This window comes from Ranitomeya imitator, chromosome 1 (genome assembly GCF_032444005.1).
Source record: "Ranitomeya imitator isolate aRanImi1 chromosome 1, aRanImi1.pri, whole genome shotgun sequence".
Classification (NCBI taxonomy): domain Eukaryota; kingdom Metazoa; phylum Chordata; class Amphibia; order Anura; family Dendrobatidae; genus Ranitomeya; species Ranitomeya imitator.
In genome coordinates this window covers 226,662,077-226,950,434 of record NC_091282.1, presented here as the reverse complement: position 1 = coordinate 226,950,434, position 288,358 = coordinate 226,662,077, and the positions used below count along the sequence as shown (strand labels likewise).

Below are 288,358 nucleotides of genomic sequence, written 5' to 3'. Positions count from 1 at the left end.
CCATTACCCCTGATATCTGAGCTGTTTGATAGGCTACGGGGAGCGAGGGTATTTACAAAGTTAGATCTGCGGGGTGCTTACAACCTGATTCGCATCCGTGAGGGGGATGAATGGAAGACGGCTTTTAACACCAGGGATGGGCACTATGAATATCTGGTGATGCCCCTCAGGCTCTGTAATGCCCCAGCCGTTTTCCAAGACTTTGTGAACGACATCTTCTGAGATATGCTCACCACCTCGGTCGTAGTCTATCTGGATGATATTCTCATCTTCTCTCCAGATATTGACTCCCATCAGAGAGATGTTCGCAAAGTCTTCGACCTCTTACGGGCAAACTCCCTCTACGCCAAGTTGGAGAAGTGTGTGTTTGAGCAGGAGTCCTTGCCATTCCTTGGTTATATCATCTCTGCCCAGGGTTTGGCTATGGATCCTGCCAAGCTACAGGCTGTAATGGACTGGCAGGAACCCCATTCTCTTAAAGCGGTGCAGCACTTTATGGGGTTCATTAATTACTATCGCCAGTTCATTCCACACTTCTCAACTTTGGTAGCTCCCTTGGTTGCCCTCACCAAAAAGGGAGCAAATCCCAAGTTGTGGTCAGAGGAGGTCTCCAAAGCCTTTCTCTCGATCAAGTCTCATTTCGCTAGCGCTCCCATCCTACATCGCCCCGATGTTGATAAACCATTTATCTTGGAGGTGGATGCCTCATCTGTTGGTGCTGGAGCAGTCCTTTTCCAAAAGGATGCTCAAGGTCGGAAGCATCCTTGCTTCTTCTTCTCCAAGACCTTCACACCAACGGAGAGGAATTATTCCATCGGGGACAGGGAGTTGCTAGCCATGAAGTTGGCTTTTTCAGAGTGGAGACATCTCTTGGAGGGAGCTTGCTTTCCCTTCCAAGTCTTCACTGACCACAAGAACTTGGTATATCTACAAACGGCCCAGCGGCTGAATTCTCGCCAGGCTAGATGGTCCCTGTTCTTCTCCCGGTTCCATTTTACTCTCCATTTTCTCTCCGGGGAGAAGAACGTTTGTGCCGATGCTCTCTCCCGCTCCGTAGTGTCATCTGAGGAGGAGGAGGAGCCTCGGCTTATTGTCCCTTCTGAGAGCCTGAGAACTGTAGCTCCAGTTTCGCTAGAGTCTGTGCCCCCGGGCAAGACTTTCGTGCCAGCTAACTTGCGACCGGAGGTTCTCTCTTGGGCTCACTCCTCCAGAGTGGGTGGGCATTTTGGGACCAAGAGGACATCTGAGCTTTTGGCGAGAACATACTGGTGGCCGCATATGGCCCGAGATGTCAGGGACTATATTCAGGTGTGTGTTTCCTGCGCCCAGAATCGGTCTTCTCGGCAACGGCCTGCTGGGTTGCTTTACCCTCTACCGGTGGCAGACAGGCCCTGGGAGATGGTCGGGATGGACTTTGTGGTGGGCTTACCCAAGTCGCGTGGCTGCTCCATTATTTGGGTTGTCACCGACCATATCTCTAAGATGGTGCATTTGGTGCCGCTTCCTCGGTTACCTTCAGCACGGGCCTTGGCGGTGTTGTTCATTAAGCACGTTTTCCGATTGCATGGTATGCCTGATAAGATTGTCAGCGATCGGGGTCCCTAGTTCGCGTCTCGGTTTTAGAGAGAGCTCTGCCGTTTACTCAGCATAGAGTTAAACCTCTCCTCTGCATACCATCCCTAGAAGAATCGGTTGGTGGAGAGAACCAACCAGACTCTGGTGACATATTTGCGTCATTTCGTCTCTGCTAGGCAGGATGACTGGGCATCTTTGCTACCTTGGGCGGAATTTGCCTTGAACAATGCCGTAGCCGATTCCACTGGTCAGACTCCTTTTCTCCTTAATTACGGCCAGCATCCGCGTGTCCCTGTGCCCATGCCCGTGTCATCCACCGATTCTAGGGTGGCAGACTGGGCGGTGGAGGCACGTGACATCTGGGACTGCACACAGGATGCCATCCGGGCCTCCAAGGAGAGAATAAGGGTTTCGGCTGATACACACCGGCGCCCCGCTCCGGTCTTTGCTCCTGGCGACTTAGTGTGGCTCTCCGCCCGTAACATCAGGCAGCGAGTTGAGTCCACTAAGTTTGCTCCTCGCTACATTGGCCCGTTTAAGGTTCTGGAACAGGTCAACCCTGTGGTCTACCGTTTGGCTATTCCTCCACGCCTTGGTATCACCGATACTTTTCACTTTTCCCTCTTAAAGCCCGTTCGTTTGTCCCGGTTTTCTGAGTTATCTGCTGGGACATCGGGTTCATCCATGGATGAGTTTGAGGTAAATGCTATTGTGGGGTGCAAGGTGGTACGTGGCAAGAAATTTTATCTGGTAGACTGGAAGGGTCACGGCCCAGAGGATAGAACCTGGGAGCCTGTAGAGCACATTCGGGCTCCGCTGCTTATTGCAGCTTTTGAGCATAGTGAGGCTCAAGGAGGGGGGGGCCCTAGGAGGGGGGGTAATGTTAGGAGTCGAGTTTCCTCTGCTGCACAGGAGGAATCTCGATCCGTGTCTGCTGCGGTCTCTCATTCTGCATCGGCCGCAGTGGGGTCTGCTCAGCAGAGGCGTCGCTCCCAGCGTCTTGCTGGGACTGATTCTGTGCAGAGGGTTACTACTGCCTTTTCTGGCTCTCCTGTTGTACCCTACACTGATCTGCGGCGAGCAGGCTTCTCTGGGGCTAAGTCCTTATTTTCACACACTGAGCATGCCCAGGGCAAGATCTCCCGTTGGAGATCAAGGGTCACATGCTCAGGTACTGCAGCACATTCCATTGGTCCTCCAGGAAGGTCCTGAAAGGGCAAAACTTTGGTAGCAGCTTCCTGTGCTGCAACTATATAAACTGCGCATGACCGCACGGCCATGCGCTAGTATTGTCTTGATAATATGTGTGTGTGTTGTGAGTGAAAGTCACTCTTTAAAATACCCTCCCTATTGGATGACTGTTCGCGGAAGGTGTATGTTTGCTATCTAGCGCCCGACTTATCCAACAGCACGTTACACACATAACAGCGTCTAGTTGCTGTGACCGCCTGTACGGCGCCGTGCGCTTCCTCTGCGCTTTCCTTACCCAAGCCTGGGTGGTTAGTGGCGTCCGTCAGTGCGGCACTGCATGCACTCTCGTGCCTTTATATACTATTTTAATAGTTTCCTTACACACCCTGATGCGGTGTTGTGCCAGCAAGTGGTCTAATCGGACTTCAATCCTGTGTTGGGGTTGTGTTCGCTGACTTCTTGCTCGCGCTCTATGTGTGGTACCGCGGTCCTGTGACTCAACAGGATCGCTTCCTTCACGCAGGGTGAAGTTAACCCGTGCGTGTATACTTATAGTACCGCCATATAGTTCGTCTTACTAGCAGCAGGGTTTTTACCTGCACGGTGGACCTCGGACTGCGAACGCACCTAGTTTCATATCATCTATACTTGGTGCGTTCCGCCAGTCCTTAACACTCAGGACTGACACACAAGCAGAAAGGCCAATATTTATCTCCCACTGTTTTTTTTTATTTTTTCAGGGAGAAGTTAGAAACCAAATTTAAAAAAAAACACTAGTCTTTCTATGGCCCACTATTTAAGAGAGATGGCACACTCAGGACTGGCACACAAGCAGAAAGGCCAATATTTATCTCCCACGATTTTTTTTATTTTTCCAGGGAGAATTTAGAAACCAAATTTAAAAAAAAAAAACACTAGGCTTTCTATGGCCTACTATTTAAGAGAGATGGCACACTCAGGACTGGCACACAAGCAGAAAGGCCAATATTAATCTCCCACTGTTTTTTTTTCAGGGAGAATTTAGATACCAAATTTAAAAAAAAAAACACTAGGCTTTCTATGGCCCACTATTTAAGAGAGATGGCACACTCAGGACTGGCACACAAGCAGAAAGGCCAATATTTATCTCCCACGGTTTTTTTTATTTTTCCAGGGAGAATTTAGAAACCAAATTTAAAAAAAAAAAAACACTAGGCTTTCTATGACCTACTATTTAAGAGAGATGGCACACTCAGGACTGGCACACAAGCAGAAAGGCCAATATTAATCTCCCACTGTTTTTTTTTTCCAGGGAGAATTTAGATACCAAATTTAAAAAAAAAACACGGGGCTTTCTATGGCCCACTATTTAAGAGAGATGGCACACTCAGGACTGGCACACAAGCAGAAAGGCCAATATTTATCTCCCACGGTTTTTTTTATTTTTCCAGGGAGAATTTAGAAACCAAATTTAAAAAAAAAAAACACTAGGCTTTCTATGGCCTACTATTTAAGAGAGATGGCACACTCAGGACTGGCACACAAGCAGAAATGCCAATATTAATCTCCCACTGTTTTTTTTATTTTTTCAGGGAGAATTTAGATACCAAGTTTAAAAAAAAAACACTAGGCTTTCTATGGCCCACTATTTAAGAGAGATGGCACACTCAGGACTGGCACACAAGCAGAAAGGCCAATATTTATCTCCCACGGTTTTTTTTATTTTTCCAGGGAGAATTTAGAAACCAAATTTAAAAAAAAAACACTAGGCTTTCTATGGCCTACTATTTAAGAGAGATGGCACACTCAGGACTGGCACACAAGCAGAAATGCCAATATTAATCTCCCACTGTTTTTTTTATTTTTTCAGGGAGAATTTAGATACCAAGTTTAAAAAAAAACACTAGGCTTTCTATGGCCCACTATTTAAGAGAGATGGCACACTCAGGACTGGCACACAAGCAGAAAGGCCAATATTAATCTCCCACTGTTTTTTTTATTTTTTCAGGGAGAAGTTAGAAACCAAATTTCAAAAAAAAAACACGGGGCTTTCTATGGCCCACTATTTAAGAGATATGCCACACTCAGGACTGGCATACAAGCAGAAAGGCCAATATTTATCTCCCACTGTTTTTTTTTCAGGGAGAATTTAGATACCAAATTTAAAAAAAAACACTAGGCTTTCTATGGCCCACTATTTAAGAGAGATGGCACACTCAGGACTGGCACACAAGCAGAAAGGCCAATATTTATCTCCCACTGTTTTTTTTTATTTTTTCAGGGAGAAGTTAGAAACCAAATTAAAAAAAACACTAGGCTTTCTATGGCCCACTATTTAAGAGAGATGGCACACTCAGGACTGGCACACAAGCAGAAAGGCCAATATTAATCTCCCACGTTTTTTTTATTTTTTCAGGGAGAATTTAGAAACCAAATTTAAAAAAAAAAACACTAGGCTTTCTATGGCCCACTATTTAAGAGAGATGGCACACTCAGGACTGGCACACAAGCACAAAGGCCAATCTTAATCTCCCACAACTTATTTTTTTAGGGAGAATAAAAAAAATTAAATAAAGGGACTGTCCTACAATTAATATCTCCCTGCAGTAATCTCAGCCAGGTATGGCAGGCAGCAATAAGAAGGAGTGGACTGCTGCATAAATTAAATCAAAAGTGTGGACAAACAAAAAAGATAGCTGTGCAGAAAGGAAGGAACAACAGGATTTGTGCTTTGAAAAAAGCAGTTGGTTTGCACAGCGGCGTACACACAGCAATGCAGCTATCAGGGAGCCTTCTAGGGCAGCCCAATGAGCTACAGCGCTGAGGAAAAAAAATGTAGCTTCCACTGTCCCTGCAAACAAAAGGTGGTGTTGGACAGTGGAAATCGCTACAGCACAAGCGGTTTGGTGGTTAATGGACCCTGCCTAACGCTATCCCTGCTTCTGACGAAGCGGCAGCAACCTCTCCCTATGCTCAGATCAGCAGCAGTAAGATGGCGGTCGGCGGGAACGCCTCTTTATAGCCCCTGTGACGCCGCAGACAGCAAGCCAATCACTGCAATGCCCTTCTCTAAGATGGTGGGGACCAGGACCTATGTCATCACGCTGCCCACACTCTGCGTCCACCTTCATTGGCTGAGAAATGGCGCTTTTAGCGCGCTTTTAGCGCGCTTTTAGCGTCATTGAATTGCGACTTTGGCGCGAAAGTCACGTACCGCATGGCCGACCCCACACAGGGGTCGGGTTTCATGAAACCCGACTGTGCCAAGTCGGCGACTTTTGAAAATGAACGATCCGTTTCGCTCAACCCTAATCAGGACCTTTTTTTGGTCGCTGATCACCCGCTGTCATCGCTGAATCGGCGTGTGTGACGCCGATCCAGCGATGTGTTCACTGGTAACCAGGGTAAATATCGGGTTATTAAGCGCAGGGCCGCGCTTAGTAACCCGATATTTACCCTGGTTACCATTGTAAAAGTAAAAAAAAAACAAACAGTACATACTCACATTCCGATGTCTGTCACGTCCCCCGGCGTCCACAGGGTTAAAACTGCTTTCAGCAGAGCGCTGCTAATGCACGCGCTGCTGCCTAGAGCTTTCCCTGCACTGTGTCAGCGCCGGCCGGCCGTAAAGCAAAGCACAGCGGTGAAGTCACCGCTGCTTTACGGCCGGCGCTGACACAGTGCAGAGAAAGCTCTCGGCAGCAGTGCGTGCATTAGCAGCGCTCCTGCCGAAAGCAGTTTTAACCCTGTGGACCCCGGGGGACGTGACAGACATCGGAATGTGAGTATGTACTGTTTTTTGTTTTTTTTTACTTTTACAATGGTAATCAGGGTAAATATCGGGTTACTAAGCGCGGCCATGCGCTTAGTAACCCGATGTTTACCCTGGTTACCCGGGGACTTCGGCATCATTGAAGACAGTTTCAGTGATGCCGAAGTTGTTCCCCGGATCGTTGGTCGCTGGAGAGAGCTGTCTGTGTGACAACTCCCCAGCGACCACACAACGACTTACCAACGATCACGGCCAGGTCGTATTGCTGGTTGTGATCATTGGTAAGTCGTTTAGTGTAACGGTACCTTAAGGGGGGCCTATAATCTGATTAGAATCAGAGAAGGGGATGAGTGGAAAATAGCCATTAATACTCTTAAAGAGCATTATGAAAATCTCATCATGCCATTTGGTCAGACTAACGCTCCTGTCATTTTCCAACATTTCGTCAATTACATTTTTTGTCATTTGGTGGGGGACAAATTTGTGGTGGTATATCTCGATTACATTTTGATTTACTCACCTGATTTTGAGACACTTTGGGTACATGTCAGGCAGGTACTACAGATATTATGGGCTAAAAAACTGAATGCTAAACTTGAAAAATGTGTATTCGCTGCACAGGAGGTTACATTTTTAGGTTACCTGGTATTGTCGGCTGAAAAAGAAACTATGATATTGATTATAGAGAACTTCTGGCTATTAAGTTGGCTTTTGAGGAGTGGCATCATTTTCTGGAGGGAGCAACTCACCCTATCATGGTGATTACGGACCATAAAAATCTGTTGTACCTGGAATCTGCTAAACGTCTCACTCCAAGACAAGCTAAATTGTCTTTATTTTTCACTAGGTTTAACTGATTTGTCGATTACTGTTCTAGGGTTGAGAATGTCAAAGCTGATATCTATGTTCCTATTCTACAAGGAGTGCTCATTTCTACTGTACCATTTGCTCAGATCTTGAGGGGGAGGTGTTGAAGGCTCAGGGGGATGCAACTTTGTACCTCCTTTTTCATCATTTTTTGGTGACCAAGGTTACATCAGGATATTTCTGATTTTGTGTCTATCTGCCCTCACCCAGGGTGTTTTAATAAACAAGATAGAGTTTATTCTGCCAGTATAGAGAAATACAATATTTCAACCTATTACAGATCTTTATCAAGTATATACAATGGAGTATAGGTGGGGAGGTTACCGTATATAGCTTAGTTTCACATACAAAAACCAATCACCATATCGATCCACACCCTTGCATAAAAAACATAGAATTTCAATTCAAAACATATAATCTTAGTTCTTTAAAAGATAATATCAACATCAAGTATCACTAAATTCACAATCCATATAAATAGCAGTAGAAGAATCAAAGTTTTAAAATCAGAATGAGGTCATAATCAATCAAGAATAAGTGTCAGTCTTGTTCTAGTTACATCTCACCAATAATAAGTATGTACATATGCATGTCTAATATAGAACTTCCCCACAGCCAATCAAATATATTGAAAAAGAGTGAGCCATGGTCCTAAAGCTGAATAGCTTTACCATGTGACTGGAAGTGTATCCACACCAATCCAATCAAATATCCGCATTAAGGTTGGCACAGCAACGAGCAGTCATGTGCTACAAGAGCTCCTCCCAACATGGGCGGCCACAAGCACCAAGCTGAATATCTTGTATCTTGACTGTTGATTTCCAAGTTGGTTTCTTGGAGCTTCTGGACATGCGTCCTGGCACTGAGTGCTGTTAGCTTCTCCAGATTTGCATGTCCACATACTCGTCCATTAAGGTCTCTCCTACTATTAGTTATTCTTCATAGGCCAAGGACACATTTTTGTTATCGACCTTCCTTCATCCGCTGGAAAAACAGTGATCTTAGTGGTGGTGGACAGGTTTAGCAAGATGACAAACTTCATGGTCTTATTGGCTCTTCTGAATGCCAAAACCTTGGCTCTAGTGTTTCTCAGTGAGATTGTGAAGCTTCACGGGGTTCCTTCAGATGTGGTTTCAGATCAAGGGACCCAGCTTGTAGCTAAATTTTCTAGGGCTTTTTGTTCTCGCATGGGAGTGCATCTATCTTTTTCCTCGGCCTTTCTTCCTCAATCGATAGGTCAGACCGAATGTAACATAGTAACATAGTAACATAGTTAGTAAGGCCGAAAAAAGACATTTGTCCATCCAGTTCAGCCTATATTCCATCATAATAAATACCCAGATCTACGTCCTTCTACAGAACCTAATAATTGTATGATACAATATTGTTCTGCTCCAGGAAGACATCCAGGCCTCTCTTGAACCCCTCGACTGAGTTCGCCATCACCACCTCCTCAGGCAAGCAATTCCAGATTCTCACTGCCCTAACAGTAAAGAATCCTCTTCTATGTTGGTGGAAAAACCTTCTCTCCTCCAGACGCAAAGAATGCCCCCTTGTGCCCGTCACCTTCCTTGGTATAAACAGATCCTCAGCGAGATATTTGTATTGTCCCCTTATATACTTATACATGGTTATTAGATCGCCCCTCAGTCGTCTTTTTTCTAGACTAAATAATCCTAATTTCGCTAATCTATCTGGGTATTGTAGTTCTCCCATCCCCTTTATTAATTTTGTTGCCCTCCTTTGTACTCTCTCTAGTTCCATTATATCCTTCCTGAGCACCGGTGCCCAAAACTGGACACAGTACTCCATGTGCGGTCTAACTAGGGATTTGTACAGAGGCAGTATAATGCTCTCATCATGTGTATCCAGACCTCTTTTAATGCACCCCATGATCCTGTTTGCCTTGGCAGCTGCTGCCTGGCACTGGCTGCTCCAGGTAAGTTTATCATTAACTAGGATCCCAAAGTCCTTCTCCCTGTCAGATTTACCCAGTGGTTTCCCGTTCAGTGTGTAATGGTGATATTGATTCCCTCTTCCCATGTGTATAACCTTACATTTATCATTGTTAAACCTCATCTGCCACCTTTCAGCCCAAATTTCCAACTTATCCAGATCCATCTGTAGCAGAATACTATCTTCTCTTGTATTAACTGCTTTACATAGTTTTGTATCATCTGCAAATATCGATATTTTACTGTGTAAACCTTCTACCAGATCATTAATGAATATGTTGAAGAGAACAGGTCCCAATACTGACCCCTGCGGTACCCCACTGGTCACAGCGACCCAGTTAGAGACTATACCATTTATAACCACCCTCTGCTTTCTATCACTAAGCCAGTTACTAACCCATTTACACACATTTTCCCCCAGACCAAGCATTCTCATTTTGTGTACCAACCTCTTGTGCGGCACGGTATCAAACGCTTTGGAAAAATCGAGATATACCACGTCCAATGACTCACCGTGGTCCAGTCTATAGCTTACCTCTTCATAAAAACTGATTAGATTGGTTTGACAGGAGCGATTTCTCATAAACCCATGCTGATATGGAGTTAAAAAGTTATTCTCATTGAGATAATCCAGAATAACATCCCTCAGAAACCCTTCAAATATTTTACCAACAATAGAGGTTAGACTTACTGGCCTATAATTTCCAGGTTCACTTTTAGAGCCCTTTTTGAATATTGGCACCACATTTGCTATGCGCCAATCCTGCGGAACAGACCCTGTCGCTATAGAGTCCCTAAAAATAAGAAATAATGGTTTATCTATTACATTACTTAGTTCTCTTAGTACTCGTGGGTGTATGCCATCCGGACCCGGAGATTTATCTATTTTAATCTTATTTAGCCGGTTTCGCACCTCTTCTTGGGTTAGATTGGTGACCCTTAATATAGGGTTTTCATTGTTTCTTGGGATTTCACCTAGCATTTCATTTTCCACCGTGAATACCGTGGAGAAGAAGGTGTTTAATATGTTAGCTTTTTCCTCGTCATCTACAACCATTCTTTCCTCACTATTTTTTAAGGGGCCTACATTTTCAGTTTTTATTCTTTTACTATTGATATAGTTGAAGAACAGTTTGGGATTAGTTTTACTCTCCTTAGCAATGTGCTTCTCTGTTTCCTTTTTGGCAGCTTTAATTAGTTTTTTAGATAAAGTATTTTTCTCCCTATAGTTTTTTAGAGCTTCAATGGTGCCATCCTGCTTTAGTAGTGCAAATGCTTTCTTTTTACTGTTAATTGCCTGTCTTACTTCTTTGTTTAGCCACATTGGGTTTTTCCTATTTCTAGTCCTTTTATTCCCACAAGGTATAAACCGCTTACACTGCCTATTTAGGATGTTCTTAAACATTTCCCATTTATTATCTGTATTCTCATTTCTGAGGATATTGTCCCAGTCTACCAGATTAAGGGCATCTCTAAGCTGTTCAAACTCTGCCTTCCTAAAGTTCAATGTTTTTGTGACTCCCTGACAAGTCCCCCTAGTGAAAGACAGGTGAAACTGCACAATATTGTGGTCGCTATTTCCTAAATGCCCAACCACCTGCAGATTTGTTATTCTGTCAGGTCTATTAGATAGTATTAGGTCTAAAAGTGCTGCTCCTCTGGTTGGATTCTGCACCAATTGTGAAAGATAATTTTTCTTGGTTATTAGCAGAAACCTGTTGCCTTTATGGGTTTCACAGGTTTCTGTTTCCCAGTTAATATCCGGGTAGTTAAAGTCCCCCATAACCAGGACCTCATTATGGGTTGCAGCTTCATCTATGTATAAATCAATGTTTAGAGAACTACCTTAGGTGTTTCATTTCGGAGTCACCTTACTTACCTTTGGCAGAATTTTCGTGAAGTAATCATCATGAGGCCACTGGTAAGTTACCATTTTCACCCACAGTTTTGTAATTTCAGTAGGGAAGGGTATTTGGGGGACGAACAATTTTCTTTGTCACTCTTTTCTGTACGGCAAGAGGTACAGAACAACCTGATGAGGTGGTCGCCATCATTAATCTGTGGCGTTTTACCTTGAATTACCGCATTTAAAATTTACAATGTGTTTCATAGATCGTTGCTCAAAAAAATGTTGCGTCATCGGAATGGGCACCCTTACCGCCGTCTCCATGGTGGATGGTAATTTGGAATTTCAGATTGCTGATTCTTATTTTGTTCACGATTCCCTTCAGTACCTGGTGTATTGGAAAGGTTATGGACCAGAGGAGGTCCATCTTGGTGGAGGATATTATTTTTTTTCTCTAGCAAGATGGCAACAGCACTGCTTATGCAATAGCAGCTATCGTCAATCGTCGATAGCTGCTATTGGGCAGGTGACGGCGGCGCCATCTTGGAGGAGGAAACATTTTTTTTTCTTCACAAAGATTCTGCCGCCGGCGCATGCACAGTAACAGCTATCGCATTCTTGATAGCTGCTACTGCGCTGGCGCAGCCGGTGTCATTTTCAAACAGCTTTTTTTTTATTTCAGGATAACCTTAAACCAATGAACTACATATACATTTCATATGCGATCATGCTGCAGCGCAGGCGCCTGCCTTCAGAAGGAGATTTTTTCCCCAATATAGATATATACAATATTCATTAAGTAAAATAGGGGGCAGGTCACTGAGGGATCAGTGAACTGTCAGAAGCCATACATATGAATACCTAATCAGAGCACCACATGAAGACCCCCCACTGCCCCGCCCCGGAGCACGAGAATATCATTAACCCAAAACTGAAAATAAAGATTACACAACAACCACAAGATGGATTTCATCAACCAAGGTATCATTTTAATCAATATAATGGCTCCAACATGACACTGTCTGTAGGTTACTGTGCGCAATCCTACTGACAGGTTCCCTTTAAGAGTTCCTTTTTGATACTGCTGGGATTCCATATGGCTATAGTGTCAGCTGCTGCTTTTTGCTGCCATTATTTATACTCACTTCTATCTCTCTCCTGTGCCAGTTATAGGTTTTCTATGCCTGCCAGGGCATAGGCACGTGTTCGCGCACGGAGTTAAGGACCCGTCTAGCGATAGGGAGCACAGGGTGCAATCTCAGGTGACTGTTTAGGGGTCTCCCCTTTCCTTATCTTCAGGACACCATTTACCTTCTTTCTCTCTTTTACCCTGCACGCAAGGCATTTCCTTGCTCCGGCATGACAGTGGGGTGGGATAAAGAACATTATATTTTAATGAATTGAGGGTGGGAGAAAATACATGTTATAATGAATTGGGAAGCAGAGGGGCATGTAAATATAATGAATTGGGGGAGTGCGAGGTGCACAGTGGTGAAGTGTTCAGGACATAGGAATAAGTATTGAACACGTCACCAATTTTCTAAGTTAGCTGGGCCTTTGTAGCAGTTTTATTTTTTTTTCTGTGAAACCAATTGAGAGTTTTCTTGGCTGTGTACTTGGGATCATTGTCTTTCTGAAATGTACACCCTCATTTCATCTTCTTTATGCTGGTAGAGGGCTGCAGATTTTTTATCAAGAATGTCTCGGTATATTTGTTCATGTATCCTTCCTTAAATTTTATGAAGTTTGCCAGTGTCGTGTGCTGAAAAACAGCCCCACACCGTGTTGTTTCCACCTACAAATTTCACTGTTGATATGATGCTTTTAGGGTAATATCCAGTGCTTTTTGTCCTCCAAACATGGTGTGTACTATGGCATCCAAAGAGTTCAATTCTGGTCACATCTGACCAGACTATATACTCCCAGTATTTCTCAAGCTTGTCTAAAAGTTGTTGCGCAAACTGTAAATCGCTTGAACATAATTTTTTATTCAACAATGGAGTCTTCCGTGGTGACTATGCATACAGGCCACGGAGGTTGACTGCATTACTTATAGTTTTCTTTAAAAAAATTGTACCTGCTAAACCCAGGTTTTTCTGTAGCTCTCCACAGGGGGTCCTTGGCTCTTGGACAACTCTTCTGATACTTAAAACTCTTCTGTCTGAAATCTTGTGGGAAGCACCTGGTCATGGCTAGTTTATGGCGAAATTATGTTCTTTCCACCTTCAGATTATGGCCCCAACAGTGCTCATTGGAACCTTCAGTAGTTTAGAAATTCTTAAATATCCAATGCCATCAGTATGTTTGACAACAATAAGGTTGCAAAGGTCTTAAGACAGCTCACTGGTTTTACCCATAATGAAATGTTTCTTGTGTAGCACTTTGGCAATGAGACATCTTTCTATAAGCCATCAGTTGAACCAGATGATATTATTTTCCACTATGTGGCAAGATTACTTTCTAATTATTAGATTTCTGCTGGTGTCATCACTTTCCATGGCTTTTTGAACCTCTTTCTTCATGTGTTCAATGTTTTTTCTCTGTGCACCGAACCATAAGACACACCCAAAATTTTGGGCGGAAAAAAGGGAACTTTTTTTAAAAATAAAATGGTGGTGCATCTTATAGTCTGTTTTAATGGTAGCTTACCTAAAGGGCAGCTGCAGTGGAGGCAGGGTCGCTGCTTAAAGAGGGCAGCGCAGGAGCAGGGCAATGCTGGAGTGACTGGGATCTCAGAAGATTTCAGTGCCGATGAGCCAAGTCCCCTTTCCCACAGATTTCCATGCTGTGGGCTTAAGGAAAATGGCAGTCACAGGTGGCACATGAGCAGATTAAGATCTCTTGAGATTAGATCTCATCTCCTGAGATCTCAATCTGAGCATGCACTGCCTCCGGCAGCCATTTTCCCGAAGCTCTCCACAGGGAAATCTATGGGAAAAGAGACGCAGCTCACCGGCACTGACATTTGAGAGCCCAGGCATGGCAGCATCGCCCACTCCTGTGCCACCAACCTTTTGAAGCAGTGACCCTGCCTTCTATGACCCAGCTCCACCACCGCCGCACCCCGGTAAACTCATTTCTGATTATAAGACGCAACCCCAATTTCGAGGAAAAAAGTGCATTTTATATTATGAAAATATAGTAATTTCTCTTTATTACATATAACTTAATTTATGGACATATATGGTTTGATTTGTTTTTGCCTGAGTGGATTGGATGGGTTCGTACCGACATCTGGTGAGAATTTCATTTCAATATAACCTTTAGAAATATATTTACTTAGAAAATTAGTGATATATTCAATACTTATTTAATCCGCTACATGTGTGATGTTTTTTATTATCAGGGGCGTGGTGACTAGTGTGCAAACTGTGTAGTGAACAAGTCCCAGCATTAAGACGTCAACAAAAAGGTTTGTCAAGATGAGGAAGAAAAATGCTGTAATCAGATTAGATGCCTGCTGTAAATTACAGGATATAAATATTAGTTCTGTATAGGGATAAGGTATAGAGATATTGTATAGGGGAATGTTTACTCAGACCGACTGGAGGCACTAAACGACCACCAGTCGGTAAACCTTACCGAACGGCAGTTATTTATTGCAATGTCTGTCTGTTTAAACAAGGGACTCAAAGTGCAGTCTGAAATTAAATTTTATTTTCATTTTATATCTGTCTATTTAACCCCTTTCTGACATATGACGTACTATCCCGTCGAGGTGGGGTGGACCCGTATGCCCACCGACGGGATAGTACGTCATACACGATCGGCCGCGCTCACGGGGGGAGCGCGGCTGATCGCGGCCGGGTGTCAGCTGCATACCGCAGCGGACATCCGGCACTATGTGCCAGGAGCGGTCACAGACCGCCCCGGCACATTAACCCCCGGCACACCGCGATCAAACATGATCGCGGTGTCGGCGGTATAGGGAAGCATCGCGCAGGGAGGGGGCTCCCAGCAGGCTTCCCTGAGACCCACGCAGCAACGCGATGTGATCGCTTTGCTGCGAGGGTCTCTTACCTTCCTCCCTGCAGCAAGGCCCGGATCCAAAATGGCCACGGCATCCGGGTCCTGCAGGGAGGGAGGTGGCTTACCAAGTGCCTGCTCAGAGCAGGCGCTTGGTAAGCCTGCAGCGCTGTATGTCAGATCGCTGATCTGACAGAGTGCTGTGCAAACTGTCAGATCAGCGATCTGTGATGTCCCCCCCGGGACAAAGTAAAAAAGTTAAAAAAAAAAATTCCACATCTGTAAAAAAAAAAAAAATTCCTAAATAAAGAAAAAAAAATATTATTTCCATAAATACATTTCTTTATCTAAATTAAAAAAAACAAACAATAAAAGTACACATATTTAGTATAGCTGCGTCCGTAACAACCCAACCTATAAAACTGCCCCACTAGTTAAACCCTTCAGTAAACACCTTAAGAAAAAAAAAAAAAAACGAGGCAAAAAACAACGCTTTATTATCATACCACCGAACAAAAATTGAAATAACACACGATCAAAAAGACAGAAATAAATAACCATGGTACCGCTGAAAACGTCATCTTGTCCTGCAAAAAACGAGCCATGATACAGCATCATCAGCAAAAAAATAAAAAAGTTATAGTCCTGAGAATAAAGCGATGCCAAAATAATAATTTTTTCTCTAAAATCGTTTTTATCGTATAAAAGCGCCAAAACATAAAAAAATGATATAAATGAGATATCGCTGTAATCGTACTGACCCGAAGAATAAAACTGCTTTATTAATTTTACCAAGCGCGGAACGGTATAAACGCCTCCCCCAAAAGAAATTCACGAATAGCTGGTTTTTGATCATTCTGCCTCACAAAAATCGGAATAAAACGCAATCAAAAAATGTCACATGCCCGAAAATTTTACCAATAAAAACATCAACTCGTCCCGCATAAAACAAGACCTCACATGACTCTGTGTACTGAAATATGGAAAAATTATAGCTCTCAAAATGTGGTAACGCAAAAAATATTTTTTGCAATAAAAAGCGTCTTTCAGTGTGTGACGGCTGCCCATCATAAAAATCCACTAAATAACCCGCTACAAAAGTAAATCAAACCTCCCTTCATCACCCCCTTAGTTAGGGAAAAATTAAAAATTAAAAAAATGTATTTATTTCCATTTTCCCATTAGGGTTAGGGTTAGGGCTAGGGTTAGGGTTAGGGATAGGGCTAGGGTTAGGGCTAGGGTTATGGTTTGGGTTAGGGTTAGGGTTAGGGCTAGGGTTAGGGTTAGGGCTAGCGTTAGGGTTAGGGCTATGGCTAGGGTTAGGGTTATTGCTAGGGTTAGGGTTAGGGCTAGAGTTAGGGCTAGAGTTAGGGCTAGGGTTAGGGTTGGGGCTAGGGTTAAGGCTACAGTTAGGGTTGGGGCTAAAGTTAGGGTTAGGGTTTGGATTACATTTACGGTTGGGAATAGGGTTGGGATTAGGGTTAGGGGTGTGTCTGGGTTAGAGGTGTGGTTAGGGTTACCGTTGGGATTAGGGTTAGGGGTGTGTTTGGATTAGGGTTTCAGTTATAATTGGGGGGTTTCCACTGTTTAGGCACATCAGGGGCTCTCCAAACGTGACATGGCATCCGATCTCAATTCCAGCCAATTCTGCGTTGAAAAAGTAAAACAGTGCTCCTTCCCTTCCAAGCTCTCCCGTGTGCCCAAACAGGGGTTTACCCCAACATATGGGGTATCAGCATACTTAGGACACATTGGACAACAACTTTTGGGGTCCAATTTCTCCTGTTACCCTTGGGAAAATACAAAACTGGGGGCTAAAAAATAATGTTTATGGGAAAAAAAGATTTTTTATTTTCACAGCTCTGCGTTATAAACTGTAGTGAAACACTTGGGGGTTCAAAGTTCTCACAACACATCTAGATAAGTTCTTTGGGGGGTCTAGTTTCCAATATGGGGTCACTTGTGGGGGGTTTCTACTGATTAGGTACATCAGGGGCTCTGCAAATGCAACGTGACGCCTGCAGACCAATCCATCTAAGTTTGCATTCCAAATGGCGCTCCTTCCCTTCTGAGCCCTCCCATGCACCCAAACGGTGGTCCCCCCCCCACATATGGGGTATCAGCGTATTCAGGACAAATTGGACAACAACTTTTGGGGTCCAATTTCTCCTTTTACCCTCGGGAAAATACAAAACTGGGGGCTAAAAAATTATTTTTGTGGGAAAAAATGTTTGTTTTATTTTTACGGCTCTGCATTATAAACTTCTGTGAAGCCCTTATGGGGTCAAAGTGCTCACCACACCTCTAGATAAGTTCCTTAGGGGGTCTACTTTCCAAAATGGTGTCACTTGTGGGGGGTTTCAATGTTTAGGTACATCAGTGGCTCTCCAAATACAACATAGCATTCCATCTCAATTCCTGTCAATTTTGCATTGAAAAGTCAAACGGCGCTCCTTCCCTTCTGAGCTCTCCCATGCGCCCAAACAGTGGTTTACCCACACATATGGGGTATCAGTGTAATCAGGACAAATTGTACAACAACTTTTGGGGTCCAATTTCTTCTCTTACCCTTGGAAAAATAAAAAATTGGGGGCGCAAAGATAATTTTTGTGAAAAAATATGATTTTTTATTTTTACGGTTCTGCATTATAAACTTCTGTGAAGCACTTGGTGGGTCAAAGTGCTCACCACACCTCTAGATAAGTTCCTTAGGGGGTCTACTTTCCAAAATGGTGTCACTTGTGGGGGGTTTCAATGTTTAGGCACATCAGGGGCTCTCCAACATGGCGTCCCATCTCAATTCCTGTCAATTTTGCATTGAAAAGTCAAATGGCATTCCTTCACTTCAGAGCATTGCCATGCGCCCAGACAGTGGTTTACCCCCACATATCGGGTATCGGCGTACTTAGGACAAATTGTACAACAACTTTTGGGGTCCATTTTCTCCTGTTACCCTTGGTAAAATAAAACAAATTGGAGCTGAAGTAAATTTTTTGTGAAAAAAAGTTAAATGTTCATTTTTATTTAAACATTCCAAAAATTCCTGTGAAACTCCTGAAGGGTTAATAAACTTCTTGAATGTGGTTTTGAGCACCTTGAGGGGTGCAGTTTTTAGAATGGTGTCACACTTGGGTATTTTCAATCATATAGACCCCTCAAAATGACTTCAAATGAGATGTGGTCCCTAAAAAAAATGGTGTTGTAAAAATGAGAAATTGCTTGTCAATTTTAACCCTTATAACTCCCTAACAAAAAAAAATTTTGGTTCCAAAATTGTGCTGATGTAAAGTAGACATGTGGGAAATGTTACTTATTAAGTATTTTGTGTGACATATCTCTGTGATTTAATTGCATAAAAATTCAAATTTGGAAAATTGCGAAATTTTCAAAATTTTCGCCTAATTTCCATTTTTTTCACAAATAAACGCAGGTAATATCAAAGAAATGTTACCACTATCATGAAGTACAATATTTCACGAGAAAACATTGTCAGAATTACCAGGATCCGTTGAAGCGCTCCAGAGTTATAACCTCATAAAGGGACAGTGTTCAGAATTGTAAAAATTGGCCTGGTCATTAACGTGCAAACCACCCTTGGGGGTAAAGGGGTTAATGTTATAATACAATTTTTTTCTAATATACTTTGATTACAAATTCCATATCCTTCTCTAACTACACTATCTAACTGCTTTATATTTTTTTTCTACTACTTCCTTTTTGATGAGGGTATGTTTGAGAACCTCTCTATAATGAAGACTTATCAGTGACTTCAGTTTCAGGGGATGAGCTAGTCCTGCTCTTCTAAGCATGCGTCGGTTGTTAATTCCAACAGATGCTCGGTTGATTTTTGACATTGTGCACTGTTCTTCTTCATGCACAGTGACAATGTGCTCCTTTGAGGGCTCTGATCAGAAATGATGAGCCAGAAACAGTGCAAGTGTAAGTAAAGAACGAGCTAGCAGTGACCAGCACTGTCCCCTCAAGGAGCGTCACTTCAGATCAGAGCTGGTGAGAGAATGTATTGTTAGGGCGATGAGTAGAGCAGCTGGTTGAGGAGCTGAAGAGGAGGTGAAGCTGGTTTGCCAATGACTTTGCAGTGATGTTAAAATGTAGTTCTAATGATGACTCATGCATGGAAAAGACTTCCTTTTTCTACTTGAAGCCTAGAAAGATTTAGCTAGTCTGTTTTTAATAATGTGATGTCATAGACCTGGTGGAAAAGAGAAAAATGAACCGAGCAGAAGGGCAAAATGAGCAATTGTAAGCACATAGTGCCATATAATATGATGACTGCAATATACTAAGAGAATAAAACTTTGATGGAGCCCTCAGGCCAAGAGAGAAAAGTCTATTGAGTATAGAGTTCAATCAGAAGAGGTCACCTTGTGTTAGCAGTTAGTAGTTAGCAGTGTTGTGTTAAACAGTTTAATATACCGTATTTTTCCGGACTATAAGACACACAGGACCATAAGAAGCACCTAGGTTTTAGAGGAGGAAATTAGGAAAAAAATTGAAGCAGAAAAATTGTCAATTCTGTACTGTAATGTCCCCTATCCTGGTATATATGGTACCCTCATCCCCATTCTGATACACATGGCCCCTCATCCCAACTCTGGTATGCATGGCCCCCTCATCCATATCCTGGTATGCATGGCTCCCTCATCCTTATCCTGGTATGATTGGCACCATCCCATTCCTGGTATGATTGGCCCCATACTTTTTCTGATATAAATTGGCCCATCCTGTTCCTGGTATGATTGGTCTCATACTTTTTCTTTTATAGTTGGCCCCATCCCGTTCCTGGTATGCATGGCCCTATCAGGAAAGACGTCCCTGCCATGCGCTGCTTACAAACATTAAGCAGCTGCTGGCACCGGAGCAGGACGCTGCAAGGGAGCGCCGTGTAGGTGAGTGTAATGTGTTTTTTTAATCTTTCCTGATGGGGCCATGCATACCAGGAACAGGATGGGGCAATTTATGCCAGGATGCCAGAAAAATGAATATGCATTGCCCTCCACGCCCATGAGCGTGGAATGCAGTTCATATTCATTTCTCTTTAGCAGCTGGCACAGGAGTTAGCCGGAGCCGCTGGCTCCAGCCTCCTGTGACCCAATGCTCCCCCACCTCCCCACCACAGTCAGAGCCCATACAGTACATCTGGACTATAAGAAGCATCCCCCATTTTCCTCCACATTTTGGGAGGAAAAAAGTGCGTCTTATAATCCGAAAAATACAGTAAATGTGCGCTAAGAACCTGACATTTATATGTATGGTAAAAATGACAGTAATATAATTCACTCTAATTGAAATATTCAGTTTTTATGAACATCTTTGAATCCGCAGAGTACAGCTGCATTTTTCGTGTTTGTGCAGTTAAATAATTGGTAGACCTGACAAATAGTGCCAACAAAAGGCTCAGCCAGTGAACCTTATTGAGTCCCTTTAATGTAATCTGACAATGTGTGGCTTGGACTAGAAAAGGCTGTGCTGGCTTGATGTAGACTAATACTGCCCTCCCCTCAATATCAGAGCTCAGGTAGGGAATTCTCACAGCTTACATATAGACACTTGGGACACTTCATTTTGCCTTTTTTTACCACTATTTGCATTACTTGGCTGCAACAGCAATTTCCATGTATTTTTGCATGATTATTTTCCTGAAATTTTCTTCCATTTTTGTGATATGCCTTATTTTCTGTCTTAAAACACCTTGCGAAAAACGTAGTGAGTAATAAAGTCTGGCAAATCTGAACATATCGTCTTACCACAACTGAGCAGTCCAAAATACTACATAGCCACATATTAAGAGTTAAAAGCATGTTATACTGAGAACTGTGGGACTTCTCTGCCCCGGCCCATGTTTTGTACCTAAACAAGAGAAAAAAGATCACATTTCTCACTTATGAAAAGAGGACTTATACCTCAGAAAAAAAGAAGCACTTAACCTGAGAGGAGCCAGGACCGAGTGTCAGATGACACGCAGGGAAAAGAGACCAATTACAATGGAACATTGGATAGTCTAGACCAGTACAGGGACACAACTAGGGATTGGATTTTACTGAGACTTTGGCCTGGCTTACAGCCATATATACAGTTGCTTATGGAGCTGTTAAGGACAGAAAGATTGAAAAATGATTAACTAAATGAGCTGTTCATTGATTTCCACACTAATAATCCTACTAGTGAAACTGGATTTTAACCTCCACTACTGTGCAAAATTTTTAGCCAGTTATGGAAAAAATGCAGCAAAGTAAAAATGATCTAAAGCAGGGGTCCCCAACTCCAGTCCTCAAGACCCACCAACAGGTCATGTTTTCAGGATTTCCTTTGCATTGCACAGGTGATGCAATTATTACCTGGGCAAGACTAAGGAAATCCTGAAAACATGACATGTTGGTGGGCCTTGAGGACTGGAGTTGGGGACCCCTGATCTAAAGGACAGAAGCGTTAATAGCTTATTTTTCATCAATTAACAAAATGTTAAGTGAATGAATAAAATCGAACACTAAATGAAAATCATTGTTTGATGTGACCATTAGAGAAGAGCAAATTTATTTGAGTGGAATTGAATTCTACTAAAAAATACAAAAAGGTATACATTTTTCAGAATATAGATTTTTGGAAATTCGTTTGGTCGCCATTTTGCTGAACAGTAGATGGCTGAGAAAACTATATAAAAAAAACTTATACTCATCTTATTGCTCACCTCTCTGGCCCCTCTGCTACTCATTGCCTTCGGTGCAATCTTTATTATTATTATTATTATTCATTTATATAGCACCATTAATTCCATGATGTTTTACATTAGACGGGGTTACATCAAAATTCAAATATCACTTACAGTAAACAAAACTAACAATGGCAGACTGGTACAGAGGGAAGAGGACCCTGCCCTTGCGGGATTACATTTTACAGGATTATGGGGAAGGAGACAGTAGGTCAGGGGTTGCAGTAGCTCCAATGGTGTTGAGGTGGCCGTGTGGTCATTACAGGTTGTATGCTTTTTTGAAGAGATGGGTTTTCAGGTTCCGTTTGAAGTATCCAAATGTGGTAGATAACCGGACATGTTGGGGCACAGAATTCCAGATGATGGGAGATATTCAGGAGAAGCCTTGGAGCCGATTGGGTGAGGAGCGAATAAGCGTGGAAGAGAGAAGGAGATCTTGGGAGGACCGGAGATTACACGAGAGAAGATATTGAGAGATTAGTTTGGAAATATTAGTAGGAGAAAGGTTATGGATGGCTTTGTATGTCAGTGTTAGTAGTTTAAACTAGATATGCTGGGAAATTGGGAGCCACTGAAGGGATTTGCAAAGAGGGGAAGCAGGAATGTAGCGAGGAAAGAGATTAATTAGTTGGGCAGCCCAGTTAAGGACAGACTAGAGGGGTGCAAGAGTGTTAGGTAGGCCACAAGGAGGATGTTGCAGTAGTCGAGGCGGGAGATGATTAGGGCATGAATAAGCATTTTGGTAGAGTGAGGGATGAGGAAAGGATGGATTCTGGAAACATTTTTGAGCTGGAGGCGACAGGAGGTGGTGAGAGCTTGGATGTGCGGTTTGAAGGACAGGGCAGAGTCAAGGGTTACAATGAGGCAGCGGATTACCGGGACAGGGGAAAGTGTGAATTCATTTATTGAAATAGATAGATCAGGTAGGGAAGGTGTGCGAGATGGAGGAAAGATAATTCGTTCAGATTTGTCCACATTCAGTTTGAGGAAGCGAGAGGAGAAGAAGGAGGATATGGCCGATAGACACTCTGGGATTCTGGAGAACAGAGAGGTGACATCTGAGCCAGAGAGGTAGATCTGAGTGTCATCAGCATATAGATGGTTCTGGAAGCCATATGACTTATTAGTTGTCCCTCCCCAACCTCCTCCTCATCATCCTTCTAAACTGTACCCTGGCTGTACAGTTGGGTACCTGGTTGATGTCTGGACAGTGACCCACCCTCCAAGCCATGTGTGGATGACAGGTGTAATAATGGTGTGAATTGGCTCTGCTCCTTCTCCTGCTCCTCTTCTTCCTGTGCTACCACCTCATCCATAATGTCCTGATTTGTTTTTTCCAGCAGACATATAAGTTTTATAGTAAGTAATGCGCTGGCCATATTGGTGGAATATTTTAAGCAACACAACACGGCACATATTAACCGCATGGAGGCCCAGTTATTGGTGGTGAAGTGGTGTTTTTTTGAAGAGCAAGTCTTCTGTGCGTGCTGAAGCAGAAACTCCACTATTGCTTGCTGCTGCTTGCACAGTCTCTCTAGCATATGCAAGGTGAAGCTTCACTTTTTTGGTATTTTGCATATTAGCTGGTGAGCGGGAGGGCAGAAGTGATGCTGGAGCACAGACAGGTGATCAGCAGCAGGGTGAGAATGATGAAAGTGCACACATATTGCCCACACTTTCAGTAGCAGCACCCCTGACATATGTGGATAGTTTTTCAGGAAGCTCTGCATCACCAAGAAGCGCAAGCACCAGGCAAAGGATGTGTGTTAAACCAGCAAGGCCCAGAGCTGCTCCAGTTATCGCACACCACCTGGCCAGGCTTGAGGTTCAACGTCTCCAACCACTCATCTCTCTGCTGTTTGATCCCAGTTCACAGCTCCTACGCATTTTGGGATTTGTTCCCCAAACAGAGGAGTTTCAGAACAACCTGCTGTCGTTTCTCCGTGGCTGTGGTTACGTTGGTGGTGCAGGTCTTCCTGTCACCAAATGAGAAGGCCATGGAGAAAGCAGAGTAGGGTAAGGAGACAACCTGGACAAATAAATGTCCAGAAATGCTAGGTGGTGGTAGGACATAAGCTAGAACACCTTCCGCCTCTGTCCCACCTGCCACTACTTTTATCCAGTGGACAGTTAGAGACATGTAACATCCCTGGCCATGCTTACTGGTCCACGTATCAGTGGTTATGTGGACCTTGCCACTATTGGTGTTGTTCAGTGCACACCTGATTTGGTCCGCAACATATTTGTGCAGGGCAGGGATGGCCTGCCTGTAAAAGTAGTGGCGGCTGGGTAAACAAACTGCTGGACAGCCAACGCCATCAGTTTTTTAAAACTGCCCGTCTCCACCACCTGAAATGACAGCATTTCAAAGGCCAGTAATATGAAAATGCTGTTATTCAGGACCATGATTTGTGGGTCGCTGGGGGGGGGGGTATCGCCTCTTTCTATCGAGGATTTGGGGGATGGAAACCTGAACACTTCCATAGCATGGTGTGGAGATTCAGTGATATTGGTGTTAGTGGCGATTTTGTCACATCCTCTCTTTGTTGAGGAGGCAGGTAGCTCCGTTGATCGTGAGCGGGAGGAAGAGTTGAGACCACAGCAGAAGAGGGTGCAGGAGCAGAAACTGATCTGTGATACTTTTTAAGGTGTCTACTCCACTACACCTCTTGCTTGGAATTCAGATGCCTCGTCATACAGGTGGAGCTGAGGTTCACAACATTTATGCCTCGCTTCAGGGTCTGACGGCACAGAGTGGAAACCACCTGTCTCTTGTTGTCAGCACATTCCCTGAAGAAATGCCAAACCAGGGAGCACTTTTGTCTTTGCTGTGCATATTTCAGCGGTGCGGTAGGCAGCAGCAGCCGGTGTACCCTTTGCAATTTGCAAAGGGGTGAGGTGGAAACGGGATGACCATGGTCCTCAGGTGCCAACTGTGCACGTTCTGCAGTGGACCGGGTGGAAGATAATGCAAAGGAACTGAAGTCACTTTCAGCCATCCTGTCTAACACCTTTTCATCATCTTGCGGCCTCACCATTCATGCAGCTGTATTCAGGCCTACGATAGGACGCATGATGTGCTGTCGCCTGTGTGCACCAGAGGAAGGTGATATATTTGGGCACATAGCAGGTACAGAATGACCACATCCTCTCTCTGCATCAGCTACACCACCATCAGCAGCTACACCAGCATTACCACATCCACATCCTTTATTTGATGTTCTCCTCATTTTTTAAAGTAAGTAAAAGATGATAGAACAGTAGATTTATTTATTTGCCCAATTTTGGGGGCCTAAAAGTGGCAACTAGACGGCTGATGCCAATTATTTATTTCAAAGACTACTAAAAAAAACACACACCAGTCCAGAAAAATTATTTTTTGGGCAAAGAAATGGCAACTAAATGGCTGATTCAATTATTTATTTCCCAGACGACTAGAAAACACACAGTGGCTTACAGGACAGTACTTCCACAGGCATGGGGGGTGCAGAGTACACACATTGGCTTTTTGGCACAGTACTCCCACAGGCTGGGGGGGGGCAGGGTACGCACAGCAAACTAAAGGCACAAAACTCCCACAGACGGTGGGGCAGAGTACACAAAGCTGCTTAAAGGAACAGTCTTCCTACAGATAGGAGGATACAGAGTGTTCACAATGGCTTAAAGCAACATTGCTCCCACAGGTGAGGCGTGCACAGTACCCCCACAGACAGGGGGTGCAGAGTACACAAAACAGCTTCAAGGACAGTACCCCCACAGACAGTGGGTGCAGAGTACACAGAGGCTTAAAGGACAGTACTCCCACAAGTGGGGATGTAAGGCTGGAGTCACACACAACGTATAAAAATATGGTCCATTTTTTACAGACCAAATACGCAGAAATGTTCCTTGAACAGTGATCCGTATGTCATCCGTAGGCAAGGTGTGGCTGTGTATTTTGTGCATGTAAACCTCCGTATGGCATCCGTACGGCGAGATTTTCTTGCCGGCTTGCAAAATGGACATAGAATGGATCCATGGGCTCAAATATTCGTGAAAACATATATACAGTCTATATATATATATATATATATATATATATATATGAGAGGAGTGAGGGGGAAAATGAGGAGGAGTGAGGGAAAATAGTGGAGTGATCGGAAAATGACAGATGTGAGGTCGAAATGACAAGTGTTAGGGGGGAATGAGAGGAGTGAGGGGGAAAATGAGAGGTGTAAGGGAGAAAATGAGAGGTGTGAGGGGGAAAATGAGAGGCGTGATGGGAAAATAAGAGAAGTGAGGTCCCTCACTCCTCTCATTTTCACCTCACACCCCTCATTTTCACCTCACACCTCTCATTTTCCCCTCAGTATATACATGTTTGTCATCTCCTTATATATAGTATACACCTGTATGTCATCTCCTGTGTATAATATACCTGTATGTCATCTCCCCTGTAAATAGTATATACCTGCTGTATGTCATCTCCTCCTGTATATTGTATATACCTATGTTTCATCTCCTCCTGTATATAGTATATACCTGTATGTCATCTCTTCTGTATATACTATACACCTGTATGTCATCTCCTCCTATATATAGTATATACCTGTATGTCATCTCCTGTATATAGTATATACCTGTATGTCATCTCCCCTGTATATAGTATATACCTGCTGTATGTCTCCTCCTCTATATACCTATATGTCATCTCCTCTTTTATATAGTATATACCTGTATGTCATCTCCTCCTGTATATAGTATATACATGTGTCATCTCCTCCTGTATATAGTATATACCTGTAAGTCATCTCCTCCTGTATATAATATATACCTGTGTGTCATCTGCTCCTGTATATAGTATATACCTGTGTGTCATCTCCTTCTGTATATAGTATATACCTGTGTGTCATCTCCCCTGTGTATAGTATATACCTGTGTGTCATCTCCCCTTTATATAGTGTATACCTGTGTTTCATCTCCCCTGTATATAGTATGCACCTGTATGTCATCTCCCCTGTATATAGTATATACCTGTGTGTCATCTCCTCCTGTATATAGTATATACCTGTGTCATCTGCTCCTGTATATAGTATATACCTGTGTGTCATCTCCTCCTGTATATAGTATATACCTGTGTCATCTGCTCCTGTATATAGTATATACCTGTGTGTCATCTCATCCTGTATATAGTATATATCTGTGTGTCATCTCCTCCTGTATTAAAGCTTGTTCACACGTTATTTGCTCAGTATTTTTACCTCAGTATTTGTAAGCTAAATTGGCAGCCTGATAAATCCCCAGCCAACAGGAAGCCCTCCCCCCTGGCAGTATATATTAGCTCACACATACACATAATAGACAGGTCATGTGACTGACAGCTGCAGTATTTCCTATATGGTACAGTTGTTGCTCTTGTAGTTTGTCTGCTTATTAATCAGATTTTTATTTTTGAAGGATAATACCAGACTTGTGGGTGTTTTAGGGTGAGTTTCATGTGTCAAGTTGTGTGTGTTGAGTTGCGTGTGACGACATGCATGTAGTGACTTTTGTGAGATGAGTTTTGTGTGGCTACATGCGTGTAGCAACGTTTTGTGTCGAATTGCATGTGACAGGTTAGTGTAGCAAGTTGTGTGCAGCAAGGTTTGCGCATGGCGAGTTTTGCGCGTGGCGAGTTTTATGTGTGGTGCGTTTTGAGTATGTGCAAGTTTTGTGTGAGGCAACTTTTGCATGTGTTGCAACTTTTGTGCATGTGACAATTTTTCCGCGTGTGGCGAGTTTTCCATGAGGTAAGTTTTGCACGTGTGGCCAGTTTTGCGTGAGCCTAGTTTTGCACGTGGCGTGTATTGCGCGTGGTGAGTTTTGAGCGGCGACTTTTGTGTTTCGACTTTTATGTGGTGAGGTTGGTCTATGTGTGGTGAAATGTGTGCTGAGGGTGGTATATGTGTTGAAGCACGTGGTAGTGTGTGGCGCATTTTGTATGTGTGTTCATATCCCCGTGTGTGGTGAGTATCCCATATCGGGGCCCCACCTTAGCAACTGTACGGTATATACTCTTTGGCACCATCGCTCTCATTCTTTAAGTCCCCTTTGTTCACATCTGGCAGCTGTCAATTTGCCTCCAACACTCTTCCTTTCCCTTTTTCCCCATTATGTAGATAGGGGCAAAATTTTTTGGTGAATTGGAATGCCCGGGGTTAAAATTTCACCTCGCAACATAGCCTATGACGCTCTCGGGGTCCAGACGTGTGACTGTGCAAAATTTTGTCTATATAGAAAAAGTCAACCACCAGCACTCAGATAGAGGATGCACGCTCAAAAGTCCAAGGATCCAATCGGACCCATAGTCACAGAGAGAAATGAAGGAGCAGCATCCATACCAGGTGAATAGTGTCCAAAACGGTCTTTATTCTGCCATCAGAGAAATACAACGTTTCGGCCGGGTTGGCCTTTGCCAAATTTTTGTGGCTGTAGCTGCGACGGTGCAGATGCCAATCTCGGACATACACACACACATTCAGCTTTATATATTAGATATACAGTTAGGACCATATATATTTGGACAGAGGCAACATTTTTCTAATTTTGGATATAGACATTACCACAATTAATTTTAAACAAAACAATTCAGATGCAGTTGAAGTTCAGACTTTCAGCTTTCATTTGAGGGTATCCAAATTAAAATTGGATGAAGGGTTTAGGAGTTTCAGCTCCTTAACATGTGCCACCCTGTTTTTAAAGGGACCAAAAGTAATTGGACAATTGACTCCAAGGCTATTTCATGGACAGGTGTGGGCAATCCCTTCGTTATGTCATTCTCAATTAAGTAGATAAAAGGCCTGAAGTTGATTTGAGGTGTGGTGCTTGCATTTGGAAGGTTTTTTTGTGAAGTAAATAGGCGGTCAAAGAAGCTCTCCATGCAGCTGAAACAAGCCATCCTTTAGCTGCGAAAACAGAAAAAACCCATCCGAGAAATTGCTACAATACTAGGAGTGGCAAAATCTACAGTTTGGTACATCCTGAGAAAGAAAGAAAGCACTGGTGAACTCATCAATCCAAAAAGACCTGGGCGCCCATGGAAGACAACAGTGGTGGATGATCGCAGAATAATCTCCATGGTGAAGAGAAACCCCTTCACAACAGCCAACCAAGTGACCAACACTCTCCAGGAGGTCGGCGTATCAATATCCAAATCTACCATAAAGAGAAGACTGCATGAAAGTAAATACAGAGGGTTCACTGCACGGTGCAAACCACTCATAAGCATCAAGAATAAAAAGGCTAGACTGGACTTTGCTAAAAAACATCTAAAAAAGCCAGCACAGTTCTGGAAGAACATTCATTGGACAGATGAAACCAAGATCAACCTCTACCAGAATGATGGAAAGAGAAAAGTATGGCGAAGGCGTGGTACAGCTCATGATCCAAAGCATACCACATCATCTGTAAAACACGGCGGAAGCAGTGTGATGGCTTGGGCATGCATGGCTGCCAGTGGCACTGGGTCACTAGTGTTTATTGATGATGTGACACAGGACAGAAGCAGCCGAATGAATTCTGAGGTATTCAGAGCCATACTGTGTGCTCAGATCCAGCCAAATGCAGCCAAACTGATTGGTCGTCGTTTCATACTACAGATGGACAATGACCCAAAACACAAAGCCAAAGCAACCCAGGAGTTTATTAAAGCAAAGAAGTGGAATATTCTTGAATGGCCAAGTCAGTCACCTGATCTAAACCCAATTGAGCATGCATTTCACTTGTTAAAGAGTAAACTTCAGACAGAAAGGCCCACAAACAAACAGCAACTGAAAACCACCTCAGTGAAGGCCTGACAGAGCATCAAAAAGGAGGAAACACAGCGTCTGGTGATGTCCATGAGTTCAAGATTTCAGGCAGTCATTGCCAACAAAGGGTTTTCAACCAAGTACTAGAAATGAACATTTTATTTAAAATTATTGAATCTGTCCAATTACTTTTGGTCCCTTTAAAAACAGGGTGGCACATGTTAAGGAGCTGAAACTCCTAAACCCTTCATCCAATTTTAATGTGGATACCCTCAAATCAAAGCTGAAAGTCTGATCTTAAACTGCATCTGAAATGTTTTGTTTAAAATTCATTGTCGTAATGTCTATAACCAAAATTAGAAAAATGTTGTCTCTGTCCAAATATATATGGACTTAACTGTACCTGTAAGTCATCTCCCCTGTATATAGTATATACCTGTATGTCATCTCCCCTGTATATAGAATATACCAGTATGTCATCTCCTCCTGTATATAATATATAGCTGTATATCATCTCCCCTGTATATAGTATATACCTGTATGCCATCTCCTCCTTGCTGTCAATTTGCCTCCAACACTTTTCCTTTCACTTTTTCCCCATTATGTAGATAGGGGCAACATTTTTTGGTGAATTGGAACGCGTAGGGTTAAAATTTCGCCTCACAACATAGCCTATGACGCCAGGGGTGGATTAAGGGTAGCCAGGGCCCCGGGCTGTTCAGATACTGTGGGCCCCCCCGGTCATGTGACGAGGGTCATGATATACCCGAACCAGATTATTCCAGAAAAATGGCCGGGCCCTACTCTACTGTAACCTATTAAATATTTGTTAAAATCTGCAATACAATTTAGGTATATTTTGACCAATAATATCACATACAAGGAACAAATACCACCGCACCATGACCAGACTGCAAATTACAACCATAGTGATCGAATAATATCACATACAAGGAACAAATACCACCGCACCATGTCAAGACCACATATTACCACCACTTGGTGACCAAATAGCACATACAAGGGACAAATACCACAACACCATTTCCAGACCACATATTACCACCACATTGTGACTGAATACTACAATACTGATCAGTAATAAAAAAAAAAAACACAATACTATCACCATAAGTGCCAGTATTCACAGGAGATCTGTACTTAGTATGCAGTGTCTGTGTAGAGGTAATACAGAGATCACTGGTGGTATTATACACAGGAGCTCTGTATATAATGTATAGGTAATACAGTGGTCACTGGTGACATTGTACACAGGACCTCTGTATATAGTATACAGTGTATAGTATCAGTGTATAGGTAACACTGACTCACCAGTGACGTCTCTAGGTGAAGTCCTTCATCTTTCATCCAGCACAGACCGCCATCATTTCTTCCAGCCAGGACTCGTTTCTGCAGGAAATAACACAGTTATCTCGAGCTCTGCTTGCAGAACACATTACTTAATTTTTCACAACTTCTACATTACACCACATGAAGAAAAAAAGGAGATATAGTGTCACTCTTCACAGTAAGAGGACCATCCCCCCATTTAAAACAGTATACTCAAAAAATAAAATAAATACATCACTGCAGTAATAATATCCCTTAATTAGCCCCTATGGTAATAATATTCCCCACCCTGGCCCCGTGTGTCTCATTCCTGGCTCCAGCATGTTCTCCCATCCTGCACTCATGAGTATCCATTCTACACCATATGATCTCCCCATCCTGCCCCATTTGTCTCCATCGTATCCATCCTGCCCCATGATCCAATCCTGCCCCATGTCTTTCATTCTGCCCCGTGTCTCCAATCATGTCCCGTGCCTACATTCTGCCCCTGCCTCCAGTCCTGCCCCCAGTGTGTCCAGCAATCTGCCCCAGTGTGTCCAGCATATTACCCCCAGTGTGTCCAGCATATTACCCCCAGTGTGTCCAGCATATTACCCCCAGTGTGTCCAGCAATCTGCCCCAGTATGTCCAGCATATTGCCCCAGTGTGTGCAGCATTGCCCCCAGACAGTGTCTCCAGCAATCTGTCCCAGTGTCTGACTCCAACATATTGCCCCCAGTGTGTCCAGCAATCTGCCCCAGTGTGTCCAGCATTGCCCCCAGACAGTGTGTCCAGCAATCTGCCCCAGTGTGTCCAGCATATTACCACCAGTGTGTCCAGCAATCTGGCCCAGTATCTCCAGCATTGCCCCAGTGTCTCCAGCATTGCCCCAGTGTGTCCTCCAGCACTCTGCCCCAGTGTGTCCTCCAGCAATCTGCCCCAGTGTGTCCAGCAATCTGCCCCAGTGTGTCCAGCAATCATCTGCCCCAGTGTGTCCAACATTGCCACAGTGTGTCCAGCAATCTGCCCCAGTGTCTCCAGCATTGCCCCAGTGTCTCCAGCATTGCCACAGTGTCTCCAGCAATCTGTCCTAGTGTGTCCAGCAATCTGCCCTAGTGTGTCCTCCAGCATTGCCCCAGTGTGTCCAGAAATCTGCCCCAGTGTCTCCAGCATTGCCCCAGTGTCTCCAGCAATCTGCCCCAGTGTTTCCAGAATTGCCCCAGAGTCTCCAGCATTGCCCCAGTGTCTCCATCATTGCCCCAGTGTCTCCAGCAAACTGCCCCAGTGTCTCCAGCATTGCCCCAGTGTCTCCAGCAATCTGCCCCAGTGTGTCCAGCAATCTGCCCCAGTGTCTCCAGCATTGCCCCAGTTTCTCCAGCATTGCCCCAGTGTCTCCAGCAATCTGCCCCAGTGTGTCCTCCAGCATTGCCCCAGTGTCTCCAGCAATCTGCCCCAGTGACTCCAGCATTGCCCCAGTGTCTCCAGCAATCTGCCCCAGTGTGTCCTCCAGCATTGCCCCAGTGTGTCCAGCAATCTGCCCCAGTGTGTCCAGCATTGCCCCAGTGTCTCAAGCATTGCCCCAGTGTCTCCAGCATTGCCCCAGTGTCTCCAGCAATCTGCCCCAGTGTGTCCTCCAGCATTGCCCCAGTGTTTCCAGCAATCTGCCCTAGTGACTCCAGCATTGCCCCAGTGTCTCCAGCATTGCCCCAGTGTCTCCAGCAATCTGCCCCAGTGTGTCCTCCAGCATTGCCCCAGTGTCTCCAGCAATCTGCCCCAGTGTGTCCAGCATTGCCCCAGTGTCTCAAGCATTGCCCCAGTGTCTTCAGCATTGCCCCAGTGTCTCCAGAATTGCCCCAGTGTGTCCTCCAGCAATCTGCCCCAGTGTGTCCTCCAGCAATCTGCCCCAGTGTGTCCTCCAGCAATCTGCCCCAGTGTGTCCTCCAGCAATCTGCCCCAGTGTGTCCAGCAATCATCTGCCCCAGTGTGTCTAGCATTGCCCCAGTGTGTCCAGCAATCTGCCCCAGTGTCTCCAGCAATCTGTCCTAGTGTGTCCAGCAATCTGCCCCAGTGTGTCCTCCAGCATTGCCCCAGTGTGTTCAGAAATCTGCCCCAGTGTCTCCAGCATTGCCCTAGTGTCTCCAGCAATCTTCCCCAGTGTCTCCAGCATTGCCCCAGTGTCTCCAGCAATTTGCCCCAGTGTCTCCAGCAATCTGCCCCAGTGTCTCCAGCAATCTGCCCCAGTGTCTCCAGCAATCTGCCCCAGTGTCTCCAGCAATCTGCCCCAGTGTGTCCAGCAATCTCCCCCAGTGTCTCCAGCATTGCCCCAGTGTCTCCAGCATTGCCCCAGTGTCTCCAGCATTGCCCCAGTGTCTCCAGCAATCTGCCCCAGTGTCTCCAGCAATCTGCCCCAGTGTCTCCAGCAATCTGCCCCAGTGTGTCCTCCAGCATTGCCCAAGTGTGTCCAGCAACCTGCCCCAGTGTCTCCAGCATTGCCCCAGTGTCTCCAGCATTGCCCCAGTGTCTCCAGCATTGCCCCAGTGTATCCAGCAATCTGCCCCAGTGTGTCCTCCAGCATTGCCCCAGTGTCTCCAGCAATCTGCCCCAGTGTCTCCAGCATTGCCCCAGTGTCTCCAGCATTGCCCCAGTGTCTCCAGCAATCTAACCAGTGTGTCCTCCAGCATTGCCCCAGTGTCTCCAGCAATCTGCCCCAATGTCTCCAGCATTGCCCCAGTGTCTCCAGCATTGCCCCAGTGTCTCCAGCAATCTGCCCCAGTGTCTCCAGCATTGCCCCAGTGTCTCCAGCATTGCCCCAGTGTCTCCAGCATTGCCCCGGTGTGTCCTCCAGCAATCTGCCCCAGTGTGTCCTCCAGCAATCTGCCCCAGTGTGTCCTCCAGCAATCTGCCCCAGTGTGTCCTCCAGCAATCATCTGCCCCAGTGTGTCTAGCAATCATCTGCCCCAGTGTGTCCAGCATTGCCCCAGTGTGTCCAGCAATCTGCCCCAGTGTCTCCAGCATTGCCCTAGTGTCTCCAGCAATCTGCCCTAGTGTGTCCAGCACTCTGCCCTAGTGTGTCCTCCAGCATTGCCCCAGTGTCTCCAGCATTGCCCCAGTGTCTCCAGCATTGCCCCAGTGTCTCCAGCAATCTGCCCCAGTGTCTCCAGCATTGCCCCAGTGTCTCCAGCAATCTGCCCCAGTGTCTCCAGCAATCTGTCCTAGTGTATCCAGCAATCTGTCCTAGTGTGTCCTCCAGCATTGCCCCAGTGTGTCCAGCAATCTGCCCCAGTGTCTCCAGCATTGCCCCAGTGTCTCCAGCAATCTGCCCCAGTGTCTCCAGCATTGCCCCAGTGTCTCCAGCAATCTGCCCCAGTGTGTCCTCCAGCAATCTGCCCCAGTGTGTCCTCCAGCAATCTGCCCCAGTGTGTCCTCCAGCAATCTGCCCCAGTGTGTCCTCCAGCATTGCCCCAGTGTGTCCAGCAATCTGCCCCAGTGTCTCCAGCATTGCCCCAGTGTCTCCAGCAATCTGCCCCAGTGTCTCCAGCAATCTGCCCCAGTGTGTCCTCCAGCAATCTGCCCCAGTGTGTCCTCCAGCAATCTGCCCCAGTGTGTCCTCCAGCAATCTGCCCCAGTGTGTCCTCCAGCAATCTGCCCCAGTGTGTCCAGCAATCATCTGCCCCAGTGTGTCTAGCAATCATCTGCCCCAGTGTGTCCAGCATTGCCCCAGTGTGTCCAGCAATCTGCCCGTGTCTCCAGCATTGCCCCAGTGTCTCCAGCATTGCCCCAGTGTCTCCAGCAATCTGTCCTATTGTATCCAGCAATCTGCCCTAGTGTGTCCTCCAGCATTGCCCCAGTGTGTCCAGCAATCTGCCCCAGTGTCTCCAGCATTGCCCCAGTGTCTCCAGCAATCTGCCCCAGTGTCTCCAGCATTGCCCCAGTGTCTCCAGCAATCTGCCCCAGTGTCTCCAGCAATCTGCCCCAGTGTCTCCAGTAATCTGCCCCAGTGTCTCCAGCATTGCCCCAGTGTCTCCAGCAATCTGCCCCAGTGTGTCCTCCAACAATCATCTACCCCAGTGTGTCCAGCATTGCCCCAGTGTGTCCAGCATTGCCCCAGTGTGTCCAGCAATCTGCCCCAGTGTCTCCAGCATTGCCCTAGTGTCTCCAGCAATCTGCCCTAGTGTGTCCAGCACTCTGCCCTAGTGTGTCCTCCAGCATTGCCCCAGTGTCTCCAGCATTGCCCCAGTGTCTCCAGCATTGCCCCAGTGTCTCCAGCAATCTGCCCCAGTGTCTCCAGCATTGCCCCAGTATCTTCAGCATTGCCCCAGTGTCTCCAGCATTGCTCCAGTGTCTCCAGCATTGCCCCACTGTCTCCAGCAATCTGCCCCAGTGTCTCCAGCATTGCCCCAGTGTCTCCAGCAATCTGCCCCAGTGTGTCCTCCAGCATTACCCCAGTGTGTCCAGCAATCTGCCCCAGTGTCTCCAGCATTGCCCCAGTGTCTCCAGCATTGCCCCAGTGTCTCCAGCATTGCCCCAGTGTCTCCAGCAATCTGCCCCAGTGTGTCCTCCAGCATTGCCCCAGTGTCTCCAGCAATCTGCCCCAGTGTCTCCAGCATTGCCCCAGTGTCTCCAGCATTGCCCCAGTGTGTCCTCCAGCAATCCGCCCCGGTGTGTCCTCCAGCAATCTGCCCCAGTGTGTCCTCCAGCAATCTGCCCAGTGTCTCCAGCAATCATCTGCCCCAGTGTGTCCAGCATTGCCCCAGTGTGTCCAGCAATCTGCCCCAGTGTCTCCAGCATTGCCCCAGTGTCTCCAGCATTGCCCCAGTGTGTCCTCCAGCATTGCCCCAGTGTGTCCAGCAATCTGCCCCAGTGTGTCCAGCATTGCCCCAGTGTGTCCAGCAATCTGCCCCAGTGTCTCCAGCATTGCCCCAGTGTGTCCAGCAATCTGCCCCAGTGTCTCCAGCATTGCCCCAGTGTCTCCAGCATTCTGCCCCAGTGTGTCCAGCAATCTGCCCCAGTGTCTCCAGCATTGCCCCAGTGTCTCCAGCAATCTGCCCCAGTGTCTCCAGCATTGCCCCAGTGTCTCCAGCAATCTGCCCCAGTGTCTCCAGCATTGCCCCAGTGTCTCCAGCAATCTGCCCCAGTGTCTCCAGCATTGCCCCAGTGTCTCCAGCATTGCCCCAGTGTCTCCAGCATTGCCCCAGTGTCTCCAGCAATCTGCCCCAGTGTCTCCAGCATTTCCCCATTGTCTCAAGCATTGCCCCCAGTGTGTCCTCCAGCAATCTGCCCCAGTGTCTCCAGCATTGCCCCCAGTGTCTCCAGCATTGCCCCCAGTGTCTCCAGCATTGCCCCAGTGTGTCCACCGTTAGCTTATCAAAAAAACAAAACAAAACAAACAGTCTCCTCACCTGTCCGCGCTCCAGGCGGCGAGCTCCCTCCAGCAGCGCACACTCACCGGCAACTGACAATTACGTCCGAGGCCGGCGACGTGTGCGCTGCGGCCGACTTCAGCTGCCAGCCTCCAATTGGCTGGCGGCTGTTGTTAACGTCAATAGGAAACTGCCGCAGCACCGGAAGGGGCCCGGTGTTGTGAATTCTGTTGTCAAGCTCCCTCCTGTGGTCGTGAATGGTACTTCGGTGAGTTCTGTCCGTGGGCTCCCTCTGGTGGCTGTCAGTGGAGCTGCTGCTTCTGAGGTTCCTTACACAGGTGACGTGGTTTATCCTTTGGTTGGCTTCTCTATTTAACTCCACTTAGATCGTTACTCCGTGCCAGCTGTCAATGTTTCTGCATTGGTTCAGTTCGCTCTTGGATCTTTCTGGTGACCTGTCTACTCCAGCAGAAGCTAAGTTCCTGATAGTATCTAATTCGTTCATTGTTTTCTTGTCCAGCTGGATATCATGATTTTGTCTTGCTAGCTGGAAGCTCTGGGATGCAGAGTGGCATCTCCGCACCGTTAGTCGGTGCGGAGGTCTTTTTGCACACTCTGCGTGGTCTTTTGTAGTTTTTTGTGCTGATCGCAAAGCTACCTTTCCTATCCTCTGTCTATTTAGTAAGTCTGGGCTCCCTTTGCTGAAACCTGTTTCATTTCTGCGTTTGTGACTTTCATCTTTACTCACAGTCAATATATGTGGGGGGCTGCCTTTTCCTTTGGGGAATTTCTCTGAGGCAAGGTAGGCTTTATTTTCTATCTCTAGGGCTAGCTAGCTCTTAGGCTGTGACGAGGCGCCTAGGGAGCGTCAGGAGCGCTCCACGGCTATTTCTAGTGTGTGTGATAGGATTAGGGATTGCGGTCAGCAGAGCTCCCACATCCCAGAGCTTGTCCTGTGTGAGTTTTAACTATCAGGTCATTCCGGGTGCTCCTAACCACCAGGTCATAACAGCCCGGTGAGCAGATGAGAAGGGGCCCGATGTGGGCCCCCTCTCTCTGCCTACCGAGTCCGGGGGCACATAAATGCCGGCGGGCATTCACAGACGATTAGCGGAGGGTCAATCTGTGCGGTAGCCCAGGGCCCCCCCCAGACCACTGGGCCCTGGGCTACCGCCCATATTGACCCTCTCATAATCTGCCCCTGTATGACGCTCTCGGGGTCCAGACGTGCGACTGTGCAAAATTTTGTGGCTGTAGCTGCGACGGTGCAGATGCCAATCCCGGACATACACACACACACATACATACACACACACATTCAGCTTTATATATTAGATATGTATATCAGTGAGACATATATATATATTTATATTTAACTAGACGGTGGCCCGATTCTAACGCATCGGGTATTCTAGAATATGCATGTCCAGCGACGTAGTATATTGCCCAGCGACGTAGTATATTGCCCAGCCACGTAGTATATTGCCCAGCCCACGTAATATATTGCCCAGCCACATACTATATTGCCCAGCGACGTAGTATATTGCCCAGTCATGTAGTATATTGCCCAGCGACATAGTATATTGCCCAGTGACGTAGTATATTGCCCAGCCACGTAGTACAGTTAGGGCCAGAAATATTTGGACAGTGACACAAGTTTTGTTATTTTAGCTGTTTACAAAAACATGTTCAGAAATACAATTATATATATAATATGGGCTGAAAGTGCACACTCCCAGCTGCAATATGATAGTTTCCACATCCAAATCGGAGAAAGGGTTTAGGAATCATAGCTCTGTAATGAATAGCGTCCTCTTTTTCAAGGGACCAAAAGTAATTGGACAATGGACTCTAAGGGCTGCAATTAACTCTGAAGGCGTCTCCCTCGTTAACCTGTAATCAATGAAGTAGTTAAAAGGTCAGGGGTGGATTCCAGGTGTGTGGTTTTGCATTTGGAAGCTGTTGCTGTGAGCAGACAACATGCGGTCAAAGGAACTCTCAATTGAGGTGAAGCAGAACATCCTGAGGCTGAAAAAAAAGAAAAAATCCATCAGAGAGATAGCAGACATGCTTGGAGTAGCAAAATCAACAGTTGGGTACATTCTGAGAAAAAAGGAATTGACTGGTGAGCTTGGGAACTCAAAAAGGCCTGGGCGTTCACGGATGACAACAGTGGTGGATGATCGCCGCATACTTAATTTGGTGAAGAAGAACCCGTTCACAACATCAACTGAAGTCCAGAACACTCTCAGTGAAGTAGGTGTATCTGTCTCTAAGTCAACAGTAAAGAGAAGACTCCATGACAGTAAATACAAAGGGTTCACATCTAGATGCAAACCATTCATCAATACCAAAAATAGACAGGCCAGAGTTAAATTTGCAGAAAAACACCTCAAGAAGCCAGCTCAGTTCTGGAAAAGTATTCTATGGACAGATGAGACAAAGATCAACCTGTACCAGAATGATGGGAAGAAACAAGTTTGGAGAAGAAAGGGAACGGCACATGATCCAAGGCACACCACATCCTCTGTAAAACATGGTGGAGGCAACGTGATGGCATGGGCATGCATGGCTTTCAATGGCACTGGGTCACTTGTGTTTATTGATGACATAAGAGCAGACAAGAGTAGCCGGATGAATTCTGAAGTGTACCTGGATATACTTTCAGCCCAGATTTAGCCAAATGCTGCAAAGTTGATTGGACGGCGCTTCATAGTACAGATGGACAATGACCCCAAGCATACAGCCAAAGCTACCCAGGAGTTCATGAGTGCCAAAAAGTGGAACATTCTGCAATGGCCAAGTCAATCTCCAGATCTAAACCCAATTGAGCATGCATTTCACTTGCTCAAATCCAGACTTAAGACGGAAAGACCCACAAACAAGCAAGACCTGAAGGCTGCGGCTGTAAAGGCCTGGCAAAGCATTAAGAAGGAGGAAACCCAGCGTTTGGTGATGTCCATGGGTTCCAGACTTAAGGCAGTGATTGCCTCCAAAGGATTTGCAACAAAATATTGAAAATAAAAATATTTTGTTTGGGTTATGTTTATTTGTCCAATTACTTTTGACCTCCTAAAATGTGGAGTGTTTGTAAAGAAATGTGTACAATTCCTACATTTTCTATCAGATATTTTTGTTCAACCCTTCAAATTAAACGTTACAATCTGCACTTGAATTCTGTTGTAGAGGTTTCATTTCAAATCCAAGGTGGTTAAATGCAGAGCCCAACTCGCGAAAATTGTGTCACTGTCCAAATATTTCTGGCCCTAACTGTATATAGCTCAGCCACATGGTATATTGCCCAGCGACGTAGTATATTGCCCAGCCACGTAGTATATTGCCCAGCCACGTAGTATATTTCCCAGCCACGTAGTGTATTGTCCAGCCACGTAGTGTATTGCCCAGTCACGTAGTATATTGCCCAGTCACGTAGTATTTTGCCCAGCCACGTAGTATATTGCACAGCGATGTAGTATACAGCACAGAGCCACGTAGTATATTGCACAGCGATGTAGTATACAGCACAGAGCCACGTAGTATATTGCACAGCGACGTAGTATACATCACAGAGCCACGTAGTATATTGCACAGCGATGTAGTATATTGCCCAGCCACATAGTATATTGTCCAGCCACGTAGTATATTGCCAGGTGACGTAGTATACAGCACAGAGCCATGTAGTATATTGCACAGCAACATAGTATACAGCGCAGAGCCACATAGTATATTGCCCAGTGACGTAGTATATTGCCCAGCCACGTAGTATAATGTCCAGCCACATAGTATATTGCCCAGTGACGTAGTATACAGCACAGAGCCACGTAGTATATTGCCCAGTGACATAGTATATTGCCCAGCCACGTAGTATATTGCCCAGCCACATAGTATATTGCCCAGTGACGTAGTAAATTGCCCAGTCATGGAGTATATTGCCCAGCGACGTAGTATATTGCCCAGCCACGTAGTGTATTGCCCAGCTACGTAGTATATTGCCCAGTCACATACGTCACAGGTTAAAAAATAAAAAATAAACATACTCACCTAACGATCCGAGGGCCCTTTGTAGTTTAACATACTCACCATTCTGGTCGCTGCTCCTCAGCGTCCCGTCTCTCCACCTCCTGTGATCCAACGGCACTGTGCCGATGGGCGCGCGGCTGCCGCCATCTTCCGTTCCCAGGAAGCTTTGCGAAATTACCCAGATGACTTAGCGGTTGCGCGTACGGACAACGAAGGGTGAGTATAGCAGGCTTTTTGTTTTTTTACTATTTTTAACATTACTTTTTTACTATTGATGCCGTATAGGCAGCATCAATAGTAAAAGGTTGGGCACACACAGGGTTAATAGCAGCGGTCATGGAGTGCGTTACCCGCGGCATAAAGCGGTCCGTTATAAATCCAATGGTAATAAAGGCTTAAAAACACACACATTATGAATAAAGTATTCTAATAAAATAAATACAAATCGGGTTTTAACATCTTTATTGTACGCTCAATCCAACTGATGACCCCCCAGTTTTTACAGCCAGGGGCAGCTGCATTAGCAGCAGATTTGTTTTCTCACTTTGACTCTCATAGTTGTAGGCTACCTATGATGTTAATTACATGCCTTATCTTTTTAAGTGGGAGAACTTGCACAATTGGTGGCTGACTAAATACGTTTTCCCCATTGTACTACAGCCTCATTCAGAAATCCATTTTTTTCCACATATGCAAAAAATGGTATGAGTGTCACCAGTGTTTTTTGAGTTTATTAGGATTTGGTCAGTGTCAGTTTTTGCTATTGGTGTATCATAAGCGTTTATCACATGTGGATAAATACATTACAAAGATTCTTCTATCTTTGTGGACTGCACTGCTGTCTGTGATTTTTACTAATCCAACCCATAAACTTGTATTGGTAATTTTCATCAGTTATGCAGATAAAAATCAGATGTCTTTGTGATTTTTTTGTACGGAAACACATTCCACACAAAAAAAACGGACTTGTGAAAAGCCCCATAGAATTCAAAGGGTACGTGTTTTTTCTGGCATGTACACACAAAAAGTGCTTTGAGTGTTCCCTAAGCACTTAGCTAAGATGTATAGAATGAATTTTCCACAATGAATGCTTGCAGACCCAAAAGCTTGTCACCAGTTGCAATTGCATTTTTCTGTGTCAAAAATCTTGAAAGGGATGCATCATGGTCTCTTCATGCTCAAGAACATTCGCGGTAATTAAATGATGGCATATTGTCTTTGTACTGAAACATGAATACAACTTTAGGCTTCCTTCACATGTTTTGCACTGGAAAAACACAGTTCTGGTGAAATCCGTGGTCCGTGTCCATGTGCCATGCATGTGCACATAAATGTTATTGCTAATGGATCAGTAAAGCAACGGTCTTTCAATTTAATTTTTGGAGTGCTGCCTGTTTTTTTCTGATTTTCTGGATATATAGATAGATTTAAAAAATTAAAGCGCAACTCCATCAGGAATTCAGGAAAAACTGCAATTTAATAGTCCTTTTGGGCTCAGCAACGTTTCGGTTCTGTTGAGAATCTTTCTCAAGCCATCTGGAGGTTTGGTAAGTGCCTGAAAGAATTTGCACCTGTATTGACTTTATATTGTCTGTTAGTGCTGCTTTCTTTCTTTGCGGTGACAGCAAAGAAAGGGGGGACAGCGCTTACTGTAGCGCTGTCTCCTGCACAGCACACGGACAGCACACGGACAACGTCCGTGTGCGGTACGTGTTTTACACGGACCCTTTGACTTTAATGGGTCCGTGTAATCCGTGCGCTCCCACGAACACTGACATGTCTCCGTGTTTGGCACACGGAGACACGGTCCGCAACAAATCAATAACATCTGCACAGATGCATTGATTTTAATGTGTCTACGTGTGTCAGTTGTTCCGGTACGTGAGGAAACTGTCACCTCACGTACCGGAGCCATTGACGTGTGAAACCGGCCTTAAACATACCATGAACAAAATGCGTGCTGCATGACACATATCGGTGACACATATCGGTGACACATACCATCACCTGGGAAAAGCAGTACAATTAGCACTGTTCCAAGGTACCAGGTGCTGAATGCAGCACTCATCATTTTTGTCTAATGATAAGTTTCATTGTTATAAAACTTATAGTCAGCACCCGCTGTGTAGTGTTTATTAAATAAATAAATATAAAAAAACCTGGGGTCCCTATTAATTTTCATAACCAGCTGAGAGAAAGCCCACAGTTGAGGGCTGATGTTAATATTCCAGGAAGGGCCAACAGCCATAAAGGTTCCCAGGCTATTACTATTGGCTCACAGATGTTTGTTTAGCCATTAATGGTTATTATAGGGGAGACCCCCACAAAAAACAAAATGACATGAGATTCCCCTATAATTAATGACCAGCAAAGTCAAAACAAGACTGCTACGGGCTGATATTAATAGCCTAGGAAGGGGCCAGAGATATTGGCCTTCTCCCAGACTGAGAACAGCAGCCCCAGAAATGGCGCATCCATTAAATTCCCCAATTCTGGCACCTATCCTCACTCTATCCACTTGCAATGGTGCGGTGGTAAGCAGAGTTATAGTTGTGGCTTCGATGTCAGCTGTTTTATGGTTGCTGACATCGGGCTCACAGGTTAGTAATGGAGAGGCATCTATAAGACACCCCCGTAATTAGCTCCATAGTCAAATGTAATAAAGACAAAAACAGAGTAAAGTCTTTTAATGGAAAAAAAAAACAATAAGGCATGTATTTGAAATAAATACTCCCTGACCCTCTTTTACCCATTTATTCACCAAAAATTAAAAAAAAAAAAAAAAAAAAGTTATACTCGCCTTTCTGCCGATAATTCATTAATGGCCATCTGGATGATTTGGTGAGCAATCACATCAGTGATGGAAACTAATGACAAAGGGAGGGTACCACCCAATAATTAGGATCAATCTGTAGCATGTGAAAAAGAAACATGCACAGGGATCACAAAAAATACAAAGATGAAATTTATTGAAGCATGCAGCAAAACAAGTTTAAAAGCATTTATCTATGTCATTCCATGACTTTTTAAGGAACAATCAGCCTAACATAAGGCTGTACCCCATCTGCCAAGGAAATAGATAGGTAAATAACCAATCAATGTTACAGAAATACAAAATATCAAAAGGCCTCAAGAGGACAACAAAGATTCGATATTATGTGTGCATGTATAGCAGGGAAAAAATAAATATGAGCAAACACACAGCTAAGAAAAAAAAACTGACCAAACCTACAAACCATGCAGCGTGTATATATATATATATATATATATATATATATATATATATACATACATACATACATATATATCACAATAGAAGAAACACAATGTTAAAAGTAAGTATAAACCTAGGGACTAAACCACAGAAAACTAGGCCCCTGAAGAAGCCACAATAGGCGACACGCATTGGGCAGCTCACCCTGCTGGTCCGTGCTGATCTCAGTATCTACTGTATTTGTGTGTGGTTTAGTCCCTAGGTATATACTGATTCACCTACTTTTAACATTGTTTTTCTTCTATCGGGATATATACGTACGCTGCAGGGTTTGTTGGTTTGGTAAGTTTTTTTTTCTTAGCTGTGTATTTACTCATATTTATTATTTCCTGACTATACGTGCACACATAATTTTGAATCTTTGTTGTCCTGAGGCCTTTTAATATTTTGTATTTCTGTAACATTGATAGAATATATAAATAACCAATTTGCTTGGCAGACAGGGCAAGCCTTATGTTAGGTTGATTGTTGCTTATCTATGTCTTTCCATGACTTTTAAATGTTTTTATCAGTGATGTGAACTCTCAGCACGCCAGCCAGATCATACTTGGTCTGTGTTTTTTTTTCCTTCAATTAAATGACTTTACTCTGTCTTTGTCTTTATTAAATTTGACTATGGGGTTAGTTATGAAGGTGTCTTATAGACTCCTCCCTATTAATAACCCCTGGGCTTGATGTCACCGGCCATAAAACAGCTGAAATCAACCCCACAACTATTATTCCACTTGCCACCGCACCAGGGCGAGGCTAAGTGTCAGAATTGGTGCTTTTAAAGGATGTGCCATTTCTGGGGCAGCTGTGAGCTGATGTTCTAAATCTGGGAGTGGTCCAAGATCTATGTCCTCTTCCTAGGCTATTAATATCAGCCCACAGCTGTGTTTAGCACTTGTTGGTTAGTAATTATAAGGGGTACCCCACGTCATTTTTGGCAGAGGGTTCTCCTATAATAACCAATAAAGGCTAAGCAAACAGCTGTGAGCTGATATAAATAGCCTGTGAACCTTTATGGCTGAGCTCTCCCTCAGCTGGTTATAAAAATTGCAGGGGACACCACACTGTTTTATTTATTAATTTAACCCCCTAACCCCCAGAGCTTTTTTCAGCTTTGCGTTTTCGTTTTTCGATCCCCTCCTTCCCAGAGCCATAACTTTTTTATTTTTCTGTCATATGGCCATGTGAGTGCTTATTTTTTGTGGGACAAGTTGTACTTTTGAGCAACATGATTGGTTTTACCATGTCATGTACTAGAAAACAGGAAAAAAATTCCAAGTGCGGTGAAATTGCAAAAAAAAGTGCAATCCCACACTTGTTTTTCTTTGAATTTTTTGCTAGGTTCACCAAATGCTAAAACTGACCTGCCATTATGATTCTCTAGGTCAATACGAGTTCACAGACACCAAACATGTCTAGGTTCTTTTTTATCTAAGTGGTGAAAACAAATTCCAAACTTTGCTAAAAAAATAAAAAAAATTGCATAGCGTTTTTACTTTTTTTATCGCTACCCCGTTTAGTGATCAGGTTAATCCTTTTTTTAATTGATAGATCGGATAATTCTGAACGCGGCGATACCAAATATGTGCAAGTTTGATTTTTTTATTGTTTTATTTTGAATGGGGTGAAAGGAGGGTGATTTGAAAGTTTATATATATATATTTTTAAAAACATTTTTTACCTTTTGGCATGCTTCAATAGCCTCCATGGGAGGCTAGAAGCTGCCACAACTTGATCGGCCCTGCTACATAGAGGCAATGCTCAGATTGCCTCTATGTAGCAGAATTACTGCATTGCTATGACCGCCGACCACAGGGTGGCGTTCATAGCAATCCAGCATCAACAACTATAGAGGGATCAAGGAGACTTTGGTTGTTACGCCAATGAACCGATGACTCGCGATCACGTGACAGGGGTCAGCGGTACACGTATTTCCAGCCCGATGGCCGGAAGCGTGTGTTAAATGCCGCTGTCTTTGTTTGACAGCGGCATTTACCTAGTTAATAGGCATGGGTGGATCGCGATTCCACCAGCGCCTGTTGCGGGCACATGTCAGCTGTTCCTCCCACCCCCTGTGCACCCCCCGCTGTTCTTAAAATACTCACCCGGCTCGCTCCCTCGCGGGCACATGTCAGCTGATTCCTCCCACCCCCTGTGCGCCCCCCCCCCCCGCTGTTCTTAAAATACTCACCCGGCTCGCTCCCTCGCTGGCGCTGCTTCCTGTCCTGGTCACACCTTCTACTGTATGAGCAGACACGTGGGGCCGCCGATTACAGTCATGAATATGCGGCTCCACCTCCCATAGGGGTGGAGCCGCATATTCATTACTGTAAATGAGCGGCCCCACGTGACCGCATACAGTAGAAGGTGCGGCCAGGACAGGAAGCAGCGCCAGCGAGGGAGCGAGCCGGGTGAGTATTTTAAGAACAGCGGGGGGGGGGGTGCGCACAGGGGGTGGGAGGGGGTTGGGGACATGGAGCTTTATTTTAAACACGATTATTCATATCTTCTCTACAGCAAACGCTGCTGCAGAGAAGATATCAATGGCGGCTTCAGCACCAGATGCTGGTGCGTGTGGTACCCAGCACGGTGCGTGTGGTACCCAGTGGGCACATGGGTGGCACACTGATATGCGACAGAAACGCACGGGCACACGGACACGGATAATTCCGGTACCGATTTTTCCAGTACCGGAATTATCTGGACTTGTGGGACTGCCCTTAAATAGAGACTTGTCTGTGGGTTTTCCACAGGAACACATGATCCGTGTGAAAAACCTGACATGTGCGCAACACCATTGAATAGAATGGGCATGCATATGTCAGTATTTGCAGTCATTACAAAAACTGACAGTATACGAACATAAAAATGGACATGTGAAGGAGGCCTTATTGCCCAGCATGTCAACCCCATACTCATTGGCTTTTTATGCGAACTGTAGTAATTAAGGTGATGCAGACAAAAAGTGAAGGAAAAAAAATCAGAATACTTGTTGGGAAGACAGATTATGTTAAAGAAAAATGCATGAAATGGTAGCCCACTATTCCATAAAGAGTAGTTAATGCTTTTTTTTGCCATCTAGAACAATGTATGTAGGTTTTTAGAAGGCAGTGTCCACACAGAGCATTTATCAATATATCCCACATGGCATTTTTGAAATATTAGATGCAGGCCAAACACATGTCATGGCATTATGGCACCATCTCAGTGTATATAAAGATTAGCGAGCGAGAATGAGGCAGAAAGTAAATTATCACATATTTTTTTTCAAGAAATTAATTTAAATGGGGCTGTAAGGCAATCCTTACATACAGAGATGTGAACAGTGACATAGGAAGTAGAGGTAGCCAATGTCAAAGAATATTAGGCTATACTCCCTGATGAATGATACAGAACAGCAACCTGCAGGCTTTTAAGTTTTGATGCGTCGGGAAAAATAGTGATGTTACTATAAGGGCTCATATTCATACATATTTGTGAGAAAAACGGACAAGTGCAATGTGATTTAAAAAAAAATCGGATTGCACTCTGACCAATGTTATTCAATGAGTTACATCTCATCTGCGATTTTTTTCTCAGCTGAAATCAGACTGAGAAAAAAATTGCAGCATGCCGCGTATTGCTGCGCAACTCAGACGAGACTCGCCAATGGAAGTCAATGGATGAAAAAATGAAAATAATCACCATGCACCATGCGAGTGCTGTCCATTTTTTACGCACCGGTGTCCTTTGAAAAGCCGGTAACTCATGTGCGGTTTACAGTAAAATCACACAGGTTACAATAGAATAGATAGAATAGAAATATACACATAGAATACATACAGCTCTGGCAAAAATTAAGAGACCACCACATCAAAACCCTGTCATGGGCAGCCCAATCTCCAGACCTGAACCTCATTGAAAACCTCTGGAATGTAATCAAGAGGATTATGGATAGTCACAAGCCATCAAACAAAGAAGAACTGCTTACATTTTTGCTCCAGAAGTAGTGTGAAAGACTGGTGGAAAGCATGCCAAGACGCATGAAAGCTGTGGTTAAAAATCATATTTATTGCACAAAATATGGATTTCTGAACTCTTCCTGAGTTAAAACATTAGTATTGTTGTTTCTAAATGATTATCAGCTAGTTTTCTTTGCCTTATTTGAGGTTTGCAAGCACTGTTTTTTTTCATTTTGACCATTTTCTTTTTCTTTGTCAGAAAGAAAATACAAAATGTAATGCTTGGAAATTCGGAGACATGTTATCAGAAGTTTATATAATACGACAACAATTTACATTTTACTCAAAAATATACCTATAAAGAGAAATATCACAAAAAACTGAATATTTTGCAGTGGTCTCTTAATTTTTGCCAGTGCTGTTATACAGTATGTTATATACACTACTCAAAAAAAATAAAGGGAACACTAAAATCCCACATCCTAGATATCACTGAATTAAATATTCTAGTTGTAAATCTTTATTCATTACATAGTGAAATGTATTGCGAATAATAAAACCTAAAAATTATCAAAATAAATCACAACTAATATCCCACGGAGGTCTGCAGTTGGAATGATGCTCAAACTCAAAGTGGAAAATGAAGTTACAGGCTGATCCAACTTCAGTGGAAATACCTCAAGACAAGGAAATGATGCTCAGTAGTGTGTGTGGCCTCTACGTGCCTGTATAACCTCCCTACAATGCCTGGGCATGCTCCTGATGAGGCGGCGGATGGTCTCCTGAGGGATCTACTCCCAGACCTGGACTAAAGCATCCGCCAACTCCTGGACAGTCAGTGGTGCAACGTGACACTAGTGGATGGTGCGAGACATGATGTCCCAGATGTGTTTAATCGGATTCAGGTCTGGTGAATGGGCGGGACAGTCCATAGCTTCAATGCCTTCATCTTGCAGGAACTACTGACACACTTCAGCCACATGAGGTCTGGCATTGTCGTGCATTAGGAGGAACCCAGGGCCAACCGCATCAGCATATGGTCTCACAAGGGGTCTGAGGATCTCATCTCGGTACCTAATGGCAGTCAGGCTACCTCTGGTGAGCACATGGAGGGCTGTGCGGCCCTCCAAAGAAATACCACCCCACACCATTACTGACACACTGCCAAACTGGTCATGCTGAAGGATGTTGCAAGCAGCAGATCGCTCTCCACGGCGTCTCCAGATTCAGTCACATCTGTCACATGTGCTCAGTGTGAACCTTCTTTCATCTATGAAGAGCACAGGGCCCCAGTGGCAAATTTACCAATCCTGGTTCTATGGCAAATGCCAAGCGTCCTGTACGGTGTTGGCTGTGAGCACAACCCCATCTGTGGCACTCAGACCATCCTCATGGTGTCTGTTTCTAACCTTTTGTGCAGACACATGCACATTTGTGGCCTGCTGGAGGTCATTTTGCAGGGCTCTGGCAGTGCTCCTGCTGTTCCTCCTTGCACAAAGGCTGAGGTAGCGATCCTGCTGCTGGGTTGTTGCCCTCCTATGGCCCCCTCCACGTCTCCTGGTATACTGGCCTGCCTCCTGGTAGCACCTCCAGACTCTGGACACTACGCTGACCGGCACAGCAAACCTTCTTGCCACAGCTTGCATTGATGTGCCATCCTGGATAAGCTGCACTACCTGAGCCACTTGTGTGGGTTGTAGGGTCTGTCTCATGCTACCACGAGTGTGAAAGCACAACCAACATTCAAAAGTGACCAAAACATCAGCCAGAAAGCATTGGTACTGAGATGTGGTCTGTGGTCCCCAATTGCAGAACTGCTCCTTTATTGAGTGTGTCTTGATAATTGCCAATAATTTCCATCTGTTGTCTATTCCATTTGCACAACAGCATGTGAAATTGATTGTCAGTGTTGCTTCCCACGTGGACAGTTTGATTTCAAAGAAGTATGATTTACTTGGAGTTATATTCTGCTCTGTTGTTTAAGAGTTCCCTTTATTTTTTGAGCAGTGTATATATATATATATATATATATATATATATATATACAGTACAAACCAAACGTTTGGACACACCTTCTCATTTAAAGATTTTTCTGTATTTCCATGACTATGAAAATTGTACATTCACACTGAAGGCATGAAAACTATGAATTAACACATGTGGAATTATATACTTAACAAAAAAGTGTGAAACAACTGAAAATATGTCTTATATTTTAGGTTCTTCAAAGTAGCCACCTTTTGGTCTGTACTGTATGTATATATATATGTGTGTGTGTATGTGCTTTGAAGAATATTTTGTTTTAAAACGATGTGTAAATGACAGAACTGCTGTATGTAAAAGCTCATGTTAAAATCTCATTGCACATGGCTTGCATACGCATGTCATACGGATGTTGCGTTTAAAAATCACACAAAAATCGCATGACACTCGCATAGCACGTGTCTGTTTTTTCGGTCCGGAAATCAGACCTTTTTTTCTCGCATATGGGTATGAGCCCTAAGGCAGAAACAAGGGCCAGTGTGTCAGGCCAGTTTTAATAAAACACTGTTAAAATATTTGCTTATGGTCAATTAAAGAATGAAACATTTCCCTCAAACAACTGATTTATTTTTGCAAAAAACGTGATTACAGAATGAGGGGCATTCTGCTTTTAAGATTAGAAGCGCATTTCCCCCTACTGGGAGATTACTGCCATCTAGTGGAGAAACAGCTCATTGTGAATTTTTGATAACGTGATCTGCTACGAAGATTTATTGCTCTCAGATAGAAACAAAAAATAATAATCTTGCATGTATGATGTTTGCTTTTCAATGGTGAACAAAAATAACATGATGTTATAAAGCAACATCTTTGATTTTTTTTTTCATCAGGCATGGTATAAAAATGTATCTGAAGAAACACAGATATACAAAATGAACACTCATTTGTCTTGAAAGCTTGCTTTGAAACATCATTATATTTTTGTCAGCCATAAAAAGGCATCACATCTACATGATGAATATTTGATTTCTCTTACTGATCAGAATAAATCCTCTTACTACTGGCTAGTCCAATAGCAAACCTTTTTACTGCCTGTGGGAAATATTGTGATATTTAGCAGGTTGTATGTTTAATGTTTTATTCCTAACTGTCCTTAGCTCAAATGTAGCTGTTAGGCCACATTCACACTAACGATATTTGGCCAGTTTTTTACCTCAGTATTTGCAAACTAAAACCGGTCGAATAATCAGAGGAAAAGTATAATAGAAATATATGCACCACTTCTGTATTTATCACCCATTCCTGGTTTTGGCTACAAATACTGAGGTAAAATACTGACCAAATACTGAATGTGTCACCTTAATCAAGCCGCACAAGAAAAGTCTGCAGTCACTGTACATAACTGCTGACTGCCGTATTTTGACAGTGTGCAATATACACACTGTCACGATTCCTCTGTATTCCCCATGCGAGTGGGCAGTCTTGGTGTCAGTCAGCTGGGTTCTTCTCTGGTTTTTAATGTTCTAGTGGAGGACACCCTAGTCGACACACAACTGGAAGTATGCAAATTGCATACATGCGGTCACGTGATCAACCAACCGCACAGGGAAATCCTGATTTCAACATTCAGCTCACCTTACATGACATAACAGCAGACCTTTCTTCATAGACTGAAAAATCCCTTTAATTTGTTAATAAAATTCACTAGCTGCAGGTAAAAAAAAAATTGTCATGCTAGCACAATTTTAGATGAATCACATCTATATATTCCCAAAGAGCTAAATGACATGCATATTTCAGGATCTCAGATCTACCTGGTGCACGTGTAAAGTATTGGAAAAATGAAAATTTAATTTTAGCAATTACAATTTAAATTCCCTTGCCCCAGCAGCTGTAGACTACAAAAAAACCGTACTAGATGCAGCACGTGTTTCCTAATAATCGAGATAGCGATACGGTATAAAGACTATAAAGATGGTCTTTACATACACTTTTGGAAAGACTTAACAAAACTGTTGCATGAGAACAGAAACAAAATAGTACCCTGATTGATTGTTATGCGCTATCACACTTATCCAAGCACACTCAAGTGTTATCTGAGCCTCTGCGTGTACTTGTATATTATGTTCAAGTCCCTGCGGCTGAATGATTGGCGGCTGTTAGGAAATCCTCACATGTGTTGAGGCTGTCTAACAAACAGGCAAATCATGCAGCTGCAGGGACTCGAACATAATATATGAGCACGCCCAGATACTCTGATAACACTCGAGCAAGGACAGGCCGGAGCGAGCCGCCCCCTCCCCCCCAAGGCTAAGCGGAGGCCAGCATGACAATGGGTTGGAGAGGAGGGGGTGGGGCTGAAAGGGTTAACAGTACTAGGGGCGGGGGGGGCTAGTGGAAGAGAGGGTTAGGGAAGTGTCAGGGGGCGGGGGCCGGTCAGTTCCCGCTCACCAGCACTGGAAGCAGAAGCATCATGTCAGGTGTGGACGCTGTGCTGCAGAGCCTGAGGGCGGCTGCAGCCTCCCGGCCTCCTGGATGGCTGGAGGCACAGGTTGCCCACCTGCTGGATGGCGGCGCCGGCGGCAGTGGATCCTCGCCGGCGGTCCCCCACCTCGATCGGCGGGCTCGGCGGACACGGCCCCCCGAGCGCCTATCGCCGGATCCTGGGCCTAGCGCCCCCCGCAGGCGTAGGAGCCCCTCCCGGGACCCTCCAGGCCGGGCGCCGGTAAGAGCAGCGGCGAGTAGGCCCCGGCCTGGGAGGAATCTGACTGCCAGGCGGGGCGCAGCGGCGGTTGCAAGGCCCTCACCTCGTGGTGCGGTGGGGGCGGAGCCAAGACGCGCTGGGCAGCGCTTGGGGCCTAGAGCAGCGGGAGGCCGCGGCGGTGCCGGTCCCGCCGCGCGGCCTGCCTCGGCGGTGCGAGCGGGGCCCAGAGGAGCGGTGGATGGAAGCGGGGCGGGCGGCCCGAGGCAGGACGGCGCTGGGTCGGCCCCTACAACAGCGGCAGGGGGTCCCCCTGCTCCAGGGCTTTGGAGCGGACAGCCCCTGCGGCGGCCTGGAGTGCGGCTGGCGCCGGTCAGCAGGATGTGCCCTCGCCGGTCCAGGCGGCGTCTCCCCCTATCGTGTGGAGTCCGAATCCGGGGTCCCAAGGGCCAGCGGCGTCCCGTAGCAGCGGGTCTGACGGACACCTCCAAGGCACATCGGTGGACGGGTCAGTGGCGGATTGGGCCGTCCGTGGACGTCCGGATACCAGCACTCCGGCTGGAGGGACCACAGATCCCTTGCAGCCCGGTGAGTATGCGTCTGTGTCTCGTTTTGATGCTAGTGCGCCTGCGCTTAGTGGGGGTCAGGGAGCGCTTAGCGGCGTAGCTGCGGCGGGGGTGGCAGGCGGCGGTGAAGCGGCAGGGGTACGGGAGCTTTTGGTTAATGTGCAGAACCTACTAGCTAGATTGGATCGTGGTGTGGCTCCGCAGGGTTTTCTGGGTGCTTGGTCTGGTGTATCACGGAGTCCGGTTAGTGCAGCAGCAGTGCAGGCTGAGGTTGCTGAGCCAGTTTCGGTTTCTGTGCAGACCGAAAAGGAGAAGGAGTGTAGGGTCCATTTAGATGATAGGGCGCACGGCGAAGTATACGTGTGTTTTGAGGGCCCGTTGGGGGCGCATCTTAAGAAAGAGGTCAGGGAGAAGATTAGCAAGGACGAGTACGTTGAAATTTTTTCACTGTTCCCCCTAGAGAAATTTAACATTGACAAGGGGAAGAAGGAGGATTTAAAAAAGGAGGAGGAAGAAAAACGGCGTTGGCGTTTGATTCCCCAGACTTTTGCAAATTGGCTTCAGGCTTTTGCCATTTTGGCCAGTGTTATTGGCGAGAAGACTCCGGAGAATTGCTCGGGGCTATTTTGCTACATGGACTCCATCAGCGAGGCTCATAGGGTGTATGGCGGTCAGGCGTGGCTGAGGTACGATGAGCAGTTTAGGCAGAGAAAAGCTGTGCGGCCGGCCATTAGGTGGGACCAGAAAGATATTGGTCTCTGGTTGCGCGTGATGGCGCAGTACAAGTTCGGCCATCCCTTTCAAGGGGGGGCCGGTGGGTCCGGCCATGGATCTCAGTCCGGTGCAGGGAGCTCCTCAGGCAACGCCGGTCAGGCAGGCGGACAGAAGTTGGGCGTCTGCTGGCAATTTAATGAGGGACAGTGCAAATTTGGAAGCAATTGTAGATTTAAACATTTGTGCTCCCACTGCAGTGGCTCCTCCCACGGAGCCGCGAAGTGCTTTAAGAAGGGCAAGGCAAAATCAGGTTCAGGTAATTCCCATGGGGGAGACTCCGGTGATGGTGGAAAGGATGGTCCCTTATCTAAGTAGGTACCCGGATAAGGAAAAGGCGGCACTGTTATTGTCCGGTTTTATGGAAGGTTTTGTTATTCCGGCACCTCCTTTTGTGGTTCCCGATGTTAGAAAAAATTTGCATTCAGCCTTGTTACACTCTGAGGTGGTTTCAGAGAAGTTACGTAAGGAGGTGGCTCTGGGCCGCATGGCTGGCCCTTTTGACCACGCTCCGTTTGAGGACCTAGTTGTTTCCCCTCTGGGGGTGGTCCCTAAGAAGGAAGCGGGTAAATTTCGCCTTATTCAGCACCTGTCGTATCCTAAGGGTAGGTCGGTGAACGACGGCATCGATCCTGAGTTGTGCTCGGTGGTTTACGCATCATTTGATGAAGCGGTAGTTTGGGTGCAGAGATGTGGAAAAGGCGCCCTGCTTGCAAAGACGGACATAGAATCCGCTTTTCGATTGTTGCCGGTTCATCCGTCTAGCGTTAGACTTCTTGGATGTTTTTGGGAGGATAAATTTTTTGTTGACAGATGTTTGCCCATGGGTTGTTCGCTGTATTGTGCTCTGTTCGAGGCGTTTAGTTCCTTTTTGGAATGGGTGGTACGGGACGTGTCTGGCTGTGATGCGGTTCTACACTACCTAGACGATTTTTTGTGCATCGGCCCGGCGGGGTCCGATTGCTGTGCAAGGATTTTGAGTGCGATTAAATGGGTGGCTTTGCGGTTTGGGGTCCCGCTGGCCCCGGGCAAGACGGAAGGCCCGAGTACATGCTTGTGTTTCTTAGGCATAGTCATTGATACCGTGCGGTGGGAGTTTCGTTTGCCTGAGGACAAATTGACGGGCCTACGGGAAGACGTTGTGCGGACTGGTCGCCTGCGTAAGTTGCCGTTGCGAGACCTGCAATCACTGCTCGGTAAACTTAATTTCGCTTGTCGAGTCATGCCAATGGGGCGAGTTTTTTCTAGGAGGTTGGCTAGCGCTACGGCGGGAGTTAAGGCTCCGCACCATTTAGTGCGGTTATCAGCTGAGCACAAGGAGGATTTGGCAGTGTGGAGTGAGTTCCTGAAGTCATATAACGGTAGGTCGTTGTTTATGGCGGGCGTGATTGACAACGAGTCGTTGGAATTATTCACTGACGCAGCCGGAGGTTCGGGTTTTGGAGCGTATTTTCAAGGGCAATGGTGCGCGGCAAAGTGGCCTGCGAGTTGGATTTCTACCGGTTTAGTTCGTAACATTGCTCTCCTGGAGATTTTCCCGATTTTGGTATCTGTGCACTTGTGGCAAGATAATTTTCGGAACAGGCGTGTTCGTTTTCGCTGCGATAACATGGGGGGGGGGTGTGCGCGATTAATAGTTTGTCTGCATCATCGCCGCCGGTGGTTTGCGTGTTACGGCATTTGGTGCTATTGTGTTTGACTTTGAACGCGCATGTTACAGCGTCGCATGTGCCTGGAGTTCATAACTCTATCGCTGACTCTCTTTCTCGTTTACAGTTCGATCGTTTTCGGTCATTGGCCCTGGAGGCGGAGATGGTCGGTTTGGAGTGCCCTCCAGAACTTTGGCTAGCGGTGTCCGGGACGCTCAGGCATTGATTAAGGCGTCGTTGGCTCCCAGAACCTGGGAGGCCTATCAGGCAATTTGGCGGGAGTGGGAGGTTTTGCTAGCGGCGGCATCTGGAGGGTGGAGCCACCAGGATCAGATTGGGATCCTGTTGTCATGGTTAAGCCGGGGGGCATCAGCGGGTTGGTCTCCTGCAAAAGTGTCAAGAGTCATGGCGGCTCTTGCCTTTGGTTGCAAATTGCGGGGTCAGGACGATATCACCAAGTCCTTTCTGGTGCAGAGGGCCGTAAAAGGTTTTAGGCGGCGGCCCAGAGGAACAGATTCTATGCGGCCTGTGTCTTTTAACGTTTTGGAAAAATTGGGCGAAGCGTTGTCTTCATTGTGTTCTTCGTTTTTTGAGCTTTGTTTATTTCGGCTGGCGTTTTCATTGGCCTTTTTTGGGGCCTTTAGAGTAGGAGAGTTGGTGGCACCAAACAAAAGAGGGCCGGGGGGTTTATTGGCCAGGGACGTATTGTTGGCTGAGGGCCAGGTGGAGTTATGGTTGCGACGGTCAAAATCGGATCAGGAGGGGCGGGGCAGCAGAATTGTGGTGGGCTCAGTTGTGGGGTCCGTTATGTGTCCAGTCTCTTGCCTTAGCATCTTTTGGGGCCTGCAGCCTAGGCGGGATGGGGCTTTGTTATGTCACCAGGACGGTTCCTGTTTGTCTCGATACCAGTTTACGGCGGTTTTCAAAAAGGCGATTTCCTCGGTGGGTTTGGATGGGGCTTGCTTCGCCCCTCACTCCTTCCGGATAGGAGCCGCAACTGAAGCGGCAATTGGGGGATTGGGGGATTCCGCCATTCGTAGGATCGGTAGGTGGCGCTCCAACCGCTTTAGGAGTTATGTGCGGCCACAAGGGGTGGTCGATGGGGTCTTATAGGCTTGATGGAGCGTTTTGCTGCAGTAGGGGACAGTTGTTAAGTTTGTGTTTTGTTTTCCAGGTCACCAAGGTTTATTGGTGTGGATTCTTGGACACTCGTACGTGCACTGGGGAGCTCTGCGAGCCGACGTTCGGACGGAGGGCAGGCAACTGGGCTTTGATCGAAGCGTCGCAGTTATCCGGTGGCTCGGTTTTCGGGGTATGGCCTGGAATCGCGTGTTGCGGGAGATCCAGAACAGTGATCTCGGGGTCCGACCTTTTCGGGAGTTGGTTAGAGACATAAAACAGGACTGTTTGCGTTTGTGGGTTTTGTACCCGGGATTGACTATCGTCTGGTCCGAAATTGTGCCGCGGAAACGGTGGAAGCACATGCGGTCTTTGCAAAAAATTGATAAGGCCCGTATAAAGGTGAACAGGGCGGTGTCTGCCTTTGTGGTTAGGAATGGGGGCGCGGCGGTCAGACATTTTGAACTGGATTCAGGACATGGGGAGTATTGGTTGGCGGACGGCGTTCATTTGAATGTTGTCGGATTGGATTTTTGGGCTCTCTGGTTACAGGAGGGCATTGAGAAGGCCATAGCTTTTCGGTCGGGTGGGGTCTCGGGCCTTTAAGGTGTTCAAAGGCCTCTCGTTGTGGCGGTTGGGGGGAGTCCTTGGAGTTGGTGGAAATTGGTTTGGGGGGTCCATAGGTATATGGCTCCTCTGTTTTGAAGTTTATTATGTTTCGGATCTGGTGATTGGTGGTGGGGAGTTCCGGCAGGGGTGGTCGGATCTCACGTTTTTACCGCGAACAGTGAACCCTCTTGTGGGGTTTTTGGTGCTCCCGAGCCAGGCTTACAACGGCTGGGAGTAAAATATGGTTTGAGTTATGTTCGCGGTATGGTTAAAATCACCAGATTCTTTTGGGCTCCAAGGACTTCCCCTAGTTTTGAAATGTATGCTTTTACATTAATTGTTAACTGTTGTTTTGTTTAATAAACAGGCTGCTGTGGCCTACATAATTCCAAAGAAACTCTTGTCTCTGTCTTAATTGGGAGAATGGGTTCGGGTGGTCGCGCTGGGAGAGAAAGGTAAGGGGCTGTAAGAGTGTCAGCGGAGGTATCTCCCTCTTTCCCAGGAGGCTTCGACAATACCAGTGTCAAGGACAGGCCGGAGCGAGCCGCCCCCTCCCCCCCAAGGCTAAGCGGAGGCCAGCATGACAATGGGTTGGAGAGGAGGGGGTGGGGCTGAAAGGGTTAACAGTACTAGGGGTCGGGGGGGCTAGTGGAAGAGAGGGTTAGGGAAGTGTCAGGGGGCGGGGGCCGGTCAGTTCCCGCTCACCAGCACTGGAAGCATTCCTCCCTCCCGCCCTTTTTGGTTTGTGGTTCTGTGGGGTTACATTACTCGCGGTGAGCGGGTAGTTATAGTATTCATATGGTTCTTTTCGGGTCATTGCGGCCGGGGCGGTTGGGGGGAGTCCTTGGAGTTGGTGGAAATTGGTTTGGGGGGTCCATAGGTATATGGCTCCTCTGTTTTGAAGTTTATTATGTTTCGGATCTGGTGATTGGTGGTTGGGAGTTCCGGCAGGGGTGGTCGGATCTCACATTTTTACCGCGAACAGTGAACCCTCTTGTGGGGTTTTTGGTGCTCCCGAGCCAGGCTTACAACGGCTGGGAGTAAAATATGGTTTGAGTTATGTTCGCGGTATGGTTAAAATCACCAGATTCTTTTGGGCTCCAAGGACTTCCCCTAGTTTTGAAATGTATGCTTTTACATTAATTGTTAACTGTTGTTTTGTTTAATAAACAGGCTGCTGTGGCCTACATAATTCCAAAGAAACTCTTGTCTCTGTCTTAATTGGGAGAATGGGTTCGGGTGGTCGCGCTGGGAGAGAAAGGTAAGGGGCTGTAAGAGTGTCAGCGGAGGTATCTCCCTCTTTCCCAGGAGGCTTCGACAATACCAGGGTCATGCTTGGATAAGACTTTATCCGAGCACGTTCGCTCATCACTAGGGCCCACAGCTACTAGATTATATTTAGGTATCAGAAAGACTGTGTGGATTCAGATATCATAGAGTGGGCCGGTCTAAAATATTGTGCATTTGATGTAAATGTGTATGCTCTATATAACAAAGAATAGGTGCTGAGATATTCTGTGGTACATACTTTGTGTTGTGTTCCCCTCTATATGTATTTTAAATGTTTTGTCTATCAGTATTGAAATAAAAGTTTACACGATCTTTCTATACTTTGGCATTTGACTTCCTTGGTAAATATATGGGATGCTAGATTATATTTAGGTCCAGAAATATTTGGACAGTGATAGAATCTTTGCAATTCGGGGTCTGCAACTATTTTTTTTTTTTTAAATTAACCAGCTGAGATACAATTGAAGAGTAAATTTACTGGTTTAATTAAAGGGGTTGAAGTAAAATATCATGTGAAATGCTTATGAATTGTACAAATTTTTCTACGAAGCCTCATCATTTCAGGGGTTCAAAAGCAATTGTCCAAATTAATTTTACCGCAAAAAATATGCTCATGTTTAAAACTTTATTGAGAATCCTTTGCAGGCAATGACTACCTCATGTCTGAAAGCCTGGAGGGGGGTCTTCATGTGGCGCTCTACTCAGCCAATCATTTCCTCTCTGAACCCTGTTCACACAGGTAATATACAGATGATCAGGTTTTTAAATACATCAGATAGGGATTGCATACATCAGTTAGGACTGCTCTATATGGGTATACCTTTATGTTTGGTGGATCAGCTTAGTATACATATATCTTTTTACTAGCACTTGCAGATTACTGTGATTTTTTGAAACTGAGTGTTTTTGGTTTTACTATGCTCTCTTGTGTCTTCAGCTAATAATGATGCAGACTGCTGACAGGTTACTGATACCTCACTGACCTGCCCCCTAGTTTACATAATTAATATCTGTGCATACTGAAGAAAAAAAAAATACTTCTGCAGTCAGGTGCCAGCCGTGGCCCCTGCTCTGCAGCATAATCACGTTTGTTAGGTGTCGAGTTCCCGCCGCTGCACAGGGGGAATCTTGAGCCACCTCTGCTGCGGTCTCCCATTCTTCTTCAGCCGCAGTGGAGCCTGCTCAGTGGAGACGTCGGTCCCAGCGTCTGGCTCGTTCAGATACTGTGCACTTGGTTACTGCTGATCTTCCAGGCTCAGCCATTGTAACTAGCTGTCAGTATTCTGGGTTTTCCAAATCACCTTGTGAATAATCTTGCCCTTTGTTAAGATGGAGTTGGCTGTTTTTGTCTCCCCTACTTCCTGTTCATTTTTTTAAAACCCGGTTCAGGTGTCAGATTCCTTGCTGGAGTATTCTGCTTCTGTTCCCCTTCAGCTCAGCTGCTTGTTCTGAGTGTGCCTCTACCTCTGGCCATTCTCTGCATATGTAAGCTACACTCTCCACGTTATCATTAGTCTGTTGACTTTGGAACTTAACTCTTGGTTCACTCCTGCTGGTAAGAACTGTGTTTTTGAACTATGTTTCTGGACTGTGTGTTGCTACTTAATCCTTCATTTACTCCCCCCCAGTGGGAGCTGTTGGAAACAACACCAGTATAATACTTTAATGTGAACCTGTTTCTGGACTTACTCATGTTTATGCCACATCTGGGATCAACTTGTGAACTAGCTTCTGGACTTACCCGTGTTCATGCCACACCTGGCATTAACTTGTGGACTTGTTCTGGACTTCCCTGTGTTTACTTCATACCTGAATTTGACTCTTTCTGTACCGACAGGGTTTTGGATCTGCACCATGTCACCTGTCACACTCACCTTTTGATCACCTTGCTGAGGACTCTGCCTTAAGAACTCTGCTGATTTGCTGTATATGTTTCTAGGACTTGTTTCATTGCAGGTCACTGCGGGTTATCAGTATATTGTTTTGGGTGTTATTACTGTTGTACAAATACACTACTTGCACTAAAGAAACCCGTCTCTGTCTGTTCATGGCCCCACGCTATTAGAATCCTCCAGTTCCTACAATAGTATTACACCAGCACTGGTCAGCGGCGAGCAGATGCTCTTGGGACTAAGTCCTGCTTTTCCTCTACTGAGCATGCCCAAGGGACGACCTCTCATTGGCGGTCTGGAGTCACATGCTCAGGTCCTGAAGCAGTTCCTATTGGACTACTAGGAAGGTCCTGGAGAGCTTTCTCTATAAAAGGTTCGCATGGCCTCACGGGTATGCGCTAGTATCAACTTATATTCTTGTGTGTATGAGCTTAGCTACCTTGTGGTCTGTGTCAGCATGTGCTCAGGGTTGGCTGTAAAGCCACTAGAATTCCAGCACCTCCGGAGAGGAGTTTGTGTTAATTTAGGGCTGAAATATAGCCACTAGAATTCCGGCACCTGCAAGGAGGAGTTGTTTGTGTGCTGTTGCTGACTGTACAACCACTGTATGCTACCTGCTCTGTTAGTGAGCTATGATCCTCTGTGGCGTTAACAGAGCACAGCATTACCGTTAATCCTGGCGACTCTGTGAAGCAAGAGTTCACTCCTATATAGACCGGGTGACAGAACCCGTGTCTATTCAGGCGTAGTACTGCCATATAGTGTCGCCATTTACTAGCAGCAGGTTCCACTACGGCATGGTGGACCCCGGCCTGCGAACGCACCTATACTATCTCCATATTTACTTGGTGCGTTCCACCAGCCCTAACATGTTTAATGTGTAATTAAAGGGAATCTGTCACCTCATTTTGCCGCTATAAGCTGCGGCCACCGCTATTAGGGGCTTATCTACAGCATTCTGTAAAGCTGTAGATAAGCCGCCGATGTAACTTGAAAGACAAGTTAGATTATACTCATCGAGGGGCAGTCGCGGTTCGGGTCCGTTGGGCATCGCAGGTCCTGCTGACACACACCAGTCACATGAGGTCTGGCATTGTCCTGCATTAGGAGGAACCCAGGGCCAACCGTACCAGCACATGGTCTCACAAGGGGTCTGAGGATCTCATCTCGGTACCTAATGGCAGTGAGGCTACCTCTGGCGATCTCATGGAGGGCTGTACGGCCATCCAAAGAAATGCCACCCCACACCATTACTGACCCACTGCCAAACTGGTCATGCTGAAGGATGTTGCAGGCAGGCTCTCCACGGCATCTCCAGCCACATCTGTCACGTGCTCAGTGTGAACCTGCTTTCATCTGCGAAGAGCACAGGGCGCCAGTGACAAATTTGCCAATCCTGGCTCTGTGGCAAATGCCAAGCGCCCTGAATGGTGTAGGGCTGTGAACACAACCCCCATCTGTGGACGTCGGGCACTCAGACCATTCTCATGAGTCAGTTTCTGTTTGTGCAGACACATGCACATTTGTGGCCTGCTGGAGGTTTTTTTGCAGGGCTCTGGCAGTGCTTCTCCAGTTCCTCCTTGCACAAAGGCTGAGGTAGCGGTCCTGCTACTGGGTCGTTGCTCTCCTACGGCACCCTCCACATCTCTTGGTATACTGGCCTGTCTCCTCATAGCGCCTCTAGACTGTGGACACTACGCTGACAGACACAGCAAACCTTCTTGCCACAGCTTGCATTGATGTGCCATCCTGGATGAGCTGCACTACCTGAGCCACTTGTGTGGGTTGTAGAGTCCAAATCATGCTACCAAGAATGTGAAAGCACAACCAACATTCAAAAGTGACCAAAACATCAGCCAGAAAGCATTGGTACTGAGATATGGTCTGTGGTCCCCACCTGCAGAACCACTCCTTTATTGAATGTGTCTTGATAATTGCCAATAATTTCCATCTGTTGTCCATTCCATTTGCACAACAGCATGTGAAATTGATTGTCAAACAGGGTTGCTTCCTAAGTGGACAGTTTGATTTCACAGAAGTTTGATTTACTTGGAGCTATATTCTGTTGTTTAAGTGTTCCCTTTATATAAAAAGATCAAAATGGTGCCCACCACACCTGTGCAGGAGATATAGATATATAGAGGTGATCGGATAGCAGCTATTATGCAGATGGCGCTCTCTAGCTAGAGAAGAAAGAAAATTGCTCCTCCAAGATGGCACCACTTGCGCCTGCACAGTAGCAGTTCTCGGCAATCGCCCATAGAATGCATTGGATGAGGTGAATCCACACGGTTCAGTGAATACATGCAGAATCACCTGCGTTCTATAGAAGGCAGAGCTTTGGACGCAGTGAATATGCTCTGCGTCCAAAGCGCTGCCATTTCTGGGTCGTCTGCCCAAACCCAGAGTCTGCTTAAGATGTAACACGAACTTTGACTTTGAAGTAGTGTGAAGAGGGATGATGTTTAATAGTGTACCATATTTATAAATGTTCAATGAGAGAATTCACTTCCCCATGGCTATTTGTCTGGAGATTCTTTGAAGGGGCCAAACCTATTAAATAGAATTGACCGTATGTTTTTAATTCTGGAAATCCATATAAAAGGTTGGTCTACAGTAAATTTCTAGACACGTCTGGCAATCTTTTAGGCCAGTCTCACACGTCCAGATAGTTCTGGTACCGGAAAAATCGGTACCGGAATTATCCGTGTCCATGTGTCCGTGTGCTTATGTTGAACATCAGTGTGGCACACGTGCGGCAGCCATGTGCCGCCTGAGGACCACACGAACCGTACAGGAGACAGCACTAGAGTTAAGCGCTGTCCCCTGCGTGCGGTGCTGAAGCCGGTATTCATCCCTTCTTCCCAGCAGCGTTCGCTGGAAAGAAGGAATGAATAATCTTTTTTATTTATTTTTGTTTTTAAAATAAAGTTGCCGGTAATCTGCCCCCTCCCACCCCCTGTGCGCCCCCCCCCCTCCCCTGGCTGGCATTAAAACACTTACCCAGCTCTGTCGGCGCTTACATCCTTTCAGCGTTGCTGCTTGTCCTGTATGAGCGGTCACGTGGTGCCGCTTGTTACAGTAATGAATATGCGACTCCAAACCTATGGGAGGTGGAGCCGCATATTCATCACTGTAATGTGCGGCACCACGTGACCGCTCATACAGGACAAGCAGCGACGCTGAAAGGATGTAAGCGCCGAGGGAGCTGGGTAAGTATTTTAATGCCAGCGGGGGAAGGCACAGGAGGTGGGAGGGGGCAGATTACTGGCAACTTTATTTTAAAAACAAAAATAAAAAAAAAGATTATTCATTCCTTCTTTCCAGCAAACGCTGCTGGAGAGAAGAAATGAATGGGGCTTCAGCACCACACGCGGGGGGGACAGCGCTTACAGTAACGCTGTCTCCTGCACGGCACACGGACTGCACAAGGACAACATCCGTGTGCGGTACGTGTTTTACACGGACCCATTGACGTTAATGGGTCCGTGCGCTCCCACGAACACTGACATGTCTCCGTGTTTTCCAAACGGACACATGGTCCATGAAAACACGCTGACATGTGCAGAGACACATTGATTTTAATGTGTCTACGTGAGTCAGTGTCTCCGGTACGTGAGGAAACTGTCACCTCACGTACCGGAGCCACTGATGTGTGAAACCGGCCTTAGAGTATTATGATGTTGATCTTACTTATTAGGTTGGTCATAGTGTCAGATGTGCTGTCTCTTTCCTAGTTTACTACTGCATATTTTTCTGTTTTTAAAAAATGTAAAATATATATTTTTGTACTTTGTTATTTGCATGCTAAATTCTCTTAAAGGATTGTTTCCCACAATGACCATCTTTCACAGGATTGGTCACCAAGTGTCCCACTGCTAGGACTATGTTCTCTATGATTGAGACTCCCACTTTAGAGATAAATGGGGTCTCCACTGTAGGACCCATGAGTTTAGCTCAAGGTTCAGTCTTTTGGTGATCCTGGGTCACGGGGTAGGGAAGAAGTCTATAAAGAATATTTACCGATTGCGGCTCAGGAAGTCTTCAGGAGCGCTGTCCCGGCTGGTGACAGACGCTCCTCTTGCTTCGCTGATGGGTTCTTGCACGAGCGATGAGCGCTCGTGACAGAAGATGGAAATGCGTGGTAAGCCGGTGATGTGCATGCAGGACCTTGCGTGATGTCACAAGTCACGTGACCCGGCACGTGATGGTGTACAGAACTCTGTGTGGACCAATTTCTTACGAGTTTCGGAATGTGTGGATTCCTTCCTCTGGGATGGTCCACAGATTGGGGGGAACTGTCATTTATCTCCAGGATGTGTCATTCCTGAAGTGCAATCGGTAAATATTCTTTAGAGACTTCTTCCCTACCCCAGGATCCAGGATCACCAAAAGACTGAACCTTGAGCTAAACTCCCACCTCTGCTACACAAGGTAACCCATTTAACATTTGATATTTTGTTATCCATCGCACTTTTATGTTAATTTTGTGAGCTATTGCGGGTTCGCTTTATCCATTCATAGGGGGTATATACTTAGCGCAGATATATAGTATTTTCTAATAAAAAAATCAAACCTACACATATTTGGTATCACCGAGTTCAGAATCGCCTGATCTATCAATAAACAAAAGGATTAACCTGATCGCTAAAAGGCGTAGCGAGAGAAAAATTCAAAATGCCAGAATTATGTTGTTTTGGTCGCCACAACATTGCATTAAAATGCAATAACAGGCAAGAATGTATCTGCACCAAAATGGTATCATTAAAACCGTCAGCTCGGCCCGCAAAAAATATGACCTCATCCGACCGCAGATAATGAAAAATGAAGACGCTACGGGTAGGGTTGAGCGAAACGGATCGTTCATTTTCAAGTCGCCGACTTTTGGCAAAGTCGGGTTTCATGAAACCCGACCCGACCCCTGTGTGGGGTCGGCCATGCGGTACGCGACTTTCGCGCCAAAGTCGCGTTTCAATGACACTAAAAGCACCATTTCTCAGCCAATGAAGGTGGACACAGAGTGTAGGCAGCGTGATGACATAGGTCCTGGTCCCCACCATCTTAGAGAAGGGCATTGCAGTGATTGGCTTGCTGTCTGCGGCGTCACAGGGGCTATAAAGAGGCGTTCCCGCCGACCGCCATCTTACTGCTGCTGATCTGAGCATAGGGATAGGTTGCTGCCGCTTCGTCAGAAGCAGGGATAGCGTTAAACAGGGTCCATTAACCACCAAACCGCTTGTGCTGTAGCGATTTCCACTGTCCAACACCACCTTTTGTTTGCAGGGACAGTGGAAGCTACATTTTTTTTCCTCAGCGCTGTAGCTCATTGGGCTGCCCTAGAAGGCTCCCTGATAGCTGCATTGCTGTGTGTACGCTGCTGTGCAAACCAACTGCTTTTTTCAAAGCACAAATCCTGTTGTTCCTTCCTTTCTGCACAGCTATCTTTTTTGTTTGTCCACACTTTTTATTTAATTTGTGCATCAGTCCACTCCTTGTTATTGCTGCCTGCCATACCTGGCTGAGATTACTGCAGGGAGATAGTAATTGTAGGACAGTCCCTGTTTTTTTTTTTTTTTTTAATTCTCCCTAAAAAAATAAGTTGTGGGAGATTAAGATTGGCATTTCTGCTAGAGTGCCATCCCTGTGTGTGCCATCTCTCTCACATAGTGGGCCATAGAAAGCCTTTTTATTTTTCTGTTTGTTTTTTTGGGGGTTTATAAATTCTCCCTGAAAAAAAAAACAGTGGGAGATTAATATTGGCCTTTGGGCTTGTGTGCCAGTCCTGAGTGTGCCATCTCTCTCTCAAATAGTGGGCCATAGAAAGCCTATTTATTTATTTTTTTTTAAATTTGATTTCTAAATTCTCCCTGAAAAAATAACAAAAAACCGTGGGAGATTAATATTGGCCTTTCTGCTTGTGTGCCAGTCCTGACTCCTGGGTGTGCCATCTCTCTCTCTCAAATAGTGGGTCATAGAAAGCCTATTTTTTTTTTATTTGGTTTCTAAATTCTCCCTGAAAAAATAAAAAAAAACAGTGGGAGATTAATATTGGCCTTTCTGCTTGTGTGCCAGTCCTGACTCCTGGGTGTGCCATCTCTCTCTCAAATAGTGGGCCATAGAAAGCCTATTTTTTTTTTATTTGGTTTCTAAATTCTCCCTGAAAAAATAAAAAAAAACAGTGGGAGATTAATATTGGCCTTTCTGCTTGTGTGCCAGTCCTGACTCCTGGGTGTGCCATCTCTCTCTCTCTCAAATAGTGGGCCATAGAAAGCCTATTTTTTTTTTTATTTGGTTTCTAAATTCTCCCAGAAAAAATCATTTATTTTTATTTGGTTTCTAAATTCTCCCTGAAAATATAAAAAAAAACAGTGGGAGATTAATATTGGCCTTTCTGCTTGTGTGCCAGTCCTGACTCCTGGGTGTGCCATCTCTGTCTCTCAAATAGTGGGCCATAGAAATCCTATTTTTTTTTATTTGGTTTCTAAATTCTGCCTGAAAAAATCATTTTTTTAATTTGGTTTCTAAATTCTCCCTGAAAAAAAAAAAACGGTGGGAGATTAATATTGGCTTTTCTGCTTGTGTGCCAGTCCTGACTCCTGGGTGTGCCATCTCTCTCTCTCAAATAGTGGGCCATAGAAAGCCTATTTTTTTTTTATTTGGTTTCTAAATTATCCCTGAAAAAATAAAAAAAAAACAGTGGGAGATTAATATTGGCCTTTCTGCTTGTGTGCCAGTCCTGACTCCTGGGTGTGCCATCTCGGTCTCTCAAATAGTGGGCCATAGAAAGCCTTTTTTTTTTTTTATTTGGTTTCTAAATTCTCCCTGAAAAAAATCAATTTTTTTTATTTGGTTTCTAAATTCTCCCTGAAAAAATAAAAAAAAACAGTGGGAGATTAATATTGGCCTTTCTGCTTGTGTGCCAGTCCTGACTCCTGGGTGTGCCATCTCTGTCTCTCAAATAGTGGGCCATAGAAAGCCTATTTTTTTTTATTATTTGGTTTCTAAATTCTCCCTGAAAAAAATAAATTTTTTTTATTTGGTTTGTAAATTCTCCCTGAAAAAAATAAAAAAAAAACAGTGGGAGATTAATATTGACATTTGTGCTTGAGTGACAATCCTGCGTGTGTGGCATCTCTCTCATTTGGTGCCACCGAAAACAGAGTGTGTAACATTGTGCCTGATTTTCCTTGCGGTCTCACCCACCTGTAAAGGGATATCTAAATCATACTGAAGTTATAGCTCACCGTGTAAGTTCAGAGCAGATAAGGAGTGGCTCAGACTGTTATATACAGGTGCTCAGGAAAAATATCTAAATAGTCTCGAAAAAAATCCGGCACACTGTTTTTCCACATGTGTATATGTGTGTATGTGTACACATGCTTTTTGGAGATATTCTTTTGATATTCTCGCGTTATTTTTGTAATATTTTGGTTATATTTTTGCAGTGTTTTTGCAATATTTTTGCAATCATTTTTTATTTTTATATATTTTTTTTACATATTTTTCATATATTCTTTCACAACATTATATGGGATATATATTAACAGGGACACATACTGCGGTGTGAGCTGTTACATTAGTTTTTTCAAGCTTTGTGGTATCTGATTATGGATTTTTGAACATATTTGATACATATTTTTTCCTAACACAATGGTCTGTTGCTTGGAGATATATATATATATGATGGAGTCGTCATTTTACCAATGAGTATGAAATGTCTTCGGGTGTAAGCTTTATAATTGCATATGTATATACCTTATTTATTATGCTTTATTTTTATTTTTAAATATTTTTGCTTTTTTATTTATTATTTTTGTTAGTAATTTGAATTTATATCGCCCTATTTAGGTATCTCTTGATAAAGGCTAATGCTATAGCCGAAACGTTGAAATATGATACCTACCTCATGTGGATCTTAAATTTACATTTCTAATAAATTTCACCGTGTAAGTTGTTTGACAGCAACAAATACCGTTACTTTGGTTATGTTTTTAAAACAATGAGGAAGTCTGGTGGAAGAGGTCGTGGCCGTGGGCGTTCATTGTCAGCTGGTAATGATGGTAGTGCTAGTGGAGCATCAGGTGGTCATGGGAAAAAAAATATTGCACCTAAGTCTGGAGCTGTGGAGCCAGGTTCGTCGTCTGGCTACACAAGGCCTCGAACGCTCCCTTTTCTGGGAGTAGGAAAACCGCTTTTAAAGCCGGAGCAGCAAGAGCCTCCTCTTTTGAAACTGGTAAATGTAAAAGCAGCGCGTCGTTAGTGGATGTTCACGGTCAGGGACAAGTCGCTTCCTTGTCCTCTTCAGCAAAAACAACAACAGAGAAGGATGCAGCAGGCGACACAACGGGTTACTCCATGGAGCTCTTTACACGTCGCGTCTGGAGGAGAGAAGGTTTTTCCACCAACATAGAAGAGGATTCTTTACTGTTAGGGCAGTGAGAATCTGGAATTGCTTGCCTGAGGAGGTGGTGATGGCGAACTCAGTCGAGGGGTTCAAGAGAGGCCTGGATGTCTTCCTGGAGCAGAACAATATTGTATCATACAATTATTAGGTTCTGTAGAAGGACGTAGATCTGGGGATTTATTATGATGGAATATAGGCTGAACTGGATGGACAAATGTCTTTTTTCGGCCTTACTAACTATGTTACTATGTTACTATGTTACACATACCGTCCCTGGCTTAGAAAGTGAAACAGTTAACAGGCCATGCCCATTACAAGTTGAATCTGACATGGAGTGCACTGATGCACAGCCACAGCCAGACTACTATGCTGGTCCTTTGACTCATACCACAACATTGCCCTCGCAGGGTTCTGATCCAGAATCAGACCCTGATAAGACTATGTTGCCCCGTCACGAACGCTATACCACCGACTTACAGTCATGGCCAAAAGTATTAACACCCCTGAAATTCTGTCAGATAATACTCAGTTTCTTCCTGAAAATGATTGCAATCACAAATTCTTTGGTATTATTATCTTCATTTAATTTGTCTTAAATGAAAAAAACGCAAAAAGAATGATCCTAAAGCCAAATTGGATATAATTCCACACCAAACATAAAAAAGGGGGTGGACAAAAGTATTGGCACCGTTCGAAAAATCATGTGATGCTTCCCTAATTTGTGTAACTTACCTGTGGCACCTAACAGGTGTTGGCAATAACTAAATCACACTTGCAGCCAGTTGACATGGATTAAAGTTGACTGAACCTCTGTCCTTGTGTGTACCACATTGAGCATGGAGAAAAGAAAGAAGACCAAAGAACTGTCTGAGGACTTGAGAAACCAAATTGTGAGAAAGCATGAGCAATCTCAAGGCTACAAGTCCATCTCCAAAGACCTGAATGTTCCTGTGTCTACCGTGCGCAGAGTCATCAAGAAGTTTAGAGCCCATGGCACTGTGGCTAACCTCCCTAGATGTGGATGGAAAAGAAAAATTGACAAGAGATTTCAACGCAAGATTGTGAGGATGTTGGATAAAGAGCCTAGACTAACATCCAAACAAGTTCAAGCTGCCCTGCAGTCCAAGGGTACAACAGTGTCAACCCGTACTATACGTCGGCGTCTGAATGAAAAGGGACTGTATGGTAGGAGACCCAGGAAGACCCCACTTCTTACCCCGAGACATAAAAAAGCCTGGCTGGAGTTTGCCAAAACTAACCTGAAAAAGCCAAAAACGTTTTGGAAGAATGTTCTCTGGTCAGATGAGACAAAAGTAGAGCTTTTTGGGCAAAAGCATCAACATAGAGTTTACAGGAGAAAAAAGAGGCATTCAAAGAAAAGAACACGGTCCCTACAGTCAAACATGGCAGAGGTTCCCTGATGTTTTGGGGTTGCTTTGCTGCCTCTGGCACTGGACTGCTTGACCGTGTGCATGGCATTATGAAGTCTGAAGACTACCAAGAAATTTTGCAGCATAATGTAGGGCCCAGTGTGAGAAAGCTGGGTCTCCCTCAGAGGTCATGGGTCTTCCAGCAGGACAATGACCCAAAACACACGTCAAAAAGCACTAGAAAATGGTTTGAGAGAAAGCACTGGAGACTTCTAAGGTGGCCAGCAATGAGTTCAGACCTGAATCCCATAAAACACATGTGGAGAGATCTAGAAATGGCAGTTTGGAGAAGGCACCCTTCAAATATCAGGGACCTGGAGCAGTTTGCCAAAGAAGAATGGTCTAAAATTCCAGCAGAGCATTGTAAGAAACTCATTGATGGTTACCGGAAGCGGTTGGTCGCAGTTATTTTGGCTAAAGGTTGTGCAACCAAGTATTACGCTGAGGGTGCCAATACTTTTGTCTGGCCCATTTTTGGAGTATTGTGTGAAATGATCAATGTTTTGCTTTCTGCTTCATTCTCTTTTGTGTTTTTTCATTTAAGACAAATTAAATGAAGATAATAATACCAAAGAATTTGTGATTGCAATAATTTTCAGGAAGAAACTGAGTATTATCTGACAGAATTGCAGGGGTGTTAATACTTTTGGCCATGACAGTACACGGTGACACAGACGAAGTTGCACACGAGCTCGAAGAGGAGGTTATAGATGACCCAGTTGTTGACCCCGATTGGCAGCCATTGGGGGAACAGGGTGCAGGCGGCAGTAGTTCTGAAGCGGGGGAGGAGGGGCCGCAGCAGGCATCAACATCGCAACAGGTTCCATCTGCCGGGCCCGTAGATGGGACAAAACGCGTGGCAAAGCCAAAACCTGTTGGAGGACAGCGTGGCCATCCGGTTAAAGCTCAGTCTGCAATGCCTGAAAAGGGATCCGATGCTCGAAAGAGTGCAGTCTGGCATTTTTTTAAACAACATCCAATTGATCAGCGCAAAGTCACCTGTCAAAAATGTTCAACTACCTTAAGCAGAGGTCAGAATCTGAAAAGTCTCAATACAAGTTGCATGCATAGACATTTAACCATGCATTTGCAAGCCTGGACTAACTACCAAACGTCCCTTAAGGTTGTAGCACCCTCGGCCAATGAAGCTAGTCAGCAACGCTACATCCCTTCCGTCACTGTAAGGCCACCATTTTCCGCACCACCTGCAGTATCTGTGTAGGTTTCTTTGCCAGGCCAAAGCAGTCAGGGTCAGGGAATCACCAGTTTCGTAGTAGGAAACACTGCATCTAGGGCACCGGCGGAAACAATACCGTCTCCAACCGTCTCTCAGTCTGCCATGTCCACCGGCACACCCGCTAGTTCCACGATCTCCAGCTCTCCAGTCCAGCTCACCTTACATGAGACTCTGGTTAGAAAAAGGAAGTACTTATCCTCACATCCGCGTACACAGGGTTTGAACGCCCACATAGCTAGACTAATCTTGTTAGAGATGATGCCATTCCGGTTAGTTGAAAGCGAAGCTTTCAAAGCCCTGATGGACTACGCTGAACCACGCTACGAGCTACCCAGTCGACACTTCTTTTTGAGAAAAGCCATCCCAGCCCTCCACCAGCATGTTAAAGAGCGCATCGTCCATGCACTCAGGCAATCTGTGAGTACAAAGGTGCACCTGACAACAGATGCATGGACCAGTAGGCATGGCCAGGGATGTTACGTGTCCATCACGGCACACTGGGTGAATGTGGTGGATGCAGGGTCCACAGGGGACTTCAATTTCGGGACAGTTCTGCCTAGCCCACGGTCTAGGAAACAGTTGGCTGTAGGCGTTCGCACCCCCTCCTCCTCCTCCTCCTGCAGAAGCGAGAGCTCGTCCACAGACTGCAGTCGCCCAACCACTCCATCCGCAGCTGCCACTGTTGCACACCAGTTGTCCCATTATGGGGCAGCTACTGGCAAGCGTCAGCAGGCTGTATTGGCTATGAAGTGTTTGTGCGACAACAGACACACCGCGGAAGTTCTGTCCGAGTTCTTGCAGAAAGAAACGCAGTCGTGGCTGGGCACAGTAGATCTTGAGGCAGGCAAGGTAGTGAGTGATAACGGAAGGAATTTCATGGCTGCCATCTCCCTTTCCCAACTGAAACACATTCCTTGCCTGGCTCACCTTAAACCTGGTGGTGCAATGCTTCCTGAAAAGTTATCCGGGGTTATCCAACCTGCTCCTCAAAGTGCGTAGACTTTGCTCACATATCCGCCGTTCGCCCGTACACTCCAGCCGTATGCAGACCTATCAGCGGTCTTTGAACCTTCCCCAGCATCGCCTAATCATAGACGTTGCAACAAGGTGGAACTCAACACTGCACATGCTTCAGAGACTGTGCGAACAGAGGCGTGCTGTTATGTTTTTGTGGGAGGATACACATACACGGGCAGGCGGTAGGATGGCAGACATGGAGTTGTCAGGTGTGCAGTGGTTGAAGATACAAGACATGTGTCAAGTCCTTCAGTGTTTTGAGGAATGCACACGGCTGGTTAGTGCAGACAATGCCATAATAAGCATGAGCATCCCCCTAATGCGTCTGCTGATGCAAAGTTTGACGCACATAAAGGATCAGGCGTCTGCAGCAGAGGAAGAGGAAAGCCTTGATGACAGTCAGCCATTGTCTGGTCAGGGCAGTGTACAGGACGAGGTAGCGGGCGAAGAGGAGGTAGAGGACGAGGAGGATGATGGGGATGAGTATATTTTTAATGAGGAAGCTTTCCCGGGGCCACTGGAAATTGGTGGCGTGGCAAGGCCGGGTTCTGGTTTTTTGAGGGACACAAGTGATGTAGATTTGCCTGAAACTGCCCCTCAACCAAGGACAACCGCAGATTTGACAACTGGAACTTTGGCACACATGGCGGATTATGCCTTACGTATCCTCAAAAGGGACACACGCATTACTAAAATGATGAACGATGACGATTACTGGTTGGCCTGCCTCCTTGATCCTCGCTATAAAGGCAAATTGCAAAATATTATGCCACATGACAACTTGGAACTAATATTAGCAACCAAACAATCAACTCTTGTTGACCGTTTGCTTCAGGCATTCCCAGCACACAGCGCCCGTGATCGTTCTCACACGAGCTGCAGGGGGCAGCAGACCAGAAGTGTTAGAGGTGCAGAAATCAGAAGTGGCGTTGGACAGAGGGGTTTTCTGACCAGGTTGTGGAGTGATTTTGCTATGACCGCAGGCAGGACAGGTACTGCTGCATCAATTCAAAGTGACAGGAGACAACATTTGTCCAGTATGGTTACTAACTATTTTTCATCCCTTATCGATGTTCTACCTCAACCGTCATTCCCATTTGATTACTGGGCATCCAAATTAGACACCTGGCCAGAATTGGCAGAATATGCATTGCAGGAGCTTGCTTGCCCGGCAGCTAGTGTCCTATCCGAAAGAGTATTCAGTGCTGCAGGTTCAATATTAACCGAAAAAAGGACTCGTCTGGCTACCCAAAATGTTGATGATCTAACCTTCATTAAAATGAACCACAACTGGATTTCGAATTCTTTTGCCCCACCTTGCCCGGCCGACACCTAGCTTTCCTATGAAAAGGTCTTGCCTGTGGACTACTCTGAGTGACTTTACCAATCTCGTAATTTGCAGCAGCTGATTGTCCAGCATACAACATGTTTACACCTCCCTAAATGGCCAAACTCCCCACACGGGGCCGTGGTATAGCCACTTGGCGCAAGCACCCATGAGAGTGCGGTTTGTCTGAAGAGGTGGGTGTGCCCGCCTTTGGTCGACGGCACTGGGTCCCTCATAGTACAATAAAGTGTCTCTGGCAGTGGTGGTGCGCACCCAACGTCAGACACACTGTAGTAACATGAGGGGCCCTGGGCCTGTACCGCCGGCCACAAGAGAGTTCCCCCACCCCCAGCTCAAACATTGCTCTACCGCTTGCACAATTATCTCACACAGTTCCACCAATGTTTAGTCTATGCGCTGACATCCTTAAATTCCTGCCACTGACAATACCATTGTGTTGACATGTATGATGGTACTTAACATAGTCAGGGGCAGTGTCCTATATTTACCCAAGTAAATACTTTGCTCCAAATTACTAGGTCTGAAACTACGCAGAGGAGCCCACCCCTGTACCTAATGATTGCACCCTTTTGTGTTTTTGTTTTGTTGTAATGCGAGACATTAACATGTATTTATTGTTTGGGACTACTAACTGGCAGACACTCATTACAATCGGCCTCCGCTGACAACACCAATGCTGCCTGTATACCCCTGCAAGAGAATTCCAAGTGTCTACAGCCCAATTTTATTATGTTAGGCCTTCGAAGCCTGTCTGCGGTCCCTCCTTCCACTAGTCCTCCAGTGACCAGACCACTGCTGCCCTTGTACCCCTGGAACCAATTTTAAAGTGCCTACAGCCATATTTTATTACGTTAGGCCTTCGAAGCCTGTCTGCGGTCCCTCCTTCCACTAGGCCTCCACTGACCAGACCACTGCTGCCCGTGTACCCCTGGAACCAATTATAAAGTGCCTACAGCCCAATTTTATTATGTTAGGCCTACTACGCCTGTCTGCAGTCCCTCCTTCCACTAGGCCTCCACTGACCAGACCACTGCTGCCCGTGTACCCCTGGAACCAATTATAAATTGCCTACAGCCCAATTTTATTATGTTAGGCCTACTACGCCTGTCTGCGGTCCCTCCTTCCACTAGGCCTCCACTGACCTGTCTACTGCTGCCCGTGTACCCCTGGAACCAATTTTAAAGTGCCTACAGCCATATTTTATTATGTTAGGCCTTTGAAGCCTGTCTGCGGTCCCTCCTTCCACTAGGCCTCCACTGACCAGACCACTGCTGCCCGTGTACCCCTGGAACCAATTATAAAGTGCCTACAGCCCAATTTTATTATGTTAGGCCTTCGAAGCCTGTCTGCGGTCCCTTCTTCCACTAGTCCTCCAGTGACCTGTCTACTGCCGCCCGTGTACCCCTGGAACCAATTTTAAAGTGCCTACAGCCATATTTTATTATGTTAGGCCTTCGAAGCCTGTCTGCGGTCCCTCCTTCCACTAGGCCTCCACTGACCAGTCTACTGCTGCCCGTGTACCCCTGGAACCAATTTTAAAGTGCCTACAGCCATATTTTATTATGTTAGGTCTTTGAAGCCTGTCTGCGGTCCCTCCTTCCACTAGGCCTCCACTGACCAGACCACTGCTGCCCGTGTACCCCTGGAACCAATTATAAAGTGCCTACAGCCCAATTTTATTATGTTAGGCCTTCGAAGCCTGTCTGCGGTCCCTCCTTCCACTAGTCCTCCAGTGACCTGTCTACTGCTGCCCGTGTACCCCTGGAACCAATTTTAAAGTGCCTACAGCCATATTTTATTACTAGATTGTGGCCCGATTCTAATGCATCGGGTATTCTAGAATATGCATGTCCCCGTAGTATATGGACAATGATGATTCCAGAATTCGCGGCAGATTGTGCCCATCGCTGATTGGTCGAGGCAACCTTCATGACATCATCGTCGCCATGGCAACCATTATGACATCTACGTCGATACTGTGCCCATCGCTGAATCAGAAGCGTGGGATTTCTATGTCCTTTATGACATCATCGTCGCTGTGACCAATCAGAGAGGCGGGATTTCCAGGACAGACAGACAGAAAGACAGACAGACAGACAGAAAGACAGACAGACGGAAAAACCCTTAGACAATTATATATATAGATGTTAGACCTTCGAAGCCTGTCTGCGGTCCCTCCTTCCACTAGGCCTCCACTGACCAGACCACTGCTGCCCGTGTACCCCTGGAACCAATTTTAAAGTGCCTACAGCCATATTTTATTATTTTAGGCCTTCGAAGCCTGTCTGCAGTCCCTCCTTCCACTAGGCCTCCACTGACCAGACCACTGCTGCCCGTGTACCCCTGGAACCAATTATAAAGTGCCTACAGCCCAATTTTATTATGTTAGGCCTACTACGCCTGTCTGCGGTCCCTCCTTCCAATAGTTCTCCACTGACCAGACCAATGCTGGCCGTGTACCCCTGGAACCCAGCTGAAAGTGCATGGAGCCTACTTTTTTCTTTGTTTTATATTTATAAAGCCCAGATGAACTACGCTGTACCACGGTTCAAGCTACCCAGTCGACACTTCTTTTGCGAGAAAAGCCATCCCAGCCCTCCACCGGCATGAAAAAGTCTGCATTGTCATAGCACTCAGGCACTCAAACCGTAGAAAGGTGCACCTGACAAGAGACACATGGACCAGTAGGCATGTCCACAAAAAGTTACGTGTCCATTACGGCGCACTGGGTTAATGTGTTGGATGCATGGTCCACAGGGGATAGCCTACAGTCTGTCTGCAGTCCCTAATTCAAATTGTCCTCCGCTGACCACACCACTGCTGCCTGTGTACCCCTGGAACCAATTTTAAAGTGCCTACAGCCTAATTTTGTTATGTTAGGCCTACTACGCCTGTCTGCGGTCCCTCCTTCCAATACTCCTCCACTGACCACACCAATGCTGCCCGTGGACCCCTGGAACCTATTTTTAATTGCATAGAGCATCCTTTTTTTAATAGTAGGCGTACAAAGTCTGTCTGCGGTCCATAATTGAAATTGTCCTCCACTGACCAGACCAATGCTGCCTGTGTACCCCTGTAACCTTTTTTAAACTGCATTGAGCCACATTTTTGGTTTAAGGCCTACTACCTGTGTCTGTCTGTGCCACTCAATACAGCTGTCCTCCTTTGAAAAAAGCTGAGCGTCAATAGTCTTGTTTTCAGCCTCTAGGAATTTGAAAACTGCATTGGGGCTACTACTTCGGTACGGCCTACTAACGGTGTCTGCCACTCCAAGGTGTTCTCCAGGTTTCCTCTCCATTGCTTCGATCTTCCGACTCTCGTTTAGTAGTTGTTGAAAACTACACTGCATTAGGCCTACAAATTGGGTATGGGGTGTAGAGACGGTGTGTTCCACTCCAAGGTGTTCCCCAGGTTTCGTCCACATTGCTTCGATCTTCCGACTCTCGTTTAGTAGTTGTTGAAAACTACACTGCATTAGGCCTACAAATTGGGTATGGGGTGTAGAGACGGTGTGTTCCACTCCAAGGTGTTCCCCAGGTTTCCTCTCCATTGCTTCGATCTTCCGACTCTCGTTTAGTAGTTGTTGAAAACTGCACTGCATTAGGCCTACAAATTGGGTATGGGGTCTAGAGACGGTGTGTTCCACTCCAAGGTGTTCCCCAGGTTTCCTCTCCATTGCTTCGATCTTCCGACTCTCGTTTAGTAGTTGAAAACTACACTGCATTAGGCCTACAAATTGGGTATGGGGTGTAGAGACGGTGTGTTCCTCTCCAAGGTGTTCCCCAGGTTTCCTCTCCATTGCATCGATCTTCCGACTCTTGTTTAGTAGTTGTTGAAAACTACACTGCATTAGGCCTACAAATTGGGTAGGGGGTGTAGAGACGGTGTGTTCCACTCCAAGGTGTTCCCCAGGTTTCCTCTCCATTGCTTCGATCTTCTGACTCTCGTTTAGTAGTTGTTGAAAACAACACTGCATTAGGCCTACTAGTTGGGTTGGGGCCTTCTATCTGTGTCTGCCGCTCCTTGCTGTTCTCCTACAGTGAACAAAGCTGTGCCGCCGGTTTACTACTGTTGCCAATTTTGAACTGCATTTAGAATACTTACTGATTTGGGCCTACTCTCTGTGTCAGCCTCTCATTCCAGTTGTCCTCCACTGAACAAAGCAATGCCCCCTGGTTAGTCCTGTTACCAATTTTGAACTGCATTTAGCCCACTTTATTCTTTGGGCCCATATCTGTTTCCCCCTCATCCTGCCCATTGCCCAGCCAGTGATAGATGAGTCTGCTGGTACATTGATCCATAACGCAACATTCCCCGTGCACGCTACACTGCAAGATTGTGACCCTGCTGAAAGTCAGGTCCCCCTTCCCGCATACCATACCATATTACACGGGGACAAAGAGGAAGGTGCAGATGAAGGTGCAGGTTCCTTCATCAGGTGGGGGGAGGAATACTCGTTGGCGACGTCACTGGCACAGGGCCTCTCATAGTACGCAAAAGTGTTGCTGCCGGTGGGAGGCGCCCCCGCCGTGCAAACACACCGCTGTACTTTGAGGGGCCCTGTGCCAGTGCCAATGCCAACGAGTGGACCCCCCCTGCTTGCTCAGGATCACAGCACTTGCAAAGTTGAAATACTTACCTCTCCCTGCTCCACTGCCGTGACGTGGTCCAGATGTCCTTGGCCCACTAATTGCTTGATCCAGCCCTACCCCCCACAACTTTAGCCAAATGACCCCCAATTTCAAATGCCTTACAATTATTATAAGCTAAATTACGATTGACAAGCTTCAGTAGCAAGAATGGATGTTTTTGCCAATACAATGGGCTCTGTACATGTTTTCCTGACCTCTACTCACTGCCGACTATGCTCCCCCATTGACTTGCATTGGGTTTCGTGTTTCGGTCGATCCCCGACTTTTCGCGATAATCGGCCGATTCCACTCTACTCGACTTTTGAGATAGTCGGGTTTCACGAAACCTGGCTCGACTCTAAAAAGGTCAAAGTCGCTCAACTCTAGCTACGGGTATTGGAAAATTGCGCAATTTTTTTTTTTTTTTAGGAAAGTTTTCAATTTTTTTTAACACTCAGATAAAACATAACCTAGAAATGTTTGGTGTCTATGAACTTAGAATGGAGAATCAAAATGGCAGGTTAGTTTTAGCACTTAGTGAACCTATCAAAAAAGCCAAACAAAATGCTGCATTTGGTCAAGGTGCCTCTTTTATTTGGGGTCCCTTCCACAGCTGAAATATTCGTTTTTATAATTTGCCCCTCATATCTGTAGTCTGTCCGGGTGGCATGTCTTTTCCCCCAGACACACACGCCTACCAGCCATCACTCAGCCCCTCCGTGCTCCACCTCCTCTGCAGTCATTAACGTCGAATGGGAGTCAAAGGGCAGCACAAACTGCGCATGCCTGAAGAAAAAAAAAAACCTTACAGCGCAGGCAGCGGGGAAGTTAATGACTGCAGAGGAGGCAGCGCCCAGAGGGGCTGAGGGATGGCTGGGACGTGTTTGTGTCTGGGGGAAATTACATGCCCCTGGACAGACTACAGGTATGAGGGGCAAATTATAAAATGGAATATTTCAGAGTTGGAAGGGACCCCCTTGACAGAATGCAGCATTAGTGCTGCACAAGGTGGCTCTTTTAGGGCCGAGAAGCCCAGCGCACTGCAGTACTTTACGCTGCCCTCAACAGGGCAGATAAAGTACGCTTGCGCAGGAGCCGTACCAAAAGCAAGGAAGAGGATGTCATCGCATGAAGATGGGAGGCGTTGGACCCGGACCGTGACACCCATCGGACCGGACCGCCCCCTAGGTGAGTATAATATAACTTGTTTTTTCTCATCTTTCAGGTTACATCGGAGGCTTATCTGCAGCATTACATGATGCTGTAGAAAACCCCTGATGGTAGTGGCTGAAGCTTATATACGAAAAAGTAGGTGACAGATTCCCTTTAAGTGGTTAAAAAAATCCAAAGTTAAGAAAAAAAAATGTTGCTATTTTCTGAGACCCCTAGAGTCTCTATTTTTCGGGATCTAGGGCTGGGTAAGTGCTTATTTTTTGCACACCGAGCCGACGTTTTTATTGCCATCAAAAGATTGTATCCACTCAAAAATTTTATCATGTGATTGCATTGTTGCGGTGACCAAAAAAAGTAATTCTGGCGTTTCAATTTTTTTTCTCATTACAGATTACAAATAGGATCAATTCTGTTTATATTTTGATAGATCAAAATAACACAATAAGAAATGTGTATTTTATTTTTTTATTATTTTATTTTCAATGGGGCAAAAGGGGGGTGACGTGAACTTTTATATTTTAATTTTTTTTTTACACCTTTTACTTGCTTCAGTGGTCTCCTTAGGAGACTCAAAGCTGCGATCACCTGCTCGCTTGTGCTACACATAACAGGGCTTCAGCCCTGCCATGTGTAGCAGAAATAACCATCTGCTATGAACACCGGACACGGGGCAGCTCCTGCAGAACTCTGGTTGTCATGCCAACCCATCGGCGCCACGCGATCATGTGACAGGGGTGCCGATGGGCAGCATTAGTGAGATGCTTCCGGCATGATCATGTTAAATGCTGCTGTCAGAGATTGACAGTGGCATTTAAAATGTTAACAGTTGCGGGTGGATAACTATTCCACTTGCTGCTGTTAGGGGAAAAATGACAGCTGATCAATCAGCTGCCATGTGCCAGAAAACATGCGGGCTCAGAGCCAGCACCCGTATCAAAGGGGGAGACACGACATTTGACGAATATATACGTCATATGTCTTGAAAAGGTTAAAGGGGTTATTTGGAACTTTGGAAAAAAATAAGCAAAGATGCTAAGATTTTACAAGAAGGTAGTTGCCAAATACCTTCCTGTTCTGCCAGTTCAGAGAGGTCATGAACTGGCAATTCTGTGGCTTCACGTTGATAGAGCTGCTTCTTCTCTTCTGCTTTGTTCGGTTTCCAGCTTCTCGCGGTCTAAATGCAGTCAGTTATCAATCAGCAATGATGCACTGTTAACAGAGAAGACTGGAAGAGGCCATGCCTCCGTGTTTAAAAGATGGGGGCTGCCAGGAGGAATAAGGTTCATTTCTTCCCAGCTGCCAGGCTTCCATTACATTAGCCTCACAGCTTTAGAACACCTGCTGATTAACTGCATATTGGCAGGTTAATAGCGTTTTTTGGCATGACAGGTTCCCTTTAAAGAATTGGTTATACCGCTGGTTCCATGACCAAATCAATAACACCAAGCTGTGACTACCAAGAATGAAAATTAGAGGGTTTTGGCTACTTTATAGTATGCCACCTAAAACCATAATTCAGGGAGGAGGGGTGTGATGTTTTCTCCTGTAATCCTCTTCATGTTGTTAGCTACATGTTCTTGTCAGATTTATAGAACGGCACATGATGATCCATTCTGTACTGCAAATTAAACTAGACATCACATACCAAGCCTAACACATCAGAGTTTAGACAAGTCATCAAAATGCATTTGCATGATATTGGGCTACAAGTCAGAAGTTCAGCTCCAGGCGTTCGAATGAACTCATACCACCGCTCTCAAAGGCTAAATGGTCCAGAGGAAGATGGCAATGCAAGCTGGAACGGAGGTCTTTCATCTTTAGCAAGGCGTCCTGTTTTTACCTTGGATGCAATGACATGAGTTGGCAATGCCATGAAGATGCCTTCACGAGGAAACATGAACGTGTCCCAGAAATCATTTTTCCAATGGCTAATGCCAGGCAACATGTTGCTTGTGCTACTATGAGTATCCTGCACAGCAGAGACGTGCTACCATGGCCTGCAGCTTGTGTCCCATAGAGCACGTCTGGGATGTCATCAATTGGAAAGTGCAAAGGGAGCTGCCAGCAGTACGTACAGAACGGCACACAATCCTCACACAATTTGTTTTCTGGAAAACAATCTGTAAGTTTTAAAGATGAACCTGCTCAAATATGTGTTACCAGTTGGAAAGTTGTGTTCATATTTCTTCTTTAGATTAGTATTGCTCACAATAGCCATTTATAATATGTGTACTAATCAATTTGTTAGCTCCAAACAGAAAGTTGGTGTGGAGGCACTTGAATGACCAACTCTGAGCTCCCACTTCAATTGTATAAAGACATTTTTAGGGTAAAATGTATTGGGATTCTATCAAAAGGCAGGTCATTTTTCTCTTAGGGACCCAACTTGATTAGAGGACTTCACATAGAATCTTTACTAACATTTTCATTTAATCATGCTTTTTTCTTTTGTTTACATGCAGAGCTGGGATATGACTTTACGCCTTGAGAAAATATAGCTGTACTGTATTTTTATTTTTTTTTAAGTATTTTTAGTGTTTTGTGGGTCAGTGATGGGTTCATCAAAAGTCTTCACACTATCACTTCTATGTATTGGCATAAAATGCATTTTTTGAGTGGATCTTATCCCTGTATTGTACCCTATATGCAAAGGGTCCAGATTGTTCTGATATTGTGAGATATTTAAGAGAAACATCTTAATCTAGAATATTACATCTATTATTTAGATTCCCAGCCAAAGCACCTAGGACGCTGCTTTAGATCTATTGGTTTGATACAGAGTACAGTCATTTGGCAGCGAAACCTTTTGGAATCAAGTGATCCCTTTAGGCCATGTTCACATGTATTTGTTCAATATTTTGCATCGGTATTTGTAAGTTAAAATTAGGAGTGGAATAATTAGTGGGAAAGTAGAATAGAAACATGCATCAGTTCTGCAGTTACAAAGATTTATGAAAAATACTGCCCAAATACTGAACGTGTGAACGGAGTCTTAGGCCGGTGTCACACTTGCAGCTGCAATGCGAGAACCTCGTGCGAGTCTCTCGCCTCAATACCTTGCATTGCCGCCAGCACTCGGGGAGTAGTGTGCGGCTGCATGTATTTCTGCGCAGCTGAGCTCTCTGTTCCGAACCGCTGGCAGCAGTGTCGGTTATTGAGGGGAGTTTCTCGCATTGCAGTTGCAAGTGTGACACCGGCCTTAGACTGAAAATCAGATAAAGCAAATGCCTCCCTGATTGTAAGAACTACCATATAGCCAGATATTTTTCCGAATATATAACAATTGCTGGTACAGACATCTTAAACCTTGAATAAACCTCCTAAAGTTCACCTCTGTTGAAATTGCCGTGCATGTGTCTCGGTGGAACAGCAACAGAGATGGACCAGAAGATCATAGCGTCTGGTCACATGAAATCCTGCACTGCTTAGAACCGCTTCACCATCCTATTAAACTGCAGTTTTTTTCCTTGTTCTGTCATTGCAAGGGTTAATCAGTTCATGTAATCTCCTGGAGCTCTCCATCCTGAATTGTCTCAGCTGTTCTGTGTTGGCCACTCCACTCTGCTATATATGCTTGTCACTGGTACTTGTGAGTTGCCAGTGATAGTTCTACTTCCTGGTTAGTTGTTGGAGCAGAAATTCAGTGTTTGGAGTAAATGGTTGGAGAGTTGTTCAGGAGATTTCTGCTTGGAGTTGGTTTGAATGCTTATCCTCATCCTCTCCTATTTGGTTTCTCCTACCTATCCCTCCCGTGTTTCACTCTGTTGTTTTGTGAGTAAATTTGTATGACTGTAGCTTTCTTTCATCCCTATCTACCCTTGTGTGTAATCCTATACACTTCAGCCTCACATCTTCCTGGGTGTGGGAGGGAACAGATCAGGTTTAAGGAGCATAGCAAGGTACGTGACTGCGGTGTATCCACCTTCCAGGGTAATCCGGGGGACAGAGGTAGACTAGGGTGCCCCCAAGTTTGAGGAATCAGATAGGCGCCCAACATCCCTAGTCACTTTGTGTCCATATACATTCCAAACTTAACTACCCTAAAATCTCACTCTACCATTACCCGACTTGGATCTGTTTTGGACTTGAGAGCCCTGATGGCTTGGATGTGGTATCCTCTTCGGCATTTCCTCTTGTGACTACCAGCTATGACCATCATTACACAAGAAAAGACTCTCTTAAAAACGGTCTGACATACTTTGACCATTATATATCTTTTCCAAACTCCTCCAGAACAGCCCCCACCACACCATGTATTTTCTCCAATGTCCATGACAACAAAGCAAAAAAAGCTTGCACCTTTGTGCAAATTGTATTTTCTCTTGCTTCCAACATGCCAGTTACACAATTTTGCAATAGTATGCAGTATTGCATGCCCTCGATTCTCAATTTTCTGGAGAATTATTGCCTTTAATCACATAAGTATAAACACATTTTGGGCTTGAGTTCTTTTGGAAGGAAGTACAGATAACTTGTGGGGTGACTGCATGCTCATTATTTCATACAGGTATATATCCCTTCATTATGGAAAAAGAAAGACCCTCTGACTCTGGTCCTGTAAAATTATGAACATTGTTAACATGGAAAACCAGATGTTTTGCTTACATGTCACATTTAACGAATGTTAAAAACTCTGTATCATGAATAATTATACATTGATGGGACATTTTTCTTCTCAATTTCTATATGGTAACAACCATCATAACCCCTGCCATCCATCTACCTCCTCGTCATCTTTTTTTCTCTTCTTTCATTCCATCTGGTTCAATGGGTCATAATTATGTTACACCTTAAAATCCGAGGTAGATCTCGGGGGTGGTAATTTTCTTACTGGGTTTAAGACAATATCATTGTTACTCTTGCACTATTGCTTAAAATTTACTGCAATGTGTAATGTTTAGGTAATGTTCTTAAACTATCTTGGTTTTATATGTAATTCTAATGCAGGGGACATGACCGGGCTCTGTTTCTGCTTCCAACTTAAAAAAAAAAAAAAAAAAGTGAAAAAAAAAGGAAAACACTTCTATAAGTTTTAATTATGGCACTTTTCTCTGGAAATATTCTTTGAAAGGCTTCTTTAGAGAGCTTAAAACACACCATAAAAAGCAAGATACTAAATAAAGATCAAAAAAATATTTCCACAGCCATTCATGATCCAAAATCTAAAGTAAAGTCTTCCCTCAAAATGGTATGGTATGGTATGCTGACAATGGGACAAAATTACTGGTGTGGAAATTAAATGCATCAAGTTAAAACAATGTGTTGTACAGATCATAAAATAAAAAGATTGACAATTTACACATTTTCTTGGTAAAATTGTATTTTTGACATGTGTACACTGTTACAAAAACTGTATAGTACTAAAATTATTTCATTTCTTTTTCTTAATCATAATTTGGTCAGAAACTTTACATCCATGTGCATTTTCTGGACAGATACAAAAACAAGTTTTTTTGTGTGTTAGATATATTCATTGATTACCCCGTTAACACTCAACGTAAGACTTGTCTTAAGATAAATATATTAGTAAATAAATATTCTGAGAACAATTCCATAAATGAAAAAGGGCACACATATACATATAACATACACACTTTTGTTGTTGTTTTCAGCTTTTTACAAACAGTTAAAAAAAAAATCTTACTGGTAGAAGCTTTGATTGAAAAGATATATCCCAAAATATGTTTCCTCATAATAATCTTTTAAGTGCTACACAATATCTGTTAAAGCTGCAGTACCAAAAGGCAAGACACAGACAAAAGTACAAACATAAAAGTCAGTATTTAAGTAAAAAAGAAAAAAAAATGAACCGTTGCTCCCTTAAAAAAAAAGTTTTTTTTTTTTTTTACATAGTTTATTTTTTTTACAAATTTCTAACACATTTACTCTGGTTAATATGGTTTTATATCAAATCGCATGATTGGGGTCTTTTGTAAAAGGAAGTATTTAATAACCAATGAAGGCGAGTCTCGTGTATATAACTAGTGTAGACAAAAAAACAAAACAAAAACAACTTACTGATTTCCCATGGCAGTCAATCGGAATCAAACTTTTTGGGGGTAATGGTCACATTGTTTTTTGATAAATGATTAACTAAGATAGATACTTTATACCACAAACATTTAATTTTGGGGCAATGCTATAAAAAAAACAAAACAAAAAAAACAATAAAAATTATTGAAAACCAAACTTTTTTGGGTATAAAGTTAGTTAATGTCTAAAATACAATAACTTGAGTGGCTGTTGTGATTAACTGTTCCACTTTTTATAGCCAACAGTTTTTACACGAGGCCTCATTTGTGATTTATTACATAGCACAGGTTCAGTTGAAACCGACAGTTCTACAAAGAATACCCCAATATTGTACACAAGGCACTTGTGGTGGGCAGAAAGGTGTCAGTGCAAAGATGCGTTAACATGAATTGGCCAACACCCCATCCGTAAAATAACAAGATATACCATATATCACCACACCCTCTTACACAGTTGTACAATGCCATCTCAATAATTTCACTAAAAAAAAGGATCTTGTGGCATTATTGTTATGACGCTTTTTGTTTGACCAAGAGGAAACCCCTTCCCATCATCTAAGAGGATCAGCCTAATGAAAAAAATGCCCGTTAGATCTTTGCATTATGACTTTTCAATTTACTGATCAATCATTGATGAGGAACCTTTGGTAGCAGTAGTGTAGCCAAAATTACATTTCCCATCAAGTCCTGACATCCATAGGCATCCTGGGGCTTAGTCTTACAATAGCTTAAAAAGGAGTCTACCGAAACAAAATAACTGTACAAATAAAGCACAGGCATACAGTGCTCCCGTGGTGTGGCCAAACAATTCAGTGCATCTTGCCACCTATTGGCTTTCGATCTATCTCTGTCACCTCTTCCTTGATTGACAGCTGTTTCTTTACATGAGCCAGGGGAATGCAAAGCCAGATGGAAAGCCAATAAGTGGAAAGGTACACTGACCTGTTCTGCCACACCAAGGGTGCACCATTTGCTGGTGCTTTGCTTGTATAGGTATTTTGACTACTTTTAAGAACCGTATGTTGCAAATCATAAATGTTGACCGAAGCTAGCCAAACATAAGTTATAGCTGTGGCCACGCAACGTTCATTTCTGTAGTCGGAGCTGTATTTTTCTTGTTGGTCTAAATGAATACGTACAGTTATATGAAAAAGTTTGGGCACCCCTATTAATCTTAAGCTTAATGTTTTATAAAAATTGTTTTTTTTGCAACAGCTATTTCAGTTTCATATATCTAATAACTGTTGGACACAGTAATGTTTCTGCTTTGAAATGAGGTTTATTGTACTAACAGAAAATGTGCAATCTGCATTCAAACAAAATTTGACAGGTGCATAAGTATGGGCACCCCACCAGAAAAGTGACATTAATATTTAGTAGATCCTCCTTTTGCAAAAATAACAGCCTCTAGTCGCTTCCTGTAGCTTTTAATGAGTTCCTGGATGAAGGTATTTTTGACTATTCCTATTTACAAAACAATTCCAGTTCAGTTAAGTTTGATGGTCGCCGAGCATGGACAGCCCTCTTCAAATGATACCACAGATGTTCAATGATATTCAGGTCTGGGGACAGGGATGGCCATTCCAGAACAGTGTAATTGTTCCTCTGCATGAATGCCTGAGTAGATTTGGAGTGGTGTTTTGGATCATTGTCTTGCTGAAAGATCCATCCCTTGCTTAACTCCAACTTTGTCACTGATTCATGAACATTATTGTCAAGAATCTGCTGATACTGAGAGGAATCCATGCCTCCCTCAACTTTAACAAGATTCCCGGTGCCGGCATTGGCCACACAGCCCCAAAGAATGATGGAACCTCCACCAAATTTTACTGTGGGTACCAAGTGTTTTTCTTGGAATGCTGTGTTTTTTGGCTGCCATGCATAACGCCTTTTTGTATGACCAAACAACTCAATCTTGGTTTCATCAGTCCACAGGACCTTCTTCCAAAAAGAAATTGGCTTCTCCATATGTGCTTTTGCATACCTCAGCTGACTGTTTGTGGCATGCTGGCAGAAACGGCTTCTTTCGCATCACTCTCCCATACAGCTTCTCCTTGTGCAAAGTGCGTTGTATAGTTGACCGATGCACAGTGACACCATCTGCAGCAAGTTGATGCTGCAGCTCTCTGGAGGTTGTCTGTGGATTGTCCTTGACTGATCTCACCATTCTTCTTCTCTGCCTTTCTGATGTTTTTCTTGGCCTGCCACTTCTGGCCTTAACAAGAACTGTACCTGTGTTCTTCCATTTCCTTACTATGTTCCTCACAGTGGAAATTGACAGGTTAAATCTCTAAGACAGCTTTTTGTATCCTTCCCCTGAACAACTATGTTGAATTATCTTTGTTTTCAGATCATTAGACAGTTGTTTTTAGGAGCCCATGATGCCACTCTTCAGAGGAGATTCAAACAGGAGAACAACTTGCAATTGACCACTTTAAGTAGCTTTTCTCATGATTGCATACACCTGGCTATGAAGTTCAAAGCTCAATGAGGTTAGAAAACCAAAAAAGTGCTTTAGAAATCAGTAAAAAGTAGGTAGGAGTATTTAAAACAAGAAAATGATAAGGGTGCCCATACTTATGCACCTGTCAAATTTTGTTTGAATGCAGATTGCACATTTTCTGTGTTTCATATAACTGTATATATCCTTTTTACCAGGAGCGAGTAATCGATCAATTGTCTAACCATTACTTGATTGAATCCCATTAATAAGAGGTGGATATGCAACAATAATTCCAATATGTCTCGCGCCTTGTCCTACATGAGACAGCCAAAGCTTGTTAGCAGCGTTCTCACTTTCAGTGCAAGAGAGACCAGTAAGGCCATGCTGCTCGCCAGATGCACTGATGAGAAGAGAAAATGTATATTGTGGTAGTTACGTGGACACTTGAGATTAGTACAAGATCTCAATAACTATTTAGTACTGCGGTTCAACACACATGTGCCCGATCCAATATTAGCTTGAAGTATCCCCAAATTGTTGCATCTCAACCAAAGGCAGGTGTTACTCTGAGCTTATTGCAGAGCTCTTTGCTCCGGATCAGCCACCTGAAAGGTCTCTTTTTCCTACAGTAGTATTAACAATGAATGAGTTAACATTTTCTGCCTCATTAACCAAATCCTAGCACTAATAACAAATGCTACCAACAAGTCAAAAAATATTGCATCAGTGATTTGCATGCATTACAGCTTACATCCTAGCTTCAATAGGGGGGTATCTGGCTATAAGTGAATACTGCAGGCCAACATGCCAGAACTTACTAGAAACGTTCCATTCAAGCTAGATCAGAAAACAAAAAATATGTTTTAAGGAGTTGTTTGACCTTAGAGTGACTGCAGACTTGTGAATCCTCACATTGTGCGCACTACACGATGTCAGAATTCTCCGGTACCACAAGTATATGATTTGCATACATGCGGTCATGTGCCGACTAGATGGGTATGGCCTCGCTCAATGCAAGTATATGGAGGGAGGCCAGACACAGTCTAGTCGGAATGTGGCTGGAAGTATGTTAATTGCATACTTGCCGTCACATGACCGCCCACTCCAGGCGACGGAAAATCCTCACAGTGCACGCAATCTGAGGATTTACAAGCCCACATTCACTTTTAGTGACTGAACACTGGTAGCCTAATGCACTGTGTATAGGCTATGGGGCTGACATATCAAAGCGTTTACAGCAGTTTTCTGACTAGAGTAACATCTCTGCCAAGATGTGCCAGATTCATCAGGCGAGGTTCGCCCCTTAATGAACCAGGCACCTTTTACTCCCCTACAACCCTTCAATACGACAATGTTAGTCTTGATGAATCAGGGCCTATATTTCTATAAGTAAGCATTTCATTCGCAAAGGACATCACTGATAATGCAGCCTATCAATTCATCACCAAACTGCTGTCATCACGGACCTAACGAATTTTATAAGAATAAAGATTTTATAAACTTCCCTCTACAGTGGCTTGCAAAAGTATTCACCCCCTTGCCTGTTACCTATTTTGTTACCACCTGTGCGTAAATATTTTTGTAATCAGATTTGTGTGCGATGCATCGGCACTAAATAAGCCAAGCTGGTGAAGTGAGAAAAATATAGCATAAATTAAATTTACGGGATCAAATAACTAAAAAAAAATGGCATATTCATATGTATTCACCCCTTTTACGATGAATCCCCTAAAAATGTCCTTCGCATGCTTAGTCACATACTTCATGAAAGGAAGTCCACCTACGTGTAATCTAAGTGTCAAATGGACTGTCAGTATATGCACACCTTTTTAGAAAGGCCACAGAACGCTCAGCCTGGGCAAGAAGGTCATTAATCAGAGGCGGCACAGAGACCAAAGGTAACCCTGCAGAGTTCCCAAGCAGAGACTGGAGTATCTGTCCATATGACGACAACAAGCCGTACACTCCATAGGTGGCCTTTACGGAAGAGTGGGCAAGAAAAAGCCTTTACTTACACAGAAAAATTGTAAAGCTCATTTTGTGTTTACCAAAAAGACATGTGGGAGACTCCCCAAATGTGTGGAGGAAGGTGCTGTGGTCAGATGAGACCAAAATTGAACTTTTTGACCACCAAGTAAACGCTATGTTTGGTGCCAAACCAACACTGCTCATCACCCCAAGAACATCATTCTGTGAGGATGTTTTCAACGACAGGGAAAATGGTTTGAATCGAGGAGAAGATAGATGGTGCGAAATACAGGGATATTCTTGAGCAAAACCTGTTTCAGTCTGTCAGTGATTTGAGACTAGGACAGAGGTTCACCTTCCAACAAGACAATGACCCAAAACATACTGCTAAAGTAACACTCGAGTGATTTAAGGGGAAAAGTGCAAATGTTTTGGAGAGGTCAAGTCAAAGCTCAATCCATAATCCAATTGAGAATCTGTGGTCAGAGTTGAAGATTGCTGTTCACCAGAGGAAGCCATCTAAAGGCCCCTTCACATTAAGCGACGCTGCAGCGATACCGACAACGATCCGGATCGCTGCAGCGTCGCTGGAGAGCTGTCACACAGACAGCTCTCCAGCGACCAACGATCCCGAGGTCCCCGGTAACCAGGGTAAACATCGGGTAACTAAGCGCAGGGCCGCGCTTAGTAACCCGATGTTTACCCTGGTTACCATCCTAAAAGTAAAAAAAAAAAAAACCGCTACATACTTACCTACCGCTGTCTGTCCCCGGCGCTCTGCTCTCCTCCTGTACTGTCTGTGTGAGCACAGCGGCCGGAAAGCAGAGCGGTGACGTCACCGCTCTGCTTTCCGGCTGACCGACGCTCACAGCCAGTACAGGAGGAGAGCAGAGCACAGGGCCGGGGACAGACAGCGGTAGGTATGTATTGTTTGTTTTTTTTTACTTTTAGGATGGTAACCAGGGTAAACATCGGGTTACTAAGCGCGGCCCTGCGCTTAGTTACCCGATGTTTACCCTGGTTACCAGTGAAGACATCGCTGGATCGGTGTCACACACGCCGATCCAGCGATGTCAGGAGGAGATCCAGTGACGAAATAAAGTTCTGGACTTTATTCAGCGACCAACGATCTCCCAGCAGGGGCCTGATCGTTGGTCGCTGTCACACATAACGATTTCATTAACGATATCGTTGCTACGTCACAAAAAGCAACAATATCGTTAACAATATCGTTATGTGTGAAGGTACCTTAACATGATGGAGCTGGAGACGTTTTGCCTTGAGGAATGGAGAAAAATCCGAGTGGGAAGATGTCGAAAGATCATAGAGACTTATCAAAAGTGACTTGTAGATGTAATTGCTGCAAAAGGAGGCGCAACAGAAGGAGTGAATAGTTATGAAAACTGAAGTTTTCAATTATCTTGTCCTATTTGTCGTTTGCTTCACAATAAAAAGAAACCGAATGTTCACCGTTGCAGCCATGTTCTTTACATGAACTGAAAACCTGTAAACCCTCAAAAAACAGAAATTCCAGGTTGTAAAGTAGCAAAACACGAAAAGTATCAAGGGGGTAAACACTTTTGCAAGCCTCTGTACCTGTAAAATGAAAACTTGAGAAGGAAAAAGGATCAAATGAATCTGGTACAAAGTTACTTTCAATGCCTTCTGTCACAAAAGTGGAGGCCATGGGTGTAGTGGACCAATTCACGCCAAGACAAAAAGTAGGGTTTGTACGGCTTACTAAAAGCAGAATAAAATGTCATTGCATTGCTATCTGGGTAATATATTTAGATATATGTACAGATAGCAAATACATTTCAAATTGGTATGTCTGTCTTCTTACTGTCTGTTACTTCTTAGTAACATTGGCACTAGTAAATAATAAACTATTAGTAAATTAATATATATTAAAGTTATACAGTAATATATAGTAATATATAATAGTAAATAATATACTATTATAGAATAAACTATTCAGCTTTAAATGTTTAAAGATATAAAATTGGGCAGCACACAGACATTCACAAGGATGTTGGATTGCACTCCTACTGACATTTCATCTACCATTATAGAAAGTAGGCAAATCTTAAAAGATGGTTAAAGGTCTATATCTAGGTATAGATTTGTGTTTAGTTTTTATAGGAATACATATAGTGGGGATATAAAAGTCTACACATCCCTGTTAAAATGTCCGGTTTCATGTATAAAAAAAAAAAATCAAACTTAGAAGAATAATTTCAGATTTTTTTTTCTTCAGTTTTTATGTCAACCATAATCTGTACAATTCAGGGGAAAAATAAACAAATATTTTTAGGTGTAAAAAGATAAATAATTTAAATAAACATGCACTCCCTTAAAGTAGCCTTTAAATTGATGACAACCTTTAGTCTTTTTGGGTAGGAGTCCATCAGCATGGCAGAGCTAGAATTGGCAATCTATGCCCACTCTTCCTTGCAGTAGCTCTCCAAATCGGTCAGATTAAGAGGGCATCTGCTGTGTACAACCGTCTTCAGGTCACCCTCAGATTTTCAATGAGATTTAGGTCTGGGCTCTTGCTAAGCCAATCCAAAACTTTTAAATTCCTCTAATGACGCCATTCTTTTGTTGATTTGGAGGTATGCTTAGGGTCATTGTTGTGTTAAAGGTGAAAATCCTCATCATCTTCAACTTTGTAACAGAGGCATAAAGGTTTCGTTTCAAAATTGACTGGCATATGGAATTATTCATAATTCCCTCATACTGAACTAAATCCCCAGTTCCAGTTGATGAAAACAGCAAGAAAGCTGCATCCACCATGATTCACTGCGAGTATGGTGTTCTTCTGAAGATATGCAGTGTGGCTGTGTCAAACATACGTTTTAGAATTAGGGCCATAAAGCTCAACCTTGGTCTCATGAGACCAGAACATATTTTTCCACATTCTTTTGGCAGATTTTGTCATCGTTCCCCCCCAGGCCAGACATATGAAGTATACAGGAGATTGTTGTCACATATAGTGCACAGCATGTACTTGCCAGAATTCCTCAGGTTCTTTGATTTTTGTTGTAGGCCTCTCTTAGCAGCCTCCTGGACCAGTTTTCTTCTTGTCAGTACTTTAGGATTGTCCAGTTCTAGCTAATGTCAATGCTGTGCCAAATTTAAGCCACTTCTTGATAATCATATTTTTACATTGTTCCATGGTTTATCTAATACCTTGGAAATGTTTTAGTACTTTTCCACTGACTGATAAATTTCAAGAATGAGATCCATTTGCTGTGTTGTAAGATGTTGAAGGACCATTGTTTTGCTGTCAAATGCAGCTAAGAAAATCCTACTGGAACAGCTAAACTTTATATGGGATTAATCAGAATCACTGTAAATGATAGCAGCTGTGTACTGACTTATTTAACATGAGTTTAAATGCGATTATCTAATTCTGAGCACAAACACATCCCCAATTACAAGAATGTGTTCACACTTATGCAACCAGTGTTGTTATTTTTATTTTCCCAATCAAAGTGATATCAGTTTGTTTCTCAATGGAATTGTGCAGATTATGGGTGACATTAAAGGTAAACAAAACTTCCAAAATGATTCTTCTTAGTAAGATTTTTTTACATGGCAAAAACATGCCATTTTAACAGGGAAGTGTAAACTTTTTATATTCACTGCATGCAATTTTCAAGTCCTCAATATGATAGCATAACATATATTGAGTGTGTGGAAATATATTAAGAAATGATTTTGAAGGGTCTTCTCCAATATTTTTTCTATTGTACGGCATTTTTTTTCATAGGGTACGTAAATTTCAAAGGAGCAGTGAGAGAGTGATATTGACTGTTCGAGATCATTATTCAGTTGGCGATATGCTTAAAGAGGGTGTACTCGTTGCTCGGGTTTTCTAGCGCACGCTTGGGTGACCTCCGAGTATTTGTTAGTGTTCGGAGATTTAGTTTTCATCACCTCAGCTGATTGATTTACAGCTACTAGCCAGGCTGAGTACATGTGGGGGTTGCCTGGTTGCTAGGGAATCCCCACATGTAATCAAACTGTCTAACAGTCGCAAATCATCCAGCTGCTGCGAGGAAAACTCAAATACTCGGAGACCACTCGAGCGTGCTCGGGAAAACCTGAGCAACGAGTACACTTGCTCATCACTATAGGTGATAACTAGCGATGAGCGAGTGTATTCGTTGCTCGGGTTTTCCCGAGCACGCTCGAGTGGTCTTCGAGTATTTGTAACTGCTCGGAGATTTAGTTTTCGTTGCCTCAGCTGCATGATTTACAGCTGATAGACAGCTTGAATACATGTGGGGATTCCCAAGCAACCAGGCAACCCCCACATGTACTCAGGCTGGCTAGCAGCTGTAAATCATGCAGCTGTGTCAAGAAAAACTAAATCTCCGAGCAGTTAAAAATACGCGGACACCACCCGAGCGTGCTCAGGGAAAACCTGAGCAACGAGTATACTCGCTCATCACTAGTGATAACTTGATGATTGGTGGAAGGTCTGACCATTGTGACCTGCACCGATTGGCAGATGAAAAACCTGTTAGAATGGAGCTACAGTGCACATGTGCTGCCGCTGCTCTATTCATTCCCTATACCTATGAGGCTGGTGAGCTCTGCGCTTGACTTTTTCCAGACATCCCCATAGAGAATAAAAAGAGTGGCGGTTAGGCAACCATTTTGCCGCAACATTTTGTATGAGGATAAAAGTCATCAGGTATAAAAGTGCCCTGATCTACGGATTGGTGGGGGTACCGGTGGAGGGACACCCACCGATCAGCAAGTTGTCACCTATATTGCAGATAGGTGATAACGTGATTTCACTGGACTACCCTTCCAACTCCACCATTAACATGCACAACAGTTTGGCTCTTTTTTTATTTATTTTTTCCAAATGGGAAAAAGGCGAGTCAGACTGACAGATGCCTCAGGCAGTGTCTTAAGGTACCGTCACACTCAGCGACGCTGCAGCGATATAGACAACGAGCCGATTGCTGGTCACTGTAGAGACGTAAAACACAGCAACTCCAGAACGATGCAGGAGCGATCCAGTGACGTAACGGCGACTCACTTATCGTTTACGCTCCATGTAAAAACATTGCTGGCATCGTTGATTTTGCTGTCAAACATGACGATACACGCCGACCTGACGACCAAATAAAGTTCTGGACTTCTAGCTCCGACCAGCGATGGCACAGCGGGATCCTGATCGCTGCTGCGTGTCAAACACAACAAGATCGCTATCCAGGACGCTGCAATGTCACGGATCGCTGTCGTTCTCGTTGTAAAGTTGCTGAGTGTGTAGGTTGTAGGTGTGTAGGTTGCCTTTACCTGCTAGAGGGTAAAAGGCAAGTTAAAATCCAACATATCTGATCCCTGTCTCCCCTACAGTCACTGCAAAGTGTTGGGAGACCCCCTCCCCCAAGTCACTAAGGGAAAATGCAGGTTGCTAAACTGAAGTGGATACACAGAAATTGTGGCTCAGAAATGGCATTTTTAGTTTCAGAAATTTTTCTATTAAAGTAATCCCACTAACCTCCTAAGCCACCCCTAGATTAATCCACATTGTACTGGACCTTGAAATGTATCAGTAAGTGCATGTGTAGTAATGATACACTGATATGTAGTAATATAAAGGTCTGGTTGGTTCACCCCATATGCCGACTAAAGAGAAATTGTACTTGCGAGTTATTATTAATCCTAACATTTTAGCATATGGATTAGAAGTGATATAAAAAATGATAATCAGGGCATCCATTATCATTGGCCACGTATAGAGGCTGCAACAAAGCCCTAAATATTCTGGCCATTGTTAAATTTGGGTTCTGTTGCATATGTCAAGACATAAAATTCATTGGTCCGCTAGAACACATTGGAACCTTGAATGAAAAAGTATTGAATGTGAAAGCGAAAGGATAAATGAATGCCTCCTGAACGCTAAAAGGTTTGCCCACTTTATCTTAACAAATGAGCTCTGGGACCTTTGGAGCACTGACATCCATCTAGATAGAGATCTCTCTATTAAAAAGTACAGGAGGGTGAATAGTTAATATTTATATATTTGTAAGTGCCCAGTAGTCACATCCATTTGTTAAAAAATGATGAAGTGGACAGCCCCTTTAAGACCATTATAATGCACAGGGTGTTCGATATCAATTGAATGAAAAAAAGCCTGAATGAATAACATTAGAATACATACACATCCCTATTAGGTGGCACTCACAGGAACACATTTTCAGTACCCAGTGTCAGCATCTATACTGTATATCAAACAAATATTCTTTAAAGGGGGTGTCTAGGCACAACATATGACTAGGGATGAGCGAATAAACTCGTTACTCGAGATTTCCCGAGCACGCTCGGGGGTCCTCCGAGTATTTTTTAGTGCTCGGAGATTTAGTTTTTATTGCCGCAGCTGAATGATTTACATCTGATAGCCAGCATAAGTACATGTGGGGGATTCCCTAGCAACCAGGCAACCCCCACATGTACTTATGCTGGCTAATAGCTGCAAGTCATTCAGCTGCGGCAAGAAAAACGAAATCTCCGAGCACTAAAAAAATACTCGGAGGACCCCCGGGCGTGCTCGAGAAATCTCGAGAAACGAGTATATTCACTCATCACTACATATGACCCATCCATCGGATAGGTCATCAATATCAAGAGCGGTAAGTTCGACATCCGGAACCCTCACTGCTCAGCGGTTATTTGCCTACGTGGGCACCATAGCACATAACAGAAGGGTGCCGGACCCCACCAGTCTGATATTGATGGATAGGTCATCAATATGTTGCGCCTGCACAACCCTTTTACCAATACATCATTCCCATATAAACCAGTAACGTCACTAAGGCACAAAGTGAATGGGAAGTATCAGTTCAGCCAGGAGCAAATCAGTACATTTTAACCAGACCAGTCCATTTTTCTATATATTGCTTATGAGCAAAAACTAATCTACTCATACATAAACACAGAGCATTCTAGAAATAGGGCATGAAAAAAAACATTGAAAATATATTTGCATTGCACAAATACATTCATGTAAAAAAAAATGATTACTGTAACATAAAAGTGGTTTTAGCTTATGATCATTACAAAGAATGCACCATAAATATAAACTGCAGCTATAACGAGTACAAATTAGGGCATTGTTTAGCAAAGGCTCAACTTAAATACAAAATAATTTGTCATTTAAAGAGGCAGATAAAAACAAAGTTAACCCCTGATCACTCTTCTTTTTGTGTTTTTTTTTCCTGGCTTCAAAGCCAAAAGATAAAAATAATATTAATATTTTCTTGTTCATTTTATTGAAAAAATATATATATCTCTTTTTCATCAGGAAACGACAGTTCTTGCGCATGTACAAACTCACAAGGAAAAAAAAAATATCTAAAAACACCAACCAAAAAATAATATATATTTATATATATATATATATTTATATATATTTATTTATAAAATAAAAGATTAAAAAAAAAATAATAAAACACCTAAACAAATAACACAGATTCTCCAATTGTTGAGTCCAGGGAATAAAGCAGGTAAAAGTGGTTGTATTGTGTGGCGGATTCCAGATCACAATGCATTGTTAAGTTAAACTTTCGGTAAAAATATTTAAAAAAAAAAAAAAAGTGATTTTTTTTATTCTTCTTTTATTAAAAGTTCAGAAAATATTCCACAAGATTTGATCTAATCCTAGTAGTTTGTATCCTTAGTGCTCAGTCTTTGTCTGTGGTGTGGAAGCCTGTTGATAAGGAATACAAAGCAGGAATATAAATTGCATTGGAAACTAATCAGTACAAAGATATCATGAAAAAAGTTTAAAAAAAAACACAAAAAAATGCTTTAAAAAAAAGTGATAGCAGAAGTGTAAGCTAGAAAAAAACACTACAGATCAGTAACAAGTATCAATCTAAGGCTCATACCCATTTGCGAGGAAAAAAAAACGGTCCGATTTCCGGACCGAAAAAAACGGACGAGTGCTATGCGAATGTCATCATAGTGTAATGCGATTTCCGTGCGATTTTTCCATGGAACATCCATATGACATGCGTATGCAATCCGATTTTAACATGAGGTTTTACATGCAGCCGTTCTCTGTATGGAAAAGCTCATGTTAAAATCGCATTATAAAATACAACTGTACACATTGTTTTAAAACAAAATAATCTTCAAAACATATACTTAGAATACATATATATTCCCACGCTCAAGAGTTCATCTGAGTTCATGCAGTGAGGGAGCGCAGCTTCAGTGACGTCACCACTAGTCTCTGAAGCTCCGCTCCCAGCATTTCATTCATTCCCCAGTAGTTTACAGCCGGGACGGTTGTATTAGTACTACTACCACTCTCGGTTGTAAACTGTATATACCCCAGATATGGATTACGTCGTGGGACTGACTGTACGCCGGACAGGTATATTGTTGGTTTGTTATTTTTTCGTTTATTACAGGAGATTGAGGTCGTCACATGGATTACCAGTAACAATAACATGGTCAAACAGTGTTTAGTGTTTTATTTCATTAAAATGCTTTATTCTGCATGTATGTGTGTTTATTTAACCCTTTACAAACTATACGATTAGTAATGGAGAGGTGTCTTATTGACATCTCTCCATTACTAAGCCAGGCTTAATGTCACGTTACAATACAAAGGTGACAGTAACCCCTTATTACCCCATATGCCAATGCTACATGGCAGTAGGAAGAGAAAGGCCAAGTGCCGGAATTGGCGCATCTTACAGACGCACCTTTTCTGGGGTGGCTGGAGGCAGATGTTTTTAGCCTGGGGGGGGAAGGGGAGGAGGTCAATATCCATGGTCCCTCTCTAGGCTATTAATATCTGCCCTCAGTCACTGGCTTTCCCTCTCTGGCAGAGAAAATTGTGCAGGAGCCCACACCATTTTTCTTCCGTGAAAGCATTCTTTTATTAAATACATACAGGTCCCAAATTTTACACACACACACATAGTACTAACAGTATGAGACACTGACATCTATACATCTAACTGTTCTGCAATGGTTTACTGTATGTAAACCATGTCTCCTATCCTGTTCGGCTTCTGCAATGATTTTCGGCTATTCTGCTATCTCTCTATGAAATTATAATATTATATATATATATATTTTTTTTTTTTTCTATGTGTATATATCTATTCCATTCTTAACATACCACTGTGATTTTACGATTTTACCGTACGCCGGGACATGAATTGCCGGCTTTTCAAAGACACCAGTGCGAGTGCTGTGCGATTTTTTTCTCGCACCCATTGACTTACTTTGGAGAGTCTCATCAGAGATACGCAGCAATACGCAGCCTGCTGCGATTTCTTTCTCAGTCCGATTTCAGCTGAGAAAAAAAATAGCAGATGAGGTGTAACTCATTGAATAACATTGGTCAGAGTGCAATCCGATTTTTTATCGCATTGCACTCGTCAGTATTTCTCGCAAGTGAGTATGAGCCCTAGAGCCTACAAAAAGTACACATATTGTTTACAGGACAGAATAGATACAAGCAAGACTTTAAGTAGAGGGGATGTTTCATGTCATCTTGACTATTAAAATACACATTGAGCTATCTTAACCAGGCTGGCAGACCACGGTCATTAATCGTCCAACGAAAAACTACATGCAATCGGCATTTAGTGATTTAGACACTTCAATGAGCAAAATATGACTGTTAATTATTGTTCTGTACACATAAAACGTCATGTTGTCGGCCGCACATCTCATGTTTCCAGAGGATGATGTGCTGCCGAGAACAGTGATTCTTAAGCAAGCAATCTTTAAGTGAGCCTTTTGATTTGTTTGTTGGGCGACTGCCATCTTGTATGGACAGACCACAAATCGGGAAACAAGGGTTCTTCGAAATGCATGTTTCAGATTATAGGCCAGTGTAAATGTGCACCAAGGCGGTATTAAAATAATGGCTATGCTGTTTGTCGCAATGATCTCTGATACTGCCTTGCCTTGAGTGATGCTGAGGGAGAATGGGGCGTCAGTGCTTTGTGGGGTGTACTTATAAGGTGCTGGGCAGCACACCTAGACTAATAGCTTCAGCGTGGCTAAGAACGATGTTAGAAGAAGAGAAATCTTCGGCACTCAATAAGTAAGAGTTTATTAATAGTCCAAGTGAAAAATAAAAAATAAAAACTAAATTGTTACTTATTGAGTACCGAAGATTTCTCTTCTTCTAGTATATTTTGCGTTTTCTTCTGAGCACCAAATTCTTTTTACGTCATGTTGTCGGCCGCACATCTCATGTTTCCAGAGGATGATGTGCTGCCGAGAACAGTGATTCTTAAGCAAGCAATCTTTAAGTGAGCCTTTTGATTTGTTTGTTGGGCGACTGCCATCTTGTATGGACAGACCACAAATCGGGAAACAAGGGTTCTTCGAAATGCATGTTTCAGATTATAGGCCAGTGTAAATGTGCACCAAGGCGGTATTAAAATAATGGCTATGCTGTTTGTCGCAATGATCTCTGATACTGCCTTGCCTTGAGTGATGCTGAGGGAGAATGGGGCGTCAGTGCTTTGTGGGGTGTACTTATAAGGTGCTGGGCAGCACACCTAGACTAATAGCTTCAGCGTGGCTAAGAACGATGTTAGAAGAAGAGAAATCTTCGGCACTCAATAAGTAAGAGTTTATTAATAGTCCAAGTGAAAAATAAAAAATAAAAACTAAATTGTTACTTATTGAGTACCGAAGATTTCTCTTCTTCTAGTATATTTTGCGTTTTCTTCTGAGCACCAAATTCTTTTTACAGTGAGCACCCCTTTTTTTTCTATAAGAAAGATGTTAGCCAGCATGTTTGTTTTTCAACTGCCTCTTACTTAAAACTAAACAAAAAAAAGAAAATTTAGCATAAAATTTTAATTCATTACCTGTGACATTTCCAGATACCTCTGTTGCGGTGTTTCGACACAGGGCACGTGTCTCCTCTACTAGCGTACAACACGGTCCTTCTTGGCAGTACAGTACCTCCTCCTCATCATCATCAGCCTCCATCTCCCAGGAGACATGACCCACACAATCTAAGCCACCCTCGTAGCCTGGATCCTCGGGAATGATGGGTATAGGTTGACTAGCCTCACACCCGGCCACTGCAGCTGCTGCTGCTGCCGCTGCTGCCTCTGCCAGGGCATACTGAATGCTGACTGCATAGTCCTCAGAGAAGCAGCTCCCATGATTTTCCTCATAGAGGCAGCAGGGCCGAGCAGAGTGGGCAAGCAGAGACCCCGGTTCTGTCCGGTGTAAAAGGCTGGAGGTAACACTGTACAAACCTCCACCAGGGGGTGCAGCTGTGGCTTGCTGGGGCTCAGTACCCATATATAAGTTTGTGCAGTCTGGACCAGGATCCCCAGCAGGCATTTGAAAACAACAATGACAACCCTTTTCGGGCCCCCGCAAGTCTCTTCCACCCCCTTGTGGGATGGTACAAGATGCTTCTGGGACTAACCCAGATGCCACAGCAGCCCCTCGGCGCTCTAGGGAAGAATTGCTGCTATAATTCATCTCCAGGCTGCAACTAGACAAGCGATCCCGAGAGCAAGAATTTGGGAAGGTCTGGTGAGGTCTACAGTCTGACCTACCTCTTCCATGTCCTGCTCCAACATCCCCCCCACATGCTATGGCATCCACTAATCCAGTCCTAGCAGGACTTCGACTCCTGTACACATATGGGTCAAAGTCACTACTGAGAGAGCTTCGAAAGGTGGAGCAGCTGCCGTATACTCCCTGGTTGCTGGCCTCTGTGCAGTCCAGCATGGAGTCGCTAGATGATGCATGTCCCTGTGCTGAGCTGGTGCTCGAACTGGAGCTACTGTCACTGCAGGGTACATCAGCTAAGTAGCCACTACATACTGAACGATGTTGGTGCTGACTATGAAGGTAACAGCTGCCACCAGTTGATGCAGGGGCCATGTGCATCATGGTAGGTGCAGTCTGGTATAGCAAATTAGTACCAGTCGGAAAGCCATGGTTCAAGCTCTTTTCTATTCCTCTGGGCATCTGACTAACGCTGACTGTTTCCTGGAGATGCGGGTAACTCAACCCCTGGAAGTAGTAGTGTTGGTACATGGTTTCATATTGAGAGTAACAGGTGGCAGTGTTGAAGCCTCTTCCTCCATATTTGGACCGACGAAAGCCATGACTAGCCTGAGGATATTGCGCGTGTTCCAGATCACAGTGATGGCCTGCCGTTGGCTGATCGATTGATACAGGCCTGTATCCAGCTAGGAAAGGAGGCTCCATCGGTCGCTCCACAGTGAGTACTGTGATGGGATTACCATGTGGGCCCATGCTGGTACGAGTTGGATATGCAGCAATAGGTCCAGTTCGTTGTACTCTTCCTGGGTAGTGGACTGGAAGAATGACTCTCTGTTGCTGTCGGCCTCGGCTGTTTGAGCTATCAACACACAAGCTGCCATGACCTCCTTTCTTTTGCTCTGTGGTGTAAAAAAAATTATATTTAAGTATCAACCACAAGCATTTTCTATATATAAGTCAATATGAGTCTGTAAGGTTATGCCTGAGGAACAAGAAGGACAGGTAAAACTGTATTTAACAAATACAAAATAAAACATAACTAAGCCAGAAGCATAACCTAAAGCTTCTTGACCCCAGTGCTAAATCTGTAACAGAGCCCCCATATACCTGCATCATTAAAAATACTCATGTCTTAAGGAGCCTCTGGGGACTTTCAGGGACCAGGTCCTGGATGTGACAATCACCGCTACATACCTTACAGCTATCCCACTGAATTAAACCTTCCATAATAAAATAGATATGTTTAGCTAAATATCAAAATAAGGATACTTTATTTAGGTGCGCAACCTGTACCATTTACTACGTGCAAAAGTCATTTTTGTTTTCTAACACTCACCTATAATATTGTGCCTGCAATGTGGACATGTATGATTCTGTAAAAGCCACGGGTCCACACATCTCTTGTGAAATCGATGTGTACAAGGAATGACTCTCAGCTCCTAGGCAAGACCAAAGAAAAATATCTTTAGGCGCAATGAAGACAACTAAAGGTGGTCATAAATATTAGTTTGACGTTAGTCAAACTTGCCAATTCAGGGGGTCGTTGCTGGACATATATCTGTCTGGGGGAGTCTCAACTCCCATGGCAGATTTGGGGAATTGCAAGGACAGCATGTTGGATTTCAGCATGGCCAAGCCTTTGTTCTCAGGAGATAAGCCGCCACCACCAGGTATCTAGCAGTGATTTATATTTCTCCTACTAAGAGCACATGCATGCTCAGAAAGACGCGAATATTGGCACATGGACAACATCTGCAAGGAGTTTGTATGTTCTCTCCGTGTTTGCGAGGGTTCCCTCCAGGTTCTCTGGTTTCCTCCCACATTCCAAAGACATACTGATAGGGAATCTGGATTGTGAGCCCCAATTGGGGCAGAGATGATAATGTCTGTAAAGTGCTGTGGAATTAAGGGCACTATATAAATGAGTAAAATCAATAAATAGCTATGCCAACAGCCTTGTTACCCCATCGAACAGTAAGCTTGTGTTTCCTAATTATTATTCAATCAGACACTACTCAATTGAGAGGTACTGAAGAATAAACATAACAATACCTCAACTGGATCAAAAAGAAACATTCAGACAAATCAAAACATTTTTTATAATGCAGCAAAAACTTTGTGACATTGATAATGCTATTACTCCCCATTATCTTTGATCTGTAAGGATATTGCCTACAATGAGTATTTTTTCAATAAATATCCAATACATGAAGTAAAAGTCTGCAATATATTTGTCAATACACTTGAAATGAGATAACGAACACATACAATAAGTATTCTATAATAACCATCATCAATCTTACCTCTCCATCAATATATTTTTCAAGGCATATGGCACAGTCAGAGGTGGAACTGCTACTCAACGTATCAAGGCCACCACAACTACCTTCCCGAGGTACTTTGCCCTTGGCCTTGAATTTTCTGGTCTCCATTTTTTCCAGTGCCTGAACTGCCATCCTGTTCATGGAGTTCTGTAAGAAGATCATTACCATGATTACTCCGATCAATTAGCCCTGGTCTGTTTTTCAGTGCACAGCATGCTATCCTAGCCTGGGTAGATCTTCTACAATGTCTTATGGTGGTAACTTTCAGAAACATAAAAAACAAATATGTCCGACAGTTATGTTTTATGACTGCAGAAAGTTTTCTAACAAAGGGGAAATTTGTTTTACCACTGTGATAAGGAGGTCTTTGCAAGTATCACCAACCGTCATGGCGGCGTCAGGGTCGGTGCAATCCACAGACTCTTACCCTCTTCCAACTTCATTGATAGCTATGATCAGCACAGAGTGACTTGGGTGTCAACTCAAAGAGCAGGTAGGTTAGCAACAAATCTTTGCTGGGCGAAGGTTTATTAATCTCCTTTAGTCACACATGCTGTGCGAGAACCAGTCATGTCTGTTCTCCTTCTATATATGCTGGCTTTGCTATGCAGATAATGGCAAATATAGTTAGTCTATCCAGGTGGACACAATCCTGGTTAACTGTTGGTTATTCCAAAGTTGTGGTGAGCAATGTTTGGTTAAGCCCTTCCTTTTCCCTTGGTGTCTTTATGTTACTTTGTTGCCTCACAGGCATTAATTTTGTTTGTGTGTTTCCTGGGAAAGTGCTGTGTGACTGTGCTATTTTGCCCTGTCTGTCTTGTTTTTGTTCTTCTCATACACTTAATAAATTAGTGCTACTCAGGAGCATAGTGAGAAATGAGACCAAGGAGTCCCCACCTTCAGGGGTAATCCTGGAGACAGGGATAACTAGGGTCCCCCTAGCCTGAGGGACAGCATAGGAGGCCATTTGTTATTCCACAGTTACATTGTGACAGATTTATAGCTGGATACTAAACTTCTTTTTCTGCAGAAATTAACATAATACCAAAAGCTAATAAACATCACTCAAGCTATGTGCACACGTTCAGGTTTTTTTGCGGTTTTTCGCGCTAAAAACGCTATAATAACTCATTACAAATGCATACATTATGCATTCTATCATTTAGAATGCATTCTGCATGTTTTGTGCACATGGATGCGTTTTTTTCCGCGAAAAAAACATAGCGGTAAAAAAATGAGCATGCTCATTATTTTTGCGGATTTTCTGCGTTTTTCCCGCAATTCTATGCATTTGGGAAAAATGCACAAAAAACGCACCAAAAATGCGGTAAAATCGCGGTAATATCGCGGTAAAAACACATGCGGATTTCTGGCAGAAATGTCCGGTTTTTGTCAAGAAAATTTCTGCAAGAAATCCTGACGTGTGCACACACCCTCAGGATGCAAAGTATACAATCTGAAGCCATATGGCGTTACTGGTTTATGCCTTAGACTACGTTTTGCGACGCAACGCACAACGCATGCAAAACGCATGCAAAAATGCATTGTTTTGTGCATCCATTTTTGGCCGATTTTGGATGAAAAAAAAATGCAACTTGCTGCGTCCTCTGCGCCCTGACGCTTGCGCCAAAAAAAGACGCATGCGTCACAAAACGCAAGACAACGCATGTCCATGCGCCCCCATGTTAAATATAGGGGAGCATGACGCATGCGTCGCCGCGGTTGCACCCGACGCACCGCAAATGTGAACGCAGCCTTATATGCCTCCAGCAAGGGAACTTAAAGGGGCTGTCCAGTGAAAACAAATTATCACCTATCAACAGGATAGGTGATAAGTTGCTGATTGATAAGGGTCCAACCACTGTGACTCGCACAGATTGGCAAAACGGGCAACTTTTATCCCAGATGGGACATTAGGATCCCTGTTACAAATGGAGCCACAGTAAAGTGCTTGACCACCGCTCGATTCATCTTTTATACGGAGGCTGGAAAAAGCCGAGTGCAAGGAACAGCAGCCTCATAGGGAAAGAATGGAGCGTGGAGGTCAGGCAAGCGCACTGACACTCCAAAAAAGGGCCCTGTTTTGCTGATAAGTGCAGTCCCAGTTGTCAGACCCTCATTGATCAACAAGATAACACTAACTCATTTTCATCGGACAACACCTTAAGTTCAGTATCTTGCTAAAACAAAAAGTAAACAAATGATAAATTTAGATACAATATCGTGTTAATATAACCAATTGAATACCTGACTTCTTCTTTGCTTTAATTTGATCTTGATAAGAAGGATAAGGCAGACCAGGGACACCACCACAAAGAAGGCCAAGAAGATGCCCATATCAAAGTATTCAGTAGGTTGCTGAAAAGAAAAAAGAAAACAATTACTGCCGAATACATTGAATCAAACCTTACGCTCCAACCTTAGGGCAGCCATGGCATTACAATCCACTTGACTATCACACCAGCATCATGATGCTTACCCGAGGAGGACGATGCTGAATTCTTGCTCGGGCACCTTTCTGCTTATTGACGATATTCATCAGTTTCATAGCATCAGTGCCTTTCATATATACAACTGGCCTCTTAAGTGGATCTTCCAAGCCTTGATTCAGCTGCAACAGATGAGCATTGTAAATAACAAAAACGTCTCATTTTCAAGACAAAACGTCAAAATTAACCATTGTTTACAATCATTGAGCTGATTTGTCTGAAGGGAGTCTGTCACACCCGAAGCGCGAAATAAACCATGTATGCAGACCCATAGGTCACTTAGCTCATGTAAAACTCATACCTGCGGTGTTTAATTGTACAGAAAAACAGTTCATTGTTCCTTGGTGCACACATGACGTGGTTTAATGCAATGTTCCACTCCTGTTAACCTGAAGTGAACCCCTGGTCCTGCACCTTTGCACTGACACTGCAGGAGGGATACAGGAGCACACACACAGTGTCAGTGCGGGCACGCTCTTATCTCTCGCTCCTGTCTTGTGGCACACAGGATCATTCAGTATTCACACTGACACTGCGCACACTGCATTACTGATGTAGATGTGCAGGGCCAAGGGTTAACTTCAGGCAGTGCCCACTCTGAGCGCTGTCACTCAAGCAAAGGGGAGATGGTCATCATGTTTATTACGGAAACAGAACGGTACCCGATTGTTAAACCATGCCAAGGGTGCACTGAGGAGCCCTCATTTGCATATATAATAAAACCATTTTCTAGAAAATTAAAGGAGGAAAATCTATACTGCAGGTATGAGCTTTATTTAGGGTAAGTCCTCTACAGGGGATGACAGACTCGCTTTCAATCAGAACTCCACCTGTAAAGCCAGAGAACTAACGAAAGACAAGTATTCTTCACTGATATCTCCCTACGTGATTTGAAGCCCCCTTCCTCAGTGGTGGAACCAAGAATAGTATATGGGCATTATGCAGTCCAATAACTCATCATAACGTCCCCCTTTATGTGTCTGTGATGGAATCTGCTTGCTGCTGTGGAGGTGGTAAGTGGTCTCCCTTTCTTCTTGTCCCAATGGAATGTCCGCCTGTCTCTGCTGTCAATGACTTGTTTTCTCAGTGAGCTCACTGTCTACACATCTGTGGTTGCTTCACGTTCTGGAAATCACAGGTCACTGCATAGACCTTTAGTGGTAGGCATTGAACACTGGGAGAAGAATGGCGTCTGGATCATCAAAAATAGTCATTAAGAGGATGCAGAGACAGCACACAACCTCACTGCTCAGCTCTGTAAGAAAGCAGTGACAATCTGAGCGCCTTTGTTCAGCACATACCTGCTCCACAGCCTCAGGGTTGTCCGAGACGTCAAAGATAACCGCTGTAGCCCCTCTCTGCACTGCCCGCTTAGCCTAGAAGACAAAACGAGAATAAGTTTAACCAAATTTGTCAGTGCTCAATATATACTGATATCTATGGGAAAACGGCTTTCATTAAATATCTGACGAGGAGGAGTGCAACGCAAGGTTTCACGCTAACAGGTGGTACAGGTGCTTTTCACAAAATTAGAATATCATCAAAAAGTTAATTTATTTCAGTTCTTCAATACAAAAAGTGAAACTCATTTTATATAGAGTCATTACAGAGTGATCTATTTCATGTGTTTATTTCTGTTAATGTTGATGATTATGGCTTACAGCCAATGAAAACCCAAAAGTCATAATTAGAATCATTAACAAAAAACACCGGCAAAGTCTTCCTAAGCATTTAAAAAGGCCCCTTGGTCTGTTTCAGTAGGCTCCACAATCATGGGGAAGACTGCTGACTTGACAGATGTCCAGAAGGCAGTCATTGACACACTCCACAAGGAGGGTAAGCCACAAAATGTCATTGATAAAGAAGCTGGCTGTTCACAGAGTGCTGTATCCAAGCATATCAATGGAAAGTGGAGTGGAAGGAAAAAGTGTGGTAGAAAAAGGTGCACAGGCAACCGGGATAACCGCAGCCTTGAAAGGAGTCATTGCTTCAAGAGCCACCACACACAGACGTATCCAGGACATGGGCTACAAGTGTCGCATTCCTTGTGTCAAGCCACTCATGACCAATAGACAATGCCAGAAGCGTCTTACCTGGGCCAATGAGAAAAAGATCTGGACTGTTGTTCAGTGGTCCAAGATGTTGTTTTCTAATGAAAGTAAATTTTGCATTTCATTTGGAAATCAAGGTCCCAGAGTCTGGAGGAAGAGTTGAGAGGCCACAATCCAAACTGCCTGAGGTCTAGTGTGAAGTTTCCACAATCAGTGATGGTTTGGGGAGTCATGTCATCTGCTGGTGTAGGTCCACTGCGTTTTATCAAGACCAAAGTCAGCGCAGTCGTCTACCAGGAAATTTTAGAGCACTTCATGCTTCCCTCTGCCGACAAGCATTTTGGAGATGGAAATTTCATTCTCCAGCAGGACATGGCACCTGTCCACGCTGCCAAAAGTACCAATACCTGGTTTAAAAACAACAGTATCACTGTGCTTGATTGGCCAGCAAACTCACCTAAACTTAACCCCATAGAGAATCTATGGGATAGTATCAAGAGGAAGATGAGACATCAGACCCAACAATGCAGACGAGCTGAAGGCTGCTATCAAAGTATCCTGGGCTTCCATAACCCCTCAGCAGTGCCACAGGCTGATCACCTCCATGCCACGCCGCATTGATGCATTAATTGATGCAAAAAGAGCCCCAACCAATTATTGAGTACATTTACTGAACATACATTTCATTAGGCCAACATTTCAGATTTTAAAATAATTTTTCAAGCTGGTGTTATAAAGTATTCTAATTTACCGAGATAATGACTTTTGGGTTTTCTTTAGCTGTAAGCCATAATCATCAGCATTAACAGAAATAAACACTTGAAATAGATCAACCTGTTTGTAATGACTATATAATATAGGAGTTTCACAGTTTGCATTGAACTGAAATAAATTAACTTTTTGATACTATCCTAATTTAGTAAGAAGCACTTGTATGTAGTAACTTTTGATCCCAAGGAGTAATTCATAGCAATCACAACACTTTGCTTCATATACAATGTATAAAACAATGAATACAAATGCCTAAAATGAAGAATTACTTCTATTTACCATTATTTGATGTACATATAAAAGGTTTTTCAATTGTGGAATACTTCCTTAAATACATATAATTGGTGCATTCAGAAACTGCATGACTATTACTACTATAATAACTTTTATATTATATTTCATATTGGACACTTTAGATCAAAAGGACATTGAGGGTTCAGACCTAAGTAGTACATTTTGTAGTGCAGCAGGGTAGTAAGACCATTCCAGATGCAGTTCCATTCTTTTTCCACAAGGGGTCACACAAGTACAGTTTGTAGTCTCTCACTGCATGAAGCAGCACATTAATGGAGACATCACATCTTACATGGCTCCTACACTTTATGATGAGAAGCTCTGGGATTGGATCTTTGGGACCCCACCTATTCTGAGAATGAAGGGGAAATCGCACCCCTCAATGTTTTTGTTCCTTTCATAGTGGAACTCCAGGCCACACAACTGTGCAGAGACTGATCAGAAGGTCATGTTCAGGTTTGGAGTATACGCTCGGCCTATCACACCAGAAGTTGATAGGCAAATAGCAAGGAGTGACCTTTGTCACACATGACGTCAATATCCCCTTGACAATATTTTTCAGCTACATATATATTATAAATAATAAATTAAAATAATTTTTAACATGATGACAGGGCGATGCACGGATATTTTTACCTGATGCCAATGTACATGCAATAAAATACTTGCCGGTCGCCATCTTCCACATTTTTCAGCGCTGCTCCAGCGCTCTTCACACTTACATGGCTGAAATCCTAACTCGCCGGATCACACTGGGGTCTAGGTGTGAGCCTGAGCCTAAATTCTTTTTTTAGGGCCAGTGCACACGACCGTAAAAGTAAAAAATGACGGATAACACCGCGCCATGTTATTCCCTGGGACAGTGCACACGTCCGATTTGAAGCATGCAGTTGTATGCACAAATTGCATCTGACAATCGGATTGCGCTCGGCCATTCATGTCTATGGGTCCAATTTTCACAGACTGAAGAATGAAGTGGGAGATTTATTTTGGATAACATTCTGATCAAACTATTAGCACAATCGTCCCGACTTTCTCGGATGAGAGAAAAACAGTGGAGTGACCCTAGCCTTACAACACACGTTGAACTGTAGCCTACAGGCCAAATCTGGCCCGCAGGGTAAGTATATTTGGCCCGCAAGGCTGGGCAGGTTGGCCCACCCAGCATAGCACTTTCAACAGTATCAGCATCCAAGATGCCAATATAGTTGAAAGCAATCAGCTGATGCTCCCTCTCCATTATTCCCCCCCTGCCTCTGCCGTCTTAGCGCAGTGGGCATGATTACATCATTACAATGTGCCCACTGTACCGAGATGTGCAGAGGATTTGAAGACACCAAAGCAGCGGGGGAACGAGCAGAGGCGAGTATTCTTTTTTTTTTCAATGTGGGCCCATTATACTGTATGGAGCACTATGTGAGGCACATTGTAATGTATGGAGGACTATATGGAGTCCATTATACTGTTTTGAGCACTATATGGGGCCCATTAAACTGCATAGAGCACTATGTGGGGTGCATTATAATGTATGGAGCACTATGTGGGCCCATTCTACTGTATGGAGGAATATATGTAGTCCATTATACTGTTTTGAGCACTATATGGTGCCCATTATACTGTATGGAGGACTTTTTGAGGCCAATATACTGTATAGAGTACTATGTGGGGCCATTTTACTGTATACAGCGCTATGTGGGGCCATTATACTGTATAGAGCACTATGTGGGGCCATTATGCTGTACAGAAGGAATTGCAGGGCCCAGTTATACTGTATGGAGCACTTTTTGTGGCCATTATACTGTGTGGGGATTACAGTTAGAGAATCATACTGTGATGGGGTCACCATTCTTTGTTGGGGGATTGAGGGAGGGGTTACAGTAGGGTCATCATACCGTGCGTGTGGAGAGTCCTGTGGAGGAATTCACTGTGGGGGTATCATACTGTGTTTGGGGGCACTTTTTTATTTGCATCATACTTTATTATCTGGTTTATTCAAGTTTTTTTATCCTTTGTTATTACATTTAAATTAGGCCATATGCTGATGATAAGTAAAAACTTCCTCATTTGTAGACTTTTTTTTAATAAATATTAAGGTTGGCCTGTGACTTTGTCTAAGCTTTTAACTTTCGCCCTCTGTGTATTTGAGTTTCACGTCCCTGCCTCGCATTGTAAGTCTATGGCGTGGCAGAACGAAGTTCCATAGGCTTACACTAATAGCAACTGTTGGATCACATAGACTGCAGTGTGATCCAGTGAGTCAGATTCAGTTATGTGAGTGCGAAAAGGAACAGAGCAGCGCTGAAACCCTGGGAAGGCGGCGATTGGTAAGTATTTTGTTGGACTTACATTACACAACACAATAATTCAAACAGGTTTAGCAAATAAAGAAATGTATTAGAGTGCTTCATTAATCTGATGCGCATGAGCAATTATGGCCATGTTCACGTGATGAAGATTCTGTCTCTGAATGCGTGCATAAAACATGGCAAAAGGAAATTGGCAATGCATGTATAGATGTAGTTTTATACGTCATTTGCACATTCTGGAAAAGATCAGATTTTACATTGTATAGCAACTGCAGATTTTAGGGTATGTGCACACGTTCAGGTTTTTTCGCGATAAAAACACATTTAAAAGCATACATATACATCCTATCATTTAGAATGCATTCTGCAATTTTTGTGCACATGATGCGTTTTTTCCGTGAAAAAAAAAGCGCATCGCGGTAAAAAAAAACAGCATGTTCATTAATTTTGCGGATTTTTCGCGTTTTTCCCGCTATTCTATGCATTGGGAAAAAACACACAAAAAAAAAAAAACGCACAAAAAAACGCATGTGGATTTCTGGCAGAAATGTTGTTTTTGTCAGGAAATTTCTGCAAGAAATCCTGACATGTGCACATAGCCTCATACAGAAAGCCTGTGAATTCACCCCACAGAATTATGAGGAGGCTAGTCCTCCTGCAGAATTGCTAGCCATCGTAATCAGGGTCAGCTTCGAATACAAACTCACAGTAGGTTTTACAAAGGCAAATTGAGCATCAAAGTCTGCATGACCCTCCAAGTCTCCGGCAGCCACCTCCTTGTGTCTGGGAGAAGGTACAATGATGCCATAGGGTGCAGCTAGTAAACCTCTGGAATATATACATCCTACGCAACAGCATCTAAAACAACTGCCTCCGCATAGTGCAATGAGACAACCAGCACGTATCTGGGTTTTTAAAAACAATAAAAAATTAGTTCAGCGTCAGTGTAAAAAGCACTTTCAAGTGAAGGGAATTTAATGAAGTGCACCTTTAAGACCTCTGTTTTTAGATCTAAAGGGTCATACATGTCCGCAATCCCTTTGAAAGTTGTGTTCTCAGTGGTTACTTTGTGCTGTGCTCTTGGTGGAGCTGGGCGAATGGTGAGAGCACCTATCAAACACATTACACACACTTCATACATGCACTCCAGCATTCCACAAGCCTCACATATCCGGAACTTTAGGGCTGCTGGCTCCGACCTTGCAGGTTCTCTTGGCAGGAGATCAAAGCAGCCAACAGCACGGAATGCAATCCCTTGCTCTGTTCTCCTATTCACCAGCTCTTATTCTCACTCCCCTCTCTTAGCAACCGCCTCCTTCTGTTTCTCTAGTGCTTTATGTTACTACTTGCCTTATGTCAGCTTCCCTCTCATCAGTGCCATCCTCTAAACGACCATTTATCCCTATAGCGCCGTCGCTATCCGCGGAGCATTACCCATTAAGTAGAACAAGTACGTAAAGTATGGTTAGAACAAATGCACAATGCGACATAAAATTCAGCTCACCCTGATGAAAAACACATCAGTGTATGAAACCGGTGCACGGGAAAGGACAGCGGCGGCCGACGGCAACCAGATCTCAGATCTTTTCAGAAGGCCTTCGGAAAACAAAAGCTGTAACCTAATTTGTAGTCACGGGAAACTGCCCCAATTTTCCCTTGAACCGGTATTGAGAAATCTCCGTCAACAGCCCTGCTGAAAAATAGGGGCGACCTACACTAGAAAAACTACACACATACGCCTGTTACTGGATTTCGTTCCATTAGTTGGATACTTTAGTAGCCAGACAGCTAGAACTTCCATTATAAAAACATCCTATAAATTTTGGCATCTACATTCCTGAGTTCGTTGGCCATCATTAGAAAATAAAGTACATTGCAAAACGGACTTTAAATTTACAGAGGAAAAGTACAGGCGGCATGATAAAGAACCATTGATAAAGTGATGATGGTGTTTAAATAGTTAATAAGGAGTTCTTTTTCTGGTAATCCACCCATGTTGTCAGGCTTTAGGGGAGCCCCAGGGAAGAAAGGTGGAGGAGCAAAGGAAAAAAAAAATCTTTTGAACTAATTTTCCACACAAGACGCTTTGCCTCTTAATTATGAATGAATTTGTAACAAGCACTGACGAGTACAAGGAGAGTCTATGAGAGAAGGTACAGCCAGGGGTGTAGGAAACATGGACTTGGGCTATATATCTGTGGACTTGATCATACTCTCTGCAGACTGGGTAATGGCGGAGTTTTCCTGGTAGATGAAACATATCGGGGAGCGACAGCCTTCACAAAAAGTCTACGGTAATTCACTCGGGAATGTGATGGGATGACAAGTTTATTCAGAAGTGGGTGACTCTCAGATGTTCTGATCTGTCACATCAAGAATTTATAGGACCAAGATCATCAAAAACAGCTAAAGCTCAGAGCTTAGAGATGGGTGTCCACTGGGAGCAATGGGAGTCACATTCAATGAGGGAAGGCTAGAGCGCCTTTGCTAGTTGCATAAATAAGTTTTCCCAATATCTTAGCAATTCCATAAAAAAATCATAAACTCACAATAAGGATATAAAAAAAATGACAGCTTAGTAAATATACTCAGGCGATGATCATAGGTAACATAGTGGTGCGTCTCCTCGCTGCATTGTAGTCTTTTGTTCTAGTCAACCAGGCCACAATCCTTGGGCTCAGCTCACATCAAACCTAAGCCTTCCGTCATAGGAACGCCATAGGGGGTATCCTAAGTACCCGTGACAATAGGTCACTAACAGGCTTCCATATTTTAAAAAATGAATAAATAATTTACCGTTTGGTTAGGCTGGATGCTTCGGTATTGAAATGCGCATTTCACTAAGTGAACTTCTGTACGGTTCTATATGGTTAAAAAGTAGATGTAATGCTGACCCAAAGGATGCCAAAATGACTCTTGATATCTGTTGAAGGGGGCACTATGGATAGGTCCGGTATGTACACCAGCTATCCTGGCACCTAGCCAAACAGATGACAAACGCAGGGTGAGCATTAACTGGACTGTGCACCCAGACAGAGACTCTAGTGAGGAGTAAAGATCCCTACAAAAGAATAAGAAATATAAAATCCACACATGCAATTGCGGATGTGACTGTTCTACATATCGGACCAGGCTAGCACTGGGTTCACACACCTGACTCCTTCATACACAGTAGCACTATGCCAGTTCAGTGCTTCTTTGAGGGAAATGCCGCCAAACATCAGAAATTGGATATTCAGGAACCTCCCCTCCCCTGAGATCATCTGTCGGGGGACAGTCAGACATTAGACTTTCAGCATAAGGCCACGTTCACACGTAAGTATTTGGTCAGTATTTTACCTCAGTATTTATAAGCCAAAACCAGGAGTAGGACAATTAGAGGAAAAGTATAATAGAACATATGCACCACTTCTGCATTTATCACCCACTCCTGGTTTTGGCTTATAAATACTGAGGTAAAATACTGACCAAATACTGAACGTGTCCTAAACCGTCAATACTGGCAGGCTCAGACGCTGTTAGTCTAATGTGTATGGGAGCCTAAGGGTATGTGCACATGTTGTGGATTCTCTGCGGATCCGCAGCGTTTTTTGTGATGCAGAAACGATGCAGATCCGCAATTGATTTACAGTACAATGTAAATCAATCAATGAGAAAAAAAAAAAAAAACGCTGTGCACACTTTGCGGAAAATCCGCTGCTGAAACGCTGCGGTTTAAAAGAAGTAGCATGTCACTTCTTTTTTGCGAATCTGCAGCGTTTTTGTACCCATTCCATTATTGAAAACGGCACAAAAAATGCTGCGGGACCGCACAAAAAACGCGACAAATCCGCCGGTGCGTTTTCTGCCAGGAGAGGCAGAATCCGCACCAGAAATTCCTAAGGCTAATCCGCAACATGTGCACATAGCCTTAAAGTGGTTGTTAAGCGAACAAAGTACATTTTAAAAAATAGATCTTGGAATAAAAATAATTTCCACAAATGGATGTGTTAAAAATGTTCCTGTGCTGAGATAATCTTATAAATGTGCCCCTGCTGTGTACTGTGTAATGGCCGTGTCTGACCGTGCAAACAGAGCCATTACACAGTACACAGCAGGGACACATTTATAAGATTATCTCAGCACAGGAACATTTTTTTTTAAACACATCCAATTGTGTAAATTATTATTATTCCAAGATCTATTGACTAAAATAAACTTTGTTCTTGCGAAAATTCCTTTAGCATTCAATTATTGAGGCGCAGTAAGGGGTACTTCACACTGAGCGAGGTCACTAGCGAGATCGCTGCTGAGTCACAAGTTTTGTGACGCAACAGCGACTTAAGTAGCGATCTCGCTATGTTTGATACGTAGCAGCGACCAGGCCCCTGCTGTGAGATCGCTGGTCGTGTCGGAATGGCCTGGACCTTTTTTTGATCGTTGAGGTCCCGCTGGGTAGCACACATCGCTGTGTTTGACACCTTACCAACGACCTCGTTGACGACTCAGACACCGACACGTAGGTGTGCATTTGCGTTGCCTTTTCCGCACCCCTCCGCTCCGATTGGTGGTCGCTACTGCGTTCTGATTGGCGGTCATGCCTTCAACAGAAGGCGATATAGTAGCGCTTCCATCCTGTGTTCCTGACCGCGTGGTGGTTTGCAGATTGTTGTAGAGTTCTCCGGCCTGCGACTCTTCTTCGATTTATATATTCTTCAACGGTTCTTCTGACACCTATATTTTGTGCACGGTAGGTATCGTTTGGGGTCTCAAATGCGTTTTCATTTTCCTTAATTTATAGGGCACCTACTAATTATCAGGTCAGGTCAGGAACAAAGGACGGAAGGGCTATTGTGTCGCCTCATAAGGCAAGGCCGCCACCAATCAGAACGCAGTAGCGACCACCAATCGGAACTGAATGGGCGCGGAAAAGGCAACGCAAATGCACGCCTGTGTGACTACAACAACACACAGGACGTCCCTCATTGAGGTCTGAATCGTCATAATAGCTGCCATGTGACAGGGTCACAACGACCAACGACATCGTTGTACAGGTCGCTACAGGTCCCCGCATTGCTGCTGCGTCGTTGGGAAGATCTCACTGTTTGACATCTCACCAGCGACCACATAGCGACACAGCAACGATCCCTGACAGGTCGTATCGTTGTCGAGATCGCATTAGCGTCGCTAAGTGTGACGGGGCCTTAAATGATACAGCAGTCGCAAATACAATTCTAAACTCCGGCTGAGAAGGTTATCCAATGTTAGTCTTACCGCAGGTATAAAAAAAACAAGTGATAATTAAATTGGTAACTCAAATATATTCATCAGAGGTTTCACTATGTATTATAGGAGGCTTAACAGTGGACTGGCCTGTCATAATGGAAAAAAAAAATAATTTATACATGGACATAAAACTACAACCTATTGCATTGTGGTCGAGCTCTCAAAGCTGTTCTTAAATAAAAGACAAGATGTTCGCTCCATCCTAAATCCATTACTGTTCCAGTGCTGGTAAGCAAGTAAGAATGAACAGTCTTTACATACAGTAACTGCACAAAATAAAAGCATTACTGTGCGAGCCAAATATGCCTTGCACGAATAGGGAGCTAGCTGAACTTCAAGGACACTCAAAGTCCATGCACCCGCCCTGTGCGCTCTTGCATCATCTTCCCTTCTTCTCAGCATTTGCATTGATGTTCAGTGAAACCTGAGCAACACAACAGAGAAAAATCCTGTAGGCTGAGGTGTGGGGCATAAAAAGTGCAGAGCCATCTATCACAAAAAAAATTATAACAGGAATTTAATGGATATAGTGTGCTGCCGATCTATGGCTCTATCTAAAGAGTGTAGATAAATTAAAGGGATCTCGCAGATCATCAGGTTTTCCTCGTATAAAGTATGGCCACCACCATTAAAGCCTCACTTAGTGCATACTAGAATGTTGTTAAAAAAAAAAAACAACCCTATGCAGATCCCAGATGGCGCAGTACGGTCTGATGGGCAGCTCTGGTTCTGATCCGGCACCTCCTCTCTTCCTTCAATCACTGTTCTTCTTCCTTCATGTGGATGATGCATCCCATGTCATCCACACAGTGCCCCCCAATCGAGCTCCTGTGGAAGTGCCCTTCTTCCAGCCCTGATGAGAGCAGAGCAAAGTGCTGTAGTGCGCTTGCGCCATCATTATTTCCAGGTCATAAGCGCATTACAGAACTGTGCTCTGCCCCTGGCAGGGCATGGAGAAGGGCACGTGCACAGCAGCGTGATAGGGGGACACTGTGTGGATGATGTAGGACACGTCATCCACACAAACCAGGGAAGTAGGATGGCGGTTGAAAGAAGAGAAAAGGCGCCGGATGAAGACCAGAGACGCCCATCAGACCTGACCGCACTTTCGGAGTATAATAAAAGCTCTTTTCTGGGATCAGAATGATCAGCATGAAAGTATGCAGTCAAAGATGTCTTAATGGTGGATGCCGAACTATATATGGTGAAAACATTTAAATAGCGTTGCCAAGGATAAATACAAATTCCGATAAGCGCTACATCTACACTGGAAAGTAGGTTCACACGTGGCATATAAACTCTGCATTTTCCTTTTGGATTTGCGGGTGAAAATCCACAGGTCATTCAGAATCAACAAAGTGGACGAGGATTAGTGATGAGCGAATATACTCGTTACAGGAGATTTCTCGAGCACTCTCGGGGGTCCTCAGAGTATTTTTTAGTGCTTGGAGATTTAGTTTTTCTTGCAAGCAGCTGAATGATTTACATCTGTTAGCCAGCATAAGTACATGTGGGGGTTGCCTAGTTGCTAGGGAATCCCCACATATACTTATGTTGGCTAACAGATTTAAATCATTCAGCTGCGGCAAAAAAAACCTAAATCTCCGAGCACTAAAAAATACTCGGAGGACCACCGAGCGTGCTCGAGAAATCTCCAGTAACGAGTATATTGGCTTATCACTAATGAGGATGTACCAAATCTCATCTGCATGCTGGAGAATAAATGTGGATTGGAATTTTAAATACTCCTTGAGTAATCTTTGTTTAAATTTCAATGAGAAATTTATATTGTGGTCCATACAGCAATTTTTTTTTCACACTTTTGTTCCAATGAAACTTTGAAAATCCCGCCAAGAAAAAAAGTGACATTTCACTTATTTGAAGCAGATTCCATTCGAGGCTGAAACAGTTGAAAACTTAACCCTGTACTGTCAAAAGATTTTTTTTTCAAATGAGTGGAGAAAAAAAGTACGGTACTTGGAAAACTTAATAAATAATAATAATAATCTTTATTTTTATATAGCGCTAACATATTACGCAGCGCTTTACAGTTTTTCACACATTATCATCACTGTCCCCCGATGGGGCTCACAATCTAAAATCCCTATCAGTATGTCTTTGGAATGTGGGAGGAAACCGGAGTGCCCGGAGGAAACCCACGCAAACACGGAGAGAACATACAAACTCTTTGCAGATGTTGTCCTGGGTGGGATTAGAACCCAGGACCCCAGCGCTGCAAGGCTGCAGTGCTAACCACTGCGCCACCGTGCCGACTTCAAAGACTCTTCATGCCTCAGATCTGAAAACCTAGCCTAAAATCATATGGATCCGGATGTTGATTTCTCTCGAAAAGAACCTCATATTTATCTCCCTAAAAACTCTGTGCGAACATTACCTAAACCACACCCCCTTCCCGTTATGCATAGCATGAAATGCTTGGATTGTATTGCAGTATCTTGATGCTTTAGGGTACGTTCACATTTGCATTGTTGTGTGTTGCGTCAGCGACGCAACGCACAAGGCATGCACAACGCATGCAAAAACGCATGGTTTTGTGACGCATGCGTCCATTTTTGGCTTGCTTTTGGATGCAAAAAAAAATGCAACTTGCTGCGTCCTCTGCGCCCTGACGCTTGCGCCCAAAAAGACGCATGCATCACAAAACGCAAGACAACGCATGTCCATGCGCCCCCATGTTAAATATAGGGGCGCATGATGCATGCGTCGCCGCGGCTGCGCCCGACGCAACGCTAATGTGAACGTAGCCTTATTGATCCTTGGCTAAATATGAACCAGAAAATATGGAGTAGAAAATTTTAAAGAATGAACCTACCCTAAAGCGGGTCTTCTGGTTTAAATAAACCCTGATAGGTCACGATAAGCTAACAGAGACAGCAGTTGCCACTATCAGGCACTGATCAGAGTTTGATCAGAGTGTACGTTTTTATTGTGCTTGGAGAAATTTAGGAAAAAAAAAAAAAACAGCTACTCGTTCGGAATAATCAGATGAGTGAAAGGGATGAGGCCTTAGTTTGCCGAGAGTATAACATTTGCTATCTACACTGAGATACTATGGGAACATACGGAAAAAAATAGATGAGAAAACCTTTTCTTTTTTTTTCTTGAAATCTTTGAAAGGATTGCCATTAGTATCAATACCATATGGCCATAAATTCCTCGATGCATTAGCAGAAGCCTTATTATGGCAGAAAATATTAGAAAACTTATACTTTGGAAAAAGAAAAGAAAATGGCAATGTCCGCCAATGAGACCACATTGACTTGTTAAAAAAATATGTGACTGCTGGCAAACAGTGGACTTCTTAACATATCAGAGCTGAAATATTTGAGGAGATGGTGTAAAGTGACCTTCCCAAGTAGAGAAGGGAAGTCGTAGGGCTAGTCAATACCATCCTTTGTGTTGGTGTCCCTTGGTCATTGGCATCACATAGTGAATACAGAGTGGAAGAATTCAGGTATGTCACACCTACTCTGCAGGTTTTAACAGTGCTTCTATCTTTTTGCAAAAGGTTTCGCAATGATGCCGCTAGTAGAAATAACCATAGAAAAGAGAAGATTCCAAGAAACATCCGTTTCATAATAAATTCTATCCAGATGCACCCAAGCCTGGTACAACTTACTATAAAATGAACACGTCAAACACAATTTATCATGATGTAATGCAGATGATCAGCTATCGGCATCACATATTGTAGCTACATTTCAGACAATTTATGTATTCCATTCTTAAAAGGCAAGTTTGGAAGGGTAACAATGTCTATCTAGCTGGATCTCTCCAGAGTAAAGGGCAAGACACATCAGATGCCATCAGAAAGATCTTGGAAACCCACGCCCACTAATGCTTGGCTTAGCATTCATGTTTTCAATGGGGAGAGATGAGTGTAAACTGTAGCCAGGCACCCCTAGCAATAGCTCTTCTTCTAGAATAATAGATTCAAAATGTCTAAACCTTCTCTTCCACATCATTTATGGCACAGTTGGAGGCCTCCACCTCCATCTCCATGAGATGGATGGCAAATCCCACCAAAAACATTGGATCCAGCAGATTTTACACCGGCGGATTTGTTACAGACTTAACTTTATACATTATACATCTGCATCTAGGAAAGACACTTAAGAATGGGGTTTTATAAAAAAATTAAAAAAAATAAAATATTCCGTACACATGGCAGAAAAAAAATCTGTAAGGATTTTAGGGCTTCAAGACATCAATGTTTGGCTCCCACCAACCTCCCTCCTATGTGAAGATCATATTCCTAGTCAGAACATCCCAACTCAACATCTACAGACCAATATTACTGCGAGAACATTATGTATTACCCATCACACTGATTGTCATTACTCACAGGAGTCTAATTTCCTTCAGTCACACACTACAGTCGGTTGCTTAGGTCACTTGGCTTCATATCAAAATTGTGTTTTAAGTGTGAGGAAACCAGAGGAACCAGGAAACCCGTGTATACTCAGGGAGAATATACAGATGTGCATTTGGATACAGATCCCCCAGGTTGGATACCGACAACAGTAGAAACCAATGTGTCACAAAAAATTTAAAAAAAAATACCCATACCACTCAAGACAAATGGACCATTTCATCAACCACTCATTCGTAAGGAAAACCTTGGTAAGCATCCAAAATTCATTTCACCTAACAAGGATGGAGAAGACAAACCTCTGAAACATGTTCATTTCATGCCACAATGCAATTACTTTTGTGCATGATGCTAGAAAGTGTAGTAAGTAGCGACATTTATGGGAAGACAATGGACTGGAACACCTCGTCACTGATTCTATAGGTGCCACTATCAGTAGAGTTCACGGAGTTACTTTCCCAAGTTCCTCAGGCGACCCCAGCCTTGTTGGTGAGATGGGAGCGGTGAGAACACAGAGCAGAAGACAAGAGAACCCTGTTGGTTCTTGCAGCATTAACGGACGAGATTAATGATTAACAGATCAGAGGCAGTGGGTGGTTAATGTACAATTCACAGGTCATTCTGGAGGCACTGATGAAAGGAAAGGAAGCAGGCAGCACTCCCAACCTCTTCTGCTGCAAAACATTAAGGAGAAATAAAAAGGAAAAGGGAAGGGGGCTGGGACATTGGGGTCACTCACTACTGGATTCAGACCTTATGTCGCTTGTATTTTATGCAGATCAGCTGGGTATTGTTCGATTACTATGTGGCTGGAAAGACATCTATAATTCTATGCATTATACATGATCAAGAATAAAGTGGGACCTTTAAGGAGGCGAACGCCAATAGTAATTCATCATCTTTCCATAGGAGAGACATCTCTGATCCAGCAGATAAATGTGTAATCGCTGAGAAGCCCACATATGGGACCCCCATCCAGGGCCGGCTCCAGGTTTTTGAGGGCCCCGGGCGAAAGAGTCTCAGTGGGCCCCCCCTTTAACACATACCCCGATTCATAATCGCATATAAACACAGCCATGTAGTATATAACACAGCCCACGTAGTATATAGCAGCCCACATAGCATATAGCAACCCATGTAGTATATAGCACAGCCCACGTAGTATATAGCAGCGCAGCCCACGTAGTATATAGCAGCCCACGTAGTATATAGCAGCGCCACTCACTCAGGCACTGGTAGGACTAGGAGCTCCTCCTGAATCTAACCAAAAAGAAACATATGCGGCACTCACCCCAATCTGGCAGTGAAAATCGTGATTTTATTGAAGAACCTGTAAGGACAAGTCCATCAGGACATCAGGTACAACGGAGGGTGCGGTATTGGAGTCAGGACTGACTCCAATACCGCACCCTCCGTTGTACCTGATGTCCTGATGGACTTGTCCTTACAGTTTCTTCAATAAAATCACGATTTTCACTGCCAGATTGGGGTGAGTGCCGCATATGTTTCTTTTTGGTTGCTTTGGACTGCTTGTTTCCTCTGATTATGCTGAGCACCAGAATCCATAGGCATTCGTGATTACCTGGTTTCATTTTGTCCGCCAGCAGTCCTGCCTGTCAAATCCAGTATTTCACTCTTGTGCCGTCCTCTTTGTTCTTATGGTTTATGCTCCTCCTTAATCTGCCTCATAACTTCAGCAGCACGGCAGCCAGCCAGGGGCGGAGAGCAGAGCAGAGAACGTGCTCTCTCCGCCCACAAACAATGTCACGCTGGCTGCTTCTCTTAACCCCTATGTGTGACTGCCTGGCTGCACTCACTGAGTGAGAAGATGCTTGTGTCAGAGCTGGCACATAGGGGTTAAGAGAACGCAGCCAGCAGTGACTTTGTGGGCGGAGAGAGCACGTTATCTCCTGCTCTGCTCTCCCAGCTGTATCTAGGAGAGCGTGTGTGGGCCCCCCTCTCTCCCCAGGGCCCCGGCATTTGCCCGCTGTGCCGGGTGCTGACGCCGGCCCTGCCCCCATCCATCACAAGGTGTTCTCAGACACCACTTCTCTCCATGTGAAAAGTTTTAATGGAGCATGCATCCAATGTCTGTAGGGCTGATTGTTACCCTGAATCAGAGGCGTAGCTAGGGTTTTGGTTCAGGGGGGGCGAAGCTTCTCAGTGGGCCCCTAACCAGGTAACCTTGATTACAACTCGGTGACGCGCCCTAATACTGGAGGAGAACCTCAGCAGATGACCGCGCTGTTACTGAAGATAATCTCTATATAAAGACCAATATGGATATTACCGCCATATGGTCAGTGGTAGATACCAGTCCTACAGAACATATATGAGATCACTGCACAGTAACAGATAATGTCTTACCGCTAACGTCCTTTCTGATGGAATCGTTCATTTTTCCCGTCTTTTCCATCTGGCCCAGACCGACATGACAACGACTCACCTGCAGAGAATACAACAAAGACACGTTTCACTTCTCATATTCCAGCACCATCACCATCTATTCCCAACCTGCACAAACTCCTCATCCTGCTGATACCCCAATACTGAGCCACTGCTGCCGTATGTGTCCCTATTACTGCACCTGATACCCCAATACTGAGCCGCTGCTGCCGTGTGTCCCTATTACTCCACCTGATAGCCCAATACTGAGCCGCTGCTGCCGTATGTGCCCTATTACTACACCTGATACCCCAATACTGAGACGCTGCTGCCGTATGTGTCCCTATTACTGCACCCGATACCCCAATACTGAGCCGCTGCTGTCGCCTTATGTGTCCTTATTACTATCCCTGATACCCCAATACTGAGCCACTGCAGCCGTATGTGTCCCTATTACTGCACCTGATACCCCAATACTGAGCCACTGCTGCCGTATGTGTCCCTATTACTGCACCTGATACCCCAATACTGAGCCACTGCTGCCGTATGTGTCCCTATTACTGCACCTGATACCCCAATACTGAGCCACTGCTGCCGTGTGTCCCTATTACTCCACCTGATAGCCCAATACTGAGCCGCTGCTGCCGTATGTGCCCTATTACTACACCTGATACCCCAATACTGAGACGCTGCTGCCGTATGTGTCCCTATTACTGCACCCGATACCCCAATACTGAGCCGCTGCTGCCGCCTTATGTGTCCTTATTACTATCCCTGATACCCCAATACTGAGCCACTGCAGCCGTATGTGTCCCTATTACTGCACCTGATACCCCAATACTGAGCCACTGCTGCCGTATGTGTCCCTATTACTGCACCTGATACCCCAATACTGAGCCGCTGCTGCCGTGTGTCCCTATTACTCCACCTGATAGCCCAATACTGAGCCGCTGCTGCCGTATGTGACCCTATTACTGCACCTGATACCCCAATACTGAGAAGCTGCTGCCGTATTTGACCCTATTACTGCCCCTGAGACCCCAATTCTGAGCTGCTGCTGCCGTATGTGTCCCTATTACTGCCCCTGATACGGCAGCAGCGGCTCTGTATTGGGGTATCAGGGGCAGTGATAGGGACACATACGGCAGCAGCGGCTCAGTATTGGGGTATCAGGGGCAGTAATAGGGACACATACGGCAGCAGCGGCTCAGAATTGGGGTCTCAGGGGCAGTAATAGGGTCACATACGGCAGCAGCGGCTCAGTATTGGGGTATGTGTCCCTATTACTGCACCTGCTGTGCGGTTCTCTGTGCGCTCAAAATTCTAAAGCAGCTCTCTACAATATAGTAATGCCAGGTGCAAGTGCCCTAGAAAACAGTGCCCATATTTTGCCCCTAGAAAGAAATAATGCCCTGTGTGCCTCTTTGATAGCCACAGTAACCAGAGTTCCCCTATAACATTGAGTGCACACTTTACATTTAATAAAGTCCCGAGTCTCCCCCTGTACAGCTCCCCTATACACAGCATGATGCTCTCTTATACACAGTATAATGCACCCACACAGTATACTGACTCCTTGGTAGCCCCATACTGTTTGATGGCTCCAACAATGTATAATGACCCCCAAGTTGTAATCTCCATACTGTATGATGGCCTCCATATACAGTAGCATAATGCACCAAATGGTCCACAATATAGTATAATGCACTCCCCATAGGCAGACCCTGTAATAAGGCAGCACCCCCATAGTCAGACCCTGTAATGAGACAGCACCCCCATAGTCAGACCCTGTAATAAGGCAGCACCCCTATAGGCAGACCCTGTAATAAGGCAGCACTCCCATAGTCAGACCCTGTAATGAGGCAGCACCCCCATAGGCAGACCCTGTAATAAGGCAGCAGCACCCATTAAAAAAAAAATAAAAATACTCACCTCTCTTCTTCCTAGTTCCTGCGCTGCTCCCGCTGATCTCCTGACAGCGGGCGCCGAGCAGTGATGTCATCGCGCCCGCTGTCAGTATTGGCGACGTCAGATGCCGACACTGACAGGGGGATGATGGGAGAAGGAGCGCAGCGCTCCTTCTCCCATCAATGTCATCAGCTGTATCGGCTAAATGCCGGTACAGCTGATCTTCCGATGACGGTGGGGGGCCCACTGCTGGCACCGGGCCTCCCGCCTGCTCAGGGGCTCCATAGCGGCCGGCCGGCAGAGCAGGGAGATCGATTCTCCTTGCTCTGCTGCAGTTACAGTAGTGTAGCTCCGGGTGGGCCCCATCAGAGCAACGGGCCCGGGGCACCAGCACCCTCTGCCCCCCCGGTAGCTACGCTACTGCCCTGAATGCTGTTCTCTGCTTCCGCCAGTCCCATAAACAGTTAATAGAGCTGCACAGTGCATGAGCGACTTTCGTTCCATTCAAACTGGGGGGAGGTTGAAAACCACGTTTTAGTGATGGAGGTTTAAGTGTGGGGTTTAATTTACTGTATTTAGAACTCATATGCACAAATGTATTTTGTGGCACAATCCCTATAACTAACTATTATAAACTAGGGTACAGATGGATGTACACATTGCAAAAAAAGAAAGGATGACCAAACGCACCATCTGAGACTACAAGATGGCAATGCTTTGGTTGGCAGAATCTGGGAGGGAGGGGATAAATCACATGCCTCTAGAGTAAACTCTTGGGAAATATCAGCTGTGCTATAAGCAGAGATTTCACATACTGTGCTTAAAAGCAACAAATATGAATATCTCTGCAACGGAGCAATGTAGTTCAAAACCGTAAAGAGCGTCAGAATCAGGAGAGCTCAGGAATTTCTAAAATGTATTTAGCGCAATTGTTTTTAAGTAAATGGTCTTAATTAATGCTGCTCTTAGATGTTGCAGCATGTACCTCGTGAAAAATGTATTTTTGATCAAAAAACTCCTATATAAAATACAGTCATGGCCAAAAGTATTGACACCCCTGCAATTCTGTCAGATAATACTCATTTTCTTCCTGAAAATGATTGCAAACACAAATTATTTGGTATTATTATCTTCATTTAATTTGTCTTAAATGAAAAAACACAAAAGAGAATGAAGCAAAAAGCAAAACATTGATCATTTCACACAACTCCAAAAATGGGCCAGACAAAAGTATTGGCACCCTCAGCCTAATAATTGGTTGCACAACCTTTAGCCAAAATAACTGCGACCAATCGCTTCCGGTAACCATCAATGAGTTTCTTACAATGCTCTGCTGGAATTTTAGACCATTCTTCTTTAGCAAACTGCCCCAGGTCCCTGATATTTGAAGGGTGCCTTCTCCAAACTGCCATTTTTAGATCTTTCCACAGGTGTTCTATGGGATTCAGGTCTGGACTCATTGCTGGCCACCTTAGAAGTCTCCACTGCAGTGCTTTCTCTCAAACCATTTTCTAGTGCTTTTTGAAGTGTGTTTTGGGTCATTGTCCTGCTGGAAGACCCATGACCTCTGAGGGAGACCCAGCTTTCTCACATTGGGCCCTACATTATGCTGCAAAATTTGTTGGTAGTCTTCAGACTTCATAATGCCATGCACACGGTCAAGCAGTCCAGTGCCAGAGTCAGCAAAGCAACCCCAAAACATCAGGGAACCTCCGCCATGTTTGACTGTAGGGACCGTGTTCTTTTCTTTGAATGCCTCTTTTTTTCTCCTGTGAACTCTATGTTGATGCCTTTGCCCAAAAAGCTCTACTTTTGTCTCAGACATTCTTCCAAAACGTTTTAGGCTTTTTCAGGTAAGTTTTGGCAAACTCCAGCCTGGCTTTTTTATGTCTCGGGGTAAGAAGTGGGGTCTTCCTGGGTCTCCTACCATACAGTCCCTTTTCATTCAGACGCCGACGGATAGTACAGGTTGACACTGTTGTACCCTCGGGCTGCAGGGCAGCTTGAACTTGTTTGGATGTTAGTCGAGGTTCTTTATCCAACATCCGCACAATTTTGCGTTGAAATCTCTTGTCAATTTTTCTTTTCCGTCCACATCTAGGGAGGTTAGCCACAGTGCCATGGGCTTTAAACTTCTTGATGACACTGCGCACGGTAGACACAGGAACATTCAAGTCTTTGGAGATGGACTTGTAGCCTTGAGATTGCTCATGTTTCCTCACAATTTGGTTTCTCAAGTCCTCAGACAGTTCTTTGGTCTTCTTTCTTTTCTCCATGCTCAATGTGGACAGGACAGCGGTTGAGTAAACTTTAATCCATGTCAACTGGCTGCAAGTGTGATTTAGGTATTGCCAACACCTGTTAGGTGCCACAGGTAAGTTACAGGTGCTGTTAATTACCCAAATTAGAGAACCATCACATGATTTTTCTAACAGTGCCAATACTTTTGTCCACCCCCTTTTTTTATGTTTGGTGTGGAATTATATCCAATTTGGCTTTAGGACAATTCTTTTTGTGTTTTTTCATTTAAGACAAATTAAATGAAGATAATACCAAATAATTTGTGTTTGCAATCATTTTCAAAAAGAAATTGCAGGGGTGTCAATACTTTTGGCCATAACTGTACCGGTCTACCAATAATAATAAAAAAAATCAGGGCTACTTACACTGTATCCATCTGAAGCAAACCCTCAGCTGTGAGAATTATTAGGTATGTACAGGTGTTCAACCTTTGGTTCTAAATAAGACAGTTCCCATACACTGCCAACAAACATATCCTCAAAATGCTGAGGTATGAAAACATAAAAGGGTATTGAAATGTGCATAACCTTTTTTGTACAATGATCTAGATATACCAGATAACAAAAGCAATTTTATATTGAAAAGTGTCTCCAAGCATATTTCAGAGTATAACCAGGGCCATATTAGCCACTAGGCACTGGAAGGCGCGTGCCTAGAGCGGCAGGTTGTGGGGGCAGCGCTATCGTAAAGGAAAGAAAAAAAATATTTTCTTTTTGAACCTGCGTTTTATTAAGAGGATAGGTGGAATTCTAGGTGCCAGCGCACTGCAGGGACAGTGGAGCACTAATCAGCTCCCTGCCCAGACGGAAGAAAATACATCCTAGTGGTGGTACAGGGCCTGTAATGACGCCATGCTTATATGACTTGTGGGGGGGAGGGGGGCACTGAGTTTTGTCAGAGGTAATAAGGGAACAGAGTACATAGGGAGTGTAGTGTGTATGTGATGCAGGCTGTGCAGGGTATAGGGGGTATAGACTTATAGAGGGTTGTGTGGGCTGGAGGAGTGCAGACTGGGACAAAGGGGTGCAAGGGTGCGTGATAAAGGGGTAGATGAGATAGAGGGGGAAGGGTGCATGATAGAGGGGTACATGAGAGAGCGGGGAAGGGTGCATAACAGAGGGGGCAGGGTGCATGAAATAGAGGGTGGCAGGGTGTAGGAGATAGAGGGGAAAGGGTGCATGATTGAGGGGTGCATGAGACAAAGGGGTGCATGATAGAGGGGTACAGGGTGCATGAGAGAGGGATGAATGAGATAGAGGGGTACAGGGTGCATGAAATAGATGGGTGCAAGGGAGTGCAGGGTGCATGAGTTAGGCTACGTTCACATTAGCGTTCCGCTAATGTGCGTCGCTGTTGCGTCGGCGACGCAGCGGCGAAGCGCCCCTATGTTTAACATGGGGGACGCGTGCGTTTTTTTGGTTGCGTTTTCCGACACGTGCGTCGTTTCCGACGCTAGCGTCGGACGCAAGAAAATGCAACAAGTTGCATTTTTCGTGCGTCCGATTTTCGTCAAAAAACGACGCACGCGTCGCAAAACGCAGCGTTTTTGCGTGCGTTTGCGCGCGTTTTTTGTGCGTCGTGCGTTGCGTTGCCGTTGCGTCGCCGACGCACCGGCGCGCAACGCTAATGTGAACGTAGCCTCAGTGAGATAGAGGGGTGCAGACTAAGAAATGCATGGGGTACATGCTATGAGATAGAGGGGTGCAGACTAAGAAATGCATGGGGTACATGCTATGAGATAGAGGGGTGCAGACAGTGAATGGGGATACAGGCTGTGAGAGAGGAGTGCAGGCTATGTGGGATAGAGATGCACATGGGAATGCACTGTGTGTAGGATAGAGGGGTGCATCAGATAGAGCAGGGGTGTCAAACTGCATTCCTCGAGGGCCTCAAACTTGTTTTCAAGATTTCCTTAGCATTGCACAAGGTGCTGGAATCATTCTCTGCAGGTGATTAAATTATCACCTGTGCAGTACAAGGAAATCCTGAAAACATGACCTGTTTGCAGCCCTCGAGGAATGCAGTTTGACACCCCTGAGATAGAGGACTGCAGGGTATGTGGGATAGAGGGGTGAGTGTGTGTGGGATATGGTTGCGAAAAAAACACGGATATGTGAACTACCCCATATAGACTATAGTGGGCATGTGTTGTATCTGTGAAAACTACGAAGAGAACCTACATATGTAACACCGACGGCTGCATGAGGTGTTAGGCTGCCGTCACACTGTCAGTATTTGGTAAGTATTTTACATCAGTATTTGTAAGCCAAAACCAGGAGTGGGTGATAAATGCAGAAGTGGTGCATATGTTTCTATTATACTTTTCCTCTAATTGTTCCGCTCCTGGTTTTGGCTACAAATACTGAGGTAAAATACTGACCAAATACTGCTAGTGTTACCGAAGCCTTAGTCTGACTTAACCAATAGGGGGCGTGACTACTTAGACTATGGGCACACGTTCAGGATTTCTTGCAGAAATTTCCTGGGCAAAACCGGACATTTTCTGCAAGAAATCTGCATGAGTTTTTCTCGCGTTTTTGGTGCGGTTATTTTTGCGGATTTTTCCGGAGGTTCCAAATGCAAGAATATAGTGGGAAATCCGCTAAAAAATCCGCAAAATTAATGACCATGCTGCGTTTTTTACCGCGATGCTTTTTTTCGCGAAAAAAAACCCCGCATCATGTGCACAAAAATTGCGGAATGCATTCTAAATGATGGGATACATAAAGTATGCGTTTTTTTCATGTTTTTATAGCACTTTTATAGCGAAGACACGTGGAAAAAAAAAACGCGAAAAATCTGCAACGTGTGCACACAGCCTCAAAGTGCCTATGGAAGCATGAACACCAAATCCGGTCCCGAGTATATCACGTGTAAAATGCCGATATTTCAGCTTAAGACACAAGCCGTGGGTGATTAAGGACTTCTTTGAAACAAATGGCCAAGGACAGCTTCCCAGGGACCATGGTTACAATCGCAGAAGATACTTCAGTAAGAAACCCAGCAGCTTAGACAACACATAGCGGATGGAATGTAAAGACGAGCCAAGAGGGAAATAGGCCTTGTGTGATCACCCGCTGTTCTCCCACTGAGACGGCTCTCAAATTCTTCTCTTTTAAATTACTTTACTTTTTCCCTTTCATCCTAATCAAAGACATTCTATGAAATCCTCAAGCCATCTCAAAACATAAAGCTCTGAAGTGACACGAAAATCTGCTCCGTCTGCATTTTGAAAATAATAAAAATTCTAAGTAAGAAAACCACATTGCTAGGGCTTATCCCAAGTCTACTATCAGCGCTGGACGCCTGCCAGTTTACGGAATTTTCAATCATTTATTCTTGCACTTTTTTCTTCTATGATGTGTATAGCAAGTTAGACCACGATGTCTGTTATATAATAATATATACTTTCTGCATATGACAATTTGTAAGGCCTAATACATACAGTGCCTTGCGAAAGTATTCGGCCCCTGGAACTTTTCAACCTTTTCCCACAAATCATGCTTCAAACATAAAGATACCAAATGTAATTTTTGGTGAAGAATCAACAAGTGGAACAATTATGAAGTTGAAATAAATTTATTGGTTATTTTAAATTTTTATGGAATTTGAAAAACTGAATAGTGGGGCGTGCAATATTATTCGGCCCCTTTACTTTCAGTGCAGCAAACTCATTCCAGAAGTTCATTGTGGATCTCTGAATGATCCAATGTTGTCCTAAATGCCTAATGATGATAAATATAATCCACCTGTTTGAAGCATGATATGTGGGAAAAGGTTGAAAAATTTCAGTGGGCTGAATACTTTTGCAAGGCACTGTATCAGTGTTAAAACCGTACATTCAAAGAAAGCCTGTTAGCCCATTTTTACATATGGAAGTAATAGTATGGCTGTGTAAGTGCATGTGCCCCAATAAAGCACTTGGAAGAATCAGTCCGGGTGCACCGACACGCCCCCAGTGCACATCTGGACTGATTTGCATATGGCTTCACTAGATTTACGGCACTGCACATCTCTACAAATAAGGTACCATTATTATTGAATGACAAGTGCCAATACAGCCAAACTATTACTGCTATATATTAATACGTATTCACAAGTTCGCTTTCAGAGCTACTTTTAATGCCCTAGATACCTGCTTTGTAGCATCCAGGTCATTACATTATAAACATAAGTAAGAAAATATGCGGCACTCACCCCAAATTCTGCAGTGGAAAGCGTGAATTTTAATGGAAAACTTCAACAGATAAACATCCGTTACAACATAAGGTAAGCAGGAGGGTGCGGTGTTGGAGCTTGGACGACGGCCGTTTCGCACAGCAGGTGCTTCAACGGGTCCATCTGGACCCGTTGAAGCACCTGCTGTGCGAAACGGCCGTCGTCCAAGCTCCAACACCGCACCCTCCTGCTTACCTTATGTTGTAACGGATGTTTATCTGTTGAAGTTTTCCATTAAAATTCACGCTTTCCACTGCAGAATTTGGGGTGAGTGCCGCATATTTTCTTACTTATGAGTACAAATGAACTATTAGTTTTCAGCTGCTGAGCACCTCATACCCCGGAGTAAGCGTGACGCCTAATACTCTGGATCCCATCTCAAGTCCTGACTGCTGTATATGGTATCGTTCTAGTGCCGTCCCATTCTATAGCTTTATGTGGATTATCATTACATTATAAAGAAAGCCTGAATTACTCAGCTGTAATATGAATACATATATGCATGTGGCCCAGATAAATGATTCATTGGCAAAGATTCCAACCAGTGGTAAAAATGCAGATCAATCAATGCAACGGTGTCAGTTTTGAAGCAGAGATCTAGAGGTGGGGTCCGCAATCACATCGATCATATAGAAATTTTGGATTTATTGTCACTTCCAGTGTTTCAATAAGTAACACGCCAACGCGCCTGTCTAAATCAACATTTCTGTAGTTCAGTCGGAGATGCGGCAGACTTATGGCTGTCTACTAGTGATGAGTGCAAGTGCTCTTTACTCCAGTCTACCTAGGGTGCTTGGGTATGCACAGAGTATCACGGGTGCTCGAGTGACTTGATCAAGTCTCTGCGGCCTGTAATGCAGCGGTAGGACCATACGCAGTGAAACGGCAGTGACCCAAGCAAGTTCAAACAAAACGTTCCTTTATTGTGCTACTTCACACAGTCTATACAATACACGGCTTCTTCATACAGTCCACTGGAAATACATGGCTTTAGTTTGCAGTCAATAAAGAGGCCGAACTTCCCTTTGTCCAGTTTCCCTGGGCGAACGCACGACAGTACCAAGTCTCTGTACTCATGCAGTGCACTGCACTCTTTATCCTCCGGATTGCAGCCGGGTAAACATAAGACAGCCCAAGGCACAGGGTGTCAGTCCCCTTGGTTTCTCTTGCCCCTGTGTTGCTCCACACAGAAAGAGCTCTGCAGACAACTGCTCTGTCTGCTTCCAAGCTCAACACTGACACCTCCCCCTCTACTATAGGGCTTTTAATCAGTCACTGCTTCACCATTCTAATCACAGCCACACCTGTGACTGCCATACGCCTTCATGGCCTCACTACGCCTCCGTGCGCATTCTGGAGAGTACAAACAGTGGCCCCTAGCTGTAACGGGTCACTACCTCAGAGGCCGCATGTTTCGTGGCTGTTAGACAGCCACAGAACATGCAGGGATTGCCTGACAAAGATGGACAATCACCATGTTTTGTGGCTGTCTAACAGCCATGAGACATGCAACTGCGGGTACTCAAACATGTCAATTGAGCACCCGCAATACTCTGTGCATACCCGAGCACCCTAGGCACACTGAGTGTGCTCATAACTACTGTCTACCACCCAAAACTCTAATCTACTTACACCGGTAGTGGCTACAATAAATGACTAATTTCTATAAAAGGCACAAGGGTAATGAAAAACTACCCAGACATACAAAAGTAGTGATGTAATCCAACTCTAGTTACATTATATCAAATGTCAGATTTCTGGAGAAATTGCTTGAAAAGAAAAAAGCCCAGGCTACTTTATCTTTATGAAACTGACAAGAAAGACTAGGTGTCATATAAAAACAATAACAATTCAAATAAAAAACAAGAAAGCAGTTTGTATGTTCTCCACGTGTTAGTGTGGGTTTCCTCCAGGTTCTCCGGTTTCCTCCCACACTCCTAAGCATACTGATAGGGAATGTAGATTGTGAGCCCCCAATGTCTGTAAAGTGCTGTGGAATTAATGGCGCTATATAAGGCTACGTTCACATTAGCGTTTCCCGACGCAGCGTCGGGAAACGCAGCGGCGACGCATGCGTCATGCGACCCTATATTTAACATGGGGGACGCATGGACATGCGTTGTGCTGCGCTGTGCGACGAATGCGTTTTTTTTGCCGCAAGCGTCGGGCAAAGAAAACGCAACAAGTTGCATTTTTTTTGCGTCGAAATTTCGGCAAAAAAGGACGCATGCGTCGCAAAACGCAGCGTTTTAGCATGCGTTTTGGTGCGTTTTTATGTGAACGTAGCCATAGTGAGTAACAAAACAGTGACCTATCAGAGGTAAGACCAGTCATAACATATGACATATGATGCGCGGCTCGGGAGCTATCTGGAGGAATGCAGTAGTCCATTTATTCAGCTTACACACCAATGTATCCTTCATGGTGCGCAAGTAGTACAAAAGTGTTCCCAGACAATAAATTACATTTTCACTACTTCCTAGTGAAAAAGGGTGAGGGGGGCACATAGCTATGCCAGGAGATGTATGAATGGGAATAAAATGAATGTATCGCTATGGTTGACTGTGAATGAGTGAGAATTTGTTTGAAGCTTTCTTGGGGGACACCTCCGTATTATTTGGATAAACTCCCTCTAATCTCCCTTTCTTTTGCATATTCACAACTTGTGTGTGCAGGTGGTAATAACACTAGAGGCTTCTTAAGATACTGTAAAGACATGTAACTTAAGACTCTTTATTCTGCAAAAAAAAAAAAAACTAATCTGTTTTCTTTAGCCTGTATCTTGTGGACGGAATATTTACTTGTCTGTGGCTCTCCCGGTTACACCTGGGCCCTTACTCGGAGCCGCAGAGGACACCGGGACTTGTTTGACTAAACTACAATGCAAAACAATAAAGTCAATGGAACGTGCTTAGGTGATAGAAGGCAAACCATGCATGGGGCAGCAGTAAAAGGAGGCTTTTGTGAGGGGATGAAATCACAGAACCTTTCAGAACCATTTAGCGCACAGAAGAGAATGCGGTTAGACTACAAAAAAACTCAAAAATATTGGGGTTGCCGCAACGTCTTGTCTGAACGGGCACCCTGGTACTTGAATAAATTCCATAATTAAATCTGTAAATGTGAAGGCATAAAAATAGTACAAGTTGTTAATTGGCAAGTTTGGTTTTGGAACTAAATTCTGGAGATACTGAAGAATGAATAGTCCTACGAAGTGATGCTACATGGCCATGTATTTACCAGTCACACATGATTAGTGGTTTGTCATTAGCTCATTCATTGGCCATTAGGCCATGGAAAAAAAAAATAAACGCTTGCGCATAAATCAGGCTCTGCTCATTGACTGGACAAGTAAACATTAACTTATCTGATCCATTTTTTAACCAAACTTGCATCAGTCTCATAGGCTTTAAATTGGCGGACATCAAAGATCTACTGTGGCAGAAGGCCCTTATGGACATTGGATGGTTGACCAGTTCCAACAAATATCACCAGGTTTGGCTTACTTTACCCTAATATTTTTGGGCTCCATTCCAAGCTCCAAGGAGGCCACAGCTTGTTCAGACAGCAGCTATTTCTCTTGTATTCACAGAAAAAAGCCATGAAAACTATCAGATTTGCTAAAACAGAAATGTCTGATATCTTCTTGGTTAATGTCGCGGCAAAAAAGTATCAGCAGAACAGCTCACACACATTAGCTAGTTGGCCAGGCCCAATGAAATCAGCAGGTTCAGCAGTTTAATGTGTATGGCCACATTAGCGGCTCTTTGAAAAATAGATTAATCACTTTCATAGAGCTCTGCTCAGATTTGGTAGACAAGAGACTATTCGTATTTCAATTTACAAAGTTTCTTCTTAATAATTACTCTGTGGTCATACCAAATTTCATCATGTTAGGTTTTATGTTGCTACATATCAGTAGCCTTAGGGTACCGTCACACAGTGGCATTTTGATCGCTACGACGGCACGATTCGTGACGTTCCAGCGATATAGTTACGATCTCGCAGTGTCTGACACGCTCCTGCGATCAGGGACCCCGCTGAGAATCGTACGTCGTAGCAGATCGTTTGAAACTTTCTTTCGTCGTCTAGTGTCCCGCTGTGGCGGCATGGTGTAACAAAGGTGTGCACGATATTGTATACGATGTGCGCATAGTAACCAACGGCTTCTACATCGCAAATACGTCATGAAATTATCGCTCCAGCGTCATACATTGCAAAGTGTGACAGCAGTCTACGACGCTGGAGCGATATTGTTACGATGCTGGAGTGTCACGGATCGTGCCGTCGTAGCGATCAAAATGCCACTGTGTGACGGTACCCTTATACTTTCTGCTGATACATATAATTACTGAAAAGTGACTTAAGAGTCATTTATCAAAGTATTTTACATTGGTCTTGAATTCTCATGGAGCACCCACTTGGGTTCGCTCATCCCACACAATGTCTGCCAAAAGAACCAGGGGCTTTTTGTAATAGCAGTCAACTTTATTTGTACAGTAAGCACTAGAGAGAGAATTCCCACAGTATGTATGTAGTTAGCAAGGTCAACCCAACTGTGTATTGTAATATTGTACATATCCACGGTCAAGCATTGAGGATAACCCCTACCAAAAACTTTGTAAGTAGATGGAATGGTTTAAAGATGGCACTTAACTTAGTGGTTGTTATTTTCACGTCTATTGCCCTAAAACAATTGACAGATATAATTACCCATATTAAAAAAAAATGTGTATAGGGTACAACAATATTTCTAAGACCATGGAAGAACTCTTGTCATTTTGTCCCTATTTGATGGAACGTTTTAATGCAGAGGTGTCAAACTGCATTCCTCGAGGGCCGCAAACAGGTCATGTTTTCAGGATTTCCTTGTATTGCACAAGGTGCTGGAATTATTCTGTGCAGGTGATTAAATTACCACCTGTGCAATACAAGGAAATCCTGAAAACATGACCTGTTTGCAGCCCTCGAGGAATGCAGTTTGACACCTCTGTTTTAATGTGCATCCAAACAAACAATAATGAATATACAGAGGACTAAGCTGTATAGCGTCCCCCCAACATATTATCATTATTATTTATTGTTATGGCGCCATTTATTCCATGGCGCTTTACATGTAAGGAGGGGTATACATAATAAAAACAAGTACAATAATCTTAAACAATACAAGTCATAACTGGTACAGGAGGAATGAGGACCCTGCCCGCGAGGGCTCACAATCTACAAGGGATGGGTGAGAATACAGTAGGCGAGGATAGAACATATTACATGGACACTCACCACAAGGATAGTTTTCATTGTAAAACTGATTCACAAGTTAATTAGTCCTCTTCTTAGCCCATACAAATAAATAGTCACCGAACCCACTGATTTCGGTCAGTACTGCGGACCCCCCACCAATTCCAGGGTTAAGCCAATAGTTTTAATTCGAATAAAGGTCCCTTTAACAGTTCTCAAATTGCCGTATGTATATCTATAGAAAGGATCTTCAAATATGTATAATCTTTACCCATATAAAAAAAATACAAAAATACTTTAACTCTATAAATTATAAAATACTACAAATTATAAAATACTACAAATTTTTTTGTGTGACTTGAAGATGAAAAATAATGATTGCACCTAAGTCTTTACTAAAATATGATCTGTACAGTCTTTATTCTGTTTAGATCCAGCAGGATGGCACATGTCCAAAGATTCATGTGTTTATTCCAAATGACCAGACTTCAATAGGCAGCAATCATTTTTCAAATCAACTTCAAAAGGACCTTATCAAGACATAAAAAAAATCTCTTAATCTTCTCAGATACTGCTGAGGTCTAGTGAGGATTAGCAGTCTAACTTTTTAGATCTTGGGTTAATGCATTGGGAAGAAAACATGTAAGGAAAGATCGAGAATAATTTGCAGTGATTAAAATAATATATACTAACTATGTGGATTCTACACCGTACACAATACTTTTATTAACCCACTGAAAAATAATACAAATACAACTAACAGTATATTATTTTAAAGCCATACAACCAATTTCTATTGATTAGTTCATAATGCTTCAGGTGATATTCCAGAGACCCTCAACGCCTAGCAAAATCGATCGACCGTAATCCAATATGTATCAGGACCTTCTCCCCGCCTGCAAAAGTCTCTGCAAATACGTGGCTGTATGTAAAGTAAACGGTAGATATTTATTTGTGCAGGCAATAAAAATACATACGTTGCTGTCAAAATGGACCTTCTTCAGTAACACAGACTGCACAGGTAAAAGGAAATCAGAAGCATCAGAACAAGTGACGGGCAGCAGCAACTGCAGCCTGTTGCTTTTGATTTCATTTTACCTATGCAATCTTTGTTACTGAAGAAGGTCCATTTTAGGACTGAAATTTCTTTTTTATTGCCTGCACAAATAAATACCTACCAGGTTGAAATCATACAGACAGTGGATTGGGCAGCATGTATCAGCAGTCAGGTTCACTTTAGTTCTTCTGAGGGTTAGCTTTTCCCAGTAGATCTCTTTTTAGAGATCCAGGGAAGCAGAGCCAGAGGTATCTACTGGCTGGTTACATCTGCCTTAGGCCAGGGTCACAATTGCGAGTGCAATGTGAGAAAGTTGTGCGAGTCTCTCGCATCAATACCCGGTTCTGCCGCCGCCACTCAGGACCCGAGCGTTCAGCTGCATAAAAATACATGCAGCCGCACACTCCAGTGCCAAGTGCCGGCAGCAGTGCCAGGTATTGATGCGCGAGTTTCTTGCATTGCACTCGCAAGTGTGACCCCGGCCTTACGCTGTGACTGATGGAAGTCATTTGTATGGACCCATCCTAATGTGTAAAACCACTTAAGAACCCATACATGTTAGAAAACCAACATTTATCTCTCCCGGCTACACCATACCTAGGAACTCTTGACTCGGCCAAGCGCTCCTGTGTTTTCTATGAGAGAGGTACTGCCAGACTCCTGCAAGTGGCTCCTCCCAGAGAAGAAAAAAAAATGGAACGCTGTCTGAAATTCAGCAGGCCAGATCCATCAGTCTCCTGACACTATCTATGGGGAAGAGTCAGAAAGCTCCCATACACATTAGCCTGTTGGCCATTCCTGCTAATGTCAGCAAATTTGGCTAAGTCTAATATGTATTGGTGCCTTAAGGCCATGTTCACACGTTCCTGATTTCCCTGCTGTTTTTTCTGCACTAAAAACCGCAGCTCTAGTTCTAACTGTAGTGGGGAACAGAAAAAAAATCTTTATTTTATTATTGTTACTACCTATGGGGGCGATAAAGGGGAGGGGGGGGTCATTTACTTTTTTTTTTTATTTTGATCACTGTGAGGTTGTCACAGTGATCAAAACGTGCCTGGAACGAATCTGCCGGCCGGCAGATTCGGCGGGCGCACTGCGCATGCGCCCGCCATTTTGGAAGATGGCGGCGCCCAGGGAGAAGACGGACGGACACCGGGAGGCCCGGTAAGTATAAGGGGGGGAGATGAGGGCACGGGGGGGGGGCGTCGGAGCACGGGGGATGGCATCGGAGCATGGGGGGGTGGGATTGGGGCACGGGGGGACAGCCACACTCCGCCCACGCACTTCCTGCTGCAGCGGTTCTGCACCACAAACCGCAGAAAACCCGCAGATATTTTTTTCATCTGCGGGTTTTACTGCGGGTTTGACCTCACAATGGAGGTCTATGGGTGCAGAACCGCTGCAGTTCCGCACAAAGAAGTGACATGGTCCTTCTTTTTTACCGCAGCTATTCAGCGCGGCTTTTTTAGTCAATTTCCGCATCATGTGCACAGCGGTTCCTGTTTTCCATAGGGTACATTGTACTGTACCCTGCATGGAAAACAGCTGCGGACCCACAGCTGCAAAATCGCGGCGGTTCCGCAGTAAAAACCGCACTGTGTGAACATGGCCTAAGATTTTATTGCTTACATTAAAAATGTTCCAACAATGTTACATTACAGAATTATTCTCCACTTTTTTTTCCCCCTCAATAAAATTTTCGACTTCACTGCGCGCACGTGAAGAAACAGCGCGCAATCTGCGCTATTAGCCTTGTCATCGGTGGGGGCGGCCATCTTCCTGGGGCCGCGCGTGCGCAGATGGAGTGCTCTGCTTCACGGGGCTTCAGGAAAATGGCCGCGGGATGCCGCACGTGCGCAGATGGAGATCGCGGCGGCCATTTTCCCAAAGCAGAGTTTGCATCTCGGCTTCAGGAAAATGGCCGCCGCGATCTCCATCTGCGCACGCGCGGCATCCCGCGGCCATTTTCCTGAAGCCCCGTGAAGCAGAGCACTCCATCTGCGCACGCGCGGCCCCAGGAAGATGGCCGCCCCCACCGATGACAAGGCTAATAGCGCAGATCGCGCGCTGTTTCTTCACGTGCGCGCAGTGGATTCGGCACTTGGACATGCGCACACCACTACGCCACCAACGGAAAGCTGGGGAAGAAACAGCGATGTCACCACTCCCACCTGACCTGACCAGCCTGATTGACAGGCGAAAACGGCGACTTTGGTAATGTATTTTGCAGCATAGGTGGGGAATCAGGGTACACTACATACACTATTGTAACGCACCGCGCAGGCCCTATTTAACAGTATTTTTATCTCAATCTGAAAAAACGGGGTGACAGGTTCCCTTTAAATAAAAATAGTATGGGATGGTGTCCACTTGTAAATGCACACAATAGTAATTATTATTACTACACACCTATATAATCCAGGTACAGGTACTCTCGCTGGAACAGCAGCATTAATGTATATAACTCTACATGAAGAATGTCAGCTTCTGTGTATTTCATAGAAAGAAGGCGTCTGAAATATTAAAAGACTCTCTTAGATGTGTAGCCGGCTAGGAGGTTATTTGAGGCCTAGGACGTATTAGATTACACAGAGCCCTTAGGCCTTAGGTTTCTCACACTGCCTGATAACTATTTATGTGCGGGAGAGATACAGGACAGACTGACGATCCCTTTCCTTCCTCAGCACGCTTTTTTATCTTGCTCTGTCCTTCATGGCCTGACCTTTTGTACTATACAATGCAAAGGAGCTCCAGTTATACAGACTGCAACCATGATAAAAGAGAAATGAAAAAAATAACATTTCACAGTGAATCATACCTATATGAAAATATATGTAAATATTTATGGACTGTTAAACCTATAATACAAAAATCTACATTACTCATTCAGGGTGGCCATAAATATTAAGCTGGCCATAAAGATAGCGGTCAAAAGAACGTTCATTTGGCAGACCGCAATCTCTTCTGACTTCCCCATACATATCTGTGTTGGGCTCGGCCAAGTGTTCAGGTGTTCTCAATGAAAGGAGTGACAGAAAAACGACCGGCACATCCAAACTAGTGTGAATAGGTGCATACAGGAGCAGCTACCTCCATATACAAGAAAGGTTGCACTCTATCGTGCCAAAGCATGTCTAAGATGAAATACATGAAATATGAATAGCAAAACGGCTTTTGAACATTAGGAAAAATATTTGAGAGACGCTTTGCACAGAATTTGGCCAAATAGTGTGAGCTCATCAACCACTGTCAAGGTGGTCTCAATAATCTGATGGGTCCCTGACCTCCCTGTCCAAATGTGAACACTTACCGAAGGCCAATGTCTGCATGCTTGGGTGAATGTGGACACCTCTCTCAGTAAAGCCTACATATGGGTTGGCCGGAACCAAGTGTGATTAGATGTAATTAAAAACCACATGGTGAAGGGAGGAGTGCTCAGTCAGTAAGCTACTTCACCCAAGCATACAGACATTCGCCTTCGGTAAGTGTCCACATTTGGACAGGGAGCTCAGGGACCCATCAGATTATTGAGACCACCTTGACGATGGTTGATGGGCTCACACTATTTGGCCAAATTCTGTGCAAAGCGTGTCTCAAATATTTTTCCTATTGCTCAATGAAAGGAGAGTAGAAAGCCTTTTCTTCTTGAAATCAACAGTCATTGAAATCTCAAAGGCCCGATACAGACGTCATGTGTCGAGAGAGAATCGGTAGGCACTCATACACATCAGAAGGTTGGCAAGTCCTGCCTAAATTAGTAGGTTCAGACAACTTGTATCTAATATGTATTGGCGGCCCTTAGATCAGCTTTTTTGTAAGGCTAGGTTCAGATTGCGTTAGTGCAATCCGTTTAGCGCCTAGCACTAGCGGACTGCGCTAACGCAATGTGTTGTAAAGGGGTCGCGTTAAATGTCCCCACTCTCGCAGATCCCCGATCTGCGAGAGCAGGGAACGGACCTCGGGCGCGCCGCGGACGCTGCAAGCAGCGTCCGAGGCGCGTCACAAAACACCGGCACATCGCTAGCGCGTGCCGAAAATGGCACGCGCTAGCGATGCGCGTTCCCATTGCTGCCAATGGGCGCGCTAACGGACGCGCTAACGGACGCGTTGCACGGCGTTAATTTCGCCGTGCAACGCTGTTCGTTAGCGCGGTCCCATTAACGCAATCTGAACCTAGCCTAAGAGTTACTGTACATATACAGAAGTGCACTGGGGTCAACTGGACATGCATTTGTTCTGTATTTATAGAGTGGAGAAAGCCGTTGTCAGACACCTTCAGTGGCAGCTTATCTCTAGAGAGGTTGAAAGGAGTAAAATTGGCCAATTCTTCTCCCCATTGACATCATGTGATGGGAATGAGTCCAAATGTCCCCATACATATTGGATGGTCCGGCTGTCTTTAATGTATGTGGCGGACCTTTACTACTACTACTACTACTATAGACTTCACCTTAAAATCTATCCTAATATCATTAACGTCATTCTCCATCACTGGAGAACTGTACCATTAACCAGAGTTACAGGACTACAGCTTGTACGATATATGCGCTCTATCAGCACTGACCAGATAGTGGGAATAGTAACATGCACTGGTTATTTTATAAGTGTATTTCCATGAGGAATAACAGAGGAACACAACAATAAAGCGTTCTAAGAAAAGATGCTTAAGCATTGCCATTTCATGCAGAATACAAGAATTTATAAGAACAGACTTGCCAGAAGATCTAACAGGTCCCCTTTAACCAATGCAAGACAGCTTGTACAATTATCACGTCCAATACTCAGACTGGATTAAAATGCTTACTTTATTAATCCATATTAAAGCTTGACGCCAATCAAAACAAACACTCAGGTGTAAATGCAGCTAATCCTAATATCACAATCACAAAGTAAGCCGAGGTATATGGATTGGCTTGGTGGAGCTACTTACTCTGACAGAACCTAGTTACAACACCTCTCCATATCTCAACTCCCTGTACCTAATTTCAGAAAAAAAACATAAGAAAAGTTACAAATTAAATTCACTACCCCTGAAATTTTTAAATTTTAAGTACGGTAGACCTTAACCGTCTCTAATTTCATCAGACTTTGCAAAAATTACCAGTAGTTGCACAGAAACTTGGTAATATATAATAATAACTAATAATCTTTACTTATATAGCGCCAACATATTCCGCAGCGCTTTACAGTTTAACAGTTTCAAACACAAAAGTCATAAGTAACAACGTTAACAATACAATAATTATATCTTATAAGACGAATATTTTTCTCTCTCCATTTATATATATATATATATATATATATATATAAAAAAAAAAAAAGTGCTGTATATCCCATACTCATTGCCCGTAAAGTTGAAAATTCACTTACAAATCTGACAAGAAAGACTGTCAGCTTCCTGAGGAATAAGTAAAAGTTTAATGAGAGGGGAAGGATGAGTAGAGTGAGAGAAAAAGGCAGAGAGACATGCACAGACTGTGCTATTACGTACTGATAAATTGTATATTTTACCTCAGAGAGGAATTCACAGCTACACTGATCAGTACTGCTCTATTATGTCCTCCATGATGCTTCTGAACATGTGTTACAGAAAGACACGGTTATGTAGAAAACTACTACGGTACTTTTCACCCACTAGCTCAGAAACCAATACAAATTAAAGAAGCATGCAGATGGAAAAAATGGTAAAAACATACACTGTATTATGTAAAAGTGATTCTCACTAAATTTGAATATACCGTAATCAAAAAGTCAATTTTTTTAAGTTTTTAAACACAAAAAGTGTAACTTGTATATTATATAGTCATTACAAAAAAAGAGTGATCTATTCCAAGAGTTTATTTCGGTTAATGTTGATGATTATGGCTTACAGCCAATGAAAACCCAAAAGTCATCATTACCATAATTAACAAAAAACACCTGCAACAGCTTCCTAAGCATTTCAAAAAAGGTCCCTTAGGTTTCAGACACTCCACAAGGAGGGAAAGCCACAAAAGGTCATTGCTAAAGCTGGCTATTCAGAGTGCTGTATCCAAGCGTATTAATGGAAAGTTAAGTGGAAGGAAAAAATGTGATAGAAAAAGGTGCAAAAGCAATCAGGATAACCTCAGCCCTGAAAAGATTGTTAAGAAAAGGCCATTCAAAAATTTGTCATCTGCTGGTGTAGGTCCACTGTGTTTCATCAAGACCAAAGTCAGCGCAGCAGTCTACCAGGAAATTTTAGAGCACTTCATGATTCCCTCTGCCGACAAGCTTTTTGGAGATGGAAATTTCATTCTCCAACAGGACTTGGCACCTGTCCACACTGCCAAAAGTACCAGTACCTGGTTTATAAACAGCAGTATCACTGTGCTTGATTGGCCACAAACTCGCCTGACCTTAACCCCATGGAGACTCTATGGGGTATTGTCAAGAGGAAGATGAGACACCAGACCCAACAATGCAGATGAGCTGAAGGCTGCTATCAAAGCAACCTGGGCTTCCATAACACCTCAGCAGTGCCACAGGCTGATCGCCTCCATACCATGCTGCATTGATGCTGTAATTGATGCAAAAGGAGCCCCGACCAAGTATTGAGTGCATTTAGTGAACATACATTTCAGTAGGCCAACATTTCAGATTTTAAAATCATTTTTCAAGCTGGTGTTATAAAGTATTCTAATTTACTGAGATAATGACTTTTGGGTTTTCATTGGCTGTAAGCCATAATCATCAACATTAACTGAAATAACTTGAAATAGATCACTCTGTACTGACTCTATATAATATATGAGTTTCACTTTGTTATTGAAGAACTTAAATAAATTAACTTTTTGATGATATTCTTATTTAGTGAGAAGCACTTGTATATAATGGAAGAAACAATGTTACTCCTCATGTAATCACACGAGAGAATATTCTAAAATTCACATTGTACAGTTTCACCAACCCTTTACAATAGGTAAACTTTACATGTTAATGGGGTGGTTAGGCAAGATTACTGCAGACTGAAAAAGCAAACATTGTATATTCTGAAGTTTCGTATTTTCTTCCATACTTTATACTTTCGTACATTTGGTAGATTAATGAAAAATATATGACAATGAGAAATAGATGCAAGTCTATGGGTGCAGAAACGCTGCAGTTCCGCACAAAAGAAGTGACATGCTGCGGTAGAAAAAAAGCTGCGTTTCGGTGCGGCTTTTTCCGCAGCATGTGCACAACAAGTCTGAGGCTCCCATAGACTTACATAACGTCTTATCCGAGCATGCTCTGGTCTTCTGGGAGTGATCATATATTATGTTTGAGTCTCAGCAGCTGCATAATCTGCGGCTCTTAGACAGCTGCAACACATGCAGGGATGGCCTGTTTGTTAGGGAATCCCCACATGTGTTAAGGCTGTCTAACATCCGCAAATCATGCAGCCGTGGGGACTCGAATAAAATATATGAGCACTCCCAGATGCACGGATAACACTCGAGCGTGCAGAGATAAGACATTATCTGAGCAAGTTCGCTCATCGCTAGTTATAATGCATTAAGAGAGTAACAATATATTTTAACATGTAGTTTCAGTCATGGATGAAAGCGGCCATCCTTGAAATTGTTCCAGAAAATGTATTATTTCTCACATAAAATTATTACAATTACACCTGTTTATTTCCTTTGTGTGTATTGGAACAACACAAAAAAATGCAAATTGGACATATTTCACATAAAACCCCCAAAAATGGGCAGGAGAAAATTGTTGGCACCCACAACTTAATATTTGGTTGTACACCCACTGGAATAAATAACTGCAATCAATTGCTTCCTATAACCTCAACAAGCTTCTTTCACCTTTTAACTGGAGTTTTGGACCACTCTTCTTTTGCAAACTGCTCCAGGTCTCACATTTGAAGGGTGCCTTCTCCCAGCAGCAATTTAAAGAGCTCTCCACAGGTGTTCAAAGGGATTTAGATCTGGCCACTTCATAACTCTCCAGCGCTTTGTTTCCATCCATTTCTGGGTGCTTCTTGAAGCATGCTTAGGGTCATTGTCCTGCTGGAAGACCCATGACCTAGGACGCAAACCCAGCTTTCTGACAATGGACACTACATTGTAACACAAAATCCTGCAAGACAGCTTGAATTTCTTTGAAACTTGATTGGCGTTGCTTATCCACCATCTGGACTATCTTGCATTGCAACCTTTCATCAATTTTTCTCTGCCGTCCACGTCCAGGGAGAAAAGTTATAGGGTCTAGGGTTGTAAACTTCTTGATTATGTTGCACACCATGGACAAAGGAACACGAGGATCTCAGGAGGTGGTCTTTTAACCTTGAGGTTGTTGAGAATCAAAATTGTTGAAAAATTATCAAGTCCTCAGACAGTTCTCTTTTCCTCTTTCTGCTCTCCATGCTTAGTGTGGCACACAGACACCCAATGCAAAGATTGAGTCAACTTATTTTTTTATAGGGTTTCAGGTGTGATTTTCATATTGCCTATACCTGTTACTACAGGTGAGTTTGATATGCAAACAAAGGAAACAAACATGTGTATAACAAAACATGTGTAACTGCAATAATTTTCTGGGAGAAATACTTCATTTTCTGGAAAAATTTCAAGGGTGAAAACACTTTCAGCCATGACTGTAAAAGACTCAACTGACAAATCACATACATAAAATCATAGACCTAAATATAGTAAAACATATGTTTAACCTTACGCCTTGGTTATACCTTTAAAGCAGACCCTGGACACTCAGTCACTTAAAAGGTTATTTTACAAATAATTTTATGCTTCGTGAAATAAAGCACTATGACAAGCAGAGAACACGCTGAAGATTATTGTATGGCCTGCTCACCAGCAGGAGTCCCTCCTCGCTTCTGATGAGAAGGATAATGAGCACAGAAATGGGGAGCTAAAACATTAGTATATACATGTAAAATCTCGGTACAAAAAAAAACTTTAATGAGTATTTACATTTTGGCACAGTGTTGTATGTCAAGCCACATGGGTTCACTGAACAGTGTGGATTTACCTCATTCAATACATTTCTAGCGTCTCCACAAGAAAAATTAACATGCTGCTGTCTTGAAAGACACACCGCATGTCAGTCTCCACAGGTGATCTGCAGGCGACTATGGACACAGTGGATATGGGATTTCTAGAAATCCCATCCACTGTGCTCGAACTGTAAGACGCTGCGTTTTTGATGCAGCGAAAATGCACAGCTTCGAAAACTGACCAAAAGCTCATTGTGGGCACACAGCCTTTGAGACTTGATTTGAGCAAAAAACATACCGTAAGTCACAGAGTTTTAAATTATACATTTGAGTATGAAAACTGCATATATAATGTCTCTACAAAACCGTTCACTCATTTATAAAACATACCGCAACAACTATGCCCTCCAATCTGATGGCAGCTTTTTCCACCACTGTTCCATCAATCATATTGTATAATTTGCAGGACATTATATCTCAATCCTATTCAAGCTTTTAACTAAAGCTGTTAACATTTACAGAGATTTCCTAAGCTTGGAACTAGATAAAAGCCGACAGAGGTTACAATGTCCAGAGAGGATGAATATGCAATAAAGATAAGTGCTCCAGAGATGGCATCATCACATATATTTCCAGCGGCGTTCCTGGGTGCGTATCTTTCAGATTCCCGCCGTCTCAGACACACCTGAGAGAATACTTGGGGGAGGTTGTGTGGTTACATATATAAACACTCAATTCCTCTTTGACAAGTCTGGACATCGCTTGTCTTTTAGAATAGGCAATAGGAACATGGAGGGCCTCTCGACCCCCTCTCTCCGTGTTCCCACCCACCGCTGCTTACTGAACATCAAAGGCTTGATAACTCTGTAGAGGCAGGTGTCCTGGCTTCAGGGTGAAGCAAGAGAAGAAAAGAAGACATGAGCAGGATTCTCAACTGCAACTGTACATATTATATCTACACCCGCATAGAAGCTTCTAGGTAAAGCATCGAACCCACCAACCATTGCGAGACAAGATTTCACAAGGGATAACTCCTTACTATATGATGACTCATGTAAATGTAATATTCATATCTACATGATATGTAATGGCCCTTTTACAACACGTGATAATCGGCCATCTAACACAAGTATGAAATCACCCGACAAACAAGCAAGACACCCGTTTGTCAGGTGAGCATCACATCATCACATTATCAGCACCACATCGCCCCGAGCACTGTACATGGGGACAGAACCATCTCATTAGCCATCATTTTGTCCCATGGAAACAGGATAGAAAAACAGCCCTGGAAAACTATTATTGGCGCTTATTGCTGGCCGTGTAAATTGGACACAAAATATATACGGTACTTCTCATCGATTTCCATTTATAGCAAAAAATAAACCTCAAAATGTGTATTTCTGCAAGCCCTATTCAGATTACTGGTCTGTTACTAATTACTAATGATACACCACTCCTGCAAATGATGGGATGTCAATGCACAGAAAACTTAAGAGCAAGCAGTCATGTATTGCCTACAGCGAGTCATGACAAAAAAAAAAAAAAGAAAAAAAAAAACAAAGTGTCTTTTTTTTTTTTAGAATTAAGGACATTTTCAATCTGCAATGTAACAAGCAATGCTTTCAGTCTATCACTCCTTCGGAAAGAATATATAAATCATAGGCTAAAACATTGCTCTACAACACAGGCCTCTAAAATGCACAAAAAAAAAATACAAAAGTTTTAGAATGGTAACTACACAGAAAGAAACTAGCTCAATATTTTTTAGTCTTGGCTAAACTCCCATAAAAACCCAGAGGGAAGTAAGCGGAAAAGGCATGAACATCAGATTTAATTGATTAAAGGAGTGATGAAACCAAAAATAAATGTTATTCCCTGCCAAAAGTCTAACACCAGCGTAATTACATATGAAAAATAGTGTGTGCTTCTTCTTCAGTACAAAAATGATGTGAGTGTACATGCACACATATAATGCTGAAAATAGACAGAGATTGGGTTTAGGGTCATTCTAGTGCAGTGTTCCCCCAACTCCAGTCCTCAAGCAGATCAGCAGATCATATTTTCAGGATTCCCTTAGTAATGTACAGGTGATAGACCGGACTGGAGTTGGGGAACACTGCTCTAGGGATTACATAAAAAAGTCTCAACTAGCAATTTCCTATTACAATGTAAGCAAACAGCAGTTAGGACAGCCTCTTGTCTGTCAAAGCACAGCGAACAGAGTTACCGGCTAATTGACAAATAAAGTACTGTTCACGCTGGCATTGCGGCTTCCTTACCTTTCCCAACACAGTCAGACATGGTTTTGGATCCATTTCAGGCTGCTCAAGTTTCACCACTCCAACCCAGCCATACTCGTACAAATCTTCCTCGTCGTTGTTATTGCAAAGTCCCAAAGGATGCATCTATAATAAAGGATGAGGGCAAAATTAGCAAGTGAAAAACCATAAATATTACAAATATTCTGTTCTTCAGATAACAATCAAAAAACAAAGCTAAGTGCCCAATTACACTGGCTGATAATCTGAAACGAGGACGCATCGTTACCAATTGTTGGGCAAATTCAGGTCAGACCAATAAAGAGCAAAAAGCTCAATTGTTGGTTGAAATGGATTGTAAGCTTGCTTAGGAGTTGTCTCGGCAACATTCCATAATCTCTCCCAATTATATATGCAATGGTGTCCAAGTGTCTAAAAATACTGACGATCACAGTCTTCCTTTACAGCGTGGAGCGGCAACATCGACTGCGTGGAGCGGCAACATCGACTGCGTGGAGCGGCAACATCGACTGCGTGGAGCGGCAACATCGACTGCGTGGAGCGGCAACATCGACTGCGGGGAGCGGCAACATCGACTGCGGGGAGCGGCAACATCGACTGCGGGGAGCGGCAACATCGACTGCGGGGAGCGGCAACATCGACTGCGTGGAGCGGCAACATCGACTGCGTGGAGCGGCAGCAGATACTGCGTGGAGCGGCAGCAGATACTGCGTGGAGCGGCAGCAGATACTGCGTGGAGCGGCAGCAGATACTGCGTGGAGCGGTAACTAATACTACGCGGAGCGGTAACTAGAGTTCAGCGGCAACATCGACTGCGTGGAGCGGCAACATCGACTGCGTGGAGCGGCAGCAGATACTGCGTGGAGCAGTAACTAGAGTTCAGCGGCAACATCGACTGCGTGGAGCGGCAAAATCGACTGCGTGGAGCGGCAACAGATACTGCGTGGAGTGGCAACAGATACTGCGTGGAGCGGCAACAGATACTGCGTGGAGCGGCAACAGATACTGCGTGGAGCGGCAACAGATACTGCGTGGAGCGGTAACAGATACTACGCAGAGTGGTAACTAGAGTTCAGCGAATTTGTTCGGATTCGGTTCGGAATACAATCGGCAGCAAATATTGTTTTTGTAATATTCATCGAACACGGCCAAACGTCATTAGAGTCAATGGGAGTATAAATTACCGAATGTGTTCGCAATCGAAGATCAAACATACATTCAGCACGAATATGGTACAAATATTACATGAATATGGTAAATTCAGATTTGGCGACCAATTCCAAACAAATTTGCTCAATTCTAGCAGTAACATCTACTGTGTGGAGCAGGAGCATCTACTGCGTGGAGCGGCAGCATATACTGCGTGGAGCGGTAACTAGAGTTGAGCGAATTTGTTTGGATTTGGTTCGGAATACAATCGGCAGCAAATATTGTTTTTGTAATATTCATCAAACACAGCCGAATGTCATTAGAGTCAATGGGAGTAGAAATTACCGAATGTGTTCGCAATCAAACATCAAACATACATTCAGCACGAATAGGGTACAAATATGACTGCGTGGAGCGGCAACATCTACTGCGTGGAGCGGTAACTAGAGTTGAGAAAATTTGTTTATATTCGGTTCTGAATACAATCGGCAGTAAATATTGTTTTTGTAATATTCTTCGAACACATCTGAACGTCATTAGAGTCAATGGGAGTAGAAATTACCGAATGTGTTCGCAATCGATCATCAAAAAAAAAAAATTCAGCATTCAGATTCGGCGACCAATTCCAAACAAATTCGCTCACTTCTAGAGGTAACATCTATTGCGTGGACCTCCTGTTTCAACATAGAGCTTAGAAGGATTCAGGTAAACGGTTTTTAATCACGTGATGTCATAGACAAAGGAAAACAGAAGAATTAGCTGGGTACAAAGGCAAAATGAGCAATTGTAAGTACACGGTGCTGTATAATATGATGACTGCAATATATAAAGATGATAAAACTTTGATTGTAGTGTTACTTTATTCCTCCATTAACCCCTGCAGCTAATCACTGTCCACCAGAAAAGCAGTGATTATACTGATAAATATAAGACTGTGTTCACACTTCGCAGACGTTGAGCATGGTTTTTTTTTTGCTGTGAAAGTTTATTCCGCAGTTACTATGACATGAAAATGCAGCCTAAAGGAGATGAATTAATTTAATGAATTGATAGATTGTTGGAATACTAGAAAAAAAAAGAGAAAATAAAATGTGAAGGAATTAATTTTAGTCGTTGTACGAGTCTAAGTAGCGATCATCTCCACATATGCAGCAAGGATTATTAATTATTTTGTTAATAACGCTATTAGGCTTAACGTAAAAAGTTATTTTCTTCTTCACCAATATTTAGGGGAAGAGATGTGCAAGATCAAAAAAAGAAAAAAAGGGAGAAGGGTGGGCAATCTTAAAGGGGCCTCTGAAGTTTCTTTGAAATGTTTGAGCCTTTAATCCGATTATCTTGATAAAGACAAAACAAAGGGGGGAAAAAAAGAGAGTTTTGTGCATTGGGACGTTGGCAGGGAGAGTGCACAGGGTGAGGAACAGAAACCGAGGCAAATTATTGTCCTCAAATCTTTCTCATGGGTCACAAATTTGTATGACAAGTTCCACTTTCATTTAAAATCTCCTTTATCCCCCAGTTATCAGCACAGACAGCTCTGCTATTGATCCAAGCATTCTCACCATATCAGCATCCCAATAGAAATTATACATAAACTCAGATATTTCCAATAGCAATTATTACTATGAACTCATTAAAGAGAGCGCCATGCACTGACCTATGCATCATTCACGTAGACCATGTCTAAATCCGCAAGTTCCAACTATCATGTGAGCATGTTCTTACCAAAATATGACACTATGCATCGAAAAGTCATTTGTTTTCTTTTAATTTTAGATCCATTAAATTAAACCTATAAAAGACACATTATATAAAGTACTTAAGGCGGAAGTGGACAAAATATTGTAGAGTCTAGAACTTAAGGTACCGTCACATTAAGCGACGCTGCAGCGATCTAGACAACGATGCCGATCGCTGCAGGGTCGTTGTGTGGTCGCTGGAGAGCTGTCACACAGACAGCGCTCCAGCAACCAACGATCCCGAAGTCCCCGGGTAACCAGGGTAAACATCGGGTTACTAAGCGCAGGGCCACGCTTAGTAACCCGATGTTTACCCTGGTTACCATTGTAAAAGTAAAAAAACCCAAACACTACATACTTACATTCCTGTCATGTCCCCGGCGTCCGCTTCCCTGCACTGTGTAAGCGCTGGCCGGAAAAGCAGAGCGGTGACGTCACCGCTGTGCTTTGCTTTCCGGCCGGTGCTGACACTGGGGGACGCAGGGAAGCTGACGCTGAGGAAGTGACAGGAATGTAAGTATGTAGTGTTTGTTTTTTTTTACTTTTACAATGGTAACCAGGGTAAACATCGGGTTACTAAGCGCGGCCGTGCGCTTAGCAACCCGAGGTTTACCCTGGTTACCAGTGAAGACATCGCTGAATCAGCGTCACACACGCAGATTCAGCGATGTCAGCGGGCGATCCAGCGACGAAATAAAGTCCTGGACTTTCCCCAGCGACTAACGATCTCCCAACAGGGGCCTAATCGTTGGTCGCTGTCACGCATAACGATTTCGTTAACGATATCTTTATGTGTGACGGTACCTTTAGTAAAATTACTCCAGGAACCAACCTAAGCAGGACAAAACTATCAAAAGCATCAATTTAAATTAACAATGACACATTTAGTAATGGGTACTCTGCTTCTGCAGTAGCCTCAATTGTAAGATTAAAGTTGGCCATCCACTTTAGTATCTGCAGATTTTATCAGACTTGGCAGATGACCTAAAGTGTCATGGGTCTGCCTCCAGAATGTCTTCCAACAAGGGAAAGAGGAACCAGACACACCACAAGACTACATCCCCCATAGTCTAGTGGAGTGTATATATAATAATATGTAAATATCCCACTCTTAGGCCTTCAAAAGTTGGAGTATTTTATATAAAAAGCTATCCCATAAATACCACAATAAAACTATTGTATTAAACGGTGTTTAAGACTTACGGCACCCCAACACATTAGAGTAATGTTCCAACTCTCCCCTATTAGGTGAAGTTGGGGGGGAAGGTGGGGACATTTAAAATTTAGTGCCCCCCCTTTTGTTATTCAGGCTATACACTGCTGCCAGGGCCGTTTCATGTATATGGGGGAGTTGGGAGAGATAGTTGACGGAGTCAATCCACTAAAATGCTTGTGCATGCCCTCATCATCTTCCGCCTTGACTACTGCAACATCCTTTTCTGTGGCCTCCCTGCTAACACCCTTGCACCTCTCCAGTCCATCCTTAACTCTGTTGCCTGACTAATTCATCTCTCTCCTAGCTACTCTTCCGCTTCCTCCCTCTGCAAATCTCTTCACTGGCTCCCATTCCCCCAGCGTATCCAGTTCAAATTACTAATACTGACCTGCAAGGCCATCTATAACCTGTCTCCTCCATATATTTCTGAACTAAGCTCCCGATATCTTCCCTCACGTAATCTCCGGTCCTCCCAAGACCTCCTTCTCTCCTCCACACTTATTCGCTCCTCATCCAATCGCATCCAAGACGTCTCCCGAATATCCCCCATCCTCTGGAATTATTTGCCCCAACACGTCCAACTATCAACCACATTCGGATCCTTCAGACGGAACCTGAAAACGCATCTCTTCAGGAAAGCTTACAGCCTGCACCGACCCAGCTGCCTCCTCATCACTACCGGAGCTACCGCCTCACCAACACCAGAGCTCCTGCAACCCTCAATTTACTGTCTCCTTCCCCATAATCCTGTAGAATGTAAGCCTGCAAGGGCAGGGTCCTCGCCCCTCTGTATCAGTCTGTCATTGTTAGTTTGCTTACTGTAAGTAATATCTGTAATTTGTATGTAACCCCTTCTCATGTACAGCACCATGGAATCAATGGTGCTATATAAATAAATATTATTATTATTATTATTATTAATAATAATGAGTGAGCACTCGGCCAACAGCTACTACATGTTTATGGCCAGCTTTAGATACTGAGGAGCTATCCTTTGGATAGTTCCTCACCATCAGATTTATGTTGTTCGACACCTAACCACCTCACAGATCCGATCAGCTGTTTGCTTATGGTTGCTGGAATAGAGATAGCAATTCTGGATTATTTGTCATAAAAATGACATATTAGGCCTGAAACAGACATTCCAGTTTCACATGCTTAATCTATCAGTCTTATTCGTGGTTAGACCATATACCTATGGCAGGAGCCCCCATCCTGAACCTCGGGAGCCACGTGTGGTTTGCAGTCCCTTGATGTGTGATTCGCGGCTGTCTGCCAGTTTGTTGGATTAGCAACAGGTCTAGCAAACAGCTATGAAGAGCAGATCTTCAGATGGTGCCTTTTGTGAGTAGCCCCAGACAGAAGAAGAGATGTTGAGCCACATATATTGGTGGGGGATAAATATGGCATGCTAGGGAAAAGATGATACTGACAATTAGAGGGGTGACTGAAGCTTGATGCAACAGTTTGTCGAGTGTGTTTGATGCAAGAATACCAAATGGGAGGGAAAAAAAAAAAACATACACCTGAATGCAAGCATACCACCTATAAGAAATGGGGGTGCAAGGTCTTTGTGTGCTTTTGTGTACCTTCAGTGGGTAAGCTTTATCTGTCTGTCATTATACCGGCGATGGATGTGGCTCTGAAGGTAAGAATGGGTAGGGACCACTGGTCTTTGGTGCTGCTCATGTATATACGTTTTTGTGGACCAAGTATCCACAAAAAAAATAAACTGAAAAAAAAAAAACAGACAAGTCCAACTTTGATCCGGGTCACAGAACAAAATCTCATATTTAAGGCTACTTTCACACTAGCGTTTTTTGCAATACGTCGCAATGCGTCGTTTATGGGAAAAAAACGCATCCTTTAAAGTTGTTTGCAGGATGCGTTTTTGCCCCATAGATTAACATTAGCGACGCATTGCCACATGTCGCAACCATCGTGCGACGGTTGCGCCGTGTTGTGGCGGACCGCCGGGAGCAAAAAACGCTACATGTAACGTTTTTTGCTGCCGACGGACCACTTTTTCCGACCGCGCATGCGCGGCCGGAACTCCGCCCCCACCTCCCCGCACCTCACAATGGGGCAGCGGATGCGATGAAAATCTGCATCCGCTGCACCCGTTGTGCGGCGCAAACAACGCTAGCGTCGGTAACCTCGGCCCGACGCACTGCGACGGGCCGTGCCCGACGCTAGTGTGAAAGTAGCCTAAGTCTGGGTCAGTGAAAAACGTGATCCTAAAAATAGCACAAACAAAACACTGAGGAAATCAGTTGTTTTTTTTCACTGTGCGAGAAAAAACAAATAACAGATGCCTGAATGGAGCCTAATTTACTATTTTTTCTGTTCAGAAGACTCTCAATTACTTCACTTGGCTCAGTCCAGCGATTCTGAATATCATCACAACGATTTAAACAAGTGACGGAATAACAGGAGACAAGCCTTTTAGGCATCTAGGAGGAAGGTTTTTATATACATATCTACTATAAAATTGTCTAAGGGTCACTTCCGTCTGTCTGTCTGTCTGTCTGTCTGTAACGGAAATCCCGAGTCGCTGATTGGCTGCCTGGCGGCCACGACCAATCAGCGATGGGCACAGTCCAGCGGCAAAATGTCCGCTCCTTCCTCCCCGCAGTCAGTGCCATCTCATCATCTCGCGAGACCGCAATGCATGGAGCGGTCACCGGGGCATCGCGAGGAGGCCTGTTCTGGATCCGAGGGGCCGACGGACGGAAGGCGAGTATATCACTATTTTTTATTTTAATTCTTTTTCTTTCTTTTTTTAACAGGGATATGATGCCCACATTGCTATACAGTATACCATGTGGCTGTGCTATATACTACGTGGGCTGTGCTATATATTACGTGGGCTGTGCAATGTACTACGTGGGCGTGCAATATACTACGTGGGCTGTGCAATATACTACGTGGGCTGTGCAATATACTACGTGGGCTGTGCAATATACTACGTGGGCTGTGCAATATACTACGTGGGCTGTGCAATATACTACGTGGGCTGTGAAATATACTACGTGGGCTGTGCAATATACTGCGTGGGCTGTGCAATATACTGCGTGGGCTGTGCAATATACTGCGTGGGCTGTGCAATATACTGCGTGGGCTGTGCAATATACTGCGTGGGCTGTGCAATATACTGCGTGGGCTGTGCAATATACTATGTGGGCTGTGCAATATACTGCGTGGGCTGTGCAATATACTGCGTGGGCTGTGCAATATACTGCGTGGGGTGTGCAATATACTGCGTGGGCTGTGCAATATACTGCGTGGGTTGTGCAATATACTGCATGGGCTGTGCAATATACTGCGTGGCTGTGCTATGTACTACGTGGCAGTGCCATTTACTATGTGGGATGTTATATACTACGTGGCCGGCCGTGAACAATCAGCAACAGGCGCAGTCCGGACGCGAATTGGCGTGGGATTTGAATTGGTCGCAGTTGGCCGAATCCTGTTTATTCAATGTATTATTCTAAAATCTTCATAAATAAACTACATAAATATTCTAGAATACCCGATGCGTTAGAATCGGGCAACCATCTAGTGGATATATAAGCACTTTTGCCCAATACAACAAATTTGTTTCATCCATATCCAGGACCCCACTTTGCTGCACTGCTCAGAAAATACAAATGGGGAAGGATCCGTAATCTAAAAATCAATCATCACATACATGTAGATGCTATTTTATGACAAGTGGAAGGTGCTGTTCACATTAAGTCAAGGGAAAGTTTCTGTAAGACATTTCACACACGTATTAAAGTTCATATCACTAGGTTCACACCACAAATATTTTGTCCTGCTTCTTTTCATCTCAATATCACACTCACACAGAACAGATCCGATCATCTTTTCACACCCAACAGAAAATTACACTTACAGGAAATGATTTTAAATCACATTTGCAGACATTCCTTAAATGCCTAGAAAGATACTCAACGAGACAAGTCCCTAAAATTAGAAATATAAACTATATGGCAAATTATATATGTACAATATATGAGGAAATATGGTGGCTTCTGAACTGAGAGGATGGTATGGTGTAGAAACTCTGCTACAAAGGAAAAACTGCACAAATTGAAAAAAAAAAATGATGACCTCAATAAGAGGGGATGACTAGGTATCTGCACAACAGATAGACGTATCAAGTGACGATACAATAATGGGTCCAAATTCAATACGATTCCAGATTTGCCTACAGATCAAATTTTGATGAATGTATGCTACCGAGATAAGATTGTCCCACAAGCATTAATTACTTGACGACCACCTATATGTTCCTTAGGGGGGGGATTGCCTTATTTGTTCAGACTCAGGCGCTAGATGTATTATATATTGAAGAATGTAAAGAGCAAATCTGAGACATATCTACTATTGGCAAGAAAAATTAGAAAAAAGTCAATGTATGAATTTTATAAGACATGAGCGAGTCTTTATGTAAAGTGTTCATTGTTTCATCTAATCCTTCTTTACTGCAAAGTATTGAGTGTCCCCTAAACGCAGCAAGGGTTAATGGTGAGTAACCTGACTGGTTGGACCACCTTATCAGTTTGTGCTGGCACTGCCAACACTGAGCCTTTATAAGGCATCCAAAGCACCTAGGGACAGGTACAATAATTATCCTTGTCTTGTTGAGCTTGGAACTGAGCAGCATTAAAGAGACGCATATTTGTGTTCTACCCAATAACGTTTCCTTTTTATCATGTCCGCTGCCAGCACGGCTTTTTCATCGTAAGACAAAACATTTCCTCTTTGTCACAATGGGCAGAGTTTGCCACATTGTCTGAGATTAAACCTGTTATGGTACAAGGATTATGGGGAATTTTAATTATAAACCGGAGCTTCTCCATAATTCAAATTACAGGTGCAAGTAATTTAAAGATGGGATTGTAAGCCACACAAAGCAAAACCCACCACACAACAGACCTACCACTGTCCAAGACATTTCATGGCAGAAATAATTAAGGGTTGAGAGAATCTACCTTCTATTTTAAAATGAGAAGAAGTCACCTGCTGCAGGTTGGCAAACATGTCCAATTGTCTATTTAGCTAAAAATCTACGGCATTATTAATGTATTTGCCCATTAAAGAAACATAACGATTGTAGGTGTGAGCACTTAAAGGAGTTGCCCATGATCATTTTCTTTTCTTACTAATATTCAGGTAGTTGCTAACAACTACATGCATGTTCTACTCAACTATGCCATGTTCTACCCAGCTCCGTCTCAGAGTGGTCGAAGACCGCTCCTACTTTCGATTCAGCTGCTCCATGTCAACAGACCAGCTCTTCCACTTCCAGGATGCTCTGTCCATGGGGCCTGTCTATTGACATAATGCCGGCTGACAGCTCACTCCCCGCAGTTAGGCAGCAAGGAGCCAGCTTCCATTCAACATGACATTAGCTGTGATGCCCTGTCAATAGAGCATAGCACAAGAGAAGTCGCCGCGACATCATCAGAAGTCGCCGCGACATCATCGGAAGTCGCTGAATCGCCGGCAAGAGCAGTCTGTGACCAATCTGTGCTGGCAGGGATGAGTGCCAGTCACAACAGGTGTAATGTTAGCAGCTACAAACCCTGGCAAAAATTATGGAATCACCGGCCTTGGAGGATGTTCATTCAGTTCTTTATTTTTGTAGAAAAAAAAGCAGATCACAGATATGACACAAAACTAAGTCATTTCAAATGGCAACTTTCTGGCTTTAAGGAACACTAAAAGAAATCAAGAACAAAAAATGTGGTAGTCAGTAATGGTTACTTTTTTAACCAAGCATAGGGGAAAAGTTATGGAGTCACTCAATTCTGAGGAAAAAATTATGGAATCAACCTGTAAATTTTCATAACCAAAACTAACACCTGCAACAAATTAGATCTGCTCGTTAGTCTGTATCTATGTCTAAAATCTGGACCAAATACAAACGACATAGGAAGGTTGTTAAAGGCAAATATACTGGTAGACCAAGGAAGACATCAAAGCGTCAAGACCGGAAACTTAAAGCAATATGTCTCCAGAACAGGAAATGCACAACAAAACAAATGAGGAACGAATGGGTGGAACCTGGAGTCAACATCTGTGACCGAACTGTAAGAAAACGCCTAAAGGAAATGGGATTTACATACAGAAAAGCTAAACGAAAGTCATCATTAACACCTAAACAGAAAAAACAAGGTAACAATGGGCTAAGGAAAAGCAATCGTGGACTGTGGATGACTGGATGAAAGTCATATTCAGTGATGAATCGCAAATCTGCATTGGGCCAGGTGATGATGCTGGAACTTTTGTTTGGTGCCTTTCCAATGAGATTTATAAAGATGACTGCCTGAAGAGAACATGCAAATTTCCACAGTCATTGATGATATTGGGCTGCATGTCAGGTAAAGGCACTGGGGAGATGGCTGTCATTACATCTTCAATAAATGCACAAGTTTATGTTGATATTTTGGACACTTTTCTTATCCCATCAATTGAAAGGATGTTTGGGGATAATTAAATTATTTTTCAAGATGATAATGCATCCTGCCAAAGAGAAAGTTGGAGCCAGATTGATGAAGAGTACTGTTTAACACTCATTAAGTCCATGCCTCAGAGACGGCAAGCTGTTATAAAAGCCAGAAGTGGTGCAACAAAATACTAGTGATGTTTTGGAGTGTTTTTTTGCGTGTTTATTTTTCATGATTCCATATTTTTTTCCTCAGAATTGAGTGACTCCATAATTTTTCCCTATGCTTGGTTAAAAAAAAAAAAAGTAACCATTACTGTCTTCCACATTTTTTGTTCTTGATTTCTTTTAGGCCTCTTTCACACTTCCGTTGGTACAGGGCTGTCGCAAACCGTCGGCCCGACGGACGTTGTGGAAAATAGTGCACAACATGGGCAGCGGATCCAGTTTTCAGACGCATCCGCTGCCCATTATGAGTTCCGATGAGGAGGGGACGGAGTTTCGGCCGCACATGAGCGGCCGAAAATGGTGGATGTGTCTCACAAATAAAACGTTACATTGAACTTTTTTTGTGACGACGGTCCGCCAATTACCGACGCATCCAGTGCATGACGTATGGAACGTGTGTCCATACGTCGCAATGCATTGGTAATACAAGTCTATGTGCAAAAAACTCATCCTGCGGGCAACTTTGCAGGATGCGTTTTTTTCACAGAACGACGCATTGCGACGTTCACATTCCGGCAGAAGTATGAAAGAGGTCTTAGTGTTTCTTAAAGCCAGAAAGTTGCCATTTGAGGTGACTTTAACTTTGTAGAAAAAAAAGCAGATCACAGACAAGGCACAAAAGTAAACAACTGAATGAACATCCTCCAAGGCCGGTGATTACATAATTTTTGCCAGGGGTTGTATCTGCCTGTTAGTTTTTAGGCCTGTAGTAACAAAATAAATAGTCCTAGATAACCCTTTTAAGGTTTTTTGTCTGATGGTCCAAGCCATAGGAGATGCATAATCCTTTTTGCAAAGTTCTTAATGCAAGCAAAATAAGAAATGACACAAAGCTACAAAACTTTTTCCTTTACACTTTTCCTCATAAAAATATTTGGATGCATCCACAATGTTCATTTGATACATAATAGCAAGTCAACAGGGGCAAAAGCACCAACCAAGTGGTGCAGATTTTTGCTGTGGAAATTTTGCACTGAAAATATAGCATAAATTATTAGCAAGCTGCGGATTTTCTCTCCAGTGGTTTTCACCTCTGTTGATTTTTTCCTCCTTGCCATTCCTCGACATTTTGACCGAGAAAGGTCCATACGGTGAACTTAAAACATCAACGTTTAGAAAACCCACAGCCACCAATGCTCTGCTCGAATGGAACAGCAGTCACCCACATCACTTAAAAAAGGGTATTCCAAAAGGACAGTACCTGTGAGCACGCAGGAATTGTTCGACTGAACAATTATTTGACCTCCAGGCTGGGGAACTTTGGAACGGATTCCTAACTGATGGTTAGCACTGCAGCCTGGCAGCGCTGGGGTCTTGGGTTCAAATCCCACCAAGGACAACATCTGCAAGGAGTTTGTACAGTATGTTCTCCCAGTGTTTGCGTGGGTTTCCTCCGGGTTCTCCGGTTTCCTCCCACATTCCAAAGACATACTGATAGGGAATTTAGATTGTGAGCCCCATCAGGGACAGAGATGATAATGTGTGCAAAACTGTAAAGCGCTGCAGAATATGTTAGCGCTATTTAAAAATAAAGACTATTATTATTAATAAAGATTATTATCCTAACATTTTGAAAAAAGCCTATGTAGAAGCAAAGGGGAGTCCTCAACTTCAACTACTAAACCCCAAACCGAAACCATCAGACCCGGGCGTGAAGAGATTCATAATAACGTATGACAATGGAGCATCTCATGTACGGGGAAATACTCAACAAACATTGGTCCATCCTGCTTATGGACTCTGATGTGGATGCCAAACTTACCAAATCTTTCCTCATAACCTATAAAAAAGGGAAGATCTCTTCATCACAGACTCGTACACAGCCACTTTAGGAAGCCCATAGCCACCACATGGCGGTCTAATGAAGTGAAGGGTTGATACAAATGTGGCCACTATGTCAGTTGCACCCACAATACAGGAGGGAATACTGTCAACAGCAACATAACAGAAAGAACCTACAACATCAAGGAATTCATGAACTGCAGCACAAGGGGAGTTATTTACAAGGCCTCTTGTGACTGCGGCATTGACTATATCTGGAAAACCATTAGAGAAGTTAAACGTAGGGTACAGGAGCATATAGGTGATATCATACACAACAGAGATACACTGATGTCATGATATGTAAATAATTGCCATGGAGGAAATACTAACATCATGAAGTTTATGGGGATTGAAAAGGTGACAAGACCTGTGAGGGGAGGTGATTAGGACAAAACCCTTTAGCAGAAGGAAACCAAGTGGTTTCTACCTAAGAACAACTACACCACTTGGTCTCAACGAACAAATTAATTATGGGTGTTTTATCTGATTTGCTCTCCTCTTCTTTTTTCTCATCTAGCACAGACTTGATCCTACAGATTCGATGGGATGTGGAAACATCCTAACATGCCAAATAAGCTCTTTTATATCAATTTGCCATCATGAACGGGACGACAATTACCGTATTCTATATCTGTTGGTGTAACCCCTATTATGGATTTGTTTCCTAGGTTCAGGATCCATATACTTCCTTTATGGACCAGGTTGTTCATTTTTTTTTAGAACACACTTACCTTACACTCTTTTTGAACCTTATAAATTAATTACATTGTAATATTCTTAACAGACTTCCCATTGGAAGTGTGCACTTTAATGATTACGATAGGATAGGGGATTTGGTTATTTGGTGTACTATGATGCTTTGTTTTCCTTAGCTATACATATACGTCCTAACAAACCAGAATGGCGACGCATACTTATTTGAGTTCCATACTCCGGAAATTACACTGGGTTGTCTTAGGATGTTTCAGCATCCTGACGTCTGGTGCGCAAGTTCCAGCATCCCAGTGTACCTATTGCTCTGCCTGCGTTCCAAACTCCGGAAATGACGTGGTCATGCGTCTCACCCAAACCGGAAGTGAGGTTATGATTGACTTACGTTCCAGCACCCTGGCGTACGCTTCAGCGAACCGGAAATAGCAGCAGCTACAATGTAGATGTGTGACTTACCATCTACAAGAACATGTGTTTTATCACAGAGGGATTCAATTCATTGGGGGTGAAACAACTGTTGGCGAGTTCTAATTACATTTTTGATTTACCACGTGTATATATATTTACTCTCTACTCAGGGACCTTCTCTCTGCAGAACAAGACAGCAAGACAGGGAGCAGAGGGACCCACATTTGTCGTGCACCTAACACTTTATTGTTTAACCTTAGACAAGCTAGTCCCCTTTGAAGTCACTTGGACGAAACATGTCGGTACACCAAGAAGGGAGAGTACAGGGCATCCAATATAGGTTGTCCTCATATGAACTCGAGCCTGGGAGCTTTCGAGGAAAGTTCGCACGCTCGAGGGACAACCAGCAGAGGGCGCCTCACCGCAAATGAAGGTAAATATAGGTCATTGACCTACTTTACCTTCATTCCCCGGGGATTTGCAGCCACGAGCACCGCTGAATTAGCAGAGCTCCTGGCTGTAAAATATTTTAACCCCTTCAGATGGATTTACATCGTGGGACGTTACAGATCTTCGGAAGGTATGTATATTGTTGGTTTATTATTTTTTCTTTGTTACAGAGCGAGGGTCTTCAGATGGATTGAGCGTAGAATAAAATATTACAACAACCTTTGTGTTTATTTCATTAAAATACTTTTTAATAATGTGTTTGTGTTTTTGTTAACCCTTTACTACTATTGGATTAATAATGGATAGGTGTCATAATTGACGCCTCTCCATTATTAATTTGGCTTAATGTCACCTTACAATAGCAAGGTGGCATTAACCCTTCATTACCCCATATCTCACCGCTACACGGGGATGGGAAGAGAGTGGCCAAGTGCCAGAATAGGTGCATCTTCCAGATGTGCCTTTTCTGGGGTGGCTGGGGGCAGATGTTTTTAGGCAGGGGGGGGGGGGAGAATAACCATATCCGTATGTCGGTTTTGCAAGCCTGCGAGAAAATCTTGCAGTACGGATGCCATACGGATTACATACGGAGGATGACATGCGCAAAATACGCTGACACACCCTGCCTACGGAGGAGATACGGACCACTATTTTGGGGACTGTTCTGCGTATTACGGCCGTAATATACGGACCGTACTGTCTTACGCAGAGTGTGACGCCGGCCTTAGTGGGCAGTTATTCCCACCCTTTTGCTATACTACTCCAGTGCATGTATGAAACTTCATAAAAATCACACACAAACAGTGCATTTTTAATTTGAACAATCTGCTGAATATGAAAACTGTAAGAATAAACTCTTATTCCTAGATTTTGTGTAAAAAAAAAAAAAAAAAAAAAAACTAAAATAAAAAAAAGTCCTCAATGTGAATCTGCCTTTAAATCACAGGATAATAAATACTAAACCCAGCCTTAAAAAAAATAAAGAATTTTTTTCCTGTGATGTGCGTATCTATATTTTGGTTGCATAAAGACAAATCCATGTTAGATATGCATGGTCCCCATTATACCAGAAGAACTGCAGTTTGGATTAAGGAGTGGTTGGACTTGCAGTTGTCAGCGTCCTTGTTTTACATGGCATAAAACCAAAACAAAAGAAATGAATGGAATGAGGTGCTGCCAGCTGCAGCTAACAAGTGTCACTCCGGGCAATGTGAGTAGAAGGCAGACGGTAAGGGATGATATGACACATAATGACGGTACATGGTAATACTTTCTCCTGACGAACACCAACCTAGATACATTTTCCTATGTGGTGTAATATATCTCCAAGTTTCACTGCCTGTGACTTCCGGACCATTTGGGGTCACCTGACCCAAGCTCAACAGCTTCATGTATGACTATGAGGTTGTTGAGTTTGGGTCAAGAAATCATGAAGCTTGGATGTGTGAAACCGGACTACCATGTCTCAATTCCACCAGAAAGCCTATAGCAGTATTTGGCTCACATTACCACCACCATCGGGTCGGCTATGTCTGGTATCAGAAACATGTAAATTTAAAGTGGTAATGTGGCGATTCATGCTTCAGGATCCAGATGTAAAGGCCACCTCTGTTGTAGTCGTTGTAGTCTCACAACATCAGACTACAATTAATTTATTTTTCCTTTTAGACCATATATGTTAATATGGTTATAGTAAATGACTGTCAGATAAATGTGCTCTTTATTATCCAAATGAAATGGCCATCTTCATACAACAATTTAGCTTTATGTTTGGGAGTTTAAAGGGAACCTGTCAGCAGGATTGTGAACAGTAACCTACAGACAGTGTCAGGTTGGCACCGTTATACTGATTACAATGATACCTTGGTTGATGAAATCCGTCTTGTGGTTGTTGTTTACTCTTTATTTTCAGTTTTCAGTTAATGATATGGTCGTGCCCTGGGGCAGCCTGTGGGGGGTCTTCATGTGGTGCTCTGCTTAGATATTCATCAGTATAGCTTCTAACAGGTCACTGATCCCTCACTGACCTGCCCCCTAGTTTACATAATGAATATTCTACATATAAAAAAAAAACCTTCTGCAGGCAGGTGCCGGCCATGGCGCCTGCGCTGCAGCATAATAATATGTTTATTGTCCAGTTAATAACTGTGCTTGATGTTTTCCTGAGGAGTATAAAAAAAATCCATTTTAAGAGATATATATAAAAGATATACATGGACTTAACTGTGTATGTGTGTGTATATATATTTATATAATACCACAATGAATTTTAAGCAAAACAATTCAGATGCAGTTGCAGTTCAGACTTTCAGCTTTCATTTGAGGGTATCCACATTAACATATATACACATACAGTTGTTGCCAAAAGTATTGACACTCCTGCAATTCTGTCAGATAATACTCATTTTTAGGGTTGAGCGAAACGGGTCGAAAATTTTCAAAAGTCGCCGACTTTTGGCAAGGTCGGGTTTCATGAAACCCGACCCGACCCCTGTGTGGGGTCGGCCATGAAGTCGGCGATCTTTTGAATCTGGAATCGGAATTCCGATACCGATTCCCGATATGTTTAAGATATCGGGAATTGGTATCGGAATTCAGATTTACGTGTAAAATAAAGAATAAAAATAAAAAATATCGCAATACTTACCCTCTGACGCGCCCTGGTACGAACCGGGAACCTTCCTTCCTTAGAATCAGCCTTCCAGGACCTTGCGGTGACGTCGCGGCTTGTGATTGGTCGCGCGGCCGCCCATGTGACCGCTCGCGCGACCAATCAGAAGCCGTGACGTCACCGAAGGTCCTTCAAGCGCTGATTCTTAGGAAGGAAGGCTGTCGGAAAGAAGCAGGGCGGCGCGTCCGAGGGTGAGTATATACCTAATAGGAATATACTCACCCTCGGACGCGCCCTGCTTCTTTCCGGCAGCCTTCCTTCCTAAGAATCAGCGCTTGCAGGACCTTCGGTGACGTCGCGGTGACGTCACGGCTTCTGATTGGTCGCGCGAACGGTCACATGGGCGGCCGCGCGACCAATCACAAGCCGCGACGTCACCGCAAGGTCCTGGAAGCGCTGATTCGAAGGAGGAAGGTTCCCAGTTAGTACCAGGGCGCGTCAGAGGGTAAGTATTGCGATATTTTTTATTTGAATTCTTTATTTTACACTAAAATATGGATCGCAGGGCCTGAAGGAGAGTTTCCGCTCCTTCAGACCCTGGGAACCATGGAAACCCAATGCACTGCATTGGGTTTCGGGTTTCGGCCGACCCCGACTTTTTTATAGGATCGGCCGATTTACTCGACCCGACTTTTGAAAAAGTCGGGTTTCGTGAAACCCGACCCGATCCTATAAAAGTAAAGGTCGCTCAACCCTACTCATTTTCTTCCTGGAATTGATTGCAAAACACGAATTCTTTGGTATTATTATCTTCAGTCTTAATTGAAAAAACACAAAAAGAATTGTCCTAAAGCCAAATTGGATATAATTCCACACCAAACATAAAAAAGGGGGTGGACAAAAGTATTGGCACTGTTTGAAAAATCATGTGATGCTTCTCTAATTTGTGTAGTTAACAGCACCTGTAACTTACCTGTGGCACCTAACAGGTGTTGGCAATAACTAAATCACACTTGCAGCCAGTTGACATGGATTAAAGTTGACTCAACCTCTGTCCTGTGTCCTTGTGTGTACCACATTGAGCATTGAGAAAAGAAAGAAGACCAAAGAACTGTCTGAGGACTTGAGAAACCAAATTGTGAGGAAGCATGAGCAATCTCAAGGCTACAAGTCCATCTCCAAAGACCCGAATGTTCCTGTGTCTACTGTGCGCAGTGTCATCAAGAAGTTTAATGCCCATGGCACTGTGGCTAACCTCCCTAGATGTGGACAGAAAAGAAAAATTGACAAGAGATTTCAACGCAAGATTGTGCGGATGTTGGATAAAGACCCTCGACTAACATCCAAACAAGTTCAAGCTGCCATGCAGTCCGAGGGTACAACAGTGTCAACCTGTACTATCCATTGGCGTCTGAATGAAAAGGGACTGTATGGTAGGAGACCCAGGAAGACCCCACTTCTTACCCCGAGACATAAAAAAGCCAGGCTGGAGTTTGCCAAAACTTACCTGAAAAAGCCTAAAACGTTTTGGAAGAATGTTTTCTGGTCAGATGAGACAAAAGTAGAGTTTTTTGGGCAAAGGCATCAACATAGAGTTTACAGGAGAAAAAAAGAGGCATTCAAAGAAAAGAACACGGTCCCTACAGTCAAACATGGTGGAGGTTCCCTGATGTTTTCGGGGTCCTTTGCTGCCTCTGGCACTGGACTGCTTGACCGTGTGCATGGCATTATGAAGTCTGAAGACTACCAACAACTTTTGCAACATAATGTAGGGCCCAGTGTGAGAAAGCTAGGTCCCCCTCAGAGGTCATGGGTATTCCAGCGGGACAATGACCCAAAACACACTTCAAAAAGCACTAGAAAATGGTTTGAGAGAAAGCACTGGGGACTTCTAAGGTGGCCAGCAATGAGTTCAGACCTGAATCCCATAAAACACCTGCGGAGAGATCTAAAAATGGCAGTTTGGAGAAGGCACCCTTCAAATATCAGGGACCTGGAGCAGTTTGCCAAAGAAGAATGGTCTAAAATTCCAGCAGAGCATTGTAAGAAACTCATTGATGGTTACCGGAAGCGGTTGGTCGCAGTTATTTTGGCTAAAGGTTGTGCAACCAAGTATTAGGCTGAGGGTGCCAATACTTTTGTCTGGCCCATTTTTGGAGTTTTGTGTGAAATGATCAATGTTTTGCTTTTTGCTTCATTCTCTTTTGTGTTTTTTCATTTAAGACAAATTAAACGAAGATAATAATACCAAAGAATTTGTGATTGCAATCATTTTCAGGAAGCAACTGAGTATTATCTGACAGATACAATACTTTTGGCCACAATTGTATATATTATTATTATTATTTATTAGTAACATAGTAACATAGTAACATAGTTAGTAAGGCCGAAAAAAGACATTTGTCCATCCAGTTCAGCCTATATTCCATCATAATAAATCCCCAGATCTACGTCCTTCTACAGAACCTAATAATTGTATGATACAATATTGTTCTGCTCCAGGAAGACATCCAGGCCTCTCTTGAACCCCTCGCCATCACCACCTCCTCAGGCAAGCAATTCCAGATTCTCACTGCCCTAACAGTAAAGAATCCTCTTCTATGTTGGTGGAAAAACCTTCTCTCCTCCAGACGCAAAGAATGCCCCCTTGTGCCCGTCACCTTCCTTGGTATAAACAGATCCTCAGCGAGATATTTGTATTGTCCCCTTATATACTTATACATGGTTATTAGATCGCCCCTCAGTCGTCTTTTTTCTAGACTAAATAATCCTAATTTCGCTAATCTATCTGGGTATTGTAGTTCTCCCATCCCCTTTATTAATTTTGTTGCCCTCCTTTGTACTCTCTCTAGTTCCATTATATCCTTCCTGAGCACCGGTGCCCAAAACTGGACACAGTACTCCATGTGCGGTCTAACTAGGGATTTGTACAGAGGCAGTATAATGCTCTCATCATGTGTATCCAGACCTCTTTTAATGCACCCCATGATCCTGTTTGCCTTGGCAGCTGCTGCCTGGCACTGGCTGCTCCAGGTAAGTTTATCATTAACTAGGATCCCCAAGTCCTTCTCCCTGTCAGATTTACCCAGTGGTTTCCCATTCAGTGTGTAATGGTGATATTGATTCCTTCTTCCCATGTGTATAACCTTACATTTATCATTGTTAAACCTCATCTGCCACCTTTCAGCCCAAGTTTCCAACTTATCCGGATCCATCTGTAGCAGAATACTATCTTCTCTTGTATTACCTGCTTTACATAGTTTTGTATCATCTGCAAATATCGATATTTTACTGTGTAAACCTTCTACCAGATCATTAATGAATATGTTGAAGAGAACAGGTCCCAATACTGACCCCTGCGGTACCCCGCTGGTCACAGCGACCCAGTTAGGGACTATACCATTTATAACCACCCTCTGCTTTCTATCACTAAGCCAGTTACTAACCCATTTACACACATTTTCCCCCAGACCAAGCATTCTCATTTTGTGTACCAACCTCTTGTCCTTTTATTCCCACAAGGTATAAACCGCTGTACATGGTGCTGTACATGAGAAGGGGTTACATACAAGTTACAGATATCACTTACAGTAAACAAACTAACAATGACAGACTGATACAGAGGGGCGGGGACCCTGCCCTTTGCGGGCTTACATTCGAATTATATATATACTAGATATTCTAGAATATGTATGTCCACGTAGCATATTGCCCAACCACGTAGTATATTGCCCAGCCACGTAGTATATTGCCCAGTCACGTAGTATATTGCCTAGCCACGTAGTATATTGCCCAGCCACATAGTATACAGCACAGACACGTAGTATATTGCCCAGCCACGTAGTATATTGCCCAATGACGTAGTATATTGTCTACAGCACAGAGCCACATAGTATATTGCACAGCCCATGTAGTATATTGCCCAGCTATGTAGTATATTGCCCAGCCACGTATGACAGGTTAAAAAAAATAAAAAATAAACATACCTTCCGCAGGCGCGTTGTAGCACTGTCGCCACTGTGGGGTGCAGGCGGCATCTTCCGGTCCGAGGGTGTGCTGACGTCGCGGTCACGTGACCGTGTTGCGGTCACATGACCGTGACGTAACGGCAGGTCCTTTTCACACATGCGCACAGGACTTGTGATGATGTCGCAATCACATGACCGTGACGTCATGGCAGGTCCTTCTGCCAGACCATCCGTGCGATCGGAGCGTGCCGGTTGCATCGCGAGGAGCAGGAAAGGCGGCGTAGGTGAGTATATAATAATTTTTTATTTTTTTTATTATTTTTAATAATTAATAGGCTGCGTCAATAGTAAAAAAACGTGGTCACACAGGGTTAATAGCAGCGGTAACGGACTGCATTACACCGCGGTCCGTTACCGCTGCCATTAACCCTGTGTGAGGGCAAACCGGAGGGGAGTATGCGGGCGCCGGGCAGTGAGTGCGGGGAGTAAGGAGCGGCCATTTTCTTCCGGACTGTGCGCGTCGCTGATTGTCATGGCTGCCGCGACCAGGCAGCTGCCGAGACCAATCAGCGAACTAATAACCGTTACAGAAGGACAGAGACAGACGGAAGTGACCCTTAGACAATTATGTGTGTATGTATATACATACATATACATATATATATATATATATATATATATATATATATATATATATATATATATATAGATATAGATATAGATATATAGATTCAAGATTCAAAGAAGCTTTATTGGCAGGACCAAATACGCATCAGTTTTGCCAAAGCAAGTGTATAAAGGCAATAGGGATAGGGACTGTTGGGTAGGAACTGTAGGGAAGGTGGATGGGGCAGATCCATTGTGGGGGCTATAGTCCATGGCATAGGGGAGGTGGATGGGGCAGATCCATTGTGGGGGCTATAGTCCATGGCATAGGGGAGGTGGATGGGGGCAGATCCAGGGTGGGGGCTATAGTCCATGGCATCACAGTTCTCTTTCTCGCAGTCTATGGCATTCGCTCACATACCGCGCTGCTATCTCCACTGCTCTCTCTTCTTCTCCCAGCAGGATATATGTTTTCTCTTCCTCCTTCATGGTGATGAAGTCCGGGAAGAGATGTGAGAGTCTCCTGAAGTGAGTGTCCCTCACTGCTGATTATTTGGAGCAGTGTAGCAAGAAGTGGGTTTCGTCCTCTATGGCCTCCTGGTCACAGTGTTGGCACAGTCTTTCCTCCCTGGGCTTGTAGTTCTGCCTGTGTCGGCCACATTCGATGGCCAGACTGTGGGCACTGAGTCTATATCGGCTCAGGATCTGTGTGTGTGTGTGTGTGTGTGTATATGTGTGTGTGTGTGTGTGTGTGTGTGTGTGTGTGTGTGTGTGTGTGTGTGTGTGTGTGTATATATATGTGTGTGTGTGTGTGTGTGTGTGTGTGTGTGTGTGTGTGTATATATATGTGTGTGTGTGTGTGTGTGTGTGTGTGTGTGTGTGTGTGTGTGTGTGTGTGTGTGTGTGTATATATATATGTGTGTGTGTGTGTGTGTGTGTGTGTGTGTGTGTGTGTGTGTGTGTGTGTATATATATGTGTGTGTGTGTGTGTGTGTGTGTGTGTGTGTGTGTGTGTGTGTGTGTGTGTGTGTGTGTGTGTATATATATATATATGTATATATATGTATGTATATATGTATGTATGTGTATGTATATATATATATATATATATATATATATATATATATATATATATATATACACATACATACATATATACATACATATATATACATATATATATATATATATATATATATATATACACACACACACACAATCAGAGCCCTCCCTAATGGTATCATATCATGGATACCTATCTGTCTGTAATTCTCAGCATTGTAGATACTATCCTGACCACATTCCCAACTCAATTTGCTGAACAACAAAATGTGCAAAAAACCTCCACGAGAAAAGTAGGTGAATCATTGAACTCAGCACATAAAGACACTCTGGTCATATCTCTGTAGATGCCGATCCAACTGCTGACTTACAGTACAACATAAAGAAAAAGAAAGTATAATGGCGCAGCCACTTGTAAGTATGATATACAATATAAAATATTATATTGTGGTACAGTGTTAGCCAGAAAATCGATGTACCATAAATACTTTTATGCACAAAACGACAAAAGTAGTCTAAGAGTGATACCTTTATTGGCGAACCAGATAAACTGTATTAGCAAGCTTTCATAGCACAGAGGCTCTTTCATCAGGCAATGTCAATAAAAAGTATCACTTCTAGAATACTTTTGTCTTTTTGGGGGCATAAAAGTATTTACGGTGCATCCACTTGTAAGTAAAAACAGAAATTTCTTTATTTTAAATCCATTAAAATATTACTGTCTGGATAGAAAAATATTTAGAATTGAGAGTCCTCAGTGGTTGGCTAACACGGTACCAAGATATATATCTTTCCTGTATCAATACTGTCTGGATACAAATATCTATTTATGTGTTTCTGGAATTAAAGACACCCTTAGTCATAGAGATGAGTAACATTTTAATAGATTTGAAATTAAGTTTGTATTTTTACTTACAAGTGGAAGTGCCATTAGCCTCCACCATGCTTCACTGTTGCCACTCATCATTGTGCCGCTCTTCAGCCCTTCACAAACAGCCTTCTGTTACAGATAAACACTTCACATTTTAACAAATCATTTCTGAGCACCTGCTGCCAACTTTCTGATCCCCAGTTCATATTGTCTTAAAGAGAACCTGTCACCCCCAAAATCGAAGGTGAGCTAAGCCCACCAGCATCAGGGGCTTATCTACAGCCCCCGATGTATCCTAAAAGATAAGAAAAAGAGGTTAGAATATACTCACCCAGGGGCGGTCCCGCTCCGGTCCGATGGGTGTCGCGGTCCGGCGCCTCCCATCTTCATCAGATGCCATCCTCTTCTGGTCTTCACGCTGCGGCTACGGCACAGGTGTACTATGTCTGCCCTGTTGAGGGTAGAGCAAAGTACTGCAGTGCGCAGGCGCCGGGCCTCTGTGATCTTTCCCGGCGCCTGCACCAGTTGCTTCTTGTTAGCTTACTGTGTAACTTAGCTGTTAGAACCTATATTATATATACACATGGGGCCCAATCAGTATTTATGGATAATAACAACAATACAGACAAGGTCATTGGTGCGTCCCCAGATACTCCAATGCATGCAATTTCCCCAAAAAATATCATAAGGGTTTTATTCTAGGTTTTTACTTTCTTAGGTGGACTTTCTTACACTAATTTAGATTTTTCATTTAAATGCAGATATTAGCGCGGTAATGCGTTTATAACATAAGAAAAGATAAATGAGAAAACCTTTGAAAACGGGCACATGGGACTCCGAGCGAAAGAGAATGTAGAGATTGATACATCAAAATGTGCACAAGTAAAAAGAAATCTAGATAACTAAAACACAAGCAGCACAGTCTCCCGGGAGGAAATCATTTTCATCTCTGCTAAACAAAAGATTGCTTATTCACCGAGTGACTTGTAATTAACTGGTTTCAAAAAGCTCAAGCCCAACGAGCAAGGAATAAAGAAATAACATGACAATGTGACCTGGCGCTAAGGCCAAACTTTGATCACTCGAAGACAAATGTCAGCAGATAAACCATGTTATGGCCTACTAATTGAACATTAGTGAGCCTCCCCAGGACAGTATGAAGTTTGCTAAAGAGATCAGTACATCCACCCATTCTGTAATATGCAATATTACCTATTTGATGCCAAAGTTTTCTGTCTGGCACCAAATCCGGCATGACGGCTACAAGTACCGACCAATAGGTGTACATTAAAAATATCCATTGCTGAAGAGTCCATATTGTTTAGCAGATCTGCTATCTGAAGTCCCCAGGGCTTATTATAAATGAAAGGGGGCATTACCAGTGTAAGACATGTAATGGTAGACAGTCTGCTTTCCTGATCTACACGCTCCGGAGGCAGATTCTCATGGAGATCTGTGTCCGGACCATAAATCTTAGAAGCTCATTTACATATTAATAAAAGTGTGGATTTTCTTTGGAATAAGTTACTGGACCACAGATCTTATTCAGCTTCCTATGACCTACATGTCTATATAGACGGCTTAGGAAGGTTGATTCTACTCACAGTTTCCCTTTAAACATTCTGATGGTCTGTACAGAAGAGTTTATCAACTGGGCAAAAAATTTGGTACAAAATGGTACAATAGAAAAGTTATTGAGAAGATAACAGGATGAACTCTTAAATCTTGGCCTTTTAAGATACGGGTACACAAAGTTTATTTAAGGAGGTCAAAAGTGATGCATTTTCCAGTAGAAACTGCTTCAGAAAAGGTTCTTTCTTTGGGGAGTTTTTACAGGAGTTTTGCTTAATTCCCTTAAGTATTTTTTTTTAAAGAGTATACCGATATCCAAGATCCTATCCCAATATGTAGCAGGTGGAATAATAATAATATTAGCAATACCTCCAATTAGAAATGTAGTATACCTTCTGATTTGCCATGTCACTTACCCCATGTGCAGGGCATTGCAGTAGCTTAGGAATCCATGGTTATGACCACTCATATAGTGACAGATAGTCGTTAGTGGTTGTAACCATGGACATCTAAGCTACTGCAATGCCCTGTACATGGGGTAAGTGACATAGGAAATCAGAAGAACTACGGTACACTACATTTCGAATTGGAGGTATTTGGCAATAATAATACTATTATTTCACCTACTACATATTGGGAAAGGATCTTGAAGATGGGAGTACTCCTTCAAGCATTAAAAGAAAACAACCTTTTTGGAAGTTTTTTTTCCTAAAGCTTTTTTATATCCTTTTGATTTGACAATCCCTAGAGGAGATTAGATACCAGATATCAGGAGATGCGCCTTCATTATTCCCCATCTGAACAAAACAACTATCTGCACATATCCTGATTCTGAAATCTGAGCTCTCCAAATATGAAAATAAAAATAATAATTGGACCAGATCACTTTTATAGGACATGTTGAATTAATTATTCAGATAGACATCCATTTTTATAAGAATTCAATATATAAACTAAAATTCTTAACCAAATTTAGGCTATGTGCACACGTTGCGGATTAACCTTAGGAATTTCCCGTGGATTTGTCATGTTTTTTTGTGCGTTTTTTTTTTTTTGCGGATTTGCTGCGTTTTTTACCCCTGCGGTTTTCTAGAACGGAATGGGTACAAAAACGCTGCAGATTCACAAAAAAGTAGTGACATGCTACTGCTTTTAAACCGCAGCGTTTCCGCAGCGGATTTTCCGCAAAGTGTGCACAGCATTTTTTTTTTTTCTCATTGATTTATATTGGACTGTAAATCAATTGCGGATCTGCAGCGTTTCTGCACCGCAAAAAACCGCTGCGGATCCGCAGAGAATCCGCAACGTGTGCACTTACCCTTAAAACTCATTTCAGAAAGAATTTAGCGTTTTATGGAAGAACTAAAAGTTGTCGCCTCATCTTAATTACTCCCGCACCTATCATGGCATTAAACAGCCAGCAAAACTAATCAAAACTCTTTAGTCCTTAGGGAAATCATATTTCAAGTGTATTGCATTTTAAAGTCTAACCAACGATAACAAAAGGAAGCGGCAGAAATATGGAAAAAGAAAGACGTGTTCTTTCCGATGAACACAATAAATCCTGGCTAAGCTAGCAGTGAAGGAGAACATTAGGATGAAAATACAAAGTGCTATGAACGTCTTAAAGGGAACCCGTCACCTGAATTTGGCGGGACCGGTTTTCGGTCATAAGGGCGGAGTTTTCAGGTGTTTGATTCACCCTTTCCTTACCCGCTGGCTGCATGCAATCTTGCCTTGCGCAGGCGTGTACTACGGAGGACAGAGAATGAACTTCAATCCAATATTGCGGCCAGCATGCAGCCAGCGGGTAAGGAAAGGGTGTATCAAACACCAGAAAACTCCGCCCATATGACCGAAAACTGGTCCCGCCAAATTCAAGTGACAGGTTGCCTTTAAGAACAGACAATGCCTATGCTTACTTGTAACTTCAAATAAAAAAAGGATCAGCCAATATGAATGTAAGACTGCAGCAGATACATGCGCCATCACAAAGACTTTTTACACTAACATCATTTCAGTTTGTACCGTCATGAGCTGTCGAATTATTAGATGGAATTGAGTGGAGATGGGACACATCTTGGCAGTATTAGGAACTTTTCATAGAGCAGGTTGGCCCTGGTTCCACAGCTATTTAAGGGCCACTTTAAAGCCAGTAGAGTTGAAATGAAAGAGTTAAGCCACCAGCTGCTTGTTGTACACCAAAGAGCAACCCATTAAATTGCTCTGAACTTTGCCAAGTCACAGTTGGGAAAACTAGAGTCTCATATTCCAGTCTGATCTTTGTCTTCTAAACTCCACATCCCTCTCATAACAATCTCCCGAGTGAATCTTTTCTAACGTTGAGCGAATTGTCCAAGTTTGACCAATTGTGACACCATAATCACGCAATTTTAGTGATTAGGGAGTAAGTAAATTAGAAATGTGTAGACCCTTGAAACAGAAGAGATACCATTCCCAGAGAATTTATCCCAAATAATAAGGAATGCTAAACACTGAGCAAGTCTTTAGCCACCTTTTAAAAATTCATGAGAAAAAAAGAAAAGGAAAAACAAAAAAAAAACTTAGTAGGCAATTCAAGATTTTGGGTTCAGTAAAAAAATGGAAATGGAAACTTTTTTTTTTACTCAAAATATACCTGCCTACACTATCGTTGGATGTCAATCTCAGGGGCTGCCCATGGACATTCCAAGTATCTGTGACCAGAAGTTGTAAGAGCGGTATGATGAGGTTCTACATTTTTTAATAAGGTCCAAGCACAGGTTGCTTACAGTCCACCGACTGTGCCAAAATTTTAGAATATATGCTAATCATTTACTGCTATTATTATTAGCAGATTTCTACGAGAAAAGAATAAAGGGGTTGTTGAAAATACAGATTAATTTTCATCCTAAATCTCTATTTAAAAAATGCCATAATCTAATCTATTTTCTAATATATTTTATTAATAATTCACTATCCTTCCCTAACTACGCTAACTGCTTTTCCTTTTCGCCACATCCTTTTTTTATGACACTTTGTTTGAGAATCCCAGTGTAAACTGGTATACGCAAATGAAGAGTCATCAGCTGTCAGAGGCTGCGGTCACTGTGGCCTCTCTGCCACCTCCCAGAAAAAAAAGCATCACCCATTACCTTAGTTTCAGAAGCTGGGCTAGTCCCTGTGCAATGTACACAATGACTGTGCGCTCTCTCGGCGACTCAGATCAGCAGTAATGAGCTGGCAACAGAGCGCACTGTTAGTGCACGGTGTCAGAACACCAATCATGCAGAGACCAGAATCAACCGGGTCTTGCAGGAGCTGAGTTGGACTCTGCACATTATGTATTCTGACACTGCTGCTCTGTTGCCAGCTCGCTACTGCTGATCTGAGCCGGCAAAAGAGTGTGCTGCCATTGTGCACATTGCAGAGTGACAGAGCAGGTGCTTGGATGCAGCGACACAGACGCGCAGAGCAGAGTTTATCCATTATTTAATTGTCCAACAGCAATGAACTCCTCGCAGGGAGATAACAGGGAAAAGGGATGCAATATAAACTGTTTAAAGGTTATTTAACTAAAGACAGTCTCTTGTTATCAGATTCACTTATCGTGGCTCCGCTGTCCGTCACTCTCTGCAGGTCTGTCAGGTGATGGGGTGCCTGCAGACGCCAATGCGGCGTCTTCAGGCGTCCCCACCCAAAACACACAGTACCGCTTTTGGCGGAAGCAGGCGGTCACCGGTTTTGCCCGCTGAACCCTTAGTCCATTCAACTGAGGAGCAGAAGAGTAGAGCTCTCCGCAAGGTTCCACTCGGCACGTATCTCTCTAGGCAGCCTCCGTCACCTCAATGGCTGCTCTGCAATACTCTGCCTGGCGTGCGCTCCTCTATGTACTGGCCGATACCTGAGCATCTGTGCTACGATGCTCTGCCCAGCACCCGCCGATATGGGCAAGTCTCTCACGCAGCCACCCTGTCTCTCCTCAATACAGCTGCGGCCCGCACCCGTTCGGCACTCTGGCGGGAAGCCCCTTTCAGTTCCCACACAACCTCTTAACCTCATTCCCCTGGCTACGCCCCCTTCACCCAGGTAACAGGCTCGCTCCGTCCGCAAACTCATTCCCTCCAGCAACAGAAGGTTTGGCCCCAGTAGTTCCGCTTCAGCAGCACATGCAGCCCGGGCCTCTCATCTACACGGTCACTAGTCCAGCCCCTGAAACAATGGTCACTGATGACACTGCTTCAGTTAGGCGGCAGAGACTGTGGCAGTGACTGCAGCCTCGGTCCTCTGATGATGCTTTGCTTGAGTATCCCAGCATGCACTTCTAAAACAAAGCGTCATCAAAAAGGCAGTAGGAAAAAAAAGAAAAGCAGTCATTGTAGTTGGGGAAGGGAATTTTTTATTGCATTAACTAGGGATTTAGGATGAAAATTAGTTTGCATTTCGGACCACCCTTTTAACAAACCTAGATAAAAACTTGTCACATTAAAAGCAGTTTAACCAATATCCCAAAAGGCAATGAGACCAGGGCTATTATCAGCCAGTTATGACTGGGATCTTCTGGAAAAGCAGAATGTGAAGGACAGGTGGAGGCCTAGGTAGCATTGGTGAGGCCAAGTCTAAAATAACCTCAGAAGCAGAATAGCACAGTATTCAAGCAGGTTATACTGACAACAACTCGCTGGATCTCAATCCTACAGAGTAACAGGATCCACCTAGAGAGGGACATTCTCTAAAAGAGTGCGAGAAATCACTTCCTGCCTTTTGTCCTAATTAGAAAAGCAGCAAGAAGCAGTGAGCCATGAATGTGAGCAGTGTCCCCAGGGGATGGCCTGGAAGACAAATCACAGGAACCCTGGCGCTGCAGCAGCCCTGCCAGGGATCAATACATAGAATTGCTTATTTTCACATAGGTACTATTACTTTCTAACGATGTTTAATCATTAGTATTACGTTAAATCCGCTACACACAAATCATTTTGGCTCATTCATTACTTCATGAAGTGAAGCAAAGTACTGATCTAAGTTCATGGAAATGATAATTTGCTGCACATGGTTATAGTCAACTGCCAGCATGAGTATTTGTCTCATCCTGACTGCTGCCACTGCCCCAACATCAAAGGGCTAAAGTGATGAGATTAGGGCATGTGCACGCAATGCAGATTTAGTGCAGAACTGCAGCAGATTTTTCTGCAGCAGAAACGCTGCAGAACCTGCACTGTGATTACAGTACAATGTAAATCAATGTGAAAAAAAACAGCTGTGCACATGGTGCAGAAAAATCTGCGCAGAAACGCTGCAGATTTCAAAGAAGTGCATGTCACTTCTTTTGTGCAGTTCTGCAGCGTTTCTGCACCCCTCCATTATAGAAATCCATTGGTAAAATCTGCACAAAAAACGCACAAAAAAACGCACCTGCGGATTCTGCCAGGAGATGCTGATTTAGTGCAGATTTTATGCAGAAAATTCTGCACCAAATCTGCATCGTGTACACACAGCCTTAAGCATCAGGACAGATTGTTCATTAACATTATTTCCTAGGAATCAAAATGCGGACTTTACAACTAACATGTATTAATGAGCCACATTATAATATATATTATAATGTGGCTCATTAATACGTTAGTTGTAAAGTCCGCATTTTGATTCCTAGCAAATAATGTTAATGAACAATTATATATATAGATATGTATATGTGTGTGTGTGTGTGTGTATATATATATATATATATATATATATATATATATATATATATATATATATATATATATATATATATATATATATATATATATATATATATATATATATATATATACATATATATATACCGTATATACTCGAGTATAAGCCGACCCGAGTATAAGCCGACCCCCCTAATTTTGCCACAAAAAACTGGGAAAACTTATTGACTCAAGTATAAGCCTAGGGTGGAAATGCAGCATTTACGGTGAATTTCAAAAATAAAAATAGATCATTATTTCCCCATAGCTGTGCCATATACGGTGCTCTGCACCGTTCACTGTGCCCCATAGATGTGCCATATACGGTGCTCTGCACCGTTCACTGTGGCCCATAGATGTGCCATATACGGTGCTCTGCACCGTTCACTGTGGCCCATAGATGTGCCATATACGGTGCTCTGCACCGTTCACTGTGCCCCATAGATGTGCCATATACGGTGCCCTGCACCGTTCACTGTGCCCCATAGATGTGCCATATACGGTGCTCTGCACCGTTCACTGTGCCCCATAGATGTGCCATATACGGTGCTCTGCACCGTTCACTGTGCCCCATAGATGTGCCATATACGGTGCTCCGCACCGTTCACTGTGCCCCATAGATGTGCCATATACGGTGCTCCGCACCGTTCACTGTGCCCCATAGATGTGCCATATACGGTGCTCCGCACCGTTCACTGTGCCCCATAGATGTGCCATATACGGTGCCCTGCACCGTTCACTGTGCCCCATAGATGTGCCATATACGGTGCTCTGCACCGTTCACTGTGCCCCATAGATGTGCCATATACGGTGCCCTGCACCGTTCACTGTGCCCCATAGATGTGCCATATACGGTGCTCTGCACCGTTCACTGTGCCCCATAGATGTGCCATATACGGTGCTCTGCACCGTTCACTGTGCCCCATAGATGTGCCATATACGGTGCCCTGCACCGTTCACTGTGCCCCATAGATGTGCCATATACGGTGCTCTGCACCGTTCACTGTGCCCCATAGATGTGCCATATACGGTGCTCTGCACCGTTCACTGTGCCCCATAGATGCTCCACATAAATCTCTGCCGCCGCCGCTGCTGCAATAAAAAAAAAAAAAAAAAAACACATACTCACCTCCCTTGATTGCAGCTCCCGGCGTGTCGTTCCGGCGCCTCCATCTTCCCGGCGTCTCTGCTCTGACTGATCAGGCAGAGGGCGCCGCGCACACTATATGCGTCATCGCGCCCTCTGCCTGAACAGTCAGAGCGCAGACGCCGGGAAGATGGAGCGACGCTCGGCGGCTGGAACGAGGACAGGTGAATATGCTATACTTACCTAGTCCTGGCGATCCTCGCGCTGTCCCTCTGCCTGGTCTTCCGTGCCGCAGCTTCTTTCTCTATCAGCGGTCACCGGCACCGCTGATTAGAGGAATGAATAGGCGGCTCCACCCCTATGGGAGGTGGAGCCGCTTATTCATTTCTGTAATGAGCGGTCCCACGTGACTGCTGAAGAGGGGAAGAAGCTGCAGCACAGAAGACCGTGGGACGGCAGGGACAGCGCGAGGATCGCTGGGACTAGGTAAGTATGCCTCAGCGCCCTCACCCGCCGACCCTGCCACCCACCTTGACTCGAGTATAAGCCGAGAGGGGCACTTTCAGCCCAAAATTTTGGGCTGAAAATCTCGGCTTATACTCGAGTATATACGGTGTATATATATATATATATATATATATATATATATATATATATATATATATATATATATATATATATATATATATATATATATATATACACACATATACATATCTATATATATAATTGTCTAAGGGGGTACTTCCGTCTTTCTGTCGGCAAGTTCCGTAACGGAAATCCCGTGTCGTTGATTGGTCTCGCCAGTCCTATTAGTCCCTCCCCTACTCCCCTGCAGTCAGTGTCCGGCGCCTGCTCCGTAATCCCCTCCAGTCACCGCTCACACAGGGTTAATGCCAGCGGTAACGAGCCGCGGGTACCGAACTCCTATGATGCCTATGCAGCATCAATAGTAAAAAGATGTAATGTTAAAAATAATAAAAAACCTGCTATTGTCACCTTCCGTCGTCAGACGATGCGCTCGCGCCGGCCGCCATCTTCAGCTCCCAGAGATGCATTGCGAAATTACCCAGAAGACTTAGAGGTCTCGCGAGACCGCTAGGTCATCTGGTAATTTCACAATGCATCCTGGGAACGGAAGATGGCGGCAGCCGCGCGCGCATCGCCAGAGTTTCGCTGGATCCCAGGGAGTGAGTATATAACTATTTTTTATTTTAATTATTTTTTATAACAGGGATATTGTGCCCACACTGCTAAATACTGCGTGGTCAGTGTTATATACCGCGTAGCTGCTATATACTACATGGGCAGTGTTATATACTCCATGGGCTGTGCTATATACTATGTGCCCTGTGTTATATGTTACGTGGGCTGTGTTATATACTGTGTCGCCTGTGTTATATAATGCGTGGCTGCTATATACTGCGTGGGCTGTGTTATATAGTACGTGGGCTGCGCTATATACTGCGTGGCCTGTGTTATATACTGCGTGGGTTGTGTTATATACTCTTTGGGCTGTATTATATACTGCGTGGACCCTGTTATATACTGCGTGGCCTGTAATAACGCATCGGGTATTCTACAATATGTATGTATGTATATAGCAGCCACATAGTATATAGCACAGGCCACGTAGTATTTGCTATATACTACGTGGCCTCTGCTATATACTATGTGGCTGCTATATACATACATATTCTAGAATACCCGACGCGTTAGAATCGGGCCACCATCTATCTATCTAAAAAAAAAAAAAATATATATATATATATATATATATATATATATATATATATATATATATATATATATATATATATATAAAAATATATATATATAAAAATATATATATATATAAAAATATATATATATAAAAAAAATATATAAAAATATATATATAAAAATATATATAAATAAAAATATATATAAATAAAAATATATATAAATAAAAATATATATAAATAAAAATATATATAAATATATATATTATTATTATTATTCTTATTTATTTATATAGCACCATTGATTCCATGGTGCTGTACATGAGAAGGGGTTACATACAAGTTACAAATATCACATACAGTAAACAAACTAACAATGACGGACTGATACAGAGGGGCGAGGACCCTGCCCTTGCGGGCTTACATTCTACAGGATTATGGGGAAGGAGACAGTAGGTTGAGGGTTGCAGGAGCTCCGGTGTTGGTGAGGCGGTAGCTCCGGTGTTGGTGAGGCGGTAGCTCCGGTGTTGGTGAGGCGGTAGCTTATATATACACACATACATATTTATTGTTAGTTGGCAGCAACCTTCGAGAAATTATGAGCTTGTAGCAGTTCTTAAAGGACCACGCCATCAGAAAAACACCATCAGAAAATAGTCCCAAAAATTTCATTTACGGTAACCTATACTTACAAAAATCACCACTGCAATATCTGTCAAGAAGATACTGCACCTGTCAACCCTTACCAATCTCACTACGAATTACTCTGCTGAGCCACGAATGCCATCATAGTTAATGAGTGGGTTCAATAAGCTGTATCCTGTATGCCAAGAATCAGGATGCCAATAGACTGGTAAGACCCACCAACCCCATTTATACCATGGCATCCCATTTAATTAAGACGAGATACCATTTAAACCAAAACTCTTTTTCTTTAATGGATGAAAGTCCATCACAGCCAAGGTGGCATTCTAAGCATGTGGGTATGATAAAATCACAAGTAAAGCACGATTGGCCAGCTGAACAAGTACGAATTGCTATGTCCTGCCGGACCCCCAGCACAAGCTAGACTGCGTACAGCGAAAACACTCTTGTGGTATAGCAATTGACAGCAAAGCATTTATCCTGCGCTCCAACCCTCACCCATTTGGTGCAAGGTCTGCTCAATCCCATACTGTAGATGAGAGAAAAATATCGAGCTTTATCATGAACACCATCAGGCAACATCAGACTGGTAATGTGTCCCTCCAACTGACGTGTCCCTCCAACTGACGATGTCTGATGACTACTCCAGTTTTAAAATGGATAAAGAGGTCATGTGCACGTTAAGCGTGCGCCGAAAGCACTCTACAACTTCTGCATCCCTCACTCCCTGCCATTCTACACAGGAAATGACCTCCAACCAGTCCAAGGTTAATTCCAGGAAGAAATCAAGGAATTTATCCAAGTCCCAATGCGTCATGGTGAAGAGATCGACTAGGCAGAAAGAGCAGAGATCAGGGCAGAGATGGGGCTACCAAGGATCTAACCAGGTCCAGCAAGCAGGTGCCCCTCCACTTTGGCTGTGGGTAAACCTTCCTGAAATTTCTGCCAATCAAAACGAGAAAGAGTCAGCAATTACATTATTTGTACCTGGAATGTGGTGGGCTCGAGGTCCTTAAATTCTTGTTGATTGGGGTTTTTTGTGAGAAATTTTGGGGAGATAAAAGGAGCATTTGATTGCGGCATGGGGGCCTCCACAGGCTGAATACTAGTGTTTATGCTTGCATAGACCGAAAAAAACAACAGTGTCCCTCATTGAACATTGTCCTATAAATTTAGTAGCATCTTAAGGGGTGCATGTGTGTGGGGTCAGGCATGCGCATTCCTGCAGCAAAGCATTACGCAGCTAAGCATAAAGACGCCGCAGTTATTTCAACCGCCGGGAATTAATATCCATCTCCTCTCTTCATACAGGTACAAACATCTCTGCTTGCTGTTATCTGCTGCCTATCATCCTGCAACATTGCCTTTAATGTACCTGCTGAATGTTAACTAAGTTCATTTGTTGTTCATTTGTTCAATGTTAATTAAGTATATTACTTACTGCTGTACATCCATGCTGTGGTCACAGGTGATATTATCATGTTCATGGTGTTAGAGCATATGGTTGCAGCCATGCAAAGTGCCTTTGATCATGTAATCTCCCCTGGGGTGTTGGCCAATTGCTAATTTATCCCAAATAAGGACCCACAATCCCTCTCACAGCAAAGCATTACGCAGCTAAGCATAAAGACGCCACAGTTATTTCAACGGCAGTTAGTGATGGCAGGAGTCAGGACCCCACTCTATATGTCTGTCTCTTTTTGATACAGGAAAGAAATATATCTTGATACCGTGTTAGCCAGTAGATAGAAAAATATTTAGAATTGATAGTCATTAAAAAGGTATCAACCACTGAGGACTCCAATTCTAAATATTTTTGTCTCTTTTTGGTATGTCTGCTCAGTAAGCACTTCTTATTACTTGGACCTAGCTTTTCTATTAACCCATCTTACTCCTTCACCATGTTTACCTATGCCCTTACAGTGTTTGCTCCACTAGTCCCCTCTCTCCTTCGCTATCACAAACCCCAGCACTCTAACCTAATAATCATCTCCCCTTCCCTCTTACCTCCCCACTTGTCCTCCTCTGCTGACCTGCTCCTCATCTTCAGATCTCTCCTAATGAAACATAAAACAAGCCGGCCACTCTCCTTCTCCCACCTGCTCTCCCTTTCTCTGCTTCTCCTCACTGCTGGAGACATATCTCCCAACCCTGGACCCCCACAGCTCATACCTCCCATTACTACCAGCTCCTATCTCTCCCTATTTAATATGAACTACCGCAATCTTTCCAACATAAAATCCGCGCCCCTGACGCCCACCCCCCTGCACCCCCTCTCTGGAGCACTCTGGAATGCCCGCTCAATCTGCAACACACTTCATGTGATTCACGACCCTTTTCTCTCTCGCAATCTTGCCTTCCTCGGCCTCACAGAAAGATGGCTAACACCCTCTGACACCGCTTACCCTGCTGAGCTGTGTTAGGCCTCCACTTCACCCACACCCCGGCAACAGACATGGTGGAGGAGTGGGTCTTCTCCTTTCTTCAAACTGCACCTTTAACACAATCCCACCTCTTCCCTCCCTTATCCTCCCTTCTTACTCTCCCTCCAACCTCCAAGTGGACGTCATACCAACCTACAGGCCCGGCCACTGCCTTTATTGACCAATTCTCCACCTGGCTTCTTCCCTTTCTCTCTGCTGACATTCCCACCATCATCATGGGTGACTTCAACAACCCCATTGACACCCACCAGTCAGCAGCCTCCAAACTCCTGTCCCTTACTTCATCCTTTGGACTTACTCAGTGGTCCTCCACAGCCACCCACACCGATGGACATACATTACACCTGGTATTCACCCGTCTCTGCTCTCTATCTAACTTCAACACCTCCCCTCTCCCTCTATCCGACCACCATCTGCTAACTTTCTCATCCCTGTCCTCCTCACCGGTCACCCATGTCCAGCAAAACGCGCACCCTCGCAGAAACCTTGCACACCTAGACACCCACACACTCTCTGATTCCATTCTACCACTGGCATCCATATCCTCACTCAACGACACAGACAGTGACGCCACTTTCTACAATGCCACTCTCGCATCAGCTATTGACACTGTTGCCCCTCTCGTCCCTGGCAGAGTGCAACGTATCAAAAGACAACCTTGGCACAATAACACCACTAAAAAGCTCCGGCAAGTGTCCAGGGTTGCAGAGCAGCGTTGGAAGAAAACACACTCGCAAGATGACTTCACTGTATTCAAACAAGCAACACTTGCTTTTAAATCTGTTCTCACCTCTGCTAAACAGGCCTACTTCACAACCCTCGTATCTTCCCTATCCTACAACCCCAAACAGTAATTCAAAACCTTTAACTCCCGCCTCCGCCCCCCACTGCCCCTCCAAACTCCCTCATCTCTGCTGAGGACTTTGCCACACACTTTAAAAATAAGATCGACCAGACAAGGCAAGTCTTCATTGTTCAACCACCACAACCCCTTTGTATACCAGACCAATGCCCAAACCCCATAACCTCCCTATCCAACATCACTGAAGGGGGGCTTAATTGTCTCCTCTCCAAATCGCACCTCACCACCTGTGCGCTCGACCCCATCCCATCCCACCTCCTCCGCAACCTCACCACCACACTTATCCCATCCCTAACCCACCTCTTCAACCCATCATAACTTCTGGCACCTTCCCTTCTGCTTTCAAACATGCCACAATCACACCTATCCTTAAAAAGCCAACCCTCGATCCAACTGCTGTGTCCAGCTATCACCCAATATCTCTGCTCCCATTCGCTTCAAACTCCTGGAGCAGCACGTCCACTCTGAACTTTCCTCCCACCTCTCATCTAACTTGCTCTTTGACAATCTACAATCTGGATTCCACCCCCATCACTCAACTGAGACAGCCCTAACCAAAATCACTAATGACCTACTTACCGCCAAAGCTAACGGACAATACTCTGTACTCCTCCTTATAGACCTGTCTTCTGCTTTCTACACAGTTGACCACTGCCTCCTACTACAGATCCTCTCCTCCTTTGGCATCAAAGACCTCGCCCTATCCTGGTTCTCCTTGTACCTTTCAAACCGCACATTCAGCGTCTGCCACTCCCACACTACCTCCTCATCCCACCCTCTCTGTTGGAGTCCCCCCAAGGCTCTGTTCTAGGACCTCTACTCTTCTCAATCTATACACTTGGCCTGGGACAACTCAAAGTCCCATGGATTTTAGTACCACCTCTATGCTGATGACACTCAGATCTACCTCTCTTGCCCAGACGTCACCTCTCTGATGTCCAGAATCCCAGAGTGTCTATCAGCCATATCCTTCTCCTCTCGCTTCCTCAATCTCAATGTGGACAAATCTGAACTCATCATCTTTCCTCCATCCCATAGAGCTTCCTTACCTGACCTATCTATTGCAATCAATGACATCATGCTTTCCCCCATACCGGAAGTCCGCTGCCTCGGAGTAACCTTTGACTCTGTCCTGTCCTTCAAACCTCACATCCAAGCTCTGTCCACTTCCAGCTCAAAAATATCTCCAGAATCCATCCTTTCCTCAACCGTTAATCTGCCTAAAATGCTTGTGCATGCCCTCATCATCTCCCGCCTTGACAACTGCAACATCCTTTTCTGCGACCTCCCTGCTAACAACCTCTCACCTATTCAGTCCATCCTTAACTCTGTTGCCCGACTAATTCATCTCTCTCCTCGCTACTCCTCCGCTTCCTCCCCTCTGCAAATATCTTCACTGGCTCCCATTCCCTCAGCGTATCCAGTTCAAATTACTAATACTGACCTACAAAGCCATCCATAACATGTCTCCTCCATATATCTCTGAACTAATCTCCCGATGTCTTCCCTCACGTAATCTCCGGTCCTCCCAAGACCTCCTTCTCTCCTCCACACTTATTCGCTCCTCATCCAATCACCTCAAAGACTTCTCCGAAATATCCCCCATCCTCTGGAATTCTCTGCCCCAACACGTCCGACTATCAACCACATTCGGATCCTTCAGACGGAACCTGAAAACCCATCTCTTCAGGAAAGCATTCAGCCTGCACTGACCCCGCTGCCTCCTCATCACTACCGAAGCTACCGCCTCACCAACACCGGAGCTCCTGCAACCCTCAATTTACTGTCTCCTTCCCCATAATCCTGTAGAACATAAGCCCGCAAGGGCAGGGTCCTCGCCCCTCTGTATCAGTCTGTCATTGTTAGATTGTTTACTGGAAGGGATATCTATAACTTGTATGTAACCCATTCTCATGTACAGCACCATGGATTCAATGGTGCTATATAAATAAATAATAATAAAACAACCAACAGGAGTCAGATCTGCAGACGGCCACTGATCCTATGTCAGCGGCTTGGGCAGGGGCCGCTGCGTGAAAGGGGGTTTGTGGCTTTCTGGGCTAGCATAAGTCGAATTCATGTATCTATTGCTTTTATCTCTCAACCCAAATGAGGCTGTAGGGCTAAACATCTGCCGAATTCCTCATCGTAGCACCACCAAGCACTGACCAGAATTTGGCCAGAGTGCGATCATAGTGAGATCTGATTTTCGCAAAGGAGGCAAAGATGGAGAGAAATTTTTTTTCCATCTTCTCCATTCAATCAATCCATGAAAAATCAAGACAGCACTCAGATGTCATAGGAGTTCATGTTTTCCATGGACTGACTTAATGGAGAAGATTTTTAGGGTCCCAATACTAATGTCTAACGTATTTTGTGCAGCAGCAATAATAATAAAGGATGCACACTGCATATGTGCTTAATAACTGAGAGAAACTTTCAGGATGGTCTAGGATGGATGGAAAAGACGAAGAAATCAAATGACTAAAGAAGAGTTTTTATTTACTGCATTTGTTACTTATTCCTCCTAACTGGTCTGTACCTGACCAGTAATGTATTTTCCTGTATCATGTCAGGCGGTATCATTTATTGACATGTACTTGTGAATGTGATGGGGTGAAAGCAAACACAGCCAAATAGTAAAATGTGATATTCTCAATGAGGTGTGTTAATCAAGAATTGCTAAGCCAGGTAGCACGTCGCAAATATAGGCAGAGACAATGAAAGCAAGTGGCCGATCAAATCAAAGGCAGAGATAGAGTGAGAGGTACCAAAGCCTAACTCTTCATAGAGCAGAAAATAAGTTTGAAAGGGAAGATGTTTTATCGCAAATATGAAACCAGTTTTCCATGAACCCCTTCCTGATTGAAGACGCTGTAATGGGTTAAACTCCTTGGCAATAGGCAGCTGGTCAAAGTCTTTGAAGTGCCCCTCCTCCCCATTCTGAGCTCCTCCAAAGGAAGGAGTTTTGTGGAATGTACTCAGAGGAATGACCTCCGCTCTGGAATGTGCTGAGCAAAGGAATGAGGAATGCAAGGCCCCTTTTGGGGTGCCCAAAATAAGGAGGATTAGGTGATCCCCATTTCCCTGGACTATTTCCTCAGCAAAATTGACTATTTGCCTTTAGAACAATGTTCTCACTTGTGTCCTTCCGAAATGTCGTTTTACACCTGCATGTCAGCTTTCTTCTGACATCCAAAACATAAATGCCCCATAATGGAAATGAACACATTCTTGGAGTCCAGACAGATACAGTATGTAGAGCCATTACTTGTCCAGGTGCTTCCAGCTGGAGACATGTCTACAGGGGCTGCAGTCCTTCCAGCTTGTATTGGGTGAAAAAGTCTCAAGAAACACATTAGACAAGTGCAAATCTACCCATTCAATTCAAGGATTTTCCCCAGGGATGAACAGCATGGAGGATGTCCGGTAACCCTCACCTTTGTCGCTGTGTAAGAGTATACTGAACATGTAATCGTAAAGCGGGAGGGTAGCAAAAGTTCTTAAAAATTCAGCCATTTCTTAGGTTGTGATGCCCATCATTCCAAATCTCAAAATACATGGACATCCAATTTCTAGAAGGGCTCAAATGGTAAATCTACTTCGTAATGAAATCATACACCACTTGCTCTCCTATGAATGCATAAGCCGATAGTCTTACGAAGTTTCTAGGACACTCGGGTGGCAAATTGTAGACATTGTGGATGCAGATAACAATCATTAAAGGTCATATCTACTGGTATATATTTTCTGGTAAGGGATTTTCACATAAAAAAAAAGGTTCACTGAATTGACAGGAACTCACAGGTGGCAGATTTGTTGCAGAAATTTCTCCAAATGTCTCAATTCTGTGAATGCAGATTACAGAATTGCTTGCACCTGCTGCAAACTCCATTTGGATATAGGCCGAACCTGCCATGCATAGGTTCACCCTCATAGGGAATTGGATATAGGCCGAACCTGCCATGCATAGTGTCACCCTCATAGGGAATTGGATATAGGGCGAACCTGCCATGCATAGGGTCACCCTCATAGGGAATCAGATTTTAATCCAGATTATAAGCTGCAGATCGCACATGCCCTTTATGTCAGCCATGTTATTTTTCAAGATGTTATAGTACTCTTCTGTAGTTGAGAAGGCTGGAAATTTGTGATGAACTATAAAAGTAGCAACGTTAACAGCGCGCAGAAAGAAATCGGTGTGGGCAGACTTTAAAAGGAAGTCATTAGGCGTCCTAGTTCCCCTACTGTGGTTAAAATATCCACAACATCAAAAAACGGTAATAAAATGTTATTGCCGAACTACACAAAAGACTTATTATACTCTGTGAAACATCAAAGCGAGAGCCATAAAATGATCAGAGCCCGATTATCTCTTCAGTTTATAGATAAATGGTAAAATGTAACTTATCTCGTGCATCTCAGGAACACTCTGCAAACACAAATGTACTGTTTTACCATCAATGAAGAGAATGCTAAAAGCCTAATGAAAGATACACCGCCATTTACGCGCCAGAATGATTTGCCTTCTATTATACTAATGCTATTATCACAATAGTGAGATGTACGGTGGAAAGAGAAAAATTCAATCCCACACCAAGTACAACCTGCTTTAAAACAAATTTTACTAAAAATTGAATGGAATTTCGACCATTAAAAACATACGGGCTCCGATTCATAACTCTGTTATGGCAAAATTCAGGAGTAAATGGTTTTAAAAACTCGCAACATTTTTGCAAATCACAGAGTTGCAAAAAAAATAATAAAAAATAGCAACTTTCGGCATTTATGACGAGCTGTGACATTCCATACGTCTGAAATCTTACTCGCGTGCGCTACCTTTCAGATGCCCATGATTCACGAAAAGGCGTGACTCCAACACGCACCCTCATCAAGAACGATGTGAAAAATCACCGATTTTCATAATTGGGGCCATAGTCCTCAGAAGAGCCAAGCAAACGTGTATGAGGAGTCAGGAAAACGAGCAGGAAGTTAAAGAATCAATTGACCAGCAGCTATCTCATGTTTAATGTCACCCTAAGGCCATTACACAATACACGGCGTATTTCACGGTCTATAAACGAACTGCAATGCCTGGCGGCCGATCTCCGTCCTGAACTTACGGCAGATATGTGTCTATGAGGCTGTAAATTCGGGTCAGTTAACCTGCAGTCAATCTGGGCATTACGATCCGTATATGAACCATGAAATAGGTTTTTGTGAACTAGGTCTTAGTCATTAGTTAGTTGGAAACTTTTATTAACCAAACTACAGAAATGTTTTTCATCTTTAACGTGCTATATCAAAATATTTTTATCAAAATGCCCCTTTAAGTGCTTTCTTCATGCAAAGTTTTTTTCAAACATTCGTTCAAGGTCTAAACACACAAAAATTAGTTAAAACAAGTATGGTTGTCAAAGAGGATTAATGGGGTAAGTACAACCCCTTCTCAATCTAAATGCTTGGCCCAAATAAAAATAAAGCCCATACTCACCTCCTGCGCCAGCGCCGTTCCTGCGGTGCCTGTGCAGTTATGACACATGAGCTCGGCGTCCAATCAGCGCTGGCGTCACTGTTCCCGCCTTCTGATAAATGAAACATCAAGAGGACGTGAGAGAAGCGCAGCCCTGACTTCCTCTTTAGGCGAGTACGAAACTAAGCAACTTAGAATTGTATCAGTAGCGGCCGCCATCTATCTCGGTAATGGGAATGTGCCTTCACTGAATACAAGTTTCTCCTTTTGGACTTTTTCTGCCTTAAATTTCTTTTTTTAGATGTTTATGTTCAGAAATTTAAAAATTAAAGGATATGTTATCTGCCACTCCTGAGAATTTGGTCCTAATATTGATAAAGAACTGGTAGTATTAATTACACTTGGTGTACAGCATTGGGGAATATATTGGCAATTGCAATTATTCAATAAAAACAATAATGTGTATAAAATAAAGATATTGCCTTCTTAATTCATCGAACTCCTTAAAACATTCTCCAGTAAATCTTTTTGTATGGGATTCATTTCCAAGAAATATGGAACTATAATGTCATATTTTGCTTGTCTCTTCCAGAAAGAAAACAACAGATGGCAGACTTGTCGGACCTCGGTGCCCTATACCAGTATCTGGCTGCAGTACAAAGAATAGGCAGCAAGGCCAAGCGAAACGCTGAGCCCCTGTATGCCGAACAATAACACGGCAAAAGCTGTGACCGGGAGTGTGACCAAGAGCAACAGGAAGTCTGTGCTGGCTCATATGCCCTCATTGCTTCAATACTACTTTGTAGATGGAGAAAACAGACTGGTCCTAATCTTCAGAATTAACCTTACAATCGCTCTGAGCTATTGTGATACTGCTCTAACCAATGTATCTGGTCTGAAATCATCAGGAACATTGTATCAGTTAAAAATATAGCAAACACTATAAGGATATGGACATCTTTGGGAGCATTTTTTGTTACTTATATAAATGCATTCATATATTTCGGGATAATAATCATGTTAACAATTAAAGGGGCTGTCCACCTCTAGGAAAACCCCTTCTTAAACTGAATATTTTCTTCGCAAGAGAAATTGACATGCTGTTGTCTGGAAAGATGCGCCGCATGTCCTTCTCCGCGGGTGATCCATGGGGGAGGGGGGGTCTCTGGACGCATAGTGGACATAGGATTTCTTGAAATCTCCTCCACTATGCTGTCACAGGTTGCTGCCTTGGGTTTGTCGGTGCATACGTACACAGCGTCAAAGCTACAGCAACTCCAGATTGTCGGCGTGTAAAGGTACCGTCACATTTAGCGACGCTGCAGCGATCTAGACAACGATCCCGATTGCTGCAGCGTCGCTGTGTGGTCGCTGTAGAGCTGTCACACAGACAGCTCTCCAGCGACCAACTATGCGAAGTCCCCTGGTAACCAGGGTAAACATCGGGTTACTAAGTGCAGGGTTTACCCTGGTTACCAGTGCTAATGTAAAAAAACAAAAACACTACATACTTACATTCCGGTGTCTGTCCCCCGTCGCTGTGCTTTCCTGCACTGACTGAGCGCCGGCCAGCCGTAAAGCACAGCGGTGACGTCACTGCTGTAATCTGCTTTACGGCTGGCCGGCGCTGACAGTGCAGGGAAGCAGAACGCCGAGGGACGCGACAGACACCGGAATGTAAGTATGAAGTGTTTGGTTTTTTTTTTACTTTTACACTGGTAACCAGGGTAAACATCGGGTTACTAAGCGTGGCCCTGCGCTTAGTAACCCGATATTTACCCTGGTTACCAGTGAAGACATCGCTGAATCGGTGTCACACATGCCGATTCAGCGATGTCTGCGGGAGATCCAGCGACGAAATGAAGTTCTGGTCTTTCTGCTCCGACCAACGATGTCACAACAGGATCCAGATCGCTGCTGTGTGTCAAACACAACGATATCGCTAGCCAGGACGCTGCAACGTCACGGATCGCTAGCGATATCGTTGTGAAGTTGGTCAGTGTGAAGGTACCTTAACCTAAGAAATCAAGAGGAGGTAGGAGACCAGCCACAACGCTCACTTCATCTTTATTACTTATTTATCTGTAGGGGACAGTGAAGCCGGCGCCTATTGAGGGCAGTGCTCACATGGCATATCTACCTTACGAGAGCCCCAGGAACAAAAGTGCCGATGCCGGAGGAACAGCACAGGCACATGAGAGTTAAGGAGGGCAAACTTTCAGATTGAGATGGGGTTATCCTATTAGTGGTCAACCACTAAGTTTTTATAAGAAAATATTTTTTTTTGATGGATTTCTTCAACCTCTATGCATCTCAGTCCATAATATCCAAATCCTTTAATGAGCTTGTTTTGATGGTAGGGTTTCTAAATCCTCTCTCTTTACTAAGGTCTTGTTAGCCCATTTTTGTTCCCAGTGGAGTCAGGAGACTGGAAAAAAAAAGCTAAAACGTTTTTCCATACACTGGAAGGAAACTGATCCCACAGATTTCTTAAAAGATTGTTCACATTCAGCCAGTGCATCAGTTGTTGGGCCAGATAAGAAAATTATGCCTAACTGCACAACTTTGTCATCAGTTGTGTCCATCTCGGCTACAAAATAATAGACCAGGCACAACCATTGTATGAATGGAAACTCAGTTGATTTCTGACCAAATCAAAGTTGAGTTAAAACTTTGTTGTGGTCATAAATCAATTTGAAAGTTCTGGAAAATCAAGATTTAGTTATAAATTCGATCATCAAATAAGAACAGTTCACGAACGGATTCACTGATGACTAATTCTGCAGTCTGATATGTTCAGTAATAAATAGAGGTTGTAAAAGCCAAACAGTCCAAATTTGCATCTTTGATTTTGATTCAAAAATACATGCATAAAATTGCCCCAAATATGTTGCTATGAACAAAACCTATAGACCAAATTTCCATTAAGGCTGGGTTCACATTGCGTTCTGCGCCTCCGTTAAACGGACTACGTTACACCGCGGCATAACGCGGTGTAACGTAGTCCATTAACACCGCCATTGAAAGCAATGTAGGACGCATCGCTAGCGCACGCCCACAATGGGCGTGTGCTAGCGATGTGCCGTCATTGAGTGACGGACCCTGAGACACGGGCTGCAGCTTTTCCGGGTCAGTCACCGCTAGCGCAGATAGAGCTAGCAGATGCTCTATCTGCGCTAGCGCGCTGCAAAACCAGCACTTGCATTAACAACAGTCCGTTAACGTATGTGTTGAACGGGCTGCTGTTAACGCAATGTGAACCCAGCCTAACAAAAGACTGCATCAGATCCGAAGTCAGATCTTTTGGAACTCCTAAAGTGAACACGCAGAACCACAACAATGAACCTCCCAAGGGTGAGCTGGCCTAGTGGACCACCCCCAATACAGGGAGTGTTAGGGGCAGGCCCGAGGGAGACTATTGCCGCAGAAGCTGATACCCAGGGACAAGAAGTAGGAGCGGAAAAGACGCAGAACTGACTATAACGGAGACACAGGACAGACTGGCAATGACAGACTAAGAATAGGCAGGATATGGCGGACGCACAGGACAGGGCAAGGTATGGCGGACGCACAGGACAGAGCAAGGTATGGCGGATGCACAGGACAGAGCAAGGTATGGCAGACGCACAGGACAGAGCAAGGTATGGCGGACGCACAGGACAGAGCAAGGTATGGCGGACGCACAGGACAGAGCAAGGTATGGCGGACGCACAGGACAGAGCAAGGTATGGCAGACACACAGGACAGAGCAAGGTATGGCAGACACACAGGACAGAGCAAGGTATGGCGGACGCACAGGACGGAGCAAGGTATGGCGGACGCACAGGACGGAGCAAGGTATGGCGGACGCACAGGACAGAGCAAGGTATGGCGGACGCACAGGACAGCAAGATATGGCAGACGCACAGGACAGAGCAAGATATGGCGGACGCACAGGACAGAGCAAGGTATGGTGGACGCACAGGACAGAGCAAGGTATGGTGGACGCACAGGACAGAGCAAGGTATGGTGGACGCACAGGACAGAGCAAGGTAAAGAGGGACATGGGTCAAATGAGGACAAATGACAATCAGGCATGGAGCAGAGGAAGAAGTTAGCTTAAATAGACCGAGTGCTGCAGAACTTGCGGGTCAAGATCCTCCAGAATCATAGAGTGGAGGAACGGAGCGTCTGCAGACCAGAGAGAGAGGAAGTGCGCGTGCGCAGTGAGAGGCGCGCACCCGACAAGAGCCAGGGACCAGCGGCGAGTCAGGAGAAGAGACCAGAAGGCGCGAGCACACCGCTGGAGCGCGCCAGCATGGGTAAGTATGTCGGCGTGCAGAGAGAGCGGCAGGCGTGGCAGCAGGTGGCGCCGTGACATCCGATGCTAACAGATTAGAGAAGCCTTTCCAAAGTAAGCTATCCTTATATCACAGGACTTACTACGTTAAATATGTGGTTTAAGCATAGAAGCTTAGGCTGGATTTACACATGCCTCAAAAATACACCACAAAAATTTGAAACTGTAATTCTGCAGTAAAAATTGCAGGCAGAATTACTGTTGACAACTATTCATTTTGTAGTTCATTTGCTTTGCAGATTTTATTATAAAATATCATACAGAATTCCACTTTATGAAGAATTAACCTATCCAAAATTCTCATTGCACATAGAAAATGCTGCAGAATGGCTTTCCAAAGTGGAAGAATTCAGAAAAAATATTACCCATGCACATTCTGGAGAGAAAGCCAAATATGGTTTTACATATCAGGACATAGTAAAAAGAATCTGGTCCTTAGAAGGTCTTACATTTAGGTAAATGCAACCTCAGGTGATCAACACTTGACAAATTACACTCTGCTGTTAATTAACACAAACAAGGCCAAAACGCAGAAGCAATGATTTTTTTTTTTAATCCACCCATAGCACAACTTTACCGGCTGAAATCACGCAGTCAAGCTCCGATTCATGCTGCCCGTAGTTCCAGCAGCACAAATCCAATGACCGGTTCCCTTTAATAGACCAATGTCATCTGATCTGCTCAGGATGTTCCCCGTCCTACAAAACTGTCTAATTGATGCAAAGCATTTAATAAGCTTTATGACTGCACTGTGCATAGTCACTTCATCCGGTTTATTACCTTCTAACGTCCTGAGCGAAAACTCCATTGGTGAATATTTGTAATATATGATGCCATTACTCCATGGTACGCAGGTAATTTCCATTATTTGACTTCGTAACAACTTTATTGGGTTTAAAACCGTCAACCCTCGCTCTCATCAAGGGTTAAAAAATAAACGGAACAGCTGCTCTTCCTGTCCCTTACTGATAATAATTGTCAAAAGAACTTTCCCCATATGTCCAACAGCTGCACACATCAGTGTCTACAACATGTTCTTTACTCTCATATGCACCAAATTGCATTTGCAAATGTGATATTTTCAACATTGCAACCTATTGGGGAATTTCACACAAAAAAAAAAGAATTCTCCCAGGTCTGCAGTAAAAAAGCACCTGATGGTGAATAGCAGAACAGGCTGCAATCACCATTTACTACGGGCTATTGCAATGAACCAAGCAGGAAAAAGGTTATTAGGCATCAGGGGACTGCGCCGCTGCCCTTTTAAACAACAGTCTCAATTGTACTGTGTCATTTTACTTTTTACGTTACATAAACTTGGCGGAGAGTGCATAAACTTAAGAAATTTTCTGTCCATTCTGGATATGCTCCGGTAATGTAACCATCAGACGGTTTCACCGAGATAAATACAAATTGTAAAGAAAGTCATAAAACTATGAATAATTTACTACAGTCGACACAGTATAGTACGCCATAAAGCAGGTTATTGTGGCTCTAAGGCTGTACAAACATGAAGATATCTTCTAAGAAAAAGGGGCAACTGTGACAAAGCAAATTAGAGGAAGGATCCTAGATAGAAGGAAACGACATCCATACTCGCTTATCTTACCTCTACACCAGAGTTCAACATGGGTGCAAGTAGGAATAAAGGACTAAAACTAGATTGGCTCAAAATTACCTAAAAAGAACATCAAATGTAATGGTTTAGGGAGTGATAAACCAAGACAAAATCGGATCTTCTCCAAAACCCAGATCTAGGCTTTTTGGTTGGATGCTCAACTTGGAAGAACCATTTGTGTCCATGGTGAACATAAAGCGGCATCTCCCATGAGCAAGTCATGACTTTAAGGTCAATTGTATGAAAGGCTTGCCAATATTTTAAGCCTAGCTGGGATGGTGCGGGTGTATGAAGAAGGGCAAAGATCTGAGGTGTAGGTAATCCTAACAGATTGGACGCTGTAGGTCACCCCCTTGGAGGGTGGACGGGACACACGGTTGGCCGGCCGCTGCCTTGTTATGTTACCCAACAGACCAGACTCAGACTAGATTCTGCACTTTGATCTCGTCAACCTTCGATCACCCACTTGGGTTGCAGCCAAAGGAAACAAATCACAGGAAGTCACATAAGAGGATAGATGAAAAGGAAATGTCTCTTTACTTAGGATCAACAACCACAATGATTAAAGAGGTGATGTGTTGCGGAATTGCAATGAGGCAGTAGAACTTATTGATATTGCATTTACTACATTGCAAACAAATAAAAGCATATTTAATAGGCTATGCAACTATGTATATAATGCCAAATATTTTAGTGGTTAGTGAGGATCCCATAGCTATCATGATTTATGAACACAACTCCAAGTTTAAATAAAATACCTTTTAAGTCTCCTGGCATGTACCCTCTGCTTAGCAAACCCTACTTGTATAAATAGCTATAGCAACGCGTCCTGATACCCAATAACACCAGAAATTATGAAAAGATCAATGATGTTAAAATTAATCTAACTTTATTAATAATATTTTAAAATAATGAGTACAAGAAAAACTATTTAAAAAGCAGAGTGCCTCAGAGGGGACCACCACAAACTATTAAAATATATGATTATTAGTTAATAAAGTGAAAAGCTGCCACATGAGGTAAAAAAGTACAATATCGTTAGGAAAAAATAAGATGGTATAATATAAATAAAGGCGACAAACAACAGGACACTATGGACCTAAGGTAGTATGTATTATGCAAAGCATTATGGGATTAGTCTCATTATGCAGTATACTACCAATATATAGGACTTTTAATAGCTTAGATGAAATATATTGCTGCCGATGTATGAGCCCGGATTTAAGGGTCTCCACAGCCAAATGGCTGATGCTCAACAGTGAGGGAAGAAAGCCTATATCATCCTTAAGGCGAAAGAATCATTGAAATATACCTTAGACAAGGCAGAGTGGCGTCCCCACACCCCGACGCGTGTTTCGCTGCTGGCTTCTTCCGGGGCAAAACGTGCCAGTGGGGTGTGGGGACGCCACTGTGCCATGTCTGAGGTATATTTCAGCAATATATTTAATCTAAACTATTAAAATTCTTATATATTGGTAGTATACTGCTTACTGAGACTAATTTCATAATACATTGCATAATACATACTACCTTAGGTCCAGAGTGTCCGGTTTGTCTTATTTATTTAAATTATACCATCTTATTTTTCCTGCCGATATTGTACTTTTTTACGTAATGTGGCAGCTTTTACTTTATTAACTAATCATCATATATTTTAGGAGTTTGTGGCGATTACCTGTGAGGCACTCTGCTTTCTAACTTGTTTTATTTGTACTCATTTTAAAATATAATTAATAAAGCTATATTAATTTTAACATTATGGATCTCTTCATACTTTCTGGAGTTATTAGGTACAAGGATGCGTTGCTATAATTATTGATTTGACGTGCCATTCCCTTCATATAAGTGGACATTTTCATGCTAATATATTGTAGGAATAGCTGTCAGGTTCTCAGTATACACGGAGCACATTGTGTTTTTTAAGTCTAGTATGCTATCCCTAATCTTGTTTGGTCTATCAAAAACCTGGAGGAGTTCCTCAGACTACCTTAGTTCAATGTTCATAGTATGGCTGGTTGAAAAAAGGCTGGTCAGTGAAAGTCAAGTGCATTGGTACCTCTAAATCCACAATTTATTGCCTGCAAGTAGAGACATCCACGATTGTAATATGAAAAAAAGGCATTAAGTGCTTTGCCACGCCCAGAGCACTTAAGATAACTTTGCCTCCTGAGGTTATTTCCATTTTTGGTGCCTCCCTCTGTATGTTGAGTGATAACTCAATGCGTATGTGATGTCAGGCGCTGGCCAGAAAATCTAATGCCGGCGTGGATCACCTCATTTCTCACTTATTATATCGCTCACTAAGAGGGAGATGCCAAGGATGGAAATAACCTCAGGACGTAGAGCTTTGATAAATGCTCTGGGTGTGACCAAGCACTTAATGCCTCATTTACAAACTGCCAAACTCAAGAATTTCTCCGGATTCACCTAACAGAGGGCAGATATAAAAAGGCACCAAGCATTTATCTTTAGCGGTCCTTCATACTCATAGGGGGTTGATGTTTCTGTAAGATTCCCTGAAAATTAATTCACCCTTTCTCTTCAGCATGGTCCTGAATTTAACCAGAAACGCAAATATAAATTGAGCCCTTCCCCGCCCCTGGAGAAGGAGGTAATATCAGCAATGAGTGTAAGTGGCAGCATTGTGCAGAAGAAGCCATGGGGCAAAACAAAGCGTTGCCTACAACATGTTATATGGTAAAGTAATATCTTGTGTTCTGTAGGTATAGTATATCATATCACATCACATATTAGGATGTATACTCCAGACATCAGAGATTATTATGCACAGGATAATATGTGATCAGTATGTCATATACTAAGACCTGTATTCACTGTTGATGATTACTCTAGAACATTGAAAATGCATTACCGCCATAGAAAATGGGGGGGGGGGGGGGAAAGCGCTATATAATGTTCAAATGAAATATTTACTGTATCTTTCCATATTATCATGATACCCCTTAACACATTGGCCACTGCCCACTTATATCAGTAGCAGAGTTTATTCAGTCAGCACTGCCTACTGATATATGCGTACCCCAATTAATCAAAATTAAACGGTATAATATGAACAATATTAGCATCCCAGCGACTTTCCCTTAGTGTCTCAGTAATGTCTTTACCAAATAGACGCTGATTGGGGGGCAATAATGACATAAGCTGTCAATGTTCTAAAGTCAAGTGTCATACCTAGCAGTATCAGGTGGTGTGTGGTCGTAATAGGGATTTGAGGTAGAATGCGGGTTGGGTGTTTCTATTTCACAATTTATGCTCTGTGGTAGATCGGCTCACTCAGCGGTACACAAAGGTAGACACAGGAACATGGTCTCTAAGAACAGACTTTGGTTTATTATAGGCAGCATAAACCAAGATGAAGTAAAACAAAACACAGCCCTCTGAGCAAAACAGGAAAACAAAACAAAATGGTGGCACAAAGCACATTCCTTCTGAGAGTGGGGTTCGCAGAACATACACCGTTCGCAGAACATACACAGTTCAGGTTGGTTCCTGTACAACCGCTTCTCTGGAGTGTTTCCTTTCCAGACATTGAACACATACTGTCTCTGGAGGCCAGCTACTTAAGCCCCAGACAACACTCTGGGGTGGAGAAAAGGTGGACATCCTCCCACCCACTCTATGGATGTTCACAAAAAACCCAGCCCATTACACAAATTAGCTGTTAACCCCTCACAGCACTTAATGTGCTGGAGAAAAATCTCTGGGTTTTACATCACTGACGCCATTAAGCGCAGCTATACATCACCACTCCAGCACTTTTCCTGTGACTGTCACAGCTCTGATTATGAATGAACATATTATGGGACTATTGGCACATTTTGAGAGCTTTTGCATTTCCTTTTTGTGCTATGTTGTGGCCATTTTAGGGCTTTTGATATGCCCATTTATTAAAAGATAAAGGGAATATGTCAAGCAGCACTACTGGTTTACAGCCCAGGAATTATGTTTTCAAATACCTCCTTTTATTATTTAAAAAAAAGGCTGTCCCTCAAATAAGTCAACTTGGCTGGCTTCATCTCCATTTGCACATGCGCTGGATGCCTCCTGAGCTCTCGTGATGTTGTATTCCGCACGGCTATAGAATGGGAGTCATGGAGTCGGTGTCATGGAAATTGAGGAGTCGGAAGTTTGGCATACCGACTCAACAGCCCTGGTATCCCGGCGAGCCAGCCATGTCGGGGGCTACCCAGGAGAAAGGAACCACTTCTGACTCTCAGCGATGACCAGCATGCTTCATGCACATCATCTGAATTTATTTATTTTTTAACATTGCAGGAACACAAAAACAAAAATAGAGAGTCGATTCTATAAAACCCTGTGCTGTAAACCAGTACTGGCCATTTATGGTCTCGCATATAATCTTGTGGTGTGCAGCTGCCAGCCATTAATTAGCTTAAAATTGCTCTGTAAGGCTACGTTCACATTAGCGTTTCCCGACGCAGCGTCGGGAAACGCAGCGGCGACGCATGCGTCATGCGCCCCTATATTTAACATGGGGGACGCATGGACATGCGTTGTGCTGCGTTGTGCGACGCATGCGTTTTTTTTGCCGCAAGCGTCGGGCAAAGAAAACGCAACAAGTTGCATTTTTTTGCGTCTAAATTTCGGCAAAAACGACGCATGCGTCGCAAAACGCAGCGTTCTTGAGTGCGTTTTGGTGCGTTTTTATTTGCGTTGTGCGTTGCGTCGCCGACGCAGCGGCGCACAACGCAAATGTGAACGTAGCCTAACTACAAAAAAAGACTTGGTACAGATAGGCCCACAGTACAAATTATATTAATGTTGCCTCAACTTGCCAAAATCCTTTTGTAAATTTTATATTAAAAAAAGGATTACAAGTATTTGTAGAAATTTCAGCAGCAAAAACAAAAAAAAACAAAAAAAAACAAGAATTGAAAATGTATATCTGGTTTGAAAGAAAAATCAAGATTGTATTTCTATGCTTACCAAATCACCCAGTGCTAGTCCATAGTCTAGCCTGAGACACTCCCCTGAAGATCAGTTGAGGGAAGAGGGGAGTATCTCAGACTACCAAAGCATGTTATACATGTTGTACTCTGAGGAGCTAGCGGCCACGATCTTACAGAAATTAAGTGGTGACTGTAAATTACATAAACGGTGACAACAGCTGAAAAGAAAGTACCAAGTATTTTAACTTGGCATTGTATTTTGAAATTTCTAACGCGAGTCAAGGGGTTGCTTTAAGATGAGCACATGTGACCAACCAATGAAGAAAAGGTTCCCCAAAATATACTGGTGCTGCTTACATACAATGGCTGGAAGATAATCATGTGCGTAAGAAGTATAGAGATGCGATAATAAAATAAAAGCTTGCATTGAGCTTTCATGTGATATTGCCAGGACCTGTGGCCCTTAAGGGTTAGATGTTACACAATTCATCAGCCATATGACTATTGCTTCAATTTCTTTATTCCTTCACCTTTTTCAGTTCTTCGATCGCGAAAATCTCTTTATGGTTTCACTCGTTCAAGGAAAGCAATACAATAAACAAAATATGGAAGAAGAATGGTCAGCAATTATGGGGTTAACCCTAAATGCAGAAAAAACTGACAGACTCCAAACATTGCGTGCAGGGGCCCAGAGGAAACCAGATTATGTACACCCGTGGTTTCCTGGAATATCCAGTGTAGAGTGCAATCAAGGCCAGGCGGCTATCCCATCAGGGAGGGGACCCCTGACCGCTCCGGAAGCTGTTGGAAGTACTTCAGACTTACAAGTTGTGGAGAAGACCCTCCCCCAGGAACCTTCCGAGACTGCTAAGTGGCATGTTCCAGGTCTCAGCAGGCACCCAAAGCCCTGGCAGAAAAGTATGAGAAAAGACGACAATAGACACAGATCCCACAATGGGCATACAGTAAATGCTTCATATAGCTGCAGAATACACAATGCACTCTAATAAGTCTTCCCCACTATAGCCATTATATATATACATACATATACACACACACATATACAGTACATACACACGCATGTATATCCCTAAAGAAGCATGCGACAGTAATGACGACCATTTATCTGTACAATATACAGTAGCATTGACTGCAGCGTTATCTAATAATTTTTCATGCGTTTAGATTTCACTAATTAATTCTCTAAAAATCGAAAGAATTACCATACTCCTATCTCTGCTGTTTACGGCAGAATTTGGAATAACAGTGTGCTGGTGCTTGGAGGCAGTTGTTCCCACCTCAGTCACGACCAGCTTGGAAGGGATTAATTCAAAATTTTTAAGTGTAACCGTCATTTTCATTTCATAATTCAATAGAACACATGAAAATAAGAAACTTTATAATATATGTTATTAGGGAAACCGGATTATTCATTCTCAAAATTCTCAGTTCAGTAGTAACATCAGTATTCAGTGAAAACAGATTTTCCCATTGCCGAGATAGGAGATGGCGGTTGCTACTGATCAGGTTTCTCTGAGAAGATAGATCACAAAGGTCCATATCTATGAAATAATTTAAATGACGGTGACCCTTGAAGTTATAGCAGGTTGGCTTAGAGTAGTACTCAATTTTTTCCATATTGCTTACTATGGAGCAATATATTTTAGTTGTGCAAGTTGCTACAACCCAGCACAGTTACATCCACGCATTTGGAAGTCTTTCATTATGGCCAGTTGCGTAAGTGATCTCCAGCTTGACCACTAGTCTGGTACATGTCCTGCTAAGTAGACAGGAAGTCAATCTAAGGATGACATCATACCTATTGTCAATTTTCAGACAAAACTACAACTTTGTAACTCTTGTAAGTCCCCCGTGTTGCTGAACATATCATCTCTGAATTATAAAAGACAGCATTAACGTCATATGGTAATGTATACAGCAATGACTTATAGACATAAAACTTCCTCTAACTCAAAGTGTTAGTCTATACAATCTGTATGATCCACTTGCAGAATCTCCTGTGGCTCTTGAGATTTCTCTTCGGCTTGTCAGAGCTCACAGAGAGAAACCTATCACAAGCAGGAGACAGGAATGACAGGTTAAAGAATTTGAAACTTGGGTGAATCCGAGCAGAAGACAATTTAGGAAACTAGAGTCTTTTTTTCCATCTTTTGTGTTGTTATTCTTGGTTGTTTCCTTGTTTTTCACATGGTTTTTGTGATTTGTTTTATCTTTGATATCTGGTCTTTTCTCTACTCCATTAAAGAGCTTTTTTCCTTATTTTTTAAGCAAAAACTATGGCAATACATTTTAAAAGACATCCTGGTGTGTTTCAAGCCTTTTTTCAGCTTTGCCACTTACTTGTATTGTAAAGCACAGTGTGCATTCTGAGAGATAATCCATCATATCATCCATAATAAGAAATCTATCAGGACATGTAGGTCATAGGAACTGATACCTTGATATTGCGATCTGAGGTCTTATTCCAGAAAAATACACATTTTTCTTATATGTAAAGAAAGAGCTTTTAGGGGCTATGGGGCTATGGGCAGCACACTGTTCTGAATAAGATTCTGCCTCCAGAAGTTATGTGAAAAAAAAAAAAAAAGAGCCGATACCAGTGTGAGACATGTAAATAACACAGGACAGTAGTAGGGAACTTTGTCTCATGAAAAACAAGTTACCAGCTGCAGCTCTCACAACTCTGCTGTATTGCAACAATATTAGAACGCTGTCTGCCTGTGAGATGGGAGCTGAAGTCGAGAGGACACTGCAGATGTGTCAGGCATAATCACACACATCTCTGCAGGGAGATCAGAAGTGCAGCCATTACACATCACACCGTTAACGACCCATTTCATTTATGATATTCTCTGGAGGCAGACTATCATTCCATAGCATAATATGCAAATGAGCTGATCCAGGTAGGGAAAAAAGTGGATTTCTGAAATAAGACATCAGATTGCAGATATCAGGGTATTTTATTCAGCTTCCTACGACCGACACTCCCATATAGACAGCTTTGGAGGGATGATCCTAGTGACAGTTTCCCTTTAAAACTGGCCATATGCTGAAGATATTGGAAGACTAATATATATTGGGTCTATATTTTCTGCATCAGAATGCAGGTAGCAGGGAAAAGGTGTATGTAACGTTTTGCATTTCCTTCGATAAATTGCAGTATTGCATTTGGCACATTTGGACAAGGATTCAAACATATCAAAGTGATGATAAAACTTCCTATTTACAATCTTGAAATCTTAAAAACTGTCACACCCTATAAAGGATCTGCTTTTTTTCCAGAAATAAAGGCATGCTGGACTATGAGCTGTATCTGAATTGTGAATGAGCTACATTGGGCAAAATGCAAACAAAAAAACAAAAAGAATACATTAAAAAAAAAACCTCTTATGGTGTTTTATGCTCATATAATTCACATTAATGTTATAAACAATCACAATTCCAAAACTGAAAAAAGTCTCTTTTGTTTGATTTAATACTGAACAGTTGGGTTAAGAATGAAATTAATACTGAAATTACTTTTTGTACATTGGTTACATACTTTAGGAAATACCGTAATCTACTTAGACTGTCCACAAAGTAGATATGCAAACTTTCCTCCATAAGCCCGAAGATAGCTGCCTGCGTCACGGCCTGAATATTTGCAATCTTTTGCTTCCCAATTATCCTGAAGAGATAAAGTGGGTCACAGTGCATAACCAAGCTCCTGCGGTGGTCCAAATAAGTAGTGCCACCCACAAACCCAGCAAAATGAAAACGTAACTCCCTAAGTGCCAGACACAGAACCTTCTGTGGAAACATGCTGCCTTTAGATGTGCCAGGTGTGAGAATTATTGGGTCATTACACGTATCCTCTTCTAATACATTACCACCAGTGACTAACAGATGTTTCAATAAATCGGGCTAGAGGGACGCCACCAGGAACCAGTCTAATCTTCCATCATATCAGTTCAGGCTTACGATCATCACAAATATATTTCTACTCTAATAGATTGTATGAGTGAATAGAAGTCAGACATCCAGCATCTGTTAGAGAGAATTACAGCTTGGAAAGCATTCGAGCAAGAACAGCGAGTTCTTCATAAATGAAATGATAATGCATAGCTTTCAAAACCTCATTGATCTGCTGTTAGAGAAGACAAATTCGGTTGGATCATTGGTGGAAGATGCTCAATCCTTAATTATCCAGGACGTGATGGGTAAGTGATGGATCAGTTTATCATTTCATTTACCGACACGTAAAAAAAGGTAAATAAAACCAAGTCTTGGGAGTCTAACTCCTGTGGTCTCCAAGACTCTTAGATCCAGTCTCCAGCAAAAAGAGGGTTAAAGGGAATAAAATACACACACACAGCATTTTACAGTTTTCTTTTGTTCAAACTCAAATTCCTTACTGCTACAGGGCATGAAGCAACAGAAACCAAGTTATGTTCCCAACCTCTCTCAGCTTGGCAAGAAGCTCGGCACATCACTCCATGCATTCCTCTGCGCTTTAGAAATGAAATCAATGAGGATGTACTGAGGTTTCTGGTTGGGAAGGAGGGAGAATGGTGTGTGTGTGTGTGTGTGTGTGTGTGTGTGTGTGTGTGTGTGTGTGTGTGTGTGTGTGTGTGTGTGTGTGTTGGGGAGTGGTTTATGGAGTCTCTTCATTATAGTAATGGTCATCTCCATAAAGTGCTATCCCTCAGCCTAAAATGGGCAAGTGAATATGGTAAATAACATTATAATATAGCAGATTGACAGAAAATACAGTGAATGGTTGTAAAGAAAAAACATATTGTCCGAGACTCCAGTCCCGTGGCATAGGGCACACGAGCATTGTGCTGAGGGAAATACACCTCATTTCACTGTTAACGCGAGAGACCCCTAGTCCCTCTTCACGCTACATTTAGGCTGCGCATCTACGAATCCGCTGGGGGATCCCTGAAAAACAATATTCAGAATGGAGCCACAGAGTGCAATGACACCAAGTTCAGATGCATATCTGTGCTTTTCTCACAGTGGCTTATGTCTATTCAGATGGGCAGAGAAACAAAGTCTAATAAGTATTTATGCCTATCTAAAAAAAAAAAAAAAAAAAAAAAGAAAGAAACCGAGTACATTTGAACTTCATTTGCATAATTGTGCTCCATGGCTTCTTCAGGGGCTTTGACTAATGATCACATTTTTCGGTGATTTGGAAGGAACACCTGGCAAAGTCAGACATACAAAATAAAAGCAGTATAGACGGGGACTAAAACAGTATAACTAGATCATTGCCCCAAACTTATTGACAAATTCAATATAGAGTTAAAAAAAAAGGACAGAAGAAGCGTGGATTAGCGCGAAACAGACGTAGCCTGCGTGCTACATCTCCCCTGTATGTTATGCACTTTTATTGAAGAATATAAAAGTTCTCGATTCAGCGGAGAGCGTCTTCCTATTTTCTATTCCAACTACTTTTATGCTTTATTCACCTTTTCAGCATTATGGATTTAGCACCATTTTATAAGAATTTTGGATTTTTGCTACTACTTTCAGGCAAGTCCGCCATCTTGTCAACACGTACAATTTAGTTGTTTGGCTGTGCCGACCCTATGTTTCCTGTTTAAGCCTATTGACAAGTTCCCCTCAAGAAATGTCCTCTATTTTGCTCCAAATTCCAGACAATAGGGTAAAGGAGACTATAATATCTAATATAATATTCTTCAAAATGAAGTACATGTGACTTTCCCACTAAGCATTTCGATGCAAACATGAAGCAAAAGATGAACACTACAAACAAATCAGATTATCTGGACACACGATGTAATAGTGGCTGCAGAGCAAAAAAAAAAAAAAACACTTTTTTTTTAGTTTTGTTTTCCATTTTTTTGCGCCAGGGATTTTGCCTCCTCATTGCAGAGATAGTAGCAATCAAATTTTTATTTCACACATATGAGTTTTAAAAGTTATTTCAATTTTAAATTTCACAAATCAATAGTACATGTGAAAATAAGCAATATACAGTGCCTTGCGAAAGTATTCGGCCCCCTGGAACTTTTCAACCTTTTCCCACATATCATGCTTCAAACATAAAGATACCAAATGTAAATTTCTGGTGAAGAATCATCAACAAGTGGAACACAATTGTGAAGTTGAACGAAATTTATTGGTTATTTTAAATTTTTGTGGAAATTCAAACACTGAAGAGTTCCAGGGGGCCGAATACTTTCGCAAGGCACTGTATATAATCAGAGAAATCTGCTTCTTTCTCTGTCAGAATTGATCAGTCATTACCAAAATTCTCAGTTCTGAGGTAAAATCTGTATTCTGTTTTGAACTATTTTTACATTGCTGAGATAGGAGATGGCGGCTGCTACTAAAGGGGGAGGAGGAGGGAGGAGTTCTGTCTCTAGCTCCTCCCTCCCCCATCTACATAGAATCTCATCAGTAGTGGCTGCCATCTCCTATCTCAGTAATGGGAATGTGTTTTCACAGAATTCAGATTTTACCTCAGAATTGGTCAGTTATCAAAATTCTCAATTCTGACAGAATGAAGCATAGTTTTCCGTAAAGATAGATTATAAACAGTTACTCCAAGTCCAAGTTGCGGTTTTGTTTTTTTTTCCACTGGGGGTGGGGGGCAGTGTACATCTTTCTCCTGTATGAGTTGCCCCATCATAAATAGGAAGCAACATACTAGAGAGGACAACCTTAGATTAGGTTTCTCAGTATGAGCTGATCTCCTGGTCTAACCTCCTGAATGATTAGATAGTGCTGGGTATAAAGCACAGATAGACCTTATTTGAAAGGTTTAAGTTGTGTGGCCATGTCACGTCAAACACTTAAATTAACGGTCCTCCTCTCGCACAGTCAGCTCTGCTGGGCTGCCCCTCAACCCACAATGCCATAGATACCAACCAGATAAGCTGAGCTTCCTGGTACATGTACAAAATACAAGTATCAGGGTAAAGTTATATTCCATTCATAATCCAGGAGAACAATTATGTATTTCATTGTGCAGTGAATCATAAGCTTATCTGGTTGGGATCTATGGCATCAGCTCTGGACAGGCAGTGACGGGGCACACCAGTAGAGCTGACAATATTAACGATAGGTGGAGATCTGATAGATCGGTTTGCAAAGTATTAACCTTAACTGAAGGGTGTTAGTCATCTATGCTCTATACTCTGCACTGTCTAATCGTGCAGGAGGTTAGACCAGGAGATCAGAGCTGTATCCTTTTATCTCACACACTGAGAAACTTAAGCTATTGTGGAGGCATGCTTCTCACAAAACATGTTTTATTCCGCTTTGTAACCACTACCACATCACGTGTTCAGCTCAACGTGAAAAATTTGGTGAAAGATCCTCTTAAAGAAGCAGCTTTGTCCTGCACGTACAGATGTTTTTTTGTTTTTTTTTAACAGTCCACCAACAAAGTGGACAAAAAGGTGGCTCCTTAACCCTCAACTCATTTTCACATACAAAAGACTGTAGAGTAGATGTAAGAATTTCCATGCTTTGATCGGAAGATATTTGAAACTACACATGCCATTTCTGGCAGCAGGAATGGAACAAGCACTATGATGCCCACACGTCTATGCCAATCCCCTGCCACAGCTGGTTAATCTGGCCACTGTCATCAGCTGTCATTTATCAGGCAGTCTTACCCCAGAACTATAAACGTCTGCCTATAGAAAACTACTTTCCTTTCATAAATATAGTCATAGGGGGGCGTGGCCTGAGCTCTGGCGATGTAGGAGGTAAGAGCTCTGAGCTCCCACTAAAGAACCCAAAAAGCGACGAAAAAAATCCACAAGAGGCATTTATTTATAATTTTTATTGAGTTATCCCTCTACAACAAAATTGGAACATTTTACTGTCAAAAAATGCTTTCAATCAAGAATTTTTACTTCATAGAATGTAGGAGATAAAACCGGAGACAACATTTGAAAAGCGGAGGGATACCTTTACCTATTTTTATTTTATTTTTTTCTTCTCACACCAGAATTCAACTTTAAGGTCAGTGCTTGCATTTTCCACCTAAGAGCCAATTGGACAGTTATCCCTGGTCATTTGGGTGCCCATATTGCTGAGATTTCTTTTTATTTGGGTCTCTTGTGCACTGAAACAGCATTCTTCCCTACGGTGTAAAGGCGGAGGGATACCCAATTCATATATTTTTTGACTGTAGGATATAATTAAATTGATGACCAGTGCACCTAGTTTTCACTCAGTGGACAACTTAGATTTATCATCCTGTCATTTTGACACATATATCTGAAAGATTAGAGGTGGCACAACCGAGATTTACCAGTAAAACCCGGCTGGAATACTGCACAGCTTAACAGCATTCTCACCTGAGGTAGAAAGTAGTTCCGGCAGCTCCATTTGACTTAGGCCATGTTCACACGATCCTTTTTTTCATGCGGAATTGCCGCAATTTTCCCGCTGCGGGTCCGCAGCTGTTTTCCATGCAGGGTACATTACATTGTACCCTATGGGAAACAGGAACTGCTGTGCCCACAATGCGGAAAATAAAAAAAAAGCCGCGCTGAATAGCTGCGGGAAAAAAAGAAGTACCATGTCACTTCTTTTTTCGGAGCCGCAGCGGTTCTGCACCCATTGACCTCCATTGTGAGGTCAAACCCGCAGTAAAACCCGCAGATGAAAAAAATATCTGCGGGTTTTACTGCGGTTTGTGGTGCAGAACCGCTGCAGCAGGAAGTGCGGGGAAGCGGGCGGAAGTGCGTGGGCGGAGTGTGGCTGCCCCCCCGTGCTCCGATCCCGCCCCCCCGTGCTCCAATCCCACCACCCCGTGCTCCGATGCCCCCCCCAGTGCTCCGATGCCCCCCCCCCCCCCGTGCATTAATCTCCCCCCCTTATACTTACCCGGCGTCCCGGTGTCCGTCCGGCCGTCTTCTCCCTGGGCGCCGCCATCTTGCAAAATGGCGGGCGCATACGCAGTGCGCCCGCCGAATCTGCCGGCCGGCAGATTCGTTCCAAAGTGCGTTTTGATCACTGAGATATAATCTATCTCAGTGATCAAAATAAAAAAAAAAATAGTAAATGACACCCCCCTCCCCTTTGTCACCCCCATAGGTAGGGACAATAAAAAAAAATTAAGAATTTTTTTTTTTTCCACTAAGGTTAGAATAGGGTTTGGGGTAGGGTTAGGGTTAGGGGTAGGGTTAGGGGTAGGGTTAGGGGTAGGGTTAGGGGTAGGGTCTTTTCAGCCATTTTAACCCTAAAAAACTTCCTAGAAAACACACAGACTCTGCATAGAAAACTGCATAAAAAAAAGGATCAAAAAAAGGATCAAAAAACGCATCAAAAAAGGACAAAAAAAGGACCAAAAAAAGGACCTGCGTTTTCTGCCAAGAGCTGCAGTTTTTTAAAAAACAGTCCTGAAAAAAAAAGGATGGAAATCAGGAACGTGTGAACATACCCTTACTGCGGCAAGCTCCTGCTTCAGCAAGATTATAGATCCAGGAGCTTTTCAGGTACCTGCTTCCACGCCGACCATCAATACAGATACATTGCTTATCTAAGATCAAAGGGGCTGAATTGTCTGAAGACAGAACACCGAAGGAGACTGCAATTTTGGAACACCAGAAAGGAGGAGGATAGTTTTTTTTTTTTTTTTCTTTTTTTTAAAAAAGCACCCAACATAAATATAGAGTCATAGAGAAAGACTGATTAATATTCAATAAGAATTACATTTAACAATTCTCCAGCTATTGGAGAGTCCTGGTAAAAGAAACTGAATCTCCACATTTATAGCACATACTGCACTTTTGATATGACAAAAACCTCTCAAACAGCACTAAAAGGCACTGACCCTTTAATTTTTTGTGCGGCCTCTGAAAATAGTTCAACATGACCTACAGACCATAGGATGTGTGCACCTCTGTGTTAAAGGGGTTTGTCCAGTCCAAATCGTTAAGTCTACAGTGACTCTGGGTGACTGTAGACTTATGAATTTGCCAGGTTCCGACCTGAGACCAGAGAGTATGCATTAGTTCTACAAAATGATGACCACCAGACACGGCCTCGCTTCCATACACTTGTAAGGAGTGAGGTCACGCCCTCTAGTCGACCACACCCACTGGTCAGCCGTATCACTAGTCACTCAATAAAAGTGTATGACATGAGGCCACGCCCATACATATCCCCAGGTCCCGGGTCTGAAAAAGGCGAATTCCCACATCACACAGTGCATGCATTGGGGGTTTTCATAAGTCTGCAGTCACACAGAGTGGACCGGACAACCCCTTTAAGAGTTACATCGATCTTGACAAGGAATCAATCTTGTGTATGTACTAAAAGGTGAAACAATATATAGAACTGAAGGTGAAGTCATGGTTTGCAAAACTAGAAGTAGCCAATCAAACATCACCATCATTGAAGGGGTTTGACCAGACAAAAAAAGGAAATATATAAATGTGTTAAAAAGCTAATTTGCATAAATTACTGTCTAATTCTCATTTACGCCCTGATATCCTGATTCTATCGCTAAACTACTGCTTAAATGGTTAGCAAAAAGAAAGCTTCCCTTCAGTTTCCGCAATTGGCTAGTGAGAAGTAAAATAAAGGGGCTGGCTGATGTTCTCATTTTAACACCTAAGCCAGCCCTTTTCTCCTTTACAGCTCTACACATAACTACGGTAATCACAAGCTGATGTAGATGCGGAGACCTTCTTTCTAGGCGAGGGGGCCTTCTTTCTGGGTGAGGAGGCCTTTCTGGGTGAGGAGGCCTTCTTTCTGGGTGAGGAAGCCATCTTTCTGGGTGAGGAAGCCTTCTTTCTGGGCAAGGGGGCCTTCTTTCTGGGTGAGGAGGCCATCTTTCCGGGTGAGGAGGCCATCTTTCTGGGTGAGCAGGCTTTCTTTTTGTGGTGGAATAAATCAGTTAGGTCAGAAATTGGCAGCAGAATCAGGATCGCAGGACTGCAATAATAACTAGTCTCTTATAAAGTTATGTCAACAAGCATTTTAAATGCATTTTTTTTTAAATATTTTTTTTGGGGGGGTTTGGAAAACCTCTATAATTCATGTAGTATTTTGTCTGATTATAATTTTTTTAACCTTCTTTGTATTACCAGCACTTAGTATTGCTATGTGTTTCTACATAGACTAAAATGCAGACACGGTAAGTTCAATGCATAGCTAAAAGTCATAAAACAGTTGTATAGTCAATCCTACGAAGTTTAAAGGGGTTATGCATTACTGTGATATTGAAGACTAATCCATAGTGTACTGATGTGAACAGCTCCTGGGTACTGGCATTCTGCTGCTCTTGATCTGCAGTGCTCAGGAGCGGCCACTACTATAATAAAAATTATTATTATTATTATTCAGGCTGGTAGGTCACTCTCCACAGGGAGGAATGTTACCCTTAGACCTCAGCACAGTTTGTATAGTAATATATGGTTGCCAAACTGTATGAAAGGGGTTGTCCCCTATGTGGATACCCATTTCTTAAATACTATGGTCTGAATAAAATACGAAAAGCCAATCCACACTTCCCGCAGCGGGGTTTCAGTGATGTCGTCACCGGGTCTCCCAGTGTTCCCATTACATTATTAGGTCACATGAGAGATGCGGCCAGTAAGTGCAGACTAATTGGGTGCAGTACTGACACTGACACCCGGACATCCACACTGGGGGAAGTGTGAGTGCAGCAATCAGTGTCCGCTAATCGGCTGCTTCACTCACACTTATCTCGGAGGAAGCTCGGATGTCTGGTTAAGGCGTGAGAACTGCAGCCAATTAATGGCCACTGATTAACAGAATCATGCAACATAATATAACGATGTCACGTGTGTGGCCGGGAGGGCTGGTACCGACATTACTGAAGTGGGACTACAGCATTAAACAAAGAATTTGTCCAAGTAGTTTACTTAAAGGGGTTGACCAAGTAGTGGAGAACCCCTTTAAGTATACATATGTGAAAAATACAATTTTGCAATGCAGATGTCAGTTTCGGCTTTATCCGTTTAATATTCAGGAAGGGTTTTTAGTACTATTTTTATGATCAGACACTTGGCTTCTTACCAAGGATAAAGCAGGCTCCATGCCTTAGCCACAAATGTGCTGCTCGTGCAAACAGTTCCACGCGACAACATGTGTTCCGTCTTGAAATTCTGCGTTGTACTATCATATAACTTGGGTGCTTTTATGAAACCCAAAACAGCATAGATTCATTTAGAAAGATATATGATCAATTAAACTACCTTTTTGCTACGGAATCAGACCATTCCGCCCCATTTTTAGATATTGGCAGAAGTACAGCTGTGCTTTTGTACAATGGTATAAATGTTAGCAGCCATTGCAATGTGAAAGGATCATTGAGAACTCAAAAATTGTATATATATATATATATATATATATATATATATATATATATATATATATATTTTTTTTTTTTTTTATTTTTTTTTTCTTAAATAAAAAAAAAAAAATAAAAAAAACAGAATTGACATGGAAGAATCTGAAGAAGGCTGGGAAATCTTATTGGAGAATCTAACCTTCCCTTCCCCCAAACGCCAATCAATATAATTCTACACAAGGGGGACAACAAGCAAACCACAAGGGGGTCATCTTCAAAGAGCTGGTTGCCAGGGAAGCAGTTGCATGGGTAGAAAGCATGCTCGCCCTCCTAGTACTGCAGCTGCCATGGCCAGCTCTGGGGTGCGGCTGAGCCAGGGTATATTCAGGGGGGATCGAATTAGGAAACAAGCAGTCTATCTCTTAAAGGAAGATGGGTGATCAGACATCCAGAGACCGTATTTCAATTCCTTGTAACTTTGAGATTACAAATCAATAATTCCTAACCAGTAGTGTAAATCCAAATGTGACAATTGTATGAAGTGTGTCCTACTAAAGTAAATCACATGGGGTTCAGCCAAGATACCTTTATTCACCTCCTTATAGCTTCACACCAATATCTGAACTTATGATTTTGCATATTTACAAGCCAGATATGTAGTTTGCTTGTAAGGGTGAGGAAAAATGAAATATCTGGAAAAAAAAAAAGTCTAAAAGAGTATCCCTATTATTTGACTAGGACAGGTTAGTATCCTCATGTTTTCATCTTAAAACCATGGCATTAGACAAGCCACTCAAAGTTTGTTCAGGTCCACATCACAAAAGAATCACAATTGTGATAATCTCTATAATTGGCCATCCATTAAAGAGGCACTCCGAAACACAAATTGCCACCTCCCCTGAAATGGAGCGTCATAGGTGACGTCCGTTTCAGAGGCTGGGCCAGTCCAAGCTCTACTGAGCACATGTCCGTTGTCAATTAAATATGCACAGTGACAGTGCACTCTCTCGCCTGCTCTGATCAGAAGCAAAAAGATGGCAACAGAGCGCACTGCACTGTCCGTACAGGGTGAAAAAGGATTACCTGGTGTGCAGAGACCAGCTCCGCCCCTGCAAGTGACGTCAGCCTCTGCCCTCTGATGACGATTCATTTGAGTATCCCTGAAATCATTGAGATTCTCAATTGAAGCGTCATTAAAAATTACCGTAAGTAGTATAAAATAAATAAAGCACTTACATAGTGATTTAGAATGAAAATGAATGTCATTCGGACCACCCCTTTAACATCAATTGATATCAATTGATTCCAGTGGGTGCAGCAGTTCCTTACTAGACATGTGAAGACCAAAATAACACTGAAATGAGGTACATGGTCCATACCCACCTACCGTACTTCTTATTTAGCCTACTCCTTTGCTGAGAATTCCGCAAAGATTTTTTTCCAAAGGCACCAAAAGTGTAAAGGGCCACCACAAAAAGCACAGTTTGTAGTCCTTTTCCTACAGTCTTAGGCCTCATTCACACATATGCGTTGTACACGTGTTGTGTCGGTTTTTTTGTTTTTTTTTCACAGATACAACACGTACACATTATAATTAATGTTGCTATTCACGTGCCTATTTTTTTTTCATGGACTGTGCATCAGTGCAAACCACACAGAGACATGTCCGCTTTTGTCTGGTATCACGAATGAATAGGGCCAATACAAGTCTACGAGTCCGTGAAAAAAAAAACGTAAAGCAAAGGATGGCATCAGTGTACAATCCGAGTACCATGCAAAGTATGGGAGAAACTTTGACTTTTGTTTATTTCTTTATCCAGATGGAAAAATACTGACGACACACTGATAGTAAATGTGGGCACACGATTAACACTGGAGGAGTCATCGGAAGAGTGTTTCGTTTCTTGCAGCATTTCCTGAAACGTTTTGAAAAAAAAAAATGTCAAATGTTTTTGCAAAGATTATTTTTTTTTATTGAAGAGGGTTTTTTTTTAATAGCCTTTTGATTGTACAGTGCTTAGTTTGTAGCATTGTCCATCAGGAACAGTTCCAAGAATTGACATCCTCCTTTTCTCCAACCAGGTATTTTTAAACCCCTGTCCTTTTTCCATAGAATTGACTAGGACCATTCTTTTTAGCATTTTGTAAATATCTTTTTCTGGTGCTTGCAAATGGTTTTGCTCCTAAAAATGCTGGAAAAAATGTTGACAAAGAAAAAAAAAAAAATACGTCGTGTGAACCTACTCTTATCGTATACTGTAGCTAGTCTGCATTGATTTTGTTGGGTCCCTTCCCATCCCTCTTTAGAATGTTGACAACTCATAACATTACATTTTACAGTGCTTAATTATAAGGACTCCATTGAGCTCCATTTAATTTTTTTTTTTTTTTTTAAAGTTCCCATGGAAGGAAATCTGATTGTTCACGCCAGACAGGTACATTAATAACCTAAGAGGTCAGTGATTTTATAATATGACTTCTCCGCAGCCCGCATGTCACTGTATTCAGAGTTCTGTTGGGGAGGAATGCCAAGCCGCCGGTAGCTGTGAAGTGCGTGCATGTGTATATGTTTGTGTGTTGGAATGGCATGTATGGGATGAATTGCCAGTTGCTCTTAATGAATACACGACCTTGGGGAAGTTCTGACAAGGTCTCCATCAGTGGAAGTCTTGCTAGGCACTCTGTGTAGCAATCATTTAGCCCCAAGAAAAATTGCAAAATCAACCACAGCAACTGGAATTTAGAACCCAATTACTTGTCTATAAAACAGTCTTCGTGCCATTAGAGATAGGTGTTTACACTAGTAGTGTGGTTTCTGAATGGAATAAATGGAATTTATACCTTGTAATTAAGTGCTAGAGTAAAATATCAAGGTGATATTTAAAGGTGTCAACTCTGAGGACTCTCAAATTGTAATATTTTTCTACTACTGGCTAGCACGATACAAATTTATACGGTATATTTTTCTTGTACGGAAATCTTGTAAACTTAGAAAGTTTAAGGAGTTGTAGTGGTAGCCTATTGGTTACCAGAAATCTTATTTATGTATATTAATATACGGTATATATATATATTCCAATCCACACATTACTTTTCTGATGCACAAAAGAAGTACAATGTAATGGAAAAGGCATAATATATAGTTTTGATGCTGAAATTCTACAAAGCAGATCCTGGGTCACACAGCACCTCTTAGCATTTATAGATCAGGATGTGCAACATTCAGACATGTCACATATTTAGTGTTCTTGAACACATCCTTTAGGATTGTGAAGTAAAACAGTTCATGCTGTTCCCTGACTGAAGTATTGCACTCTGAATATTGAACCTAGAAAATGACCCAGGTTTGATTTGATGGTGAAGGCAATTCCTAATATAAAGTAAAGGATGCATGTACAATACTAGCTAATAAAGCTGGTGCAAATCGATTCGCGAGTCCCATGTCATGGACCACGGCAGTGATCTGTGGCCCTGTACAGGACAAGTAGAACTGGCGCTTACCAGCTGACATGCACGGCTTTTCTTACGAATAGTCAACCTGGCACAACACCATCGTTGTGGTATGACACACGTGACATCATGGCAGGTTGGCTAATCAAAGAAGAGCCGCAGTCATCAGCAAGTACCTGGTGGTAGTCCCTGTCGTGAAGTGGCCACTTCCACGGCCATGGCCGATGCAGTGGGACATGTGAATAAATTCACAACTTTTACCTGGCGTGTCAGAGTTTTCTGAACACCTTTACAGTCTGGTATGCACCTGCGTCTCTGTATGTCCAAACTCAGATTTGGTGGCACGGAGACACAGAAGAAACACCAAAAAAGCATCAGCTCTTACATACATCTTTGGCAGCAAAAGGACTAAGGACTGGTCAATTTTCAATAGCGGGATCAATATTGAAAAGAGGCTTGTGGATTGGTCTGATTCTCAGAGGCTTTGCCTACGCCTGCTTTAAAACATGACCTAACAATTTTTAATAAATACATGTAAACAGGCACATGACCCTTATTTACTAATTATAAATATGGATGTAGCCATTAAAAAAAAAAAATTCAGAATTTGTCAGTTTAGAATGAAAGGGAACCTGAAAGGAGATTCAGGCTGCCCAAACCACGGGCCACAAGAATCAGACAAGGACTGTGCTACTACAGCTATGTAGGTTTCACTATCCAGGGTTTCAAAGGAAACATACTTTGAAAGGCTGGTGGGTGACCACGCGTCTGAGGGCTAGTTCAACAGGCTGGTCCTCTGCAGTTTCTCTCACTTCGATCCCCTTAACCAACAGGTCTCACATTGTACACACACAAGTAGAGAACTGTCAGTTATGGAAATCAGGACAGTGAGAATACACCAGGGACCTGCCTCTAGGACTAGTCATCAGCGACTCCTTTTTTCCAGGCTGACTTTCAAGTATGCATTTCGGAGTAAAACATACAGAGCTGAAAAAAAGAGCCGGTTACTAATTCATGTTGCCTGTGGTTCGAGCAGGATGAATCTGCTGTTGGGCTCCCTCTAAGGCCGGGATCACACATGCGAGCAATACGTCCGTGTCTCGCATGTGATATCCAAGCTCTGGCGCCGGCACTCCAGAGCGGAGCGTGCGGCTCCATGTGTTGCTATGCGGCCGCACGCTCCGCTCTGGAGTGCCGGCGCCAGAGCTTGGATTTCACATGCGAGACATGGACGTGTTTCTCGCATGTGTGATCCCGGCCTAAATAGGAGACAAATTAAGGTAATAGGATTGCACAGAATTCAGACTACACACAGTTCATTCGTCGTTTGGCACCATAGATACTGTACATATAGGTCTGTACAGAAACTGTAGACACGAGACAAAAGAACATTTTAATCAAGACCACTTGCAAAAGTCGCATAGGTCGAAACGTTGGACTAGATCTGCTTATCATATTGCCGGATCAATTGACCTTCTGAATGACACTGAAGGTCTTCGCTCCTTTCTGTGCTGGAGTTTCATGGTGAAGAATATTTGCAAAGCTGTGTTATTCTTTTATTTTAGAAGATTAGAAACAATGAAAAAATAAATCTTTGCTGCAAAGTTAGACATAACTTTTCCAAGAGGGGACTCATAACTTCAACTGAATGACATTTCGAGGTCTTTAGAAACATCCAAAAAGCATGAAAAAAAATAAAATACTACTTTGGTGTTAGAGATTTTTGTCTATATATAAATGTTCTTTTTTATGAACGTCTTTTAAGTTCTACTATGTTCTGAGCCCGACAAGCCATTAGAAGAGAGTCTTCTTTATACTCGAGCCAGAACACCCTCTCAAAGCTTTATACATCAGCGTGCCTTTCCAACACAAATCACGGCAAATCCTACTCAGAGTTTCCAATCTGACTGTGAAAAGTTCTGGGGTTTCCTAAACTAGGAGCTTTATTTAAATAGCTCTAGATATTAGCAAGCAACAAAAGTAAATTCATTACCAGAAATACTGGAACGCTGGATATGGAGACAGGCTGATACCCGCTGTGGGGCCTAGTGAAAGGGGAGATGGCAACACAGCCCAGGACTTGAGCCTCGGCTTTGAAGAAGGTATAATAGATGAGGTATAGTATGCAGAGCATGTTAGCAGGAAGTGAGACACAATCTTTCCATTGCACATCATTCCTCACTCACTAAGCATTTGGCTGCACTTTAAAGATCTCAGCTTTCAAAGGACAGCGGGCTGCAGCCGGCAGGTCTCCTCACTCGGGCCTGGAGACACTAAACTCAGACTTGTTAGCAAACGTTGCACTCAGCAGACAGAAAGCCCATTTCCAGGGATATGTGAGTCCATCCACCTGTGAGGTGAATTCTGGGGTAAAATGCCCGCTGACAGTTCCTTTAATTATGTGTCACACCCTCTACAAGATTGGAATATTCACACATTTATTTATACCAACTCATGTTTTCTAATAGGTCACCTATTTGGCCCTTCTGAGGTTTAAAAACTTAAAATCTAACAAAGATAAGGAGCGGTCAGCACTCCTGACTCCATGTCCTAGTAGATACTTCCTCTTCTCCATAAATAATAATTATGGACCATCTTTAGCACTAGAGCTGTGAGAATTCCAGAATTATCCTGTCCAGAATCTTATGAATACATTTCCAACTGAGTACTACATTCCCCTTGTCAAAGAGGAGTGACCCTATACAGTCCGATATAGTCAGAACTGGCAGGACAAAGCCAGAATGTGAAGGACCAGGCCTCATACTGGTAACACAGCAAGTCCCCGTTGGCCTCTACATCTTGTCCCTTGCCACACACTTGGAATTAAACGTTCAGTTAATTACAGGTTCTTCTATCTCATTGAGAAGTCCATGAATCACGTACATATTTTATCAACGTTTTTCACGTACACGATATAATTTCATTATAGTCTACATGCCCGGCTGAAAGGTCCACAAAAAATCGTGTTCGTTTTTGACTAAAACCACATGGATCAAAATTACCCATACAAGTTTGTGTGTTCATAAAAATCACGGACGGCACACAGATGGCGTCAGTGTAGAATTCACATGCCTTCTGTGACCTTAGGCCGGTTTCACACATCCTGATTTTTCCGGTGCCAGAAAAACAGGTACCAGAGATATCAGTGTGTCCATTTGTCACATCCGTGTGGTATCTGTGTGTACCATCCATGTGGCATTCATGTGCTGTCCGTGTCTTGAAACAATTAGTTTCAATTTTAACCCCATGACTTTAAAAATGCACACGGACGGCACACGGACACCATCCGTGTGCAGTACGTATTTCCACAGATCTATTGACTTGTATGGTCCGTGTGATCCGTGCTGTAGCTCAAAAACAGACATGTCAGCGTGTTTTGCACACGGACACACGGTCCGTGAAAACATGCTGACATGTGCAGAGACACATTCATTTAAATGGGTGAACGTGTGTCAGTGTCTCCGGCACGTGAGAAAACTGTCACTGCACGTCCCAGACACACTAACGTGTGAAAAAGGCCTAACATTGTAATTAGTGATGAGCGAATATACTCGTTACTCGAGATTTCGAGCACGCTCGGGTGTCCTCTGAGTATTTTTTAGTGCTCGGAGATTTCGTTTTTAGCGCTGCAGCTGAATGATTTACATCTGTTAGCCAGCAAAAGTACATGTGGGGATTCCTTAGCAACCAGGCAACCCACACATGTACTTATGCTGTCTAACAGATGTAAATCATTCAGCTGCGGCAAGAAAAACTAAATCTCCGAGCACTAAAAAATACTCGGAGGACCCCCGAGCGTGCTCGAGAAATCTCAAGTAACGAGTATATTCGCTCATAATCACTAATTGTAATTTATAGGAGAAGCTTTGAAATGTATTTTGTTCCATCAGTCAAAAATCATTGACCAAACACTGATGAAACTTTGATCCAAGACACGGATGAGCAATGGTCCATGTTTTAAGGTACTATAAAAATGATGCAAAAAGGAGAATACAGCAGGACTCTGTGAGCACCAAGATGTATGCAAACAACCAATATATGAAATTTAGACTGTATGACTGCTATATAGAATATGCACCTATAAGATGAAGGTTCTTAGCGGCGCACCAGTCAAAACAAGGAGACCCGTCTCTAATAGGACACTAAACCTAATATCAATCAAACATGCCTGTCCCAGGCCAAAAGACTACAGATTTAAAGGGTTTGCAGGATCCATCACCAAATTAAAAAAAAAAAAAAAAAAAAAATCGCCTTAGACTGATGGGGGAGTGGTCAGCCAATTATTGAGGTAGCCGACACCTCCAAATAAATACCACAAAAAAAATAAAAAATTACCAGCACCGGCTAACACAATAAAGCAATGTGAACAGTTACAAACTACTACAATACAGCAGCACTCTAAGTGATTAACACTGGACTATATGAAATTCAAACTAAAACATAAAATATATTATATAAAATACGAAGTATATCATAAAAATCATAAACATCTAAATGAGGCCTGAAGCGGGGCAATGCCATGTGTCCAAAGGTAAAAGAAGTAAATACCAGTAGGGAGTTAAAAAAGTGGTGGTGCATCTATGAAGCTAGTATACCCTTTGTTATTTTTGTGTTTAATGGCACTTTGACTCTTTATGAAATGCTGTCTGACAGTGGGTGTCCCACACAGATCGGTAGACTGGGAATTCCCGTTACAAGAAGCAACTTGGATGCCTGACCATTGTTTCATTTAGTCTCTATAGGGCTGCCGCAAAAGGCCAAATATCACTCGGCAGCCCCTTAGAAAATAAACGTTGGGCAGGTTGAGCATGTGCATTGCCACTCCATTCTAGTGGGGATAAAATCTCTGCATTCTGCAAATCTCTATGTGTCTCAGCGGTTGGACTCCATCGATCAACAAGTTATCGCCTATCTTGATGATGGGTAATATCTTGATAGAAAACACTTTTAAAATAGAGAAAAATTATTAATTTTTCATAGGCACCTCAGCAAACTTTGGAACCACAAGGAAATAAAAGCCTGAAACCTTGGGATGCATTAATAACCCAATACTAGACACATGAATTAGACCTCATTTTGGGTTGTAGGGCAAGTGAGATCAATGCGCCACTTTAATATGTTCCTATATTTCAGATTGGTTCTGTGGTGGGCGTTTATGGCTGTGACACTTCACTTTTGACCCTTTGTCCACCTTATTTCCTTTACATATTTGGACATTAAAAACCACATCACTAGCTCACCATGACTCATTTTGCTTTACGGTCATCCATGATTATTCAGTTGACATATAACATCAGGAGACAATAGTGGGGTTTTCTTCACTTCTGAGAACTCCACAAATTCCAATAAATGGTCTAACAAATCCCACCTGTAGTTTCAGCCATCAACAGAAAAGCCCCGAGAACTTTCCATCAGATATCAAAGTACCGCAATCATTTCATCACTTCTTGACTAACAATGCAAGCATGTTCTTACATCATAGCCCCTAAGAAATTCGAACATGCAAGAGGTGATGTATTAAAACCTCAATACATTTGAAGAAAAAAAAATGTAACCCTCTACTTGCATCAAACTACATTTTATATATGTGTGCACGTCTCTTCCAGGGTCACTGTGCAGAGAACCAGATGGGAACGTGAAGCTTTTGTTTTACTGTTAGCCAGACACACAATACTGGAGCTTTGAAAAGGCAAAATACAATAATCCATCAAAGAGGCATTGAGACGACTCAGGAAGTGAGGAAGGAACATCAAAAGAGCCCAGTAATACTCTTGTAATTCAAGGTGAAGCTGAGCCCTATACTTGCAGGACCAATCTAAACCCACTCACTGGAAGAAATTAAGGACATGGGACAGGCCAACCAGCAGAAATCCTCTCATGCTTCAACCAAATGTATATATTTTTATAAACAGATAATAAATATTCATAGAAAAATAATAAATTAAGAGAAGGAAGTTGTGTTGGTTACTAAGAATACCAAACCTACATGATTTTATGTAGAGAATTAAATCAGACCTCGGAAAAATAAGTAGATCAAATCACTGCCTGGAAAGTGTAAGTATATCACCGGCCAGTGATTTTGCTCCAAATTAATTACAATGATGAATAAGGTTTCAAATGGCGCTGGCTGATATTTTATGAGGTGAGTATACCAACACATATACTCCTCTAAGGAGAGAGTCAGACGGTTGTATAGCTCAGACAAAGATCTCAACGCAATGCGGTCATGCTCGGCCAGTCCAAGTACTGCATTGCGATCTTTGTCTAAGTTACGCAGCCACGTGACCCTCCGCTTAGAGGAAGTCTCCAATAAAAGGGCAGCTCTTGCTCAGGAGATCCAACATATATATGCCTCACTTGGCACATTTTAATTTGAGGAATAGACAAATATTGCTGCTTTCTCCCAAATACTAATGTCCACGGATCTGTCCACGGATTGTGTCTAATGCCGAGCCGGCTGTCAGTCCTTGGGGTGCGATTCCAGCTGTAGCTCTATACACTCAGCGGTGACTGAAACCGCGCCGGTGCCACCGCTATGACTGAAAGCCCGGGGCTAACGGAGAAGTAAACTTCCTTTCCTCCCCGCAGCGGGGCTCTCAGTGGTGTCGCCGAGCAGCTTCAGAACGCTAATAACAGGCAGATTCACCTCAGATCTGCAGCTTATTAGCGTTCTTTCTTACAGGACAGGTTCCCTTTACAGGAGCTTGGCACGATTTCTTTATTTTAATGTCTATGAATCATCCTCCAATTGAAAAGTGGCTTTCCCATATGAAATATCTTACAACTGGACAAAGCTGATGTCAGGGTCACATACTGCCATATTGCAACAAATTGGGGAAGGACAGTAATATAAATTTGCATAGCACCAACATATTCTAGAGCACTGTACATTGATTGCCACAACTTCCATAGTGGTCACATACTTGTCCAGTGTAGGCAATCTACTGCGTAAGGACTGGATTATAACATATACTCCGCCCTTCAATGTAATCAATGAAGGTTACCATGTACTAACGGTAAAAAAAAAAAAAACACACACACACTCACACACACAGGTCAGTGAATTAGAAAATGACAGCTCTTAAATTACAACATTTTTTGGTCACAATGCCCTACCCCCAAATATAAGCTGTCCAACTAACAGGTCCAGAAGAAACAAACTATAACTTGCTGAGGAATATGGCTGGTAGCAAAATGTCCAATTTCCTTTCAGCAGCACCAAAGGGAAAATGGTGGATTGAATATTTAGTTTGTGCAATGCACTAATTATTTCTGTGGTATCCCAATATTGATGACTTTATTTTCAGTCAGAGTGCAATCTGACAAAATATTGGATTATTGCACTTGGACTAATGTTATGATTTTTTTTCTTGCACCAATTCTGTCCAAGAAAAAAATAAAATTAAAAAAAAAAAAAAAAAAATCGCAACACGCATGATTTGTATCCTTAATTGGATTGTACTCTGCTATTCAAGTCAAGCGGTCTGTCAAAAAAGTCGGACCGAACTCGGAAGACAGAACGGAGAAGATGGAGACATTTTTTTTTGTCACACTGACAGAGATTGATCAGAGTGTCATTAGTATAATTGGACCGAGTCACTATGTATCCTTGGTGCACCCTTGGGGTGGCAAAGAGCTCAGTGCACCATTCCGCCACTTTAGCTGGATTCACAGCAATCATTTGAGAACTGGCTGTATTGAATCTCCGGCCCTAAACACACCGACACTGCAGGACCCGAGAGCGCCGCTTGCTACTCTTTGACCCTGTGTCATCCCCCGATACTAACATTGTGTTCTTGCGCTTGTTGAGCTCCTGCAGTATCAGGGAGTGGGGCTGGGAATTCAATTCAGGCAGCGCTCGAAGCAAGCGCTGCCAAACTAAGGGGGCATGGGTGGATGCTAACCGAGGGGGCATAAGGGTGCACGGAGCTCTTACACATGCCAAAGATGCGCTGAGGACCCCTAATTAGCATATGTAATAAAATGGTTTTTTTTATGTAAAAGTAAAGTCTACAGTACAGGTCTGAATTTTCTAGAGGATAAGTCGCCTATAAGACGGTATAAGTGGTGTAATTTGAGGTTTAGCTATGACAGACTCCCTTTATCTAGATTAATTCTCTGATATTTCCAGTAAATGTCTCACTCCAAATTCTTTTTAACCTTTTCAGCATTGTGTGCCATTTTTTACCTGCAGCTAAAAGTTTACGTTTTAGTAAGTCCAAAAGGCAAGAATCAGCAGGATGTGAGGGGGCAAGGTGAAAAATCAACCTGGGTGGCAGCTGATCTCCGATAACTGGCAGCATTCCCCGAAATCAGGCTGCAGTTCGGAATACCTGGGTATCTCTCCTGCCTCCCCAGCTCTCAGCACACTTTGCTTCTCTAAATAAACAAGGGCGGCCCTCTGTTTAAACAGAGAGAGGGAGAGAGAAAGAGGGGGCGGCGGAGGTGGGGGGGGGGTGAAATAAAAAGCCATATTACATCACCAACAGCTTTTCCGTTTTCAGTATCAATCGTGCATCGCTTTGAAGGATGTGTGTGCGAATCTGTGAGTGTGTAGGCTTTGATCTTAGCATTTCAATCAGCCTGGAGGAAAGGTGTTGGTTTTTGAAAGGATCATTATGGCTTTGGCTGCACAGGTTTATGCACCGCCACCCGCTTCCATTAACCATTCATGCAAGTTAACCCTTGCACCGCCCCAAAGTAAAAAAAACTATATACATATACTATGTGTCAGTACTTAAAAAAAAAAAATAATAATAATAATAATAATAATAAGTAAAAAGGAGACACCGGCATTAAGCTTCTCTAAGCAAAAAAAAAAACAAACAAGCATCCAGTCTAGGCCATGGCCATGCCAATGCATTTCACAGTGAGATATTACTAGCACTTTAGTTCACCGAGGTCTCCTGCTTTGAGAGTATGTGCACACGCTGCGGGTCCGCAGCGGTTTCCCATGCGTTTACAGTATAATGTAAACCTATGGGAAACGAAATCCGCAGAGCACATGCTGCGGAAAAAACGTGCGGAAACGCAGCGGTTTACATTCCGCAGCATGTCAATTCTTTGTGCGGATTCCGCTGCGGTTTTACGCCTGCTCCAATAGAAAACTGCAGGTGTAAACCCGCAGAGGAATCCGCAATAGAAACCGTGATAAATCTGCAGGAAAAACCGCATCGGTTTTGCAGTGCGGATTTATCAAATCCGCTGGGGAAAAATCCGCAGCTCTCACAGATACGTGTGCACATACCCTTAATATCTGCCTACTAGGGTTGAGAAAAAAAAAAAAAGATTCGAAGGACCCTGATGGAAAAGTCATTAGTCTATAGGCAAGACATGATCATTGGGGTGTGACGCATGCATAACATTGCGCCAGGCCTAAAGAAGATGCACAAGGGATGCCGGAAAGTTGGAGGATCACAGGGCTTTGCCTCGTGCGCCGCAGCGGGTGATTGACAGGGAGAAGCCGACTGGAGGCGGCTCTGGACTAATCTAGCCTCTGACAATAGTCCCCAGCTGGATTTTTAAGGTATATCTGCTCTGAAATGCTGGAACATTACTGAGAACACATACCTGGCTGCAATCATATAGCCGAGTTCAGATTCATGTTACCCCCAGTTTGGGCAGCATAAATCAGGTGACAGGCTCCCTTTAATCTATCTAAAAACAACTTGAGACAGCGACATACTGTTAATTTATCAATCATAGCATTAATATTCATTTTCCCCTCTGTTTTGCTTGGAGACTGATCGCAGAATATTTTATGCGCTGTGTGGTAAAATGGTAATTATAGTTATTAAAGCCAATTAGAGAAAATTAAAAAGGAAAGCATACTCTTTGAAAGTTTACAATTTTCTCTACTGTCTTCTACTCCTGTTTTTTAGGATAATGACAAGGAGGGGCAGGTTTATAGGACAAACTGTAAGTAACTGTACTTACTTTAAAAAGAGGACCTTTCACCAGTTAGAGCATGTTAATCTGGCCACATTATGGAATAGCAGCCGCAAAGCTCAACAAAAAAATAGTTTTTATTTTTTTTAAATTTTTCAGCTTGTTAAGTTTAGTTTATAATTTATGAAGAGTCTAATTACATTGTCCAAACAAAAGCAGGTCATTCAGGGGGAAAAAAAAACTAACATACCCCTAGAAGTTCAGAACAAGCTTTCTCCTGTGAGATGAGATGTAACAAGCAAGCCTTGATCTCAGCTATGATCTCTATAGCTACTGTGTACATATACCGCAGAGCTGAGTCGATTACAAACATCTCCAGCTTTTATCTCAAAGCAGTCAGTATAGTGGAGAGGGGGCAGGTGAGCTAGTGTGATTATGAACACTTCCAGCTCAATCTAACAGCAGTCAGTGTGGAGGGTGGAAGGGAAAGCAGCAAAGCTGAGTGTGATTACAAACACTTCCAGCTGTCATGTCACATAAATCAGTGTTGGGGGAGAAGCAGAGTTGCAAGCACTATGAGAAGGGGAGGTGGAGGTTCTTGAGATACCGTAATTGTAATTGCACTCAGCTCTGCTCTATACTACACAGCGATAAGAACAGAGCTGTCCATCATTACATTTTACTAGCGACGGCATGTTCTTCAGTCCTTCTAGGGGAGTGTTCTTTTTTTCCTCTGCATTACGCCTTTTTCTTATGATTAGTCAACATCATGTAGTGGAAAAAGTCAATGCCACCAGACAAGAATCTCTAGCAATGCTCTGTTGGGTTTATCATAAATTAGAATAGAATCTAAATTTAACAAATTAAATATCTCTGCAACAGAAGAGAAATTTTAAAATTAATTTATCTCTGCACAGACACTATTCCATGATATGGTCAGTTTAACATGATAAAACTGGTGAAAGGTCCTCTAAGCAGGGCTGTGGAGTTGATAAGCCAAACCTCCGACTCCTCAATTTCCATAACACCGATTCTGACTCCACAGCCCTGCCTCTAATAGCACAGTACAGTATACCACACACTAAATCTGAAAGACTGTGTACCTTATTTACTTAAGACTATGGACAGAAAATAATCTCTAGATTCGGTATGTAAACAAAAAAATTGTCCCCCTTTATTTTCCTAAGGTTGACAGGATCGACTCTTGAGGGCTAAATGTTAAAGTTTCAGAAAGTTAGTGTTGTTTATGAGATGCTAAAAAGAAAAATGTTTCAAGGTATGGATGTTCTTAAAATAAAAAACAGACACCTCGAAAAATCATCATCAAGTGCGAATTACAGGCTTCTGCATCGAGTTGACATCTGGATGGTGCAGACATTCCTCCCGAAGCGGAGACAGACCTATGAGCAGACTGGGCTGCATCCACAGGGTGATGGAAAGATAGTATGGCTTTCTTTATTTTAAAACCATCCATGCCTAGAATATTTTTTTTTGTCAGACAACATGGGGGGGCATCAATTACATTAGCTATGTACACTGGCATTATAACATGCCATCTGGCATAATCATGATTGACTGTTATGGTCATATGACATGATGTTTCAATGATTGCAAAGGGGTAAAGTCTCTCATTGTGTAGAGGGCCAAGTTGGCATAGGAACACTCATAGGTCTTGCAATGCTTCCTTGGGAATATGAATATGCCTCTGCAGAGAAGATGACAGGAACTCTAGTGCCTCCTATTGTAAGGAGCAATCCTACAAGTCAAAATCGATCCTTTAAAAAAGCCTTGTCACATAGTTTGGCTTCTTCTTCAAAGTCATGTGGCAGGGGCCAATATTCATTTTTAGGATTGCTACATCCAATACATGACCACAGAGCTACTGTCCTCTTCCTCTCTGGAGAGGCTATTTGTACACGGGGTGCAAAGTACCTACATGGTACAGTAAGTACTTTTCATTTCTGAAGTCCAATACAATGTATCCACCTATTAAGACAACCACTTGCAGTTTGTGGGACACCAAACAGTAACACATTTCATCTGATTTAGGCCACGTTCACACGTTTAGTATTTTACATCAATATTTGTAAGCCAAAACCAGGTGGAGTGGGTGAAACATGAAGAAGTGGTGACATATTTCTCCGATTGTTCTACTCCTGGTTTTGGCTACTGATGTAAAATACTGGCCAAATATTGAATGTGTGAACGTGGCCTAAGTGGAACACTATTGCAGAAAAAAAAAACAACTTATCCCCCATCTCCAGCCCTTCTAAACCAATACCAATTAGTAAAAAGTAGCCATCAACTATGAGAATATATGGTCCACCAACCAGACCTTCCGCTCGAATAACAAGAGCGTATCTTAGACTTCAGAGGTTCAGCAGTGTCAACAAGACTAGATTGTCAGCCTATATATTTAATATGTATAAGAGATTTGATATACCTATGCATATAACACATTGATTTAGACCGATAAATGCTCCTGTAATGCTCCTACAAGTGTAGGCCAATAAAATCTCTTGAATTGAATATCTGTGAGTGCTACAAGTTTTCGAAGTATACACGTTTTGTCCATGATCAGAATTCTGATCACAGGCACCCCAAAGAGAAGAAACACTACGCAGCTATCTTTCCGCCATTCTAAAAATATTCCAGTTATCTGAAGGTCAAAAAACACTGGAAGGTAAAACTAAAGATTTGAATCATATAATGCAATAGGTGTTTGTAGATTTGTCTCATTTGTACGTTTGCACAAATAAAACCAAGTGTACACTGATAAAGATTTGCATTTTAGTTTTCATGGCTGCGATACAGTGTCATGCATGCAAAATCTCCCGATCCTTCTGATGTTGTAGCCAATGCAGGCAACACTCCACCTGGAACCAAACACACTTTAAGGAGTGGGAAGCTAAGGTTTCTATTAAGTCATTTCTACTTTTGATCCACAGATCTTGGGATACCAGCCAGCTCCGTATTTTTTTTTTTTTTTTTTAATTTTTAATTTTTTATTTAACCACATGGTGTCTGCTTGTAACTGGAGTCAATTTACTCAGCTTTGCTTTCAAGGGGAGGTAACCTAACTCCACTAGAAAGGATGCTTTGGCTTCCCAGGCTAGTGCAATCCAATCTGGAGCGGGGGCTTTGCTAAGGGTGTTGCCTTTCTCACAGTATGCAGTGTGCAGGCATGAGCCCCAGGCACTCATTTACGAGAGAACAAGTGCTTTGATAGCCATGCAAAACAGGACACAGGAGTCAGACATGTTGGGAAGAGTATTGTGGAAGGTATTCACAAGACTGTCAAAGGCAACTGAGCAAGCCCTCCACCATATCTTTGCCTTTACGGCCTACAAAGATAATCATACTTGGGTATTATGTTATCTGCGAACAGATCTCATTCTAAAATTACGCAAAAGTTTAAAAAAAAAAAATGCCAGATACAGATGACTTTACTAAACAGTTTCCACTGGTAAGTAGAAGTGATGCACAGGATCGGTTCTTCACCAATCCACTCAGGACCCAACTCCTCGTAGTACACAGTGCGAATTGCCCAGCAGCCTACAGCTGGCACACATCTCAGGTACAAATCAGACTAAGTATCGTACTACATGGTATATCGACCCCATAAAAGGCTCCTGACAATTACAGCAGGCTCAGCAAACAATCTAATAAGTATGGGAGCAAGTCAACAGTCTTCCAATATTTGCTGTAAATTTCAAAATGGATTTTCTTCAAATGGAAGAAACAAACAAACAAAACAAAAAAAAAAAAACACAGCCAGTGTGTTTTCCACTCATTTATCCCCACGCCCTATTGAACAAAATATGCCCACTTCTCAGATCTACGCTTTTGAGGTGGGGGAATGTGTTATCTCATGTGTTGGTTAGCTAAAGAATGGTGGCCTCAAGAGCTAGCTACAAACATATACACATAGATGGTGTTGGCCTGGAATCACATCCATGTCACCGACAAGATATGGCAAACAGACTACCAGAAAAAAAATTCAAATCCCATTTACAACAGTGATGGAAAAATATATCTATAAAAAAAATTCAAAAAATTAATTTAATTGAACAATGTATAAAAAAATAGTTTTACATTTTCAAACATAAAAACAGGTAGAAGAAATGCTAGCACAGGCTTCCATTATCCGTTGTTTCAGATGCCGTACATCTCGTATCTTCACGGCATAGACAATTGCCTTCAGATGACCCCAAAGATAAAAGTCCAAGGGGGTCAGATCGGGAGACCTTGGTGGCCATTCAACTGGCCCACGATGACCAATCCACTTTCCAGGAAACTGTTCATATAGGAATGCTCGGACCTGGGACCCATAATGTGGTGGTGCACCATCTTGTGTGTCAGGTCCGAGCATTCCTACATGAACACTTTCCTCGAAAATGGATTGGTTGTCGTGGGCCAGTTGAATGGCCACCAAGGTCTCCCGATCTGACCCCCTTGGACTTTTATCTTTGGGGTCATCAGAAGGCAATTCTCTATGCTGTGAAGAGACGAAATGTGCAGCATCTGAAACAACAGATACTGGAAGCTTGTGCTAGCATTTCTTTTGCGGTGTTGCCATCACTGTGTCAAGAGTGGGAGAAGAGGGTTGCATGGACAATCCAACACAATGGGCAGCACTTTGAACACATTTTAAAGTGGTCATAAACTTGTAAATAAGTCATGAAAGAATAAAGTTACATTAAAACCAAGCACACCATTGTTTTTCTTGTGAAATTCTGACTAAGTTTGATGTGTCACATAACCCTCTTCCAATTGGGAAAAAATAAAGTTGGATCCAAAATGGCCAACTTCAAAATGGCCGCCACGGTCACCACCCATCTTGAAAAGTTTTCCTCCTCCCGTATACTAATGTGCCACAAACAGGAAGTGGATATCACCAACCGTTCCCATTTTATTTACGGTAGGTTTATCCATATAAACGGCCCACCCTGTACATGGTTAAGTTGTGAAAATGTACAAATAATAAAATGTAAATGTGTGTATGATAATACTACATAAATAGAGTACCGAAAGAAATGATAAAAGTCAAACCAAAATTCACCATCAAGATAAGACATCAGCACACTGGCTCAGCGGTTAGCACTGCAACCTTGTAGAACTGGGGTCCTGGGTTCAAATCCCACCAAGAGGTATGTCTCATAATGATGGTGAATTTTGGTTTGAATTATAATTTAATTTGGTGCTCACTGGTATCCATGTTCGTGTAGTATTATCATACACATACATTTTATGATTTCTACATTTTCACAACTTGCTCATTTACCGTACTCATTCCTTACATAGTGTTTCAACGTGTTTGCCATGACCCTCACAACATGTACTATGTGGCTCCCTACTTTTTTTTTTATACTTACGCATCTAAAAATATTTTTTATACAATGTTTCTATAAAAATAGTTTATTCAATTGCAAAGGACGGATGTCTTTATAGGTTTGATTTCTGCTCCCACTGATAATGCATGCTTTATTATTAGTGTTGTGTGTGTAGAGCTGGAACAATTACAAGGAGGATGGTAGCCAAGCTGGCTATTGGTGTGTAGTAACTGGCCTCCAAAGACTACACCCCTGATTTACATTTCTAAAATGAAAATGGTAATTAACATTAATGACCTTGTTTAGTTACGTCTCGCATATTACGATGGCTCCTCTTCATGGAGTGTACACACTTTTCAAGACCATACCAAGATGACATCAAACACTGGAATAGGAAATATCCATCATTGTCGAGAAGCCGAGACCTACAGTTATACATCTCTGTATTTTATTATTTGCACATGAGATGTTACTTTCTGGCTTGTAATGCATGAGCTCATATTTATGCTTTAAATGCATTAGAGTAAACTTTGACTTCTAGATCTTTGGTCCATTAGCGAAATATGTCAGAAATGGAAACTATATAGCAAATTCATGGCTAAACAGAGAAATCTGCTGCTTTATCCACAAGGTCTTGGCAAGAAAACAATGTCAAAACATCCCACAACCCATCGCTGGGCCTCCAACATGCAGTGAACGAGCCAATTGACACTATGAAGTGAGTAAGGCCAAGCCATGAAATCCTATTTTATTAGAACATTACTAATCAGCACCATCAAAGAGAGATACTACATTCCCAGGCATTTCCATAGCAGTGTACAGAAAGTTTGGATCATGAGTATACTCAGACTTGAGATGCTACTCAACTACCGTACATGTTTGGTTCCCTTCTAACACAAAGTGACTTTGTGGGGTCCGAGATACTAAGAAATGTAATTTTGTGATTTTCAATTAAGATATATACCAGACTAAATATGGGACAATAAAACTAGTTCTGGTGGATGATGATCAAGCCATACCTGCAACCAACCATGCCGGTGTCACCTTGCTACAATCCTGGTGGCTCCGACTATTTCCCGTGTCATGACCCATGTATATACAAAATACAAGGAGCTGCAGGTCAGCCTCAGGTTCCAACTTCTTCATAGCCTTTTCATTGACAATATGACATAATTACATTCACACACATGGAAACCTGAAAATGTCAAAGCACTGCCAGCAGAATGACATTGATTCATGTACAACAGATGGGTCTGAAAAATGAGATGCACTAGAATTTCTAAGAGTAGGAAATCCTAAGGTTGGGTTACACAATGCAATCGTGCTTCATTTTTTGGTATTTTATTCCAAAAATCATGAAAAAAAAAAAAAAAACACAACACTATGTATTTGCCGAAATCTTTTAAAGTTAACACAAAAATTATGCATTTATATTTACATTTTGAAAAATCTAAGAACAAAAATAAAAGCAGAGCGATCACATCAGGTTAGCATGTTAGCATTACTGGTAAGAAATTATCAGTTAAAGGGAACCTGTCACCTGAATTTGGCGGGACTGGTTTTGGGTCATATGGGCGGAGTTTCCGGGTGTTTGATTCACCCTTTCCTTACCCGCTGGCTGCATGCTGGCTGCAATATTGGATTGAAGTTCATTCTCTGTCCTCCATAGTACACGCCTGCGCAGGGCAAGATTGCTTTGCGCAGGCGTGTACTATGGAGGACAGAGAATGAACTTCAATCCAATATTGCAGCCAGCATGCAGCCAGCGGGTAAGGAAAGGGTGAATCAGACACCCGAAAACTCCGCCCATATGACCCAAAACCAGTCCCGCCAAATTCAGGTGACAGAGTCCCTTTAAATATACCTGTGTGGTTGAAATGATTTCCAGAAATGAAAAATGCTATATTAAAATGTTTAATCCAGATTTAATTTGGCATCAGAAGTCTGGCACATGGGTAGAAAAAAAAATATATATGACAATGTAACCCTGTGACAATTATATCTCTACATATTATTGTGTGAATGGTAGATGTCAAGAGATACATCAGGCAGAAAGTGAGCTGTCAGTTACTGAGATAAATGTGGTGGAAGCAGAAAACATGGGCAAGTGTAAAATGGGGGGATATCCTTGGTCAACCGATTCTCAGAAAAATGGGAGCACTCTGTCAGTCGAGCACTCCTGTGTTCTCTATGAGAAAGCTGCTGTGCCTGCGCTGCATTCCCTAAATACTTATGTAAGCCCCTGGCTCCCCTAGCCCCAAAAAACATTTTTGATTTCTCCAGCGCTGTATGCTAATCGGGTCTGTCCAGTCCGATGGGCGTGGATTCGGTCATCTCCACCTCTCCCCCCAGCTTCTGCTCTCCGGCTTCATCCTCATCGCCATGAGATATCTCGCGCATGAACAGACAAGTCGCGTCTCGCGCAGTATGCTTTGCCCAACTGCAGGCAAAGCCAAAAATCAGAAGTGCGCATGCACACTTCTGCTTTTTGGCTTAGCCCGCAGTTGGGCAAAGCATACTGCGCAAGCGCGAGACGCAATATGTCTGCGCAGGCAATGAGAATGAGGCGTCATCCATGTCAAGGACAGTGAGCAGCAGCAGGGGGAGGGGTGGAAAGGACAGAAGCCACGCCCAACGGATCAGAAAGACACGATTAGCATGCAGCGCCGGAGAAGTCAAGAAGATTTATGGGGCTATATAGGGAGAGTCAGTAGGTTATATAATGAGTTAGGGACGCGGAGTAAGATGATATTTTTAGCTGCTATGTTACAGAACTGGTGACAGGTTCCCTTTAAAGGCCCCTTCACATTAAGCGACGCTGCAGCGATACCGACAACGATCCGGATCGCTGCAGCGTCGCTGTTTGGTCGCTGGAGAGCTGTCACACAGACCGCTCTCCAGCGACCAACGATGCCGGTAACCAGGGTAAACATCGGGTAACTAAGCGCAGGGCCGCGCTTAGTAACCCGATGTTTACCCTGGTTACCATCCTAAAAGTAAAAAAAAAGCACTCCTCCTGTACTGTCTGTGTGAGCACAGCGGCCGGAAAGCAGAGCGGTGACGTCACCGCTCTGCTTTCCGGCTGACCGACGCTCACAGCCAGTACAGGAGGAGTGCAGAGCACAGCGCCGAGGACAGACAGCGGTAGGTAAGTATGTACTGTTTGTTTTTTTTACTTTTAGGATGGTAACCAGGGTAAACATCGGGTTACTAAGCGCGGCCCTGCGCTTAGTTACCCGATGTTTACCCTGGTTACCAGTGAAGACATCGCTGGATCGGTGTCACACACGCCGATCCAGCGATGTCCACGGGAGATCCAGCGACGAAATAAAGTTCTGGACTTTGTTCAGCGACCAACGATCTCCCAGCAGGGGCCTGATCGTTGGTCGCTGTCACACATAACGATTTCATTAACGATATCGTTGCTACGTCACAAAATGCAACGATATCGTTAACAATATCGTTATGTGTGAAGGTACCTTAAGTGGAAGGAGATCATGTAAACATCTAGAGGCAGTTCAATGTCTATAACCAGCTCTAACCAATGAGCAGCCATGATGGCCTAAACAATCAACACTGTTTCAAGCTCCATGAGACATAAATCAATGTGCATGTGACCTATCTAAAAAGAAAATACTGATGCACCAAGACACACAAACTACTACAAAGTTATTCAATACTCATGCTTTTATTAATACAAAGTTAGGCTTAAAAACACACCCACTAAGATATGATTAATGAAATAGAAAATAGACTAAATGGCAGTGGAGACAAGATGCCAGCAGACAGTAGGTCACCATTTTCAAAACATAGGTGCCGTAACTAGGCCGGTGCCATGAATCAGAAATGTACAATGCTATATAGCTACATAGTACTTGATAACATTGTTTTATTTTTTTTAAAGTAACATGCAACTAATAAGAAAATACATCTACAAATAATGAATACCGTAATTAATGAAATGGCTATACATAGTGAAAATATGTTACTAATTAGTTGCACATTATTTTTAACATATTTTTAACATATCTGTAAATTAGGTACCATTGATAAACGCACTGGAGAACAGTGAGCAATATGAAACTTAGTCCGCAAAAGGTGCTACAAATACTACTGGATATATAATTAATGAGCCATAGTAGCCTTGTTTAAAGTAAATTGCAATCCAATAAACTAAAGTGCATCAATAATTGCAAATCCAGCCAAAGAGTGAAAAACACTGACAACTGAGACAAGTGAGGAAAATTGGGCCAACATAGACATTCAGTCATATTGAAGGATGCTTTCTTGTTCCCGTGCCATGCATTCCAACATGCGTTTTGCGAACAGCTTCTGGTGCACGTAACATCATGAATGCGTCATACCGGGCCTAAAAATCAGAAGAGGGTTCTACTTCATTTCACCAAGGTCTCCAGCTTTTATTGCCTGGGTGTGAAAATAGATTTGCAGGTGTCTGATCCAGCAGCTTCATCGTTAGTCCGAGCGTGCCAGACCAGAGCCTAACGGACATCCTTCTACAGCCTGGTATCCTTGGTGCCACAGTAGGCTCAGGGCAAAGTCATTGTTGCAGTGTAACGCCCACAAGACTTCAAGCTGGGCTTGCTCATCAGAAGAGACACCAGGGATACCGGCAGGTAGGAGGTGGTTGGCTGCGCTCTAGTCCATCGGCCACAGACTACTGACGTGACGCTGAGTCTTTTTTGCTCAATTTTATATGCTACAAATATTTTTTTTTTTGCAAAATCAGTTTCATAATTTCTCATGCCTCTCTAATAATGTTCCTTGAATTTTATTCCATGGAGTAAGCGAAATAGATTGAGTATTCAATTTTATTAATTCTCTTTCAACTCTACCCAAGAGGATTTTAGCCCTTAAGAGTAGATGGGAAAACCTAAGTATTTAATAAAGACTACTCTATAACGCTAGAAGTATAGGAAGTGATCAATAGAAAAAGACCAGGAATTGTAGCGAGCAATTTTCCATACTTAAGAGTAGTCTATAAAACCTGGCTCTTTTCCTAGAAATGACAATTATGTACTTTAATCTTACTGACATATCAGTGACATGATTTAGCTCAAAGATGAATATTATATGACAAATAGGAGCCAGACGGCAACATGAACAGTGTGTTCATAGTTAGGCGCCAGCAGTAAAAGCAGAGGAGCCATGTCTTCCTGGGACTAGGAATTAACTAGAATACAATTCACCTTATAGTAGGGGTACAGCGGTGTATAGTGTACAGTGGGATGCTAACTAAGCTTTTTATTTCCCTCTTTTGAATCCATTTTAATCCCAATACTAAGTTCCCAAACAGTTACAACCCATTAAAACACAATGGTTCCCAAAGCCCAGGCTTGCTATATGATTGGTAGATGCCATATTTCCACATTTACGATGGTATACTGTCTCTTAGACAAGTTTACACTTAACAAGATGATGTATCTATGGTACAATAACCTTCAAAAGAGTTTATGTAAAGCCATGAGCAACTCGGCCACACACACAGAAGTAACACTGCAACGTAATATGTGTTGTAGATCAGGGGTGTCAAACTGCATTCCTCGAGGGCTGCAAACAGGTCATGTTTTCAGGATTTCCTTGTACTGCACAGGTGATAATTTAATCACCTACACAAATAATGAGTTGGTGATTAAATTATCACCTGTGCACTACAAGGAAATCCTGAAAACATGACCTGTTTGCAGCCCTCAAGGAATGCAGTTTGACACCCCTGTTGTAGATGGCTCCATAGACAACCATAAACAAAGTCTCACGAGAATTGGTGGAGAACAATCAATATAGGTTATCAAAGTGAAGACACAAAAGAGCATAGTAGAACCAAAAACACTCAGTTTCAAAAAAAATCACAGTAATCCGCAAGTGCTAGTAAAAGATGTAAAAAACAGGGTATTTGGTTGATACGTTTTTTGCAAAAAATGTATACCAAGCTGCTCCACCAAACGTCAAGGTATACCCATATCAGAGCAGTCCTAACTGATGTATGCAATCCCTATCTGATGTATTTAAAAAATGTTATCAAAGTGATCATCTAGGGAAAAAAAGTAGCCAATGTAGAAAGGTCTCCTCTCAAAGGTCAATTTGAGATCTACTGTTGAACAAATGAACTCTATGAAGCCTTTAGGAAATGATGTCCCGTAATTATCTCACACAACATGACTATAATCTATCCTTGACACAAAATAGGTGACGTAAAAACCTCATGTGAGACCCAGGAACGCGAGTCCTGACACCGCTGAAACGCCGCCGGCACGGGACGGGAGTGTAAGAGTTTTTATTTTAAACGGAGGAAATCATTCAGATGGAGAAGAGGTTGTGGACAACCTCTTTAATTGTATTCAACAATCTGCCCAGTCATATAACAAACTATAATTAACCAAAAGTATAATTGCTTGAAAAATAATCTAGAAGCAAAAAAACTGCAAAGAAAAGTCTTCAAAATAAAACAATCAATGACTTTAGAGTTGCAAGTGAGTAATAAGCCATGTAACGATGAAATACTACTAAGAGGTCTCAACTTCTTACATGAGTAAACTTGCAAAATGTGAATAAAAACAGGCAACTTTGTAAAATTGAAAATTTCGTTAAGGATAAATTGCAGTGTTCAGCTCTTTTCCTAGGTTACTGACCACAGAGGAGCCAGTTACCTAGACAAGGAGCGCGAGCATTTGCAAGCAATGGTTGGATCGCTAAACATGGAAAGTCTCAGAGCGCCTGCGCTCCTCCAGTGTGGAAGAGGCCTGGCTGCTTCTGCTGGCAGGATCTCAGAGCGCAGAGTAGCATGACCATGGCACTGCTTTGAAGAGTCAACGTTTAGGAGTGCTCGTAAAAAAGAAAAGAGGAAGATTAAGAGAACGTTAAAAAAAAAAAAAAAATCCTTAACAAGTCCATATAGATCTGCATTTCTATAACGGTTGAATACCTGCATTGACTAAATTTGCATTTAATTGTGTAGTAAAGAAAAGACATTTGATAGATATCAAAGCTATATTAGTTTTATGATCAGTAATATAGTTGCGGTGTACTCTTAAATTAAATTCGAAGTGGACATGTGACATGCAACTACTTAGCAAATATATACATTAATAATATCCCTGCCAGAGTTATCTTTACCTGCCTATAAATATTTGAAGAACATCAAAGGCGGCACTGTTAAATTAAAAATGCTGTCACACTGTTAGAAACTGGCCCCTGGCGCTGCCAGATTCAACATGCAGGAACCTCTGATCCCTGAACCGACAGACAGGGAAGAACTGCAACCTGAGACACCGGTGTAGGCCAGGGGCTTGTTCAATTGAAAAAAAAAAAAAATAGAAAAAAAAAAGCGGGGGAAAAAAATTTAATGCATACAATACTGCCTACCTAACCTGCTTCTGTTATATCAAAAGTGAAATATTGCACTACTCCCCGTTTCCTTTTACCTAGTATACAACACCTTGCACAAAGACTCATTTTTTCTGTAAAGTTCTAGTGATATACAGTGGGGCAAAAAAGTATTTAGTCAGTCAGCAATAGTGCAAGTTCCACCACTTAAAAAGATGAGAGGCGTCTGTAATTTACATCATAGGTAGACCTCAACTATGGGAGACAAACTGAGAAAAAAAAATCCAGAAAATCACATTGTCTGTTTTTTTAACATTTCATTTGCATATTATGGTGGAAAATAAGTATTTGGTCAGAAACAAAATTTCATCTCAATACTTTGTAATATATCCTTTGTTGGCAATGACAGAGGTCAAACGTTTTCTGTAAGTCTTCACAAGGTTGCCACACACTGTTGTTGGTATGTTGGCCCATTCCTCCATGCAGATCTCCTCTAGAGCAGTGATGTTTTTGGCTTTTCGCTTGGCAACACGGACTTTCAACTCCCTCCAAAGGTTTTCTATAGGGTTGAGATCTGGAGACTGGCTAGGCCACTCCAGGACCTTGAAATGCTTCTTACGAAGCCACTCCTTCGTTGCCCTGGCGGTGTGCTTTGGATCATTGTCATGTTGAAAGACCCAGCCACGTTTCATCTTCAATGCCCTTGCTGATGGAAGGAGGTTTGCACTCAAAATCTCACGATACATGGCCCCATTCATTCTTTCATGTACCCGGATCAGTCGTCCTGGCCCCTTTGCAGAGAAACAGCCCCAAAGCATGATGTTTCCACCACCATGCTTTACAGTAGGTATGGTGTTTGATGGATGCAACTCAGTATTCTTTTTCCTCCAAACACGACAAGTTGTGTTTCTACCAAACAGTTCCAGTTTGGTTTCATCAGACCATAGGACATTCTCCCAAAACTCCTCTGGATCATCCAAATGCTCTCTAGCAAACTTCAGACGGGCCCGAACATGTACTGGCTTAAGCAGTGGGACACGTCTGGCACTGCAGGATCTGAGTCCATGGTGGCGTAGTGTGTTACTTATGGTAGGCCTTGTTACATTGGTCCCAGCTCTCTGCAGTTCATTCACTAGGTCCCCCCGCGTGGTTCTGGGATTTTTGCTCACCGTTCTTGTGATCATTCTGACCCCACGGGGTGGGATTTTGCGTGGAGCCCCAGATCGAGGGAGATTATCAGTGGTCTTGTATGTCTTCCATTTTCTAATTATTGCTCCCACTGTTGATTTCTTTACTCCAAGCTGGTTGGCTATTGCAGATTCAGTCTTCCCAGCCTGGTGCAGGGCTACAATTTTGTTTCTGGTGTCCTTTGACAGCTCTTTGGTCTTCACCATAGTGGAGTTTGGAGTCAGACTGTTTGATGGTGTGCACAGGTGTCTTTTTATACTAATAACAAGTTTAAACAGGTGCCATTACTACAGGTAATGAGTGGAGGAAAGAGGAGACTCTTAAAGAAGAAGTTACAGGTCTGTGAGAGCCAGAAATCTTGATTGTTTGTTTCTGACCAAATACTTATTTTCCACCATATTATGCAAATAAAATGTTAAAAAAACAGACAATGTGATTTTCTGGATTTTTTTTTCTCAGTTTGTCTCCCATAGTTGAGGTCTACCTATGATGTAAATTACAGACGCCTCTCATCTTTTTAAGTGGTGGAACTTGCACTATTGCTGAGTGACTAAATACTTTTTTGCCCCACTGTAAGCCAGTTCACAGACTACGCAGAACCATAGCACATGTACTACACCACTATGCTGTATAACCACCAGCAAATATGATGCCATTCATTACTGCAGGAAATTAAGAGATCCATACAGTCATGACCAAAAGTGTTAGCACCACTGAAATTGTTCCAGAAAATGAAGTAGGTCTCAGAGAAAATGATTGCATACATGTTTATTTCCTTTGTGTGTATTGGAACAACACAAAAACACTGAGAAAAGAAAAAAAAAAAGCAAATTGGACAAAATGTCACACAAAACCTCAAAAATGGGCAGGACAAAATTGCTGGCACCCTCAACTTAATATTTGGTTGCACACCCTTTGAAATAAATTACTGCAATCAATCACTTCCTGTAACCATCAACAAGCTTCTGTCACCTCTCAACTGGAATTTGACATTTTTTCTTTTGCAAATTGTTCCAGGTTTCTTATATTTGAAGAGTGCCTTCTCCTTACAGCAATTGTAAGATACCTCCATTTAGATCTGGACTCATTGCGGGCCACTTCAGAACTCCCCGGCGCTTTGTTTCCATTCATGTTTGGGTGCTTCTTGAAGTATGTTTATGGTCATTGTCCTACTAAAAGACCCATGACATAGAACACAATCCCAGCTTTCTGATACTACATTGTTACCCAAAATCCTTTGGTAATTTTCAGATTTCATGATGCCTTGCACACAGTCAAGACACCCAGTGCCAGAGGCAGCAAAACAACCCAAAACATCTTTGAACCTCCACCATATTTGACTGTAGGTACTGTGTTGTTTTCTTTGTAGGTCTCATTCCGTTTTTGGTAAATAGTAAAATGATGTGCTTTACCAAAGATCTCTATTTTGGTCTCATCTGTCCACAAGATGCTTTCCCAGAAAGATTATGGCAAACTGCAGTCTAGCTTTTATATGTCTCTGTGTCGGCTATGGGGTCCTCTTGGGTCTCCTGCCATAATAATCCACACTAACACGGATACACCCGAAGCCTGGAGGACAGCTTGAATTTCTTTGGAACTTGATTGGGGCTGCTTATCCACCATCCGGACTATCCTGCGTTGCAACCTTTCATCAATTTTTCTCTGCCTTCCACGTCCAATGCGATTAGCTACATTGCCATGGGTTGAAAGCTTCTTAATTATGTTGCGAACCGTGAACAAAGAAACATCCACAGCTCTGGAGATGGTCTTGTAACCTTGAGATTATTGATACTGCACAACAATTTTGGTTCTCAAGTGATCAGGCAGTTCTGTTCTCATCTTTCTGTTCTCCGTGCTTAGTGTGGCACACACAGACACACAATGGAAAGATTAAGTCAGTTTCTCCCTTTTAATCTGGTTTCAGGTGGCATTTTCATATTGCCTGCACCTGTTACTTGCCACAGTTGAGTTTGAACGAGCATCACATGCTTCAAACAAAGTTGTTTACCCGCAATTTTGTAAAGGTGTCAACTATTTTGTCAGGTCCATTTTGGGGGTTTTGTGTGAAATTATTTCCAATTTGCCCTTTTTCTCTGTTTTTTTGTGTTGTTCCAATACAAAAGGAAATAAACATGGATATAACAAAACATGTATAATTGCATAACTATTTTGGAGAAATACTTAATTTTCTGGAACTATTTCAAGGGTGAAAACACTTTCGTTCATGACTGTATAGTAAAAATGTGTAAGCTTGGGCCCCAAGAAGTTGCTAGAAAGGTCTGATGATGCAGACTGCTTAAGATCCATCTACACTGTCTTATTATCATGAACAAGTGTTCCTAAGAACACTCATTATTGATAATCGAGCAGTCTAAAATGGCTGCCAATAACCCAGTAAGTGAGCCTTCTGCAGTACAAAAGAACATTACTCTCGGCAGCGGATCATGCTCTGTAAACAGGACCTGTGCTGCCGAGATCAATAATAGACTATACGCTCTGAATGTTGCATTGCATCACGCAATGTAAATTAACCTTTTTGTTGCCATTTAGCATCGTGTAGTAGCTGAGACATTTTCATTTGATATTCATTAATCAATTTGTACATATTCAAGCTAATATGTAGTTGAATATGCTGAATGAATGAATGTACCCTTATAGGAAAAAAAAAAAAATTATATATATATATATATATATATATATATATATATATGTGTATATATATATATATATATATATATATATATATATATATATATATATATATATATATATATAATTTTTTTTTTTTTTTTGCAAAAAATGCCCACCGCAAAGAAAAAAAAAATCTCTAAAGCAAACAATTTAAAAAAAAGATGGCTGCTGTTCCTGACTTATTAATACATGGTCAAATTTATGTTTGGGTGGCAATGCTCTTACAAGTCTGGTAATTCACATACAACCAAGGAAATCAGACGCCTAAGAGGTGGAAAACACTGTCTGGTTATAAAGAAGAACTTTTCTCCTCCTACCAATCCAAAAATCTGCAAGCTGTATTTAAGTCCCATTTTAACTCCTGCAAATAGAAAACACTGTTTATTTAAACACATGCTTTGACAAAATGTGGTCTCCGTCTAGGGAAAATTGCTATGTACAATAATCAAAAAATAAAATGTTACAATACTATATATATGTGTTCACTTCATTAGGGTGGACCACACTCCATATCCTAAAGCATTTAGATCTGCTGGCCAAGTAAATGGAACTTTTTAGAAGACCTTTCATGTATGATCCCGGTGGCTTTAGAACCGTTCAAATACTTAAATTCATTTACAGGTATAGACACCAAAAGAGACGTTTCCAGAATCACAAATCTATTCACAAGATAAGTGTCAAGTGTCCAAACGCTTTAAGGACCCCCAGTTGTCACAAGTATGAGGGTCCGGCTACCCATTTGAATGCAGTAGCAGTCTAACATGTTTACAATGACTTGGTGAGTGCCTCGCACTTCACAAGATGTATCCGGTAATCCGCCTCTCTAAATCATTGATCCAGCGATATCTCAAGAAAACATACGGTTACAAGCAAATAGTGCTTTGGGATATCCTTCCAAATTGACCTGTACTCCTGTGTACAGTCCATAAAAGAGAGGATGGTAGGTCCCTCAGTCCTGGTGAAGGATTCCGGAGGTGGTAGAGGGTGAACATCAGGGTTGAGGAGTCGGAGTCGGTGTCATGAAAATTGGGGAGTCGGAGGTTTGGCTTACCGACTCCACAGCCCTGGTGGACATATGGTCAAACACCGTCAGGAGATAGAGCATGTTTTCAAAAGGAGCAAGGAAAAATGCTACCACAGAAGAAAAAAGGATTGGACATGTTGAACAACAAGCCACATTCTTCTTTCCCCTGAAATATTTCATTTGGGGGAAGCCTTGAGACACCAATATACATATTAGATGGTTGGGCAATCCCAAATAACTGTGTTTCACTGGCTTTCATCTAAGACTATATTCATTCATTATGGTTCCGAGTGGGAGCAGTGTATTTGGTGCCAAAAAAATTACACAGAAGCAAAAGATACCCTCTCCAAAAGTTTTTCTGGAAAGTTTTTTTCCCCTCAATTCTCATGTCAGTATCTCACCTAATTTTTGGCACTAAACACATGCCTCACACATGAAGATATATCACCATGTAGAGAAAAATTAACCATTAAACAATTACCTATAATGTGCCATGACTGCCTTCCAATTCACTTTCGGTTATAAATCGCTTGCGTTTCAAATACTTGTATGTTACACATAATCACAGCACTTATGTAAAATTAAGGTCAATTACATTTCATGGAGAAATTAAGAAAATTATATCAATTATATCATATGATATTAGTAATTTAGCAAATGGCCTACAAAAAGCTGAAAATTACAGTTGTGGAAATTATATCCATTTTATTCTTAGACTATGGGAATTTCTGCACATGTATGACATATGGTATGTATTTGTAACAACGATTTGTCCTATACTCTGATATGTCATGAACATGGCATGAAAGTAAAGATTTATTATACACATTAACTAAAAATCAAAATGGAATCTACTTTCTGGAGCTGCTTCATGCCTTTCATGCTACCACATCCTTATGTTGCATGGCCTTCTAACCTTCACCCTTGCCATCGTGTCTTGAAATAATAGAGAAGGAAAAAAAATATAAAAACCACATCACGATTATACTGGATTTGTCCATTAAAACTGCAGCACTTGTGGGTGGCAAGATAACGCTCAAAAAAGAACTTAAAAGGATGGGCATGAAGCCAACCTGAGTTTAGCCCCAGGAGATAGGATGACCTAATTTGTACAAGGGCCTCGACACTCCATCATATTCCACAGCGGTTTACAGATATGGTCAACCTTGTCCCCAAAGGGGCTCACATTCTAAATTCCCTTCCAGTATGTCTTTGGAGTACCGGAGGAAAGAACATGCTAACTTCTTGTAGATGTTGTCCTTGGTGGGATTTGAACCCAGGACACCAGCGCTACAAAGCAAGAGTACTAACTACTGAGGCAAAGTTCTGTCTAGGACTGGTGGGATATTGAGTTTCAACACCAACACTTTTTCCTCTCCCTGAAAATAAGTTATCGCCGGGGTTGTCCATCATGGGAACTCAGGAAAGATATTTGTTGGCTGAACGATCAATTGGCTGAAAGCTATTTAAGGTCTACGGTAAAGTTAAGAAGTAATGATGTACAGATCACAGTTCTCCAAAATCCCCTTTAGAAATACAAAGAGAGATACCACTTATGATGATGCTAACCAGATTGCAATACCATGAAACTTATGCTTCAGGTGCCTTTAGGTTTGTTATCTGTGTTTGTGTGGAAAAAGCAGAAACCCAGTGGAATATAATACTGTAATTAGCTCCTGTGAGGAAAGCGTACCTGCAGTCAATTTTATAATGAAATCTAAAAATGAAAAATGTGCTAACCTTTGAGAGGAATAGGGCAAGCTGGAATCAGGCAGTGGCCATCCTGGCTTAAGTTGGTCAGAGTCTTACCTAATCATTTAATAGGAGCTGATATATTTATGTGAAACCATAACCCATGCAATAACGTGGGTGCTTTTCACCCTACAGTGCATGTCAACCATGCAGTAATCATGGCTCGAAACGCGAGTTCAGACAAAAGGTTTCATAAATAAAATAGGATACACAAAAAGCTAATGCTACACGAAAAAGCGATGGGATTTAAGTGCGCACCACTTCCACCTTAATAATAAATGTCTTCGCTTGGCTGTATTGTGGCTTTTATTGGATGTACTTCGAAAGCAAATACGGTAAACAGAATTTCCAAGATTTGACCAATGTTAATATGCATCTAAATAGTTAAATGATAAGAATTTACTTTTCTTATGACATGTTACTTGCAGATGGATAACTATAAAGCAATCCTTGCTATATAAAGTGCAAGTTGAAAGTGATATATACGTGAACTTACTATGATAAAGTAGGACAGAAGGGGCATTACAGAGGAACCATTTTAACATTGATGACCTATCCTTATGATAGGTCATCAATGTATGATTTGTGGGGGGTGCAACACTCACCCCGATCAGCTGATCTATGTGCTGGCAGTGGTCAAAAGTGCACAGTTATGGAGCAGCTCCATCTACTGATGGTGCACGCGGCTGGGTACTGCATATCCGCCCCCTATTCTAATGAATAGGGGATGGATGTGCAGCACCCGGCCATGGCCACCATCAACAGACAGCGCAGCTCCGTAACTACTGACACTGATAATCAATATTAAAGTAGTGGACAACAGCTTTAGCTACAAAAGGTCAACTTAATGCACTATATGCCTAGAAATTAGAATAGCGGACACCATCCTGTTTAGTGTGCTCCATTCCCGGCTAGACACCTTTACAAAACTAACTCTTCAAGGATAAAGCCGAAACAACAACAATAAATGATGGAGATGAATATAATTGGGTGGGAATTCAATATCCAACAAAGGAATGGAGGACAGTCACATGGACGGAATGTCAAATGATTCCAATAGAATGAGGAAAAAATGGTATCCCTGACAACCAGTAGTCAGAGGAGATACAAAAAGTGGATAAAAATATTATATTAAGTCGAGCTTACACACACAATATATAGAATACAGAGTCCTATAGTGTTTGACTGCAATAAATTCATGACATGGTGATCATCAAAACTCTCTCGATGGGACAATAAGGTGAGATTTGCAGCCACACAATTTTTCATAAGTCATGAAAATGAGAAACTTTGTAATATCTCTTATTAGATAATTCTGCTTCTTTATCCTCCCTGGCTGATCTTTCACTCTCAAAATTCTCAATTCACAGGTAAAATCTGTCTTCGGTAAATACAGATTTTAAAGGGTTTACCCATGAAGTGAGAGTGAAAGATCAATCCAGGAGAAAGAAGCTTATTCCTCTGATAAAGTAAATTACAAAATAGATTATTTTCATATTTATTATTGATTTATGAATTAAAATGCTGGTTATAAATTATGCTTTTGCTTATAAAACGCCATCACATTCCGAAGATTTATCAGACATAAATCGCTGTCCCCATTGGGGTTGAATCTAATTTCCCTATCAGTATGTCTGGAGCATGAGAAGAAACCATAAAACCCGGGTGAAAGCCACGCAAACATGGGGAGTTAATACAGTTACTTTTTAATGATGGCAATATGGAGCAGTATGATTCCTCAGTGGTTAGCACTGTACTATCGCAACCCAGAGTTCAAATCCCACCAAGCAGAACATCTGTAAGGAGTTTGTATGTTCTTCCCATGTTTGTGTCGGTTTCCTCGAGGTACTCCTGTTTCCTGCCACGCTCCGAAGACACACTGATTGGAATTAATGGCACTATGTACCGTAAATGAAGTAAAATAAATATACGGTAAGTAGGACAATCAGGTTTTTGATGCTTGTAGTCTTCTGTCCTGCCCTCAACCTCATCTATCCTACCATGCATTCAGTCACCATACAACGCTATATCCAAGAATCATGGAGGTAGCCACTGATGGCCATGAGAAAACATGGAAACATTCTCTAGAATAGTTTGCCTTGAGAATCATTATCCAACATTATAAATTGCTCACAACTTTCTCCCAACCATCTTTACTTTTCAACACAAACTACTTCTGTAAAAGCAAATATATTACATCCTAATCTCAGTCAATTTTCTGTACATTACAGTTGTCAACCAGAGGGAAAAAAAAAAAAACGAAATAGCTGAAGGACTTGAAAGAGAGTTTAGATAAGTCTTACGAAAGCCCATAGAGAATAAAATACTGCTTCATTTTGCCAACTCTTGACATTATCTCTCGGCTCGGCAGGATAAAACAGTTTTAAATGGCTTGTTTAAGTTGCTAATTTTGTATTAATAAGAGCTCAGTTGAGATTAGAGTTAAGAGAGCAAACATTTGGCACAAAGCATAGGAAACACACATTGTAAAAGGTGTCTGTGGCGGTGGTGAGTGTAAAGAATGTGGACCGGTCACTCGTTGTGCCAGATCACCCAATGGATACTTCCCCTAAAACTAGATGTATACGACTCTTCTCAGAAACCACTTAAAAATTATATCGGCATCGCACCGATATAACCTATAAGTTCAAAGCAAGCACTGGATTTGCGCAGGTCTTTCGCACAAAAGGGCATATACTCATAACCAAGACCAAAGTGAGATATGAGGAAGGATCTACATCACAAAGTCAACGCATCAAATCGGAGACCTTGCTACGATCCAATAAGACTTAAGTACTGCCCGAAAATAAGATGAAAAAACATAAAAAGAAAAATCATCCAACACCGAAAAGCAATACAAACATGACAGTGTGATCCAGACATAAACAGTTCAGTAAAAGATTTTAGTAACGCTTTAAAAACTATTGCTTATACTTCTTAGAAAATGGTCAACCTCAGGGAAAACTAGCATTTCTCAGATTCTTTTATTATTAATAGCTTTAGGAGGTTTTCTTCTGTGATCGCATGGCAATCAGCATAAACATATGAACAAAAAACATATGTCCTTCCAGGTGGTATATGGAAAAAAAAGGTTTCCCTTCTTAGGACCTCATTAGAATATGATCTGATAAGGGAAGTGATAGCAACTTCAAGTGCATAACAAACTGATTTGTTCAGTTACTTTGTAATTTACTGCAATAAACACGCACTACACAACCTCACAAAACGAGTTTCCTTCTCACATAAGTACGTATTATTTTCTGCGCAAATAAAAAGACGGGATCTAATTTACCGAAAAGGTATTTGGACAATATGCTTACTAGAAGAAACAATGGCTCGATGGTCAGCACTGGTGCTTTGTAGTGCTGGGTCCTGGGTTCCAGAGCTGTGGGAGTCGGTAAGCCAAACTTCTGAGGCTGGTTTCACATTTGCGTTTTTTGGCGCTGCGTTTTAGCGCAAAAAAACGCATGCTTTTTCTTTTCCTATATTTAACATTAAAAACGTTGTTGCATCGCATTCGTACCGATAATGCAATCATGTGCACTAATACAACCCGCGGAATGTATGAAACGCATATGTGTCTTAAAATGTTGGCACTCTCTGCCAGTGTCATGGACTGAAAGCAAGAACAGATATATCAATGGTGCAACCACACAGGGGCCCAAGAGGTAAGGGGGCCATTTCTACCTCCAAAGCATGTGCAAATTAGCCTTTTTAGGAGCTGTTGGACAGCAAAGGGCCCATATATTGTTCTTACACAGGGGCCCTTTTCTCTGTGTCCGCTAGTGACAATAAACCGCGAACAAGACTATGAAAAATGTCCAAAAATTACTTATTTGATCCATATAGATCAGAAGATGCCATACTTTTGGTCAGTAATCAGCGATAATGGTGCAATAGTGGTTCTCATCTATGAAGTTACGAAACAAGCACTTATTGTAATAACTAGCTTTACATATATAAATTCCTTTCCTATATTCAGAGGAATACCTGAACTACTACAGGGTACGATAGTTAACCTTAAATAACTGACACCTCTCCCATAGTATTAGTCAAACCTGTCATGTCAACGACGAATATTGTATCTTACTGTCCCACACACCCCTCAAAAAAAAAAAAATGGACTTGTTACATTTTTATAATAGTTGGATGATCTTGCACACCATTTGCTGACTACATTGTAGATTGTAAGCTCTCACGAGCAGGGTCGTCTTATTTTGCTTTAATTATTGTATTGTTAACGTTGTTACTTATGACTTTTGTGTTTGAAACTGTTAAACTGTAAAGCGCTGTGGAATATGTTGGCGCTACATAAATAAAGATTATTATTATTATTATTATTATTGGCCACCCATAGAGGCTGCGTTTCGGCCCGACATAAATCCCAGTTTCTGTAACACTTTTTCTGGGACATGGCTGTAAACATGCAACACATCAGTAAAATCCAGATACATGGTGCACATATCGGTATCCGATCATACATTTACACCTGCAAATATCTAGGTCACAAAAGAAACCTGATGAAATCTGTCCACCAAGAGCTACATTATCAAGCGCACATACTGCGAGTGTCTTATTTCACAGGCTAATGATTAGGACAAGGAAGGATGTAGGTATCAGTTACAGGAAGAATCTCTAACACAAAGCAGATCCCTCCACTGTGTGCCTCAACAATACGTTCTGGCACTTGCAGCAAACCTGGGAAGTAATCAGATCATGCTCTCAACCTATTGACATCTCATCCTCCACAGATGCTGCATTACCACTGGCTTTCCCAGCCGGCTCTTCTCCAGCTGCAGGACTACTGTACGCCGATTGTATGCATCTGAAAGACATTCACGGAAAGGAAGGACACACAACATGGCAAAGAATGGACACAGCGTAGGAGAGCATGGAAATGAGAACGGCCTTTACTCATTTGTTCCAAGGTACTAGACATACCTGCAAGACAACATGTCCTAGGAACAAGATTCATTTCATCATACAAAATAGAAATTTAATGACGTCAATTGATCATTTATTCTCAGTAAAGAATCAAAATGAAATATGAACCGATCGAAGATCACATGAAGGTTCTCAATAGGAGGCCATGCACCTTAGAGAGTCAACCAAACGCTCCTTGGCCCAACAATTGCCCCTCTCGGCTCCATATACACATCTGCTGGGTTCAGGTGAGCATGCGCATGTTCTCAGAGGTGAGAAGAGAACGAGCCACTGACATAACCCTGGCGACTGTTTATCGGGAGTGAGAACAAAGAATTCAACATGTCCTGTTTGGGAAACATCCTCAAGCACAAGGCCATGACCCATATGACACATCCAATCACTTACTTAGGCCAACAATGGGATCTGTCAGGCTCAATCTGGATTGCAGGGCTTCAATGCCAAGAATTTAGTGCAGACCTTAATTTTCTAGTCCATTACGGCATGTAAGGCCAAATTCACATAAGTGAAACGTGAACCATGTGAAGTCATCTGACCGGCAGGTCTCCTGACCTGAGATAACTGCCTACTAGGCATATAAAAGACAGTTAGCTCAGATCAGGAGACCCGCCGGTTGGGCCACGCGTTATGATCTGCACATGGTCCCGGTATCACAGGTGTGTAGATTTAGTCTAATCCTTAAAGAATAGAAAAACATAATGGTATGTCTACATGACGTCTTTTTCAGGTGGATATGGTCCATGGCCCACCTCAGAAAATGCACTAAATAAATGCTAAAAGGAATGGACACCTGCACTGCAAGGTAGAAACGACTTCCCAAAGATGCAGAGTAGTCAATAGAAGTGACCTGATCATTCGTCAGATGGTTTCTGCTGTAGTTTATTCAACACGAGTTAAAAAAAATCAAAGTAAAAAAAAAAAAAAACAACACTACAGCCAAAGACGTCGCAAGAAATGTTTAAAAAGGCGCCGGGGGGTGTCCTGAAACGTAAAACTCGCCAGGTTCATGCACATCTTAAAAACATTCTTTGCACATTTCCTTGGGTTAACAGAGCCCAGCAGTGTGGATAATGAGATGCATACACTTTTTTTTTTTCATTTTTTTTTTTTTTTTTTTTTTTTTTTTTAAGTATAGGATTAAAAATACTGTAGACTGGAGTATTACAATAGACTGATATGTGGAATGGTTGTATTCAATAAAATACTGTAATAAGTATTAGGGAATATGGACATGTCGTCATGTTGGTTAAAACTGCATGAAAACCATGATTTAGGCTATGTGCACACTTTGCGGATTTTGCAGCGGATCCGCAGCAGTTTCTCATGAGTTTACAGTACAATGTAAACCTATGGAAAACAAAAAACGCTGTGCACATGCTGCGGAAAAAAACGCGCGGAAACGCTGCGGATTACATTCCGCAGCATGTCACTTCTTTTCTGCGGATTTTCACCTGCTCCAATAGGAAACTGCAGATGAAAATCCACATAAGAAACCGCAGTAAAAACCGCGATAAATCCGCAGTAAAAACCGCGACGGGTTTTCACTGCAGATTTTGGAATTCCACTGCGGAAAATTCTGCAGTGGAATCCGCAAAGTGTGTACATCGCCTTACTGTGGTGTCATCATGCCGATATTGGTTGCAAAATTTTTTGCAGTAGGCGAAAAACACGCAAAACAAAATGTGTTTCAACGCAAAATCACACGTGTGAATACACCCTTATGGTATGCGCACACAGGCGTACGGGATTTTTGCTCTAATTGGGAAAAAAAAAAATCAGTGAAAAGTGCTTGAAAAATGCTCCTTGATTGGGGATTTTTTAGTTTTTCCTTTCAATTATGAAGAGGTTTTGAAATTTTTTTTTTTTTTGGGGGGGCGGGTTGCACCTTCTGATAGGGCCGGTGCTAATTTGGAGCAGATTCCATCAAATCCACGATTTACACTTTTTCAACACCTGACAAGAAAAAAAATGCTCAAAACACTGAACATCAAACAGGTTTTACAAAAGAAATAAATAGGAAGTCTTTCAACCATTTTTTGGGGGGGAAATGGACCTGCTAAGAAAAAACCTCTTCAAAAAGCCCCTTGCAGCCTCCCCTAGGGTTCCACCGACGTGGAAATAAGGACACGTGCTATTAAAGCATCAGGGCGGCAAACCTTACTGGAGTCGTAGTGGCGGCCACACTGTCACCCAGCTTTCCCAGGGACAGAGATAATGGAAAGCTAGAGTAATAACTCATATAAGAACACAAAGTCCTATATTGTTGGCTCACTGGAACACATCACTGATAATTTTAGAGGGCCAGATTAATGTGAGGCTTCACAAGCCAACAGGATGGTAACTTCTCATAATGGCGGTGCCAATAGTCCAGACAGTGAGCTAGCTGCCCAGAGAAACCAGTCAGATTCCAGCTCACATTTTAACAAAATACCATCCGATTGTCTTTTGCTTTTTTCCCCTAAGGAGAATTGCAGAACACTTAGAAATGAAGTTAAATATAAAATGTTTTTCTATGGCGATTGCAGTTAATCTGTGTATTTCATCCAATGTGAGCGCGTCTCTGATCTGCGGAGCTCGCAGTCTAATTACATGGGAACGGCCTCGAACATCAAAGCGTTTGCATGCAGCGCTGGGGACAGACCGCACGTGGCCCAAAAACGCAAAGCGCATAGAGAAATATCCAGGGCTTTTATTCTGTACCAGCCAATCACCCAAAAAAAAAAAATACATAGCAGAAACCATTTGTGCCCCATGGTTCAGTCTGGATGCTATTACGCCACTGGCCTTCCAAACATACTGTACACAGATGTCGCCTCCGGCGCCCGAAGGGTTAAGCGCACCGCTGACAATCTCACTTCTATCATCCCAGCCCGGAATCTTCTCCAATAACTCATTGTCAGAACACGGGGTGCAGGAGAATGCAATCACTCTGCCCGCCTCACCCCAAAAAGTAAGCCAGCGATGCCTTCCCTGCCAGTCTGGACCAGGCCTACTACATGGCATGCCTATAGCCAGGGCACTGTGTGCAGTACCCATCCCTACTACATGGCATGCCTATAGCCAGGGCACTGTGAGCAGGAACCATTCCTACTACATGGCATGCCTATAGCCAGGGCACTGTGTGCAGTACCCATCCCTACTACATGGCATGCCTATAGCCAGGGCACTGTGTGCAGTACCCATCCCTACTACATGGCATGCCTATAGCCAGGGCACTGTGTGCAGTACCCATCCCTACTACATGGCATGCCTATAGCCAGGGCACTGTGTGCAGTAACCATCCCTACTACATGGCATGCCTATAGCCAGGGCACTGTGTGCAGTACCCATCCCTACTACATGGCATGCCTATAGCCAGGGCACTGTGTGCAGTACTCATCCCTACTACATGGCATGCCTATAGCCAGGGCACTGTGTGCAGGAACCATCCCTACTACATGGCATGCCTATAGCCAGGGCACTGTGTGCAGGAACCATCCCTACTACATGGCATGCCTATAGCCAGGGCACTGTGTGCAGGAACCATCCCTACTACATGGCATGCCTATAGCCAGGGCACTGTGTGCAGGAACCATCCCTACTACATGGCTTGCCTATAGCCAGGGCACTGTGTGCAGGAACCATCCCTACTACATGGCATGCCTATAGCCAGGGCACGGTGCAGTAACCATCCCTACTACATGGCATGCCTATAGCCAGGGCACTGTGTGCAGGAACCATCCCTACTATATGGCATGCCTATAGCCAGGGCACGGTGTGCAGTAACCATCCCTACTACATGGCATGCCTATAGCCAGGGCACTGTGTGCAGTACCCATCCCTACTACATGGCATGCCTATAGCCAGGGCACTGTGTGCAGGAACCATCCCTACTACATGGCATGCCTATAGCCAGGGCACTGTGTGCAGTAACCATCCCTACTACATGGCATGCCTATAGCCAGGGCACTGTGTGCAGTACCCATCCCTACTACATGGCATGCCTATAGCCAGGGCACGGTGTGCAGTAACCATCCCTACTACATGGCATGCCTATAGCCAGGGCACTGTGTGCAGGAACCATCCCTACTACATGGCATGCCTATAGCCAGGGCACGGTGTGCAGTAACCATCCCTACTACATGGCATGCCTATAGCCAGGGCACTGTGTGCAGGAACCATCCCTACTACATGGCATGTCTATAGCCAGGGCACGGTGTGCAGTAACCATCCCTACTACATGGCATGCCTATAGCCAGGGCACTGTGTGCAGGAACCATCCCTACTACATGGCATGCCTATAGCCAGGGCACTGTGTGCAGTACTCATCCCTACTACATGGCATGCCTATAGCCAGGGCACGGTGTGCAGTAACCATCCCTACTACATGGCATGCCTATAGCCAGGGCACTGTGTGCAGGAACCATCCCTACTACATGGCATGCCTATAGCCAGGGCACTGTGTGCAGGAACCATCCCTACTACATGGCATGCCTATAGCCAGGGCACTGTGTGCAGTACTCATCCCTACTACATGGCATGCCTATAGCCAGGGCACAGTGTGCAGTAACCATCCCTACTACATGGCATGCCTATAGCCAGGGCACGGTGTGCAGTAACCATCCCTACTACATGGCATGCCTATAGCCAGGGCACTGTGTGCAGGAACCATCCCTACTACATGGCATGCCTATAGCCAGGGCACTGTGTGCAGGAACCATCCCTACTACATGGCATGCCTATAGCCAGGGCACTGTGTGCAGTAACCATCCCTACTACATGGCATGCCTATAGCCAGGGCACTGTGTGCAGGAACCATCCCTACTACATGGCATGCCTATAGCCAGGGCACTGTGTGCAGTAACCATCCCTACTACATGGCATGCCTATAGCCAGGGCACTGTGTGCAGGAACCATCCCTACTACATGGCATGCCTTTAGCCAGGGCACTGTGTGCAGGAACCATCCCTACTACATGGCATGCCTATAGCCAGGGCACTGTGTGCAGGAACCATCCCTACTACATGGCATGCCTATAGCCAGGGCACTGTGTGCAGTAACCATCCCTACTACATGGCATGCCTATAGCCAGGGCACTGTGTGCAGGAACCATCCCTACTACATGGCATGCCTATAGCCAGGGCACTGTGTGCAGGAACCATCCCTACTACATGGCATGCCTATAGCCAGGGCACTGTGTGCAGTACCCATCCCTACTACATGGCATGCCTATAGCCAGGGCACTGTGTGCAGGAACCATCCCTACTACATGGCATGCCTATAGCCAGGGCACTGTGTGCAGGAACCATCCCTACTACATGGCATGCCTATAGCCAGGGCACGGTGTGCAGTAACCATCCCTACTACATGGCATGCCTATAGCCAGGGCACTGTGTGCAGGAACCATCCCTACTACATGGCATGCCTATAGCCAGGGCACTGTGTGCAGGAACCATCCCTACTACATGGCATGCCTATAGCCAGGGCACTGTGTGCAGGAACCATTCCTACTACATGGCATGCCTATAGCCAGGGCACTGTGTGCAGGAACCATCCCTACTACATGGCATGCCTATAGCCAGGGCACTGTCTGCAGTAACCATCCCTACTACATGGCATGCCTATAGCCAGGGCACTGTGTGCAGTAACCATCCCTACTACATGGCATGCCTATAGCCAGGGCACTGTGTGCAGTACCCATCCCTACTACATGGCATGCCTATAGCCAGGGCACTGTGTGCAGGAACCATCCCTACTACATGGCATGCCTATAGCCAGGGCACTGTGTGCAGGAACCATCCCTACTACATGGCATGCCTATAGCCAGGGCACTGTGTGCAGTAACCATCCCTACTACATGGCTTGCCTATAGCCAGGGCACTGTGTGCAGGAACCATCCCTACTACATGGCATGCCTATAGCCAGGGCACTGTGTGCAGGAACCATCCCTACTACATGGCATGCCTATAGCCAGGGCACTGTGTGCAGGAACCATCCCTACTACATGGCATGCCTATAGCCAGGGCACTGTGTGCAGGAACCATCCCTACTACATGGCATGCCTATAGCCAGGGCACTGTGTGCAGGAACCATCCCTACTACATGGCATGCCTATAGCCAGGGCACTGTGTGCAGGAACCATCCCTACTACATGGCATGCCTATAGCCAGGGCACTGTCTGCAGTAACCATCCCTACTACATGGCATGCCTATAGCCAGGGCACTGTGCGCAGGAACCATCCCTACTACATGGCATGCCTATAGCCAGGGCACTGTGTGCAGTAACCATCCCTACTACATGGCATGCCTATAGCCAGGGCACTGTGTGCAGGAACCATCCCTACTACATGGCATGCCTATAGCCAGGGCACTGTGTGCAGGAACCATCCCTACTACATGGCATGCCTATAGCCAGGGCACTGTGTGCAGTACTCATCCCTACTACATGGCATGCCTATAGCCAGGGCACTGTGCGCAGGAACCATCCCTACTACATGGCATGCCTATAGCCAGGGCACTGTGTGCAGGAACCATCCCTACTACATGGCATGCCTATAGCCAGGGCACTGTGTGCAGGAACCATCCCCAGCAGGGCCATGGGACAAGGACAAGCAAAAATAGTCCGCTGCCGGCAGGGCTGAGAGGGTTAAACACAAGGAAAGTGAGAATATCGGCAAATGTGAGGCTTCATTTACTAACAGAGACAATGTATCAGCAGGACAAGGACTGTCAGGGCTCACCTGGCCAGCTGCTGCGGGACTACAACTCCCAGCAGGCCCGCACAGGCTGAGGAACCTGGCAGCTCTCCTTATCACAGCTCCTCACTAGCAGGGTCCCTATTGTGAATGAAGTCCGCACATAGTAGAGGCCATCTTGTCACCAGACGCCACAGGCTGCCCCTTCCCCAATCACTGCCCTGCTGCAAGTGAGGAAACTTCTGCTCTGCCCTCAGGAGGGAGCGGAGGGCACCGGGGAAACCGCGGAGGGCACCGGGGAAGCCGCGGAGGGCACCGGGGAAGCCGCGGAGGGCACCGGGGAAAAAAGCGCGGAGGGCAGCGGGGAAACCTGCGGAGGGCACCGGGGAAACCAGCGGAGGGCACCGGGTAAAAAAGCGCGGAGGGCACCGGGGAAACCTGCGGAGGGCACCGGGGAAACCAGCGGAGGGCACCGGGTAAAAAAGCGCGGAGGGCACCGGGGAAACCTGCGGAGGGCACCGGGGAAACCAGCGGAGGGCACCGGGGAAACCAGCGGAGGGCACCGGGGAAACCAGCGGAGGGCACCGGGGAAACCAGCGGAGGGCACCGGGGAAACCAGCGGAGGGCACCGGGGAAAGCCCCGGCCGCCGGGATTGGGGTCTTACCTGCACGATCTCCCCCTCCGCGCTGATCGTGGCCCCCGCCCGGGTGAACCTCCCCTGCAGCTCAGTAGTGTGGGTTTTATAATCTCCATTGGGACTGGACTCGAACAGAACCACTTCCACGAACGCAGTCTCCTTAGCCAGGGACCCCCCGGGAGCCGCAGCCAGCAGGACCCCCAGCCAGAGCAGGGGCAGGCTCCCCCGGACCCTCGGCTCTTTCATCTCGCAGGATGGGGGGTCGGCACCGACGGGAACATAATTTCCGATTGTCCTGGGCCGGGGTTCAGCACGGTCGGCGGGCAGAGGAGGCAGGAGGGCGGCAGCGGTCAGGAGGAGGGGATCACATGGGGGGCTGCCGCTCATCGCTCCATGACATGGCTGAGGATCCTCGGTGTCTCCGCTCCCTGCCAGGCGGCATCCCTTTCATCTCATCCACGTGATTGTCTTTCTTTTTTTTCCCTTTTTTTTTCTTCCAAAAGGGGGGGTTGTCCCCGCCTCCCAGCTCTCCCTGACCCCTCCGTGTCCCCTCCCAGTGCCGGGGAGGAGGGGGCCGCACTGAGAACAACACAGGAACACCAGGAACTTCTGACGGGATTCTTGTGTTCTTCTTCCAGTGTCCTGATGGCAGGAGAGCGGCGGCGGCGGCGGTCCGGGAAGTCAGTGCGGGAGGAGGAGCGGGCGGGGAGGAGGACAAGGATCAAAGGCTGCGGGCTGTCCGGGGGGCTGCAGTCCTGCTCCTGGGGAGACCTGTCCGGGGGGCTGCAGTCCTGCTCCTGGGGAGACCTGTCCGGGGGGGCTACAGTCCTGCTCCTGGGGAGACCTGTCCGGGGGGCTGCAGTCCTGCTCCTGGGGAGACCTGTCCGGGGGGCTGCAGTCCTGCTCCTGGGGAGACCTGTCCGGGGGGGCTACAGTCCTGCTCCTGGGGAGACCTGTCCGGGGGGCTGCAGTCCTGCTCCTGGGGAGACCTGTCCGGGGGGGCTACAGTCCTGCTCCTGGGGAGACCTGTCCGGGGGGCTGCAGTCCTGCTCCTGGGGAGACCTGTCCGGGGGGCTGCTGTCCTGCACCTGGGGAGACCTGTCCGGGGGCTGCAGTCCTGCACCTGGGGAGGCCTTTCCAGGTGGCTGCAGTCCTGCACCTGGGGAGGCCTGTCCGGGAGGGCTACAGTTCTGCGCCTGGGGAGACCTGTCCGGGGGATGCAGTCCTGCACCTGGGGAGACCTGTCCGGGGGGGCTGCTGTCCTGCGCCTGGGGAGACCTGTGCGGGGGATGCAGTCCTGCACCTGGGGAGGCCTGTCTGGGGGGGGCTACAGTCCTGCACCTGGGGAGACCTGTCCGGGGGCTGCATTCCTGCACCTGGGGAGACCTGTTTGGGGGATGCAGTCCTGCACCTGGGGAGACCTGTCCGGGGGGGCTACAGTCCTGCGCCTGGGGAGACCTGTCCGGGGGGCTGCAGTCCTGCGCCTGGGGAGACCTGTCCGGGGGATGCAGTCCTGCGCCTGGGGAGGCCTGTTTGGGGGATGCAGTCCTGCACCTGGGGAGACCTGTCCGGGGGGGCTACAGTCCTGCGCCTGGGGAGACCTGTCCGGGGGGGCTACAGTCCTGCGCCTGGGGAGACCTGTCCGGGGGATGCAGTCCTGCGCCTGGGGAGGCCTGTCCAGGTGGCTGCAGTCCTGCCCCTGGGGAGACCTGTCCGGGGGGGCTACAGTCCTGCGCCTGGGGAAACCTGTCCAGGGGATGCAGTCCTGCACCTGGGGAGACTTGTCCAGGGGGCTGCAGTCATGCACCTGGGGAGGCCTGTCCGGGGGGCTGCAGTCCTGCACCTGGGGAGGCCTGTCCGGGGGATGCAGTCCTGCACCTGGGGAGGCCTGTCCGGGGGGATGCAGTCCTGCACCTGGGGAGGCCTGTCCGGGGGGCTGCAGTCCTGCACCTGGGGAGGCCTGTCCGGGGGGCTGCAGTCCTGCACCTGGGGAGGCCTGTCCGGGGGATGCAGTCCTGCACCTGGGGAGGCCTGTTGTGAATTCTGTGGCAGAGCTCCCTCCTGTGGTCACAAGTGGTACTTCGGCTGATTCTCTCTGTGAGCTTCCGTTGGTGGAGGAAAGTGGTACTGCGGCTTCTGAGTTTCCTTCCTCAGGTGATGTGGTGAAGTCGTTAGGTGCTGCTCTATTTAACTCCACCTAGTGCTTTGATCCTGGCCTCCAGTCAATGTTCAGTATTGGACCTGTTTCCTCCTGGATCGTTCCTGTGGCTTCTGCTCTGCATAGCTAAGTTCCGCTTTTGCTTTTTGTTTGCTGTTTTTTTTCTGTCCAGCTTGCTTATTTGTTTTCTCGTGCTTGCTGGAAGCTCTGGGACGCAGAGGGTGTACCTCTGTGCCGTTAGTTCGGTACGGAGGGTCTTTTTGCCCCCTTTGCGTGGTTGTTTGTAGGGTTTTGTGTTGACCGCAAAGTTACCTTTCCTATCCTCGCTCTGTTCAGAAAGTCGGGCCTCACTTTGCTAAATCTATTTCATCTCTACGTTTGTCTTTTCATCTTAACTCACAGTCATTATATGTGGGGGCTGCCTTTTCCTTTGGGGTATTTCTCTGAGGCAAGGTAGGCTTATTTTCTATCTTCAGGCTAGCTAGTTTCTCAGGCTGTGCCGAGTTGCATAGGGAGCATTAGGCGCAATCCACGGCTGCCTCTAGTTGTGTTGGAGAGGATTAGGGATTGCGGTCAGCAGAGTTTCCACGTCTCAGAGCTCGTTCTATGTTTTTGGGTTATTGTCAGGTCACTGTATGTGCTCTGACTCCTATGTCCGTTGTGGTACTGAATTACCAGATCATGACAGAGGCCTGTCCGGGGGGCTGCAGTCCTGCACCTGGGGAGGCCTATCCAGGGGGCTGCAGTCCTGCACCTGGGGAGGCCTGCCTGGGGGGGCTGCAATCCTGCACCTGGTGAGGCCTGTCCGGGGGGGCTGCAGTCCTGCACCTGGGGAGACCTGTCCGGGGGGCTGCAGTCCTGCACTTGGGGAGACCTCTCCGGGGATGCAGTCCTGCACCTGGGGAGACCTATCCGAGGGATGCAGTCCTGCACCTGGGGAGACCTGTCCGGGGGGGCTGCAGTCCTGCACCTGGGGAGACCTGTCCGGGGGGCTGCAGTCCTGCACTTGGGGAGACCTGTCCGGGGATGCAGTCCTGCACCTGGGGAGACCTATCCGAGGGATGCAGTCCTGCACCTGGGGAGACCTGTCCGGGGGATGCAGTCCTGCACCTGGGGAGACCTGTCCGGGGGGGCTGCTGTCCTGCACCCGGGGGAGGCTTGTCCGGGGGGCTGCTGTCCTGCACCTGGGGAGACTTGTCCGGGGGGCTGCTATCCTGCACCCGGGGGAGGCTTGTCCGGGGGGGGCTGCAGTTCTGCACCTGGGGACACCTGTCTGGGGGGCTTCAGTCCGACGCTTGGGGAGGCTTATCCGGGGGGCTGCAGTCCTGTACCTGGGGAAGCTTGTCCGGGGGGGCTGAAGTCCTGCGCCGGGGGAGACTTGTCCGGGGGTGGGGCTGCAGTCCTGCGCCTGGGGAGGCTTGTCCAGGGGGGGCTGCAGTCCTGTGCCTGGGGAGGCTTGTCCAGGGGGGGCTGCAGTCCTGCACCGGGGGGCTGCAGTCCTGCACCTGGGAAGACCTGTCCGGGGGCTGCAGTTTTTCACCTGAGGAGACCTGTCCGGGGGACTACAGTCCTGCACCTGGGGAGGAGGTCGTGCATTATCATGGGGCGCAGCATGTTCTCCTAATGGTTCCTAAACACCTTTGTTTGCGTGTTTATTTAAGAGATTTACTTTTCTAATTGCTTTCTTTACTTTTTCCTTTCCACTCTTGCTTTTCACACATGGGGTCTTGCATTGCCCTGGTGTGAGCTTTCCTAGGTAGAGGATGAAGCCGTCCATCATAGGATGAAGAGTACGTACTGCTCTGGGAAATCCGCAGCCTGTGCCTGATGTGTACGTTCCTCCTGTAGAAGCTGGGTCATTAGGGTCTGTGAGGGCTTGTTAAAGGGAACCTGTCACCCCCAAAATCGAAGGTGAGCTAAGCCCACTAGCATCAGGGGCTTATTTACAGCATTCTGTGAAGCTGTAGATAAGCCCCCGATGTATCCTGAAAGATGAGAAAAAGAGGTTAGATTATACTCACCCAGGGGCGGTCCCATCTTCTTCCGATGACGTCCTCTTGTCTTCACGCTCCGGCGCAGGTGTACTTTGTCTGCCCTGTTGAGGGCAGAGCAAAGTACTGCAGTGCGCAGGTGCTGGGCCTCTCTGACCTTTCCCGCCGCCTGCGCACTGCAGTACTTTGCTCTGCCCTCAACAGGGCAGACATAGTACGCCTGCGCCGGAGCTACAGCGTGAAGACAAGAAGAGGACGTCATCGTAATATGATGGGAGGCCCCGGACCGGACCGCGATGCCCATTGGATTGGACCGCCCCTGGGTGAGTATAATCTAACCTCTTTTTCTCATCTTTCAGGATACATCGGGGGCTTATCTACAGCATTACAGAATGTTGTAGATAAGCCCCTGATGCTGGTGGGCTTAGCTCACCTTTGATTTTGGGGGTGACAGGTTCCCTTTAAGATGTACGTATAAGGGGACCAATAGTCTGCGTGTAAGAAATCACCCTAATCCATATCTCGGAGCAGACTCGCCCATTAGAAGTGAATGTGTGTGCGCAAAAAACGGAGCATGTGCGGGTTACCAGAGATGATATATTTTTTCACGCATCATTGCATTTATCAACATAAAAAACGTTTAGGCTATGTGCACACGTCAGAATTTTCTGCAGAATTTTCCTGTACAAAACCAGACTTTTTCTGCAGGAAATCCGCATGCGTTTTTGCCGAGTTTTTTGTGCGTTTTTTTTCCGGAGCTTCCCAATGCATTAAATAGTGGGAAAAACGCGAAAAATCCACAAAATTAATGAACATGCTTTGTTTTTTACTGCAATGCGTTTTTTCGCTGAAAAAAACACAGCATGTGCACAAAAATTGCAGAATGCATTAAAAATGATGGGATGCTTATGTATGCGTTTTTTAAGCATTTTTCCCAGCGGAAAACGGGCGAAAAAAAATCGAAAAATCCTCAACGTGTGCACATAGCCTAAATGTATAAAACGGAGTCCATACCGGTGTAATATACAAGTAAAAGAACAGACTTATGAATGTAGTACGGATTAAATTGTCCATTCTATCTGGATGAAAATCGCATGATTTTGCGTATGCTCAATTGAACCCAGCGTTACCCAAATGGCGCGGGGGAAACTTCAGCCCCACGTGTCTTGATAGGGAGAAGCGAGCACTGCTTGGTTCATCTCACAATAGCGCTGCATCACTGGATTGGATGCTAAATGGGCCTATAACATAAGACCTTAACATATCTACTATATAGATGACAACAATATCAGACCTTAGGGGGCTCCACGCAATTAGCTTTCACCAGGTTTTGCAGCCAGAGCTGTGGAGTCGGTGTCTATTTTGGTGGAGTTGGTATAAAATGGACCAACTCCTAAAATATATAATAAATTTGGTACAATAGTTCAGTGCAGGATGTGCTAAATATGTTTTCATAAAAATTTGGTAAAGTTATGAAATGTCCTATAAATGTCTGTTCTGTTCCTGTTCTGAGGACCTCGGCTTTTAGTTGAGATGAATCTGTGCTGCACTTTATGTACATGCTCAGTAGTGACCAGTGCTGTGGAGTCGGAGTGGAGATGAATCTGTGCTGCACTTTATGTACATGCTCAGTAGTGACCAGTGCTGTGGAGTCGGAGTGGAGATGAATCAGTGCTTCACTTTATGTACATGCTCAGTAGTGAGGCAGTGCTGTGGAGTCGGAGTGGAGATGAATCAGTGCTGCACTTTATGTACATGCTCAGTAGTGACCAGTGCTGTGGAGTCGGAGTGGAAATGAATCTGTGCTGCACTTTATGTACATGCTCAGTAGTGACCAGTGCTGTGGAGTCGGAGTGGAGATGAATCAGTGCTGCACTTTATGTACATGCTCAATAGTGAGGCAGTGCTGTGGAGTCGGAGTGGAGATGAATCTGGGCTGCATTTTATGTACATGCTCAGTAGTGAGGCACTGATGTGGAGTCGGAGTGGAGATGAATTAGTGCTGCACTTTATGTACATGCTCAGTAGTGAAGCACTGATGTGGAGTCGGAGTGGAGATGAATCTGGGCTGCATTTTATGTACATGCTCAGTAGTGAGGCAGTGCTGTGGAGTCGGAGTGGAGATGAATCAGTGCTGCACTTTATGTACATGCTCAGTAGTGAGGCACTGATGTGGAGTCGGAGTGGAGATGAATCTGGGCTGCATTTTATGTACATGCTCAGTAGTGAGGCAGTGCTGTGGAGTCGGAGTGGAGATGAATCAGTGCTGCACTTTATGTACATGCTCAGTGGTGAGGCAGTGCTGTGGAGTCGGAGTGGAGATGAATCTGGGCTGCATTTTATGTACATGCTCAGTGGAGAGGCAGTACTGTGGAGTCGGAGTGGAGATGAATTAGTGCTGCACTTTATGTACATGCTCAGTAGTGAGGCAGTGCTGTGGAGTCAGAGTTGGAGATGAATCAGTGCTGCACTTTATGTACATGCTCAGTAGTGACCGGTGCTGTGGAGTCGGAGTGGAGATGAATTAGTGCTGCACTTTATGTACATGCTCAGTAGTGACCGGTGCTGTGGAGTCGGAGTGGAGATAAATCAGTGCTGCACTTTATGTACATGCTGAGTAGTGACCAGTGCTGTGGAGTCGGAGTGGAGATGAATCAGTGCTGCACTTTATGTACATGCTCAGTAGTGAGGCAGTGCTGTGGAGTTGGTAGTCAGGGAAATTTTAGGAGTCAGGTTCGTAGTCGGTGGTCTGGCTTACCGACTCTACAGCCCTGCTGGTGAGAAATCGTACGAGTTTCATCCAGAAAACTCAGACGATTTTCTTCTAATTTTTCATCCATGTGCCATCTCTGTGTACTTTCCTTACATCTATGTAATATCCGTCTGACATCCGTTTTCACACGTCTGCACTAAAAAATGTACATGACCAAATAGTTTCCTTGGTTTATAGTAGAAATGTATCCGTAAAAATCAGATGCCACTCGCATATTTGTATGGGATCCAATTTTTTTCGTTACTCACCCATAAATGAAATATGATATGAACTTCGGCACTCAGCAACATGGAGGACTAGATCTAAGATCTTGGGAGTGCCAAAGTTTATATTCTATTTCATTTATGTGACTTCCTGTCATATTTCAGAGCACCCACTCATACAGAGCGACACCTATCATCCATTTTACGCACCCATAGACATGAATGGGTAAATCTCATTCGAGACTCAGAAGAAAGTAGTGCATGCATGCTGCAATTTCTTTTTCTCACTGACAGTCGGGCTGAGAATTGAGTTGAATAGCCCTATTGAATAATATGGGTCAGTGTCCTGTTTGTGTGATATCTGATTTAAAATCGGACAGCATACGTACGATTTATACGCTCATTTGCATGAATCCTTCTACACTCTGAATGAGCTGTAAAGTGTCCATAGACAGGACAACACAGCTTCATACAATGAGTAGTGGCCCCTCTCGGATACTGCAGTTCAGCTCTTTTTCACTGGGCGCTAATCGGCAGAACCCAAGAACAGTCATTACATATTGTAAATATGGTGCTTCAACTCCAGTCACTGCATACTACAAGTAGCCACAGGACCAGGAAATGACTTATCCCGAATTTGCTCTAAATGACCTTACACAGAGGCATACATATGGCATGTGTAGTCAGTTCAGTCACACGGAGTCAAGGCAAGCCCAGATGTCACTGTGATCCTTCCATTTTCCTTCCCCCTTATGTCTCTGCTTTCATTTGTCATTGATTCAAGGGATTGTACACGTGCAGACTTCTCACCATTATTAATGTAACGGTTTCATCACTCACTGTGTCCTAGGGATGCTGTTAGTGACAGCTCAGCTACCCTATAGGATCTGGAGTGTGCTGGACTGTCAGTATGGTGAGTGACAGCCCAGTCATCCAATCTGGGGCATGCTGGGCTGTCAGTATTTTGATTGACAGCCCTACTCAATCTGGCCAAGCCTGTGAACTATCCTCCAGGTGTCGCCCGTTCTTGATAATTTGCTAGCTACGTATTTAACTGACTAGCTTTGAGCAGACCATTGTGAGTTGTAGCTTTGCTCAGTGAGGTGTGTGCTTATTGTCTGATTTCCTGATCTTTGTTGTTGGACCTTGGATTTGTCTTGCCTATTCCAATGTATTATCCGTTTTGCTGTTAGCACTATCTGACCTCAGGTACCTGATCCTGGACTTGCGCTCGGACTATCCGTTTCTCGTATCACTTTATCTTGATGTACCCTCCTGGCATTTAACCCCAAACTGTGACTTGACTACGCCTTTCTCCTGCCCCGCAGGGTCGTGCTTAGTAACCCGATGTTTACCCTGTTTACCAGCGTAAACGTAAAAAAAACCCAAACACTACATACTTACATTCCGGTGTCTGTCCCCCGGCGCTGTGCTTGTCTGCACTGACTGTGAGCGCCAGCCGGAAAGCACAGCGATGACGTCACCGCTGTGCTCTGCTTTCCGGCTGGTGCTTACACAGTGCAGAGAAGCACAGCGCCGGGGGACAGACACCGGAATGTAAGTATGCAGTGTTTTTTTTTTTTTAACGTTTACGCTGGTAACCAGGGTAAACATCGGGTTACTAAGCGCGGCCCTGCGCTTAGTAACCTGATGTTTACCCTGGTTACCAGTGAAGACATCGCTGAATCGGCATCACACACGCCGATTCAGCGATGTCTGCAGGGAGTCCAGCGACGAAATAAAGTTCTGGACTTTCTGCTCCGACCAACGATGGCACAGCAGGATCCTGATCGCTGCTGCCTGTCAAACTCAACGATACTGCTATCCAGGACGCTGCAACGTCACAGATCGCTAGCGATATCGTTCAGTGTGAAGGTACCTTTAGGCAAGTCTCCTCAACCTTTATCTAGCAGATAATCCAGTATTAGATAAGCCTAATATACTAGTGACATGTCTCATTCCTGTTGAATTGAGATGTAAATAAGCAGAGTTGCATGTTGAAAGGGACTACATGGAAATGTAAAAAAAACAGTTTATAATATCTAGGCCCTAATCAACTTGGGTGATTTTAGACCTTTTTTACTAAAATAGAAAACCCCTTCAAATATTTGCTTTGAAATGTGGTCTGTCCCTGTATTCAAACTCACAACCTGTAGCATGGCAGGGAGCAGCTCTAACTTTGTGCTGCTGACTGCACAGGAGCAGAATTTTTTTTTCCATCTATAAAGCAAAATTTAGCCTTTACAGGCATATTGTACTGATACATCTCTATATACCTGCATATTTGAAGTAAGATAAAAGGAATTTTATTCCCTTACAAAATCGTTAACAAATAATGAAAAACAATTACAATAATCACAGTTTTTAAAATAAACACAAATGGTAACTAACATGGGCATATGTTATATCCGTGTAATTGTAACAACTCGTATAATAAGTGAACAGATTATGGTGATCGCTAAATGGAGTAATTATTTTATTCCATTAAATCCATAAAAAAAGTGAACACTAATGTAATTCTTACATGTGTGTTTGGCAAAATGGCACTAAAAAAACCTTCAGCTCGTCTGGTGTTCTAAACAAATGCATAATAAAAAATATTGTTTATTCACGTGTCTGATGTGTATATCCGTATCTTATTTATGCTGTGTGCATATGTGTACTATGTAAATGCGTGCTTAATATGTAAATGTATGTGCATTATTTATTAGCATGTGGACATCTTACTATATTGTTTTTCGAAAGTGAATATGCATGCAAATGTGTGTTTACTTGGGTGGTGATTGATGTATGGGAGAGCCTAGACACAAGTCCTGCACAGGGACCTTCACTGTCAATGTTCTTTCCCGACCTAACATGAGAACAGGTACTCATCAGTAATGTAGTGGAGTCCTAGCTGAAGCCACCACTGAAGGAGGGAAGCCCTGCATAGAGTTACCGGAGAAACCACTACTATCAACTGACCAAGTACCGTATATACTCAAGTATAAGCCGACCCCCCTAATTTTGCCACAAAAAACTGGGAAAACTTAATGACTCAAGTATAAGCCTAGGGTGGGAAATGCAGCAGCTACCAGTAAATGTCAAAAGTAAAAATAGATACCAATAAAAGTAAAATTAATTGAGACATCAGTAGGTTAAGTGTTTTTGAATATCCATATTAAATCAGGAGCCCCATATAATGCTCCATAAAGTTTATGATGGCCCCATAAGATGTTCCATATTAAAATATGCCCCATATAATCCTGCATAAAGGTTAATAATTGCCCCAGAAGATGCTCCATAGACACATTTGACCAATATAATGCTACACAAATGCTGATTATGGCCCCATAAGATGCTCCATAAAGATATTTGCCCCATATAGTGCTGCACATACCTTGATTATGGCCCCATAAGATGCTACATACAGACACTTGCCCCATATACCGTAATGCTCCACAAACGTTAATTATGGCCCCATACAGACACTTTCCCCATATAGTGCTGCACAAACGTTATGGCCCCATATAGTGCTGCACAAACGTTATGGCCCCATATAGTGCTGCACAAATGTTATGGCCCCATAGATGCTCCATACAAACACTTGCCCCATATAGTGCTGCACAAACGTTATGGCCCCATATAGTGCTGCACAAACGTTATGGCCCCATAGATGCTCCATACAGACACTTGCCCCATTTGCTGTTGCTGCGATAAAAAAAATAAATCACATACTCGCCTCTCCGTCACTCAGGCCCCCGGCACTTTCAATATTTACCTGCTCCTCGTTCCGGCGCCACTCCATCTTCAGCGTCTTCTGCACTGACGTTCAACAGAGGGCGCGCACTAACCACGTCACCGCGCTCTCTGACCTGAGCGTCACTGCAGAAGATGGAGCGGCACCCGGAACGAGGAGCAGGTGAATATCGCGCAGTGCTGCGCTCCCCTCCCCGTTATACTCCCCTGCTCCTGGCGCTGTGCAGTCCCTGCTTCACCGACGCCGCAGATTCATCCTGTACTGAGCGGTCACCGTTACCGCTCATTACAATAATGAATATGCGGCTCCACCTCTATTGGAGGTGGAGCTGCATATTCATTGCTGTAATGAGTGGTACCATGTGACCGCTCAGTACAGGAAGAAGCTGTCGGGCAAGCCAGGGACCGCGCCAGGAGTAGGTGAGTATAATTAGACAGCCTCCGCTCCCCCTCCCCTGCTGACCCTGGGTATGACTCGAGTATAAGCCGAGAGAGGGACTTTCAGCCCAATAAAGTGGGCTGAAAATCTCAGCTTATACTCGAGTATATACAGTAGATATTTTGTTCGCTGCATGTTCTAGTGACCGAGCTTCGTACCCGAAGAATTCTGGAAAAGTGTAATGTTACTGCTCCCCTGTGGCCGCTCTTTGTAAATGTAAAGACTGTTTCTATGTTAGTAGCAAAATCTTTATCTTTGTTTTCATACTTGTAAACCTGAAGCTTTGGCCTCCAAAGGCCAACACTGATTACTAAAACAAAGGAGCAGAAGTGCTTAGAAGAGCATTTGACTTTGATTGGCTTAGCTCTCATCAGGTTAGTAGGTACAAGAGAATGCCAAGAGTGTGCAAAGCAGTCATCAAAGCAAAAGGTGGCTACTTTCAAGAACCTAGAATATAAGACATATTTTCAGTTGTTTCACACTTTTTTGTTTAGTATATAATTCCACATGTGTTATTTCATAGTTTTGATGCCTTCAATGTGAATGTACAATTTTCATAGTCATGAAAATACAGAAAAATCTATAAATGAAGTGTGTCCAAACTTTTGGTCTGTACTGTATATAAACCTCACAGCCGTCACTGCCAGAGTTCCTCACTAAAACAGTACAGTATTCTACCACCAGTTCCTTTTTTTAAATAAGCCCCGTCCGACAGCAGGATTATATCGGGTCAGAAATCAACCCTGGGGTAGCGTATAATGTAGCCAACTGAGCATGCGGATGTCGGGATTCGTGGATTGAGATAAAAGAGCAGCCCAAGATTAATTTTATATTTAATCACCGAGGAGGTGCACTAGAAAATACAGTTATATATACAAGAGCAAATATATACAGTCAGGAGAGTAGGACAAAGATAGGCTATACATAGGTTGCAATTACCGTGTTATGTAGCACGTGATCACATGGAGGTGCTGATGGATCACATGTCCAAATCTTAGTTACAGGCTTTCCTGGCTGTGTCAGCTAACGTATCCTCCAGCCATTAGAAAACGAAGTCCAAAATAAGTGGCTGCCTTATATCTTCTAGGCTGTTCCCTCACACATCTGCTCCCACCTCTGGGTGATGCAGCCTCTCTCCTCCCATCTCTGAGAATATGATTTTCTGTCCAGAACCGTAGATGGACCATAACTTTCTGCCTGCCACTCTGAATGAGACGGCGCTCTCACGGGGTTCCGCTGGATTTTATCTGCGCATAGAAATTAAATATGCCTACCGTATGTAATTCCTGGTAGCTATGCTTCATAACTCCATAATGCAGGGTTCTGGAGGTGGCTAAATAATATGGGAGTGTGGGAAAAGGAACGCAGATTCCGATAATGTGCTCGGCTAGGCTCAGAGACATTGCATTCTGCTATTATAGGTAGTCTTCTAGATTCAATACCTCAGAGCTTACTGTGACTTGTATGACTGTTTCCATGTGCTTCTCTCCATTTGCCTGCAGGTTCAGGAGCACACACCTTGGTGCTAATTGGTGGGGACCAAGCTTTAAAGAGCTTGTCCTAGCTCTTTCAATGAAAAAACAGTGATCCTGTGGAATGCATGCCAAGGGTGGCGGCACATTTCAGGAGTGGAGAGACTTACTTTGTCTCACACCTCCCCACTTTAGAGGGCACACTTCCGCAATTTCTCCTTGCCAAGATAGCCCGTCAGAGTTGCCATGGTCTCGGCCCCTATTGTGGCGAATGGAGAAGTATTGCTGGAGCGCCAGGCTCCAATGCAGCAACCTCCCATTCATCCTGGAGACGGTGTGCAACCAGCTGAGGGGATTGTGGTCTGTCTCCACAATGAAGGGATGCCCATACAAGCATGGCTGCAGGGCCCACATAATTGCACTTCTTTTCCATTGTGGAGTAGGCCACCTCTCGGCAATAGCTTCCTGTTCAGGTACAGGACGGGATGCTCCTGGCCCGCGGCGTTTACCTGGCTGAGCATGGCACCGAGACCAAAGTCACTGGCATTGGTCTGTACTACAAACGGCTGTGCAAAGTCAGCAGCTTGTACTGAGGAGCTGGAGAGAGCGGTCTTGAGCACCTGAAAAGCTGTCTCGCAGGTGACTGACCAGTTTGCCACGAGCGGCAGCTTTTTCTTGGTGAGGTCCGGCAGGGGCTTGGCCAGGGTGCTATAGTGTGGAACAAACCTATAGTACCCAACGGTGCTGAGGAAGGACATCACCTGTTTCTTGGTTCTGGGGGTGGGCCAGGATGCAATGGCATCCACCTTCCCAGGTTCTGGCTTCAGAACCCCCCGCCTACCCGGTGACCCAGGTAGAGGACCTCGCTCATGCCCAGCTGGCACTTTTCCAGCTTGATTGTCAAACCTGCCTGGTGCATCTGCCTAAGCACCTGCGTCAGATTCTCTAGGTGATCATCCAGTGTGGGACTGAAGATGGCAATATCATCCAGGTTTGCAGCTGCTTACCTTTCAAGTCCATGGAACAGCATGTTGACCGTCTGCTGAAAAGTGGCAGGGGCATTCTTCATGCCAAATGGCATCACGGTGGACTTGTGCCGTCCAAATGGGGTGACAAAGGCAGAGCGCTCCCGGGCCTCGTGGGTCAGAGGGTTCTGCCAATATCCGTGGCTCAGATCCATGATGGTCAGGTACTTCGCACCGGCCAACTGATCGAGCAGGTCATCGATGCGAGGCATAGGGAACGCATCGGTGACCATGACAGCGTTGAGCACCCGGTAGTCCACACAGAACCGGGTTGTTTGGTCCTTTTTAGGGACGAGGACTATGGGCAACGCCCATGTGCTGTTGGATGCCTGGATCACCCCCAGCTTCAGCATCTCGTCAATCTCCTGGCACATCTGCTGCACCTCGAGAGAGAGAGACCCGATATGCTGACCGCCAGATCGGAGGGTGATCCCCAGTGTCCATGTGATGGAGGGCCAACTCAGTCCTTCCGGGAAGGCTGCTGAACAGCTCCCGGAAGGAGCTTAGAGTATTCACCAGCTTGGAATGTTGGTCCTCGGAGAGCTGGTGGCCAACCTCTACATCCTCAATGGATCCACCCACCTTGGCTTAGGTGAGCAGATCCAGGAGGGTTTCGGTCTCCCCTTCCTTGGGAAGGTTGCACACAGGGAAGGCGCAGGCCTTCCTCCTTTCATGGGCGTGATCTAGGGTGACCAGGTATGTGACATCATTGAGCCGCTGGTGCACGAGGTATGGGCCCTCCCAGGCTGCCTAAAGGTTGTCTTGTGGTACGGGGACCAGTACCCACACTTTCTGACCCACCTGGTAGGTCCTGTCACAAGCGTTTTGGTCGTACCAGCGCTTCTGGTCAGCCTGGGCCATATTGTCCTGCACCAGCCGCGACAAGGCAGTCATTTTGTCCCGGAAGCACACAACGTACTCAATGACCGACACTCCAGGGGTGGCCAAGTCTCTTTCCCATGCCTCTTACACCAGAGCAAGGGGCCCTCGTTGATGCCGCCCATACAGGAGCTTGAATGGGGCGAACCATGTTGAGGCCTGTGGAGCTTCCCGGTAGGCAAATAGGTGAGGGAGGTACCGCTCCATCGCTCCCGTGGGAGTCAACCAACATCCTAAGCATCTGCTTGAAGGTTCCATTGAACCACTCGCACAGACTATAAGTCTGCGGACAGTATGGACTGGCCAACAAATGTTGCACCTGTATTTGCTTATAAAGGGACTCCATCAGCTGCGACATGAACTGGGTCCCTCAGTCGGTGAGCATTTCTTGGGGAAATCCCACTCTGGAGAAAATCTCCAGTAAAACAGTGGCCACCTTGTCAGCTCGAGTGGACGACAAGGCTACCTCTTCTGGGTACCGGGTGGCATAATCCACTACCGTTAGTATGTAGCGTTTCCCGGAGCGGCTGGGAATGGACAGCGGTACAATGAGATCCACAGCTACCCTCTAGAAAGGCTCAACAATGCTGGGCAATGGCACTAGTGGGGCTTTGGGGTGTGCCCCTCCTTCCTCACTCTGACAGGTGTCACACAAACGGCAGTAGACAGCCTCATCGGTCCCCATTTTAGGCCAGTAGAAATGCTGGGCTAGCCTGGCCTTGGTCATAGCGATCCCTAAGTGTCCAGCCATCGGAAGCTCATGTGTGATCCGTAACAACTCCTCCTGGAACGGATAGGGTACCACTAACTGTTGGTTCCTAGGCCACACCTCTGGTGACTCTTGCTGAATCGACACAGCTGTCCCTGGTCCCAGACCACCTGCTCGAGGTCTGAGTTTGTGAAAGGCTGTGCCGCCTGCTCCTTAAGGGCTTTCAGGCTGTCATCGGCCTCCAATGTTGCCTGAAACCCCTGACTAGACATGGCCAGAATGAATTAAACTTCCATGTCTTCTGTCAGTTCCCCAGGACCCATCTCCAGGCCTCCCTCCCTCTGGCTCAGTCACCACTTGGTCAGAAGGGGGAAGGCCTCCGTGAGGCTCCTTGGGCTCCAGCACTCCTGGTTACAGCGGCCACGACCGCTGTAACCCTGGGTAGTGCCTGCCTCACCTCAGCTTCCACACAAGTCGCCGAGTTAGTTGGACCAACCTGGTCTGGCATCCCGGGTGTGGAGGCCTCCTGCCCTGGGGCCTTAGTGGAAGCTCCACCTCTCCTGTGACAGCCTCAACCCCATTGGCACGTTCCCCTACCTGCAGCTGCGCAGCACCCAGCAGTTTGGACTCCTCTAGGGGCCCTACAAACCCTGCGGCAGCCCCATCCACCAAGTCTGGTTCTGGCCTTGCAGCTGTCTGCCCCCTACCTCTCCCTCCAGTGTACACTGTTTCATCATACCTGGGGGCATTCTTACACCTTCCTGTGTCTTCTGGCTCTGTCTCATCTGCGCGTGCCGCATGTGTCCTATCAGTGCAGGAGTAATTCTCGGCTCCCACCTCCCCCTTGACGCAGAAGGAACAGGAAACACACTTGTAACATTGCTAGCAGTAGACATATCAAGACATAATATGGGACCAGAACTTGGGGTCTCAGTAGCCACATACTGTGACACTAGCAGCACCAAGTAAAACATTAGTGGGGATATTCGATGACACTCCCACCTCCCTCATTCTCCCGGGGAACCCTGGTGATGGGCAGCCTGGTTCGATGCCTCCAATCCCGGAAACAGCGAGGGTTTATCCGGGTATCAGTCCTGGGGGGACATCATCTTAGGCCGCACAAGGGTCATCTTGGCGTCGGTGTCCCGCAGTCCCATAGCAACGGCGTGGTTTACAGTGATGGACTGGTAATTGTCACGGGACCTCCCACCACCCCACCCACACACATGATGGGATGGTTTTGGGGATGAAGACGGGGATTTGGGGTGCTGGGAAAACATGGCCCTGAAGTGTCCGGGTTGATTGCAGAGGTGATGCCTCCCGGGTTCTGTCCCTGGCCTGGAGAGGGAAGAAGAGGGGGGCTCCCCTGGCATTCTAGGTGCTGGGAAAAGAGGGGCAGTATGAGTCTTGTGCTGTGGGTGACCCGTTTAGCTTCAGGGGCCTGGTTATTGGCATATTCATCTGCCAGGGCAGCTGTAGCAGCGGTTCCTTGTGGTTTCCGGTCACGGATGTACCGTTGAAGATCCTCCGGGCAGTTCCACAAGAATTGCTCCATGACAAACGCCTCCTGGATCTCCTGGCCGATGGTGAGCTCCAGACCCTTGGTCCAGTGCTCTACAGCTCTCATAGGGGCCCGCATGTGGTCGCCCCACATGTCCTTGGGGCCTTTTGCAGGCTCTAGAACTTCCTGTTGTAAGACTCCAGAGTGAGGTTGAACTGGATCAGGGCCTGTTTGTTGCTCTCAGTTCTGCTCCCCCCTGGCAGGTAAGTCCCCCAAAACTTCCAGAGACTTACCCCTCAAACGGGGAGTCAGGTATGGCCCACTGATCTGAGGCCAGATGGTACTGTGGGCAGGTTCGCTCAAAGGCTCGCAGAAAGTCCAGGTCTTCGTCCAAGGGGAAGTCCTCAATTTGGACCTTGGCTGTCTTGGGTTCCAGAGGTGCTGCAGTGAGTGGTAAGAGACCATGCCGAACCAACTCCAGCTGATGCTCTTGCCGTTCTGCCACCTCGCGCTCCCGCTCTGCTTGCGCCACATCTTGATCTGCCTGATGCTCTGACGCTTTCAGTAGAGGCTATAGAGGCTTCCTCTAGCCCTGCCTCGAGACTCGCCAGAGCAGCTTGAAAGAGGGCCTCCTATCTGAGCTGTCCAGGGAGAAAGGCAATAGGAGGGCGCTCTCCGGTGGCAGGGTAGTGCACTGGCGGCGAGATGCTTGGGGAGCCCGGGCGGGACCCCTTCTTCGGAACCAGTACAGTCATGTGACGCTACATACCCTAAAGAAGTGCATTGGCCTCAGAAAGAAACCACTCCATGAACCCAAACAGTTCTAAAGAAGTTTGGGGTATCTTACAGATGTTGTGCTTCTACTAAACACTTTACTAAAGACTGTCAAATTACTAAGTGCTTGTAGTGTGACAGTGAGTACCAAATACAAGCGCTCCATCAATACAAGCCTAATTTTATACTGCTTATGCCTTCTCTCACCACAAGGCAACTGTTGGGGAGTGATTTGTACAATTAAAGGACTTTTCTGTGTGTGTATGTCTTAATTACTTTTGACTACGGGGTTAGTAATGGAGGTGTCAAATTGACCTCAAGTGTACGAAGTAACTCGCCTTGTAGAATATTCATAGCGCAGCCTTGAGACCACTATCGATCCTGATCAAGTATCCAATTGACTGTGAAACAACTCAATGTCATCAGGCTTCCATCTTACTTGACAGTTCCTTCAATTTCTCGATCTGTTGGTCCCTTTTTTCCTTGTTTCTTCCAGACCCATTAGAACCTATCGGAGCCTAGTCTATTGACTTTTGTCTCATCACTCCAAAACACACGTTTCCAACTGCATACTTTTCATACTTTTTTGCGAACTTTAGGCTACGCTTATGACTATTTTGAGTTAAGGCTTCTTCACATTTTCAGGCCATCATTCCAGACTTGTGTAACGGCTGTCGCACGGTGCTTGCATGGGTGTTTGTGATCTCACTATTACAAGGCATATGAGCTATCTCCATTACTGTGTTTGTCATGCCAGAACTGATAGACCTTGTAATGAACCTACTTGTTGACTCCAATATTTTGGTTGGATGTCCACCTTTTCAATGGAAGGACGGACTTCATTTCATATTTTTCCAAATGTTATGGCACTTGCAATTTTCTTGGCCAAGAGAACGCTATTCATGAGCTGAATGATGCTGTTTCTCTTTTTTTAGGAAATCATCATGGCTGCTCCTCGATTCAGACCTTTTGTTTGGGAAACAACCTAATAACACATTGAGCATTTAGGGAATGTGAGAACAGGTTGTAATTTGTTGTACAGAGGAAGAAAAAGATTTTTCCTCCACCAGGAGCAAAACCATAACAATGCTGTGACATTTTATTTTACTCACTTATACAGCGCCTTTAATTCCACAGCGCTTTACAGACATTATCATGGCGGTCCTCATTGGTGCTCAGAATTTAAATTCCTTATCAGTATGTCTTTGGAGATTGGGAGGAAACCGGAGAACCCGGAGGAAACCCACGCAAACACGGGAACATACAATGCTGCTCACCATTATTGGCACCCGGTCATTTTTTTTCATAGACTGTACAATATCTTCAGAAATAAATGGAAATTACCAAAGTTATATCCTCATGATTTTTTAATTAGTGGTCCAAAGTAATAAAACAATAAAACATTGTTTTTCAACTTACATGTTTCAATTTCAAAGAAGAAACAGAATTAACAGCATGCAGTGATAAGGGCACCCCTAATTAATTCTTGGTTGGACACCCTTTAGCATTGATGACAGCCTCCAAACATTTCTTGTAGCCATTGTAGTGTGGCGGTGTTCACACTGCGGTAATGAGGCAGTAACCAAGTAAAGTTCAAAGCAAAATGTCTTTAATGTTGAAAAACTCACAAATGCAAAGCAAACGGTATCCTCCGGATCACAGCTGAGGCGTCAAAACAGTCCGTATCCGGCACAGGTTGCCGTGGGCAACTGCTCCACCGTGTCACACTGATGGGGCACCAGGCGTTCGCTTCCCTTGGCTCTGTGTTTACTGCACACATAAGCCATATGTTGCAGAGCCACCTGCAGCTTGCAAACCAACGCTGACTCACCCAACCTTTGCTGCAGGGTTTTTAAATGAGATCTGTGGCCATGGGCCACTTGTAAGACCCAGCAGGAGAGAGTGAACCACCACACTACATCTTGTAGTTCACTCCAAAAATAAAAGCCCATGCTGGGTTTTCTTAAATCTGCCTTGGGCAAATAGCTTGTCCAAGACCAAATTTACTTTTATTCTGCACTGGAGCCACAGCTATGTCTGTGACTGCAATGCACTCCAGTGGCCTCAATACGCTCTTATGCACTTCCTGGGGGATACATACTGTCCCTCGCATATAATTCCCCTCACTGCCTAACACCATCTATAAGCTTCTTTTACGTTTCAGCTGGCATTTTCTCCAATTCCTTTGCAGTTTATTCAAGCTCTTGAATGCACGGTTCTTTTTCCCAATGGCAGATTTCCACACACCCCAAATATTTTCAAGGGGATTAAGGTCAGGACTTATTGCTGGCCATTTTAAAACAGTCCATATTTCTTTTCAACCATTTGTGTGTACTTTTGGATGTGTGCTTTGCGTCATTGTTTTGCTGGTGGACCCATGATCTTCGACTCAAACCAACTTTTGTTACACTAGGTAGGGCATTTTGTTCTAAAATCTCTTGATAATTCTCTGATTTTATGATTCCTGTGATTTGGTCAATGCCTACAGCACCAGACGCAGAATTTTCCCAGAAGGATTGTAGTTTCTACTCTTTGGCAGAGATCAGTCATTCCTATTTATGTCTTTTCTTCAGCAATGGTTTCTTCCTTGACCTTCACCCATAAAGCTCTGCTTGGTTTCGTGTACGGCATATGATACTTGTTGAGACTATGACCCCAGAGTGTTCCAGTTTGGCCTTCAGTTCTTTGGATGTTTGACATGGTGTTTATTCCACCATTTGCACCAACCTTCGCAGACATCTCTTGTCAATTTTCCTATTTCCCCCACATCCAGGGAGGTTATTGACAGTACCATGATTGGAAAACTTCTTAATAACATTGTCCACTGTTTGAAACTGGTATACCAAGATCTTTGGAGACAGCCTTATACTCTTTGGAAGTAAAATACTGAAGTTATCATTCATTGGCTAATTCATGTCACATGGGTGCCGACACTTAATCTCACTTGATTCTCATATCTGATTTACCGCAAGCGAGTCAAAATGTGTTTCCATACTATGATAATTTAATAAAAAGCTGCCAATACCAGTGCACAGGAAGCTTTAGATTTTTCTATTTTCCCTACCATTGGTTTTAGGTTTAAGTTATTGTTTATAATTTGCTCTTTTGTATTTAACACGAGCGCTCTATACTAAAAAACTGTTTTACTTGATTAATTTTCTTCAGGATATATACCACATTATGTACTTAAACTTCATGGTTGCCAATAATGATGAGCATGACTGTACAACGCCTCCTTGCAGATTTGCAGATGTTGTTCTTAGTGGGAATTGAACCCAGATCCCCAGCGCTGCAAGGCCGGGGTCACACTTATAGAGGAATACGGACGTATGAGAGGCGCAAAAACAACGCATTGCACATGGACCAATGTTGCTCTATGGGGCAGCTCCTATCTGCCATATATTTCTCGGCCATATTTTATGGGCTGAGAAAATCGCAGCATGCAAAAAATCCGCAAATGAAAGTCTATGGGGCGAGAAAAATACGGATTGTACACAGACCATGCGTGTGACTTGCGAGAAATACGCAAGACTTTTGCAGGTAACAGGAAATGTGCCAAGACCTCAATCAGGAAGCTTAGACATGCTAATTAGCTTAAAAAGCCAGACAGACATCCCGGAAGTCCGCTGCACGCCTCTACGGAGTCACCTGCATCATGGCTTCCATCATTAATGTAGATATGCTGCTGGTCCTAGTGCAAGAGAGGCCAGAAATCTGGGATCAGAAAGATGCCCACTATTCAAACCAGGCCAGAAAAGAGGTGGCATGGAGGAGCATCTGTGGGCTCCTTTTCCAGGATTTTGAGCAGCGGCCACGTGAGGGCCAGAGGCAAATAAGTAAGTTCAATCATGTTTCTGAAATAATATTCTAAACTGCAGTAACTAGCAGGTTTTCACACTATCCCCTTAAATCCTATTGTGCTGTTTGTGATGTTAATATGATTACTGAAGATATTTTGTTATTAGAAATGCAGCTTAACCCCTTCATGACCTTGGGATTTTTCCTTTTTCCGTGTTCGTTTTTCACTCCCCTCCTTCCCAGAGTCATAACTTTTTTATTTTTCCGTGAATTTGGCCATGTGAGGGCTTATTTTTTGCGGGACGAGTTGTACTTTTGAACGACATCATTGGTTTTAGCATGTCGTGTACTAGAAAATGGGAAAAAAATTCCAAGTGCTGTGAAATTGCAAAAAAAGTGCAATCCCACACTTGTTTTTTGTTTGGCTTTTTTGCTAGGTTCACTAAATGCTAAAACTGACCTGACATTATGATTCTCCAGGTCAGTACGAGTTCATAGACACCTAACATGTCTAGGTTATTTTTTATCTAAGTGGTGAAAACAAATTCCAAACTTTGCTAAAAAAAAAAAAAAAATTGCGCCATTTTCCGATACTCGTAGCGTCTCCATTTTTCGTGATCTGGGGTCGGTTGAGGGCTTATTTTTTGCGTGCCGAGCTGGCGTTTTTAATGATAGCATTTTGGTGCAGATATGTTCTTTTGATCGCCCGTTATTGCATTTTAATGCAATGTCGTGGCGACCTAAAAAACATAATTCTGGCGTTTCAAATTTTTTTCTCACTACGCCATTTAGCGATCAGGTTAATGCTTTTCTTTAATTGATAGATCGGGCGATTTTGAGCGCGGCGATACCAAATATGTGTAGATTTGATTTTTTTTTATTGATTTATTTTGATTGGGGCGAAAGGGGGGTGATTTAAACTTTTATATTTTTTTATTTTTTTCACATTTTTTTTCACATTTTTTTTTTACTTTTGCCATGCTTCAATAGCCTCCATGGGAGGCTAGAAGCAGGCACAACTCGATTGCCTCTGCTACATAGCAGCGATCTTCTGATCGCTGCTATGTAGCAGAAATGGAGGTGTGCTGTGAGCGCCGACCACAGGGTGGCGCTCACAGCCACCGGTGATCAGTAACCATAGAGGTCTCTAGGACCTCTATGGTTACCATCCTGACACATCGCCGACCCCCGATCATGTGACGGGGGTCGGCGATGACGTCATTTCCGGCCGCCCGGCCGGATGCGGTAGTTAAATGCCGCTGTCTGCGTTTGACAGCGGCATTTAACTAGTTAATAGGTGCGGGCAGATCGCGATTCTGCCCGCACCTATTACGGGCACATGTCAGCTGTTCAAAACAGCTGACATGTCCCGGCTTTGATGCGGGCTCACCGCGGAGCTCTGCATCAAAGCAGGGGATCTGACCTCGGACGTACTATCCCGTCCGAGGTCAGATAGGGGTTAATAGACCACAATAATATGTACAATCCCTGACACCTTGTTGTACCACTGTGCACAATAGGCTTATACATTAATTTCTTCTCTGTTATTGCAGTGGAAGATGTTGTGAGATGAAAGTGCAGCATTCAAGACCAGTACCGCCGAGAAAGGCAGCAGCTGGCCAGGAGTGGGGTATCTGCTCCTTGCAAAAGAAAATTTATTTTGACAGGCTGTCCTTTCTGGGTCCCAGTATGGATCTGAAACCGTTAGTAAAAACCTCACACCACATTACACATATGTTTTGAATACTCATATATTAAATTTTATTTTATTATTGTCATACTATCATAACAGAACTCAGTCCAACCTGAGAGGGAGACCGGCTCTGACTCAGAGACTGTGATTGATCCGGTCGGGGAAGGTGAAGAGGTGGCTGGCCCATCTTCGGATCCTTCCAGGTCCATCGCTCCTGGTCCATCCTCTGCTGCACCACATGCTCCAGCAACAACTGGGCCAGATGCTGCACCACCACCCACAGCTGCACCAGCTCCAATCAGCCAGGAGGATCCTGGGAACAGCAGTAGCCCGACTGTCCTGCTGGAGACCTCCCAACAGCCTGCTGTTACTTCACGCCGTTGCCGCAGAAGGAGAGAGCTTATGGAAAGTAGGAGGAATGTGGACACTGGTGTCCTCAATTATCTGGCATGGGCTGCTCAGGATGAGGGTGAGGAGGCATATATTCGCGGAGCCTGGCCCGTATCTCCGTCCCCTAACCCGTGAGGTGAGGCTACGTGTGAGAGGGTGTTATCAGATCCTTCTTGATGCATGCACCCCACCAAATAGCCCTTATGAGTTATTTGAATACTTGGAGAGGTGGCAGCTGTCACCACGTAACCTCATGCGTATTCAAACAACTCAACAAGTGCATGCTCAAGAGGGATCTGAAGCACCTCCTCCACGTGTGCCTACACCTCAACCCTTTCCCCCCCAAAACCAACCAATGCCAACACCTTACCAGATGCCATCCTACCAGCAACCTTCCCAATATGGTCACTTGTCCAGACCAATTGTTGGAGGCTGGTCCCAACCTGGGTTTGGACGACATGATCATATTGGGGGGGTATGAGTCACGTGACTATTATCATTCTCATGAGGCCCATAGTGTAAACCCTTATGGCCAATCCACAACTGCCCAATACGAGCATGCCCAGTATTTTGACCAGGGGCAACAGAGATTACACACACAGGGTGAAGGACTATTGGCCCAACAAAGGCCGCAAGAGCAACAACCCGAACTGCTGCCATCGCCTCCACCAACTTATCGTAATCTTTAAAAAAAACTTTGTTTTGGTTGCAAATTTTGTTGTATATACACAGATTTGTTATTCTGCTGTGATACCACTTGTTTTGTTTTTTTTATTTCAGTTTCGCCAAATTGAAATGGCCACAAAAACCATATGATGGAAATATGTTTTGCGAAAAAAAGAATTTGGCCTTTGCAAAAATTAAAAACAAATTCAAAAGCCAATTTAAGTTTGTTGTTACAATCATTAATACACTATACAGAATTACTAGATTCTTAACCAGCTATTAAATAAGTCAATTCAACACACACGTTTACTTAACATAATTATATATATATATATATATATATATATATATATATATAAACTATTTACAACATAAAGACAGCATTATCTTGCCAGGGAGTAGCACCCTGAGGTGAATGAAAATAATTTGTAAAAATATCCTGAAATTTCAGGCCAGAAAAGGGACGACGCTGAGGAATGACCCACATTGGGCAACACCCCTTCAGCACCATCAGCAGAGGAGCACTCATGGAGTCTGGTGAAGTTATGTAATACTACACAAGCTTTTATAACTTCATTTATTTTTGCTTCACTCAGTTGAATTGCAGACTGGAGGACCCGCTGTCATACCCGCTCTCCCTGGCGCTGCGGCCGCTGCTCCTGCCGGCTCCTCTCGTGGCATCTCCGCGTGCCGTTCTCAGCATTGCGCCGGTTCCCCGGTTCCTCCTCCTGCTGCTCGGGGGTTCCGGCGTGGTGTCCACGCTTCCTCCTTTTCCCGTCCTGTGCCTGCTCCACACATGCGCCTTAGGACGCGGGCGCGCGCTCCTTCTTCCTCTTAACCCCTTCCGCGCTTCTGGTCCTCCTATCAGGTACTTTCTCTGGCTATATCAGGCGTCTCCTCCTTAATGGAGGCGCCTGATTATTGTGTGCAGTTCGTACACTGTTTCTGGTCCCGTTTGGTTCGGTTTTATTCCGTTCCTGCCTGGTCTGCTATTGCAGTCTTTTCTCTTATTAATCCCTGTCTTCTCCATTGTCTTTGTCCTGCCTCCTGTTATCCGTTCCTTGTTTTTTCCCGCTTACATTTTCCCACTGTTCAGTTTGTCTTCTCTCATCCTCCCTCTCCTGTCTTCCTTTAGAGCCGTCCCTCTTGGCACCAGCTGTTACGGTACTTGTCCCCCTCGAGCTTGCTCCCAACTATCCCTGTATAGGGGTTTTCATCTCAGGGTTCGCTCGCTCCCGGGTGCGTCAGTACCGTGACCCAGAGGGTCCACTCTCTTATCGTCTTACTCTGACGTCACACCCGCCATTTGGCACAAAGAATGCCAAAGGCGCACTCCACCAGTCACTGTGCCGGTGATAACCGCAAGTTAAATATCCGTTGCCGGTGGTCCAGGTTTCGACGGGGATATGGCCTCATGACATGCCTTGTCAACTGAAAGGCCTCATCTGCCACAAGGGCATACGGCACAGCTTCAACATTGGAGTCTGGGAGTTGACGTGGTGGTGGTAGGTCCAACTGGTTATCGCGCAGCTGCTGACCCATGATGGAAGAAGTGAAGACTCTAGAGTCTCCAGTTCTCCCATAAGCCCCAATATCTACAATTATAAACCTGTAGTGACTTTCAACTACAGCTAACAGTACTATGGAAAAATACTGTTTATAATTGTAGAATTGGAACCCTGAGCTTGGTGGCTAACGCACACGGATGTGTTTCCCATCAAGGGCTCCAATACAATGTGGGAAATCACAATGCTCCTCAAAGCCACATGCAATTGCAGCACCCCAGGGTCCTGGTCATTGCAGTAATATCATTCTCCTCTGGGGGGAGTGATGTTACGTTTGGAGGCAATAAAGGAGATTTCTTTACCAGGTAACACAAACATACAACACATTTCATACTCCAGTCTACCAGGGGGAGCTATGCTCCTATTTATTAGGGCACTCTTCAGACTTAGGTAAAACAGGTGGCCTGGATAGCAAGTTATGAAGTTGCTGGCTGAGCTTCGGCTCAGGTAGTTGGTCACTGGCAGGAGTGGGATCCTGTCAGAGGCCCAGACAGAAGGTCACGGAGCTGCGCCTGCCCCACGTGCGGCAGTTCCTAAGAAAGGACACAGAGAACTGTATTGTAGAGAGTGAGAAAGATGTCATAGCAAAAAGGAGTGGAAACCAGAAGGAGTTCTGCCCTGCACAGGCTGCCTCCTTCTGAGGCACAGAATCCCGGTAGCCGGAACACCGAGGGAGCAACAGTTCTTTATGCCTTGCTCCAGAGACCGGCAGGACAGATAATTTCACGTTACTGATCCGCCCCTTACCCAGGAGGCAAGGTGGCACCACGAGAGGCCGGGGCGTGCTAGAGTCCCTGTAAAAAGCCTCAGGCCACTGGTCATACAGGTTGTCCTATCCATCTGGGGGACAGAGAGAGACATAACATCTAGAACATCTACAACAGTTGTGAGGCTCAGCAGTAAGGTACTACTACACCCAGGCGCTAGAGGAGGGCTACTGATTTCCACCTGGATAAGGGGATTCTGGATTTGCCTCCAAGCCGGCCGGACTCTGCCTGCCCTGTGATCTGGTGCTCTGGACTGTGGATGTTGAAGCCTTCAGTAAAAGGTAAAGAGACTGCAACCTTGTGTCCTCGTTCTTCACTGCGCCTCACACCATCCACCATTTACACACTGGGAAGCCCTGGGGACATACTTCACCTGTGGGAAGGTATACCATCTAGCTGCCATAACATCACCCCAGCAGACCCCTTAAAGCAGCGTCGGTCACCCTGACCGAATACCACAGGTGGTGTCACGAACATTTCCCCTTTAAAGACCTTTCCCCCCCTTTTACATCGGATCTCCCAAGGGCCATGGACTGATTCAGCCACCGTGACATCCCCCTGGAGAACCGAAGGACCTGGTACCGAGTACCCCTAGCCCTTGGGGGCGCTCCAAAATGGACGTCCAGGGAGAGTGGGTGCCCTTCAGGTGGACCCATACCACTACCGATCTGATCGGGTTCCCTGGGGAGGCTCAGCAGGAGGGAGAGAGCACCGAAATCGTCACCCAGCAGGAATATCACCGACAGCTGGCCCTGCAGCGTGAGGAGCGGGAGAGAAAGAAACAACTTAAGCGCCAGGCCACGCATGAGAGAGATCTGCAGGCCAAAGCCCGGGCCCGCAAGATGGGCCATGGAGATCGGGGCCCTCGGAGGTGCGGGACTGTAGTGGTGTTCCGCCTTGATACCGGCTGGGGATTCATTAAAGAATCCCCAGGCGGGATGTGGAAGCGCACTTAATGGAGGGCCACCCTGGTAGGGACCTCTACCCTGGTGATCGTGTCACCTACACCAGGCACTGGGGAGACAAGAGGTGGTATGCCCTCCATGTTCACAAACGTGAGTCGGATGAAGCAAGATCACCATCTCGTGACTCGGAGCCATTGCCACCGGAGGCTCCACATTGCCCAATACCGCCCTCATCTGGCCAGGTGAGAGAAAGAACAACTGCCGCCATTCCTGAAAGAGCACCTGTAGTTTTGTGCTCTACATGTGCTGGTGCCTTAGTGGAGCAAAGAACTGTGAGCACACAGACTCCAATTCAGAGCGCAGATGCACTATATG

The 288,358-nt window shown here is 43.9% G+C and overlaps 1 protein-coding gene across 1 annotated transcript; it reads right to left on the bottom strand.

Annotated features, from left to right (window-relative positions):
- Positions 1-97,388: 97,388 nt before the first annotated feature.
- Positions 97,389-261,016, bottom strand: ZNRF3 (zinc and ring finger 3). Its single transcript, XM_069754424.1, has 9 exons — positions 260,565-261,016; positions 149,608-149,733; positions 107,475-107,549; positions 106,164-106,295; positions 105,932-106,042; positions 103,664-103,831; positions 102,697-102,799; positions 100,697-102,259; positions 97,389-97,554 (listed from the first exon to the last, which is right to left on the bottom strand). The coding sequence occupies exons 1-9, from the start codon at positions 260,922-260,924 to the stop codon at positions 97,529-97,531; spliced, it is 2,664 nt and encodes an 887-aa protein (XP_069610525.1). The 5' UTR covers positions 260,925-261,016; the 3' UTR covers positions 97,389-97,528.
- Positions 261,017-288,358: the final 27,342 nt, after the last annotated feature.

Bases quoted from the DNA above. Each gene is read 5' to 3' on its own strand.
- ZNRF3 (XM_069754424.1), bottom strand. From the start codon at position 260,924: ATGAGCGGCAGCCCCCCATGTGATCCCCTCCTCCTGACCGCTGCCGCC. The intron at 106,296-107,474 runs GTATGTGCTGAA...CATCTGTTGCAG, and splicing joins ACCCTGAGGCTGTGGAGCAG to CTGAATCAAGGCTTGGAAGA. The intron at 102,800-103,663 runs GTAAGATTGATG...GGTCTTGCCTAG, and splicing joins AAAAATATATTGATGGAGAG to GAGCTGAGAGTCATTCCTTG.